At 42.7% G+C, this 288,358-nt stretch overlaps 1 protein-coding gene across 1 annotated transcript; it reads left to right on the plus strand.

Annotated features, from left to right (window-relative positions):
* The first annotated feature begins 2,423 nt into the window (after positions 1-2,423).
* LOC146855316 (decorin-like) lies at positions 2,424-236,626 on the plus strand. Its single transcript, XM_085653014.1, has 8 exons — positions 2,424-2,847; positions 58,709-58,948; positions 97,218-97,330; positions 136,500-136,713; positions 141,729-141,842; positions 168,022-168,115; positions 196,404-196,542; positions 233,364-236,626. The coding sequence occupies exons 2-8, from the start codon at positions 58,735-58,737 to the stop codon at positions 233,556-233,558; spliced, it is 1,083 nt and encodes a 360-aa protein (XP_085509140.1). The 5' UTR covers positions 2,424-2,847; positions 58,709-58,734; the 3' UTR covers positions 233,559-236,626.
* Positions 236,627-288,358: the final 51,732 nt, after the last annotated feature.

The following is a 288,358-nucleotide window of genomic DNA, read 5'->3' on the forward strand; positions in this document are numbered from 1 at the left end:
GGAAGGCTACAATGCCCAATGATTGTTTCAGATTCTGCCTTCGAGTTTATCACTCAATAACCAACTAGATGATGATAGATCATCATTAATAAATGAAATCTTCTGCACTGGGGCCACATGTAATCTCTTATAACTGCATTGTTTACCTTTATTTTCATTTATAATTGAAACATCTATATCAACTACTGGATTGTTAATCAGTGTAAGCTAACTATGTAGTTCTCTTTTGTGTACGTGAGCTATATATGATTTATTTTCATTATCCACATCTTCAACATTTAGTGTGTATTTTAAGGAAAGCTAATGCATGAAAGAATGCAGTGTGCTGTTTGGTTATTCACAGATTAGTTTGCCACACTGGCATCAAAATAATTCAGAGCCCTGCTTTAGAGCATTTTCAATTACTGTAGAAGCCATCTTTTATAAGATGACATAAAATGGTATAAGGCATGACTTAGAATTGTGTAAGGCATTACTTAACATGGTATAAGGTATTACTTAGAATGCTATAAGGCATTTCACTGAACTTGATTCTTAACTTACATAGAGAAGAAACAACATAAACCTTAAAATAAGGCAACCCTCCTTTCTGGTTGTTTTTGTCTGTTAACATATGTTTCTGATGTCTAGATAATGAGATCAGAGAGGGTACCAATGACATTTGAGACAGACTGATTGGGGGTACTACTGCGCATTGAACATTTTGAGATAGCAAAATGAATCAGACATATATTTTTACTGTTTTGAGAAAGAATTAATGTGCATAGAATACATATCTTCAACAATGGTCAGGACATTAATGTACAGAAATTATAGAAGCCAGTACTTCGGATAGTGTGGGGGTATTGATTACATCCAGTTAACGCCCCTTTGCTAGCTCCTTTTAATATAAAGTAGTAAATGTAACTATTTTGTCACCAAATGTATCCATGTTCTGCTCGATCCATTGACCTTGATGAATGAACCTGAAGACCTGGTTCTTCCAGACGAGACATGCATGACCCCCCCTCCCCAGGACTGACCTTCTCAGCGCCTGGATACCCTTACAGGTGATTAGCTGCACTCTACAAATTCACATAACATAAAATAACATAACTGCAGAAGTTACTTTCAATTTAGGTGAACGGAGGTGAAAGGAGCATAAATCAATGAGCAGCATTTGCAAGTGCATCTATAGTGCTGACATTGAGTTTCCTTTGGGAAAAGTTGAGGATTGCTGCAAATAAGATACTCCTAGCCCATATTACTGCACTACTGCCCCTTTTTAGGATGACTTCTTGGAAACTTTCAAGTGAGTTTACTAAAAGAATGGGCGGGGTCTATCATTTTGAAGGGTTAGCATGTTCGGCTCGCAGCTGATATTTAATACCTGTTGCTCTGCTCCTACTTTTCTTCTGTGCTATGGTCAGGGCCCTTGTCTTTTACTACTCCCTGTTCAGGATTCAAGCTTTATATGAGAAGCACTTGTATGTTTTCATGGTCTACAATTTCACGGGGTCATTATTGTCATCTGTATCCAGATTGCTAAGTTTTCACCTCAATAACTCTGTGCCACATGTTGTAGCATTGCTTTTTGGAAAATATTGTTCATGAACTGAAGTATGTCTCTTGTTTCATGGCAACCTATGGTATGTTTTGCTTTCAGCATGTGTATTGGGCACTTACACCACTAATATGGTGTAACGGTGTTTTCAGAATCCATCACTGCTGCAAGCTGCCTTTGCTTACTTATGTCACCCTGGTTGGCCTGAGGTTCTACCTGCAGTCCAAATCCTTAACTTCCGTAGCACAGATAACCAACTGCGAGGGTGGCAGTACTTCAGCTGTTACTGTCCCTTGGGGGATCCAGAAGAAGCTTGTGTGACCTCGTGAGTAGATGCCAAGATTGGGGCTGGCAGAGATATGTCCTCTGCAGTCCTGCATATGGAAGGGTCCTCTTCAGGTTTTATGCATACCAATGTTTTGAGAAGTTACATCTTTTACACATTTATAGCTGCTTTATTTAATATTCTTTAACAAGAGTAACCACTTTTTATTCATAGCAGTTAGTTTCCTTGATTTGCTCAACTGCTGGTTTTTCCTCCTACCTGTGTAAAATTGTCTTGTATCCAAAGCTGGCTTGTGATGCTGAGTACACGTGGCTGCTACTTTACTTAACCATGACTAATCACCGCACACCTGGGACATGCTTTTAAATCATTTACGCACACGCTGCACTACACTGCTTTGTATCTATGCACGAGGTTCCTTGATTTTCCACGAGTGGTCCAGGAGGCTGTTCTTTTAGTGTGGAAAAAATTCTCCTAAAAGTTGCAATCCTGCCACAAATCATAATTCGAAAAGTAGCAACATTTTAGTAGTGTAAACTCAATGCAAGCATCATCTAAGCGAGTGTAATTCCGAGTGCACAGCGAAAAGGTTTTGAAACGGCAATTAAGGAAAACATTTTCCTCTTTCTGGAGACGTGGGTGGGGGGGTCACCGGGAATGGTTCAAATCAGATGAAATACGGATTAAATGATTCTGCTGTGCTGTACAAGTCGTTAAGATCGTGAACAGATGAAAAAGTAATAAAGCAGAGAAAAGGCTGATAAAGTTTCTGGCTAGCTTACAGGAGACATATCATTACCATATGATCTAATGTGGGTGTCAGCCTGGATTGTGCTCATTGAGAGAAAACTTCCTTTGTAACTGGGCTAGAAGCAGGAGGGTTTTCAAGCGACAGTCACTGCGCAGCACACTGCCCCCTCCTCCTTTCCACACCTGCAACTCTTTTGTCTGGGCTGAATTTTTAGTTTAATTACATCTCTGCTTTGAGAGGTCCACTTGCAGTTCCCTGGAATAAAAGGTACGGTTTGAATTAAGTGCATTCAATGTGCATGCTATCTATTCATTCGAGGCGGTAAACGAGTGGACGTATTTTTAGACTGCTGGAGCCCGAAAAGGGCAGACAACCTGATGCTGGTTTAGACCGGCAGCATTGCTGTGCCGTACTTTTTAAAGATTGGTGTGCGCTTCTTTTAGAGCCATGCGTAATTTTCAAAGTTTCCCTTCATTTGTGTTTGTTCTATTCTTTGTAACTAATAGAATCATAGATGTGTTCGTGCCTTTGCTCCTCCGGTTTCATAGATGAGCCTGTTAGCGTGAAATTATGAGTTTTGTTGTTGTAGTTTTTAAATGTGAAACTTGGCTGTGTTTTCAGCATTCCCAGTATTTACGTTTTAGCCTTCAGTATGTGCCTTGCAGACATGTCGCGTCCGTTGTGCTTTCCAGCAGCTCTGCTTTGCAAGACCAGACGAGAGCCGTTGTTTTTTGTGTCTGTTACAGAATGCTGACTTTTGAAAGGTATTTTTCAATAATCGGGGCCGTGTTATACGCTGACTCACACACTGACCTCTGAAGCTCTCTCACCTCTGCAGAGCTGCACGTCAAGCTGCCTCTTGCCCATGGCTGGGGGACATGAGATGCAAGTTCTCGTTCACAGTTTAGGGGACAGTGGGTTTTAGACAATAACAGAGACGGCAAGGTGATGAACTGGAGAACTTCCTGTGTTCAAACACCCGGACTGCAGCTGATGCGCCTCACTTTAGAAATGACCTGATCATAAACGCAACTTTTCATTGTGAATATATGTTTATTTTTGGTGGTGGGCTGTGTAATTTGTATGCGTTGCTGTTTCCAATGTTGATAACAACATGGTTCTCCTAGATCCAACCTCATGTAAGGGTGCAGAATCGAATAGCAATTTCGGGGTGAAAAATAATACATTTTCATTTGTTTCTGTTGTCTTGCTTTCATTTGATGTGTATTGTAATGTTTATACCCACAAATTGCACGTCTTGGCTTCGAAAGTGTGCGTTGGGAATTTCACTTTAAACTCTTGGAATGTATATACAGACTTGGGATCTTGTTAAATCATGTCACCTTCGTAGACTGCATGTCGTGAAGGTTCGTTGGCTGCCGCGAATTAAATATTGATCTATGACCAATGACCTCGGCATGCTGAAAGATATTTGGCTGAGATTGCATTGAAAACTGTGCATTGAAAAAAGTTTACATTATGAAAGACATTTTTAAACATGCATATGAAGAGCTGCGTACATCGCCATGTGTATGTTGAAAACCAGCTGTAATTATTCCTGGGACATCTCTAAAGCCTAAAGGAAATTATAGACATAGTGTCTTTTAGATACTTCTAGTACATTTAAACATTAAAGGAAGGATGCCTATTTTGGGACTATGTGGGAAGAGTTCAAGCAGCAGACGGTTCATGATTACAGTAGCTTTCTTTGCCAACTCGACCGGAATGTCTGGCTAAGAAAGAAACGCCTTGACAAGGTGACATTAAATATACCTGGCAGGGCTGAGTGATTTTCCAAAATCATGCTCTCTCATTGTCTGGGAGCATTTTCTAGCTTAACCACAAGGAAAGGAAAACTACCAAAAAGGAAACTCAATTGAGAGTTTTAGACCCAATATTGCATATAAATTATATTGTGCCAACGTTTAAGTATCAGTTTAACAACTGTAATTGACTCCAGTAGGACTTTGTCAAACAGCAGAGTGCATTGTGCCAGGATGATGCGCACTGGCGCATTATAGGCCTCCGCCTTTGTGAGGCTAGAGACACAAAACCAAAGCATCATAGTACACAACCTCCAGCTGTACAAATCCAACGTGCTTTAGCATGGAGGTGCCACTCATTAGCTTAGATGTAACTGGTCTAAGGTTTCAAACCTTGGTTACTGAATTTAAATTAATGATTACTCTTGTCTTAAGCACATTACATGCCCCTGGGAGGAATGTGACCCTCTGTAGTGCCACTCTACAGTGCGAGAAGTGTCTCAATTTCTTTGTAATTTGCTCTTCCATGCATGCAGAATGCTAAAATATGATATACTTATGAAACTACCCCACCCACAAAGCCCGCTGCACCAGCCTCTAGGGTTTGCCTATCATGCTGCACTCCTCCCCTCTAGGATCCGATCTGGGGCCCTACAAAGGTTGACTCTTTCAATGCCACACTGCAGTATTCTTGGAGCAACCAGGTGACAAGCAGGTACTCCTTGACTCACCATACCTGTCACAAACAAAGACTGCCATTGAGCCTAACTTTCATTTCCAAGTAGTGAATGGTTTTGCGCCTGCTGTTTGAGCACCATGACCCCAAAAGACTAGCACTGACGTTAGGTATCATAAGTGCACTGTGCAATCCTCCCTTTGGCGTTCATTGGTGCAAGAATGCCTGTCAACCACTCCACCTGCAAAAACCCACTGGCATTATTAACCAGTTACCTGTGGTAAGACATTATGCCTGAAATGCGCAACTTGGCACATTCCAAGTTTCCAACATTGCTCGACTTGAAACCATAGGTACACTACATTTATTTAAGTAACTGGAGCCCTCACTTTCACAAGGAGGTGACAGAGTAATTGGGTTTGATTTTTCAGCAAACATTATTAGTCGTACATTTGGTAGATATAAAATCTAACATGTTATCACCTATCTGGTTAGTGAAGTTAGATTAATAATTGGTTATTAGATAAAAATGCATTGTATTTATTAGTATTTCCTACCAGAAGGCTGCCAAACTAGTTGTCACATTACACTTATCATCCTTTAGTCCTCCCTCTTTCAGAATCAGGCTCTCAGCCTCTAATGAAGGCTGACTCTTGCACTGTTACTTTCAACATAATCAATGGTGCTACCAAGTGACAAGGTGGGATAATCAGTCAAAATGCCCAATCAGTGCCCCGGTTGACTGGGCAGCCACCACCGCTACTCTGCTAGACAACCAGTCAGGAGAGAGACATACCTCCATCCAGTCAATTGTGAAATTAACTATAGTACACTACATCACACACATATAGCTATACTGGTATTGCCATTCTTGACCAGAAACTCTATTCACTGAAGTAAAAAAGTCATTTTTCAGAAGAATGCTATATTCCCTGGATTTTATGCAGCCTGCCTGTCAGCATGTAGGATAATGCATACTCTGATATTATTGATAGAATTACTCCAGGCCCTGATCACAACCTACAGCTGTCCAACCAATCTGTTACTGTCACTGGTATTCATAACCCACCAGGCCTATTTACATAGTGGATAACTACAGTACTCTGGTTATCTCAACAATTGCAGTGCTTTGGTTATCCTTAACACCACATGCACATAAATATATTGTTTCAGTATCTCCATAACACAGCTTGCCAATGCACGTGTGCCATTCATTGTCATCCTCTTCACACCTTTTTTCCATTCTTGTCTACACACCTGCCCAAAATACTTGACAAGACATCTTCACACCCTTTTTCCATTCTTGTCTCCACACCTGCCCAAAACACTTGACAAGACACCTTTACTCTTTCTAAGTTGTTACCTGGTGAAACTTCTCAACCTTTTTCGATATGCCCACTGCAACTTCAATGCATATTTGATCTGTTTCACAAAAAGCTTGTAGAAGTTAGATTACAATCTTCCAATCTTCATTAACATCTTCTATGCAAAACTGTTTCCAGGAGTGCACCAATCATGGAAAATGCTTCGCGAATGCACTGTGAACCCAAGGAAGGATTACCTTTGAGGATTCAGCAATTTATAAAACACCCAAATAATATGATCATCCATTCCCTTAATATACCTTTGCAATGGCCATATGGATCATAAAATGCTTCCCATTGTACTCTATCAAGGATTCCTCAACTGGTATAATCAATCAATCAATCAGTATTTATATAACGCAGCTTATCACCTGGGGGTATCCAGGTGCTGAGGAGTGGTGAGCTTCAATGGTCTTGAGTCAATTCCTGAAGTCAACGAGTTAAGGGCAGGTACAGAGGTGGAGTGGGAGGTCGTTCTCGGACTTGGCGGCTAGGTAGGAGAAAGAACGAACTCCACTGCGGCTCTGCCGGATGCGGGGGATGTTTATTAGGGAGTTGGATGGGATTTGTCTGGTTGGCTGGTGAAAGGTCAGGCAGTGGTTGATGTAGGAGGGTCTTGTGTTGTGGAAGGCCTTATTGGCATGAGTCAACAGTTTGAACTGGCATCTTTTCTGGACAGAGAGCCAGTGGAGGCTTCTGAGGTGGGGGTGATGCTGGTCCCTTTGGAGATTTCGAGGACGAGTCTGGCTGAGGCGTTCTGTATGGTCTGTAGTAATTTGAAGAGGTGGGTGGTGGTTCCAGTGTAGAGTGTGGAGTCTAGTCAGCTGGTGATGAGGACTTGAGCCACTGTTCGCCTGGTGCTGGTGGGGATCCACTTGAAGATCTTACGAAGCATGCAGAGGCTTTTTTCACTTTTCCTCCTGGCTACCTCTTACACAGTCACTTGGTACCTCTAAAGTTACTTTTAGGTAACTACTTTTGAATCATTTTTGCTCAAGAATTGCAGTGTATACCTGCAATAAGAAAATTACTATACTTTTTACTAGTGTTGACTTGGTGATCCTGTTTTATAGGGAAGAGCCCGTCTGGTTCTCCCATCCAATCTTCACCGTTCTCGCTAAAAATGCAACTGGGAATTTCAATTTCCCTTTTTCTTGGATTCGCCAGAAGTATCAAATTTACTAACCACACTGCTACATTTCAATTTGACTTTGGGAAATGCCATGTCCAAAAAAACCTTTAACCTCTCCCGGAACCCTGTGTTGCTCTGTCTCTCATATTCTGAATCAATTTACATTTTGATATTAACTTCAAATATCTCAAGGGTCTGAGACATCAAGCATCACTTCACATTATGATTCAATCTGTAAGCCCAATACCCTACAGGACCTGTCGCAAGGAGGTCATTTTTGCTTTTATTCTTGATACCAGTTATTAAAATAGTTCATCTGAAAATGAAATAGTACATCATCAGACTCATTAATATAAAACTGTTGCAGAGAAGCTTGTATTCAGCTTAAAACATATTCCCGTGAGGCTAAAAATGTAAGGTCAGTCGGAATCGGTTTTTTGAGCATTTGGCCTATGAACCTACTGTTGAGCTAAAATATAATGTCCTGATATGCTAAAGGATCTAAAACTGACAAAGCCATCAGAGTGGGAAAATATTTCAAAAAGTTTATACTGGAGCCCAACAGACTGTTCCTCCACTCCTCTAACCGACCATGTTAAACCATTTGTTTGACATTTCTGCCTTAGAACTAATTCTTCCTGCTGTATTGAGATATAATTCCAAATCAGACACAATGAAACCACATTGAAATCTCTCATGAACTTAGTTCAAAGCTCCATATTGCAGGAAGTGTCCTGCTTTTGCATGATGTCCTCCCAGATTGTCTGCTTTGCGTGCTCTAGAGCTTTGTGCACTTTACCCTTGGTGACCAGAGGTAAAGTGCCTGTGTCCTCCCTTTAACATGGGTGAACTGGCCTATAACTAACCGCCACATTTAACTTGCCTACAAGTCCCTACTATACGGTGTAGAAGGTGGACCCATGGCCTGGACGTTAAATGCTCCTTGTAGACTATAGGATGTAATATGCCATCCACTACAGTGGCCCGGCAAACATGACTAGCCACTTAAACTTCACTTTAAACCCTGCAATGTGACCAATCAAAACAACCCTTTTTGAAAAGGAGAAAACTTTCCTTTTTAATATTAATAAACCACCTTTATCTAGGCCCAGAAGCCGACAAGGCAGGGTGCATGGAATTTAGAAGTCAGACATATAAATATTTAAAGGTAACATGTCCTTGCAGTGAATATCACTCAAAAGCAATTTCACTGTTAAAGGGCTCTTGCCAACTAGGACATTAGTTTAAATATTATTTCTGCAAACCCTGGACTGTGACCAGCCAGAAATATGATTAAACCTGTCTTTTTAATATGTATTAAAAGCCCAACTTTATGGTGAAGTCAGATTTTGTTTATGAATACTATGGGTAAGTAACTTTTACGAAGCCATCTTTTCCCTGCCTAAAGATCCTAGATGATAATCTGTATTAGCTTTGCTGTAGTAGTGCAGTGGGCGATTAGCTCTGATGAGCTGTTAAAACAGGTACCTGAGGAGAGACAATGGCTTGGGTGTGGGGGAGTGTTTTCTCTTCCACCATCAGTAAGACCAGTCAGGGTATACTCAGGAATTTATTTTACTTCAAAGGGGCATACTCTGGAAAGGCCCCAGCATTTCCTCTCCTAATCAGGTAAGCACCAATGCCAGAGGGGGGAGGCTACCCCCAAACCTGAATTGAAGTGACCTCAGAGGAGGGAATTGCTTATTTTACTGGCCACACCTCTGAGTGGACACACATGCTCTGCAAAAGGGGTGTATCTTCTTCCTCATTTTGGACTTTAGGCGTGAAAGGAACTGCTGCAATAGTGGGTAGGCTAAACGCCTTTAAACATTTACCCCATTAGTTAGATAGGAGCAAGGAGCCACCCACTAGTTGGTGCCAAGCATGAATGTGATACCCAAGACACACTCTTGAGAGCCCTGAAGGACTGGACCTGCTCCCTCTTGTACAGTAGACATAGAAGTGGTCTCCAAGGGTCAGTTTGCTCACCTCATGTTTAGCTACAGGAATCTAACAAGTTGTAAGCTCAAGAGGTCTTTTTCCTTAAGTGCCCACCTGAACAGTATCAAATGGACCGTATATACACCCAGAGGAGGGTCTCTTCTGGAGTAAGTCTTGACCATCAAACTCTTTCTGAGTTCCTGGGACCCTTGTCTGTGTCTAACTAAACTTTTCTTACCATCTCTTAAAACCTGAGATTCAGAATATTTTTGCACTTACAGACCTCTGGAGGACCAGTACCAATCACCCCAACATATCCAACCCCAACCAAGGCGCTTTCACGCTGGGCTATTGAAACAGTTTTCTCAAGCTCAAAGCTTCTCCGTGGCAGAAAATCTGATTCAGCAGCCCCTCTGCAAGAAGGTTTCAGGCCTTGTAGAACTCAGAATTGGATAGAGCCGCAGCTTTGTTCTGCTGAAAGTTTCTGAGCTAAAAGAGACTAAGGGGCCGATATTTTCTTTTGGCTGGCTGAGGTAAGTCTGTCAGGGAGACAGAGATTATTCCTAGTTGCCTTGGCAGAGTACCCATCTGCCAAATTTAGAAATGACCACCAATCCGGAAGTCATTTATTAAGGATTGGCAGGAATCCCTGTCACAACTGTTCATGTTAATGCTTTTTAACAGTTGATGAATGGCTCCATAAGCCTGGTTGAGCAGTCTGTCAATACCTTTTTTCTTATTTCCAAAATGAAAATCCCACCTCAGGACTTTCTTTTTGAAAACAAAAACAAACAAACAATTCTCTCCTCACCATGGGAGTTATCTCCCATGGAAATGGGACATTTGGCAGTTTTCTCTGCCCTTTACTGCCAGGCTTAGTAAAGACATTGGTATCGCTTTGTTCGCCCTAAGTTGGCAGGGTATGCCCAGATGTGGGTCCCTTGCTCACTTAGCCACTGGATTCAAGGTAGCCTGGCTGAGGAGGGTTATGAACCCAAAACCAGTCCCAGGATGCTTGTTTCTGGTCCAGGGAAGACATGGCTTGGCAGTTCGGGCTGGACTGTTCCCATGAGACACAGGGTCAGAGTGATTTGCATATGGCCCTGTCTGAACTGGGGTGGTGGAGTGAGCTAAAGAATGATGATGGACTAAACACAGATTAGTTGACTGGGGGTGAGTGTTTGATTAGCTCAAGCGCTCCGTCCATCATCCCCTTTGGTATTGCTTTGTTCGCCCTAAGTTGGCAGGGTATGCCCAGACGTGGGTCCCTTGCTCACATTGCCACTGGATTCAAGATAGCCTGGTGGAGGAAAGTTATGAACCCGAAACCGGTCCCAGGATGCTTGTTTCCGGTCCAGGGAAGACATGGCTTGGCAGTTCGGACGGGACTGTTCCCATGAGGCACAGGGCCAGACTGATTTGCATATGGCCATGTCTGAACTGGGGTGGTGGAGTGAGCTAAAGAATGATGATGGACTAAACCCAGATCAGTTGACTGGGGGTGAGTGTTTGATTATCTCAAGCGCTCCGTCCATCATCCCCTTTGGTATCGCTTAGTAAAGACATCTACAGATGAAACCTTCTGCTTTGCCCCGCTGAAGGATTTTGACTTCCACAAAAAAATCTAAGTACCAACAAGGTAAAACCTCCGGCCTGGGAAAACCTTGTTGGTTTATCCAACCTTAGATCTATCATGCTTGGCCTCAAATCCCATCTAGATCATAGTTTACCATGACCATTGACTATCATTGGCACTTTGCACTTTTTGGCTCTATTTTCACTGTAAACTTTTTTTAATAAAATGTGTTTATTGAGTTTTATATTACAATTACAACAAAATGCAGTAAATACTTGAAACACCATCATAGACACTCAGAGTACATATACATTTTGTGCAGTGAGTGGTACCCTTAATAGCAATACCATATGGTTGGACAAGGAGAATATGGCATCAGGATGCATTGATGGCCATGCAGTATGCCTGTGGCAGGTGAGGACGTAGAATCTGAGTTATGCAGCAGGTAGAAGCGAATTGGAGCGCAGATGTTCGAGGGGTGAGAAGAAAGAGGAGCCAATGCAGTATACTGGTCTATAATGTCTTGGCAATGTGTTACGTCTTCCAGCCAGCACTGGATCGGCAGGACTAGCTTCTGCATCCAAACCTTGAAAATACAAAGTTTAGTGAATACTAGCAGCAGAGATGCAAGGCGCAGGCACGTGTGTGGAGCAGCAGCAGTGTTGCTCAGTAAGGCAGCCTTGGGGATGGTGCAAGCTGGATGTCCAGGATATCAGATCACTTAAAACTTTAAAATTCACGAGTCCAGTTCCCCTTAACTGATTTTTGTCATTTTCGTGTCATTTTAATAATTTTTCATCACTCTTATTTTCTAATTCAGTTTGGATTTTCTATTGTTTTTATATGGCAAAAATAGTTTACACATTGCCCTAAATGAAACCTGTCTGCTCTTTGATATGGCTACCAGGAGGTTTAGCTCAGGGTAATTTAGTGACTTTGAAGGTTCACTCTGAGAAGAGCTGTGATTATTCCTTGAGGTGGGCAGTTGTTACCCAAAATAATAATCCAGTTTCTTACACATATTGTATGCCTTTAGCCTTATCTCAGTAAAATGACCTGCAAGGGGGTACAATAATTTATTGCTGGCCTGTCAGGATAACCTGCAACCTTTTAGTGCTGTACTGAATGCTATCAGCTTCTCTAATGGTAATCTTGATAACCGTGTTACCGTAGCATTCTTTGAAACCAATAATGACAGCTGTTTAATAGGCCCTTTACATTGGCTCGTACTAAAGACAACTCATTTTGTTTCCTGAAACATAGCCACCAATTTGCTGTATTCTTTTATTCCCTTCCTAAACACAAATTAAAAGGTACTTTTAAATGTAGATTTAGGGTTAAGGTACACATCATGTTAGTGTTAGACTTATAGCCAGGGTTAAGCTAATATTTAGTAATATTTAGTGGTAAGTTTAGAGTAGGTAAAGATGTCTATCTATCTATCTATCTATCTATCTATCTATCTATCTATCTATCTATCTATCTATCTATCTATCTATCTATCTATCTATCTATCTATCTATCTATCTATCTATCTATCTATCTATCTATCTATCTATCTATCTATCTATCTATCTATCTATCTATCTATATATACAGTCCCACAAACATTCATACATAAACACCCACCCACACATATATGTATATATAGATAGATAGATAGATAGATAGATAGATAGATAGATAGATAGATAGATAGATAGATAGATAGATAGATAGATAGATAGATAGATAGATAGATAGATAGATAGATAGATAGATAGATAGATAGATAGATAGATAGATAGACAGATAGATAGATACACAGAAACGCGTCAGGCAATACAATGAACTTGGATGGCTTGGGTGGGCTGAACCGTGATGCTTAATGGCAGACGCACTGTCGAGTGCATCTTTTTTTTTTCTTTCTTTTTTTCCCCTCATATTTTTATTGAGAGTTCATAGGCACAAAAAAGACATTACAAGGCTCATCAGCCATAAAGATTAACATCAAGGATTAGGAATGCGGAAAATATAAATACGTGCATTGTAATCAATTCATTGTAGCATAGCAGCAATATAAATACGACATAGGCAATACATTAAACATTAGCAGCCATTTTAGTGAATAAAGTGCATAGTGAGATAAGTGAGTAGAAGAAAAAGGATTCTGCTGTGCATTTCACCTCTTATAAAACCTGTCTGAACATATGGAATGCAAAATGCCATTCTCATAATAGAGAGTGTCAATCCATTTAGCTATCAAACGTGCTCCAGTGCTTATGATAGTTCCTAAATGCTCCTGCTCTTAATGCATATTTTCTTTCCCTACCCTGGATCCGAAGTAGTTTAGCTTTCCATGCTTGAAAAGTTGGAGCTTTCTCTGATTTCCATAATTGTAGGATTAGGGATCTAGCTATTAATGATGCTATAAACAAAGCCTCATCGTGTGGAGTAGGGCTCGGGAGAGCAGCCTAATACTGCTATTGATATATCAATCAGGATATTGGCTTTGATCGTAATACAGAGATAGTTTCCTATTTCTTCCCAAAATTCCGTTATTTTTGGGCATTCCCAAATGATATGACTCCAGGTACCCTTCTCTACGCATCGAAAGCACTTATCTTCAACCACGGGGTAGATTTTGTGGAGAAATGAGGGAGTTCTATAAATAAGCCATTTACTATAAAATTGCATACGTTGAAAGTTCGCACCGCGGAAGATTTTTTTATTACATTTATTAATTTTATCCCATGTCGGTTTGCTAATTTCAATGTCTTCCCTCTTTTTCCACCTATCTCTGACTTTAGTAAATACCTCGATTGTATTATCCTCTTTTAATACTTTAATCCACATACTAATTTTCTTTAATGAGGGGTTGTTTAATGCTGTTGATACATCTCTTTTATAAAATAAATTAGCTATATCGCATTGTCTAAGCTCCGCATGTAACATACAAAAAGACCATTGCAGGATTGTGCTCGAGTGGTGGATTTGTCTAAAAACTTCTTCCCATGTTTTCCATCTATTCCCCACAAGAAAGTCCTCTATTGTCTCGAAGCCATTCTCACCCCAAATTCTCGCTGTGTTGATATCCAAGCAGCCCCCCTCGCCAAAACTAAAATTAGTTAGCACAGTTGAGCTGCTTAAGTTGAAAATACCATAAAATGTCAGGACCGGGGTTTCAATTTTAAATAGCCATTGGAGAAACTTATAGCGGACTTTCTTTGGATATTTCGTAATTCTGACAGGGTCCGTTATTTTAGATTCCAGCAGCATCCTCTTCATAAAAAAATTATCTGCCATATAATCATTTAGGAAAAAAAATCTAAAGCTGTGGTGTGCAAAAGAGGCAAAATAATAATCTCTAATATTTGGGAGGGACAGTCCTCCTTGCGTTGTTGGAAGATATAAAGTGCTAAGTGCTAATCTTGGAATTTTTTTAGTCCAAAGAAAAGAGGAAAACAAAGCATCCACTTTTTTAAAAAAGGAAACCTGGATTGGGCAAGGGGCAGCGCTAAAAAGAAAATTAAAAAGAGGTAAAATTGACATACGTATTAAAGCAACCCGACCCATTATGGAAAGTGGCAGTAAATTCCAACGATCAAGGTGGGACCCAACCTTTTTTAACAGAGGTATATAATTTAATGAATATAGATCTTCCAAGTTATCCGAGATAATTATTCCCAGATATCTCTTTGGGCATAAGTTATAGTTCTGCCTAAATTCTGGCAATAAAGTGTCAACAGTGCAATTAGCTAAAATTATTTCAGTCTTATTAACATTTATCTTGTAACCTCCTAATTTTTGAAAATCAGAAAAGATTTTAAAAATTTTTACTTGACTTACAGGCTTTGAATCTAAAAAAAGGGCAATGTCATCGGCATAAAGTTTAATATTTGTCATTCCGACTACTGGTACTGTATCGGGCATTATGCCCCTAATTGCAATGGCTAGAGGTTCAATAAAAAGAGCAAATAGAATTGGCGACAGGAGACACCCTTGCCGTGTACCTCTGCTAACATGGCATGTCCCGACATTGCAATTATTAATAATGATGTGTGCCCTAGAGTTAATATAAAGTTGTTTTAAGAGAGAGATAAAAGCCTGCAGAAAATCAAAACTGTGCAAAATAGCAAAAAGACAGTCCCAATACACCAGATCGAAAGCTTTTTCAGCATCTAGGAAGTCGAGTGCATCTTGAGAAGCTTCGACGTTTGTTGGATAAAATTATGACACGTGTGCCGTCCCGTGCAAGATGCACCATCTCGAAGGAATGAGAGGCTAAGGGAGAGGAACCTTCCTGCTCCGGTTTCCAGTACAGTGCGTCTTTATGAAAGTGCCTGCCCCCATCACATCCAGATCCTACCAAGGTGTTCAATGAAAACTCGATGCGACTACACATCCTAGCATGCTGTATGAAGAAATCAAATACGCAGTTGAATCCATGAGGGGTTTTTCAACCAATCAGCATGCAGTATAAAGAGCGCTCCAATGCGTCCAGGAGAAATGTCTCTGATGAAGTGGTACGTTGGCCACAGAAACGCGTCAGGCAATACAACAAACTTGGATGGCTGGGGCGGGCTGAACTGTGATGCCGAATGGCAGACGCACTGTCGAGTGCATCTTGAGAAGCTTCGGAGTTTGCTGGATAAAAAAAAAAAAAAAATATATATATATATATATATATATATATATATATATATATATATATATATATATATATATATACACACTACCAACTTCCAATCCAAAGTACATGGGACAGGAATGGCACTGTAAGTGATGTGCAAATTTTTTATTTTAGACGGATACATGGAAAAAGGCTGATACAGCCAAAATACGTAGATGCTTTGTTTCCATCTAAGATACATTCTTTGCACATCCCTGGAGTGCTGTTCCTGTTCCTTGTACTTTCGATTGTATGCTGGTTATTTGTACGCGATTGGGCGCAAGCGACTTTTTGAGCACCCGTTGGCCTGGTGCCTGCAGTCACATGCAGCCTGTTATTGGATATATATATAAACACGGAGCCCACCCACGCAGTCATATCGCCACCAAGGTTGTATTTACTGCATTGGGGAGAGAGGAGGCAACACTGCTTGCCTGATTAAGGAATCAACGAAGGACTTTTTAATCCATTCCCCCGGGCACTTGAGCTGGTGTGTGGCCCGTGTCCAATAATTGGAGATATCACTTGATGTTTGGAGCGTTTTTGTCACTGTACAATCGCCCACCCGGACTACAATTACCAGCATGCACCTGCTCGTGGGAGTGAGAGCGTGAAGTTGGTGTACCTTTATTAGGAGGAGGGGCGTAACAACATTTAAGCAGGGACGGGACTTCCATCAGCTGTACCCTGTCTGACCCCCTGCAGCAGCGTGGAGCCCATGGAACCGGCACTGACGAAGGCCAATGAAGGCTGAAACGCGTATGCCACTGTGTCTCATGGACTGCCAGCACCGCGCATTTTGTCACCATTAAAAAACCTTCCAAGATCCCGGAGTGTGCCGTGCCTGTTTTCCGTGTGGGAGTAGGCGTGGTTTGATGTATTGTCGGCAAGGTTGGTCGCCGACTCACGGCACACCCTCTCGGTCTGGAGCACCGTGTCAGACCAACAGTGTGGGGATTTGCATTGTAAGGCAAAACACGGAGCCCCCCCACGCAGTCATATCGCCACCAAGGTTGTATTTACTGCATTGGGGAGAGAGGAGGCAACACTGCTTGCCTGATTAAGGAATCAACGAAGGACTTTTTAATCCATTCCCCCGGGCACTTGAGCTGGTGTGTGGCCCGTGTCCAATAATTGGAGATATCACTTGATGTTTGGAGCGTTTTTGTCACTGTACAATCGCCCACCCGGACTACAATTACCAGCATGCACCTGCTCGTGGGAGTGAGAGCGTGAAGTTGGTGTACCTTTATTAGGAGGAGGGGCGTAACAACATTTAAGCAGGGACGGGACTTCCATCAGCTGTACCCTGTCTGACCCCCTGCAGCAGCGTGGAGCCCATGGAACCGGCACTGACGAAGGCCAATGAAGGCTGAAACGCGTATGCCACTGTGTCTCATGGACTGCCAGCACCGCGCATTTTTTCACCATTAAAAAACCTTCCAAGATCCCGGAGTGTGCCGTGCCTGTTTTCCGTGTGGGAGTAGGCGTGGTTTGATGTATTGTCGGCAAGGTTGGTCGCCGACTCACGGCACACCCTCTCGGTCTGGAGCACCGTGTCAGACCAACAGTGTGGGGATTTGCATTGTAAGGCAAAACACGGAGCCCCCCCACGCAGTCATATCGCCACCAAGGTTGTATTTACTGCATTGGGGAGAGAGGAGGCAACACTGCTTGCCTGATTAAGGAATCAACGAAGGACTTTTTAATCCATTCCCCCGGGCACTTGAGCTGGTGTGTGGCCCGTGTCCAATAATTGGAGATATCACTTGATGTTTGGAGCGTTTTTGTCACTGTACAATCGCCCACCCGGACTACAATTACCAGCATGCACCTGCTCGTGGGAGTGAGAGCGTGAAGTTGGTGTACCTTTATTAGGAGGAGGGGCGTAACAACATTTAAGCAGGGACGGGACTTCCATCAGCTGTACCCTGTCTGACCCCCTGCAGCAGCGTGGAGCCCATGGAACCGGCACTGACGAAGGCCAATGAAGGCTGAAACGCGTATGCCACTGTGTCTCATGGACTGCCAGCACCGCGCATTTTGTCACCATTAAAAAACCTTCCAAGATCCCGGAGTGTGCCGTGCCTGTTTTCCGTGTGGGAGTAGGCGTGGTTTGATGTATTGTCGGCAAGGTTGGTCGCCGACTCACGGCACACCCTCTCGGTCTGGAGCACCGTGTCAGACCAACAGTGTGGGGATTTGCATTGTAAGGCAAAACACGGAGCCCCCCCACGCAGTCATATCGCCACCAAGGTTGTTTTTACTGCATTGGGGAGAGAGGAGGCAACACTGCTTGCCTGATTAAGGAATCAACGAAGGACTTTTTAATCCATTCCCCCGGGCACTTGAGCTGGTGTGTGGCCCGTGTCCAATAATTGGAGATATCACTTGATGTTTGGAGCGTTTTTGTCACTGTACAATCGCCCACCCGGACTACAATTACCAGCATGCACCTGCTCGTGGGAGTGAGAGCGTGAAGTTGGTGTACCTTTATTAGGAGGAGGGGCGTAACAACATTTAAGCAGGGACGGGACTTCCATCAGCTGTACCCTGTCTGACCCCCTGCAGCAGCGTGGAGCCCATGGAACCGGCACTGACGAAGGCCAATGAAGGCTGAAACGCGTATGCCACTGTGTCTCATGGACTGCCAGCACCGCGCATTTTGTCACCATTAAAAAACCTTCCAAGATCCCGGAGTGTGCCGTGCCTGTTTTCCGTGTGGGAGTAGGCGTGGTTTGATATATATATATATATATATATATATCTACGAAGCCGTAAACTCTAGGCAAAAATGCACTCTTAGAGGTGAATTTAGATGCAAAAAACTTTCTTTTTCTTGATGCACAGAAAGCAAAGCAACATAATAGTCTTGTTCACAGTCAATGCAATAAACATAAAAGAAAGACTTAAAACTCCCAATTTTATTGAAAGTGAGGAAGCGTAAATATGATTACCGTGCTTTATTGAAAGTAAAAATATACAAAAAGTAAAAGCGTGTCAGCAAACCATAACGATAATCTTGCTCAGTTCTATTTATCTGTAGGAAACCGGACAGTTTGCAGATATTGCCCCACTTTTTGCCCCCATTTGAACTGCTAGATTCTTGTTTTTGTTTGCACCTCCAAGAAAACTGGCAACACCCCTAAGGGTGGGCAGTCGATCTGTACACCTAAATTGGACTTCTGCCATATTTAGGAGGGCAGAAATAGTGGGTTCTGAGTAGGTAAAATGGCCCACACCACCGGAGGTGGTCACCTCAGGGGCAGAGTAGCTGCAGGGAGTAACTACACATTGGCTACTATCTCCCAAACCCCTCACTCCCCTAAGTCCAGAATTTAAGGGACACCCCTGATACCAGAACCTCAGATCTCACCGACATACTTCAAGGAAGGACAGCAAGAAGACCGTTTTCACCGACAAGGTAAGAAAGAGATACTGGATCCCTGCGGCACCATTGCTTGGAACTGCATGAGTGCCTTTTGTCTGTGGCCAAACTCCCTGCCACAGGGACCCCTGTGGAAGTCAGAAGTAGTTTCAGACACCCTTGGAATGGTGTCCAAACTACAGGTAAACAGATGTGCTGAAAACAAAGAAGTGCTGGCAATTGGGCCCGCCAAGAGATCGCCCAAAGAAAGTGGTGCAGTGCACTCTGGAAGTTGTAGTCTGGTTCTCCCTGAAGTCTTGAGCTGTTACCTTCCTCCAGTGGACCTCCAGCAGCCGAAGTTCCTTTGTATTACTGTTACCCCAACCAAGGCGTGTTGGTCACCAGACTGGTGACTGAACCCGTAAGTTGACCCTGCATTGAGACAGCAGGTCTGATGTCAGCAATGATCCTGCTCTGGTGTACCTGCATATTCTTCTTGGAGGTGGTGTCACTATGGAAAAACAGCCTTAGTGCGACAGGATTTAAGCTGATTGGCAGCCCCAGCTACCGCTGCACCTGGCCTCACTGAGCAAGGAAAAGAGAACCGGCTTTTGAACCTTGCCTCTAGGACCCAAAAGATCTCTACCCTCCGATGGTACAAATTAACTTGACCCCGAAGTTACCGTTTGTCACTAAGCAGTTTTACCCATTGACCGCAATATTTAAAGCCCTGTGTTAAAGTCCACTGACAGCTCAGAAGTTACCTCTGCACCCAGATCCCACGAGCAAGTAAAAAATATTCTGACTGTTGAAACTTGGTCCTGGACCCCCAGTGATCTCTAATCTGTGAGGGTGGAAGGGAACCCAACCCCTAAGTGACTGTTTGTCTATAGGATAATTTCCTATTGATCGCAATGTTAAATGTCTGCAGTACTAAATGCATTTATTTTCTAAAGCTTTGAAAAATCCTAATTCTGGTTATATGTAAAATACAACCTTCATTTTGTTGTCAATAAAAATGAGCTCTATTTTTATAAATTCGTATTGAATTTCTTTTGAGTCGTATCAATTACTTATGCACCATAATGGCACTTTAAAATACTTAACACATGTCCCTCCAGTGAAGCCTGACTGCTCTTTGCCACACTACCAGGACTGAGCAAAAGATTATTGTTACTGAATCCAATGATTATCTTTGAGGCATTGTGAGAATATTATCTAGTAAGGTCTCACAACCACACCACATAAAATTCCACTTTCCTACTATATTTATCTATCTAACTAACTATCTATCTAACTAACTATCTATCTATCTATCGTTCTATCTATCTATCTATCTATCTATCTATCTATCTATCTATCTATCTATCTATCTATCTATCTATCTATCTATCTATCTATCTATCTGCATATATTGTACTGAGTCAACCATAATGAGTGAGTAGTTAGTGTTAAGCCTCAATTTCCCCTGAAAACGTATTCTTTGATTTTTTTATAAATTTGGTACGCACCTATTCAACAAATGTCCATAACTTGCAGCTCAAGTCACAAAAGAAGCTGGAAAGCTTATACTCTACATTTTAGATTCCAAACTACATATTGGCCCGCTGCCACAAAATTCACAAAATTTGAGGTCCTCACAAGCAGTGTGTGCATTTCAATTTATACCTATGATGTTGGACCAAATTGGAACATTTAAGCCGATAGGTAGTAAATGGAGATTCACAATTTTCCTATCTATCCTTTTAAATAATATTAGTTGCAGCATTAGCACTGTATCTTCTGGACCCTATCCACTGAAGTAAAAAGAATGCTTGACTTCAAAACTCTATTAGCGAGAATGAGGTAGGGCTGCAAAACTAGTTGTAAGGATTTTAGTAAATTATATGATATGGCTGTAATGCTTTATCAGTCTATACACTCACAAAAACTGTCTTGGGTCCAGTCAGGCTCATTTGAAAACCTGAAGCCCAACCGTGAGTAGCTTACATTTCTGAGCACCTAGGCTTAGCAAAGGAACAATGTGTAAGGCATTTATCAGCACCAAATAACAGAATAAGAAAGTCACATGACAAGAAAGAGACAAACCAACTATTTGTAAAAATAGAGTGTATTTTATGAATTTTAAGAGATCTTAATTATTAATATCGACTGGAGGATTCCGGATATACAGGTTTTAGAACTTGTTATAACTTTTGACTGCAACCGCAAACAAGTGTTGCAAATGTAAAGTTTGAAACTTTTTGAGAAGTTTGAAAAAGTTAGTGCGAGGATTCCAGACCAATCTGGACAACCAAATCCAGCACGGGTAAGATCTAGAGGACCAGAAAGGATGTGTCAGACAGTCACCTGGCCACCGGAGTGTGTTTAAAGCAAATTCCAAACTTAACAGGACAACAGCCATAGAAGTCAATAGAGTGGTCCTGATGCTGAGAAATGCAGGTTTAAAGATGCTCAAGTAAGCTCCGGAAGCTGTGGGTCCACAGGGGTGAAGTCCAGTCGAGTCCACGTCATCAGGTGAGTGGGGGCGGCTCTAGCCATGGATCTTGGGGTCACACAAAGTCCTCTGCACAGGGTTCAAAGGGGTGCCAATGCAGTCCTGGTGCTTTTGCAACACAGTGGTCTGGGTGCACATTTTTGGAGGAGGCTGGTGTCCCCTTGTGGGGATGAATCCAATCACAAGCAACACTCACAAGTCCAGCAAACATGGGTTCACCTTTTCGCTATTTCCGAATTGTCCGATGGGGTGCCCGGTGTCTAGTAGCAGCAAGACTTTGCCGCTGGCTACCAGAGATGTGACTTGGGCTCTTTCAGCTCTTACGTCCCTGGAGCTGGTTCCAGGGGAACAGCTGACTGATCCTAGGAGTCACTGCAGCCATTGAAGGCAATAAACCAACTTTTCATGGGGTCAGGAGCTGCAGGCACAGTCCCAATCTCGCTAGCCAAAAAGTGCAGCAGGTGCAGTCCTCTGGATGGTGCAGCCTTTCTCTGTGCAGGTTGAGCACAGCAGGGCAGTCCTTCTTCAGTCCTTTCTTCAAATCAGGAATGTGCTACTGAGAAGGAGGCCAGGAGTGCCTTGTTTATCCCAGTAAAGTGCCTTAAGGGGACCACACGCTGTGTTATGTGGCATCTAGCTATCCCAGAGTGCTACATTCTTGCCCCTTTATAGATGGCATGACCCTTCCTTGGTCTTGAGGAACTTGGAAGCCCACCTTAGGGGTGTGACTACCAGAGGGCTACACGACCAGAGTAAAACCTGTTTTGGGATGAGTTTTCTCTCCTCAAGCCTGTCTATACTCTGTCTGCGGGAACCAAAAGGCATCGTGTCTGAAAGTGTTGTCACAGTGACCCTTCAAAGGCAGCTTGACCTTTGTAGATGGCCTTTTGGGCTAACACACTGGGCAGCCATCCTTTAGAAGGAGCTCACACCTTCCAGTGTGGCAACAGTCTTTGTTCCTGGCCTGAGAGTCATTTACATGTCTCCCAAGGTGGTCAGATCTCTGACTGTGTGCTAAAGCCAACATGATGTCATTGGACTAGCTGAACACAGAAATGACACCTGTCTAAAGTTTCCAAACTTTAAAAGTGACATAAATGGGACTAAGGTTTGAATAGCAGGCCTCAGCGCACTCTCAGAGTCAGAAAACCAGCAGCTAATAGTCCGGTGCAAACTAGGATTTTAGGCAAAGTAAACTTGTCATATCTTTCCACACAAACCAGACACTTCGAAAACCCAAGACAAAACATAACATATATTCAGTTTCCTCATCTTCTGTCCTCAGCATGTCCTTAAAGTTCGGCGAGGGCAGAAGGGATGTGGAACATTTTGTTCTACACTATTCAAGACGAAATTAGTGTTTTGCAGCGTATGTTCTTCTCTTTAAATGTAATACATTTCAGATTCTGTAATGACCCTCACACTGGCGTACATATCTGATGGAATTTTCCCTTTCACTTCTTACCTTTCTACTTTCCCACCCCCTCCTCTCTAACTATTTTCCAAAAACCAACAAGCGGAATTTATATAAAGACTACAGCATATTCATCAATTCATCTTCCAGCTTTTGAACGGGCCCCATAGTACCCAGTCTGTGTAAAAGCTTACAATTCACCTGACATGTTGTAAAAGTGCTCTGTTGGCATGTTCTGAAAGTTTCCACTTCACGTTAAGCAGCTCGTAGAAGAAATACCCTCGGGCAAAACTCACAGCAGGTGTGCAGAATCTCAGAAAATGAATCATAGAGTTGAACACACCCCACCTCCTTCGTCGAGAACTTCCATTGGGGCGAGTTTCACATCATTTAAACTTCTACAAGAAAAATGTAGGGAGAGCTGGTGATGTTTTGGCATGTTAGTTTATATCTTTCTAACTATGGTCTTAATCCGCGAGAAACTACCTTACTCCCACCATTAAATCAAATATGTTTTGCAATTAACCTCAAGCTTTTGAAATGTAAAAATAATAGATCTATCTCATACTCTTCTGTTTCAAGCACTTCATCTTCGTCCTTCCAGTCGTCGGCCTCTCCTCGGCTGCTTTTTTGTGGTAAACGATTTTGATACAGTGTGCTTCTAAAGAGTCCTTAGAGGTCAATGCACAGCACTGAATGAATGAAAGACGCCAATAAAATATTTATCAAACGTTTACATTAGCAGAAATGGTGGTATATTTGGAAAAGTACTCAAAGACATGCTAAAGATGCCCTAAGTAGACCATAGATGCGCCCTAGAGCTGCGTTTGCCACACGTGGGCACTTTCTATTTACAGTGCCTATGGATGTAACACAAGCCCCAAATGTGACCTTTGTCTTTTGCTTTGGAGTGTGGCTCTCGAAATGATCTGTTCTGGAAATCAAAGGTGTGCGTTTAGGTTGTGACCTCTGTGTAGTTTGTGTGAGAAATATGATACTAATGAACGGCTTTACTGGAAATCACTAAACATGTCAAGTTTAGACCTGGGGTTAGATTACCGGGTTTATAAGGAAGGACGTTGCATTATAATTAGATACATTGTTAAAGAATATTTAAATGTGTTTTATCCTCTTGCTGCTTGAAGAGAGAACAGTACACTGCCCTAATTTAAGTGCCAAGTTTGGTTTATGTCTCACAAATTTGAGTTTTCACCTACTATCCCTCGTTCACATTTCAGCACTCCAGAGTGCAGCCTCAGGCTAAAGTTCGATTGAATGGATCACGTGCCACGCAATACTACTAGCCTAAAATGCTATACGAGGTAGCATTACATGGTTTGGTTGTTCTCTAGAGCAAAGCAAACATTGTATTAAATAGAAAAAATCACAAGCATTGACAAAGCCAATAGGTTTGACTTTTTTTTTTTCTTACAAAGTATGCACACCCGCCACCGACAAACACGGTTTGACCACACAATATCATACATCTTGCATTCACTCAGACACTGACATGTTATGTGTATTTGTAAAGTGCACTATAACCCTGCGGGTATTCAAAGGCTGTCAAGGGTTCTCGAGTAGATCTTTCACATATACACACACGGAAGCATACCTTGAAATACCCATGAACTCTGAGACCAATGTTACTAGACACTCATGCAAATGGACCAGCAAAGAGGTGCACATGGACGTAGATGCACATATGCAGACAGCAATGCCCACAAGCCGAAGGCTTGTTCTACTAGTTGCTTATAAAGCAATTTATACATCTACCGGGACACCTGATTGTACTAGGTGTCAAGGGTCAGATTTACTTAGAAATGATGGAACGTAGTGCAGCACGCAAAGTTGCTGTGCTGTGTTGCATGAAAATGAGACAGTAGGACATCTCCATATCTATGGAGATATGGCACTGCTGCTATAATTCCGTGCTGGTGCAAATTAGGCTGTTTATGCACACTCCACAGGCACCACCGTGCAAATGTGTGATGTCTTTCCAAGGTTTTGTACTGAAAGGGTACCGCTCCAGTACAAAATAGTATGCTTAGACAAAGGTTACAACTTTTCAAACTTTGCATGTGTGATGAACATTACAGCACACACGCACATTTAACGTTTTGACCAAAGACATTTTATCTCAAATGTTCTGCTTGTCTCGAGGAGGACTAAATTGTTGGCACAAAACCCTGTCTACCTTTTTCTGTAAATAGGATTTTGCACAAAAAATAGGCGGCCATATGGGACCGCCGATGTCCAACCCATGAGGAGCCCCTTCATGAAACGTAGCCCAAGATTTGCTCTGATGAGTGCATCCTAATTCAAGGTTTTTCTGCTGGTTTGCGTTATGTTTTTTGTGACACTGCCCTAGCGTAAAGAATTCACCCACGTTTTTGTACTGGCTTTTGATGTAACAAAGTGTTGCATCCTGGAAGTTGGACTCTTTGTTTACTTTAGATCAACCAATGCACCTGATAATAATGATTTGCAAAGAGATAGTGTGGGTGTGCTGGTGTAGTTTTTAGTATATATGATAATCTGAGTATGTTTTATGCGAGTATTACATAAATTGTCATTCTGAATTGCACTGTTGAATATGTGAAGAACATAATGCATTTTTATGCACAACTGTGCCTTCCAAACGACAAAAGATGTCTGCAAGGAGGGGTCAAGTACTGAAGATGTGCAGACTGGAATCTTTTACCAAAGATATGCGGCCGGCACCAGATTGTCCACCATCCACATGTCCTTTCAGTCCTCTCTCTTTCCATTCCACTGCTTCCCTAGGTGTGCTTTCTTGTGTGCTACCTACTTCGAGCTTGTAGCTATTTAGATCTGTTTACCTATTGTTGATAATTGCATGCATGCGATACATCCTTGTAAATGGGCAAGGGATGCTACAGAAATGCTCTTTAAAAAGACGACATTATCAGTGGCGTGGCTATGGGTCACAATGCAGTGCTCTCTGGCAGTGCCATGGGTCATGACTGTGACAAGCCCTTCCAGCTGCAGGATTCTTGTCAAACGCTTTAACCCTAACACTCACAAACCAGCCCGCCTAAGTTCCTTCTCTTCTATTTTATGCAATAATTAGCGATCATTGGTGCAAGGGCTATTATTTCAAATATAAATATGATAAAGGTGGATGAAGGCAGGGAGACAGGCAGCAAGACAAAAGAATGAGGGGGCGAGCATGCATCTATGGATTGCAAGGGCGGCTCATTTACATGTCTGGTGAACTGGAGTCATGCATGTACAAGGCTACAAATCTAAACACCGCACATTGAGTAAGACTGACTGAAGAAGTTACATGCCTTTCCATAGCCCTTGTACAGCCAGGCCACCATGTTTAAAAGGACACGATCTGAAATTAACTTATGGCAATTCACAGTGCCGCCGGTCATTTAATTGTGCACATGCACAAGTTCCCCTCTAAAGATTCAGGATTCGAATGGAACATAAAAGCCAGGTGTGCCAAACACCTTTCTTTATCCATCGCTGTGCAGAACAAAATGATCTATAAATATCTATGCAGATGCAGAACAACTCCATAGCTATAGACAGAATGGTAAAGCACTACCCTGACAGTACCTAGCTAATTGGTAAGTGCATTAAAGCCTGGGAGTCAGTGAGATCCAAAGGAGAAACCAGCCACTTAAGCTCTGCCTTATGCTTGAAAGTGGTTACTCATTGAGGGCAACTGCTTGACCACAGTACACGTTTATGAACACAGGAATCAACATGGAGTTTATACTATGGGCACATTTATGGTGTTAACCTAGCACAGCATGATATCTCCTATATACTCAATAAGATATAACGCTGTCATTTGACGCAGCACTCACCAGGACACTAACATCTGGGAAAATTCCCCTAAAAAGAAGATGGTGACTGAGGTGTCAAGAGATATAAAGGACACACAATGCTGGTCAAGGGATGGGCACGAGAAATTACTTGATAGTGATTTTCTTACTGAAGAGAGGGACTCACAGTTTGCACATCGCTCCGATGTGCCTTTAATCACACATATCAACTAACACGAACGTGGCAAGGGGAGTATTTCATAGTAGAATACTTTACTGTTCAAACTTTACAGCACGATTCCTGCTGGTTGCCTTATTCATTGCTCCCCCTCCCCTACTTCCGTATTGCTGGCGTGGTCCTACAATGCACTGCTCCTACACATCTGAAGACTTTCTTTGCATCCTGACAAAGACAGAGTCCATTGTGAGGAATCATCTGTAAACCCCTAGGCTATCTCTTTGTCTGTCTGTTCCTGCATTTCAAGCAGTGTTGTCATCATTTGTAGAGAGTATGTTGCGGATTCCTTTTACCACGCATCTGGTGGCAGATGGATCTGCTCACCACTGCTAATGCAGCGACGGCCTTGGTCATTTCATGAGTGACGGCTGTGAATTTGTTTATGAAGGGCCTGAAGTCCTCAAGTTATTTTTCTATGAAACATTGAAGAAGTATACCCCCTAGTTGGCCAATTCTTCTGCCATCAATTATATTAAAGCACAGATGCATTGGTCAAAATGTTTTCCATAACAGTAACAATCTTTGAAAAGTATGAGCAGCTTCAGGCAGTCGCAATGACGGAAGATCAAAACAGAATCCTTTGATTTAAAAGTAAAGTTCTTTATATTTCAAATATGCATCCGGCAATGCTTGAACCAAAAATTCAATGTTCCTGAAAAGAGACAATGCAGAAAACGTTTTGTGGCTCAGGGTGCTAAAAGTCTGGGATTTGAGGAGAAAACCCCATTTCATTCACACTAGTGAGGGAAACGAACTGCGTAGGAGGCAGCAAAAGGTTGTCCATTCCTGTACTCAACTGTTTGTTTTCCTAATAGTTAATTTTCTCTTGTGAATATTTCAGTGCGTTTCAAAGTTAGAGTTTTCCCTTAGGCAATGAATTGAGGGAATGTTCTGTGGCCTTCTCGGAGAGGACAAATGTGTGTCTTACTAAATATCAGACTTATTTAAAGGAATGCAATGTGAGGTGACGGTGCACACCCTGTGGTTTGCGTGTGCCTACATTAAGACATCAGATTTGTAACGTTTTGCTTAACGATCACACGTTTTATGCTTTATTATGTGGGATAGAAGGGTAATTGTGGGTTACTGTTCACACTCTGGTTGGTAGCTAACGTAATATGTGTTTTTTTTCTTGAATTGCTTCATTGTTCAGGTAGATCACTACATACCAACATTCTCTGGCATCTATGCTAGGTTGAATTTATTTATAAAAGTGTGTGCTAGAATTCTCGCAGCATTAGACTACATGTTCTGATGTGCAGTAGAACACATTTGCACAGCACGACTGGTCTGCTGTGAATCCTAACCCTCATGGTGCAACAGAAATATTGGAAAGATCACATCTACCTGCCAAAGTTTGCCCTTTATCTCCCAGCGCATATATCCGTAATGCGAGGACGTTAATGCACATGTCATAATGCACCATCCTGCAAATGTATCTGATAAGGCCAGTGAAGCACTGGTGCTAGACTTATTTTCTATCATGCGACCGCCCCCATGTTACTGGGCCATGTTTCTAGACCTTCTAAGGCGCGTGGCATTGTTAACATTTGTAAAATCATGCTACGTTTATGGTGAAGGGAGGACAGAGCTGAAAATGTAATGCACGTCTCAAACAGGAGGGCAACTGAAAGCAATAAAATGGAGCACTGACTTCTTATAAGGGCTTAGTGCTCGTATGTTGCATCAACTGTTTTTGTTTCCTTGGGTCAGAAGCGCTATTAAGGTATTGGCAAAATGATGAAGTGTGTCTAGCATCCTTGATTCCTGTTTTCAGTAGATGGTCAAGACACATCTACTGGGGATTCTGTAGGGGAGGGGGAAATGTGTCTCCTAGAAGAATAGCTCCAATCTTCAGAAGGAGTGGTAGAATGCTATTTGGACCCTAACACTGCTCAGAGGCGTGTGAACATTTATCAGCTAAGGTTTTGAGGTCTTAGTGGATATCCATTACTGCACAAAAAGCTATGAATATTTTGACTCAAGATACTGTGGTAAAATCACAGACTATATTCCAGTTAGCCTCAAGTTGTTGTTGTTCCTGGGACACTACTGTACAGAATTTCATTAATTAATGGATTTGGTCACAGAAAATGTAAGTCCACAAATTGGTTTAGAATCATCACAAATCGACTGATCACAGCATCAGAAGCAGAACCAGGTACAGTGTGGAATTCTTGAACCCAGCCTCCGCCAGCTACTGTTGAGGCACCCTTTAATGCTTCAAATAAATATCTAACAACAACAAAGATATCTGCATCAACCTGGGAATGTACCTTGCAGCAGGTTCTGTCTCTAGAACCACTTTCATGCATCCAAACATTTAATACAAAATATTATATTGTGTTTGGGGCCAGATGTAAAACCATTGTGATTTGCGATCACAATGTACAACAGTGTCTCAGACACTGTTAGCGATTCTCAATTATGTCGCAAAATGTGAGGCTTATAAATATTAATGAGCCACTCACAATTTGCAACCCTATTGGGAATGACTGGCCCTCCCAGGAATGGTGGCCTGCTGGGCTCAGCAGAACACCATGAAGGGGCTGCTTTTCAATAAAGCAGGGTTTTTCTTAAATGCAGCCCGTTTTCCTTCAAGGAAAACGGTCTGCATTTAAAAAAAAAATTAAACGTTTTCATTTCATTTTTTGAGGTCAGGCAGTGGTCAACAAATATGTCTGTCACACTATTCACAGACTGATGTCAAATAAGGTTATACAATATAACGGTGGGTTTCAAATACAACCAAAGGATGCAAAATGATTTATAAGGAAAACGTGTATTTGTGTTACGCATTTTGTAGCCCGTCAAAACTCCCTAAATTGATTCCTATAAACTTACTTTGTATGTTGTCCTATTATCACATCCCTAAAAATATTTGCGTATTCACAGCTTTCTGAAAAAAAGTTCCCTGTGAATCCATCTAGTCTCACGGTCATGAAATCAAAATCGGAATTTTTAAAAAGCTGCTTCTGCCGACAGCTTTTGAAAAGGGATCTGGAATTTGAGCAGATTGTACAGAGAAAATTACAAAACCAGCGAAGAGTGGGCTGAGATATTCTATAAACTGGTTTAAATAGAAAGGACAGGTGAGAGGTGTTATTTCATATGGGCGATGGGTAACAAGAAAAAACCTGCCTCTTATAAAAACACACAAAACAAAGGTACATCTGAGAAGCTCAAACGATGACGTCACATGACAAAAAATGATGTTCATATGTATATTATTTATCAAAAGGAGAATATTTTATGTTAAAATTTGAAGCTGAAGGTATGCAATGTCTATTGAAAGAGGGAGGTGATTACGACAAATTGCACCCCATATCTTCCCCACTAGATTTGGCGCAGATGGTCTTTTATTTGCCTACTAAAAGCAGTGGAGGGGAGCAAAACAATTCAGGATTATACCTTCAATATAAACATTCTTTAAAGGTCCACAGACTCCGAACTTTAGTTTGGTTGATTTATTATAAGGCCAAAAACAATTGGATGTAGACACAGCGAAGAATCAAAGTATGTAGATATAAAAAGATCAATACTGAGCTGAGTCTGCGAATATAGGTTATTTGGCAGAAAAAGTATAAGATAGTAAACTCCAAAATCAGAATACAACAAAGAATAGATGCAGAGTCCAGGTCCCTTTTATTAGGAAGAAATACAATTTCTTTCCCTACACTGCTCTGATGAATGCCCTGCCTAATGCCCTTCCATCATTTCCCAAAGGAGTCAGCATGTGTTGACTTCCTAAGAAGTACTCATGTCAAATGGGTTGATAAGCTTAAGGCTTGGAGCTTGCTCTAGGAGGCTCCTTCTCCTCCGAAAGCTAGCAGAAGTCTGGATTCTCTGTCTTTGTGCATCATACAAAAACATGGGATTCGACTAATAATACTTCATCAGAAACTTTCCATTGCAACTTTGTCGGTGTGGTGATTTTCCAGCCAGGGGCATGATGAACCTTCTTTGTTCGGATGGCCTTGTTTCCCAGATAGGCCAGGCACGGAAGGCATCCTCCCTTCTTGCCTTTCAACCATCTTCAAAGACATTCCGGGTATCTCCTTCAATCTGAAAATAATTAGATTGCATTCCGACACCTGCAGTAGGATGAGAACACTCTTGTTTTCTAACACAACATGTATTTAATTATTTATTTCTCGAGGGAGACCAAGGAGATGTGAAACTATAATCGATCTGCGATTTTGGGCCTAGGCTCGGGCAACTTAATCTAATCACAATTACATTGTATTAATATAATATCATCCTATATCTTATGCAGTCAAGATTCTCAGTACATATTCGATCCTACTTGAATATATTTACTACGATTACAATTTAAATGGTTCCACTAAATACATCTTAATAATCATAAAACACTGCAAACGATAAACTACATGTGAGTGCATCTTAACTATGAATATAATGCACCCATACAATATAGAGTGCTGAAAGCGCTCTATCAGAGGGATGGACATGAAAGAGTCATCTGCCTAATAATTTATCTTTAATGTTTTCATTATGGAGATGGAGAATTTAAAGGATGTGCTGCTGATAATTTTATGGTTCTGGAATTGTATTAACACTTTCAAGCCACTTTAAGCCCTTTAGAGTTGATGTTTAGTTTTGTCTGAATTTAGCACACATATCTACATGGAGGACCATTTTTATCTGGCTACATATAGTTTTACCTGTCTCAAAGTTGTCACGTGATCAAACATTAAAAAAGGAATAGTAAGAAGTAAAGAGAGAAGGTTGGAGAGAGAGTGTGTGCTTTGGGTCCGTCTTCTACAGCCATTGCTTTCCATGTGTTTTTTACTGTTGGTTATTGCTTGGTTTCATTGTTCATCAAGACCATGGCATTGTGAGGACGACTGCATCATTCCATTTGCGTGCTCGTTAGATTTTAGTGATGGGGTTTGGGTAGTCCTTGACTTACAATAGAGCCGTTGTGTGCTTTCTGATGTGTTTACCATACTAACACAAAAACAGATTAATAATGCTTGTTTGTTTGAAACACTGTGGTCATTATAGGTCTCTGGTTCTATGCGTTCTTGCTGTCTTTCTTCCATGACATTAGTTACATGTGCTACTGTAGTCCTACATTGTAATTTCTACTTATGCGTACCACTGTATTCCTTCCTCTATATCGCTGTTTGCATGTGCACTGTGGTCCTTCTTTGATATATTACTTTTTTAGAACCATTGAATCCGGTCTTGCATAATAAAAGTACGGCCTCACCTATTAAATAGTGGAAAAATGTACAAGATTTATTTTTGGGTCAGTGTGATAAAATGCCCCTGCTCTTTGTGATTATGAAGATATCTAGGAACAACTAGTGGGACTGAAGCCTTGAGCTGCTTACTTTAGCCTACAGCTTGTGGCAGTTCAGGCTTTCACTGCTCTCTCTCGTGCTAACTAGTAGCAACCTGTGGTACTGCAGGCTTGTTTTGGTTATGGCCTGCTTAAGAGTGTGACTGTCTGGTAAAGCTTTTATAATTCCTCTTCTAAAAGTGTACATACAATTAGCTTTAGAGGAGTAACATATCTGATCTCGTGCTGTTGACTGTTTGGTGTATCATAACACTGCTTTCACTGCAATGTATCAGACTTTCTGCATGTGACAAAGACTATTTGGTGCTCACAGAAGCCATCTTGAAAAGAATGATGTCTCCCTCTCAAAGCAACATGGGTTTTTTAATAGCAAATGTTTACTCGAAATATAACCATTAAGAACATTGATGGTTTCTGTAAGAATTTGGGGTCTTAGGTAAGGGGGGGGTGAGTACCCATCCCAAAGAATAACCACAGCGATTGTCAGGGTGAACTACTAAAGTCACTAAATACCTGAGCTCAACCCTATGGTAACTAAGTCAAAGAGAAGATAGGCTTAACTTAGAGGCAATGTGTAAACAATGTATGCAGTATAAAAACAGCAGTAATGTCAAAACACAACAAAAGCAAACTCCCAAGCCAATCAATCAATCAATACGTACAGAGCACGGCAAATCACTCATTAGGGTCTCAAACTACTAGAGTAAAATTTCATGAATAATTTGACACCAAAACAACAAAAATCAAATTAGTAGAACCAGAGATATGAAGTTTTAAAGATTTAAGTGAAAATAGCTCCAAAAAGCACAGCACACTACTTTTGGCTATCTGGTTATGCAAAACTGGGTGAAAGTTGCAACTTCAGGCTGACTGCAATGGAGCAAGGGCCAGCTACAGCAACCAAGTTGAAAGAGTCACCTTCAAGTTCATTTTGTGGGGGTAGGGCATTGCAGATGGCCGTGGAAGTAGCACGAGAAGCAGGTGGGTTTAGATGGTTGGTGCTGTAGCACAAAGTTTCTGTTGGCATTGCAGATGGTCCTTGCTGGCACTTTAAGTTGGTGGCCCCTACAAGCGTTCAATGGTACACCGGAACTTTGCATTGGTGATGGGCATTGATTGACAAAGGTTTGGCAACAGGGGACCTGCTCATGTTCACAAAGAGCCCAAAACGTCATGGGAGCTCAGCTGAGGCCACAACAAGGGTCCAGGTCCTGAGGGGAACCACTTGACAGTCAGTAGCTCACTCCAGCAGAGGCCAGCAGGGGTCAGGCATGTCCAGTTGCAGGGAAAAGCAGCAGGTAATTGGGCATTTGCAATGAGCCTCAGGACCTTGTTATGTCCTTATGGCTAAGAACAGGAGGTCAGATGGCTGACCATTTGAGTCGTTTCAGCCTGGGATGAAGGGTGCAGGTCCTATTGTCCTTCTCAGCAAGCAGGTCAGCAGGCAGCAGAGCAGCAGGCAGCAGAGTAGCAGAGTATCAGAGTAGCATGGCAGCAGAGTTCCAGTCTTTCTGGCAGCAAAGCAGCACAGCATTCTTCTTCTGTAATATCCAAAGGTCCAGGAGTGTACTGAACAGTTGGTGTCTGTGATCCAATATTTACACCTGGTGCCTTCTTTTAAGTGGGAGAAACCTTTTGAGGATTCCCTTTGAAGTGCTCAGGTTTACTGCCTCTTCTGCCCCAGCTCCAGACTAGCTACTGGTGGAATGCAATCCTTTGTGTGAAGGCAGGACACAGCCTATTCAGATGTAAATGGGGCTGTGCCTAACTCCACCCTCCCACCATCCCATGCTGCCAGTCATAGTCCATCCAGGCACACCTAAGCTCGCTATTGTATGTGGCTGTCCAGGAGGAATCCACCAAGACCAAATGACAACAATACCCAGTCATTTGACCCAGAGACAGACTGCAGGAAGTAAATGGCTAAGGCAGGAAAATGCCAATTTTCTAAAAAGGGAATTTTCAAAATTGTAACCAAAAAATCTGACTTCGTCATAAAAGAGGATTTCTCATTACAATTCAAAAGACATCAAGAAGACTCCAAACATAAACTGTTTACTTGTTCCAATTTGGAAGTTACAGCGTATTAAATGTAATGCATCATTTTAGTTTTATCCAATGACAGAAGTAGGCCTTGCAGTAGTTAAAAAAAACTTTAAGAATTTTTCATTACCAGACATGTAAAACTTAAAATGACATGTCCTGCTTTTTTAAATACATTGCACCCTGCCCAGTGGGCTGGTTAGGGAGCACACTAGAGGTGACCTATATGTATCAAAAAGGCAGGTTTGAGCCGGGCAAAAAGTTTCTTTTTCCAGGTCGAAATAGCAGTTTAAAACTGCACAAACAGGCTTCAATGGCAGGTCGATACAGGGTAGAACGGTTACATATGTGGTTAGCACAGCAAGTGATGCAGGGAGACTACTAGAATTTAATTTACAGTCCCTGGATACATGTAGTGCCACTTTACTAGGGACTTATAAGTAAATTAAATATGCCAAGTGGGTATAAGTCAATGTTACCATGTTTTAAGGAGTGAGCACAAGCACTGGTTAGCAGTGGTAAAGTGTACAGAGTCCTAAGGCCAACACAAATTCAGAAAATATGGAGGAGTAACCCAAAATGTTTGGGGGTAGCCCACCCTAAGGCTGACAGGTCTTACATTACCATATACTAGGGACTTAAGAGTAAGTTAAGTATACCACCAAAGGGCAAATCAAATTCATCATGTTACAAGGGGGGATACCAGACCCTTTACCTCTGGTTAGCAAGGGCAAGGGCAAGGTGCACAGAGTTCTCCAGTCATCGAAAATATAGGATCCAGCAATAGGTGAAAAATCCTGAGTGACCCTGCAGAAAGGGCAAATTTCCCTCACTCTCCTTACGTGGAATGCTAATTTGTTAAAAACAATACCTCACAAGTGTTACTCAGAAGTTTCATACTTCTCCTGAAAAGCAACATATTTCTTTTAATCACAAGCAGCCCCCTCATGCATGTTTCTGTTTCTGGACTTGAGTTGCACCATCAGGGTAGCTGTGTGCTTGGCAATCACTGGGTGGTCAAACTTAGAATTCTAACTCCAAAACGCAAGGAACACTGCCTTGCACAAAAACTATTTTGCCATAGTGGCACTTGCTCAGTCTTTTTGTTGTTGGTCATTGTAGTGTATCACTTTGCTCCTTCTTCTTGCAGTTGTTGGTATGTGACATTGTGGTCTTTTACTACTGCTGCTCATTGTATATGCTACTCTGGTCCTTCTTCAATGTCACTATCACCATGTGTGAATGTGGTCCTTTCTATATCTTGCTATTTTGGTGTGCCACTGTCTTTCTTCTTGAATATAGTACTTTTAGAAACCGTTCACCATTTATCACTAGTATAAGTACGGTCTCATTTATTTAATATTTTCAAGATTATAGCACAATTACTTTGCAGTTCCATTCTAATAATTGCAGGTATTCATTTTATTCTAGTCAGACCTAGTAACAGCTTGTGGTACTACAGGTTTGTGCATTTCGCTCTTGCAAGATCTAATATCAGTTTGAGCTATTGCAGTCTTACTTTAAGGATGCCTAGCATTGGCAATACAAACAGGTGTGGCTTTAATGTGCGAATGTATGCAAAGAGCATTTTTGCATGCTTGTGTTTGTATGCTTAAGTGCATTCAAGAAAAATCTATTGTCTTTGCCAATACTTGTTTTTTTCATGAAAGAGCATTATCAAGCAATTACTTTATATTGGGGTATCGAAACTTTGCATATTCTGTGTTGTTCACCTGCTTAAACTTTAATTTTCATTCGTGGGAGACTCATTCTAGAGGAAAATGTCTACCCAGCCTGCGAAGCTAGATGTGTGTTGTGCATGACTTTAGAGTTTATATGGGGAGTAATGTTTCACATGATACTAGGGCATGAGGGCATATGCTCGATACAATTTTCAGGCAGATGACGTACAGGTATAATTCAATTGAATGCCCATACTTTTCTAAAAACGTTTGAATACTAAAGTGTTGAAAAATAATGAAACTTCTTTGACTTCTTCTAAAAATCTGTATATCACATGTCTAAATGCACTTAGGCACGTATTCTAATGTATGATAATACATGGTAGCTCGTATGGCATTCGGTAATTATGACTGATGCACAGTTAAGAATATCACTTCATCTTAAATTTATTTGTATCACCCCATTGTTTATTCAGTGAGAATAAAAAATAGTACGTAGCATGACAGAAGAAAGAAAAGAGTTTCCGCACAGTGACTCTGCATAATTCCTTGATTACTGAAAAATTCATTGATGCAGCCTGAGAAAATATGATAAAATAGATCATTTAATTCTCCTGGACCACAACCTACACTCAAAGAAACGTTTTTTCTAACATTCCATTCACAAAGGGATTACCACTTCCCTTGAGGAGTCAGTAACTTTGCAAGAGTTTGCAACCAGAATGGTGATCGCAAAACATTGATACATTGCTTACCAAAGTGCACTTTGGAAGGATTGCTCTAACCATGACCCTTCCAAATTTCAATTTGGTATCTATTTCAAAACCCATTTTATGATTTGGTTTCCCTTGACCGACCTGCAAAATGGGTTTAATGAATACCAAAAAGGCAATTCATTTTGGGGTTGCGAATCTTGTGATTTTGCGAATCATTGTTGTCACTGAAGTATGGTTTAGTACATCAAGGGCCAGATCTATCATGCTACTTTGTGTTCACTTAGGTTCCAATTTGCTAAATCGAAGCAATTTGCTAAATCTAATTGATTTACTAAATCAGAATCTTTGTGACTCCAAAATAGCTTTTTTGGTATCTACTAGACCCAAATAGAGATTCAGTAACACGCTACCAAAATCGCAATTTGGGTTAGCGCATACATACTGAATCACGATTTGGAAGGAGAATCTCTTAGAAATATTGATTCACAACAGGATGTTTTAATGTTTTGTGACCAAAATCCAGTCACAAAATATTAATATGGAAATGACTAACCAAATATAGTGGTGACCTATTTGTAAATGGGAAGGGGTTTTCATGAGACCACCTTCCCCTTTGTGAATATTGACAAAAATATTTCAGTAGTAACATTGGACCACTGCTTATTCCAAAAAAAGCTTGTAAAAAACCCTTCCTTATGTTTTTTAAAAGCATACAATTTTCCTATGAGGAAAATGGACAGCATTTAAAAAAAAATGAGTGCTATAGCTAAAAGCAATTAAAGACATAGTGGTCTGATAATCCTAGCAGGCCACTATTCCTGTGATGACAGTGAATTATAGTGGGTTGCCATTTTTTCAAGATTTATAAGGTAGTTACAATTGTGACCCACTAAGATTTGGTATTTTGTGACCTGACCTATGACTTCATAGGTCAGTTCGCAAAATACCATAGGATTTGCAAAAGATCAGTGTGCAAATTGCAACTACTTTTTGAGAATCCTATCTTGGTGCATTCTGGCCTCTAGCCCCTAATCTCTTGGATATCAATTTAGGTAATGAATGTGCAGCCCAACATTAGATCTAATTTGGAGACACCTGTGCATTTTGAAATACAACCGTTTACATTTGCTTCAAAAGATATCACTGCTTACATTTGTTTCAAAAGAATTTACTAAGTTGGGAGGATCAATTTTGTATGACACACTAAGAAATGTAACTAGGAGTGATACAAATGTAGATTTCATGCTGTGGTCACATGCAAAGAGGACAGAGACAATATATTTACCTTAAAGAAAAACTGCATAAAGAGCCAGTGTTAGACTGGGATAGAAAATAGGACCGGGCAACAAAATGCAAGTGGCCCCTATTAGTGAATCAGATACATAAAAAAGTGGCCTATATTTACAAATTGGAGCAGTTGTGAACTTGTAAAGACATGCTGTGTAAGTGTTTTGCAATGGATGGAAGACTGAATGGATTTGAACTTACTGCAGGCAATGTTTGTTTTAATATCAAGGTAATCAACAGTAAAAACCATCCCAGCAGACCATAAACCAGGCCCACAAACGGCCATGAAATATGCTCACACAATGACCCGCCAGACCAATCCATCAAGCACTGCCTGATTGCTCTACAAGAGAGTCTAATACTAGCAATAACTTGTCACCCACTTAGGTATGTAGTGGTTTAAGAGCTGCAATTGGTATTGATAAATAATGTTTCTGTTGGAAATCTTAAGGCAGGTTTTAGGCTTTATGCCCTAAAAGATAAATGACACACCCTAAATGCACACTCAATTCTAAGGGTGTGCAGATAACTCCACTCTGTGGATGGAGTTTGGGGTATCTTATGACTACGTGCTCAGCTCCGAGTTCAGCAAAAAACTCCAATTCCGCCGCATAGCGTAGTCTTCCCTCAACGTCCACCATTAAAGTGGGGCACACACTATTAGAGGCCAGTGTGGAGGCAGACAGGGGCGATTAAGGCCAGAAGGTGGAGGTTTGGGAGGACAGGGTTTCTCTGAAAGTGCCTCTCAGAACTGGGGCACACAATGTCAGAGGCCAGCGTGGAGGAAACCAGAGCTGGTGAGGAGCGACGGCGGTAACAGCGGGCACCACAGGAGTGCTCAAATGATGCCTCATGGGAGCGGAGTTCTGTGCTACTCTCTAACAATAATGTCTGAGAAAATGACATTAACATTGTTTATATATTAAAAAAACTGTGTTTCAGCCATATCTGCCAAGCAGGCTACTTCAAGCAAAGTCCTCGCTGTTATTTTTAATGGCAAGACGCTGCTCGCAAGGTGCAGTAGATTGGTTTACATGCACGTCAAGAAGGTGTTTTTTGTTGGGTCATGGGGTGATGAATGATGTTTCTATATTGTTTTAAAAGAATAAGGACTCTGTGATTCCACAGCCCTGTAAAACAGCATCAGTTCTTGACACGCTGTTTCTATTCACTGTGACTCAGAGAGCTCATATTACTGAGACAACAAACGGAGCTCTCTTTTAAACCATCTCTCCCAGCTGCCCCACCGTAATCTTCCTTTCATCTTACTCTTTACCGGAACTTGTAGTCCTCTCTTGTAGTCACATCCTGGATCTGTGCGGCTACCACTCTCTACCCGCAATACAGAGCACTCCCAATAGCACATCAGACGCCTCCAAATGTGATCCTATTGTTCCTCTTCAAGCCCATTCGTCCTGAACCACAAGCATCCAATGTGCTCCCTCGCGCTCTCTCCCCATGAACATGATAATGGACCATAGAAGTAATAGGACATAGTAGGCTATGCCGATGGCAAGTCACACTCTGATCTGGAGCCCGTCAGTCCCCACCATGAGGTCAGTGTGTTGTTTAAAAGCCCATGGGTCAAAGCACCCTTACCATGGGTTATCTCCTCTGCTGAAATCGCAGCAGTCTCCACCTGTATCCCGCTCACCATCCAGACCTGTAACCTACTCCTCACAGGCCAACAGTATGCCTCCAGGGAGCTGTCCCTTCCACTTCTCAAGTCATACTGCCCCTTGTCGGCTATGCCTCTGAGACATGGGATCACATGCAGCCATGTGCCACTCCTGCCAGCAGGATGTGAGCATTGCCATTCACCTTTCTGTCTGAACAGGCTGCTATTTTTCAACGTAGTTTAACTCTGTGACCTCCGCCCACCCCAAATTAATTCTCATGTATATTGTTCATTTATGATTTTTAAAGGTGTAATGTACTTTTTTATTCTTATGGTATTCTTTATCTAAGATTCTGCTAACCTAACATCACTGTTTGTTTCTTATTTACTAAATGAATGATCATTGTAGAAAATAGGCATTTTCTGTGTGGTCACCTGTATTTGTTGCCTTTTTCTGGACACTATATTTTTGTTGGCTTAAGAACTATGTGCACTTTACCCCTGCCAAAAGTACAGTGCCCGTGCTCCCGACCTTGGGCCAACTGGCATACTTCTAATTGATATATTTAACTTATCTTAAGGTCCCTATTATATGCTACAAGTTGTACCCAGGGCCTTGTCGTTACATGTTACTAGTGGTCAGCAGCTCCATTTGTGCTATCCACTACACTGGTGGTGTAAACATAGTTTCCCTGTGTACCCTGAGTGTAGTAATATAAAAACTGCAATTCGACCTGTCAAAAGAAACCATTTTGACAGGTCAAAACCTCCCTTTTAAATATTACTAAGTTACCTCTCTGTGAGCCTTGTAGCCCACAAGGCAGGTCATATGGTATTTAAAAATAGGATATATAGAAATGTGATGTTAACATGTCCTTAGTGTGATGAGCGGCAAAAAGCTATTTTCACTGTGGTAGGCTTAGCTGCCCTATGTAGAACATCAGAGTGCAGATTAAAATACTAATACTGTATGTCAATAATGGGAACAGCTAAAAAATTTATTTTAAAAAATACATGTTGATAGTAATTAAAAATCCAATTCAATGTTGCAGTTGGATTTTTACAAATATTAAGAAAAAGTTACTTTAAAAAGTTACCTTTTCCCTGCCTGATATTCCTTGAGATTAAATTGCATTTGCTCTTTAATGTCTCCCAACCAGGGATAAGAATATGAATAGGTATAAAAAGGTGTGTTACCTCCTAGGAGCTACACAATAGGTCACTGTGATCGGCAGGCAGACTTGATTGGGCAGGGATGACTTCATTGACCACAATAGATGAGTGGGAGCTGTGGACATCCTCTTTGACATTATATAGTCAAATCCTGCTTGAGTGTCAAAATCTGGTAAATAGGTCTGCTGGATTCACATATAATACTTTTGGGCGTAATTGAAAGAAAATTGGAATTCAAGAATTTGTTTGTGTATTACTGTTTGGTGACTGGAAAGCCCTGCTTTTGTCCTACCAGTCTTCTGTCTCTTCATTTATTGGGGGTACAGTGGCTGCTTCAAACTGGATTATAGTATTAAATGTGGGACGACACTAGGATTGCCATCATACACTCCCCACCCATAGCCCTCAGAGCCCAAGTTTAGTGTGTCCGAATCCTTTTGCCATCTTGAAAATGTCAAAAGTGGGTTAGGTTTGCCTTGGTAATGTTTATCCCATTTGTTACAGCATGCCCAAAAGTCATTATCACCCACTAGCTCATGCCAGGCACAAATGTAGCATCTCCAGGCACCCACTTAAAAACACTGCTGGACCTGATGAAGAACAGAATTGGACTAGGCCTGCTGTCTGTGACCTACGTGGAGCCCTGAGGATAACGAGAGAAATGAAGATGACATTGATGAGGCTTCAGTGCCAGAGGTGTGGGTGTCCCAAAGTACAGTCTCACCTTCACTGTCCAGAGCAGTGAGCACTGTGTCAGCCCCCTTTTTGCCCCAATCAGAGACGGAGGACAGACAGGCAAAGAGGACTTTGACATTTTAACTGGCCATCCTTTCCAAGGAGGAGAACATCGAGCAGCAGGGAAGGCACTGGAGGAGAAAAGTTTGACCATGACCTTACAAGAGAAGAAGGTCCTGCTGACTCATGAGAGGAGCCAACACAAGATGGAATTGAGGTCCCGCAGGCCTCTGAGTCCAGTGATGATGGGGCAGTGAAAAAGAAGTCCCTATGAGAGGTAAATGCTGAAGACCTGGTGCCTAGTTATGTGGTAAATAATGACATAGGTAAGTTGTGGGGTGGCCTTACAAATGCATAGAGTCCCAGAGAGGGATTGAGGGAGGGGCAGTGTGTGGATTCACATGCACATTGTGGGGAGGGATTCTTTATAGACCCTAGAAGTGGCTGACAAAATGCCCCAATAAAGAAGGTTCTTTTCACTAAAGGGTCAGTTACAAGTTGGCGGTCTCCTAACAGCTCAATTATGAGTCGGTGTTTGGACTGCCATGGGACCACCGAGGCTGCCAGGGAACTGCTGTTCCCTGGAGGTGGCGTGGTGGTCCAGAGGCCTCCATACGCTTGGCAAGACCGCTGTGGTCCTGCCAAGCATATTACGAGTTTCCTCTCCACCAGGGTTTACATGGAGGTTCTTACTCCATGTAAAACCTGGCAGAGTGGAAATAAGTGGGGGCCTTCAAAGCCCCCTTGTGCCTTGCTCCATGTGTATGCACACAAGGGGGTGTATGTGCATACACACCAGTTCCTGCAGAGCATGAACTTTGCAGGAATTGTTTTTGGCATTCTCATTGCGGTGCCTGTTTTTTAAGGCATTGCCATGAGAACACCAATAAAAGCCAGCCAGACACAAGTTTGACTCGTAATCTGGTGTGCGGCCCACCACGTGTTTGGTGGTGCAGCAGAAGGGCGAACCAGGGGCCACAGTGCCAAACTCGTAATCAGGACCTAAGTGCTGTTTGACCCCTGAGATGTATTGCCTAAAGTTCAGGAACAGCAAAAAGCAAAAAACACAAGTATTGGGTGGATTTTGTGGATTGTTCTTGTAAGGTACTGTATAATTTGAAAGAGCACATTTTAAGTAATTGTTTTACAGAGTTGCTCCAGCACCTGGTACACCACAGTCTCAGTGTGACCTGAGAGCTTGTGCTGGTTTTTGTTGCATACATTCGAAAGTATGTCTTAAGTCACACACATTTCAAATGGGGCATTCTGGTTGCAGTTCACTTTGTTTGACTTTTTGGGATAGGTCTTTTGGGCAATATTTCCTTTTCTTGCTGATACTTTTCCCAATGGGCTGACACTGGCCACATATTAAATACAGCAAACATTTTAAACACAAAACATTGCAAAGTCTTTATGTTTTGTTTTTCACAAACTGTAAAGAATGTAATTACGACTTGAAGACTGCAGTCACCTGAATGCCTCACCAGGGGCCTCATGTAGGTAAATAAATTTTACCGGTTCTTAAATACCGAGCCGTACCGAATCGGTAAATTAGAATCGGTAAGTTATATGTAGGTAAAAATTCGGTAACAGTTACCGATTCGGTAACATTCGGTAAATACGAATCGGAATTCACCGATTCGGTAAATACCGAGGTGATAATTACCGATTCGGAAAACACCGAGGTGGTATCTACCGAATCGGAAAATACCGAGGTGGTATCTACCGAATCGGAAAATACCGAATCGGTACGTACGGATTCGGTAAATAACATCACATGACTTGACGAAACAGCTAATCCTGTGCAACGACAGCCCACCCAACCAGGAACTGCCCACACCCAGGCAGGTGTACACAATTAGCCGAAGTGGCCACACCCAGGCAGGTGTACATAATTAGCCGACCCTGGAGAGGCTCGGAGTGCAGAGGAGAGGCAGGGAGCAGTTGCATGTGCGAGCGGGAAACGAACAGCATGTCCAGCCAGAGAACACAGAAAGACGGAGGGGAAAGGAGGAGGAAGCTCAAATTCAGCCCCAAGGAACTCCAGGTGCTGGTGGAGGAGGTGGTGAAGCAGCACCAGAAGCTGTTTGGGAGGCAATCCCTGCAAGTGCCTGAGGCCGAAAAGCGCAACATATGGCTGGCCATCCAGGCGCAGGTCAATGCTGTGGGAGTGACCCACAGGGACATTGAGGTCCTCAAAAAGCGCTGGTATGACCTGAGGATTGTGACCAAGAGGAAGATGGGCGACATCCAGAAGGAGGCCAGCCAGACCGGAGGTGGAACCAACAGGGCACCAGCCCTCACCGAACTGGAGGAGCTGGTGGCGGCCACACTCGAGCAAGAGAGCGTCGTGGGTCTTGGGGACGCCGACAGCTCTGCCAGAGCCGCAACACAGCAAGGTAAGACGAAAGCACAGCAATGTAGCCTCCCCTACCCCTATCCCACATCCCCCATTGTGAAACGAGAATCACACTGCAGTCCACACGTGTCAGTGCAGACAGGCAATGCATTCCGGGAGATGTAGTCAGGGCAACACTAACCATGACGTAAATGTCACAGGGCAACAAGGCATGTCACGCACTCGAGGCACAAGGAGACAGAGGACAGATTGGAATGTGAAATGATTTATTGTGACGCTTGCAATGCAGCCCTTCGGGGACACTGAGCCAATGTTGTTTTTCTGTCCACAGATGTGACATCATGCAGTACAGGGCATGCTGCAGGGGAGACGGCACACCGGCCACAAAAATCACCTCTAGCCAGCACGAGTTCAGACCAGGGAGCAGGCCCACTTGCAGCCGCACCACCTACGCAGCCAGCCTCGCCGCACACAGAGCCAGCATCACCTCACCGAGAGCCAGCATCACCACCACCAGAGCCAGCATCGCCACTCATGTTCGATTCACCGGCCACATCTCCGCTTGCAGGTGTGAGAATGAGGAGGCGTCCAGCAGCCAGGCTACGAGCCTTAGACACCTCGTCAGACGACAGCATGGGCCCAGAAGACCGCACCGGGCCCCAGGAAGGGAGCCATCCCACCGTGCCCCACACCTCACAGGCAGCACAGACGGGAGCAAGAGGGCGCCGCAGGTCGCGTGTCCAGAGTCCACCAGCACCCACTGACGGCCATGGTGTCTTCTTGGGGCTCGAGGGCCAAATGTTGAAGCAACAGCGCCTGCAATCAAAGGCAGTTATGTCAGTCCAGAGGCACATGCGGGTGATGAAGACAAGCTTAGTCAACATGGACACAAACATTGGCGGCATGGCTGCGGGCATTCGGGACATGTCCCAGTCAATCCAGCAGTTGTGCAGCAAATTAGATGCTGACATCGAAGCACGGCGCCGGGAACGCCAGAGAAGGGACACTACCAGCAGGGCACTCAACCGTCTGGCAACTGCGACTTCCCTACTTTGCCGGCGCTCTGTGACGATGCAGGAGGGCCTAACACAGTGCTGCAGCGACCTGTCTCGGGGGATGGTGCAGGTGACAAGTGCACTAGGGGTGCTATTGACTAGTCAGGCGTCGACAACTGCTGCAGGGGATGCTGCGGAGAGCATCGACACCAGCAGCATCATCACACCCCCCGTCCCCGAAGCACGCAGGAGCAGCAGGCGGCTTGGGGTTGGCTCTAGTGAGGATGCACAGGCCGTGCAATCCACCACTGCAGCGCGTATGCGCAAACATTGATGTGGCCCTGCTTATCCACTTGCCATTGGGTGACGTAACCCTGGACATACTCATTGTATAGATGGCATATTGCCAGATTGGCCTGTTCATGTGTTCATGGCGTGGTGCCACATTAAACTACGTCATGACTTCTCACAACTCGCTGTGTCCCCTCACTTACTCAGAAATAGTTGCATGTGATCTCTGCCCGTCTCTCTCTCCCATCGATTGCAGTTGGCACTCTAGCTGCGCTGCCCTCTGGCTGGCCTGACTCATCCTCGTTGTCCTCAAAATATGTTAGTTCCACATCTGTACCTTTTTTCGTGGCAAGGTTGTGCAGCATTGCACAAGTGGCAATTATCTTGCAGCAGGTGATGGGTTTGTACTGGCGTGCGCCTCCGCTCTTGTGGAGGCAGCGGAACCTGCTCTTCAGTAGTCCAAACGTGCGCTCCACCACATTGCGTGTAGATTTGTGGGCCACGTTGTATCGTCTCTCACTCTGGGTTGCTGGGTGTAGGTAGGGAGTGAGGATGAATGAACGGCATGCATATGCACTGTCGCCTGGATGAGTAAAAGGGAACCATCAGTTACATGCCTCTATACACTCTGATTTGCAGGTTTCAAGGGGCGTCACTGTTACTTACCCAGCAGGTATCCCTCTCCGAATTCGCCGGCACTCAGTCGTGTGTAGATCCCACTATTCTGGAAGATGTAAGAGTCGTGGGTGCTCCCAGGGAACTTTGCAACAATATCTGTGATGATGTTCCCTGCATCACAGATCACCTGCACATTAATGGAGTGGGTGGACTTCCTGTTCCTGTAGATGTGCTCTGTATCAGCTGGTGGACAGATTGGGATGTGTGTACCATCAATACAGCCGATGACATGGGGGAACTGTGCCATGTGATAAAAGTCTGTTTTTGTTTTCTGCAGTGCAGCCTGTGTGTTTGGGAAGCTTATGTAGTGGTGCATTCTCTGCATCATGGCATCCAGGAACTTCCTGAAGAAACGGGACAGGCAACTCTGGGATACACCACCCACCGCAGCTGTCACCACCTGATAACTGCCGGATGCCAGTAGATGTAGGCTGCAGAGCACCTGCACATGTGGTGGTATGGCGTGCGCCCTTCTTGTTGGCTGGTCCAGGAGTGGGTGCAGGTCCCTTATCAGGTCCATGATGGTTTGGGGGTGTAGCCTGTACCTCTCATGTATCTCTGCATCAGTCAGCTGGAATAGTGTGAGGCGCTGTCTGTAGATTTGTTCCTCCCGTCGCCACACCCTCAGTCCTGCTGCCTGTAGACGTAGGCGCCTTGCAATGACGTACATGGCGGCCATGTTGTCCACGCTGTTGCATTTTGGGATTGCTTATGTGCATTGTTGATGGTTACCACCTGCTTTCCATCCGTGTTAATTACCGACTCTTATTTACCGATTTTCCTGGATTTCTTAATTACCGACTGCTCCTACATGTCATTTTAAATTTTTACCACTTCATATTTACCACTTCATATTTACCGATTCGTTAATAATGTATTCGGTATATATGAATCGGTATTTTAGAATTCGGTAACTATGAATCGGTATTTACCGCCTCATATTTACCGAAAAGTGGTTTTTGGACTCCTACATCTCACTTGTCTGAATACCGGTCGGTAACGGCATATTTACCGAAAATCGGCCGTTACCGACCGGTATTTCGCTACCTACATGAGGCCCCAGGTGAGCTAGCACAAAATATTCCAGTTCTGGATATTTCACACTTTTTTCTCTTTCCCTTAAGACCTTGCACATAAACACATCATTTGGCAATCCAGTTCTATGGTATGCTAAATGTGAAGGGAACTTACTTGTGTAGTCTTTCCAAAGGGTTAGTGTGTCTACATGCTCTAAAAAAGAAACAGAACATTCAAGTGATTTTTAAGTTCTTGGGGAAGAGTTGGTTTCAGATAGACCTCTTTCAGTAATAGAAATCAACATTAGGACTGTAGAAAAACATAGACAACGCCACCCTGCCACTCAAATAGTTCAATCACAAGTTATTTTCTTTTGATCTCCTAAGTCATCTCATGTCTCAGTTTTTATAACAATTTATTGACTTCCCCAATCTCATTCAGTATTGCATATTTTTCCTTTGAGAGGATTGTTGGTCATGACCGCTGTACGAATCGAACTGGTATATTATAATTTTGAATGTATTGATCAACGATCTGTGCTGTCTCATGTGACATATCTGGAAATATGCAGAAAGTTAATCCTGCTTGTGGTTTAAATACTTTATTGGCTCTGACTTTTCAAGAATGCTTTCTTTGATTCAATAAGTTAAGAAGAAAACTAATATTGCGCATGCTGGGCTGTCTGTCCTTGGTTCTAGAAAGGGGACTCTATGAGCAACAGTTAGCTCTTTCAATTTTTCTTCGTACAATGGCAAATTGTGTCTTTGATTTGAGATTTTGTGTACCTTTCCGTAGGCAAGCTTCCTTCCGCTTCTTTAAGTATCCAAATTAATCACAAATTCTGTCTTCAGGTTTGACTTTCTTAATCTTCATTCATTCCTCCTCTGTTGCTTTCTGATTATTCTTCCATTTGCTAGCTGCCACTAATTATCTTTTTCTTCCATAGAGTTCTTTCTCTCCTCGGCTTAATGTCGTTGTTGTGAGAGTTTCAAAATCATTTGATCCATGCCTTTGACTTCCTATTTAGTTTCTGACTGGATCAGGTTTGATTTTTTAACAGATTCTCAAATTTATGAAAACATTGATGTCATCTTGCATTTCCCCTATTCAAGCTTGCACTTGAGACCATTTATTTTGATGCTGGGGAAGGCTCTGGTTCTGACATGAAAGTCTTTTCTTTTTCACTCAAGGGTGAAGATAGAGAGATAACTTCTACTTCTGAATCTGATTCATACTCAGTTGAAGATGAACATTTATTTAGTGGTTTGCCCATTAATGATTAAGTTACACAAGTCTGCAGTATTTAAAATAAAGTTTTCAAAGCAATTAATATATAATATGAATACAAGAAAGAGAGGCTCACGCCAGTGAGTGATTGGCATTAATAAGCAATCATGTGTAGAATAAGCAGATCTTAACAAACAGCAATGTTATCATTCTTAGATAACAAATTAAAAGTAAACCCCGTCCATAGGACTTTGTGTAATATGGGAATAATTATTAATAGTACTCATTAGAATGTTCTTATATTTTTGATTTCTACACAGGCTAGGTCGAAAAGATATCGTGAGGACACTTACATATGTTATTCTAAAGAATGTAAACCTGTTGGCCCATTCTAATGGGTATGGTGGTAATGTTCTATAAAGAGGTGTATCTTCGATCAAATGTTCCTGAACTGCTGGAGAATTGAGGCAGTTGTGATTTCCAGGGGCATGTTAATTCTGGGGCAAGTATTAGTATCATGGTGATATATGATTTTGTTTTGGGTTGAGTTTGAGACATGTTGGAGTTTGAAATTAGGAAAAGGTTTTCTGAGTGGAACAACACACGTATTATTCAATTTTTCAGCAGATTTACTGCTGTCACTGGCTTCCCTATATAGAGGGAACACGTTTCTTACTTTAAAGTTGTGAAGTGCTTTCTTTTGTATTCATTTAGTAATGATGGTAGGAGTATCAATACTTAATTGCAATAGATGCCCGTTAGCAAAACCTCATGGCCCCTTGTCTGCTGACGTTCTTTTCAAGTTACCATTTGGTTAATACATCTTACGTTCAAGCTGGTGAATGACATGTTGCAAATGTACTTACAAATAGTAGGGCCCATAGTTGGATATCCTTCTGGCACCATTCTTTTGGAAACTGGTTAAGGTATGACATACTTTTCTGAGAATACCCTGGACCAATGAAAAAAGAAAATATTTTCAACCTAATATCTAAGTTGTGTGTTAGAAGCTTCAGCATTGAAGTTTTGAAATATATATAAATGTTGCGGCTAAATTTAATCTAGTGAAAAACAAGCTACTTATTTTAGGTAACACTGTTTCTGGTGGACACTCTATCCAACTGCAGATTCCTCATATTTATAATATCAGGTACTAGACTGGATCTGGAAGGTTTAAACAGCATTCAGCATTTCTTCCACACACTGGTAAGGGGTGTCCTGTGGCTCCATGCAAACTTTTTTCTGCCCTGAAAGTGACAAGCTTCTTTCTTGACTTTATCTGTGCCCTCGGACATTGAGCCCAACAACAATCAGAGGTACCATTGTGCTGATTCCTAAATTGTGATCTATTTTGATTGGAAAATAGCCAATTAATTTAACATAACAGTGATTAAGGAAACAGTGAGCAATCAGCGTTTAGATAGACTTCCAAGCAGAAGAATTGCAGGTTAGTAAATTGTTCTTCTGAGGGATCCTTCTAACCACAGATTCCTCACCTTTAAAACAAATATTAAAGCTGCACCTCCCAATGTGGTGGATATGTGGAATGGCTCAAATGAAAAAGGGCTGCAGAACCTAATTAGCGAAATGGCCTTCCATCAGACCTGGCTGTTTAGCAATAATGCTTCATGAATGTGTGCACTAAGGTGCAGTCTGACAAATAACCAGCACACTACCTTGGCCTTTGTGTAATGGGCCATCAAACCCTCTGGAGTCTGTTTCTTGGCCAGTGCAAAGCGGATTGTGATGCTGAGAACTATACACCTTGACAAAGTTGTTTTCTTCAATACCTTACATTTCTTTGCCCCAGAGAACCCAGCAATTAACCGATTGGCCACCCTTGGTTTTTGGTGTGATCAATGTGGACACTCTAAGCTCCTTTAGGGTCCATTTAATGTAGTCTCTCCTCCTATTTCAAGGGAATTTGGGAAAAGTTAACTATTGTCCAACATGAAACAAGGTAATGACTTTAGGCAAAAAGGCCACCTTGGTTGACAGTACCACTTTGTCTGAAAAAAAGGTGGTTTAAGGTGGCTTAACTGAGAGAGATTGGAGTTTGCTCATGCAACGAGCCAAGGTCACACCGACTAGTAACACAGTTTTCAGAGTCAGAAGACAAAATGGACACCCAAGTTTGAATTGCAGGCACATTAGGAAAGTGAGGACCAAATTGAGATGCCACAGTGGCATCACAAAGGGATTGGAAGGAAACAAATGAGTCAAACCTTTAACAAATCTCATCAGAAGAAGTGATTTTAACAAGGATGGCTGGTCTGATAAACATAAAAAGACCAACAGGGCAGATAAATTACCTATAAAAGTGCCCATAGCAAGTCCTTGATGGGCCAAGGACAAAACAAATAGCAAAACATCCAACAGCTTGGCCTGCAATGGGTTGGTATTGCGGGTGCCACACCAAGCTATAAACTTGTCCTCAGTTCTCAGCATAGATGGTCTATGTATACAGGTACCATGCAGCAAGGATAACATTAACAAATTCAGGAGGAAGAAGGAATGCATTCAACTGCCACTTTTCAATTTCCATACATGGGTGAATGTGCAGATTGTGCAGGCTCAGGTGCAGAACTCTGCCCTGATGCTGCAATATGAGATCCTCCCAAGGTAAGCTGATTGGAGAATAGATGCTCATCCAGAATTTCCAGGTGCTCCACTCTTCTTGCTCTCTGCAGAACAACTAGGATGACTTCTTCAGAACTCCAGGCTGGAGAGGTGGCAGTAGAAAAGCGTACAAGAGTCCTGTACTCCATTCTCTCTGGAATGTGTTGCCAAGAGAGAGCCTTATTGGAAACCCTAGCGCACACATTTTTTGACATTGCACATCCTTGGTGGAGGGAGGCAAAAATATCTATTGAGGGCACACCACATTGCTTTAAAATACCCTGAACCACCCCAGGGTGTTACTGCCATTCGTGATTTGCTTAGGTGCTACTGGCTGAGCTCATCCACCTTAGACCTTGCAGGTGGTTCTTGACCAGGGAAATGCCCAGGTGCACATGTCACCTACTGGGAAAGGATTCAAGATGCCACACTGCCTTGTTTGTTGCAGTACAGCATGGTGGTGCTATTTTTCATTAGCACCTGAAGGAGCCTTCTTTTGATCAATGGTAGGAAGGCCTTCAGCACCAGGCGAATAGCCAACAACACCCACAGGGTGATGTATATGTGAATCTCCACTAGAGACCAGATTCCTCTGATCTCTCCCTAATGAGCTCCCCATCCCAGCAATGGTGCATTTATCACCACTGTCAGGTGTGGGTGAGGTAGAGTGATTGGTCTGCTGCCAATCCAATAGCAGTTGAATTACTGCTTCAGATCTTTTGTGGTGTCCTTGGAAACCTGGATGGAATTTGATAGATTTGCTTTGTGCTTGTCCCACTGAGAGGTTAGATTCCAGTGCAGAGCCAGCATTTGCCACCTGGCATAGTCAACGAGCAGTAGGCAGGATGGAAAAAGGCTCAGTTGCCTCAGAGCCACTCTCACTGAAACCCAGGACCAAAGCTGAAATATTGGTAACATAACCTAAATGCCCTGGACCTGTTGTGCTATAGAAAAGGCCCAAAACTGCATCAAATCCAGGATGGCTCCAATAAAGCAGAGTCTCTATGAAAGAATTTGGTATGATTTTGGTATGTTGATCGTGAACCCCAACAATGTCAGGAAGTTTGTTATTGTCTGGGGTTGGTGTACAATTGACTGTAGTGAGCCGCCTTCAACAGCCAGACATTGAGGTAGGGGAAAACTGGGGTCCCAGTATCTGAAGGTGTGCCACGACCACCACCATTACCCAAGGGGAACTGGTGAGGCCAAATGGGAGCACAGCAAATTTAAAATGCTCCTGTCCCAGCATGAGCATCTTGAATTTGTCCTTCCACCGGAAGGCATTCAGAGAGCAGAGATCTGATATAGGAGTAATGTCTCAGTCCTTCTTCTACTCAAGGAAATAGTGGGAATAACAGCTGGTCCTTAATTCTTGAGCGGGGACCCTTTTAATGGCTCTTTGGCAAAAAGGGCCAACAATTTTTGTAGCAAGATAGACAAGTGCATCTCTGAGAGATGCTCAGAAGTGGGTGGAGGTTGAGGCGGATTGAAAAGGAATGTGAGGACATAATTGCCTTAGATGATCTGGAGATCCAACGTGTCGAATGTTATTTTTTTGCACCCCTTGATGGAAATAACTGATCCTGCCTCTAACAGCGTGGTCGTGTGCCACTAATGGCAATCTCAAGAGACATTGAGGTGGATTTCAGAGAGGCGGGAGACTAGGAAGTTCAGTTTCTGACTGCCTGGATGTTGTCAGCTTGATCCCAACCCCTGACCAGAAAGAACTATGGTGCCTGTAGGAAGCTAGCTCTCTATATAAGGTACCAAAAAGAGGTATAATGTGCACATACTCCAGATCTCCAGAAGCTTTACAGAAGCTAAAGTAGAAAATACTAATGCTCTCTTTTGTGGTATTGTGGGTGAGCAGTTAGGCGTATCAGAGGGCAGTGTTAAGCATTTGTTGTACACACAGTGGCAATATATGAGACACACACTACATGAATACATCCTTTTAGTAGGGAGTTATATGTGAGCTACAGTGGTGCCAATTGCGGAAACAATAGGCACAGCTTGGGAAAGGAGATGTGGCACAGGGGACCTGGTTGGCAGGGACCCTGTGCATTTCAAGTTGAAATACATAATTTTCCAGGAAAGAAGTGGGGGCTAACCGTGTCCAAAAGAGGCACTTTCCTACAGTGCCCATTTGTGGGAGGAGTGACCTTTGACACAGGCTTTATGCCAACCCCATAGAGTAGCCATGAAAAGGGTGAAACTGGGGTCAGAGAGAGGCATGGGTAGAAAAGCCTAGGAAACTTGTCACCCCCCAGCTGTCTGGAAAACATTCCAATGTCATTATTTCGTCTTTACTACTGTTGGGACATTTTTTGGAGTAGTTAGATCTTGCGGCGATGTAGTCTCCTTATTGGGCGGGTCCTTTTCCTCTTGGCAGACCACTTAAGCAGCTCACTGGCACAGACGTGCAGCAGCTATTAGGTCTGTAGCACAGCACAAACTGCAAAACGGGTGATTTTATAGCTCCTGATCTGTTTTAAATTCTAAAAGGTTTAAATCTACTCGGGCATTATACTGTCAAGGTGGCAGGAGTAGCTGAATGTTTTTTCTTTTGTTTTACTACTGTTTGAACACTTTAAGGTGAGTTCTGAAGTCACAGATGTAGCAAAGGGTGAACTTGCCTGCTGTGTCCTGACTGGAGGCCTCCGCGGGTCCTTGAGGCCCGAAGCTGCACCAGAGGGAGCCAGAAGAGTGCTGAAAATCACAACATGGCCTCTCTGAAAGCCTGAGTCTGTTGAAACATCGCCACCAGACCCACAAGCTCATGGTGCATCAAATCAGTCGTGGAATCAGTTTTTCAGCATGGGATCAAGAGTGAGACTAAGATTGACCTTGATGTCTGCATGCTCCTCAGGTTGATAGTAGGGGGACTGGGATGAATCCTGCTTAGTCTTCTTATGCTTCTGTTTTGATTTTGACTTACCAAAAGACTTGGACTTCCACGGCGGCCTTCCCGGGAATGTCCTCGAGATCAAGAACAGGTCCGTGCCCTCATCTTAAAGGGGGAGTGAGACTTCCAAGAATTCTTTCAGTGTTCGGTGACATACAGCCTTTTATTACCAGGTCTTCTTTGGGTTCATAGGGGCACACTCTTCATCAGACTTGGAGTTGAGTGCCAAACCCAAACACCAGAAGCAGACCTCAATGGGATCTGTCATAAACATATGTTTCAGGAAGTCCCTACAAGGCTTAAATCCTGCAGTTTCAGGAGGAGATATAGTTGCCTTGCACATTGCAAAAAATAATTTTGAAGAAAACATGAGGAAAGAAACAGGAGCAAGCTCTGGATCCAGGTAAGAAGGGACAGAAAGAATGAAGCTGACGTAAGCATGCAGGGGTGGTGCTTGTATGCAGCTCTGTTCATCCATGAGGGAATCCAATTAATCGTGGGGCGGAATCCAATAGCATGAGGGCAATGCTGTTTAAACCTTCCAGATCCAGTCAGGCGGCTAGGGATCACAACAGGCTATAAAACAACTGTATGATGCTGGAGAATAGTGTATTTTATTTGTGCAGTTGTTCTCTAAAGGTGGATATGATCAGGGCTAGGCATTTAATTGAATTTGGGGGTAGCAAAGCCTTATTATATATTCTTGAAGTAGTTCTCTATCATAGGAGAATTTATCATTCACGAAAGTTAGATTGCAAATTGGAGAAGTCATGGAAGGCAATAGGTCAACAGTTCCAGGTTTCAGGTGGACTATGGTAGTGGAGATATTTAGTAATTTATCTTCTGACTACAGAGGCCTCTTGTTGTACATTTGCAATATAGTGATGCATCAATAGCTGTATATCCATTCTGTTAGGGGTTCCATGACAAAGGCAAAAGGTTTGGATACAGGTGGAAATCCTACCAGTGTTGTGCTTAGTCTGTGCCCTAGTAGTCACAGCTGAAACAGCTAGGCTATCATTTTACTGACATGTGATACCATGCCTAATCATTCAACATCTTGAATGTGAACGTCCATTGGATTGGATCGCAATGCTTTTCTACATCTACGGAAGCCATGATGGCTTTTAATACAGATTTCACCTAAGTGACAGCTAAAACAAATCTGTGATTGTTAGGTTGGTTGAAGCATGCACGGACAAAAAACAACACAGATGATCAAGATGATAATTTGGGAACAGGGCTTCACAGGTAATTCATCAAACTTTGGTAAATACATTCTTGTCGCTGGTTATCAGTGATAGACACCTATACCTTGCAGAAATTAGCTAGTCATAGCTATTGCGCCAGTCATGGATGCACAATAGCTATGAGTGAATCCCTCAGGGAGTCCCTGAGCCAAGGGTTGGGGACAATGGTGTCTGTCACCCCTGTTTCAGAAGGCACAATTATAGTCCTTAGTTTTGGCTTCCCTGCAATGTGTAAGCCACTGACAAAAATGCACTCTGTGGGATTTCCTCTCCAGCAAATTCTCTTGTGAGGTACTGAAAGGCGGAATCTCCTGCACCACCATTGGGGGATTCCCTGGGATTCTACACGTGGGATTATGTATCAGGGTATTCACAGAAAATGTCTTTACATCAGATGTGAAATTCCTACAAATATCAAGATTTCTGTCTGTTTTTATAGGGATGACCAATCGGAACATTTGCCTTCCAACACACTTAAATATACTTCGATAAGCGTTTAACAAAACGTGCCCTTAACCATGCATTACCTTTCGTTTAACTAAATGCGCTTTGATCTTCTACATGTCTTGACTCTTCAGTAGCTAACTCATATGCCTGTAACTCACAAATTCAAAGTTTACAATTTGCAACAGCAAAACATTTATGATATCTAATTTAAGGCAAATGAAGAGTAATCATTTTTGTTTATAATTCTAGTGTCTTTTGGATCCTTAACAATGCAACCCATGACTAATTATGCAATGTTGCTAACATGCAACATATTCACTTAAAAGTGCTCAAAATCTATACAGTATGTTCAAGTTTATTTGCCAAGTGATGGGATGTTCTCCATTAATAAATTTCAAGATGTTGTTTAATGGCTATTTAATAGGTACAAGGGACACATTTCTACATTCTCAGCCAAAATAAGCTTTTTGTTTCTCGCAAAATGGGAGTTTGAATTAATTTCCAAGACAGCCCAAATCCCCAAAAGTTTCTCCAGGAAAAAACAGGCTGTGCGGTGAGCTATTCATTCAACTGATGTCTACTTGAATTCGTTGGTGATAAAATCACAGTATGGATTTATTTTCAATAAACTGCAATTGGAAGAATTTTAAAAATAATTAGGTCATGGCCTTAGCCTTTGTGGAAAAGTGTATGATCTGAATATGTGAGCATGAATCAGTACATATAATATGGAGAGAAGAAAACCTGTTCAGATATGTTGAGGGGTAGTTTAAGAATAGCTTAAAATGACAACCACATTCATCTCCCCTGCTCTTTAACAAAATTATATTTTCTGTGGTTAAGTACTTTTCGAATAGCAACCTCAATTCACTACCAATTGTCAAATTTAGTAAACTGAACTACGACCCAGTGATCATCTCTGCTCAATAAAAGGAACCGCCATCACAGTGGTTCTTTCAATGTACAAAACCTTGGTGGATGGGGCAATTTCTCTCCCAGGGTGTAAGGGGATCTTTTTTTTCTGATCCTGACCACCAGTTTTTTCCTGGCTGAGAAAGGCAGAAAAAAGTCACTAAAATATCCACCCTAAATATGGCGGTGGTGTAATGTCCTTCCTCTAATGGCCCCAAATTAATTGGGCCTTCAGAGCAAGTTTTCAGTCAATGGAGCCCACCCTCAATGGAAAAGTTGAGGTCTTCTCACCTCCAAATAAGACATGCAACAGAAGGTTTGGTGGCCGGGTACCCTGTTGAGTTTGAAATTCGAGCAGGAGGGGGGTTGGGCCACACATGCACCCACATATATACACTGACCCTTCTACATGCACAATCACACACCCATGCATTCTCGAGTGCACACATAAACCCACCATTAACAAGCACACACACCCATTCACAGCACGCACTCACAAATACACACATTCATACATGTACACATGCATGCACACACCAAACGTTAAAAAAAAACATACTGAAGTTGTTGGGCGATTTGGAATGCTGCCTTCTCTCATTGACTGACCTTAGGTAAGTCACCTTAGGTCAGTCAATGAGAGGAGGAGGCAGTCCATTAATCGTCATAGAGTGGCATGAAGTCAATGAGACTGCTAACCCCAACCATTCTGGTGCCGATTCCGATCCGGGTCGGAAAGCACTCCGACCGAGCCAGATCCGGAGTGTTTTCCGACCGAGCCAGAGTCCTGCAGTCCGACCGAGCGAGAACAATGCGGCCGTATGCTGCCGGACTCGGTTCGGTCGGACTCCCATAGAAGTCAATGGGAACCGGTCGTACATGGGCTCCCATTGACTGAATGGGTACGTCGCGGATAAGTGCGCCCCTTACAGTGGGGACGCGTCGGTGCCATCCGCACCGTACATGCCTGTGTTGGGGAGACCCATGGGTCTCCCCCTGTGTCCGAATCGTAGGGCTGCGAGTGACAGGGGGTCCGACGCGGACCCCCAAAGGCAACCACCTGGACGATTTGCGAGCCGGACACTCCGGCTCGCATCGGCTGTCCGACGCGTGCATCGTACTGGCTCAGTCGTGAATCTCATCCATTGCACGCCACGGTTAGCTTACAACCGAGACGTACGGAGCGGTTTGGATCCGGAAACGACTCGGTCGCTGAATTTCTTGTAACTCGCATCGTACTTGCTCGCTCGTACAGCTGTACGAGTCAGCTGGAAAACACGCGTACGGCTCGTAGTTTTTCCGGCCGGATCGCGTTCGGTGCCCTTCCGACCTGGATCAGAATCGGCCCCTCTGTGCGTGCAGGTGTCACTGATTGACAATTGGCCCTGGGCACTTCAAGGCTTAAAACTGAAGCATCCAGGACTGAGGCTATCAGTGATGCTCTCCTTCATTATGAAGGGGAGGTCCTTCAAGGGCTTTACTGAGCTGAGGAGGTCACAATCACAGAGCTGTAACATGTTCAGCGGGCAAAGTTCAGCTCAGGCAGCCTGGCATCTGCCAAGCACCTACACATTTACAGTATGTACAGCACCTGGCTGCCTGACCTGAAGATATAGAGTGTCTGTAAAGCTGACCTTTGTTGAACCTGATAGGCAGTATTCATGTGTGAAAGAAGGTGGGGGGAGGTAGGGGCTCTTAATGATGGGGCACTCTGGTACCTGTCTGCCAAATTTTGAATCAGGTCTGAGCCATGATCAACATGATCTAGTTCATTCTGCAATTTTTTCATTTTTAATATGCAAAATGTGACCTGCTAACTTTCAACAACCTTTATATAAGAGCATTAAATAGTCCGCACCGAGCAAAACAATTTGCCACAAACCTTTTCCTATACTCCTGGAAAAGCCAGGATGAACTTTCTGCAAAATGGCCTGTGAATCACTGCAAAGCCTTTGTTTGAAACGGAAACCGGTTCCTCTGGATTTGTGGAATAATTTGACTGCTCAAACACTCTACTGAGATTTAGGAGGCATTTTGTACAGTGATCTGAAATTTTTAGTGCTTACCTAGTGTTTGGATAAGGATGATTGTGCAAGAATGGCATGGATGCTTCGGTAAATCATGCAGGGACTTCCTGATTCTTTAATGGTCTGCTTGGCTATAGGATGGTGGGACATAATCCAAGTAGTTTAAAAGGACTGTTATAACATTGCATTGTTTTTCAATCTTTTTTTTTTTAAAGAAAGTTTTTCATTTAATTTTGGAGGCTGACATATGATATTGTCCTGAAAGCAATATAAAAACGTAGCTCATTCACAGCAAGATTGTAATACATTTGATTTGAAAGCATACATATGAAATAGATCAATAGTTAATGATTTATGCACAGTAAACTTAATTTTTGAATTGTACACTTTCATTTTCCCTAGGCTGTTCAAAATAGATGATCTGAATCATGAGGACGGCCATCATTTTCATCCTGCTCCTGGCAGCTTGCTGGGCAAAACCATTTCACCAACGAGGATTATTTGACTTTATGCTTGAAGATGAAGGTTCAACTCCAGACTTAGAGGGCGAACCTAGTGAAGTTCCTCCTCTTGTGCCAGTTGGGCCAATGTGCCCATTTCGGTGCCAGTGCCATCTCCGAGTTGTGCAGTGCTCTGATATAGGTAAGCTCTAAATCAGCATATTGGCAAATGTCACCATGTCATTCCATGTGTATTTAGAATTACTTGTGTTATTGCTATAACTTTAGCTTCTCATCCCCAACTTGTGAAGGAACTTTCTGGGGCGATATCATAGCTCCGTGTTTTTGTACTGCAATGGCACAGAAGAGATCTCTGCATTTTTGTCCCCTTTAGCATTCAATTGAACTATCTCTGCATTAGTGGGTGCTTGCGGACAACAGCGCGCGGAAAAACAAAGGGGAAATTACTGCGACGTGTTTCGGAGCTTGGTTGTCAGCAAAATATACATTACCTCAGAGATATTTCAAGTTAATGTATGCACTAAAGGCACCAAAAATAAATGCACATATTTCTTCTAATACAGCACAGTGCAGAAAAAGAGATCGAGATAAGGCACAATAGTAAGAAATCAAAAATAAACGCTCTGCATTCCATCATCGATAGGTAGACGGTTTAAAGGATTTGGGGCCATATGTATCAAGCAAAATTGCACTCGCAAACGCCGAAATTCGCCGAATTTCGGCGTTTGCAATCGCAATTTTGCTAAGTGGTATGTATGAAAAATTTGCGATTCCTTATTTTGCAATTGCATTTAAGGAATCGCAAATTTTATGATTCCTTAAATGCAATGTAAGAAGCACCAAAAAAAGTGCAATTTGGCCTTAAGGAATCGCAAATTACCACCAACTACAGGTTGGTGGTAATTTGCGATTTCTTTCAAAAATACATATTTTTAAATTTTTCAAAGTGGCATGTGGCGCACACACATGCCCTTAGGGCATGTATGGGCGCCACATGTGCACCCATGCTCATTTCAGGGGTGCAACAGGGTGTCCTATTGACACCCTGGCACACTTGAAATTGCATTCTCAAATTGAGAATGTCTTCCCATTCATTCCTATGGTCCTCTAGGCCCATAGGAATGAATGGGGATGTATTCCTTAATTGCGAATTGCAATTTGCAATTCGCATTTAAGGAATATGTAGGATTCGCAAAATGATTTGCAAATCCTACATACATAGCATTTTGCGATTCTCAAATAGCGATTCTCTAAAAATCCCTATTTGAGAATCGTAAAACCAAAGTTTCATACGTATGGCCCTTGGTCACTGAAACTACTGATCACCTGAATATTGCCCTGAATGCAACGGGTATGCACAGATGTGTGATTCAGGTCTGCTGTGCCATACCACTCACGCTATACCCTACTGACAAAGCTCAACTGGGTCGAAACTTGCCCGCGGTTGCTTGTGTTCTCGTTTACAGGGGGCCTTGACTGACAGTTCAGGATGGATTATTTCCTTACGACCAAGGTCAGTACTGATTTCAGCAAGGTAGGTCACTATTTAGACTTGTACAGTAATTGGCAAGCAATGGGTTAGAATGCAACCCAGAGTGATTGTCAGTTTTTTTGACAATTTGCGAGCATCATTCCCATCGTCTTTGTTATATTTGATGTAATGCCAAAGTAGACACGGGTATGCCCAGACACGGGTCCCTTGCTTCCCTACCACAGGATACAAGCTGTAACGCACTGACGAGGTCTAACAAGACCTAAACAAGTCTGGGTTTTCTTGTGTTCCCTTCTGGAGGGGGCCTCACCTAGAAAACGTTTTTAATTTAAATTTTAACTCCTCCCTCACTCTGTATCAATATCTGCACTGTTTTAAAATGCACTATCACAAGGAGGAATTGTATGTTTTTTTCAGCAGGAGCTGGTCGTAGAGCTACCTTTGCCCTGTTTGGTCTCCCTGGACCAGGCCTTCCAAGTTTAACTTGGAAGGCTTTACTCATTCTTGAGCTCCTTCTGTTTACTATGTTTACTAAAGTGCTCTTCATATTGTCTGAGCCTCTTCAGTTGTATTTCTGCTCAGGAGGGGTGTAGCCGAGACCTACTGACACTATTTACAGTGTTCATGTTAGTTTATTTACCTGATGCATTGTTATCTTGTGCCTGTTATTGTATTTTGAATTCTAAATTGCTGCTAGTTTATCGTTTTTATAAAATGTATTATTGTACTATGTAGGAAAGTAGGATCTGATTCTATGGTTACCCCACTTTTTGCTTGATGTAATGCTGTTTATGAATAGTCTGACTGGGATCCTGCTGATCAGGACCCCAGTCTCTCTGCTTTCTCCCCTAAATTGTATGAAAAGTACTTAGGTACATCCCAGATTGGATAGTGGGGTACCCTTATCAGTCCCTAGTATATGGTACTAAGGTCCCCCATAGGCTGAAGCATGTATTATGCCACCTATGGGAGACCATTCAAACTATCTCTACAGGCATGCCATTGCAGCCTGTGTAAGCTGGTGATAGCACCACTTACAAAAGATATAGGTTTCCCTGTATCTAAAGTCACTGCACGTAAAACGTATGTCACCCCTATAGCAGGCCTTTTCAATCCTGAAGGTAGGGTGCTTGGTTCTAAGTGTGTGGGTGCCCCTGCATGAGCGGGTCACCCCTACAGCCTTTGGAGTCCATTCTCCCGGGTTGTAAGTGAGACAGCCATATAAAATATAGAGGGGCATAGCCTCATTACGTAATGACCATCTCGAAACTGGCTGTAAAGAACCCTGTCGTGTTTGGTATCAAACATGTTGGAATCATACCCTCACACCGTAAACTGTGTGTCAAGTATGATTCCAAGCACTGTAAAGGCCCTCCGTTAGGTCCTCAGTGCTCCCTGTACCAGTCTTCTAGACTGGGACAGCAAACTGTGGCTGCTGCCGACCATAAACACAATTCTGTCATACAGATGCTTTTCTGTTGATCAGTCCTTTCCAGATGCCGTTATCTCAAAGGTAAATATAATGTAAACTTAGGGTGGAGATAATGGTTGTTCATATTTACTGGCAGGTAAAAGCACCAAGGCAGCTCCAGTCGCTCAAGTGGGAAACACTGATTGTCTTCCTCAATCTGTTTTTCCTTTGGTCATTAACAAGGATCATCAACACTCTTCAAATGTCAGTGATCAAGACTGCAACTGACAAGTGGTCGAGGGCAGGAGATCAAGCATGGAGGGATCATGTGTAAAGAACTTGACACTGAAAAAACTCTGGGAGGCAACTAGAACTGGTTGTTTCTAAGGAGGAGACAGTCTTTGTTTGAGCAGCATAGGGTTTATCATAGTAAAATTCAAGGGAACTGTGAACCTATGATCAGAGGTTGCAGAATTTCAACCCTGCAAACCAACAATAAAAAGTGTAGTAGATCCCACACTTAAAATTTCTTCTTCAGACTGGTTGCCTTATGACCATTCTACCAGAGAGAAACAAGTGCCCGGCTAATTCCTGTGCAAGCTAGGAACAGGGCTCGATGAGATAAGTGACAGAATCAAGGAGTTTCATTTACTATTACTTCTGACTCTCTGCTTCCAAACTTTGCAGTTACCCGGTGCAGCCCTCAAAACTCATGGCACTTGATGTTACGATAAGTGAAACAGCCTAATCCCCAGCAGCAGTTAGGAAACCTCAATGTGTCCAGAGGGAAATTAGAAAGCTCCCTTTCCTAGCCTTCATTAATGCATAACAAAAGGTGAATTCCCTAAGGGATAAATATAGGCATATTAGCCCTCAATAATGCTCCTGCCATTATTAGGCACTATAACCACTTCAACTATCCAATTCTTTCCTTACAAATGTCCAAAATATTTGAATATTTTTATAGTCTTCCTTATACTTTATTCTAAAATGTACATTATATTTGTATATGACATTTCACCAACATCCTGTTTTGTGGTGTTTTGTTCAAATCATTATGATCAATCAAATTAAAATCTTGCAGTCCTTGTAAAAATGATGTTAGCATGTTTGCTCTTACTTTTATTGTCCACCTTAACACAGGTAGTACATAAAGAGGGGCTCTGGATTTTTTCGCCGAGCCTTTATTCCTGTAACTGGTAAGAGTCTTTCAATCACATTAATCATTGTTTGGCTCCTCTTTAAATGTATTTAACGCTTTTCAGTCATCAACCCATTAAGACTTCTTCAGGATGGACACAAGGGACAGGGATTTTTTGTATCCTTTATACAATTGTGTCAGTGTGAGTTTATCATAAGAAGAGAATGCATCATGGTCCTGGTCACTCGGTGGTTATCTGACACTAGACCCAACTGTTTGAACAAAAGGGAATATCATTCACCATATGCCTGACAATAGATGTATCTATTCAGAGGGTACAAAACGGAAATTACTAGCTTTGGCATGCAATCTTAAGTCTAGTTTGAGACACTTCGACAGGTGGGAACAGCCCTGCTTCATCCAGGGTGTAAGGGTTGTTGTCTAAAACCCTCTTGATTGTTTGTATGGCCAACCCAACATTTGTTGTAGGCAAAATCACTAATTTTATTGAAGCAATATTCAGAGGTTTTTAATACCAATTGTAGTCATTAACTAAAAAGACCCATTTTTCCTGATTTATCAGTATTTTACTTCTAAGTCTTGAGCTAATTGATTTTGGGGTTCATCATGTCTCAAGCCACAAATTCTTTCAATTCTAAGAGAGCTTTTGCCATCACTTATTATCTAAGCTTCCACCAGGAAACCTGCAACCTCACTTTCACTTGCACACATTCCACGTATTCGCAGAAGAAGTGCGGAAGGCCACTTATTCACCTATCTAGCAGCGAAGACCTGGAACACCCTCCCTTAGGACATCAGAACAGCCACCACGCTCACAACATTCTGCAAGAAACTGAAGAACAGTCTCTTCAACTTTAAGACCCTCCCTCACGGGTGATTAGTCCCCGCTCTAAAAATACTTTTACAATACATTAGATAAGCTGCCTTGTTTCTGGTTGAGTAAACCCAATTGGCAATTGGTGGAAGGCAGCAGCAACTCCTTGGCAGGTACCTCATTCAGCCATAACTCTATTACAGCATGACTTTAATTGATTTGCGGGGATTAAATGCACAGTGTCAATGTGTTATGGTTCTAGGTGTAGCAGTATAGATGCAGATGAGGTTACGCCTTGTGTGTGCTTTTAGGGGAACAATAAGGTCTGGACAATCCAGCCCTCACCAGTGTTGCCAGTGTGGTTACAAAGAGGCTGATGGAGCAGCTCACGCAGTGTAGCAAGTATACATTTACCCTTTGAGCTGGTGGTCGGATTAAAGTTTTTGTCACATAAATTATGAAGAGGCTGCAGTCGCACAATTCCACGCCCACCGCTGTTGATGCTCATGTCCCTCAGCTGTGTGTGCAGTAGTCATACATGTAACACACCTCGGTTGATGGAGCCACGTATATGTGGTTTAAATGATAACTGTATTGGTTCCTCTCACTGCATCAGTCGCGCAGCTGACCGTACCGTGACTCCACTGTAGAATAAATTGAGAGTTGAGATTTTTCCAGCATTGACATAGAATCTGAGATTTCTGGGAAACATATTGCTCAACACGGACGAGGAGCCAAGCGCGCAACAGACAGTTTCAATTAAACATCCCCGCAGGACCATTTTCTCAGCAACTGATATGCGACTTGGATGAAGTTATGGAAAACAACTTCTTAGTTAAATCACAGAATGTTAACAGAGCCACCATTAGGGTGATTAACATCCAGCTGTCAGTTTCAAACTGGTGTTCTAATTGCTCCCGAACATAAGAAAAGAATTCATGTTTTATTTCATATCTGTCTAAAATTATAAAGAAATGTGCACCATTCGACTCACACGAGTGCATGTTTCACGGAATCATAGGACATATGCACAGGGTGGATTCAGCTTTAAATCTGTATCTTGTGGCAAGAACAAAGAAGACACTCCGGGATGAACAGGAACTACCCAGAAGGATTGGCACCACTAGTAAATTACAACTGATTATCAATGATAGTGTAGCACTACTACCGGAAGCAAATACTGAGACGCGGAATCCGCTTTGGGAGCTGCAGAGACTCCCAGTAGGGAGCAGGGCATCTGGAGTAATGTGCGCCGGGTCCGACTGGCAGTCTGGCGCTGCCCGGAGGGTTGGCCTGACGGGACAGTGTGCGGGCCCTTTTTTGGCTCTTTATGGGCCTGTTTTATGATCTATCGGGCGTTTCTTTTATCTGGTATTAGCACAAACATTGCTAGAAGCAAGCACAATTGCATTCAGTCGGCCATTTGTTGCAAAACACATACTGAGCTTGTCTTTACAAGTTCACAAGAGCCACTTTTCTCGGTTCCTTTGTTCATTATGCAGACTTTCTGTTTGAGCCTAAATCTGCATTATAGTGACTTTCAGTCACTCCTGGACCACTTGATAGGGAAAGAACATTTTATATGTTATCGATCAGCTGCAACATTTTCGGCACTAAAGACATTTTCGACAGTGGCATATCAAGGGTGCCATAGGTCCCAAGGAAAATGAGCCCCTCTTACCACCCGGGCCGTATTAACAGACCGTCATAATTGCAGTGCAGTGGGCACGCAAACTCTTTGGCCCCTGCCCTCCTGCAAGTGCTGCACTAAGGATAGCTGCGCACCTGATTTGTGGTTAGTGAATGACCTTGTTGGTACTGCTGTCTCTTGTGCTTCATTATTAGTGCTGGTGATATTATTCAAAGCATCTCTAGTTGGCACAGGTATGCACTTGTGACAAATAGGGACCCTCACCTCTAGTCAAGGTAAAGGGGTACACTCCTAAAATAACCTCTGCTCACCCCCTTGGTAGCTTGGCACGAGCAGACAGGCTTATCTCAGAGGCAGTGTGTAAAGCATTTGTGAACACATAGAGTAATCAAGTGACAACACTACAGATGGACACCGCACAAGTTTTATATAAAAAATAAGTATTCTTTATATAGATTTACCACAAGACCATTAAACGACAAAAACACACAATACTGTTACTTTTAGATGGTAGAATTTAACTTAGTTCTCTTAAGTTCTTAGATGCAACACTTTAAGTCAATGTGCCTTTTAGATGCGACATGCAGGGCAACGAAAGTGTTGCAACGATGTTGATGCGATTAAGATTTTGGTGCAAAAAAATAAAGACATGAAGATCTTCCAGATGCAATACGGTTTTCCGATGTTGCGAGAAGACTCGACTCAATGCTTCAGCTGCAGCGGCGACACCCTTTACGCAATGCGACGACAGCGGCCTTGGCAGCGACACTCTTCTCCGACGTTTGCGAGACGCTTCCGCTCGATGCGATGTTGCAGCTGTGACACCCCTTTACACGATGCGCCGACAGCAGCTCCGACGGCGGCACGCTTCTCCGTGGATGCGAGGTGCTTTTCTTGATGCGGTGCAATGCGACAACTACGATGGCTGCGATGGCGACACGCTTCTTCCTCAATGCGAGACTCTTCTCTTGATGCGGTGCAATACGTCAGCTACGATGGCTGCGATGGCGATACGCTTCTTTGGCGTTGCGAGACACTTCCTGGAGGATGCGAGATGCTTCTGCTCGATGCGATGCTTCAGCGGGGACACACTTTACGAGATGCGACGGCAACAGCTCCGATGGCGGCACGCTTCTCCTTCTTGAGTCGCGCTACCAGCTCCTTGCGAGACGCAATCGCTCTGAAGTCCCAACACAGCAGCAGGCACTTCCAAAGAACTCTGGGGAGCTGGGGGGTGAAGTCTGTTGTTCCTGAGACTTCAGCAGGAGGCAAGTTCTTTTCCAAGCCCTTGGAGATCCTTCACAAGTTGTGCAAAAGTACACACAAAGTCCCTTTCTCCTCCCTTTGGCAGTAAGGCAACCACTGCAGGCCAATCCCCTAGTTTCAGGGATAGTCTCTCCTCAGCTTCCTCTTGGTTCCTCTCCTCAGCAGAGTTTCTTCTTGTTTCCCAAAGTGATCTAAATTCTTGGGATCAGGGTCCCAATACTTATACCCCAAAATCCTTTGTCCTTTGAGGGCAGAGGGGCCTTTGCCTTGTTCAAACCGGTTCTGATCAGTCCTGGAGCACTTTGTTTACCTGACTCCTTCTTTCCTTTCAGAGTACAGGGCAGAGACATCAGACGCACCACAGGAGGTGGAGCCAGCATTGTGGAGGGAAGGCACAGCCCTATTCAGGTCCCAGGTGCAACTCCTCCCACCCATCTAGATGCAGATCTCTCTATTCACCACTGGGACACCTCACCCTGTCTCCTGGAATTCTCCAGCCCTGTCACTCAAACTCCAGACAGGGAATACACAGCCTAGCAGAGGCAGGTTTGAATGGTTAGACAAGAAAATGCCTACTTTCTAAAAGTGGCACTTTCAAACACAGAATGTTAAAACCAGCTTCACTAAAAGATGTAGTTTATCATTCTAAGTTCAGGCATACTAAATTCGAATTTCTACCATGTTCCCTGAGTCAGTTAGGATTATAAAATGTAATAACCAAACTGCCCATTCTGGCCTATGGAGAACAGGTAGCCTTGCAATAGTGAAAAACGAAAATGGCTGTAATTCACTATTAGAACATGCCACACACACCAGGGCATGTCTTACCTTATCCTTACAATGCACCCTGCCCTTGGGCCTACCATAGGGGTGTCTGATATGAAGAAAATGGAAGGTTTAGGGACTGGCAAGTGGGTGTTTTTGCCCAGTCAGCATGGCAGTACCAGACTGCACGCAGGCTCTGCAATGGCAGGCCATAGACACATGTTTACAGGCTGATTCTGTGGGTGGCACAACCAGTGCTGCAGGCCCACCAGCAGCATTTGGATTTAAAAGCCCTGGGCACTCCTAGTGCACTGTACTAGGGTCTGACAGGTAAACCAAATCAACCAATCATGGAATCACAAATCATAAATTAATTTACAATAGGGAGCACTTGCACTGTGGCACTGGACAGCAGTGGCACAGTGCCCTGAGCAACTAACACCAGCAAAAATACATAAGGCAACAGCAAAAAAATGGAAGGGAGACCCACGCCAATGTGCCAGGTCTAACACTGTTTATGTCATAAATATAGACGGTTTGCACATTTATAAGATGATGGTCCTCGATTTCCTACAACAAATATACCTCTGTGTACTCTGTAGTGTCCAAATGTGTGTAGATGTTTAAGTAATAGTATTGATGCACCCGGCCATCTTTGCTGAAAGATGTATTAGAAAGAGCAGACTTTCACTAGACCTGGTCGGAAGCTGGACTTTACCAATGCTCTTTCTTCATGTGAGAGGTTCGCCCTAGTTCATCCTTCCGAAATGACCTTGAAGTGGGGACCTAACTATGATCCAATTGATTTCAAACAATCACCAATTTGTTTCTACCCGGCTTCCTTGAAGAAAGAGTACATATAGTCTGCTTTACGTGAAGTCCAAGGGAAGAATCGGGTGTAAAAGACAAAACTGTAGACAATACAATGATGAAGACTATATCCTTGGTGAGACAGAGAACCGCTCTCAATGACTTCTCTCCAAATCAAGAGGCTTGGTCACAATTTTGGCTCATGTGAGGCCGGTGGGCAGCAGAAGCTCTCTATCAAAGATGGTTGTGAAGAAAAAGTAGAAAGCACATCAAAGAACCACCCCTAAGAATTCTTCAACATCATCCATAAACTGACCTCGAAGCCCACCAAGATAAATCTCCCTGCCTCCAAACTACAGTGTGACAACCTGGCCAAATCCTTCAATGACAAAATCACCAAACTTGAGCTGTCCTTAAACCACAACCCTCAATCCCAACCCAGCAAGTCATCGCCCATAACAAGACAAACCCCAACCCCAGTTCACTCCATGATCCCCAAAGTCGAGACCCCTCTCCTATCAAACGCCAGCATAAGCCTTCACCCAAGACCTCCTTGTTGGAAATGGCCCTTTTTGCAGGGTTATCCCCAAACTTTTTGCTTCTTCCTCCTATTTTGCCTGACCTGTTTGTGCTGGCTTTAGGACTCTGGGCACTTTACCACTGCTAATCAGTACTAAAGTGCATATGCTCTCTGTGAAATTGTTATGGGATGGTGTTTCCATGATTGGATATTTGATTTACTTGTCAGTCCCTATTGAGATGCACTGAGTGTGCCAGGGCCTGTAAATCAAATGCTACAAGTGGGCCTGCAGCACTGATTGTGCCACCCACATGAGTAGCCCTTAGAAGGTAACTCAGACCTGCCACTGCAGAGTCTGCGCGCAGTTTGTAACTGCCATGTCAACTTGGCAAGTGCACCCACTTGCCAGGCCCTAACCTTCCCTTTCTACATGTTAGTCACCCCTAAGGTAGGGCCAACGTACCCCTGTGGGCAGAGTGCAGTGTGTGTGTGAAAGGTAGGACATGCCCTGGTGTATGTGGGATGTCCTGATGGTAAATTACTGCCAATTTTGTTATTCACTATTGCAAGGCTACCTGTTCCCATAGGACAGAATAGGGAGTTTGTTTATAACATCTTATAAACATAACTGGGCCTGGGAACAAGGTAGAGAAATACAGTTTAGTATGCCTGGACTCAGAATCTAAAGATGCATCTTTCAGTGACAGTGATTTTTACATTCTGTGATTGAAAACACCACTTTAGGAAAGTAGGTATTTTCTTGCTCAGCCATCCAGTGTGCCTCTGCTAGAATGTGTATTGACTGTCTGGCTTTGGGATGACAGGAGATGGGGAGGAGCAGTGGCTCCAGAGAGTCTAGATGGGTCAGGGATGGGAAGAATAGACCTGGGCTGCATTCAGAGTAGTGGGGGGAGTTGTCACTAGCACCTGAATAGGCCCAGTCTGCATTTAGAGTGGTGGGAGGAGATTTCCATTGCACCTGAATAGACCCTGTCTACCTTTGACAATGCTGTCTCCGCCTCCTGCTGGGAACCTGCACCAGAAAGGACAGAACTTGTTCTGGCTGGGCACAAACACTCTCTGCCTGAGAGGACAAAATATTTTGGGCTATAAAAAGTGGGGCCCAAACCCCTGAACTTTAGAACTCTTTTGAACTACGAAGACTGCCAAGCAGAAGAGCTAGAGAAGCTGTGAGGAGGAACTACCACTTTGCTGTGTTGGCCTGCAGTGGCTGCTTCTGTCTTGGGCAGTGAAAGGATTGGACTGAACTTTCTGCAATCTATTTTTTTGAGTTTCTCCAAGGGCTTGAGGTAGAGCTTGCTTACTGTTCTAGATTTTATTTTGTTAGATCTATCGGCGGCCTTTGATACAGTAAGCCATGACATTTTAATTGGTAGACTAGAGGAGTTGGGATTCCAAGAAACCGCCCTTACCTTATTGTCATCATATCTAAAGAACAGAACTTTTGAAGTAGAAATGGATGGACTTACTTCTAAATCCTTTAAACTGCCATGTGGGGTGCCCCAGGGTTCATCCCTGAGCCCCACACGTTTTAATATTTATGTGGCCCCTCTGGCAGCAGTTATTAGGCAATGCGGGTTTTCGGTTGTCTCCTATGCTGATGACACGCAGGTGGGGGTATCAGTGTCAAATAATATTGAGGAGACAGCCGATCAGTTTAACATCTGCATGTCACAGATTAATATATGGATGCAGAACAATTGCCTCAAATTGAATGGTTAAAAAACAGAGGTGATGCTACTAGGGTCAAATACCTCTTTCTGGTCCCCTAGATGGCGGCCGGCTGAATTGGGCGAATGCCCGGCTCCTGTCACAAAGGTTAGGAACCTAGGGGTAATATTTGATGAGAGACTGACATTTGAATGTCAAATCAATAAGCTTGCCTCTACCTTTCAGGGCATTTTAAAAATGATCAGGAAGGTCCGTCTCTTCATCCCATTGGCTGCATTAAAAACAGTGGTCAGAGCCCTGGCCTTATCACGACTGGACTATGGTAACGCCTTATATGTGGGGCTTCAGTCACAGCTCTTACTCAAACTTCAATGAATGCAGTATGCAGCGGCAAGACTGATTCTGGATATTCCTAAATATGAATCAGTCGCCTATCGACTGAGAGACCTCCATTGGCTTCCAGTGGGAAAGAGAATCATAGTTAAGTCGCAATGCCTAGCATATAAGGTCCTACAGGGGAAAGGGCCACAGTATCTGAGACCACATCTCAGGAAATATACGACAGTTAGAAATTTAAGGTCGTCTCAGGCTCAATTACTGTCAATACCTAGGTATAAGCAGACTCACTGGGGGGGAAGGAGCTTCCTTTTGGGAACAGCGAAGATCTGGAATTCTCTACCTTTGCAAATAAAAACAAGCATTTGCAATGCAATAGGTCTCGCATTATAAAAGTGTGAGCAGTTCGCATTGCTAATAATAATGCAACACTAGCTATTGGCATTGTAAATGATAATGGCATTTATTTATGTGTTTGTTTTATAAAATAGATAAAAAAGGCATTGTCATGAACAATGCCAATAGCTTAAACTTTTGCAAATGCGAGAACTATTGCATTGCAAATGCTTGTTTAGGTATGCTGCTGCCGTAGGCGGCTATGAGGACAAGTGGCGCGATCTGTATTTAATGACCCACCTGCCCCGAAGTCGCTTTGATTCTGTGGTGCATGGTGATTTTTGACACAGGAAAATGAAATCTCACCAAATTCTTTTGACTATCCTGGAATATTCACCAGGATGCATCACTATTTGACCCGCGTCAATGTAAAAAACAAAAACTCCATCTAAATCTGTACAAAATCTGGCTGTTCATATTTTCATACATTTTCCTTTTATGTCCAGGTAATTAATGTTAAAAGCACATTTTTTCTATCTCTAAATGTTTGAAATAATCCTGTCCTGCCTTAACCTGCATTTCATACTGTGGCCGTAAAGGCCTGAGTTTAGTCACAGTTAGATTATGGAAATAACATGTACTTGGCTTCGTCTGAGCGAGATCTAAAAGAAAACTACAGTTGGTTCAAAGATGCAGCAATCGACCTGATTGTGGGCCTGAAAACGATGACAATATATTAGCCTTGCTTCGTAAAGTCCTCTGGCATCCATTCATAAAATACGTGTGCCTGAAAGCCATGAACTTGGCACACAGAGTTATACATGCCACAGGTTTAAATATGGAATAACCCATAGTTTAGCCTTCTAAAATGAGGTGATGTTTTCCATCCCTGGTCTTAAGTTCGGTAAACTAAAATCTTATAGGGTGGCAGTCTTCTCATTACTAGTGCCCATATATATAACTGGTAACTTTGACCCTCCCCACCCCACCCATGATAGTGCCAGGTGTACCAGTAACTCGATAGGTGTGGAGTTGCTGAAGATTAAAAACGAAACCCTGATTTTCCGCTGTGAAATTAGGAATTCCGGGCAGAAGTGAGCACACTCTGAAAATCTGGCTTTTTAGTAATGTTTAGAGGGGGTGAGTAAAGTCTGTTGTACTTTTAAATATCCCTTAGCGCCAAGAAGCCTTGGTGTATGCCTGCTTCAGGAGCAAAACAGAACAATATGTAGAGGAGCAGTGGGAAAACATGGGGGAGTAGTCATTTTGTGGCACAGAGACAATGGCGGTCAATGAAAATGAAAGTGGAACATAAGTAGGAAACCTAGTGAAGAGGAGGACTGGCTAGATGAGAAAAAAGACAACAGAAAGAGAGAGCGCAGTAGTGAGTAATTTAAATATAGGAGCATGAAAGATCCAGAGGAGGTACACAAAAGAAGCTCTGACTTGACATTTCGGCGCTGATATAATCTGCCTGAAAATATCACTTTTTATATGCGTGAACGTCTGCAGTGAATCATATCTCATAACATTAAAGCCAATCCTTTTAAGGATAATATTTCATCGTTCGCCCCAGTTTGCATCGCCAGATATCGTCAAAGACTCACATTGCTCATCCCTACGGCTCTTCTTGGTGTTTCTTTATTACACGATGAGAAAACACGACAGTGACATTTTCGGGGCTTCTGATTAACATTCGTGTTTCCCTCCGTGATAGGTTCGCTCGCTATTTGTCTGCATCAAGAAGCATGCTCAAGCCCGGCTGGCAATCTTGGAATTGTGTTTTTTATTAAATAAAACCCATTCCAAGATGGCAGTCAGTGTCTCATGATGTGTGTTCATTAGTGTGCAAATACCTGTGCATGGGTCTCGATGCAAACGGCCGGTTTTAGTTTGCATTTCTAACAGAGCAGATGCCCATATTAGAATGGTTAAATGAAATTACAATAAATAAAAAAATAATAGTGCATGAAGCACAAACAATGACTCAAGCTGCCCAAAAGCACATTCCTGCTGCACAAATAATTAAATAACTAAATGGGAGTGAGGTGAGAAACAGTCCCGGGAGCATCAGGGAGTAGTAGAGGACACAACTTACCCAATCACAACAAAGCACAAAAGTGTACAGGAGGAAGGAAGCGAGGAAGAGAGGATCACGAAAGGCAATGATAGAGAAACAAATACCACAGGAGCAAGTAAGGACGATAAATTGGCATGAAGGAAGGAGAGCTTAAGAAACTAATGGGGAGAAGAGAGAATGAGAAGACATAGGAACTTTGTCAGCATGGACAAGAGGTAAGAAAAGGAGCATGGCACAGAAAAAAATGCAGGCAGGGTCGATACGTAAGTTATAAAAAGGAATGAAGTAAAGTAGGTAAGTAGGGAAAATAAGGAAGGTTAAGAATGGAAGGCATAAACGAGAAAGCGGATGAAGGAAGGATGAAAAAAGTAAGGAAGGTTGTAAAGAAGGAAGGGAGGAGAGCAAAGAATATACGGTGAAGGCAGATTAAAAAGAGAGGAAGGTAGAGGAGAAAGGGCAGGAAAGTAAGAAGCAACAAGTGGCGTTGAAGGTGATTCAATGAAAATAGTGGGTGTGCCGGCAGAGGAGGCTGGATCTAAGCAGCGAGACCTAAAAATGCAATTAGTAAATCCCCAGGAAACGACTAAACTCTGTACCTCCACTGCAATGTACGAAAAAACTCTAGTCGGGTCCACTGCCCGTGCGCACATGTTAACTGCCCCGTAACTCGGAGCGACTGGTACAACCAAGGAACCCTATATAATACAAAGAATATACAACGTTCATAAGCACACTAGCTACCGCCATGCCATTGCTTAAACACAAACCAAGAGTAAATACTATGTAAAGCTTACCAATTAATTAGTGGTATGCAGAATATAGGTAGGCACTAGTAAACCCAAAGTACTAGTGAAAATTAATGGCCGTTCCCCTGTTTGCCTGCTGACCGTTATACTGAAAAGGACAAGGAGAAAACGCTCATGAGTCCCGTCTGTACCATAACCATAATCAATAAAAATGATCCGATGTGTGCAAAAAATATAACTCAAGGCTTACCGAAAATGTAATTTGGCCAGAGAACGCTTAATAGTACGTAAGACCGTAACTTGATATCTTGTCTCCTCGTGAATCACGTTGCATACTGAAAAGAGGAAACGTGCATAAGAACATTGTCTACTGCAGTGTATTTTCTGCAAGACCGTGACAAAATAAACTTACCAAATTGGCGTACTAAAGGTGTCTCACAATCCTCTAAGAACCCGGGTGTAAAACTTCCACGGGGCATATTTAAAGTACCAGGATGTCTCCGATTCATCACGTCAAGCGTACATGAACGTAAGGAAGGTTAGAAGTACAGATAGAAATAGGACTAAAGCCTCTGCAAATACTAATCATGGAATCATGTTAACATTCATAGAAAAAACATGTCGCATTCATAATGATTCTTTAATGTAATTGAAAATTATACTGCGCTAAAATGAATAATTGTATGCTCATACGAGCCAAATAGTGGGTGTGCCGGCAGAGGAGGCTGGATCTACGCAGCTAAGCGGCCGCGCGAAAGTGAAAGTGATCGCGATCAAAGCGGCCGTGCATGTGAGAGTAAACGCGGCGCGCGCGCCCGCGCACATGCACTGTAGCTCTAGGCTGGCCTGGTAGCACTTTTGGGAGCCCACATATAAAATGTCTCTTCGAGCCTTTGGCTCGCGAGACCTAAACAGCAAGTCGCTGATGATATTTAGAGGACTGTTGAAAACATGGTTATTTACGAACTGAAAGGTCAGAACTACAACAAACCTGTAAAAGTTCAGCATCTCAGTCATTCATAGTGCCAAGAAGCCCTTGGGCATTCGTGCGCTCTATAAATCTGTAAATCAAATCAATCAAATCTGTAAATCAAGAAGTCTCCGGGACAGCAAAGACTTCAAGTTCTTCTGCCCTCAGCACTGGGGACTGTTTGTTTTGTCCTGCAACAGAAGAAAAAGCAGCAACTCAACGCCGTCTATCATGCCACTGCCGACTCTGTGTCCTGAAGGCAGTGCAGAGGGCACCGCTGCACAGTGACCCTGGTCTCACTGACGATGCCTGCTGACACGCCACCGAGCCGCTACTCACACCGCAACCTGTGGGCACCTCACTCCGCATCGCCTCGCTTCACAATGGCGCCTTGGTTTCCCCGATGCTGCCGCTTCACACCAAAATCGAAGCTGCTGCTTGCACTGTGGTTTGAGGGCCTCGCTCGTAAAGTTACACGATGCACTGCCCTCAACCCGCACCGCAGCCTTGTCCTACCGATGCCGGCGCCATCGACTCCAGTTCCTCAGCCGATGACAGTGCATCAGCAACAACGCCGCCGCTGCTTGCACCATGACCTGTCAGCACCGTGACGAGAACAGCATAACTTCGCACCGCGACCCTGGTTTCACCGACAACGCCATCTGATGCTGCTACTGAGCCGCTGCTTACACCGCGACCTGAGGGCATCGCATGCCGCACTGCTGCACTTCGCACCACAGCACACGACGCCTGCTGACGCCAGTGCTCTTGACTTCAACCGCAAGGAGTTCGATCTGCAATGCGTGTCACTTCAAGGGCCTGTTGACTCCTGCACCGACCTCCGGAACTGATGCCTGTGGATGCCGTGCGTTCGGAAGCTCAACCAGAGGTCGCCGACGCCCTGTATTTCCAAAGGTACTGTTTTGCCAGTCTTTCTGACACCGTAGCTGGCCTGCGATGCCGCGGTCAGCCAGAACTGTTTGGATTTGTTTGTTCACGGCGCCGTGATAGCCCCAGAGGGAGCTATTGACTTCAAAGGCTGTTTTTCAAGGTTATTTTGATACCTGAAGATTTCGTCTTTGGTCTTGTCTTGAGTATATAGAAATATTGGATATTTTTCCAAACTGGTGTGGTGTACTTTTGTAGTGCTTACACTGTATTGCTGTTGATTATGTGCAAATGCTTTACACACTGCCTCTAAGATAAGCCTGACTGCTCATGCCAAGCTACCAAGGGGGTGAGCAGGGGTTATTTTAGGAGTGTCTGACTAGGAAGAAGGGTCCCTGTTTGGGCAAAGGTACCTACCTCTACCACTAGAGACCGCCATTTCTAACACTCCTCTTCTCCCAAAAGTTGGAAGGACTTCAAACCTCTCTCAGAGGAGGACATTTTCAGGGTGATTGCCAACTTCAAACCCTCCAACCAGTATGCAGACCCACTGCCTGCTTTTCTGGCTAAGAACCTCAACCATACCCTTTTCCCGCTGTGGACAAAAATCATTAACAGTTCCTTAAGCAACGGACTGATGCTCGAACGATCTCAAAAACATTAGGCCCATCACCAACCTTCCTTTTCAGCTAAAATCCTCAAGAAATATGTTCTCTCCCAACCCAACCAACACCTGAAATCAAACAACCTGCTTAACTCACACCAATCTGGTTTCAGGAAGGGATTCAGCACAGAATACTATACTGAGTACAACTGATGACATTCACAACTCCCTTGAGTCAAACAGATGCTGTCTGCTTGTCCTCCTCGACCTATCAGCAGCTTTTGACACGGTGGATCACAAGCTGCTTTTAGATGCCCTATAAAAGCATATCGGAGCTGATGGCACTGTCTTAAAACGGTTCTCCTCATATCTGCATAACCGATCCCAATTCATAAAAATCAAAAACTCGATGACCGACATCTCACCCACAACCCGAGGTGTCCCTCAAGGCTCCAGTCCTCCACTCCACACTCTTCAACATCTACATGGAACCCCTCACTACCATTCTAAAACAAGCAAATATCTCCTGTTGTCTCTCTACCGATGACACCCAGCTTTACCTTGAAATATCCTCCCTTAAAGACATCCTCCAACACCATCAACCACCTCAAACTCAACCAAGAAAAAAACTAAGGGGCTCATTATGATGGCGGGTGGACATAAGTCCGCCTGCCATCGTTGCGGTGTTGGGACGGCTCACCAGATGTGCAGCGGTCCCACCACTGCAATTAGGATGAGCCTGCCAAACTAGCGGGTGCATCCTGGGCCTTTAAGATAGCGGGAAGTGCTGCTGGCTGCTGCACCATCCGCAATATTAAAGGTGCTTACACCGCATTTCCCTGCACCACGTGGCAGGCACCATGCGGTGCCTGCCAATTGGTGAATGGAACTGCAGCAGGGTACCGTAGGTATCCCCAAGTGCACCACCCACACAGAGGGTCTCCGCCTGTCTTTTTGAGGCAGGATATCCGCAGCAAAAAGACAGGTGGAAAGGGATACCGTAATCCCTACAGCGGTGCCTGTACGGCACGGGCGCAATGTTGCCCCGGTTCTGGGTTCCGCAAAGCGGGTGGAAAAGGGCCGCCTTGTGGAACCGTGGCAGACAGACTTTCCGTCTGCAGTGGAATCATTGGGATTCCCACCGCCATCCTAATTTGGCAGTTGGAGTTTTCTGTATGATGGTTGAAGGACCGCCACCACCGACCCGGCGGTGGCTGTCCTTCCACCATCATAATGATCTCCTAAATTCTTGTCTTCTCCAATCACGACCAATCCCCTCAGATCCCAGAATGGATAAACAACCTAGACTCCCTAAACTGCAAACTCACCCTAGCAATCTCAGCTAAATCTCTAGGGATCTCTCTGGACACAAGACTAAACATGAGCTTCCTCATAAGCACCACTGCAAAAGGCACCTTCTACAGCCTAAAACTTCAAAACAAAATCAATACTTTTATACCCCCAATGACCTAAAAATCGCTACTCAAGCTATAGTTCTGTTCGGACTTGACTATGAAACACCACACTAACTGGGGCAGCTAAAACACACATAGCCCCCTTGAGAGCCAGCCTAAACGCAGCAGCAAGAATGGTCATAGGTTCCAAGAAACACAACCACATCATCCCTGCATTGCAGGAACTAAAATGGCTACCTATCGAAGCACGCTGCTGTTTCAAAACAGCCTGTCTCACCCATAAAGCTCTACAGACGGGCAAACTGGATTACCCCGAAGCCAAAATCACGAAAGCAGGACAATCGAAAAACCTAAGAAGCTCCAACTCGCTCCTCCTAATCCCCCCAAAAGACATAAACAAAAAGCCCTCTCCCGCTCTTTCTCAGGCAACACCCCCAAAATATGGAACTCTCTATTTATATCAGAACTAGTCCTGGGCGGTAAATTCTGTTCCGCTCGTGGAATTTACGGAATTTGGGTAATTTCACGTTCCGCGGAGAATGCGGAATTGGCCAAAATTCTGCGTTCAGCGGCTTCACAGAATTTTTTGCTTGTTTGCGTTCTCAAAATGCGTGTTCGCAAGATATATTCCCCCGAGCACGCAAACAGGAAAAAAGTATTGCGTACAAGCGTGTTCGCGGAATTTCTGTGTGCTCGTGGAGATTTTTTACCATTTTGCGGAGCTTTGCATAGCGCGACTACGCAAATTCCGCCACCCATAATCAGAACTAACCCCTCCTTCATGAGTTTCAAGAGGCAACTAAAAGAATTTCTCCTCAAACGTCATCTCTATGCCTCTGGACAATAACCACCTTTTTTTTTTCTTATAATTATCGAACTCTGTAACTTCCAGAACCTAGGTGTATCATTGTACTTGACTGTTTATGCTTCTATACATGTACGCTGTTGTAAAGTGCCCTGATACCCCTCAGGTCATGTAAGTAACCCTGGGCGTAGTACTACGCTATCCTCACGCTGCGTAGTTTGGGCTACTACGCATTACGCAAAATGCACGTAGCACAGTGCAAAAACTAAACACGCAGCGTAGCAGCAAAATCAACAACACCCACAAATGCTTTGATAAAACAATTTTACCTGCTAAAAAGCATATAACCAATTCACAAAAGTGAACTTTGAGAATGACAATATTAGGCATTGAGAGAGGTGATGATTTTGGGGTCCCCCTAACCTAGGGGGAGGACCAAGCAGATGCCTTGAACACAAAGAGCATATGCTGTTGAACGATTCAGTGGTGGTCCCTATTCTAGGACCACCCCAAGCACAGTTATAGGCAAAAATACAATCCCAACCAAAGGCCCTGCAAAGCATCATGGGACGAGATTAGCAGTGGGCAGTGAATATTATAGTTTCCAATATCAAATGAATTCTACAAAGAGCTGAACTTCAACTAGTGGTTACTAGATGTCCCTCATGAGTCAAATACAAAAGCATTGAAACCCTTTCATGAAGCTTGCTAATTTATCATTTTCACTTTTGTGAAATGACTATATGCATTTTAGCATATAAAGACAGAGATACTTATTTTATCATAACTTGCACTGTGCAAGATGCTGTTTACAATTATTGCACAGAGCAGACAAGCACACAATGGCAACAGGTATGCGTGCGTAGCTGAGCGAAGTTCAAAGTAGCGTAGCTATGCATAGTGCTGCTACGCAAACTATGCCCAGGGTTACATGTAAGCGCTATATAAAACTCCTAAATTAAATAAAAAGAAAAGAAAATGCACAGCAACAAGATATAGTGTGGATTGCCAGTAGAGGAATCATAATGCAATTGTTGCAATCTTTTCACAATGCTGCTTGGCCCAATACTGTGTCGAAGCATACCCAAACTTTCACAACTATGGGGGTGATTATGATGGCGGTGAACCTGCCACCAGCAGGCTGCCGGTGGTGGGTTCACAGCCATTTTGCGTCCAATTACCGCCCACCAGATCTGGATCATGGGCCGAAAGCCCGTCCACCACGGGTCCAACAGAGGCAATCGTTCTGATTGCCTGTCCGACTCAACCTGAATCCTAAAAATGGTGGCGGTGCCTAGCAGGCGCCGTCTTCCAGATTAGGATGCTGCATCCCCCCAGCCTTTCCATGCGGGTCAACTGCCATGGAAAGTCTGGCGGGGATGTGCTTTGTGGGCACATTGCGGGCCCTCCTTGTGCAGGGGCCGGATGTTTGTGCACTTGGGGAGCACCATTTCCCTGCACCATGTGGCAGGCATCACATGGTGCCTGCCACGTAGTGCAGGGACATGTAGAACATGCATTTTTTCCATTGCGGCGGGTTCTGCAGCCAGAAGCACCCGCCGCAATGGAAAACATGCACAACGCGACCGCCACAGTGGCAGTCGCATTGTAATTGGGCATGTGGGACCCCCAACACTATTTCGGGTGGTCCCCATCTACGTTAGGGTGGCGGGCAGATGTCCTAATCAGGCCCTATGTCACTAAACAATGCAATGCTTATTTTTTACTCTGCTTCCCTCTCAATCGCTTGCTCTAATTAGAGTTCTAGAAGTAATCTACTTTATTCTGACCAGTATATACTTATTAACAGTCTTTTCTCTCTCATCTTAAAATGTTTGTTTTAGTAGCTTCACTACTAACGTTTTTGAGCTGCAATTTTTTCTGACCTGGAAACTGTACAAGTATCCATAAGAGCTCTTGTGTAAAACTTTCAACGTAGTAGTCCATATTATCTTTGTTGTTGCCAATCATTTTTCCAAGAAAAATATGAATATTTATTACATTCTGGTAGTGTCACATCGGAAGGGAACTGTACTGCATTGCATGTCTCAGTCTGCTTGATTTTACATTGACATTCTTACTTCTTGTTTAATTACAAGTGGATACGTCACCTTGAGTGCAAATCTTTGAACTTGGCAGACAAACTACAATTACATAACATATTTCACAGAAGAAATGCACTGTCTTGTACTAGGCATACCTGTAAGGCATTCGGGATATTCTGGAATTTGTAGCCTTTGAAAATCCTTCAATTCAATCTGCTAAATCCATAGAGGCAAATAATTGTGTCCCAAAGAGTTACTGTACAAGTCTTCATTTGTACAGTGCACACACTGTTGTTGTACAATCTTGTGTTATTCAGTAAGTTTTTTGAGTCTTGATACTGCTCAGAAATATCTGGACATCTTTCTTCCTACTTGGAGTGCATCAGGAAAGTGCAGTCTTATCTTTTTAGGTCTAAAGATGTTTGTAAACTGCTCCAAGACACAAGAATGCAGTCCCATGAGTTCAGAGAGCTCATTACATTGAAATGATTTGATTTGATTTGATTTTTACATTTGTAGAGCGCACGAATGCCCGAAGGCGTCTTGGCGCTAAAGTTGGATACACAGTAGAATCTGCGAGATGATTAGCAAGGATATAGCCATGTATTAACTGCCTTTCTGAAGGCAAAAAGTGTCGGGTTGTTTTTTATGTTGGTGGGTAGGAGATTCCATAACTTGGTTGTCCTCAGCAGAAAACTTCTTCCTCCCCATCTGTTCTGCCTAAATTTGGGTACATGGACGAGTTTAGTGTTAGAAGATCTAAGACTTCTACCCGGGACATACCATTTGAATTGAGTTCTCAGGAAGTGTGATCCTGAGCCATGAAGTGCCTAGTATGCCAAACACAAGGATTTAAATTGTATCCTTTTTTCCACGGGAAGCCAATGTAAGTCCTTTAGTTTATTAGAGACTGATTCAAATCTAGGGATGTCCAACACCAGTCTTGCTGCCGCGTTCTGTAGGCGTTGCAGTTTGGTAAGGTATTGAGTTTGGATCCCTGTGTATAAGGCATTGCCATAGTCCAATCTAGACAAGGCAAGCGCTGTAACCACAGTTTTTCGTGAGTCCAAAGGAATAAATAGACATATTCTCCTGATAATTTTCAAAGTGTGCCAAATGGAGGATGACACCTTGTTAGTCTGGGCACTAAAAGTCAGTTTATCATCGAAAATAAATCTGAGATTTTTGACTTTCCCTACTGGGGAAGGGCAATTGCCGAGAGTATCAGGCCACCAGTCGGGGGACCAGAGATCGGCCATAGTGCCTAGCAGCATGATCTCAGTTTTTTCGCTGTTTAGCTTTAAGCAGTTGCATTGCAACCAATGATTGACTTGTATCATGCAGTTCCTAAAGCGATCTACTGTTTCCTCTGTATTGCCTGACACTGATACCACTATTTGAGTGTCATCAGCATATGAGACTGGTGTGAATCCAAAATTTCTAATAACTGAGGCTAGTGGGGCAACGTAAATGTTAAAGAGAGTGGGGCTCAGTGCCGAGCCCTGGGGTACCCCACATGGTGTCCTGAAAAGGTTGGAAGCGTGTTCTCCCAAGGTGACTGTGAAGGATCTATCTCTCAAAAAGGATGACACCAGCTGGCGAGCAGAGTCTTGGATCCCTAATTCGTCCAGGCGGGCCAGGAGGATATCATGGTTCACAGTGTCGAAGGCCGCCGATAGATCTAGCAAGATCAAGGCGGCCTTCCCTCCTGCGTCTAGAGAGTTCCTAAGACCTTCCGCTGCCATAACCAATGCTGTCTCGGTACCATGCTGTTCCCGGAACCCATACTGTGAGTTGTCCAAGTAATCTCTGGATGCTATTAGATCCTCCAGTTGTTGGTTAATCAACTTCTCCAATACCTTAGCTGGGAAGGGTATTCTAGAGATTGGCCGATAGCTACTAGAGTCCTTAGGGTCCAGAGTGCTTTTTTTTAGTAATGGGTTGACTGATGCAATTTTCCAGGCATCTGGAAAGACTCCTGAATGGATTATCTCCGAGAATAAGCCATGTAGCTGTTCACTTAGTATCTCTGGAAATAGGTGCATTATTTTTGGCGGGCAAGGATCCGTTGGGTTGCCGGAACTGATGGTTTTTACCACCTGATGTATTTGTTCTACTGTAGGGACCGTAAAACGGAAGCCTATTTCGAGATTTGATGTATCTAGCTCTGGATTAGGACAAATAAATGAGGTCATGGTGGTGTGGTTCATTTTAAATGGTTCAAATACCTTAGCGACTTTGTCAACAAAGAACTTTCCCAAGTTGTTGCAAAGGTCAACACTGCCGTCCAGTTGATTCCTGACAGGGGGACCTGCTAATTTTTTGATTGTCGCGAAGAGTTCCTTACTGGAGTTCTTCGTCTCATTGATTTTGCTTGTGAAATAATTGCGCTTTTCCCTGATAACGAGTTTTTTGTAATCACATAGTGTTTGGGCATAGTCATTTTTTAAGTTTTGATCGTAGTTCGCTCTCCATTTTCTCTCGGCCCTCCTACATATTTGTTTCTGTGCCCTAAAATTTCCAGTGAACCAAGGTTCTGATGGCTTTTTCCGTTTTGGAATAAAGCATTTAGTAGGTACTACCATGTTTACCGCTGTCTTTATCCAAGAAGAGATCCTGTCGACTAGCTGATTGCTGTCTGATACCAACTCAGGTCTAGTCCTGAGTAGTGTTTCCTGTAACAACTGTGTGTTAGTTTTAGCCCAGTCTTGCTATATAACTGACTTCTGGCCTTTGGACAGACCAAGCTGTACCTGAGTGACGGTGATTGAAAATGTGATAGCTTTATGATCTGACCATGTGACGGGTAGTAGCTCTGTGATTTCAAGATTAGGGTTGGATGAGAAAATCCCTTCCAGAGTGTGTCCTGCCACGTGAGTGCCTTGATTAACGATCTAGTCCAGGGAGAGTCCAGACATTGCATCAAGCAATTCGGCGGTGTTGATGTCAGTTAGTTTTTCAAGGTTATAATTGAAGTCCCCTAGGATTGTGAAGTCTGATCCTAACAGACTTGATTCTAGGATTGGGTTTAAGATTGATACCAGAGGCGCCCTCGCACTGGGAGGTCTGTACAGTAGAAGGCCTCTGAATGTATAATTCTTTGAAAGTGTTATTTGAAATAGAAGCATTTCACAATCCGAGGAGTTACCCACAATTGAGCTGTGGACATGCAGCTCCTCTCTACATAGGATTGCAAGTCCCCCCCCGTTTCCCTATTCTATCAGCTCTAGTGGCCGTGTATCCTGGTGGTAATGCTAGAGCAATATCTGGGTCCGAGGTTCCATCGGCCCATGTCTCCGTGATAAAGGCCACATCCAGATTATGTGTTTCCAGCAGTTCAGCAATCTCTGTGTTGTGCTTTATCAAGGATCTTGCGTTTATTAATACTGCCCTGAAAACCGCAACCCTCGTTTTATTAATAGCGGTGTAAGTCTGTGGCTCCAGTTTGCCTATTCTAGTAAAATAAAAAGGCATTTTACAACAATCACATTGCTTAACTTCGTCCATAGGATCCAGACGTTTGCAATGGTGGTTGCCAGTTAGCTTACCCAGCTCTTGTAGCTCATCGTATGTATACGTTATATTTCCTGTATTCCTATCATCGGTTCCAGGGGTTCTGGCCCTAGGCTCGGTACAGGCGCGGACAGGCGCAGACGGGCTTGCCTTTGGCGCGCCATCGGTGCACCGCCGGTGCGCCCGCTGAGCTCGTCCGCTGCGCGTTTGCCTAGGCATGTTGTTAAATAGGCTGTGTGTGCCGGAGCACTAGCCCGCTCACCAGCCGGAAGCCGAAGTGAACCGGAAGTGAGGGAAATCTGAGTCCCAGTAATCACCCTCCGTGCAATCGGCACTTGCCGTGACGGACCGGGTTGCAGGGCGAGGCAGCAGGTTAATTGCAGTTAGTTTACGTTTCCCACCTCAGCTCTTTGTTTCCCCAATTTAAAAAACAATATTGCAACAAGAAAGGCAATAGTGCAATGAAGACGTTACGTGGTTTAAAATAGCACGCAGCTTGCAGTGACTACCGCATCCAACTGTGCTGTGGCACCGGTCGTGGATTAAGTAGGCAGTCTGTGCCGGAGCACTAGCCCGCTCACCAGCCGGAAGCCCAAGTTAACCGGAAGTGAGGGAAATCTGAGTCCCAGTAATCACCCTCCGTGCAATCGGCACTTGCCTCGACGGACCGGGGTGCTGGGCGAGGCAGCAGGTAAATTGCAGTTAGTTTACGTTTCCCACCTCAGCTCTTTGTTTCCTCAATTTTAAAAACAATATTGCAACAAGAAAGACAATAGTGCAATGAAGACGTTGCGTGGTTTAAAATAGCGCGCAGCTTGCAGTGACTACCGCATCCAACTGTGCTGTGGCACCGGTCGTGGATTAAGTAGGCTGTCTGTGCCGGAGCACTAGCCCGCTCACCAGCCGGAAGCCCAAGTGAACCGGAAGTGAGGGAAATCTGAGTCCCAGTAATCACCCTCCGTGCAATCGGCACTTGCCGCGACGGACCGGGGTGCTGGACGAGGCAGCAGGTAAATTGCAGTTAGTTTACGTTTCCCACCTCAGCTCTTTGTTTCCCTAATTTTAAAAACAATATTGCAACAAGAAAGACAATAGTGCAATGAAGACGTTACGTGTTTTAAAATAGCACGCAGCTTGCAGTGACTACCGCATCCAACTGTGCTGTGGCACCGGTCGTGGATTAAGTAGGCTGTCTGTGCCGGAGCACTAGCCCGCTCACCAGCCGGAAGCCCAAGTGAACCAGAAGTGAGGGAAATCTGATTCCCAGTAATCACCCTCCGTGCAATCGCCACTTGCCGCGACGGACCGGGGTGCTGGGCAAGGCAGCAGGTAAATTGCAGTTAGTTTACGTTTCCCACCTCAGCTCTTTGTTTCCCCAATTTTAAAAACAATATTGCAACAAGAAAGACAATAGTGCAATGAAGACGTTACGTGGTTTAAAATAGCGCGCAGCTTGCAGTGACTACCGCATCCAGATGCAGCAGGCTGTAGCAGAATCCTCTCTCAATGCAGCCGCACTAGTCTTGTATTTGCCTTACCTATGACCCTCCCAGGACTTTCTGGACTTGAAGTCTTTGCAAAACTCACAGCTCATTGCTGTCCACATCTAGGTATCTTGAAGATATACTCTCGAGAGTTTTTCAAAGATGGTATAACTCCTTTAGAGGCCAGCTCTTTCATTCAGAATTATACTGGTAATTCACACTGTGAGGTACTCGTGATCAGGATTTCCACAATAATTTTCCTTTGAGGCGGCTAGTCATGCACAAAGTCATCCTGTGATACTCAAACCTTCTGGTGTAACACAGCATTGTCAGTATTAAAATATCTGAATCAAATCCATAGCTGTATCAAGAATTATGTTAATATTATGAGTGACAGAAGTGGACTCTGTGGTACTTTGAGGGATGTGAAGTTGGTGAAGGACCTGCATGCTGTCCTTTGTAAACTTTGGGACACTAAGGGGCCGATTCCGATGTCGGACTGACTCAGGTCCGTCCGACATTGGTCAGGAGCCGTAACCGACCGACCTGCTGTCATCGGTTACAGCCCTGCAAGCACGATGCGACCGAACAGGGTTCGGTCGCACTCGTATACTTCACAATTGGAGCATGCATTCCGAGCGGAATGCATGCTTGCATTGTGAAAAGCAGGGGTGCAGTTCATCCTTGCACGCTGTGGCCGGCACCCCAAGGTGCCTGTCACAGGGTGCAGGGACCACAGAAGGGCACCATAGGTGCTCCTAGGCCACCATTTGACAGCCTCCCACCCATGGGGGCCCTACTGTGGGCCCCCAAAGACAGTTTCTGACTGCCTTTTCATGCCAGAAAGACCGGCACGAAAAGGCAGTGAGAAACTGCCATCCTACTCCCTCAGTTGTAAAGAGGCGACCAGGGGAGTACTGAGGGATTTTCGGACGGCGGACGGGCTCTCCGAACCTGTCGTCAGCACTCCGGAAATCCGAGTTGGATTCCTTTCCATCCGAGCCCATCGGAATGGCTCGGTCGGAAAGGAATACGGCCGACACGTTCCGATTCGGTCGGAAGTGCTCCGACCATCACTCGGAGCACTTCCGGACGAAATCGGAATCAGCCCCTTTGGAGCAAAACCAGCTAAACACATATATCTACGTTTCAGTGCTGGAATAGTTAAAAATACCTAAAGGCAAATGCAGGCTCCTCATGTGCCTGAGCTTCATATCTACCTCACCAACAAATTTAACATTACACATTGAATAAACACCCACCGCAACATGCTCTGCAATTCTGCAAAAAAAGGACACAATACAATTGATCACGCTAATCCTTGGTGTGTGTGAAGCACACTTTCTCTAATATGAGCAATTTGATAGCTGATTCCACCATTGAAGTGTTCTTTTTTCTGTTGATTCTGCATTCCTTTGAGTGTGAATTGTAAGAATAGGGACTAGATCCCCTGACAGGGTGCCCACTTAATTGATGAACGATAATTGGTTGCCATCTAAACCTCTGTCTCATCACTCATGCAGCATACTCCATCCCTGGCTGGACACAAAGATGGTTCAGTAAGCCATTCTAATTCACCAACTTGTAGGCAATCAGATCAGCCACAGGCTTTGGTCAAAGTATAGGAAACAAGATTACCTGAAACAACCTGGAGTGTTATCCATAGTCACAGGCTTACTTGCAACATCCTCATTTGTAATGCAAATTACTGTGCTTGAGTCCAACTTCCATGGATGGATGTAATAGTCTCCCTGGGGTGTTGTATTCTGCAGTGGGACCTGAATGCATAGTTCTGTTACACCATTTGATTTATAATAGTCTACCAGGCTATTTCTAATTGGATTGAACTTATTCCAAATGCCCAATCAATGACATGGTAAACAACTGGTATCCATAATGCCTGCTTTGCCTAGAATCTAGGATTCCAAGAGTAAATCTTTGACTACAGGCAGGTCGGGAAGTATTAGGACATATTAGTACGACATCATGTTTATATAGGGGTGCCAAGTCCATTGGGTTGCTTGTGAAACTCTGTCTTGACTTACTTGCCTTTTGAAATTCAATGGACATGATTCCATCAATGTGTTTGCAGTGCTAGGCGTCTAGCTCACTATTACTTTCAGCATGCAAACAAGCAACACACCTGCTAATGACGTGGCACATGTGAAGTCATTACTTTAGTTGCCCGGTAATCGATACACAAATATTGATGTCAAAAATATCTACATCCTATACTTATAATGGTAAGTACAAAATATCGAAAAATATATATCGATGTCATAAATATAGTTGTGCAAAATATCATTTTTAAAATATATATATATAATAAATTAATAAATAATAAATATATTAGAAAATGAATGTCATTTAAAAGCTTAGTTTTAATACACATTTTAACAAATAAACTTAATTTAAACAAGTTAAACGCACATATGTAATAATTAATATATATCTATATTCACTTTAAAACAATTATTAAACTAATAATTGTTATGTATTTTATAATTTTAAAATTATATGATTTACAAATAGATATATATATAGATATATATATACATATACATATACCTATAACCTAACATCTATTATAAATTAAAACATTAAACTATTTAAAAATCTTTAGACTTAAATTCCCACTGCAGTGAGTGCATCAGTAGGGAAAGTGTTGGATAGCGGAGGGGTAAAAATGACTATTCCTACTCCAATGAGTGCAACAGTAGGGAAAGTGTTGGATAGCGGAGGGGTAAAAATGACTATTCCCACTCCATTGAGTGCATCAATAGGGAAAGTGTGGATTGCAGAGGGCTAAAATTTACTATTCTCACTCCAGTCAGTTCAAAATAAAAAGCAAACAAAGTATCATCAACAAAATAAAAATATATTTTTTTTAAGTAAATAAAAAATATAAATATGTTAAAAATAAAAATAAAAATATATTTAATATTAAAAATAAAAAAGCATATTATAATGTTAAATACATATCATGCATACCTACAAATATTATATTAAATTAAACAAAAAATAATTTTCACACAAATTAATATTTTTATTTAGAAATTATTTATTAGCAAAAACATTCATTATTACATAATTTAGTCTATTTACTTCCTGCCCTGTAACACCACACAACCTACAACCCACATCAAAAAATATATTTGCATAATTAACATAATTAATGATCAATATTTTTAATTTAAAAACAAATTAAAACACGTAAAATGTAATTCATTCCCACCCTTTACACCTATACTTCCCACAACCCACACCTAAAATGAAACTATAAGAAAATGAATTACATATTTAAAAAACGTTTTCAATTGAATAATTAATAGTATTTAACAACTAATTATAAAGTAACTCAAATTAATTTACTACCCACCCTTTCCCCCTATAAAGCCTAAACCCACACACCAAAAAAAAATTAAACAATTACACAAATAATTATCAAATGATGAATTAATATTAATTATCAACTAATCATTAATTACGTAAAAATAAATTACTTCCCACCCTTTACCCCTAGAGACCCCAAAAATCCACAATTAAAATTAATTGCACAATTTCCATAGTTAATTATCAATTAATTAATTAATTTTAATTACCAACTTATTAATAATTAATTAAAAGTAAATTACTTCCCACCCTTCACCCCTATAAACCCTATAAACTGCACCTAAAATGTACCCCCAAAAATGAAAGACACAAATAACATTATAAAATATCAATTAAAAACATAGTAACAAATAAATATATTCATTAATTTATTATATTTAAATGACTTCCCACCCTATTTCACTATAAACCCACAATATGCTACGGAACTAAAAAACACAAAGTTTAAATCAAATAAAATTAATAACTACTAAAAAATTTAACACATATTAAAACATAAACAATACATATACAACAAAGTACATCAAACGATATTAATAAATCAATATTTTTAAAATCTATATTTCTTACCTTAAAGTCGATATTCTTGACCACAATATTCTTGCTGTCGATATTTCTGTGTCACGATAGTTAAAACTCGATATTAGTGTAAGTCGACATTTCCAACTCAATATTTTTACCTAATACCCGGGTAATCAGATAAACTACATATACTTTTTGGTATTATCACTCACCAAAAACAAGTATAATAAGTGATGCATAACAAGATGTCCTGTCACGTCCTTTTAAAATCATATTATGTTAACGTATTTTAAAGTTAGATATTTTTTTCTATGCATTGTTATACACGTGCAACTATAACACACAATTGTGTTTATGTTTCGTAAATGTGTTCCATGTCAAAATCTCAGACTAAGGGCCTGATTCCGATCTCGCTAGGAAAGCCCTCTGTAGGAGCGGAACGTGTTCCAGGAGTCCGAATGAGCAAGTACAATGCAGCCGTATGCTTACGTACTCGGTTCGCTCGGACTCCCATTGAACTCTATGGGAGTCTGTGTACAGACGCATACACAGGCTCCAATAGCAAAAAAGGGTGGGTGGGAAAAGCGTACACCCTGTGGCGTGCACACAATGTGTATGCCTGGATCCAGGGACCCATCGGCACACACCTGTGACAGTTTTGGAGGGCCTTGTGTTGTCAGTAAATCAAGTACCAGGCACCTTATAACGTGGCTTCCACGGGAGCAGAAGAGCAGGTCCTGAATCCCAGACTCCACTACCAGTAAAATTTATATTCACTTGCAGTGAAGAGGGGGAAGGGGGAAATGGGATAAACAAGAGAGACTGCCACTGCGATGTTCTTTTCTCTGGTACCCACAAATGATTGCCACGAACACCTGTGAACACAAGAACAGAGTTTACTACTTCTGACTCTAACCCCTAGTACCCAGTACCCAATAAGTAACAACTAATTACCTTTTAAATACAGTGGTCTTGCTGCTCTTTATTGCCCTTATATGGTAACAAGGCTTACATGTGTATTCTCTTTACTTCGCTCTGCCACTTAAGCGCTGAGTAGAAGAGCTGATATAGTCTTTCTTCATATGATGAATGATCTTGTATCTTTTCTCTTTACTTAAAGTCTCTGATGGAATGAACGCTGGTTGGTTGGTAAGCACAAGTATATATGTATATATATATATATATATATATATATATATATATATATATATATATATATATATACATATATATATATATACATATATATATATTTATATATTTATATATAGATATATAATATATATATATATTTGTATCTACTAATGATAGCCTGAGTAGATCGATGAACTCTTAAGCGATGCACTCACTACCCCTGTTGAAGGTATTGGTTCAAGTCCTCGGGTAAGTTCTAACTGTGCAGCATACTAATATCTTTAAGTCTGTACTCTGAATATTGAGTCTTGGAGATGACTGAACAAGCAGCTCTATTGCCTCAATTGACTGCTCACTGAATAACTGCGAGTTTCAAAAAAGTTCCAAAATTCGATAGAGAGCTCAAATACTGAAAGAGAGAGACATCTCTCTGAAATGAAATACGATAACTTACTTGACGTTCTTGATCCAAAGGATCTACTGGAAGCCACTTCAGAGGATTGGGACACTCACCAGAACTTCTGAACTTCAGGGAATTCAAATGCTAACTGGAAAACCTGTTTCTCTAAGAGCTTTCCCAGAGAATAATCTACCAATTCAAACGAAGTCAGGCAGAGCGCAAATAATTTGGAAACACTGCTCTCCTGAAAGAAAGTTCTTCTGAGGAAAGTGAGAGGCGAAACACTACCTCACGCTTCATAAACAACAGTTGAAGTCCAGAGCATGCATTGTGCATGCGCGCTAAGTTCACTAATCACCCTCTTGCCTGGAACACTAGAACGCTAACTGGCACAAGAAAAGATGGCGGCCGTCATCTTAGAGTTCAGTTGAGAACGAAAATGTGCATGAAACGCAAACAGTTGAGATGGCCTCCAAAACATTATTCTTAGTTTCTTACAAACTGAGCAGCAACTCCATAACTTCTTCTTTAACCCAAAAGGTGACAGGGAAACAGCATATTTTAATCTTAAAGGCCCAGTCTTGGCACGGTCGGAATTCTGCTCCATTGCTCGGCACGATTCGGCTACGAATGAGTCGTATGGACAGGTTTGGGTTCCAGAAACGATTCGGTCGACACGTATGCGATCTTCGCATCGTACTTGGCCGTTCGGGCCTGTGTACGATTTGGTCGGAAACAAGGGCTACGAATCGGATCCGGGAAAGCCAAATCTGATTCAGAGGATTTCCAAATGACATCGGAATCAGTCCTTAAAAGCATGCTTGACCAAATGCATTTTTATCTCAGGTGCAAGTTTTACAGATGCCAGTCATGTTTATATTGCTTTGAGCATTTTGATCCCAGATATTATTTTGAGCACCATGGAATCGTACGTAATATTAAGTAATTTTCACAACATATCTAAATTATGGGTATTTATTTCACAAAAAATATCTCATTATATCAAGCTCAAATTGGTAAAAAATGGTGACACGTTTTAGTGAAAATGTATTGGTAAATCATTTAAAGAGAGGAATAAAATTCATGCACGTGTGGCATAGACACACGGATTGCCATATATTTTTCCTAAGCTTAATAATGCCTGGTCCATCCTTGCCAAAGTGTTAAAGAAACTGAAAATTGTTTTCATATGACCTATTTTATTGATGTATGAGAGTTCAATAGAAAAATGACTGACTACATTAATTATAGTTCATGAATGAAAAATTATTAACATGTTTGTATAAGTAACATTGAAAAGCTGATTTTAGTGATTCCTACCGGGCATTGTAACTCTTTTACTTGGATATTTGTAATATAAGACAGTGATCTGTCAAATGAAATAAATGGCAAGGCAGTGACTAAATATATTAGATTATTATTTTTACATGATTAAGTTGATGCGGCGCTTTCACTAAGAGTAAAGGTTTGTAGTTATGGCGTGATAACAGATGTTCCAAATAAAATCAGTGACTACTTACATATTACATTAATACATTTTCTGTTTATTTATTAATCATTCAAATGTTTGAACACCAAACATATCGCAGCTAAATCAGATCAGTTTGATTTTAAGCACAAAGAGTTTGACAGTTCTTTAACTGTGGATTGTTGAGATATTGGATGAAGTTTTCACAATGGACACTGCCTTCTAGACAACCGTCTTCATATGATTTTGTGTAAATGCCCATGCCCAGGCTGTGGTCCTCATGGAGTGGGGAATGTCCATGGTTGATGCAGCTGGGTAAAGGAACATCGAACTGTTGGTCTCAAGTCATCCAGTTAGGTTGAGACCTCCCGCTGGTGCATGCTTCTGGAAATGAAAAAACAGCCAGAGGCAGACTCAATGTTTTTCTTGGTTGCTATATCAGTAGATCAAGAGCACCGCAGAGCACAATGCCCAGTACCATAGTAGAATGTTATGAGAAATTGGGTGGTTGGTTGACTAGGTTGTGAGCCTTCGTCATGCAGAAACCACAATCTTTTTCAGGGTGAGACACAAGCTAACTCCAAATTAACCTGTGATCAACCCTCTGGTAGCTTGGCACGGAGCACTCAAATTAGAGACAATATGTAATGTATTTGTGCCACACTGCAAACAGTAATAACATGGAAATCCCCATTCATAAAGCATCCCACTCAAGTTAGAAAAATTAGCAAAATGTAATCAATAAAACAAGACAAAAATGACAAAAAGCAAATCAGTAGAACCGGAGGTATGAACTTTTGAAGATTTTATTGACAATAGCACCAAAAAGCACAATGTGCCAGCTAGGCAATCTGATTGCTCCTGACCAGGTCAAAGTCACACTTTCAGTCCAACCACGATGGAGTGCAGATTGGCTACAGTCAATTAGGGACACATTACGATAGCGGGCGGACTTCCGTTCCTCCACCATCGTTTCTGACTTGGGACCGCCCGCCAATGAGGCGGCCTCCCCACAATCCAAATTTCGATGCGCTCACTACCATGGCGGTCGCATCACCTATATTTTGCATTGTGGCGGGGATGCGTTCAACTGCCCCCACCCGCAATGCAAAAATAAAGGCACTTGCATATCCCTGCACTGCGTGGCAGGCACCATACGGTGTCTACCACATGGTGCAGGGATATGTAGGGGGGCACTATAGGTGCCCCCCAGTGCCCTTGACCCAGTCCCAGGGATTAAGGGGGGCCCGCTACCGGCCCCCAAATCCATTTCTGCCATTCGTTTTGCTGTGGTTTGTCCGTCGCAAAACGACTGGAGGAAAGGGATATCATAATCCCTCAGCACCGCCGCAAAGTTGAGCTATGTTTCTGTTCCGACAGGCAGTCGGAAAAGGACCGCCAGTCAGAACCATGGCGGATGGTCTTTACGACCGCCATGCATACCCAATGATTCCCCCCTGCCATCATAATATGGCGGGGGAAAACAGAAGTACGATGGCGGAAGGCCCGACCATCTGTCATGGCGGGCCTTCCGCCATCGTAATGAGACCCTAGGTTAGGCCCGCTGAAGTATTCCTTCCCAAATCTGTGCCAAACGTCCTGTTCGTATATGCTGAGGCACGATGTTGAGCACTGGCGGTCCCTGTCCTTGTCTCTATTTGGTGGAACGGCTCTTTTTAAAATGATGACCCTTCTCCATATTTTGTATGTTTTGCAGGACATACCCTACCCAGTGCAGGCTTCCTATTTTTAAGCCATTGACAGGGAACTTAAGACACCACTCTGAGATAGGGGCCCGGCTAGGATTGCTTTACCCAAACTCATCAGGGGGTGGTATGACGGGGAGATAGCCTTGCCTGACATTCAGAAATATTACCAGGTGGCGAAACTTACCACCATCAACAGTTGGGTTTATTTCCCCACAGACGAACCTGTAAGGATAGATTAATTATACAACCATCGGGTTATCTTGTTGGTTTCTATGGCTCCCCTAAAAAGAGCTTCTCCTTGGCCCCACTGCCACTGTGATTACCCTTTGTCATATTGCTTTGAAAGCCCTGGGTTGCTGAGGCAAAATCACACAAGGTTTACCCCCATGGTATATTGAGGCATTGGGCACCCTGGGTACGCAACCAGGATTTGATAAATGGGACTTAATTGGCCTCTCCCGAGAGAGAGACCTTTGGGCTCATGAGGACGTTGTCCCTTGGACAGACCTCCAGCGTGACTATTAACTAGCCCCGCTGAGGTTTACCATTACATCAAGAGACGTCATGCACTCAGGGTGGTATTGCAGAAGGAAACAGAGCTCTCCAAGTCCTCGCCTCAGAAGATCGCCTTTTAGATGAATACATGTCTCAGAAAGTGACCGCCCTGACATAATAAAAAGTTACTCAACAATGCAACTGATGCACTACAACACTTGAGGGAGCAATGGACCCAAGACCTTGAGGAGCTGAGGGATGACGAGTCCAACTGGGTGGAAGCCTTGGCATCCCCGAGGCAGGTGGCAATATGGGCGGGTTTCCAATTGGTGAAAAACGGTGTCTCCTCAACATCTGGAGTGCAACAGACCTGAATAGCATGACACAAATATGGTGAACATTGGGAATAATGGTTGCTAAATTTAACATTGCGAGATCATGTGGGGGGGTGGGGCATAGAAACCGCCCCAATTGGGGGACTGGAAGCGCAACATGGATTGGTGTATGTTGGCTGAGTGCGTGGTTTATGATGGACGGGGTTGCCCCCGAAAATAGACAAAAATCTGAGGGCCATGGAAAGCCTCAAAGTTCATGGAATGTGATGATTTTGTTTCTCCTGGGCTGTTGGTGCCTCTGTCAAGCCCATCTGGGTCCTTCACAAATGTCGGTTAATATGGTGTATGGGAGGGGAGCCCTGTGGGAAACACTGGAAGGTGATATGGTCATTTATTCTATTGAAATGTAAGTGCATCAATATGCTATGTACCTGTTTTTTACAAAACTGTCAATAAACAGAGTTAAAAAAACATAAAAACAGTCCCATTCATGTTGAAGGTGGCCATGAGGAGCAGGGAGAGCATTGCAGGAGTCTACCAGCGAAGCGCGAAGATCCTGAAGTCATCGTGAACGGGCATCATTGGTGCTTCACATTAGTGCTCCCCACTGGCAGTCAATGTTGTAGCATGGAGAGGTGGCTGTCAGAGCTTCACATTGAAGCACAGTGCAAGTGGCGATGTCTCGTTGCGAACGGGCCTGTTCACAGTCGCAAAGTACCCAATACTTAAAAACACAGCTCTATGAGTCACACCACGGGTCCAGGAGCTGCGGAGTACCACTTGGGGGTCAGGAACTCACTTCAGCTGGGTACAGGGGCTGGTGCAGCATGCTGAGGAGCATTTTATGGCCCTGAGGCTCAGATCAGGAGGTCAGCAGACTAGCCCCTGGAGTCACTCTGGTGTCCTGGGTTCCTGGTAGAGTATCCACGGATCCAGAAGTGTACTAAAGAGTTGGTGTATGAGGTCTAATATTTATACCCAGTTGTGCCTTTGAAGTGGAGAGAAGCTTCTAGAGGCATGCCTTGAAATGCACAGATGCCCTGCCATCTTGGTCCTGGCCCCAGACTAACTGCAGGGGGTATGCATCCCTTTGTGTAGAAACAGGACAAGTCCTATTCAGCTGTAAGTAGGGCTGGGCTCAGCTCCTCCCTCCCATCCTGCCAGTGATGACCCATTCAGTCACACCTAAGACTCCCATTGTGTGTGGCTGTCTAGGAGAAATACACAAAGCCCAACTGTGAAAGGCAGCCAGTCATGTGACCCAGAGACAGGCTGCAGGAAGCAAATGGCTAAGGCAACATTATAGCATCTTTCTAAAAGTGGAATTTTCAAAATTGTAGTTTAAAATCTGACTTCACCATTAGTTAGGACGTTTCATTACGAATCCAGTTACCTGTTCACATTTTGAAATTACATGTATATAATGCAATACGGTTACTCCAATGTTATCCTATGGGAGAGGTAGGCCTTGCAGTAGTGAAAAAACAAATGTAATCGTTTTTCACTACCAGGACATGTAAAACTTACAAGCCCATGTCCAACTTTTTGAAAACATTGCACCCTGAGGTTTGGGCCTGGCAAAAGGTTTACTATGCCAGGTTGAAATGAAAGTTCAAAACAGCACACACAGGTTGTTCTGGCAGGCCTGAGACATTTTTAAAGGACTACTTAAGCGGCTGGCACAATCACCGCTGCATGCAACCAAGCAATATTTTACTTTACAGGCCTTGGGCTCAGGTAGTGCCACTTTACTAGGGACCTACAAGTATATTAAATATAACAACTGGGTGTGAGCGAGTGTTACCATGTTTTAGAGAAAATAGCACCAGCACTTTAGCACTGGTTAGCAGTGGTAAAGTGCACAGAGTCCTAAAGCCAGCAAAAACAAAGTCATTAAAAATAGGAGGTTTGCGGTTTTTCTGTTTAAATGTGGCTACTATGAATATAGAGACGCCACATTATATCATGTTGCTGGTGGAAATCTAATGGCTTTATTTTAACATTTCAAAATGAATTACACGTTGAGTTAAATTGATAGACGTTACCCTGCTACAGATGTTACTGTGATTAATAATCAATGGAACTGAATGAATGAGGAAATGAAAACTTTACTCCACACATGAATGATGTATATCTGCTGAAATTTGAAATTTGAAAGTTGACTTACAATACTTTTTCTTCTACTTTAGGGTTAGAAAATGTGCCAAAGGATATCCCCTCAGACACTACTCTGCTTGACCTACAGAACAACAAAATCACTGAAATTAAAGAAGGAGATTTCAAGAACCTCAAGAATCTTCATGTAAGTTAATAGTACTTGTATTTGTATTTCAGGGAAACAATTCAGATATATCTTAAAAGCAATCAAGAACAGCCATGGATGTAAAGGGGATGCAAAAGGCATGACCCTAAGTAAGTGCAGTCACCAAGATCGAACAAAGTCCTTCAAAATGAACCAGAAGCCAAGAAATAATAAATGGTAGTTGCAGAATTCCTGGTCTATTTTTGAATTTACTCGACTATTTTCAAGATTCAGTGACATACCATAGTAAATTAGGTTTCATTTACCAATAGATATGTGCACACTTATAAATAGCATTCATACTGTAAAATAGACTCTGTTAGACTCATTGTTGCTAATTCTCTAGTAGACACTGTGTGCAGAAGTGGTTGTGGGTGCTTGATTAATTTGATGTTTGGGGACGAAAAACGTACTTGCCAAAAACGAAAGTTTGGTATTTACATACAAAATTATTTTTATGGAAATTATATATTTACGGCAAGGGAACTTATTAATTCAAAATGAAAACTTTGGATTTCACGGTGAAATTTCTGCATCTCCTGAAACTGCCCATCAAATGTTTTAGACAGAAGGATTACCTATCTGAAGTATATTAAAAGCAGATATTTGAACCATAATGCTTGCTGAGTCTATATGATGGTTTGCTAATTTTGGTTGGTTGCTATTATTTCCTTACTTCTTTGTAGGCATCTCTTAATATATTTTGATATAATAAAACTATTTCTGTTTGAGGCCCGAGGCCTGCTGTAACGTGTTGTCTGACCCTGTGACCCCCTATGGAATTGAAGAGCAGCAGTGCAGAATGGCGAGTAAAATGTGTCTAGCACTGTTGTTTCTGACCTGTGATTGTGAGAGCAGATTTGTTTTCCACTCTACACATTCAAAGTAGATTCTATTTACAACAGTTGACCTATGATCTACACCTCAAGACAGAAATATTAAGTGAAGATTTTTTTATGTATACAGTTGGATAGTCAAAGGCCCTGTGACTTAGAAACCAGATTTTCCTAGCTGCCTTTTGTACAAATAGCTCTTCATCCACTTCTTTTAGTACATACAGCTTTTTAATCTGTTTCAGAGGAACGATCCTGTAATAACAAATCCGCTGTCTTGCCACCCTTGTTTCAAAGTTTCTTGAGAACAGTTAGTGGGGAGGGTAGGTTTTACTTTAATTATCATTAAGGCCTCTTCAGATCCTATGTGTTTTCAACCAATTTATGCACGTGATGCTGCAAAATCACAATGCTACTCTTTTTTATGTCCTGATTTTGGGGTCCCCTATTCAACAAGCCACAGAAAGTAAGGCCTTCTTGCTTCACTCACACTTGTGGATCAGCTCAAGGAAGGTCTGAGAACTCCACACACAAAGGGGCCGATTCCTATCCTGGAAAAATATTCCCCGTACGAATCGTATCTGGATTTTTTACCGTACGAATCGTACAAGTCCCGTACAAACTGGCAAGTACGATTCGTATGTGAAAAAGTCCATATGAATCGCATTGGGTAAATTCCCCGACACGTCCTCGGGTCGGAAAAGGTGTCCGACACGTCCCCGGATATTTTTTCGTCCGAATCTGAAAACTGAAGTCCGAGCGCGCAAGTACGATTCCTACCGTCCGTCCGATTGTACAACCGTATGGTAAAAAGACCGTCCGGAGCGAACTCCTATAGCAACCATGGCGACATCCAAACAGGGGCCCGGTACGTGGCGAACAACCCCCCCAGCCCCGTATGTACACGCCGTACCCCCCCCCAGCCCCGCAGATGTATGTGCCGTACCCCCAGCCCCCCGCAGATGTACGTGCCCCCCCAACCCCCGTATGTATGTGCCATACCCCCCCAGCCCCCCGTATGTATGACACGTACCCCCACCCGTGTATGTACGGCACGTACCCCCACCCGTGTATGTACGGCACATACCCCCACCTGTGTATGTACGGCACGTACCCCCACCCGTGTATGTACGGCACGTACCCCCACCCCCGTAGGTATGGTGTGGACCCCCACCCATGTATGTACGGCACGTACCCCCACCCGTGTATGTACGGCACGTACCCCCACCCGTGTATGTATGGCATGTACCCCCACCCCCGTAGGTACGGTGCGGACCCCCACCCGTGTATGTACGACACGTACCCCCACCCGTGTATGTACGGCACGTACCCCCACCCGTGTATGTATGGCACGTACCCCCACCCGTGTATGTACGGCACGTACCCCCACCTGTGTATGTACGGCACGTACCCCCACCCCCGTAGGTACAGTGCGGACCCCCACCCGTGTATGTACGGCACATACCCCCACCCGTGTATGTACGACACGTACCCCCACCCGTGTATGTATGGCACATACCCCCACCCGTGTATGTACAGCACATACCCCCACCCCCGTAGGTACGGTGCGGACCCCCACCCGTGTATGTACGACACGTACCCCCACCCGTGTATGTATGGCACGTACCCCCACCCGTGTATGTACGGCACGTACCCCCACCCCCGTAGGTACGGTGTGGACCCCCACCCGTGTATGTACGACACGTACCCCCACCCGTGTATGTACGGCACGTACCCCCACCCATGTATGTACGACACGTACCCCCACCCGTGTATGTACGGCACGTACCCCCACCCGTGTATGTACGGCACGTACCCCCACCCCCGTAGGTACGGTGCGGACCCCCAGCGCGTGCCGTACATACACGGGTGGGGGTACGTGCCGTACATACACGGGTGGGGGTACGTGCCGTACATACATGGGTGGGGGTACGTGTCGTACATACACGGGTGGGGGTATGTGTCGTACATACATGGGTGGGGGTACGTGCCATACATACATGGGTGGGGGTACGGTGCGTACATACACGGGTGGGGGTACGTGTCATACATACATGGGTGGGGGTATGTGTAGTACATACACGGGTGGGGGTACGTGCCGTACCTACGGGGCTGGGGGTACGGCGCATACATCTGCGGGGGGGCTGGGGGGACAGTGCGTACATACGGGGGCTGGGGGGGACGGCACGTACATACGGGGGGCTGGGGGGGGAGACGGCGCGTACCGGGCCCCCTATCCTGCTCGCATTGCAGCGTCCTTCGCTTTTCCGGCACTTTTTGGGTGTCGTAAAAATATTGCCGTCCGGACTGCTGTCGGTGCGGACGTAAAAACATGCCTAACTCCGTCCGGACGTCACGTCCGCGGTGTCCCGGATCACATTCGTATGGATTTTGCTGTCGGTCGGTGTTTTTTCCGACTCGTACGGAAATGGTGTTTCCGTAAGAATCGTACTTGCAAGTTTGTATGGTGTTTTTACCGGGTACGAGTCGGATGGAGAAAACGCTCCGACCGACGGTTCGTTCCCAGTTTTTCCAGGATCGGAATCGGCCCCAAAATGTTTACCAGCCACACAATCTAATCTTCCTGACGTTATTTTTTCTTCACTTTGTGACCCACATTGCAGTACTCTGTTCTTTTATGTTTTTCAATTCATTTTACACTTTACGTTTCTAGTGCATCCTATATTAGAACCTATCGATTATGATTAGCATATGATGCAGTCAATAAGTACTAGTTCAATTTAGAGAATAAATAGTATTGTACAAAACAACTATTTCAACTTTTTGATGATTAAGGATGTCCAAACATCAGCAAATAGGTAGACGTCTTCTCATCACAATTTGGACTTCTCAAGCAGAGGTCAAAGTGATGTTTTGCCGATTCGATGAGCAGTATAATGTCCCTAAAGTTGCCTTACTTTCATATGTTTGCCTGGTATGCATATGCCATTATCTAGACAGAAGAAATAATCAGATGCAGAGGTGTGACACGTTGTGTGTAGTAACCAGGCGCAGGGCAAACACAGAATGAGAGCATACATTCCAAGCTCTAACATTAATGGCAATTCCATATACCTAATGACACTCTACATTCTAAACATTCTACAATACAACTAAAAACCCAGTTACTGCACTGTGGGCATCAGACTGGAATCCCAACGCATGATGTACCATAATGTCTAGTCGTACGATGGATTCTGTTTTATCGGGATATCACCACAATGATAAGGCCTATATCTAATTGAAAAGTTAAAAAAAGTAATGCAAACTCCACGTTTTGAGATAATTCCGTAATTTCTTCACAATTTCCAAGCACACTCCCTTAACCAACATTGGAAATTTCAGTTATCAAATATCTTGTACTGAATCCAGTCAACGCATAAGGTTGTACTCTGGAGTATCAAGTACAAGAATATCTAATAGCACTGACCAAATATTGAGGGACAGCATCTTGAAAGGTAAGCATATAAAGATGTATAGATTTACAATTCTTAACTCCACATCTATGATATATTTATGTTGTCAAGGTACATAGATGTGAAGTTAGGTACAGACAATCTATGCCTACTTTCCTTTCAATATGTTGTTCCTCGACATTCACCAAGCAACAATTTGAGTTTCATTACCAGAATTTCCCTATTTAAAGCTGAATCGTTCCGATCAAAGCCATTCAGGAGAAATGGCATGTTCTAACCTTTCATTCTTAGACGGGATCAAAACTATTCCCATATTGCTGTCAGAAGCATTTTGTCTCAATAATGAAATTCTTGGTCAGAGTTGGATGGCCAAAATAGGTGTTTAAGTAAAAGCTTCCTTGAGTTTACAGAAGACTTTTACTATGTACCGTGCCATATAACTGCAGATTACTCACCTCAGAATGCAATCCATGTGCCTGACTGGATCCAGATAATTTAATACCAGTGCTCCTGCAAGCCGATAGGTCACGTGGAGAAGCTGTGCATCGACCCGATACTGCATTGGAAGTTATGCATATTACCTCCACCACTGTGTGCTGACATCAGTTTCAAGCCTCTTTCCCTTTCTGCGGCCTCAAACACAGAGCATGAACAATTGTTGTCGACAATGTGGCAAATTGTTTTTTACGATGTTAAAAAGAGGCCTCTCCACAGAACGGAGAGGTGGACAGCCAATGAGGAATCTGTGGTTAAATAAAGTATACACCAGAAAGAGCATTACTGAAGGTAAATAACTTGTTCTTATAATGGATACTTCTAATTGCAGATTCCTTACCTTACAATAAATACCCGAGCAGTACCTTCCAAATGTGGAGGGTCTGTGGAGTGGGCTCATGCCAAACGTCTTCCAGAATCAAGCAGGTGTATTGTCCATCTTGTTATGTTATGTTATAAAGGGTTTTATAGCGAGCTCAAATACTCAAAAGTGTCCTGGCGCATGCAGTTATCAAAGCCCAAGGGAGTGGAGCGTATGGATCAGCTAGTTAAAAAGAAAAATGTGGTAGCTGATCCAAAGCAAATGACTCCCGGCTCAAGCCTCAGGAGCTTGCTGGACCTAGACCTCAAGGCAATGGTGATTCCTGAATGATTGCACTGAAACCCACTATGCAGCTAGGCAGATATCAAGAACAGTTATCCACAACACCAACACAGTCATAGTGGCCCTTGTGGAATGGGAAGACACACATTTCGGGGTTGCTTCTAGGCCACCTTGTATCAGAGCTTGATGCAGAGGACTTCCCACCTTGAAAGAGTTCTCTTCTGCACAGCTTTCTCTTTCTTTGATCCAGAAAACTCCACAAAGAGCAAATCATCCTCTATATGCTCCTTTGTATTATCAATTTACGTATTTAAGCCCTTTTGGGGTCGTACCGATGGACCCTCTACTCCTCTTTTGAGGGTTGGGAGGAGAAAAGAAAGCTTGTAGAGTGCAAAAAGAATAATCGATGAACATAATGCTGAACAATGTCAAACATTCTCCCCCAGTAAAGAGAGCTGGGCCTAAATCCATCATTTTCTTTGCCAACCATGCCATTCCAGTTTAAACCCAACCATGTGCAAATCCGTCTTGACCCTGCTCCCCGTGGGAACAGTACAGCCTGAACTGCCAGGCAAGGTCCTCCCTGGACCGGAAACAAGCATCCTGGGACAGGGTTTGGGGAATCACCCCTCATCAGCCAGGCTAGCTTGAATCTAGTGGCATGGTGAGCACGAGACCCACGTCTGGGCATACCTGTCCCACTCGAGGTGACAAAGGCAAAAAGAACAATTCATGTCATTGTTAAACATTTCCCCCCAGTACAGAGATCTGGGCCTTAATCCATCAACAGCCCAGTGTGGAAGCGAATCACAACATTTGGCCAGGAGTCCTCAGCACTAATTTGAATGGAAATGAGGCAGTGTATGTCAATCGCTCTGACAGTGCCTACAGTTTACACATGTAGCGAGCTAACATAATTGCAATGAGGAAGACTCTTTTCAGAGTCTGGGGACACAGCAAACAAATATGCGGATGCTCGAATAGAACACACATGAGATCTGTCAGGGTGAAGTAAAGCTCCTGTGGGGCATCACAAATGGTTTAGAAGGGAGCATATGTGCCAAACTTTTGATAAACCTCATTCCAGCAGTTGATTTAAGTAAGGATGGGTGGGCTCTGTAAGGCCCTGATTGGGTAAAGACAAAACAAATATGACGATGTCCAACAGCTTCACTTGCAAGAGGTCAATGTCCCGGGCACCACACTACATTGCAAAATTGTCTTAGTATCCAGCATATATGGATGTTGTGGGGGGGCATGTGGTGGAAAAGATTACATCGACCACTTCAGATGGTAAATTACATGCAGTCAATTGCATCTGCTCAGTCTCCATGCATGGAGATGTTATTTGCAAAGGGACAAGTGGAGGACCCTGACCTGCTGCAGAGACACCAGCACCACATGACCCTCCTAACCCAATAGCCATGCATTTGACACCACTGCCACCTCTGATTTGGAAGGAAGAGTGGCCTGCCACAAGACAAATTGCGATTGGTCAGTCACCACTGCAGATCTTAGTCCTCGCCTCCAATACCTAGAGGGTGTTGGCAAGGTGGATGTGATGCTGGGCCAACTGAGACTTTAGATTCTAGTTCAGGGCTTGCATGTGACGCCTGGCATAATTCACAGAGAGGATAAATGAGGCTAACAGACAAGATGACTCAGAGCCACCCTCACTGGGATCCAGAATCGAGCTTGAAATGTCAGGATTATAAACTAAATGTCCTAGGTTCATTACAGAAAATTGAAAGCCTTGAACTCCACTGTGTGCAGCATCACTCCAATGAATGGAAGCCTCTGTGATTGAATCCAATGGAATTTCAGTCTGTTTATGGTAAACCTCAATGATGTTAGGAGTTTCCCCTATATTCAGAGTGCTCTTACTCCCAATTCAGCAGCCAGTTATCAAGGCACAGAAATACTTGAACTCCTGACCGCCGAAGATGAGCTTCCCCCACCACTTTCACATTTGTTAACATCATAGTGGTGCGGGTGAGGCCGAAGGGAAGCAAACTGAAAATTCTTTTGGTCCACCTTGATCTGCAGAAAACGCCTGTGCAATTACAGGATGGGTATTTGAAAATATGCATCCTACAAGTTCAAGAACATCAGCCAGTCTCCCAGATTCAGGGCAGAAAGGTTCTTAGCTGATGAGAGAATTTTAGATCTGTCCTTCATCAGTTAGGCGTTCTGGGGTCAAAGATCAAAGATAGGCCTGGGGTGTTATCCGTTTTTGAGATGAGAAAATAGCGGGAACAACAATTGCCACCTGCCTTCAAATCTGGTCCACGCTCTATGGCACCTTTAAAAATCAAAAGGTGTACCTCCTGTACCAGGATGAACAGAATTTGTTCTGGTTCAGCAGGAATTTTGAGAAGGGAGGACAGTAAAGGGAGAGCATAGTCTGTGTTTTCAGTAAGGTGCACACCTGTGCGCGCGCGCACCTTACACTGTCACAGCGCCCAGCTCCTTTGCAAGAGCACACAGTGGACAGAATGACTTCCCCAGCTGCTCATTTAAAAAAAGATTGCAGCAGCGTGGAAGGAAGTTTTCTCTTCATGCACGCGCTGCAAAAGGGGAATCCAGTTTAAACGAGATCCTACTGGGGTCCCATCAGTATTCTGAAGGGGCTTTTCAGGCTGGCAGTGTGATGAGGCTGCTCTCAAATAAATAAATTAAATATGCTAATGCATTTAACACCTTACAAGCTCTTTTGCTCTGTCCCTTTGTTTGAATGGACATGGCGAGGTCTTAAATGCATTAACTGTAGAGAAGTGTGGCTCACTAGTTAGAGGCGGCAGAACCGTAAGCAGAGAATCGGCCAGGGACCAGGGTTCAATTCCCGATGCGGCAGGGTCGTGGACCAGGGTCAAAACGGACTCGATCATTCTCGCCTCGGTACCTACTCTAACCAGGAACACACTCGGCAACTCTGGGCATTAAGCTTGCCTCATCTCTACAATGGCCCCCCCACAGACGCCGGGGATGCCTGGTTTCACCTTGGAGATACCCAGAAAGGGACCATCTCACAGGGATAGCCAGGACGGGTTCCCCAGCGGTCTACAGCGCCGGGACGCCCCGTTGCTGGGGTAGCTGTGCGCTTTACAAGTCTACAACATTTACAAGTCTACAACATGTGAACAGGCTGCAGGCGAAACACAGGTTCACTGGTCTGTAGGGTAAAAAATATCTGGTCTTACTGGCCTTTGTTTTTAGCTGTTTATGGCCTGTTCTATAGACTGGTAGGTCGGTTTCTACTGTTGATTTCATAGATATTATCACAAGCACTCCCTGCGGTAAGCACAAATACATGGCGTGTTCCGTACCTTGAAAGCACAAACAGTTTTTCTGTACACATTCAAAATTGCCCTATTTTGCAAATGTGGGACACTGTTTTAGCTGTTTCAATCACTAATTGAGGCGACTTGTTGCCCTGGCAATACCTGAAGGCACATGCATGACTACAGTAACTAGCATTGGCAAAGCCAATAGTTTCACCTAAGCAAGATCTATTGGCTTTGTCAATGTTTTATTAGACATACTGCACAGCGGCACAGGCTTAAAGTAAAGAAAAACAGTGCTATGACGCAGTTTTCCTTTCATGCCATGTTGCATAGCATATGCAGTATATCTAAAAAAGCAGTGACAAATCCAAATACATCTCAGGTATGCAAGTGCTATTTGGCTTTGTTTAATGCTTTTTTGGCGGACAGGAGGTTGGAGGGGGGCATAACAGAGGGAAACCAGCTGTACCACGCATCATTTGCCATGCATGCCATTACCACCCATACGCTTTTACCACACAAGGTAAATGTAGTTAAGTTAATCATATAACCTATCTACGGTCTCCAAGAATTGCAAATTTCGCCTGTGCCCTGGACCGGTGGTTTCCCTTCCTCCTATCATTCCTCCTCTCAAAAGGCAGAAGGGGCAACGTATCTCAACGGCTATGATTAACGCCCGCTCATTAGGTAAACACTCCCATGATATATTCGACCTTCTCTCTGATGAGTCTCTTAACGTATTGTTTATAACAGAGACCTGGCTTAAGGAGTCCTCCAATCCAGTGATTGAGCTTGCCATTCCTGGGGGATATAAAGTTTCCCGTGCTGATCGCAAAACTGGGAGGGGGTGGAATAGCGGTGGTGATCAGGGATAAGTGGATCTTCCACAGCGGAGAGGCCCTGGGAATAGGAGAGTGTGAGGAGCTAGACTTTAGCTTCACAATTTCAACCCATTTCACGTTGGGTGGTACACTGGTCTATAGACCCCCAGGTCCAGCAGGAACCTTCCTCAAAGCACTGGATTAGGTAATTATCCCCCGCACGCTACACTTTACCCACTTTCTCCTCCTTGGGGATTTTGATATCCATTTGGATTGTGAGGAGGCTGGGGAGACTGAGGAGTTTCTCGACTCCTTGAGCCTGGCACAGCTCTCTCAATGGGTCGGTTCCCACACGCATTGTGGAGGACATATTCTGGACCCAATAAGCTCACATTTTCCCATTACTGTCAAAGAGCCTCTGCCGGTAGCTTGGACCGATCACTTTGTGATCTATTTTTCCTGGACCACTGATAGTAATTGTCCACCTAACCAGTCCTGTCAAGGCAGACCCTCCCATAACATTGATCCCACAGCCTTTAGCTGGGTCTTGGCTGCGACTCAGCCAGGCCTTGTGAAGGATCTGGGAGGAGCCCTTGACAGTTTCACTAGTTGGATTTCACAGGCGGTTGAGCACCTATCTCCTTTCTCATCGTATCGGCGAATCAGAGATTCTCCTACTAAACCGTTGTTCTCCAGTGAGCTCAAAGCTCAGAAACAACATTGTAAAAAACTGGAGCGTTGTTGGAGACAGGCGTATTGCCCATTAGCCAAGTTAGAAAGCTCCGAAAATGTATTATGCATCCACATTGCACGCTAAGAGCCTTTATTATGCTGAGCATATTGCTCTCTCTAGAAACAATGGTAAGGAATTTTTTTCCATTGTGCAGAGCTTTCTAGCCCCCAGCGCAGAGTCGATCACGCTTCCAACCTCGGTTGCCTGGTGTGAGAAACTGTCTAGTTTCTTTATTGATAAGATCCAGACCCTCCAGGCGAATTTCAATATCAGCACCAACTTTAAGCCAGGGAACCCATCTCCTAAAGAGTTGACATCTACCTCCTTTCCATCTCCATCTCCATCTCTGGCAGCCTTTTCGCCTATTGCTCCACTTGACTCCCTGATGGTCCTCAAGTCTTTGAAATCAGGCTCCCGGTCCAACCCCTGCCTGGCTAGTCTGTTGCTTCATTTGCAGTGGTAGTGAACCCAGAGGTTAACAGTCTTATCAATATGTCTTTACAGGCTGCTATAGTTTCTCTAGCATGGAAACAGGACAAACTCTTTCCTCTCCTAAAAAAACCCTCCTTGGATCCTTCCATCCCAGCAAGCTATCGCTGTGTTTCTCTCCTTCGTGCCGTGGCGAAAGTGTGCAAGAAACCTGTTAATGAACAGCTCACCAACTATATTGAAGGTTTTAGCCTGCTCCACCCAGCCCAAGCAGGCTTTAGAGCCTCCTTTAGTACTGAGACGGCCCTTGTTGAAATCTATGAAGTGATTCTGGAATGTCTGGATGCGTGCGGAAGAGCGGCTCTGATTTTGTTGGACCTCTCTGCAGCATTCATTACTGTGTCTCACTCTTTGCTGCTGGCATGCCTCTCAGACATTGGCATCGCTGGGTCTGTGAGGAACTGGCTGAAACCATTCCTTGAGGACAGAACGCAGCAGGTTTGCCTCCTCCGTTCTCATCTGCTCCTTAAAGGGTGACCACAGGAGTGCCTCAGGGATTTACCTTGAACCCTCTCCTTTGTAATATATGTTACCCTGCTGATTCAGCTGGCACAGGAGCTGGGTGCCAAGATTATTGCATACGCCGATGATACCCAGTTCCTCTTCACATTAAACAAAAATGATTTATCCACATTTCGAGCCAGAACATGCCTAACTACTGTTTTTCAATGGCTACTCTCCGCACAGCTCAAATGCAATGAGGATAAATCTGACACCTTCTTGTATGGGACCTTTCCTCCCCAGTTCAGGGACTCGCTTTGGCCGGTTGATTATCCATTACCCAATTCCGTGGGTCAGCCCACCAAAAACCTAGGAATTTGGTTTGATGAAAATCTTCAGTTCTCCACACAGATTAAGAAGCTGGCTGGACAGTGCTTTGGCACCCTCAACTATTTTAGGAAATTCCTTCCCCTCCTCCCTAGAGCAGCCAAGGAAATGGTTACTCATGCCTTAATCCTTTCAGATATTGATTACGTGAACGCCCTTTACATTGGCCTGCTGAGGAGGCTGCAGGTAGGTCAGAATACTGCAGCAAAGTCTCTGCTTAACATTTCTGTGAGATCTAGCATAAAGCATCATCTACGCAATCTTCACTGGCTCCCTGTGGCTGAAAGAGTAAAATGTAAAGCCCTTACCATGCCTTATTTAGCCCTGTATGAACTTGGCCCCGTATACCTTCGGAAACGCTTTCAGTTTTATGTCCCAGAGCGACAGCTGTGTTCAGGCTGTCATCCCTCGCTTTCGCCTTATGAGAATTGGTGGTAGTTCTCTGGCATACAAGGCAGTGGTGGCCTGGAACTTGCTTCCGCAGGACTTTTGCGGTATCCAGGACCCCAAGCTCTTCAGGAAGCAGCTTTAAACTCTGCTTTTTATCTAAATGATCCATTCACCTTCACCCCTATATGGTTTGTGCCGGGACACTCTTCGAGTAGCTGTGTGCGTTATAAGTGTTAATAAAATATATATATATATATATATTTATAGGGTTTGGGGTGGGTAAGGGTTATAGGGTGGTAAGGCTGTTTTAGGCTATAGGGGTGAGTAGGTGCATAGGATGGTAAGGGTATTTCTAAGATTTAGGGGTGGGAAGGGGTGTAGTGTGGTAAGGGCATTTTTATGATTAGGGTGGGTAAGCTTAAGGATCTTAAGCTTATTTGTAGGAGTTACGGGTTGATATGGGTGCTAAGGGTATTTTTTAGGGCTTAGGGCCTTTAGGGTTCAGGAGTAGGTAAGGTCAAGGGGTGGTGAAGGTCATTAAAAAAGAGGGGATGTGGGGTTTCCCTTCCACTAAGATAAAAAAATATATAATTCAGCACAAAATGGGAGTGTTTAGGGGGGAGGTTCCCCTAAATGAGAAAAACTAAATAAACTTAATTTAACATTTTATATATACATATTTATATATATATATATATGTGATTTTACTTTTGATTTTCTCAGGAACTACTGAACAGATTGACACCATATATGCAAAAGGCACATGCCTGACCTGAGGACTCCCTCTTTGCCAAATTTCAAGTAATTCTGTTCAGCCGTTCGGGCTATACCTTGGACTAAAGGTCCCTATGGAAAATTGCATGGGGAAAACGCGTTTTGGGACCCTCCTTTTTTCTCAGCCCCCGCTTGACGAATCCCCCCGAGACTGAAGGACCCCGAAGTCAGAAAAAAACATTTTCTTTTTTTTTTTTTAAATCGCGGGGTGCGCGCACAGTGCGTGCACGGTGAAACCCCCCCCCAAAAAATGTTTAATACGTAGTTTATTGTACAATAAATATATACAAAATATAATAATAAATACATAACTTAGCATTTAAAAAACCGTACAAATTCACTGAAAAAACCATAGGTTTCACACACGTTATAGTTAGGAATTAGCATTTAAAAAACCTTGCAAATTCACTTAAAAAATCATAGGTTTCTCACATGTTATAGTTAGGTGGACATTTCACTCGTAAAAAACCAATGAAATTCCCCCGTTATAGTTAGTTCAGATAACTATAAATCGCGCAACCGCCACTCTATCAAAAGGATGATGTCATCAGTGATGTCATGAGTGATGTCACTGACCATGTCATGAGTGATGTAATATGTGACGTCATCAGCAGTGGATTGCGGGCGCGCAAGTTATAGTTATCTGAACTAACTATAACGGGGGAATTTCATTGGTTTTTTACGAGTGAAATGTTCACCTAACTACAACATGTGTGAAACCTATGGTTTTTTAAGTGAATATATATATATATACAGCACACCTTCAACGCCCAACCAGATTCCAGGAATATCCAGCACTTTATTTCCACAGAGCAACAGCCTTTCTAGTCCTTACGCGTTTCAGCTACACCGGTAGCCTTGATCACAGGTGAGCTGTATGGGTGAATTTGCGGTGTCTCAACGTGCTTTATACGCCTCTTTCAGACTACAACATTATCTACATAGTCATTGCATCCTACACTTCCCAGAATGCACTTGGAATGTTAGTCTCTTATTATTCTGTTCAAACACTCCGTTTTCATCATGTTACTGGGTATTTTCACAGTGCAATGTAAAACATAAAGAGTCCATTCGAAGTGACTTTAATTGCTCAAATCTTTGGAATGTCACTCATTCACAATTCAAGGTTGTACCTTTAATCCTGAGGTCCGTAGTGAAGGACCGATGTACTTCACTCTTCCCTTGCCCACAACGTTTCCCAAAATAATTTTCGGCTGGTATTTCCGTGCCTTACTGCTTGGGACGTCACAGGAGGGTCCCACTCCTTTTTAAACAATCCAAACAAAATTTTGTCTGCAGGGAGCATGGACCTCACCAGGGCGGTCATGGTGCTGGGGGCAGACAACCTCCTTATACATCCAGCACACCTTCAATTCAAAGAAAAGAAGCAACCCAACCAGATTCCAGGAGATATATATATATATTATCTACTGGCAGTCGCCAGTAGATAATCATAGTTAGAACCTAGTTTCCATAGGAAAAGCTTTTTTTGATTAACTTATAACTTTGGCGGCGTTTGACAAATCTTTACGAAATTTTCCAAAAAGTTCCTCTTTTTAGGTCAACTACTATCCTGAAAGTTTGCGGGTGATTCGTGAAGGGGGGGCTGAGAAAAAAGGGGGGGTACCAACACGTGTTTTCTCCATGCAATTTCCATAGGAATCTTTAGACAAGGCTACAGGTCAAACTGCTGAACGGAATTATGCCAAATTTGCCAGGGAGAAAGGTCTTGGTCCAGAAAGCACGCTTTTGTTTAAATGGTGTAACTCCATTCAGTAGTTTTAGAGAAATATCCAAATTTACAGATATCGATATTTGAGCATTCTGACATCTGATTGGCTGAGGTGTTACGAGCACAAGCGTGCGGCTCATTGGCTGCAAACTGTTGAAACTAGGAAGTGTTGGCAGCCATTTTATGACTGAGCCGAAAGGCGTAGGGCGGAAAAAAAGAAAATAATTGTATAAGAGGATATAGTAGGAACACTGTGGTCTAAGCAGTCTGTATGGTTCAGAGGCAGGGAGTTTCAATGTTGCATAGGCCGTGGAAATTATGTCCGCAGAACAACTGTGCGCGGTATTGCGGCAAGGTTGCGTAGGCTCTGGAAATCCCATCGGGAAAACAATGCGCCGTATTGTGACAAGCATTGTGTAGGGTGCACACAAAGGTAGTGTGAATGTGCTGTATTGCGGCAACAGTAAGCTGTGTAAATTATATCGGGAAAATAACAATGGGCAGTATTGCAGCTTTCCTTTAATATAATGCGCAGTAATGTTTACTTTTAATGCAGTGTTCACTTTTATCACGGACCGTGACATTTTCTTAGAGTAAATGTAATATTATGTGTGAGGGCGTATTCTGATCCTGTGCCCGGAACAAAATTAACGTTTAATTGGCTGAGGTGTTCCAACAGCGAGCTCACTGTTCATTGGCTGCGAACCATTGAAAGTAGAAGAGTTGCCAGCCATTTCCTCCCCGTCCACAGAGTAGCAGGGACATCTGATTGGCTCACGTGTTCCAAGCAGGACCTTCCCAAGCTTAATGTTCATTGGCTGCGAACCATTGAAAGTAGATGTTGCCAGCCATTTCCACCCCTTCTGCGGAGTAGCAGGGACATCTGATTGACTGATGTGTTCCAAGTAGGACCTTCCCAAGCTTAATGTTCATTGTCTGTAAACCATTGAAAGTAGAAGTGTTACCAACCATTCCCTCCCCCTCCGCTGAGCATCAGGGACATCTGATTGGGTAACGTGTTCCAAGCAGGACCTTCCCAAGCTTAATGTTCATTGGCTGTAAACCATTGAAAGTAGTAGCGGGGAGGGTAGGAACACTATTAACTCGATATAACAGAGTGTGTTGCGGTCTTCTTTTTACTGAGTTAGCAGTTGGGATAATTCCCAAGAGCACTATTTACATATAATGTGGTGTTTACTTTTCTGACGGGGAGCTGTGGTTGCGCAGCAACAATTTCAGTCTAGGTTTGAAACAGTTTTTATTAAGCAATTACAAATATACTTCCTTCGGAAACTGAAGCTGTATATATCAAAGGGGTGACAAATAAAAACGCAATTCATAAAATATCCCTCAAGCGTGGGCACACCCTTCCTTTTTTTTCTGCTATATTTTGTAAAATTGTTGCTCATATTCTTGATAATATAAGAGGGCATGAGCTACTTTTAGATAAAGTAGAAAAGAAGTGCTACAAGAAACTCTCCCGCACTACATCATCTGAGGTCAGAAGATCAATAAGAAATAAAAACAGTTAAACACAAATTACTTTATATTACATACAAATGTACGCTTTATCATTTATTAAAATTTCTATTCTGTAGATTTCGGGAAAGTTCTATCGTAGTGCTTAGAGGTTGCTCACTGCTCCGCTAACAAATCACGTACTCTTTTAAGAATATATAGGATAGTAGAATAATAATATACACTACTGGTCCTAGAAGGTGAATAGGAACCGCAACAGAGAAATATAGAAATACCCCCCAAAAATGTAGGGTTTATCAAAGATATTTACTAAGAAAATATGCAAACTAACTTTATTTAAACTGCAATTTCAAAAATATTCTCACTGTGAAAATATCTGATCAAGTAAGTTATAAAGGTTAGTAAGCTGTATTTTAGATGGGTTACTCCTGGCGGCGACAAATCTCCACTTCCTGTTGTGTGGAAATATGACACTCTATTACAATATACAGAGTGTCGCTGATGTCACACAAAAAAGGAAAAGGAGCGTAAATTCATGAATACAAAAGAAGTCCAATAACGAAATACTTTTCAGCGATGAATATGTTCAGAGCTTCTTTTCTCCGGGACTTTGAAATGTTTTATCTTCGCGCCGACGGGTCATAAACTCCTTTGAGATCATAATGTGTGGTTATTATAATATACATACTCACACTATATGATCCCAAGGGGGGAACAGACTAAGATCAAGAGGCTGCTGACGTTACATTTAAATTATTAGTCTTCGCGTCGACGGGTCATAAACTCCTCTGAGATCATAATGACTGTGAATATTATAATATACATATTCACAGTATATGATCCCAAGGGGGAAACACAGGAAGAAACAGAAGCTGCTGACGTTACATATGAATCTTTGTCTTTGTGCCGATGGGTCACCAACACCTCTGACGTCAAGTTCAGTGTCAATATTATAATATACAAAGTCACACTATATGAGCTCAAAAGAGGTAGAAAAGGAACAATGTTTGCTATATTCTGTCTGTTTCTCAAAACAAGCTGCTGACGTTACATATAAATGGCAAAAACAATGAATAACACTATTTTCTAAATACAAGTTTTTAAATATTGACAAATAGCTACGTATTATAAATATCTACTATGCCATAATCAAACAACTTACAACTCTGGATTATGTTTTGTGGCCGCAAAAGAAGAATCCGACTCTAGAAAAGAGCACCTGCATCACTGAATGGACACGCGTAAATAACTCGCAAAAATGAAACTAATCTGTCAACGGGTGTGGTTTATAAACCTTTTGGTTTTTGAGTAGTGTATGGAAGGACGATGCGGCTCTGCCCTTTAAGATGTCACTTTTTACAGTTGACACGTGCTCACGTTTTAACTGTTTAACTTGTGCACTTGTTGGGAAAAGTTACAAAATGTGAAGCGGTAAAGGTTTCGATTTCGATCCTAACACGTATAAGGTCCTTAATATGTACTTACGTCGGAGAGCTTTAAAACTGATACCCGGCAAACAGTGTAATTTCCATTCTCATGACTAAATAAATCTATTAATTGCCGTAATTCTAAATAGAAGACATTAGAAAAAAGAAATTCAAAATAGAAGAAAAAGAACATGCTAATATTTCTCATCAGTATGGTTTTAAATTTTAAAAAGTGCAAGCATTTGTAAAGCATAGAGCTACCCCTGGAAAGGTGTGTCGGCGCTCGGGGGCATCAGAAAGATTAAGCAAGGTGTTGCCCACAGTGACATAGTGGTGGGCTAACTTGCCGCAGGAGCCGGGAATTGAACTGTGAACGCTGTTGTTCGAAGTCAGGTATCATAGCTGCTGCGTCACACTTATTCCATACTTATATGTTAATTACTGCTAATTAAGTTTCAAACATTGTTAAATTATAACTTATAACAGACTACTGTTACAGTTAGTTTTTCACTACAAAAAGTATGCACGTCTTTTTAAAATTTACTTTAAAACAATATAGGTTTCAGGGACATTGTAGTTAGAAATTAGCATTTATAAAACCTTTGAAATTCACTGAAAAAAACATAGGTTTCAGGGACGCTATAGTTAGCTGGACATTTCACTCTTACAAAACCATAGAAATTCCACCGTTATAGTTAGTTCAGCTAACTATAACTCGCGCACCCGAAATGCACTGCTCATGACGTCACATATTACATCATTTATGGCATGGTCATTGACATTACTGATGACATCACTGATGACATCTCAAATGACATCACTGATGACATCATTGATAACATCATCCACGTGAAAAACTGATGCATCTCCTCACACTCTAATATAACCTTTAATACACCCACTGTAAAATACATTTTCAAAATCATTAACACACCAATAACAGTTACTACATATGCCCTCACTGATTGCTACGTCTACACACACATCTACTCATTCATCCATACAATCACTCATACATGCAGTCACTCCTATACAGACAATCACACACCGCCAATCATCCATGCCAATCATCCATGCAGTTACTCACACACCTACTTAGTCATGTAAAGAATCTATCACAGTCCCATTTACTCACCTATACAATTATACACACACCACCTCACTTATTTATTTGTATACTAACACATACTTACTCTATTATATAATCAGTGATACAAGTACACACTCATCAATACAGCCAAAATCTCAAAATCACCAACTATTGTGTAGAGTGCTTTATATACTTCAACTCTCACATACACTGCCTTTTACATATGTAGTTACTTGGACATGTATCACTGAGACATCCATTCACTCACAATCACTGATACACACACTCACGCACCCATACAGGTGTTTTCACATGCACTGTTGAACCCATACACCCAATGAATCAACCACTCACACATCCATGCACAGTCAAACACCTCCCACCCACCCACCCACCCACACACACACTCAGTCTCCTAGCCAACCAATCAATAACCTATGTGGACACTCATATAGCTAGTGACCAACCCATGCAGCAGCTTGCACAACAGCTGATACAGACATTCACACAGTTTAGTCACTAACTCATGCATTCAGTAAGACACATTTAATCTCTCACTTATACAGTCAGTCACCCACCTACTAATTCGTCCATCCACACACTTATACACCCACTCATTCTTCAATACACCTAGGAATATATATAAAACATATTTAAAAATTATAGAAACGCACAGTCACGGGATGATGTAATCAGTGATGTCATCAGTGATGCCATATGAGATGTCATCAGTGATGTCATCAGTGATGTCACTGACCATGTCATGAATGATGTAATATGTGTCGTCATGAGCAGTGCATTGCGGGTGCACGAGTTATAGTTCGCTGAACTAACTATAACGGTGGAATTTCTATGGTTTTGTAAGAGTGAAATGTCCAACTAACTATAACGTCCCTGAAACCTGTGTTATTTTTGTGAATATATATATAGATAGATAGATATGTGTGTGTGTGTGTGTATATATATATATATATATACATATATATATATATATATACATACAGCAGGAGGAGAGCAGGTGGGCAAGCAACACAAGGGAGGTGCAGGCACACATGGCCTTGGCTGTGGTGCACAGAGAACCTTTATTGCTGCTCAAAGGAAACAAGTATTAGAGGGATCATTGGGCATAGTCTTTTTGAGCAATCTGCAAGACCCTAAACCCAACAATCTGAAAGAGTGGATCTGATGGATTTCCAACCTGGGAGTAAGTATTGAATTTGTTCCTCTTTGGTTTGGCATGAGCCTCTGAGGAGAAACTAAAGCATTTAGCTTGGGAAGAGGAATACTAGGGCTGGTGCCCCTAGTGGCCTGTGCACTGCTGGTAACACAGCCCTGAGAGACTAGTTGTTGCTGCCTCACTAACTGGGAAGAATGTTGCTACCTTGATGTCAGACCTTGCAGTAGCCTCTAAATTAGGGGTGGATGGAATGTTTCTTTCTGCCGACACAGTAGTTGTAATTTGGCACCTCCGCGTTGTTCTTGTAATACAGAGTTCCAGCAAAATTCTGCCAATCGCCATGTGGTGATTTTTTTCCCCACAAGTTTTCAGAAATGTTAGCGTAAGTGAGATTTGACATCCCTTGGCACCATTTGTTAATGCAGGTGGTCGTGAGCGTTTAGGGGGCTGCTTCTCGAGCAGATTTAGTACCGGCAGCAAAATCAACTCAAATAGACACATGCTCTTACCTGCATGGTCCCGCTGCTTTGAGTTTTCAGCGCTGCTTGCACTCCTCTCACTAAATTACAGTACTAGACGCATTACATTACATTATATAGCTTGCTTTATTTAAAATAGTGGAAAACAGAGTTCACCTTCTGTCTGAAGAGGACACACCCATCAAATAGAATGTCCATCAGCAAGGCTTGTACAGTGCTGGAAAATCTGGTTGATCTAATCCAGGCGTGTCTGCTAAGCACAAATCTGGTACCACGTGCTATGCCACAGAAGTCTGTGGTACTATAGTTTGCGCAGATGGCTTACTTAGCTCCATCCTATCCAACATGGGTTGTCTGAGTCAAAAAGGCCCTAATATCCTCCAGGACCACCGGAAGGTCTTGCTTGCCATGCCCCAAGAGGCACCTGTATATTGGCCCAAAAGTGCCTGGCTGGCTGATAAAAACACTTTGTTGCTAAAAGCATCAACACTTTTGTATTTCAACCTGGGGATATTTTGTAAACAAATTTAGATTCACTTAATTGGTCAAAGCCTGTAGAATTGGTCAAAGGTTGTAGGGGGTTGGTGAAAACATATGGATCACCCGGTGCCAGGCTATGGAATCTGTCTATCTGCCTACTAACAGGTGGGCAAGAACATGGTTTCTACCAGGAAGCTATGAATGTATCTGTGAGGATTTTGTTGGTCCAGGCTGCAAGATTGTTTTTTCTTTTTTTAATGTTTTTATTATTTATTTATTAATTTTGCAATACAAGAACAGTGGTATTCCAGCATTAAGTGTACAGTTCGGTCATAGAGAGTTTGTACATCATTTTCGCACAATCCTGTGGGAGAACATATTAATACATTCGTAGTCAAACATGTATAACAGGTATACATCACTCCATATTAATTCTACTGCTCACAGTGGCAGTTGTGCATAGAAGATTGACCTATACCAATGTTCTCAGGATAGCCTTCGGCGCTTATCGTTATGAGAGGCCACAAACCCATTCTGCACCCTCAAGGTAAATCTGCACCATCAGTTTGTTGCTAAGTAACTCTGATATAGGCCCCAGAAGCTTTTAGGATGGTTCCGGGGGGCAGCAGCTCGCTGTATAGCTCTGACTGTGTATTACAGTAAACCATGTCTTTGGACTATTCAGCAATGGTGGGTGCAGGCCCTTGGGCCCACCTCATCGCACCCTACGCTTCGCTAGCAGAGGCCATGTCTATCAATTGCCTCACGTCTTTGCCCAATCGTTTTGTCCATACTAGCAGTGCCACGAGTGGGTTGCATGTCAGCGGCGATCCCGCTATATCACTCAGTGAATCTTGCGACCACTGGACACTCCCAAGCGACATATAAAAATCCAGCTGGACTAAATTTGCAGCTCTCAGATTCTGCAGAATCGTGCCAGTGATAAGCATGTGAACTTTACACCACCCAGTAAAATAACTCCAAAACCGGAGCGCCAAGTCCTCCCATAGCGTAAAGCAGTCTAAGAATATCCCACTTAATCCGCGAGTGTTTCCCTGCCCAGGCTAATCTCAACAACAATGAGCGAATAATTTTGAAGGTATGAGCGGGAAGTACCATTGGAATATTCATAAACAAAAACAAAAACCTAGGGAGCACCACCATCTTCATGAGGGATATTATGCGACCAATTAGGGACAATGGAAGGAGGATTCATTTATCTACGTCCTTTTCTAATTTTGCAATTGCCTTGCCATAGTTTTCACTTAAGACCAACTCAGAGTCCGTGTGCACCTGTTTCCCCAAGTAACGTAAAGGGAATTCCAGTTCTATAGGCTTCATAGCCATGTTGAGTGGGAAAATGGTTGACTTGGCCCATTTAATTTTAAGCCCAGAAAGAGGCCCATATCGCACTACTTCGCCCAAGACAGGGGACAAATTAGTCTCCGGATCCCTGATGTACAGAAGAGTGTCACCCACGTACGCTGACACTATGAGATTATAACTCGTGAAGTGGATTCCCCTGTGCCCATGATACTTCCTTAGCACACAGGCCAAAGGTTTGCCTACCAGGGCATACAGCAGAGGCGATAATGGGCATCCTTGCCGAGTGCCCCTAGTTATCGTAATGGGTGGAGTTACTATATCACCAACTCTAATCCTGGCTGTGTGGAATTTTATAGAACCGACACAAACTGTAAAAACACCTCTCCCACTCTCAGCCGTCTCAGTACTACCTGCATTTAAGGCCACTCCACAGCGTCAAATGCCTTTTCTGCATCGAGGAAGACCGCAGCAGCCTTGACTTCCGGTGTGATGAATGGCCCCAAACACAGTTCGCAACTTGCAGGACAGGTTACGTCCCGGTACAAATTCTGACTGTTTTGGCCCCACTAGGAGTGGAACCAATGGCGCTAATCTATTAGCCAAGATCTTTGCAAAAAGCTTAATGTCGACATTAATAAGTGATCAAGGCCTATACGATGAGCATTCATTGGGGGGTTTGTTTGGCTTCGGTATTATGACTATCAAAGCTTCCCTCATGGAGTGGGGCATTCTCCCATTCTCTCCCAGTTCCTCGAACAACGTGACAAGGTGCGGTATGAGCAGCTCCTTAAATCCTTTATAAAAAACACAGCTTTCCATGTCTTTGGCCATTTCGGACCTAAATACGCTATCAAACAGGGAATAAGGCGGGAATCGCCAAGCAAAAGGGGCAGGACCTTTCTGTGAACACTCAATATCTAACATTATTGGGGAGTGGTCTCAGAGGGATCCCTGGATGTATCACATAGTCCCTGGTATAGATACTCACACTTGGCATGTGAGTACTCAAAACATTCTGTAAGATGAGATGGCACATATTCCGTTTTAGGAGTGATTTTAGAAGTTATTTGCTAGTTAATACTTTTTGGAGAAATTGGAAAGCGTGGCATTTGTCTGTGTAATTTTCTTTTGCCATGTCTTCTGAGGATTGGTATACTTTATTTTGTATCTGTGATTAATTTACAGCTGCATATTAAGAACAAAGACATAATCCAGTATGTGCATGCTTTGGCTCCAAATTAGACAGTGTTTACTTCAAATGGAGCCAAGTTTTCTAATTACTAATATATTCTCAACTGATGGCAGAAAGATGCTAGTGTACACATAAAACAAATGTTTGGTGTGTGCAATATTAAAGTGTTGTCTTATTTTTTGTTTTCATGAGAAATAAATGTTTTAGTATATTCTGCCCTCAAATGTGTTCAGTACCCTGTGTTTGCAATCCCTGCTGGTAAAATTTGTTGGAAAGGAAAATGGAAAAATAAACCTCTATGAGTCACTTTGAAACTGATATTTACCTCAGTCAGACCTTTCAGGGATACACATGATTGGCCACAAAATGGTTTAATTTAAGGCAGTAAAAGTAGTAAAACAAGCATTGGCAAAGCCAATAGGTTACGCCTATCTAAGACCTATTGCCGTTTTTAATGTTTTTTTAAGATGTTGAACAGCAGCAGATGGCTTAATGTAAATAAAAAAGAAAGCTCCAATTTGTTTGTCAGATATAAGATCCTAAGGGTCCCTGTGAAAGTGCTTGCGCTATACCGCACTCAGAAATACTCAAAATGACATAAAGGAAGAGGCTGAGTGGGGATCGCCTGTCATGAAATACAATTCGCTTCTCTTAGACCCTGTGGCACTCGGATTGAGAATACTGCTTATGTCTGCGACATGCACTGAGGTGAGAAATCAGAACATGAGGAGCTAATATGCATGGGGAATACTTATACTGAACTGCGTTGGAAGGCCAATTTGATTATTACTTCTGTTTATCTATAAATCGAATATGCTCTCTGATAGTGTGTGATATTAACGTGCTTCACCAGACTGACTACATGTAGCCGCTTCCTTGCTGGCCCCTGAGCAACTGCCAGAAATCCTGTTGGGGGACTTCACTTCCCAAACCTGCACAGCTCACTGACGTGCATATGAGGAGAATGCCGGCCTGCAGCGCGGTGTAGCCGCTTCCTTGCTGGTCCCTGAGCAAACAGCAGAAATCCTGTTGGGGGACTTCACTTCCCAACCTGCACACGCACTGCCACGCATAAGAGGAGAATGCCGGCCCACCCGGCGGAACGTGCACGGGGATGCGCCCGGGCAAAGCGCAGGCCAAGGGCTGGCCTGTCCACACCTGGAGGAACCTGGAGGAGGCTGAGCTGGGCCCCCCTAACATCTGGAATTTGGGACTCGCTGTGCTCCCCACCTTAAGGTACTGTGCCCTTACTATTTTTTTACTAACTCTCTAACCCTGACTTGGCATCATCAGTGGGCAAGCCTAAGGGTCTTAGTGAGCAACCAGAGAGAGGGACAGTAGGGACACTGGACGCTTTTTTAACAAGGGCTGAATCTGTTCTCACACATGAGATAGAGCTAGCGGAACGGCGGCTTTTCCTGGGGTCTCTGATTTCCAAGAAGCGCTCTTCCCTTGTTTCCTATGGATGGTATTACTCTAAATACCTCCCAAACTTTTCCAATGGTTTCTCTGTCACGTGCACCTAAGCACCCCTCTCTCTCCCACTGGAAGTTACAACGGGTCCCAACATCGTCACTAGGGGCAAGGCTGCTAAATCCAAGTGTGTTAATAATAGTGAGCCTCCAGTCAAAAGGAGAAAAACTGATGAACTCCAAAAACAAAAATCTTTGAAATCCACTCGAGCTGGCAACTCAAGAGGGAATGGAGAAACCGGGTCCAGACAAACTTCTACTGAAAGCAGTATACCAACCCTGACATCGGTGCCCAGGACGTCTGATGACGACACATGGAAAAGACTAGAGACTCTGGTCACCGTGCTCCTGAAACCCTTCTTACTCAAACTAACACAAATTGAAGAGAGACTTAAACACATTGAGGGCTCGGGCACAGGTAATTCTTCCTCTACTCACTCTTTAGGGGTTGGCTGGGGATTTGTTACACTGACAGATATAGGGGCAGGGGTGAGGGCTTCTCATGATCCCACCAACATGGAGAACCCTTTATGTCATTCAAATTTAAATGGAGGCATTTCTGATTCTATCCCCCACCCACCTCCTAATAATCCATTCCACTATTCCGGGGGTAGACACAAACTCACAATCAACTCCTGGAAATATCTCGACTAGGACTGTGACTAACTTACAGGTACATCCATTAGGGGATAGAGGGAAAGATGACACCGTAAGGCAGCAAAGACCTAATTTGGGGGATAATGTGGGTTGGCCTGTTGCTCCTTACCAGTCGCTCCACTTCCCTCCAGCATCTTCCTCTCTTGTACTAGTCCTGGGTAATGTTCCGACTTTGTGGGTGGGCTAGCTTGAAACTATGGTCCAACTGATGGACACATCTCTACACTGGTTGTACTGCCACATTCTCACTATGGAAAGAAGGAGTTTTTCATTGGCTAGACAAATAATTATGGCCAGAAGGGTAGGCTGGTTGGGCCCATCCAGGAACACAACGAAAGGTGACTGTGTAGTAATACATTTTAAGAATCACTTTGCATCAAGATCTATCTTAGACCAACCACATAGACACCCTCCAAAGGGCAAAAAGATTGTGGGATTCCCTTTAGACTATTTTTATAGTCTCCTTCAACCCCTCCCTCAGGACCAAAGTGTGGATCTAGCAGGTGGCCTGTTGAGGGCCACATTTGAAAGTAATATGGATGCTGCAGGCATGGACGTGCCTACCGAGAATAGATTTGCGCCACTTTACGACCTAGATCACTGCGATTGACTACCCTCTTCTACAGCCGAGGGGCTTGCTTTGGAGGGTTTTTTATCCCCTGCCATCCTAGTGACTCCTAAATCCAATGTGATTAAGATAGGACAAAATAGCATGCTTAAAATAACATCTTGGAATGTGGCAGGTATCAGGAGTAAACTGGGTAATGTACATTTGCAAAAATTCTGGCAGAACAATGATATCACCTGCTTCCAGGAAACATGTGCTACGGGAACCCATCTTTATTAACGGTTTCCACTCATTTCTAACAAAGGCAACCTCGTCAGCTACAGGGAGACCCAAGGGGGGTATTCTAACACTAATCCTAACCACATTGACATTGAAAGTTAAGAAGTATGATGGCAGGAGCCCCTTTTTTCATCTCCTTATCCTTGAGCTCCCCAATAAGACTGTTCACTAGGAATATGGCCCCAGTTAACATTTGGAATAAGCTAGAGGACTCCCCTTTAAAAACTTTTCATCGTGAAGATTAGGAATCAATGCTTGATTTCATAATGGTTTCTAACTGTATTAATGATAGTTTTAGATACACAGACTCCCAATTTACAAGTTTTAGTGATCATGCCATTTTAACCTGTGAATTAACCCTAAATCCTAGGAAAAAGAGTAGGCAACAGAATATCGACCTCCCTCTACTGGCCAGAAAAAATGGTTATCCACAGAAATGGGCCCAAATTGAGAAGCTTAGATTGATCCCCCCTATAATAACATCTTCTCAGACTTGCATTGGTAAATGTCTAGATGTAGGAACCACTCCAACCATTCTGGCCTCTGCATTTATGGATCTGTTAGAACATATAAAGGTGGCACTTATCAGTCAGAAAAAATATAAAAATACTAAGGCCAAAGGCTGGTTCAACTCCCCCTGTTCAAAGACCAGAAGGCCCTTACCACAGCCCTCAAAACCCAACTGAGAAATCAAGCACAGATTGCTCTACTTCGTACCCAATACAAATTGTTAGAAGGAAAAGGGGGAGGACCCTGAGGGACGAGATTTGGGAATAGCTTGGTCAAGCAACAACGTCAGGTAACAGTTGAGAGCTCTGGGGAATAATTAATTCAACTTATTTCAAGACCCATAGGGATCCCACGTTAGACACCATGTAGGGGAAGAGGAATGGGTGGATTATTTTGTAAACATCTTCTCCCCCACCTCCTCTCTTGCCCAACCACCCACCATCCCATTTCCTAGTACGCAGGCCAACTTATCATTCTCATTTATTGATGAGAATAAGGGGCTAGCGGCATGCAGTGCAGGGAAGGCCCCTAGCCGTGATGGGGCCTGATAGATTTCTTTCAGGACAACTATGACCTGTGGGTTCCTCTATTGACCAATGTTTTTAACAACATAGCCGTACTAGCCCCCCCCCTGTCATGGAAAACTAGCGTAACTGTACCAATCCACAAAAAGGGAGACAAGGGGAGTCCAAAAAACGATAGACCCATTTCACTTTTAGGCACAACAGCGAAACTCATGGGCCGACTACTCCTATCTAGGCTAGAGGCTGGGGCACTAGATAAGGAAATATTAATGCAGTCTCAGTATGGGTTTCAAAAGGTACCGTAGATCAGTGCCTGAACCTCTCACTGATCATGGACAAATATACCAGAGCTATGGGTGGGAAAATCTATCTAGCCTTCTTGGACCTTTCAGCAGCATTTGACTGTGATTCCCATTCTAAGCTCTGGTATATAATGGAAGGGATGGGGATTGATCTGCCAATAATTGATTTTATCCCCCAACTATACTTAGTCACCTTAGCGTTGGTCGGATATGGGAAAAATTAAGATCTCAAGGGGGGGTAAGGTAGGGCTGTGCCCTCACGCTGTTCCTTTTTTCCATCTATATGAACGGCGTGGAGAAAACTCTTCTGTGTGCAAACCCTGACCTTCCTCTGTCTGACTACATCCAGCTGCCAATTTTGGTTTATGCGGATGATGCAGTCCTGATCGCCAGAAAGGGGATAGGGCTTCAACGTCTCATTACTGCCTATGTGGCCTTCATGGACGCTCTGGACTTGAAGGCTAACCAGACTTAATCATTAGTAATCATAGCAGGGGTTGGCGCCCGAGATTAAACACCATATCTTCACTTGGAAACAGGGAAAACTGAGGTGGTTGAGTCCTTTCCCTACATTGGGGTACCTTTTGATAAAAAACAAACATGGTCATGGTTAGTCGATGGAAGGGCCATGGGAATGGAGAGGAGCCTAACAGCGCTAAAGGCATTCATGTTTAGGATGGGTGCAAAACCATTAGCCACCATTAAACATATCTACCACTCTAAAACTGAGTCTGCGGTTACTTATGGGTTGGGTGTTTGGGGTGAGGCTCATGTTGACCTACTCCAATCCACTGAGAACTAATTTTTTAAATCACTGGTGTCTTTTCCACAAATTATATACTACATGTGGAGCTTGACACAGTGCCTTTAACCCAAAATATAATAAATGACTGCCTAAGATTATAAAATTACAAAAGGATAAAATGGTTAAACTATGTTGAACAAGAACTGGGTGCGATGCGGCTGAAAGCTCATTTAAGGACCCAGCAACCTGTAGGCTAATGTCAAGACAAAGAATGCTGAAGGCCCAGTACATCCGTAGGGAGAAGAACTACAGTAAAACGTCTGTCCTTGCCTACCAACCATTCCCAACTATGTCGGAGAGAGAATATTTGTACCTAGAGGAGGTCTCAATACCGCAACATAAATTCATAATATTGCGGTTCCACTTAAATTTGATACCTGTGATGCTAGGGTTCCCAGCGAAAAGGTTTACTGATTCAGAATTGACCTTCTGTCCCTGTGATAGGAATTCTGCCCAAACTGATCTCCACCTACTATTTCTCTGTGGATTCTATCATAGGTAAAGGAAATATTATATATTGCACCGATGTTAAAGCGTCATAATTTTAAACAACGTAGAGGAGCACTGTTTTTTTTTAAATCACTGCCCGACCCTCTAGTTTGCTGTTCAGTAGCATCATATTTATGGGCCAGCATGAAGAAAAAAACAAAAAAGGCTCTGGGATTATAAATTGTTATGGGCTTTATTGTTTTAGCTCTCCATACATTTATCATATAATGTATTTTATTCCATATTTTAACTCGGTATCTCTGTATGTGCATACTGAAAACTCATAATGAACTGTGCTATCCTTTTTAAATCAGTGTTTTTGGAAATTATGAACTGTTACTGAATACTGAAAACTCATAATGAACCCTGCATTCCTTTTCAAATAGGTCTTTTTGGAAAATGATGAACTGTTACTATATGCTGTTCTCAGGAGTAACATACAGACCATTATTGTTTTATGTACTTTTATGATCTTATCTGATAATGATCGAATAAAGTTTCTAAAGTAAAGTAAAAACTACATGAACTAGGGACACATGAAATCTGGCCAGCAGTGCTGAATGGTTTGTATTGCTGCAAGTCAACCCCAGAAGTGCACTGCATGATATGTGGCTGCCTCCATCAGCCTTTTCAGTAGAACTAAGAAAATGAAATATTCGACCCGGCAGCTTTTACCTGACAATTAACAGCCTTACGCAACTGACCACCAAAGACGTGAGCTCGAGTTTAAGTGAACCCAAGAAGAGAGTAAGCAAATATCTTCCTCAAATAGGCAGGAGTCAAAATGTGATCCTAGCTCTTGCTAAAGTTAAAGCGCATGAGTGCGATAACAACAACAACTTTTTGTGCTGCTAGTCGTATCTTTAAAACTGTGAAGTTCTATACGGTTAATGCTTGGAAGCAAAAAAACATGCCCATTCCCGGGGGCCCTGTGGAGAAAAATAACAGCTCAGTCTCAGGCACAGGGTGAACTACATACCTCTAAATACAGGATAAGTTAGACAAGGTACCCGCTATCAACTCGTTACCAGAGACAGATGAAATTTCCCTGTATTGTAATTGTAATTGCATTTATATAGCACTTGCTACCCCTGAAGAGGTGCAAAGAGTGTTTTGGTGAGTAGCATGCTACTCCAGAACCCAAATTGGTTAATTAGTTTAGGGAGATATGAAATTAGATTGAGCCAATGACATGTATTGAAAAAGGATAGTGGAGGGACAGAAGGGGAAAGGATATGCATTTTTATAATGCTTGCTACCCCCGATGAGGTGTGGAAGCGCTTTTCGGTGAGTGGCACGCTACTCCAGAACCCAAACAGGATTAGTGGGGAATTTAGATAAGGAAATATGAAATGAATTTGAGCGGGAGACATGTTAGTCTTTTAGTTACATTGTAATGGATAGTGGAGGGACAGAAGTGGGAAAAGTCAAGAAATTGGTTTTTTGGGTGCCCATAGCAGTAGGAGGAGTTTTGGGATGAGTAAAGGGAAGGGGAGGGGGGAGAGTCAGAGAGTAGGGTTTAGAGAGGCTTGTTTGGGAGATCTGAATAGTAAAAGCGGTATGAGCTAATGCAAGGAGGGATAGAGGAGGGAAGAGTCTAGAACGGGTTATTTTTGGGATCATAGTAGTAGAATGGTGCTTGGGATGAGTCAGAGAGTGGAAGTAGAGCATATATTGAGAGTATAGTGTGAGATATAGGGTAATGCATTGGAGATGCTAAATTAGAAGTAAAGTAATAAATATATAGATGCATAAGTATATGGAAGATATATATGTATAATGAAGGTAATATATGTAGATTTAAGTTGTATTTAATAAACTCAGACTGTTAAGTGTTGCTGTACTTTAAGTTAATTTATTTGTTTTTATATATTTTTGGGGTAATTCAATAGTGAAGCAATTGTAGATAAATAGTTATGATAAAGATTTACTTATTTATGCAGTGACCTATATACATTTGAAACATAGAATGATATAACCATAAGTAATATGTACATTTGTTAAACAGAACTAATAAAAATCTATATATTTATAAATACTATTATTATACATGTTTATACAAAGCAGTACACATATGTAGGTACACATATATATATAGTCCAAATAAATGCTTATATACACAGGGATATTCTATATATTTGTTTGGGTATGGTGGTCGTGTGGGGAAGAGCCAACTCTTGAGTAGTCTTCTGAAGAAAAGGTAATTATCTGTGCATCTTATGTTTGGGGGTAAAAAGTTCCATAGTTTGGCTGCTTGAACAGAGAAGGATGTGCCACCTACATTTTTGTTTCTTGTACGTTGCGCTTTTGAAGCAAGGTGCAAATCTAGAGTGGAGGTTCCGTTGTTTAATGTATTTGTTGATTTTATTCCTGATGAAGACTAGTCCTGTTCCATGTATCGCTTTGTGGGTGATGCAAAGCAGCTTGAATGTGGATCTTCTGGCAACCGGTTCAGAGTTCTGAATCCATTGTAGTCTTTTCATAGTTGTTAAAGATGATCCGTGGTAGAGGTTATTGGTGTAATCTAGTTTAGACAGAACAAGTATCCTGGACCTTGTGAGGAAATCCCAGGTGCAGGTAGATGCGTTGCAGAGTTTTTATAGTAACGAAGCTTGGTCTTGCTAGTTTGTCCACTTGGGCATTCATTGATTGCTTGAAATCCATGGTAATTCTGAGGTTTCTTACTTTAGGCAGTGTTGCCAGATCTTCAGGCCAGGCAGCGAGTGGGTCATAATTTTTCAATCGCCACATGTGAGTATTTCTGTTTTAGGAGCATTCAGTTTGAGATGACTCCATGTCACCCACTGATCAACGGCTCTGTGGCAACTGAAAACTTGTGAGTTTCCAATGTCATTGGGGCTTTCCAGATTAAGTAGTATTTGTGTGTCGATTACATAGTTATAGCATGTGAGGTGAAATTGATTAGTCTGTGCAGGTAATGAGTTCATGTAGATGTTGAAAAGCATGGGTGAGATGATAGAGCCTTGAGAGATCCCTGCTTTTGGAAAGTACTGTTTGGATGAGAAAGGAGGGGGTATGGATAACATTAGTTCTGTTTTGAAGGTAGGATGTGATCCAGTCAAGAGCAGTCCCCTCTAGGCCGGCTAGTTAGAGTCTTTGTATTAGAGTGTCATAGTCAACTGTGACAAAGGCAGGTGTGAAGTCCAAGAGAAGTAGAGCAGCAACCCCGTTCCGGTCAACTATGTTCTTAAGGTCATCCCAGATGGCAATTAGTGCAGATTCTGTGCCTCTTTCTTGATGGAATAGTGTTTGGAAGTCTGAAAGTATCGAATTATTTTCGATGAATTGTGTCATCCGAGTGAAGGCTGCTCTGTCTATCAGTTTGCCCAGGACAGGTCCATTTGTAATTGGTCTGGAGTTGTCAGAGTTAAGCAGGTCCAGGTTTGTTTTCTTTAGTAATTGGAGGATGTATGCCTTAATTTAGATCTTTTGGAAATATTCCCAGGTTAAGGAAGTGTTGATTATTCTTCTTACTGGTGTGGCAGCAGAGGTAGTTAGAATAATTTTCTTGAAGGTTTAATGAAGGTTTATGGTGGACATGGGTCAGAAGAGCTGCCAGCAAGCCTGCTTACTTTGACCAGGTCCATAAATTCATTGTGTCCATGTCCACTTACACCCTGATTACAAATATTGCAGTAATATCGCAGTCAGAATTAATCGTTTAGTGTACTGTGGGCTGTGGTATTACTGCAGCATTACAAACTTCCCTCCGAGGAATGAAGAATTCCAGTGGGAATAGATCTTTATGGTCGAAAGAGTAAAAACTAATTTGAGGTGGACAAAGGAGCGGTCTGCCAATCCCCATTCAAGCCTGAGTGGCCCACAGGAACAATCAGATTACTGGGTAATGAAATACCCAGTCTCGAGTCACTTCCAAGTAACGAGACAATGCACTGCGCATAGCATTCCATCCTTGCCCTCTTTCGTATAACAACAGAAAAGCACTGCAGTTCAGTATATGCATCCCTCTAGTAATAACATGTAGCATACTCAGTGCTGCTAGATCATGCCATGTATGCCAAAACCGTGTGTCACATTTTTTTTTTTTACAATGATTGCTCTTCTGTGATGGCACATTTTGTTAACTGAAAGCTTTGTACAATATGGCAAACTTAGGTTAGCTGGAAGGGTGACTGCAGGGGGATACCCAGCACTATTCCGGGTCAATCAACTCTTGCAAGAAGGTTTGAATGTGTAAGTGTACTTTCTCCAGTTCTACTGGCTCGTGTGAAAATAAGGTAATTATAGTAGTAGTATAATAGTTTTCTGCAGCCCTCTCTATCCTTACCTTACACAACCACCAACACTTTCTCAAGCCCTGCAAGAGCTCCCGAAGCAATGACATTGGAAGACATGTGACTGACTCTGACCCAGCCTTACCTGCCCTTTTAAAACACAGGCCTGTAAGAAAGTGTCCTGAACCCCTTCTCTCCCAGCCTTTCTCCAAAGCTGTGACCTCAGTGCCATCAGGTGCAGAAATACAGCTGTTCTGCCTTTGCATGTGATTGTGGCCTGAAGGTTCATGGGAGAAGGCACGCAGTGAGAGAAGGACTGACGGGGAAGGTGGTAGTCTACTCAACCTTTTAAAAGATAACACCGCAGTTATTTTCTTGTACCCTATTCTGCCTCAAATAAGTGACGTGTCTTTGTTCAAGTGAGAAATGTCATATTCCCCCACAGTTGGATTCTTATTACAAAGCACTTCTCTGCCTGAAAATGGTTTAGTTACTGGCATTTGTTTCCTGTCTCTTGATCCCTTTCACAACCATCTTAAACCGGCATATGCATCTTTATGCATACACACTTCGTTTAAAGAGCAGGGAGGAAGAATTGATGGATTAAAAGCAGGGGGGTTAGGTCGTTATGAACAACGGTGGGGGTGATGGCTAACCTCCAGGGAGAAGAGAAGACTCCTGGAGATTCGCTCACATGGAGTGCTTCTAAGCAAATATTTTTTTTAAATGCTCATCGCAATTAGAGGACCCATTCTGGGAAAGAAGAAAATGTCACAGACCAAAGAGTAGGAGGAGGGTGGGAGTACAGATGGCATGCTCACTCGTAATTAAAATAATAAAGAAGTTTGAAGCGGATGAAAAGGAGTAGTTTGGCCATATGACACTGATAAGAAGAACACAGAAGAGCAACAGGAAATAGAATGCTACAACCAATAGAAATGGAGGAAAAGTAAGTGGCAAGCACCCAAACAAAAGAAAAGTAAGGGTGTGGTTGTAAGCCCCTTTTAAGATTTGTATTAAATGCAATTGATTTCACAAGCATAGCACAAGTGCGTTGCAGGTGAAACCTAAACAGCAAATTTCACATTTGAGTGGTGCAACAGCTAGACTCTACAAGATATGCATGACATTTTGATACCGCCTTTGCTGCTACTATTGCAATAAACACAAGCCACAATGGCATAAAATAGTGGCTTGCCTGAATTGTGATCTTTACTTTTATCTATCTCACTCTTGTGAAGGAATTCCCTGTTGTACATAAGAGGTAGACACTGTAGTCCTATGAGTAATTTATAGAGTGGTATTTGCAAGCTACTGTTATGTGAGATATGAGAAATCATCTGGAGAAGCTGAGGGATTATCAGAACTTTGTCAACTTTTCAGAACTTCAACTGTGGACCCAAGACTAGTTAGATTTTCAATGACACATTTTGCTGTTAAAGGGCTATAAATAAAGGCATGCACAACCACCCTAAATTCTGAGGCAATTGTTTTTTTTAGCTATGCTTAGGCACGTACAGTATGATTATGTTTATTTCATAGTGACAGAAAACATAGCGCACAAACAGTATTTTTTGTAGGGTGTTTGTTGTTCATGCTTTTAAAATGTAAGGGTGTTGGTTGTTCGAGCTTTGAAGGGTACCAACTTCAGCAAGATTATAAAAGGCTGTGGGCCACAGTTCACTGTTACAATATTACTCTGTGCTCATCACTGTATACAGATGGATAGTATTTAAAAACATGCATGCGTCCACTTTTTGATAGACCTCTCTAAACATGGGTGCCTTCTTCTGTACAGTGTGAAAAAGGAACAATTTTATAGAACAATATGACATATTTAAGATAGTAATTGTTTATTTGGAAATATAAAGAAAAGAAGATTAATAAACAGTTTCTAAAATGTTGTTAAACTTTTATAGATCTAAGCAAACTAATAGCATTGAAGTAAAGAAATTCTTAGATACTTTTAACAACTCAATACTAATTGCGGATTATACCAAAATGATGGATAATTTCATTACCTAGACTGAAATAAGGAATTCCAATAAAGGGGACTCCGAAAACTCCTGAGATTGATGGGTTTTTTGGGAAACTTTCATGAGACTTTTTGGGATTAAGTTTTCCAGTTTTGAACAGTGTGTATAATCATAGTATCTCATATGGTAATAAAAATAATAATAATAATACCAGCATTTGTAAATCGCGCAGCTACCTCAGGTGAGGTGTCCTGGGGCTGTGGGCCATTGGGAAGATTAAGCAAGCTATTGCCCAGAGTCACAACCTGCTGCCGGCGATCAAACCGTGAGCCCCCGTGTTCTGGAGTCAGCCGCCCTGGCCGCTGCACCACACCTCTTCCTGGTATTTTTCAGAGATATATAAAAACCTGTCTAAAACAGTTATAGAAAGCAATGTAAATGATCCTCAGCTTTGTGGTAGCTGTAAACTAATATTCATGCTGAAGATTTATGTAAAAGTTATGTGTGTTGGACGATACAACTTGAGAAGGTCTCATTTGTAAAAAAAGTTACATTTTATCAGATAGACGAAAGTACCAGGTAGCTCTCAGACACTAAAGCTATGTTGGTCAAAATTGGTACAGGGACGGCCTTTGTCCATAAAAAAATGGAACTAATTAGTATTGATTTTAAAGAGAATGGGCTGTGGTCAATCAATCAAATTAAAGGGAAAAAGTGAATTATAATGATATTGTTTCAGAGGGCCTCAATATGAAGACAGAGAATAAATGGGGCTGCCTTCCCAAACTCCTGAATAGGCAATATTTATCAAAGCCAACAGCTATATATCTTAGGAGCTGTGAGGAATTGTGTTGGATTCAAAACTGTGGGGAACAGGTCAAATCATAGTTGCATGCAAAGAATATGCTTTTTGTCTCTGGTCTGGATTGCTATAGTCTGGATAATTTGGAGATTATTCATTAGTTTGGCATTATCAATGGTTATCGTCATAGCTGTGGTACATTGGTGGCTTTAGTCATATCTTGGTATGGTCAGAGAATGGAGGGCACGCAGAGGCCTTTGTATGTGAAAAAGATCATGTAGTATATCCATGGATTAGTTTTAGAAAGGGCAGCCAATATGATGTTATCACAATCCTTAACTAATGTGAGTGAAAACGTAGGCGGAAAAACACTTTTGACTGTGCTTGCCAAGAAGCACATTATATGATAATGTAGATTCCAAAAACCTATGTGTGTCATGTTATACTAATTTAATTCATCCATCTAAATAGGTTTCCGTTTTTTAACAAGATAATGACGGAGAATTATCTATTGAGAGATTGCTGAGTTCAACTAGGAATTAATTTTTAGGGTTGCCCTAACTAAAGCAATATTATTAGTGTTTTCTTTTCCTCCTGGATAGATGACCTTTTGAGAGGCAAATAGGGAGTTTCCAGTATAGATAATGGTGGATATATCAGTTTACTCTAATATTTTAGTGAAGGCATTTTACCTGGACAGTTGGAGGTTTAAATTCCCTGTTTCCAAATGTGAACATTGGCGACTCAGACCTTGAATACAAAAAGTAGAAATAAGAGGAAATGTTTTGCCCCTGTGTGGTACATTCTAGCCTCAGTAGGAAACAAATAGTTGTTTTGGAACATTGGGTGAACATTGAAATTATTTCAATGAATTATTTATTGATAAAAGGTAAATTGCGGTTGTTAATCAGTTTGTTTTGATCTGTGGCACAGAAATATCAGAAATGCCTAGTTACATCAAGTGTTCTACTTTCGTGAATCTTTTTATGACGAAATGTAAAGCACATTGAGATAAAAGAAAGCCATTTCGTAGGAAATGCATTCAAACAATATTGCATTGGAAGATATGCAAAGATCACCTATTTTGATAATCATTTTCCAGTTTGATCATTGAAATGGGTCTTATTTGCTGATTCTAATTATTGACATTATGTACCTTGGACTATGCCGTTTTCATTTTAATTTATAAATAATATTATTTATTTATTATTTATTAATAGTTTTATATAGCGAGGAGAGAATCAAAAAGTGGCAGAGCATTGAACATACAACCAGGTTGCAAGGGACATAGTACTAAATGGTAGATAAGGTTTTAGGTAACAATTGTATGTTACAGTGCATTACATTACCACCACAGACATATGAACAAGAATATGAACAAGAACATAATTGATGTGTGTTGGTGTAAGTTATTTACAAAACAACTAAGGACCTTATCAAGAGAAACTGATGCTAGAATATCAAACTGTAATGAATTGTGAAACTGGTTATTAAGCCTAAACATTTAATAGGCCTATTGTCAAACAATAAGTATGCCCAGGCATGGGTCCCACGCAGACTGTGTCACTGGAACCAAGCTGTACCAGGCTGATGAGCCCATAGCTAAGGCAAAAAGTGTTCTGAGTTGCTTGTATTCTGGTTCAGGGAGGACCTAGTTTGGCAGTTCAGGCTTTTCATGAAAACACCCCAGTAATGTTGAATTCCTCTAAGCTCTGCCTTAGAGCATTAGTTGATTGGATGAATGTAAGCTGCTCAAAGCATAACTCAAGAAAAACTGAGATGTTGGCCGTCAAAACTATGGTAAGTAATCTTGCTGTGAAATTTGATTCAAGCATTACTTTTGCCCCCCAAATCAAGGCGATTTCTGGCACCTGTTTTGCCACTCTGAGATCACTAAGAATGATGCTTCATCTCGTTCTTGAGGATTTTCATTGAACGGTAGTCCATGCTTTAGTTACGTCCGGTTGCACTATATCAACAGCTTGTATTTGGGGCTACCTGCATTTCTAATCCAGCTCCTTCAAACTATTCAGAACTCCACTGCTCGATTCATTCTCAAGATTCCTCCTCAGTGTCCTGTCACCTATGACACCTTCACTGGCTCCAATTCATTAAGAGGATTCAATTTAAGGTGTTCATCTTTGCTTTCTCAACCTTTACTCATAAAGGTCCTCTTTATCTTACGAGGCGTTTTAAGCCCCACTAATAACCTCAAACTATTCCAACTGTCCCATATTCATAAGGCTAGAAGAGGAGGTAGATCATGAATTTTTATGGCTTCTAAGTTGTGGAATGCTCTTCCTCTTGTCTTGAGAAGCAGCCCTTCTGAAGCAGTCTTCAGAAAGAATCCCAAAACACTGCTTTTTGATTCCTGCCTACAGGGCCTCTAGCCTCTTTGTTTTTAGGATTTCCATAGTCATGACCTTTCAGCTAGAGCTGGCAATCCTCTTCGGAGGCAGCTGTGCACTCTACAAATGACTTGTACTGTATTGTAACGGAGCAGGGTTAAGACCAATTTGCATATAGCTGGGTCCCAAATGAGGTGGCATGGTGTGAAAGATAACAGTGGATTGGGATGCAGCCCAAGTGATTGCTAGTGGCTGAGATTAATTCAAGCATTCCATCCATCACTATTTTGTATACTAATTGTGTCACACTAAGTGGGCCGGGTATGCAGAGATGTAGGTCCATTGCACACTGTGTCACTGGAACCAAGGTGTACCCAACTGATGAGCCCATATCTAGGGCATAACTTGCTCTGTGTTGTTTGTGTTCCAGTTCAGGGAGGACCTGGCTTGGCAGTTTGGTTGGACTGTTCCAATTGGAGCAGGTTCTTTACTGATTTGCATATAGCTGGGTCAAAAACGGAAGTGGCTTGGTGTGCAAGATTATGATGGATCGGGATGCGGCCTGAGTGATTACCAGTGGAAGAGGTTAATTCAAGAATTCCATCCATCACTGTTTTGTATACTTATAGGGTCCAACAGTAACATTTTTATTGATGGATCGTGTGACAAATGCTTGCAGTGTGCTAGAATTTTTTTACTTGAGTCACGCAGTCCCCAAATATGATGGTCCTTGAAAGCAATACAAACCTAGCTTGCTCAATAAAGCATTCTTAACAAATGTGGCACACAAATTCAAATATTCGATTCTTATTCAGCTATTTAATTAGAGCATAGAGTTGGAAAATTCAATTGCTAGTTATTTGCTATTAAATTGACTGGAGCAAATATGTTAAATCACGCAGAATTCACCTCTAAATTATGATGCTCATTGTGTAATATCATTTTTATTTTACATGTTTAACTTTATGAATTTAGCTAAATGTAGTACAATATATGTCTTGCTCTGAATGTTGATATTTTTAACAATGTGTACATTAATAATCTAATATATTGAATCGTTATGGTAGTGCTTGAAACATACTTTTGAAGTACTTGACACTTTGATTAATGAACCCATGCTATTGTTTCACAGGCATTATTTCTAGTTAACAATAAGATTACGAAAATCAGCCCTGCTGCTTTCACTCCACTGACAAAACTAGAGCGATTGTACCTCTCCAAGAACAACCTGAAGGAACTGCCATTGAATATGCCTAAATCTCTTCAAGAGTTTCGTGTCCATGAAAATGAGATTTCTAAAGTAAAAAAGGCTGTGTTTGATGGCCTGGACCACATGATTGTTATGGGTATGTAGACAAATAATTCAAATATTGTTACAGCACGCTTTCAGATGATATACAGGCATAGCATTGAATGGGGGTTAAAACGTATATGTGTTACCTGTTCACTCTACTATTTGGTTAATTAGAAAGTTATTATTTATTCATTACACTAGAGGTGCTTTGATGTACACAGTGTGTTATAAGAAATAAGTAATCTGTGAGTGCATTCTGTACGTGTGCAATTAGTACACTGACATTTTCATATTAGTTACTTGCATATTTACAGATGTGTTGGTTGTTATGGGACTGGTTAATGAACAACTGTATGATAGAAGGTCATCAGCAGCTCATTTGATATGTGATGAAGTTGTACTGAGAAATACATATTCAATCATGTTAGAGCTAGGCTCACAATGTGTGATTTTAAATAAATGTTTTTTCACAAATAATTGAAGCTGAATCGACAACGAAAACCTTAAAGTAAAACAATTTGTTATTGAAATATTCAGAGAATAAGTAGACCTTTCTCTATTTTCATGAACAATGTGTTACTGGCAAGAGAGAACTACAGTCTGCCTGTTATACAGTGGAGAAGGTGAAATATATAATCAAGTCACGCTGCTAGCAAGAACTATTCATTTTTCTGAGTACAATATAAAAGTCTGTGAAGGTGGAGCTGCACACTGTTCACATATTTTTATAGACCTTGCCAAGGAAATGATCAAGGTAAATGCAGTATAAGACAGTCCATACTCACAGTCTGTTTGCCTTTGCTTGAGTCTCAAAATGCAGCCAGTGTTGTACAGCCTATGGCACCAGTTTTATGTCATCTGAACTCATCAAAAAGGCACATTTCTAGTGAGGGGAACATGACCTGTGGTTCAGTTAATGAAGGTTAGTGCCCAAGAGCTCAGAAGTGTTCACTCTAGGTTCCGCAAGCCAATCTCCAGCTAATCCAAGGGGCACCCTTTTTTTTAACACTGTCTGAAGGTGGAGGTTCATATTGCTCCTGTGACCAATTCTAATGTTTGGATTGTATGTCTCCCATGAACACATGGTACTACTTAAAAATGACATATAATATCAAAATAGGCTCTTAATCATGTAAAAAAGGATTTCTTTTACATGTACGTGATGCAACCTTGCACACAGTAGTTCAGGGTTGCAATGGTACATGCCAAGGCATGATTTTAAAGTCCCTCCTGTGAGAGGTTTAAATATATGTGTCTCATGAAGAACAATTAAATTTTAGGTAACGAGTGACATTCCTGCACTGTTGTAGGGTGCTGTTATATATTATTTACATATGTAAGTGAGCGGTTAGCTAAATGATTAAAATATTTTACTATATGTAGGAGTCAGAGCGCATGCACTAGTAGTCTGCTTCACAATCCTCTACTTCCCAAAAAATAAGACAGTATCCAACCAGCAAAAAATTGCAAACATTCTTGGGACACCATGCATTTTATGCTGTTTGGTGCGCTTTATGTGTTTCTGGACATATGCAAGTGAGGTAATGATGTAGCTGATCCTGTTGCACAGTAAAAGCGGCTGCACAAGGGCATTGTTAGCTATTTAAGCATACACTGCCAAGCTGATATCTTTTAATATAGATAGGTAAACATTTCAGTCATGGTTAGGTTCTCTCCATCCACTTTGAATGGTGAAGAGGTTTCTATGTGGAGCGTCATGACTTATGTCTTCGTGTTGATCTTCAGGCCCACTTGCTGTGCATACATATTAAGACAAGAGGCATTTGACCTCATATGCAACTATGTGAGAGAGAAAGGCTAGGTCATCTGCATAGTCAAGGCCTACCAGTGTAGAGAATATGATCCATCTGATGCCTCAAGCTTGGTATTTTGTTATATTTTGCCTCACCTAATTGATGACTAGATTGAAAAGCAACACTGACATCACACATCCCTCTCGCACACCAGTCTTGACTTTGAAGCTGTACTTATTATCTCCCATCTTGCAGGTAAACTTGTCACAAAATCTCTTTACGAGGAGTGCTGTCTGCTATAGTATGCCATAAGCTCTGAGTATGCGCCCTAGGCTGTCACAGGGGATACTGTCAAAGGCTTTCTCAAACTCAATAATGTAATGTAACATGAATTTGTAGAGCGCTGCTTGTCACCCGTGAGGGTATCCAGATGTGGGCTGAATAAGTGAGTGTAGTCGAGTGATGAAGCTGGGCCTAACTACAGGTAGTCCCCATGGTTCAGCAACAAGACAAATTGAATACTCAGGTCTTCAGCTTCTTGCTGGAATCAAGAAGTGAATAGGAGGCCCTGATGTGCTGTAGGAGGACGTTTCAGGGTTTGGTGGCTTGATAGGAGTAATCGACCTCCTGTTCTGCTTCTGTGGATGTGGGGTGTGTGTGAGTGAGTGCTGCTAAGTGAATCTGTCTGGTGGGTTGGTGGAAGTGAAGTCGTGATTGAGATACGCAGGCCCTGTGTAGTGATTTGAATACATGTGTGAGAACTATGATCTAGCAGAGCTTCTGAATGGGAAGGCAGTGGAGCTCTCTGAGGAGTGGTGTGTGTTCAGCACAGGAGGTTGAGGATGAGTCTGGTAACGGAATTTTGGATGGCTTGAAGTCTGTAAAGGAGAAGGTTTGATTTGCTGGCATAGATTACTTGCCATAGTCCAATCTGCTTCTGATTAGGGTCTGCGTGATGCAATGTCTGGTGTCCAGAGGAAGCCACTTGACATAGGACTTCATGGTGAGGTCAGTGTACAGGATGAAGCCTAGGTTCCTAGCTTGGTTGGTTGGGGTGGGGTGGGTGTGGGTCCAAGATCAGAGGGCCACCAGGAGGAGACCCAAAATGAGCTCTTATTCTCGCAGATAAGCACTTCAGTTATGCCTGATTTTAGCTTGAGGTAGTCTTCTTTTATCTAATTGGCCACACTGGTCATGCATTGTTTGAAGTTTGTCTTGGTGGTGACAGTGTCATCTGAAAGAGAAATTTGAGCTGGGTGTCGTCAGAGTAGGAGATGATGCTGATTCCGTGGGATCTTATGATATCTGCCAGAGGAGTCATGCACATGTTGAAGATGGTGAAGCTGAGTGATGATCCCTGTGGAAGACGAGGCCCTTGGTTTCTGAAGTGAAAGGCGAGAACCTGACTCACTGTGTTCTTCTTGAAAGGATGGAAGCTATCTATTTGAGTGCTGCTCCTTGTATTCTCGCTGTATGTAGTCTTGTGATGAGTGTGTGGTGGAAGACGGTGAAGAAAGCGGCAGCGAGGTTGGCGAGGATGAGGCTGACTGGGTGTCCATGGTCGAGGGTTGTGCAAATGTTGTCTGTGGTAGTGATGAGGGTTGTTTCAATGTTGTGGTTGTTTATAATCCCGATTGTGAGTCATCAAGGAGTTTGTGGCATTCAAGGTGGTCAGAGTCTTGTCTGGTGATGGTCTTCTCAATGGCTTTGGCTGGGAAAGGGAGCAGCGGCATGGGTCGGTAATTGCTGAGTACTTTGGAGTCATCTGAGAGTTTTTTGAGGAGGGTGATGACTTTGGTATGTTTCCAGCTGTCTGGGAAGGTGCCTTTCTTGAGGGAGGTGTTGATGATGGAAGTGAGTGCAGTGCTGATAGTGGTTCTCCCCAAGTTGTAGTTGATGTATAGTTGTCTGTATAGTTGTCTCTGCCAGCCTTTCAACTGCTCCATGATGTTGCATAGAGTAAGGGTCTGATCAATACACCCTCTTCCCTTGAGAAACCCAGTCAGTTCTTTTCTAAACTGCTTATCAACTGTATCATAGCTGCACGGTATAATGATTTTCACAAAGATTTCACTCAATATTAACAGAAGGATGATTCCACATCAGTTGTTACAGTTGGTTAATGTTCCTTTCTTTGGAATCTTGATGAGGCCAGATTGACTAGTCAAGATTCATCAAGCCTAGCCAATCTGGCCTTGCATATATTGCCATGATTATTTGCACAAGGCAGTTCCACAAAGCTGGATAGAAAAAGTATGCATTTAAAAAAAAGCATACATTTACACTGACAGTTTCCACAATGCCTTAACAGCTTACCTTACACAGTTGTGCAGCCAGTGGCTCACATACTGGACAAGAGGAACTGGCTTGGCTAGACTGTTTTTTCTAAACAAGACAATATATGCACTGTTTATGCTTTACCCGGTATAACTAGAGTATACAGTCATCCCAAACTATTTTCCATTGGCATGTAAACACAGCACACATTGTTTTATCTAATATGTTTATCTCCATATTGTTACACCATGCCACAAACACATCAAAGGTAAGTAGCAGGAACTTCATGGAATTGCATAACAACTGCTGGAAATAATACACATTATGCCAGCGTAACTGAAAGTTCACCTGGGCCTAATGAGCACCTAGTAATATCACTGAGTGCTCAAAAGTAATTTTCTTCAAGTAAAGAAATGGCCTAATGACACTCCATGGAGTGGCTATATGTGGTGGCTGCAGCAGTGTTCTGCCCTCACAAACTTCACCTAAGGAGAGTTTGTGAGTGGGGGCTATATAGGGAATGCTTAAAAGCAAAAGGGCAGCTAAGGACTAGGGACTCCCAGCTTCTGTTACCCCATACAGATCATGTAGTACAAGTCGGCAGAAGGTACTGAAGATGCTGCTGCTGGGTCTCTGCTACTTGTCTGCTACTCACAGCAAAGCAGCTGGGCTGGTGTGCAAGTGGCCGTGGTGATGGCTAAGGAGACAGACTCTCTGCCTAACTGTTGATAAAGAGGAACAAATTCCATAAGGTATAGCTGACAACCACAACACCCAATGGCAGTAAAGCGGAATCAGTAACATTGTCCAGTGAGGATCATATGTACAGCCAAACCTAAAAGGCTAAGATTATTGCAGTTTGTGTTTGTCTCACATGAGCTGTTCGTACGCAGTGGTTGTTTCTTGCCAAAAGCACCCCTTTGAGTTTGTGTTAACCATTTCATCAATAGATCTTTAAATATGGCTGATGAATTTGGTTTTCTTTAAAAGTGCATCTACATTAATCAACAATTTCTCTACATTACAATATTTACAGAACTTGGAACCAACCCAATCACTAGTTCAGGAATAGAAAAGGGAGCCTTTCAAGGAATGAAAAAGTTATCCTACATCCGTATTTCAGACACCAATATAACCAACATTCCACAAGGTAAGGCAAGTTGGGTTTGAGTGTACATTGGTCAGAATGACAAGTGAACAATGCTGTTTGGATGCTGACATCTTTCTGATTAACTGTTACTGTCAGGCAGACAGCTGCTTCTGTATTGCAATTGCTCTTCTTTTGTTTTGATTAAAGCAGCTTATTTATTTCACAACAATGGTGTCTCACAAAATTTCTAGAAAATGTAGGGATGTACAATCAAAATGATTGTATCAACTTTGCCTATTCTTCAATATTCAAATTTCAGGTTGACAATGACAATTTTCCTAACAATCCCAAAAACCTGGGTCGTCTGTTAGAAAATGAATAATATACACCACAAGACCAGTCAAAACTATAGCCGTGATAACTCAAAAGGTTCAGTGCTTCGGTTCTTTTTCAGGTTATAAACTAAAACTAAATAAGACACAGTCAATTTTAAATTTTCAATCAGAATAGCTCCATCCTCTTTAGGAATTACTAGAGTCTCTACATATCTTGGTGTCCATCTTAGTTGTCATACTGACGACGTTATTGCTTTGAATTATGAGCCACTGCTCAAAAAAGTTGCTGCAATTATGCGCAGTTGGCATAAGCAACCGCTAAGTATCATTGGGAGGTGTAATACAGTAAAAATTAACATCCTCTCGAAGTTTTTATATTTGTTTTGCACTATTCCACTGAGGGTTCCCCTGTCATTCTTTAAGGGGCTTGATAGTGCAGTAGGCAGCTTTATATGGGGCCACCGGAGGGCTAGGAGAGCCCTCAGGTATATTAAGCTAACATACGAACAAGGTGGTTTCAAACTTCCAGATTTTAAAACTTACTTTTGGGCAGCTTTTGTTAATCGGATTCAAAGTCTACTCAAGGGGCCTGGCTCGGGTAGGATTTGGTTTTCATATCAGTTGGCCTGTGGCCCAAACACAGGGTTCTTACTTTACAAGAAGGGTGACCCTAACTATTATAAGAGGGTTTGATTCAAGGTAGTAAGACACATTACCCGGATTTGGCAAGATATCTGCAAGGCCTACACACTACCTGAACTGCACGAGTATACAACTCTTTGTGGAAATCCGAGATTTCCTGAAATATTCTTCGACTCTGTTGGGAGAGGGTGGCAATGCTGTGGTATATCACAGCTTGGGCAGCTGTACAATGAGCAAGGTTTTAGATCATTCGCATCATTGAAAGAGGAATTTGGGGTCTCACATAACTTGTTTTTTAAATACCTACAAGTTAGGGATTATTTTATACACGGAGAGAGCGTAAAAGCCCTACCTAACTCAACGGAGGTATTGTCTGCAATTTTTCACATCTCAGGCAGGGCCTGTATAGGAAAAGTATATAAGAAATGTTTAGCGGCCGCTTGTGATGATGGTACACAGATTGTAGTCAAACTGAACAGGAGCTTTGAAATCGATATTTCAATTGAAGAAATGCACGAATCTCTAGCTATAATAAATACTGCAGTTACCCTAGTTAACTTGAAGCTACAGCAACATCAGATCATGTTTATGCTGTATTATACCCTAGAGGTTATTTCAAAGTGGCCTATGACCAATGCTTCTGTAAAGTCACGATGCCCGAAGTGTCAAGAATATGCAGCTGATCTCCCCCATATGTTTGTTACATGCCCAAAGTTAAATACGTTTTAGCATGATGTAACCCGCGAGTGGGTTAAACTATCAGGCTATGACATTCAACTAACTGAGAAAGAAATTTTACTTGGGGTTGTAACAGAACCAGGTAGTCTAACAAAATCTCTAGTTTCGATTATCATAGTAGGTGCTCGATTATGCATCGCTAGGGCATGGATCCAAACACAGAGTCCAAATATTACTGAATTTTGGGTATTACTGAGGGGGGGTTTATGAAATGAAATTGGCCTTAGCCAAAGCTAGGGGTCCATGCTCAAGGGCAAAATTTGAAAGGGTCTGGTTGAGCCTTCAGTAGGATTAGAAGACGCATTGTTTACGATATCTAATTTTATGTTATTATCCGCATTTAATCGAATCTTTCTAATATTGTTAACACATTTTCTATCTCTCCTTGTGCTCTTATGTGTCTTGAAGATTGCTTTTTGTGTTGCTATTCTGTGCTATTTATGTTTTTTGTGTAAGGTATCTAACTGATGGCTAATACAAATAAAGAAATAAAAAAAAGAAAATGAATAATCCTGAAACTATTCCTTTTTTTAGTATTTTCTTTCTATTTACCAGCTTAGCTCGTTCAGCATAAGCTGCTCTGGGCACCCTGTTAAAGTGGAAATGTAAGCCCTAACAACCTCAGAAAAGTAGAAAAATAAACAAACTGACAGGCTTGTTTTCTTCCCCTCCAGTTCTGTGGTATTTTGGCTTACATTTCCAGTTTCCAGAGGAGAGATCCCAGGCGATGGAAATAACACTGACTGGTGGTGACTTTGCATTACATAATGAGGATTGCAAGATTTTTCCCTCTCCTGGAATGTGGAATGATATGTGACAGGTCTAATCTCACGTTTTCCCCCTTTCAGAGGAACATAGATCTAAATCCACAAATATTTAGCGCATGCTTGAATCAAGTGGTAAATGCCCTGATCAAGGATCCTCTGTAGGTTGTATGGTAAGGCAAGCAAAGCAAACATAGTACTTTCAAAAGGACAAAAACATGATTGAGAAGAATCCAGAACAGAATGTGAATTAATATGATGTCAGAGTTGATTATTTACATGTTTCTCTACATTGTTTGCGGGTAGAGATAGAAGAAAGGTAGGGCACTAGTTAGACAATACATAAAGATCCACGAAAGATTTAGTTTTTCAGTAAGGCTGCTATAAAGGATCTTTTCTAAGCACTGGAACAGCAGCTTCCAACAGCCATGAATCACAAAGATGGTGCAGAATCAGGGCAACTATAAGATCAACTTTGTGAATAACATCAGGGGGACAAAGAACCAGAGGTGAACCTAATTTAGTACTTGATGAGATAATCTGATCCAAGGTCGGGAAGGTAAACCCATTTTTTAGTTTAAATATAGAGTTTATTAAAGAAAGAACTATACAATTTTACAATGTGATGAGTAAACAGTGTAATGCGTACAGTAAGATGTTTTGTGATAAGGTTAATAAATTACCTATATATCAACAAAAATTTGAAAATAAAGAGAGAAAGTGAGAATATGTAGCACAAATACCTACTATACAATGAATAAAGAATTTGATACAAAATGTTAAAATAGCAACAGTGTAGAGTAAATTTGATAATGGAATAATTGAATGAAATAAATAATTAGTACAAAAATCAATCAAGCCAACAGAGACGTCAAGGACACTTAGAGACTTCTTCAGTTAAGGGTTGTTGTAAGATAGCAGTTAAAGGGCAGGAATCAAGAAAAAAACGACACTGGTGACCAAAGAATATCTCTTTTGATAGTGAGAATAATTGGGGTGTTATTTATTCTATCCAGTCTATGATAACAAACACCATATCACCATACTTGAACAGATATATCAAGAGAATTTTTCTAATATTTTTTATTTGTTGGAATGCAACTGCAATTAGTAAATCTACAATTTGCACATTAAAAGCACAATCATTCCAATTATCCGAAAGGCTTCCTAAAAACAAAATTTGAAAGGTGAAAGTTATGTGTATATGAAAAATAGAATTGATTTGTGACCAAGCTTCTAGTGAAAAGGCATTCAAATAATATGTGTTTTATGTCTGAGATTACATGACCAGCAAGATGATGGAATAGTGGAATTAGGTTTGTGTAAAATAGCCAGGATAACCATAAGTTGGTTGTATACGAAAAATAGAGTTTGAGTTGTGTTGGCAACACAAGAGGTTTTGCATATCTTGACCCATATTATTTTGTTCTATGAAGTGGGGAAAGAGGTACATAAATCAGTTTCCTATTGTAACTCCAATACTGTTTTTTGTCTAATATTAGGGAGGGTAGGAAGGATACTATAACTAGGGAATGCTGTAGAAAAAGGATGAGATCTAGGGTTGTAGAGGGGAAGTGTTATATGTAGATGTAGTAATTGAACCAAGGGAAGAATAGGAATTGGAAATAGCAAGGATCAGGGAATTACATTTGTTTTTATAAGAGCTAGGGATTGTAAAGGTGGATTGAACTTGGGAAAGGAGAGAAAAGAATGATCCAGAAATAATTGATAGGTCCATATTAAACCATTTGCTCACAAGGATTTCCAAGAGACAGTTCTATTTTTTGTTTAGTTTATTGTACCAAATCAAGGGATGAAGAAATTGATCAATGACTGAAAGAGTAGTGATATATATTGGACGTAATAGTCTACAAGCAATTTTTAAAATAGGAAGAGACATAGAAAAAGGCCAGTGACTGAATGGCAACAATTCTGAAAAAGAGAGGATGAATTAAAAAAAACTCTAAATCTTTCCATAAGGGGGAAATATTTGTGAATTGATTTTGTTGATAAAGGGCAGATGGTTAAAAAAAGAAAGCAGTATGATGTGATTGGAAAGCAGAAAAGTTACCTCCTCTTTAGAGTTTATTAGATTGTAATCTCCTGAGCGGCATACAAGGTTTTCATTGTTCCAAAAGAAAGCAGTTTAGATAGCATACATTTCAACAAAAACAGAAGACTGAATATGAATTGGGTTTGCACATATCTGGAAAAGGATGATGGGAAGTAACCTAACCCATCATGAGACAAACAATATATGCCATTGGGAGGCAAAGGTAGCTAGAGTTGTAAGAAGGGTAGTAGACTTAAGAGAAACAGTTTAGTTTGAGGTATCAGTAAACCAAATACTTATTTTTTACCGTATTTAAAGAAAATGAGATGATAAGAAATCAGGCTAAAAACAACATTTATTAAGAGGGAGAATCTCGCCTTTGTCAGAATTAGGTTTATAACCCGAAAGTGAGGCAAAAGTAGAAACTACATCCAAAAATGGCTGCAGGGCGGAATCAGGGGAACATATATAAGAGAATATCATCCACGTAAACTTAACATTTTATCTGCTATTTCTGAGAAAACGAGGTAGAAATGAACATGTTAACAAAAATGTATGCTTTAAGAGATGAATATAAAAGAAAGACTAAATGAGTGAATCTTTGCCCAAAACCAAAGTAAGAGTAGGAAAAATAAAACTCCACTGCATACAGTCAAAATACTTTTTTGCCTCCAGGGACATAGATGCTAATGAATGGTTACATGATTTGGATTTGCTAAAAATGTCAAAGAAAAGTCTGGTGCCTTTAACAAATCTAGATTGTTCCCTAAATTCAGAAGAGAGGGAATGAGGCATAAAGTAAGAATTTTAGTAAAAAAGATATAATCAGAATTGAGAAGGGAAATTGGCCTGTAATTTTCACATAATCTAGGGTCTTTATTATCTTTATGAATGCAAAAGATTAAAGAATCCTTAAGCGTGGCACAGGCAGTTTTGAAGAGGCATAGAATGTAAATAGATGATGTAATTTTGGACATAACACTTTGGAGAAATGAAGATAACATTCAATGGAAAACTATTCAGAGACAGGGGTTTGCCTTTTTTAATAAAGTTGATTGCAGTACAAATGTACTGAGATATCCACTTAAGAGAAGAAAAGTTGGTATTTAAATCAAATTTTTTGCAAATAGAGGAAAGGTATGAATTGATGTCAGTTTGAAGAGGATTGTTTTCTAGTGTATAGAGATTTTTTATAGTATTTGGTAAATTCGGCCAAGATATAATTGTCTTTAAACATAGGAGATGTATCATCATGTAAAATAGTATCTATTTTGACATGTTTCTTTTTACTTTAAGGTAGTTTGCCAAAGGTTTGCCTACTTTATTCTGGGCTCCTTAACATTTGCCACTGGATTTAAGAAGACAGGAGGCAGCATCAGCATCTGCCATAGAGAGTTTATTCAATTAAAATTTGTCCTTTACTAATTTGACAAGCATGTCTTAGATTTGGACGTAAAGTAGGATTGTTCTAATGTTTTAATACTATACTTTTTATGATATCTAATGCTTTTTTTGAACTTGCTTTCTTTTTGTTTGAGACAAACGTCATGATAAAGTCCCTAGAGGCAGCTTTAAAGGAATCACAGATGATTTGCAAAGATATACCCAGAGATTAATTAAATGCAAGGAATTCACATATGCAATATTCCAAACATTGTGTAAACGTTTTCCAATAAAAGGGAAATATTAAACTGTCAATGTCTTGTCTTCATCAGAGAAATGAGAAAGTCTAGATCGAAGGTTACTGAAGCATGATCTGAAATTAAAATAGTACCAATATAAGCATGTACAGTATGTTGATATAGTGCTTTAGAGAGGAATAGGTGTTCTATCCTGCATTAAGAGACAGACCAAATGAATGTATACTCTTTTGAACAGGGATTGCAAAGTCTCCAGGAATCTATAAGGCCACTTTGTTTGATGGTTGATGTAGAAAAGTAGGATCTGCTTCTTATGGTTACCCCCACTTTTTTGCTTGATGTACCACTGTTTTTAACTAGTCTGGCTGGGATCCTGCTAATGAGGACCCCATCCTATCTGCTTTCTCCCTTAAATTGACATACATGTACTTTGGTACACTCCAGATTGGATACTGTGATATCCTTATCAGTCCCTAGTATATGGTACCCAGGGCATAGGTACCCCAGAGGCCTCCCATGGACTGAAGCATGTATTATGTCATCCGTGAGAGGCCATGCACATGGAACCCTAGGTCTGCTACTGCAGCCAATGTAAGATTGTGCTTGCACCATTTACTTTAGATATAGGTTCACTATATCTAATGGTCACTACACTTAAAACATATGCCACCCCTACAGCAGGCCTTAACAACCCTGAAGTCAGGGTGCTGGGTTTTTATGTGAGAGGGTGCCCCTGCATGATCAGAGCCCCTCTGAAGCCTTTGGAGACCATTCTCCTAGGTTTTGTGTAACTCAGCCGGACATAAAGGTAGAGGCGCATTATAACCTTGCGGTAAATGCTATCTCGAAAACGGCTGCATAGAAACATATCGAGTTTGGTGTCAAACACCTTGGAATCATACCCCCACACCAGTAACTGGTCTTACTGGTGCCAGCCTTCTTGACCCAGACAGCACAAAATGGATGCTCCTGACCATAGACACTTTTCTGTCCTCCTGCTGCTGAGCCAAGCTCGAGCAGAGGAAGGCAGCAGAATAGGCATCCTGTCACAGAGAGGTGTGACCACCTCCCAGACAGGATTTAGTGCACTGATGACACACACATTTGGTGTCCCTGTGCATAGTCCAGCTCAAACCATGAATCTGTCCAACCATTTCCCATGGGTATACAATGGGTTACCTGGCTACAGGACATTGGATTTTAAGTGGACAAGATTCTACAAAGAAGAAACCACTGACCTTTGACCGTCTGGACACATGGACTTCGCTGGACTCGACTGGGCTTGACTTTGTCCCCTTTCCGTCCGAAGCTTAGTTTGTGCCATGACTCCATACAGGCTCCATGCAGGACCTGTGCAGCACTTAAGACAAAAGAAGAATCTCCCTTGGAGTCACTCCCCTGCTTCGCAGGCACCTAACGCGCAACTGACTTGTAGCTGCTCCTGAGCTCCTACAGACTCTGAAGATTTCAGCAACACAGGAGGTTGGTTCCTGAAGGTCCCTGAGGTCGGTCTACCCTCTCTCTGAGTTTGAGGCCAGTATCCCTCGTGGGGGCTGTGTAACCCGAACCCCTGTGCACCGCATCCATTTTCAAGTGCATATGCTCCTGAGCTTGTGCATTGGACCCGGTGTGGTCCTGATCCTGAGCAGCATTTGCACCAAAGAACTCTGGCCTCCTCCCACCATGTGCTTTGTGGGCTGGCCCTTTGCAGACTTGCTCGAGGACCCCTCGCAACTCCTGGTCCTTCGGCCTGTGGGTCCCCCTGAGGGCCATCTTGGTTGTTCTTGGGCTTTCCCGGTTGCTCCAGATGTGCCCTGACACCCCATTGCTTAGAGAGTCCCCTGAACCTTGCTGGTCAACACCGTAACCTGTTTGTCCTTCCTGCGTGTGTTGCTGTTGTCAAGGCTTGTAGGTGCTCCCGCCGGATGCCACCCCCCAAACACTCGACATCCTTCATGGGACAGCTCACCTCCGCCTCCTTGTCATCCTCGACACCTCTGGGACCTCGTGGCTGCACAGTCAAGCATCCCTTCTTCGCACCTGAAACACCCAACATCATTGGGCATTTGTCTACCGAGCCCCTGGTCACTCTGAACTGACCCAGACTCTGTCCCCTCTGCTTTCAGGTTCCTTCCATCCAGAATCCAGGCTTGAATTCCACCGGACCCTTTTCACCTTCACAACAGCAGCACTTCTTTACTTCCTTCCATAGAGAACGACAAGAGTTTCTGACGCCACTTCAGACCTATGCACCCGGCTTCCCTGGGTTAGTTAACTCTGAGACTACTGTATCCACGGGTGGGGTGACTCTTTAAACTCTGAAGTTCTGAAGGGTTTGCTCAAAGTCCTCCTAGAAGGGTCCTTAAACTTAAAATTTGCAACAGCAACTATCCCATAGAGTTGTACGGAGCACGTGGTTGTGTTTCCTCACTGCAACTGTCCTCCGTGGGTATCCTGTGTCATCACCTTGGGTGGTTCCTTGGGGTCCCAGCGATTCGACATCCTTCGTGGGACAGCTCACCTCCAGCTCCTGGTTATACTTGACACCTCCGGGACCTTGTGGCTGCAGAGTCAAGCAACCCTTCTTCACACCTGAAGGACCCAACATTGGTGGGAATTTGTCTGCCGAGCCCCTGGTCACTCTGAAGTGACCCAGACTCTGTCCCCTCTGCTTTCACCTTCCTTCCATCCAGAATCTAGGCTTGAATTCCAACGGACCCTTTTCACCTTTACGGCAGCAGCACTTCTTCACATCCTTCCATAGAGAACGACAAGAGTTTCTGACGCCACTTCAGACCTATGCACCCGGCTTCCCTGGGTTAGGTAACTCCGATATTATGGTATCCATGGGTGGGGTGGCTCTTTAAACTCTTAAGTTTCGTAGGGTTTTTTCGAAGTCCTCCTAGAAGGGTCATTAAACTTTAACTTTGCAACAGTGACTTTCCCATAGAGTTGTACGGAGGTCGTGGTCATGTTTTCTCACTGCACCCGTCCTCCGTGGGTCTCCTATGTCATCATCTTGGGTGGTCCCTTGGGGTCCCAGCGATTCCATGTGCTATAGGCACTGTGTCTAGTCAAGTCGTAATTGCTATACCATTATTTTAGTACGTGGTTCGGTCTCCCCCGGAGCCCGCTGTGTATTGTGCTACTTACAACTGCTCTATTGATCCAGTATTGTGTGCTTTGTGTTCTGACCTCGTGTAGGGGATAGTAGAGAGTGTTATATTAATAAATACATATTTTTATAAAACTACTATGTGGTTTTCCTTCATTTAGTCATTCAGGAGGTGATATTCTGGTTAAACAAGCTGCTTTACATTCCTTCAAGATTAAGCCTGTTGGCTGCTCTCCATAGCTACAACTAGGATAGCTTTCATAAAGGTTATCTTTGACCTCATACATCATAAGGGTCATGTAGATTGGTACAGGGTGCCCACTTTAACTAGTGGACAGCATATACCAAGCCACCTTCTCACAGTTGAGGTGAATTGTTTGTGGATGGAGGAAGGAACAAAAGCAGTTTTAGAGGAGCGATACAAAAAAGGATGAATTACGAGGTCACAGTCACAGCCAAAAATTAAATAATCATCAGTGATAGACATCAATTTGTGTGTAATAATGGGTCATAATTATTTATCAAAATGTCTAGGAGCATATACATTAAAGACAGTAAGCTGTAACTTATTAACTGGTAACTTCAATATAAGCCAACAACCTTCCTGATCAAATTCTTGTCATATTAATGCAATATCTAAGGTGTTTTTTACAAAGATGTTGTAACAAAGCAATGTCAGCATTTGATTTGGCTAAATTAGTTAGTAGTCTTTGTCATTTGATGGGTGAAACAAACCCTTTAAATTCCAAGTCATTGTACTTAAAGTCATAGATAACAAATTAAAATGTAACCCGTACGATCTACACATAAACAGTTGCAAAAAAAACTGTACCTATACAATGAAAAACTGTACATAAGAAACTATTAGTAGGAAAGAGGAAGAGAGAGAACACAATGTAAAATGTGGAGAACAGTTGACGATCATAACAAGAGCTGGGGAGATGCAAGAATAAGAAAAGAGGGGAAGATATAGTAAGGCAAAGAAAGGGATGAGTGCTAGAAAAATAAAATAAGAAAATTAGAAAATATATCTACCATAAGAAATGTTGAAGAATACAAGTAACATACCACGTAGAAAAATAAATTATTGGGGGTGGTGAGACCCTGGGGGAAGATAAGACAACCAGAATCCAGAGGCAACTGGGAGGGGGCAATCCAGACCTCATATATGGTTATGCATATATAGCCATAAGATACAGAAGAAGGAGGATACCTGATGGAGGAGGAAAAAGAGTCACATTATTATGCCATATGGAATACACAAGAATGTTCAGGGCTGTGAAAAACATGAAATTATACAATAAGATAACATAAGTGCAAAGATAATATACACATATAATTGAAACATGAAGTATGGAAAAAAATAAAACATTCAAGAATTTGGAAGTTTAGAAGTATCCATTGCTTTAAGTTTACAAGTCTATAAATTTCAGGGAAGGATCCTCATATGTTGTTGTTTTGTTGTTATATGTCACTTTAAAGAAACATGTCTGAAAGAGACCAAATCGGGCATCGAGGGAGCGTAAACAGGATGCATGTCTATATATATATACTCCCTATTAGGCCCAATGGTCATTAATGTGATGTATGAAATATAAAGTTGCAGGCAAAAAACTGCAAAGCATGATATAAAAATAGCCTTTATTCACCTCAGGGAAGCATTCAAAATGGTGGGTGTGACCAGGCTGTCAGTGCACATATCATCATGACGATGAAATCTTCAAGCACTTGACAAATGTTTCCCGTTTTAAACTTGTTCTGTGCAGGAGGGCTTCTGCTGCCAGATGCTGAAACAAAAGTGGTCAGGAAGCCAAAAGAGGATGAAAGGCGAATTACGTCAGGGCAGTGTTGAAGCACCGTCAGTGGGCAGCCATGTTCATCAGAGGCCAGGCAGGGGAGAGGATGAAGCCTAACGGCTAGCACGGTCATTCTCAAATCTGGAGAACCGGGTTCGAGTCTCTGTAACGACGCTGAACATCCTGAGATTCTGGGCAAATTACTGAATCTCCCCGTGAAAATGTCCTTGTGTAAGCAACTGGTGCTCATGTAAAGTTCTCTGATATCCCGATACCCTTAGGTCAAGATTGTACTATATAAAACTCAGGAAAAAAAAGAAACGCTACTCTCCCCCCAGCAAGGTGAACTATGGTAGGGGCACATAACTAGATAGCAAATGCGATCTATCTACAGTGTGAATATAAAAAGCATCTACCACAGTATCTTAAAAGTTACAGGTCTGTTTTCCACTTTTATCAGAAAAGAATTGGTACAGAGAGGAGCAGAACTGAATAGGTGGACGTAATACTGGACCATTTCAAGCAAGGAATATACTTTCACCAACCATAGAGAGCACCATCCTAGATGAATTATAAATAGGGCTCCCGGTTTTATGATATTTATATTTTTGTCATTTCCGTCTGTATTTATCCATATTTATTTTTTGTAAATTTTACCAGTATTTATCCATATTTATTTTAGGTTTTGTGAAAAAAATAGATGAAATGTGTATATTTCTGCATGTATTTAACCAGTTAATGTGCACTCTTGCCTGAACGCCTGACTGGTTTCAATGATATATACACACACAGGTGGCAAATTATGCATGTGCTAGAAAATATGTACATTTTAGTATCATCTACTGCTGTTTAAGGCACTTTACTAAGATTCCTATATTTTTTAACCCCCTTGCCTGTCAATCCGCACAGCTATTAGCCTGGCAGTCATGATTGACAGCATTTAGAATCACTCAAAAACAACCCAATTTCCGTTTTTATCCACATTTAAAAATAAATACAGACAGGAAAATGAAGTGTTTTCTGTCTGTATTTATCTGTAAAAATCAGTAAAAACGGAAAACAGGGAGCCTTAATTATAAAATGCAGCAATAGTTTCGCATACTAGTTAATATGAGCCATGGACATTAGCATCTTATAAATATAAATTTCAGCCTAATAAATAAGTTTAGTATCAACGAATATTTAGGTAGCGTTACTGCCCTTAACATCTGCTCCTTGCAGCATAGCAGCTGCATTGAGGGTCAGAGTGTGGGGAATAAGCTCTCACTAGAGCTTTTTCCAAACATTTATATTTATGTTTGGGAAGAACAAGTACAAAAGTATATCTAGGGGCTAAAGGACTAGATATCACTAACTTTACATTTTGTGGGGAACAACGATTCCACTGCAGTGCAAATCCATTGGTTTAATCAGCCACTGCAATGTCTAGGGAAGAAGAACGTTTATATCAAGTAGAATTCAAGAGCCTGGCAAGCTGATTAGGTTGTATTGAAGGCCAAGTATGGACAAAAGGAGTGGCAGAAGGCCTACTATGAGACTTGAGCCATGTTCAGCTACATGTACCTTCCCAACCGCAAACCTCCCTTTGAACAACATGTGCATAACCAACATTCCATCTAGGGGACTGGGATTTTCGCTATATACTATAAGGCGCATGTCAGAAGTTTTAGTGTGTCATTCTTTTCTGAAAAGAGTTTCTTAAAAACATCTTTATCAATTAGTGTGCATTAGGAGCACGAATCTACAAGGACACTAACCACCAGCCTATCTACGTTTATCATACAACTGGGAGGCTCTGTGTAAATGTCATTGTTTCCTACTTGGAAAATAATATGTGTTACCCCGTCGTCTAGACATTCAATGCAACCCAATTGTTTGTTAGTGATTTCTATACAAACATGGGCAAAATGTCTCCTTCACTGAAAATATTTGAGCTGTGGGATGTTCACATTAAATCTTAGTTTGTTAAGTGGAAGCTTGTAAGATGTATGGCATGTCCCATTGATCTTTCCATCAGCTTTAATAGCACATTTCTACTGCTCAATAGATGTTTTCTTATCTTTGCTACAATCAACAGTGTGCTCAAGTTTTTCAGTCACGGCTGTTGCTACCTTCATATCTGGGTGTTTCTCCTAGATCCTAGGTGATTGGTGTCTCTGACTAGTTGATCTCTAGGAAGGGAATTACATACAGTTGTTGGACGTGCTCCACAAGACAGCGATATAACTTAACACCACTACCCTTGCTGCCAAAATATGTTTCTGAGTTATTAAATTAAATTCCCCTCTGTTCCACTGTTAGTGATTCTGGCAGACTATTGTATATTGTCCTTCCCTCCAGCCATTGGCTGTGAGGGAAGACATATTGTGCACTTAGAGGAGAACATTTTTCTCTCTGTACCTCTGCGAGGTAAGATTTGAAAGGTTCCAACCAATATTTTCCATAATAAATTTGATTCACCTTCCTCCTTCAGGAACGGTGGGTATTGGGGTATGCTGGCATCAGCCATGAAAAGGTACTAAAGAAATTAGTAGATACTACAAAAGAAAAAAACAATTTGTGCAGCTGGTAAGACGTAGAGAACAACAAGGAGCTGCAATACAATATTCTAGCTGGAGCACCTTTCAGGCTCCAGATGTAAACAAACCTACAAAGGTGATAGAGCAGCACTGATTGGATCCTCAGCTGTTTCACTAACTATCAACAAGTAATGCTTGATAGTCAAAAGAAAGGAGCACATACAACAGCCTTCAGCAACTGACACCCTTGGCTTTCCTCATTAGGCTGTGATAGAGACAAACGTCCCCTTCATAATTGTGTGCAGGCAGTGAGTGTGATAAGCACGTCACACGCTGCCGTTAATCCTCCACAGGGTGTAGACAATGAGTGGAGACAGTCAGGTTAGGTGCTCAGTGAAGAAACTCTACCATTGTTGGGGAGCTGCGAGAAAGGATTCTATCAACAAATGTTGTCTTTACTTGTTGCAGTCAAGGCGTGATGCAGATGACAATCTTACCAGAGCCAGTGGCATAGAGTACAATACTTCACTCTAATTTTGCGGTTTATTGCTTTACTCAAAACAATAGCAGGTTTAGTTCCTATCTGTAAAAACGTAGGCTCAGCCCCGGAACCTGACTGGATGGTGGCACAGCTTCCCTGAATATCCCTGAAGAACGGGGATATTAGATGTGGTGGTTGCCAGCCGCTGCCTATGCCACATAAGCTTTGATTGCTCTTCACCAGTGCTGTATTTTATAGAATTATGCCAAAAGACATGCAAAGGTTTTTATTTGTGTACTTCCAGGGCCACTAGGGCCATCCAGTGAAAATTGCCACCAGGCTTAAACTGACCAAGATAGGCAAATTCAGGCGACCAGATACTAAAGCATCTCAGTTATGTACCAAAGACGCAGAAGGGGTGAGTGAGGACAAAGAAACAGGAGGCCAGGAAGGAACTAAAAAATAAGGGACTATAGTAACAGCAACACGGAATAAAACCGAGAGAAGCTTCTGATGCAAGACTTGCTGCTGCAGCCTCCACAAGAGCACCAGCACCATGACCTGAGGGAGAGTAGAATTGTTGTGAACAGAGGTGGCAGAGTGCAGGTAAGGTAAAACTAATTTAATCTACATCACCAATCCAGTCAGTGTGGAGTGTACCAAGGTAAGGCATCAGGGGTTGAAAGAAAAGTGAAAAGGGGACCGTTCTAATGTAATTTAGGGGTAAAACAATGTTAAAATAAGGAGGAAGATTATAACAAGAATTCTCAACTCAGGATGGTTGGATGAGAAGTTCTACCTTTGTGCCTTACTTGTATGGAAATAGAGGCTGTTAATTACCCTCCCCTCATATTTGTGGGTGGATGATTACCATCCATTAGTGTGCACAGGTACAGGCAGTAAGGCTTAATTATCATTACTTTGCCAGCCACAACAAACCTGCCTGCAAAAAATAATCTGCAATATAAATGATTCTTTGTCACCCTCATTAAAATTCACTCTAACCATAGTTCCACTAGCCCTAGCCCTAACCCTATCCCTATCTTGACTGTATGCTGAACTCCAGCCATTAACCATTCCCAAACCCTTTCTTTAAACATTCACCTGACTTATAGCTAGGTCTCACTTTCATTTTGCTCATTATTTTACCTTGTTTGTAACCTTCAGCATTACCAAAACCAAGTTATAAACCTTGCATTGCCCATAACCCTATTCATAACCTTATCCCTTATGCCAATACTACACCTAACTTAACAGCAGTTAAACCCTTTACCTTGCCTTATTTGTAATATAATTATTTATGTGCTACTTGTCGTTGTTTGGGATAAACTGTAATGTTCTGGATTCATAGCTATAAAGAAATCGCACAGCGGTAAGCAGACATGGAAGGTAGTTCGTTTACGGTCACAAGATGGTTTATGATAACTGTGCACCTAAGAAGAGTAAAGGCGAATTAGTAGGGTGGCTCGGATCCTGAATATTGCTTCACGATCGTTACAACTTCTACCTCCCATTCTCTCACTGCCCCCGCCCGTAGTTTCAGATCCACTTTTTGCAAACTGTAGTCCCAGTAATTGCCCCCATTTTGCTTTTACCGTCTCCTCAAATGTCATGGTGGGTGAGGCTTCAAAAATGTGGAATCATTAAATGCTTACATGTTTATTGTAGGAAAATGTTCTAGGAAGCCTAGGGACAATCACTTTATTCTACCATTTTGATCAAATGCCCAGAGGGATTTAGGTAACAGGCACTGTCCGTATAGCAATATGATGATATGTCCAGGGAATTAAACTTGCAAACAATGAGACAGTGAAGCCAAAGTTTTGAAGAGAGCTGACACTGAGTTGTGAAAAAGACATCTGTTCCTTGACTGACTGTGTGATGCACTTTGGCTTATCCTAAGGGTCATTTTAAGACTTTGTTATAGGCTGGGCATGAAAAACCTTCGGAGAAATGTGTATGAGGATTGAGGTTTAAGAATCCAAACAACAATACAAAAAGGAAAATCAAAAACTGAAGTTCCAAAAACAAGTTGTATTGATAAGAATAAATAGATATTAGCTAAATGCCACACCATAGGAGAGCACATTAGTTCTTAGAGGGGCATAGAACTATTGAATGGGAAGAACAGATAAATCCAGCCTCAATAAAATTGTCTTTTAGGGAAAGCATCCATGAGAGGACGGCAGTGAATCAAGAACATTTACCACAGGATTGCTACACGCAGGACACTTTCACCTAGGCTGGTGTTAGGGTGAAGCCAGCTATCTTCCTGTAGGCACTGTACATTTCTCTACTGATGTTACACAGGCAGCAGTTATTCTGGACTGATTGCAACAAACACAGCCCTCTGAAACGCAGTATAAGTGAGTTATTAATATGAGCTGTAAAAATGATGCAAGAGTCTTGCAAACAAATGAATACACAGAGAGGACTGCTCAATCTTTCAGCTATGGCCAGGTTAGGCAGACGGGATCCGCAGCAGGATTCCAAAGGATCAGAATCCTCACTGCGCTGTGACTCTGGCTAAGAGATTGCTTTCATTAGCCCTGGTTCCATGTAGCTCTCAGCTAAGAATTCAGGCAAAGATCATGCGTAGGCTGGTAGCTGCACACAGTTAACCTGTCTTTGGCAGTTTTAAACTGCAAATTTGATCTGTAACAAATTTTGACAGGCCTAAACCTGCTTTTTAAATATTAACAAATCACCAGTATATATGCCTTATCGCCCATAATGGCATACAGGGTGCACGATGTTTAGAAGTAGGGCATGTGCAAATGAATTTTGATCATATCCTTACAGTGCAATAGCCCCAAAATGATTTTCACTCTAGCAAGGCTGGCTGCTGGCATAGGGAATCATTAGGCGACATTATTGCCTTTATTAAATGCTAAATTCGGACTGGTAGCAGCTAGAGAAATACTTTTCCCACTCATTTGAATTGTAATTTAAAATCCTCTTTATCAACGAGGTAGGATTTGAAATTATTTTTTATAAAAGTCACATATAAAAAGTTGCCATTTTGCTACCTAAAGTTTCTGGGGCCTTTCTGGGAGTTTTCAACTGTCTAGGCTCGTGATGGGTATCCAACTGGGAAATATGCATTGGAGCCAGGCGGTGAGCAACATTTTTCAAGTTCTTTCAAGCACACTCAAACACCGAATCAAAGTGTATTCATAGTTCTTCCTATAGAAATTATTTATTCCCTTCTCTTCATCTAATGCTTCTAGCCAATACGTGTTTCATTTGGCCTCATAGCCTAGGCTTTATTAGGGCTAGAAAACATACATAATTCAATCACCACACAATAATAAAATGCAGACTATGTTCCCACGTCCTAGTTATAGAAAGTGCACCATATGCAAAAGTCACCTGAAGTGTCCTTGTATCAAATCCAATATCTTCACCTATACAAAAGTTCATAATACACAACCAAATAATCCCATGCAATCACCAATCATTAGTGTATTCTGTTCCATGCCAGAGGTTCATGTAAGTAACATAGATTCCCATTAAATAAACACATTTTGTCACACAAATTCAGAGTGACCTAAAAAAGTTGAAAAACACACATCTAGATTCACAAGTGCATATTCCCAGAATCTCCAGCTTAATGACAGTACAGTTAAATTCACAAATCAGTTCTGTAATTAAGATTATCAAATTATTAATAGTCCTAAATTGATATCCACAGCAACCCAACAACATTATACAGACATATCAACATACGTCCCCCATGTCCATAAGCTCCACATCTCCGAAATATTTCCAAACTTGCAACTTACAATCTGTTGAGATGTCCCCGTTTTCCATGAAACTATCCAAAATGACCCAACAGCTAAAATCACCCACTTCCCTGCATTTTATTAAAGTAGCTTACAAGTCCTTCTCTCAAACTTTCAACTCTTGTGTCAAGTTCTCCGTAAGTCCACATTCAATCGCTGGATTCTAAAAGATAAAGCCACATGAATACAGTCTATAGAGTCCTTACTCCAATTCATATTAATCAATACACATTTAGAGTTGACTCACATGTACCATGTAGTCCAATACGGCCTATGCGCATGGATTCATATTTTACTATTGGGAGGTTTTGAGTCGAGGATGCATAATGCAGCCCAGGCGATGCGTCAGTTTTTGAGGAGCTGCAGGGCTGCGATGCGAGAGCTTGCTATTCAAAGTTCAGCGTTGAGGATGCATTGCACAATCAAGGAGATGTGTAGGTTCAGAAGAGCACCTGCACTGTTCTTGATGATGCCATCGACAAGGGGGGTGCGATGTGAGGGTCTGCATTGGTGAAGGTTCACACAGCAGCAGCACTAATGCTGACTTGGAGGAAAATGTGGAGTCCTTACGCTGGGAAAAACCTCGCAGCAGAGATGATGCATTGGTTCTAGAAGATCCACAGATGGGCTGGCAGAGCATCCTCAGGCCCACTTCTGAGGGTCCAAGACTGGGGTGAAACAACTTGGCAAGATATGGCTCACAGATGGTGGGTTCAAGGTTGTTGGAGCCTTCTGTCTTTTAGGCTCTTGTCATGATGCCAGACAGCTAGACCTTGGAGTCACTCTGATGTCCTGCATTCAATAGATGCTGGTCCAGTCCTTCTCACCTAGGCAAGAGGGTAACAGGCAGCAGTCCTACAAAGCAGCAGTACAGCAGAGTGTCAGTCTTTTCAGCAACACAGCAATCCTTCTACCTGGCAGAGTATCTACAGGTCCAGAAGCGTGTTGAAGAGTTGCTGTCTAAGGTCTAACATTTTTACCCAGTTTTGGCTTTAAAGTGGGAAAGCTTCTAGAGGTTTAACTTTGAAGCCCGTGGCTTCCTACCTCCCCTGCTCTGGCTCCAGACTAACTACAGGGGGTATACTACCCTTTGTGTGGAGTCAAGACACAGTCTAATTAATTGTAAGTAGGAGTGTGCCCAGCTCTGCCCTCCCATCCTGATGATAGTGGCCCATCCAAGCACACCTAAGCTCTCTATTGTGTGCGGCTGTCTGGGAGGAATGCACAAAGCCAAACTCTCAGCTACACACAGTCATGTGACCCCAAGGCAGGCTACAGACACTAAATGGCTAAGGCAGGAGAATGCAAACTATCTTAAAAGTGGCATTTTCAAAATTGTAATTTAAAGTCTGATTTTACCATAAGAGAGGGTTTTTCATTATAATTCAAAAGACTCCAAACATGAACTGGCCAGATGCTCCAATTTGGAAATTACAGCTTTTGAATGTAATAAGGTAACTTCAATGTTATCCTATGGGAAAGGTGGGTCTTGCAGTAGTGAAAAAAGAATTTAGGAGTTGTACACAACCAGGACATGTAAAAAGTAAAGTTTTGTGTCCTGCTTTTTGAATACTTGCACCTTGCCCTCTGGGCTCTTTAAGGCCTACCCTAGGGGTGACATGTATTAAAAAAGTTTATTTTTGCCATCCCGAAATGGTAGTTTAAAACATTATAAATTCAACAAAAAGTAGGAGGAATAAGGCAAAATGTTTGGGGGAAGACCACCTTAAGGTGGACAGGTCTAACAGTAACAGCAGTTACAGTCTCCATCAGAATTATGAGATGTGTAGAAACATGGCTGGTCTCTTAGTTTTCACCTGGAAAGTTCTGTTGCTAAAAGAAGATGAAATATTCAGTTTATAATTTGGCACAAAATGAAGAATCACTGGGGAATCGGATTTGGAATGACAGATTACCCTCTTTTGTTATTGGACCCCCAGCTAGAGTCGAATTCGTAATGGGCTAGATTTTAACAGCGCCCAAAGTATCTGTAATATGGGGGTGGGGAAACCAGCTTATTATCCACACCACTCATACTGAGGGGCTGGGTTATGTGTTTGCGTCCTCCCACTTAAGAGATCAGCTTCTGGTGCTCCACACATTCTGATGACCTACTGATAGACTTCCAGATAGATATCAGATGACCCTACTCTAGAATTCGCTATCCTAAGCTCTTTCTCTGAAAAATCCAAGCAAAACTGAAAACATATACTTTACATACAATGGAATCCCTAAGTTTCATGATAGCACTTTATGGGTGCTTAGAGTGGTATACACTATTCCTAAATTAGAACAACATGGGGACGTGGGAAGGCGAAGCAACCCAAAAAGGCAGAAAAAAAGACCTGCAGCATGTAAATAGGGCTACAAAGTAATGTCCAACATTCACATCCCTAATTGGTTCAATTTGCTGCCAATTTTAATCATACATGATTTAAGAATTGTTATAATATGATTGGGAGGCTCACATAACTTTACCTGCTGCTGACACTGCCACAGTTATTGACGTTGCTGGGTCCCGGACGCTGTTAGCTCTCCCCCGCCGCCGTAGCTTCCTGCCTCGCCCGGCGCCCTGCGGGGAAGACTACTGCTCCCAGCTTGCTCTGCGGCCTCTTGCAACGCCCACTTGCCGCCTGGTCGCGCCCGGAGGCGCATAAACGTCAGGTGCTCCCTCGGTGGAGCGGGAGGCTCACATAACTTTACCCCCTGCTGACACTGCCACAGTTATTGACGTTGCTGGGTCCCGGACGCTGTTAGCTCTCCCCCGCCGCCGTAGCTTCCTGCCTCGCACGGCCGCCGCGGGGGAGACTACTGCTCCCAGCTTGCTCTGCGGCCTCTTGCAACGCCCACTTGCCGCCTGGTCGCGCCCGGAGGCGCATAAACGTCAGGTGCTCCCTCCGCGTCGCGGGCGCCCCCGGGCTAAGCCCGGGCAAAGGGCGGGCCCTCTGTGGCCCTCAGAGGACCGAACGAGGCCGGGCTGGGCCATTCCCCTTGGCTGCTGATCTGAGAGACTAGTGAGCGTACTGTGAGTACTATATTGACTTCGGACTAGAGTGCACCCCTAAGGTATGTGGCCCTAAAATTATCGTGAACTATATCCTGTGCGTACACCTTGATTTATTCGTAATAATTATCTGTCCTATCATGTCCAAACAAAAGTCAATCATGGACAATTATCTTGTCAAAGTTGTGAGTAAAATCAACAGTGACCGGAGGAAGTCCTTAGGGCGAGAAAGCCTGTCTGATTTACCCTTGGGAGCCCCGGATAAGGATACTACTGACATTGTTGAAGCTGTGGCTTCTGGCTGTATCTCTGAAGCCCCACTCATAGTAATCTCAGATGTTTACGCCCCGACTGAGGTTTTAACGGCAGCTCCGGAGGTCGTCATAGAGCAAAGCCCGCCGGCGCCGCGTTCAGTGAGGGCATGCAGAAAAGCATCTACTAAACGGGGAGGATATACCAACAGGAAAAAAGCTGAACCCGCTCCAAAGAACAATGTTTGTGACAAGGGTACATTGACCAAGGACAATACAGTGACTATCAATACTGAGCAATTTAATTTGCTAGTTGTTATTTTAGAGAGTAAATTTGAGTCAATTGTTAACCCACTAGTTACCATAATTGATCAATTATCAGCCGAAGTATCCAGACTAGGGAGTGTTCTAGATAGGTATTCGAGTAAGTTGGTCAATCCTGGGCCCTTAGGGGGAGGTAGCCTAGGAGGTGATCTAGTCCCTAAACTAATTAATGATAGTACCTCCCCTGCGATAACAGCCACATCAGTTCCACAAGCGGGTAGTCGGGTGACGCAGGTCCGAGCAGTACCAGCACTAGTGAGTCCGAGTAGAGCGCCGGCCCCAAAATCAAGTAGTTCTGTGCAGGTACTTGCTGTGACTGCAAGATCAGATAGGGAAGCTATACCTAATAATAATCGACCCATAGATCTCCCACCTGAGTGTGCACCCTATGTTGTCGTCCTATCTAACGTCCCCTCCTTAGATTCTAACCAGACTAGAACCTCCCCTGAGACGCAGGATTCACTTAAAAATAAAACCATTTTTTGGCTAAATAGGCATTGTGGGTTTCCGCTCAAACTCTCTGACCAAATTTTAACAACCAGAAGGGTCAGCTGGATTGGAAATACTAGGAAGTCTTGCAGGGGGGATTGTGTTATTGTTAATTTCCAACACCCCCAGCATGTTGCGACGGTTCTGTTAAGCGCAGCTTCCATAACACAGAATGAGACTGCTATAACTGCACGACCTCTAGGTTATTTTTATAACCATCTTAACAAGACGTCTTACGATATTAAAAGAGATAGAACCTACCCTCCTAATCATAACTACAATGGAGACAGATCATTTCCCCCCAATTTCAGACCAGTTTTTAATATACCTGTCCAGAACAGATTTCAATCCCTGAGTTCCTTAGATCAGAATGATTGACATCAGAAGGCATTTGGACCGCAGTTGCCCATTACTATGTGTAACTTACCTAATAACCCCAATAATATAAGGCCAGTTACTGAGGGTTTGCAGGCTAATGATAGCCTGGAAACTATTAATAGTGGTGTAACAGTTGTAAATGCCCATGAGGACAATCAGGAACAGATCACTGATGTAGATAGAAGTCTGGATATAACTGTGAATGATTTTTCTTATGGGGGCATCTCCATTGTTAGTTGGAATATAGCCGGTTGGGCTTCTAAGGGTAATAAATTAGGATGGGAGGCTTTGATTAGATCATTTGACATTCTCTGTCTCCAAGAAACTTGGTGTACTACTACACCTAGTTTTGAAGGTTATGTATGTTATAGCGTAGAAGCCTTGGAGTCCAGATATGGAAGAGCGAAGGGGGGACTGATTTGTCTCATATCAGTAGACCTTAATCTGATGGTTGTTAAACATTTGTCAGTTGGTTCTCACTCTCAAATTCTTTGGGTACGATTACTGGAAGGTACAGAGGTGCTTTTAATCAATTTTTATAACAATATTTTTAATAATTCTCGGCACAATGTGATAGCTGAGCTTGATAGTGCCCTCATGAAGCTTGTAGCCGAAGCAAAATGCATTTTTACCTTTATTTGGTTAGGTGATTTTAATTCCATAATCTGTGGCTTATCCTCCTCAAGGGCCTGTGGGGTACAAAATATCAGTGATGAGAATATGCCCCACTTCCCACATAATACTTATGGGGAGGCTATTAATAACGTTATGGCAACTTATGATTTAGAGCTGGTAAGGCCTGTATCAGAGGCAAGTACTTATCCTATCCCTACATTTATAGGGAGGAATGCCAGCTCAAGCATTGACCATATCATGGTTTCATCCAGTTTAGTGCCCCATTGTTCGATAAGGATAAGGGATTCTTCTGATTTGAGTGACCACAATTGTATAATCATGCGAATCGAATCATGGAAATGTAGGGATCAGGCGCCGTCAAGAATCTTAGTCAACATTGAGCCGCATAGAGCAAATGGGACCAGGGTTAGATGGAAAGGCGAAAAATCTGCTGTTGTAGTGCCTATAATCATATCTAAAAATCTGATAGGTATCAACGCTATTTTAACACCAGGGTGCTCACCTACCTCTGTTGTGACCAACTTTATCAACATTAGTATGATTATTAATAACATATTTACGGGGAATAAGTTGGGTATGAAAGGAAAAGGGAAGGGTTGGTTTGATCATGCTTGTACAGCCCTTCTCACCCAACTTAAACAAGCTCTAACACTTACCCCGAGGGATAAGAATCAAGTCACACTTTTGCGACATGATTATAAAATGGCACTTATTAGAAGGAAGAAGGAACTACAGCAGGAAGCCTGGGATAATCTAACACAGGCGGTAGAAACTCTGGACAATCGCTTATTCTGGTCCACTGTTAACTCCCCCTTCCTACAAGATGAGACAATTCCCCAACTTTCATCTAATGTGGGGAGTTCCGCCTGGGTGTCCCACTTTACATCTATTTTCCAAGATAGAATCTCGATTGAAAATGAGCAAAGGCAATGGCCCATGGTCCCACTAGACATCTCCTTATGTGAGGTGGAATGCAGTATTACAGCTAGCAAGGGGGGGAAGGCCCAGGGCCCCGATGGAGTCCCTATCGATGTTTATAAAGCCCAACCATTAATTTGGGGACCGATACTTACTTTGGTCCTCAATGCAGCGGTAACCACTTTGATTACACCTACATGGGGCAATTCAATTATTGTCCTCATCTACAAAAAGGGGGACAAAGCCTCAGCCTGTAATTATCGGCCAATTAGTTTGTTGGATTCATCGGTAAAAATTATGAGCCGGGTGCTGCTGTCTAGATTGGAAACTTGGGCTGAGGAGAATGGGATTCTTGCAACTTCCCAATACGGTTTTCGAAAGGGCCGTGGGACCCTGGACCAATGCTTGAATTTAGAACTATTAATCGGTAAATTTACTAAGGCTATTCATGGTAATTTGTACCTCTGTTTTGCCGATTTAAGCAGTGCCTTTGACCTTGTTAATCATTCACTTTTATGGTCAGTTCTGTTAGAATTAGGCGCCCCCAAGAAAATTATTTTCTTCCTTGCTAGACTATATAACAAGATGCAAGCATGTGTACGATTTGGGGCCAATGGGGAATGTACCCCGAGTTTTAACGTAAAACGTGGAATAGGACAGGGCTGTGTCCTCGCCCCGTTGCTGTTTATTTTATTTATAAACGGGGTGGAAACCATCCTGAAAACAGTTAAGGCTGATGCTCCACAGGTTGCCGGGATCAGTGTGCCAGTCCTGCTTTATGCAGATGATGCTGTGCTCCTATCCCGGACACCTATTGGTCTGCAGCGTTTGATGGATCGGTTTTCTGAATTTATTGGGGATAGGAAGCTGCTGATTAATAAAAGTAAAACCCACGTTATGACCTGTGGGGTTAAGACTGGTAAAAATCATGCCTTTTTCATAGAAGGAGTGAAAGTACAGCAAGTTAAAAAATTTTGCTACTTGGGTGTCACTTTTACAAGTGACGGTAGCTGGGCCCAGGACCTAACAAATGTTAGGACCAAAATGATTAAAAGCTCTTGTGGTATATTTAAATTTGCCACAAAGATAGGGGATAGACGAATAAGAGACATGATGGAGATATACAAGGCAAAAAGTGTTTCCATTGCCCTATATGGGGCTGGGCTCTGGGGCTATTCTAACGTTGGTTGTTTGCAGAGAGAAGAAAATATCTTCCTCAAAAAATTATTGTGCCTACCTACTTCTGCCCCAACAGAGCTGATCCATAAAGAGGTTGGGGCCGCCTATTTGAGTGACCTTGTCCCACTTAGGCCACTGTCGCTGTATAAGGCAATCTGGCACAAAGAAGAGACAGAGTTTAATCAACTTATTATTAAGGACTGCCTTAAATTAGATAATTGCATGAAAATCCCATGGCTTAAGTTTGCTGTTGAGAGTTACCAGGCGATTTTTGGGTTAAACCTGGTATCAGATCCTAGTTCCCCTTGAGTTCTTGATAAACAAGATTTTAAAAATACTTTTATGTTATCTAGAACTGAGAAACGTTTAGTAGGGTCTGGTCTTCTCACTACCGTCCAAACGTACAACAAATATATTGTAAATGAGGGATTTCAGCTGTATCTGAATATGGTAACTCGCCCAGCCCACAGATTCGTCCTAACGAGATTAAGGCTAGGAATGGCACATGTCTTGGTGGCTTTCCCCCAACAAAAAAGGTATCCTGTCGGCCCCTGCCCGTGTGACGGACACTCAAAACAAAGCAGTATGCACTTTATGCTCATTTGCACTCTCTTCATGGATGCAAGGATTACATTTTTAAAACCTCTGTTTTTAAAATATAGCATTTTTAATACGGATGATGCAATGAGGTTGCTTTACAACATGAATTTCCCAGATATATGTTTTTATACTGCTAGTTTTATCTGTAAATTTATTTATTAAAGAAAAAGTATGATTTTTTAGCTTTCGTTCATATTTCTGTGTTTCTGTGTTTTGCCGTGTGCTTTTATGGTCATTACATAATATGAACCGAATAAAGCTTCATGAACTGAACTGAACTGATTTATTCCCAGCTGCAAAATATATGTAGAAAAACTGTCACTGCTGGTGTGGACATTATTTCATTGTAATGGGAGAAATGACAGAAACGTGTTTGCCCAGGAAATGGCTGCCTTGGATTCCATTTCTATTCACCTAATGTCCATCTTAAACCAAGAATCTTGACATAGAACACTGTAATATTTGCTGACCTGCCCATCCAAATTGTAAATAAGCATGTCATGGATTATAAATTAACTATCGTAGAAAGAAAAATGTGATAAAGCTCATAATATGCTGATATTTTAAAATGTGTGTAACATTTCTATTGTAGGCCTACCAAGTTCTCTCACCGAACTTCACCTCGATGGAAACCAGATCACAAAGCTTGACTCAGACAGTCTCAACGGCCTCAAGAACTTAGCTAAGTAAGGCTTATGGCTTTGTTGGGTTTCGTCATTTGGTTATATAACACACCGGTATATCAAAAAGAAGGGTTACTACAGATTGGGTGATGACATGGAAATTGCAGACATTCAACAGGCAGTTTACCATTGCTTGTGCACATGCTTTTGGTTAACATTGTTATATGAATGAGTTTGTTTGTCTGGTTTCAAGACACAACATGCTTTGCACAACCCCCTCCTCACACTTGCTCTCCACAGCACAATGAGAGGGCATATTTTTGGCATTTAATGTACTACCCTCTGCATTATGCTTGCTTTTTTCGGTTATTGGTTGCATTGGACTGCCTTTTTATAATGTCTGGCTCTGCCTGATAGGTCAGCTTGAAAGGGCCAGTGTGGGGAGTATTTTTTAAGGCTTTGTGGATTGTGGCAGGATCAACAATGCAGTAACCTGAGTGAAAATAAATCGGAGCAAACAGCAGTCCATTAAAGCAGCTCCTACTCTTTAGCTTACAATTAGCTGAAGTACCACAAGGGGACCTAACATGTTGAGACTTGCTGGTGCAGGGTAGAGCTGAGCATCTGTTATACCCGATTTTTCTCAGAGTTATGCATTAATTTAGACAGTGCAGCTAAGAAACAATAAGAGACAAACCTTGCTCACTGTTTTCAAGCTGTACTGTTTAAAAGAGAAACTGTATTCAAATTATCACGTGAAAATAACTGAATTTATGGACTGCAGGTGCATAAAACGGGTGCCCATCCTAAGAGCTATGCCAACAAAGCCCATCATGTTCACGCCGCCCTAATTTTCCCTCATAGTGTGGTATGTTATGTGTATTTTATAGCACATAGTCACCCGTGAGGATATTCTAGTGCTTAGCAGGTGTGCAAGGCTTGTCTCAGGGGGACTTACTTGACAAGTCATGTCTTCAACTTCTTGTGAAATTCAAGAAATGACAATGGGGTATTGATGTGGTGTCAGATGTTGTTCCACGCTGTAGGAGTGATGCATGAGAAGGTTTGACATAAATGTGCGTCAGCCATATGTGAGTGAGAAACCGGGTGAGCAGAGGTACCTGGAGGATTGGTGGAAATACATGCAACTTTTTAGGTAGTATGCGCCAGTGTTGTGAAATGCTTTGTAAGTGGGGGTGAAAAGCTTGAAATGTGCACACTTGTATAATGGTAGCCAGTGGAGTTCCTCAGATGTGGTGTGATGCAGATCGGCAGGTTAAGCTAAGGACGAGTCTCACTGCAGTGTTCTGGACAGTCTGTGGGCTTTTTGTGTGCTGATTGGTGATTCATGTATAGAGGGAGTTCACTTGGTCTAGTATGCAGGTGATGAGTGTTGTTTGATAGTCAATTGAAGATCTTTTTTAACATCTTCAGAGTGTGAAAGCAGGAAGCAGGAGGTAGCAATGAAGTTAACCTAAGTGGACATGTCCAGGTTGCTGTCGAGGAAGATCATAAGGTTTAGTGCTCATGGACTGGGTGTGGGCCCAAGGTTTGCAGGCCATCAGGCCGAGTCCCACAATGAGGCATCCTTTCGAAAGATCACCACTTCGGTCTTGTTTATGCTCAGCTTAGACCAGCGGGACCTCATCCAGATGGGGTGATGTGGAAGTAGATGTTGTTCCTTGTGGTAGGTGTTTTGCCTGAGAGGAACAATATCAGTTGTGTATCGTCGGCGTAGGTGAGGATGTTGATGCTGTGTGCTCAGATGACGTCTACAAGCAGAGTCATGTCGATGTTAAATAGGGTCAGGCTGAGTGAGGAATCAAGTGGTACTCCACAAATGAATTTACGGGCTTCTGAGGGGTAGGGCACTGTTGACTGTTTGGATCCTTCCAGTATGAAAAGTGTACATCCATCGAAGGGCAGGTCCTTGGATGCCAGTCTTGTGTCGTTGTCTGAACAGAAAGGGATGGGAGACTGGGTAATAGACCACAAAGAGGTGAAGGAGGATAAGGGCTATGGTTTCACCTCTGTCAAGTAACATCTATGTGTTGTCTGTTGCTGCGATGAGGGCTGTCTCTATACTGTGGTTTGATCGGAATCCTGATTGCGAGGCATCCAGATGCTGGTGGTTGATGAAGCAGTCAGGGAGGCATCAGTGGATGGCTTTTTGTAGGAGGAATCGTAGGAGGGATATGGGATAGTAGTTCGCTAGCTTGGCTGGGTCTGCTGAAAGCTTCTTCAGGAGATTGTTGAATGCTGCATGCTTCCAAGCTTCTGGGACGGTGGCTGTGTTGATGGAGATGTTGAGGATGAGAGTGGGAGATTCACTGATTGGGGTGGAGCCCTTATTGTAGCCCTTGTTGTATGTGTAGTGGTGGCAAGGGTCTGGTGAGGCCCCAGAGTGTATGGTCTTTATGATTGTTGTGGTTTCCTCCATTATGATGGCTTTCCAAATGGCCAGGGTGTTTCCTTTGTTTGATATTGGTAGACCTGTTGCAAGGTATCTAGGGTCCAGTTGGGGGGCAAACTTGTTATATGTGGCTATGATTCTGCTGGAAAAAAAGTTTGAGAGGTCATGTAGGTTGTAACTGGTGTTGATGTGTTCAGCTAGGGCCTTCCTCTTGGTGTCCCAAGTTTGCTGGTAGTAGTCCATGAGGGCAGATTTGAACCTGTCCTTGTTGTATTCTTCCTGGTAACAGTTTAACACCAATGTAACCAACCTGAGTTCTTCTTTCTAATAAACGTAGGAAATATGTTTTAGGGAAACTAGATATTACATACATCACTGTAATAGGCTTTCAGTGCCACCCTAAGCAATCTCATGTTGAATTACCAAGAGTAATATTAAATGACAAAAAGCAACCTGTTTGGATGCCAACATGCTTTTAGGTTTCCTAGGTTACATTTATTATTTCCACTGTTTAGCATCAGGTTATTCTAGCATAAGCACCTTGTCAATTCTGTGACATGTACGCATCTCACATGTACCCAAATAAATACATCAAGGTCACCATTTTCCAAATTGCTCCAGCCCTCATAACTCAAACGATATTTGATCTGCCATATTCAGTCATTGTGCATTGTAAGAATCTATATTTCATTCCCGCTCTAGTTTCACCTTTTCTCTACAAAACCTTTTATAAACAAACCATTGTGCTTGAAGGAGCTTGTATTGTTAGCATTCTCTGAGTCAGTGTACTCCTCTGTAAAGGCCTTATTAGCCCTGCAAGTATTGCTACCATTAGGAAATTCAGGAAAAACATCTGTAGGAAGGATGCTGTCAGCTCAGGAAATTGGTCTTTGAACCATCTCCAAAGAGAACTGGCAAACAGCATGGACCATCAAACATTTTGAAAGAATTGAAAGGCATGGAGGTTCGGGCATCTGGTGCAAAACCGCAAGAGCATTCTTAAGCACTGGTTGGTATTGCTAACATTCTAAAAGAACAAATGTGCTCAAAAACTAATTATGTGAAGTAAGCAACTCATTCCACAACATAATATAGACAAACGCAAAATGGACCAGTAGGACATTTTTTCATACTATGCTTCTTGGTACATGAGCTGCAATTAACAATGGCTTTTTCAATATAGTACTGTTAAAAAGATTGAACATCATGTACTATTTAACAGAATAGTTAGTGGTACATTTCTATACTGTTTAGGTAAAACAAAAAATAGTGATTAGATGTGCGATGAGCCTGTGACCACGTCCTACGAACGTTTGTCTGTGCACCCGGAACCTGACACACTCTGTGGAAGTTGGACACCAGCTCTGGCATGTAGACAGGCCCTCTGCTAACCTGCCTGTGAATTTAGCTCCTGCTGTGAACGCCCTTCAGCTAACTCAGTGGGGATTGAAAACAGTCTCAAGTTCCCAACAATTGCACACATGGCCTAGTATGTGCCAGTCCATGTGCCCATCTACCTATGCATCACTCTGTTTTTAAGCAAGGCCTAGTGTGTGGCCAGAGTGGGCATCAACTACCCATGCATCTTTCTAGGCACAACAGCCAACATTTAAGACTCAGGTCACCATTTATTAATAGATATAAATGGTGCTGCGGGAAGGAAATGGAACCCACCTGTCTCCTTCTCCTTCAAAAGTGCTGAGTGAGGGGGGAGGAGGGAAACGTCATATAATAGAAGGCAAACAAAAAAGTCATTGTCAGTTTATAGTCACAAATCTTATCTCTAGAGATGGAGATTATCTCGGACTGTGTGTAGCCTCTCACGAGTGACAGTTTTTTTCAACCTAAACAGAACACAAGACTACTGCTACTCCCTGCTCTAACATCAACTTTAAGAACATTTAGTTTTTCATTTTCATGGATTTCTCATGAATGACAACATTCTATAGGATATGAAATATACACACATTTTATTCTACAAACTAATGCACTATGGTGAATATTCAACATATCAAAAGCAAAGTACCTTTATCTTGATGGAATACAGGGAATTGCCATTATGTGGTCTTGTTCCAATGTCTAATAATGTTTAAATCCTCCACAACTTGGGACACAGATCAGAAACAAAGGTTCACCCATGATCTGCCTATAACACTACAGATTGTAAACAACAATCTGTTCTGTCGGGTAGAAAAAAAATTCTTTGTGATTTTATTGCATTTGGAAAGGCAACTATGGTGCCAAAAACAAATAAACACACAAATATAAGGACTGACAGTGTTTATTATTATCAGATTAAGTGGAATTTTACTATATGTATTTCAATTATTCATACAATAGGTCAGCAATTACCGTGATTGATTCAACAAAGGGCTGTTCGGTAAATCAATTGGTAAAAAACGGCGCATGTGAGCGTGATTATAGTGACATGGTCAATATAGTGAAAAAGTGACAAGGTTAATGTTTTCCAACATAAGAGTGACATAATACTGTACATAAATTTACAATGAAAGCATAGCAAGCCTGGTCCAAATTCAAGGAAAATCCCACTAACACAGAGACTCAAGATACAGTTGTTACAGTTCAACTTTGAGGTCATGCCAAAAAACACAGTTAGTAGGCAGAGGACAGTATAGTGGCCCAACACGAATCCCACAATCTAAATAAGTAATATCTAATTCTCCTTAGCTTTTACTAAACTGAGGCCTCTGTAACTTTTGCTAGGAAAGGTTGAATAATTCCAAGGATACATGAAAATTCTTTGAGATGATGCTGCAGGAGGAATTTAAAAGAAGTGTTATTAACAGATAACGTCGGCGAAGATGTTCTTGACCTCTGGCTTAGGGGAGCCGGGAACATATGTGAATAGCTAAACACAAGCAGAGGACTACAGATTAAGAGCAGAGCCCAAGTAGGTGCTACTTCTCATTAACTGAGAGGAAAGCAAAGCACCTGGCCAGTCTCTGGTTGGGGCATTTATAGACATTGGGATGCTCATACCCCAGGATCCTAGAACTCTGTAGTTTATCATATCCTTGAATCATGCTGTAGGTCTTCAAATCTTGCAATAGCCCGCCACTTGGATGGGGCATACTGTCAGAACTTTTGGGTGATCACACATAGACAGGATTGACTGTGCTGGTGACGGGGAGAGCATTTGTTTTTCTCATTTTCTGACAAATGTATTGAGGCCTAATGGAAACTATCTACCACCCAACCTTTTGTGGCCAGGGACTGGTTATGATGCTGGGGCTTCACTTTCATTTTTGTCTATAACAGGAAATTTCGCAAGTTAAGTATAATTTGCAAATTCCAAGATGCCCCTAAAATTATTAAAACCCTTGCTCATCCAGATAATTTAAAATGCCTTACTCCACCCAAAATCTTGTTCATACGTAAACATTAAAAAAAAAGACACAGACTTTACACCTCACAAAAAGCTTTCTGAGTAAAGTTCTACTTTCATGTCAAAGTTAGTGTAAATCCAATCAGCATTTTGTGTAGCAGAGAAGAAAAAATCTAAATAAAAAAATGGAAAGTGAAGTTTACTGATAACTACAATATTACTGTTGCAGAGTCTGTACTACATATGTAGATGTAAAAACCAATGAACAGAATTTAACCAAACTTGGCCTAGAAGTAGAACTTAACTAAGAGCTGTGCTTTTGCTTTGTTAAGTGTAAATCTTTTCAATGATCAAATATGGGAGGTAGTTAGCAATGCATGGCAAGGGTGTGAGTTATAGTTAATTGTGGGCTTGAGTTACAGTTACATGAGATAGGTAGAACTGGTGATATTTCAATGGTTTTGTTTCTTTAAAACAGTATGTTTTAACTTACATTTTCACCTAACTATAATGTCCCTTTAACCTTTGTTTTTTTTCAGGGAATTTCTAAGGTTTTTTATAAAATACCAAATTATAACTGTCACTTTAATATTGGTTTTTTTCGTTGGATTTTTATTTTGTTTTGTCAAAAAAAATTAATAACCATAATCAAATGAATGTTTCTTTCTTTTATCAAATGTATATTTCATTGATTCTAACAAGCAAAGCCTAATAATAGTGATTGTAATAAAATGTTTTTAATAAGAGCCTTTCAAAGAAACATCAACATACCTTTGGTTTTTTTCAGATTACAAATTGCAATCATAAAACCAACAACTCAAGGTCTTTACACACCAGCCGATGAACCCCTGCCCCTTTTAGGGGCACCAACGGGCTCCCAAAAATATAAGTAAAAAGCACTTGCAGGGCATTACATGGCACTCCTTCTCTGGAACAGTGAATGTTAATGGAGTGGCTCCTGCCGCTCATTTATTATTCATTGTATTCCTTTTTAAATATATTGTTAGGCACCCCAGTGTGCACCTAGGTACCTACACCTAAAGTTGGGGAGGGGGCAGGGGAGCCCAAAGGCCCCCACAGCGTCTGACAGCTCTCCAGACAGCACCCATCGTGGGTGCCGGCGGAAGTTGGCATTGTTTTATTAGCATTGGGTGCTCCATCGCCAACCAGGAGCACCCACAATATGCATTTCATAGGGGGATCACAGGGGGAGTACCAGGGCCCCTGCAGAACCCTCCTGCTCCCCTAACAGCAGCCAGTCAATTATTTTATTGACAGGTTCTCCGTACGAACCTGGGACACCCACAATGTGTCCAATGTTGGGGGCTCTTGAAGAGCCCCAAATGCCTATGGCCACAGACAGCTCCCCAACCAGCATTATACTGAGTGCTAGCAGGAGCTGGCAGCGTTAATTTGCTCCTGCCCTGGTGGGAGCAGATATTTTCTCTGTTCCCGCCTGGACAGGAGCAAAGTTGTGTTCCCTGCATGGGAGAGTGCTTGACCAGGCTCTGGCGATGTTGAGCCCGGAACTCGGACTACAGCTCAAGGGATGGGGCCCAATGCCTCCCTCCTCAATTATCAACTGGCCCAGGAGGATTGGGCCCCTGGGGCTGTACTGTGGCTCAGGGAAGTGAGTGGGCTTTCTGCCAGCATGACTCCCTCCACTTCATTCAAAATACAGCTCCAGGGGATAGGGTCCCTGGGGCCTCTCAAAGGCTTGGGGAGTGGAGCTGCATGCCTGTCTCTACATCAAAAAAGTTCAGCCTGGGGGATGGGGTCCATGGGGCCTCCAACAGTCTCAGGGAAGGGGGCTGCTTGCCCCCTCCCCAAAAAAATATAACTGCCTGACCTACCTCAGGATTTTCTTTTTATAAACAGCGGGAGCTGACATTTATTTTGCTATTGGAGTAGTGGATAGTCCACAGATCTGCTGCACTTATAAAAGATAAATTGCCATTTCTGGCCCTGGGGGTCTATCTGGGACCTCCCCCAACCAGACCTAGTGGTCAGGGCTATAACTACCCTGTACTCCCATTGGTTTTTAATTTTACTTTCTTCTAAGACAAGGGGACCGAGTCCCACAGTCCTAAGATTGCTGGCACCACATTTTTCTTGATGTGGTGGTAGCCAATCAGATCTTATCTAGAGATCTGTCTGCTGCGCAGAACCTCCATGGAGTAATATATGCATACACTTTAAAACCTGCTAAATGGATTTACACTAAATCACAAAAAGCACACTTTCCGAACCGCGATTTAGCTTTCTGTCATATTTGCTGCAATTCACTTATACTATTTTAGCTGCAGCTGTGTCGAATTTTCCCATGGAAAAATGAGCGTCGAAAATGTGTTTTGGGACCCCCACACTTTTCCTCATCCCCCACTTGACGGATCACCCCACACCTTTCCAGGAATTAGCTACCCTGTGTGTGTGTGTGTGTGCGTGTGTGTGTGTGTGTGTATGTATATATATATATATAAATATATATATACACACACACACTCGGTAGCTCATATATATATATATATTACCTACTGGCGGTCACCAGTAGGTAGTTATAGTTACAACCTAGTTTCCATAGGGAAAGCATTTTTTGATTTGCTTATAACTTTGGCGTCGTTTAACAAATCTTTATGAAATTTTCCAAAAAGTTGCACTTTTAATGTCAGTTCCTATCTTAAAAGTTTGGGGGTGATTCGTCAAGCGGGGGCTGAAAAAAAAAGGGGGTCCCAAAACGCATTTTCCCCACGTTAATTTCCATAGGAAATTTTTGCTACGAGCTACAGCCCGAACTGCTGAACTGAATTACCCCAAATTTGGCAGAAAGGTAGAGCCTGGGTCAGAAAGCGACCTTTTTTTTAAATGGTGTAAATCCGTTCAGAAGTTTTTGAGAAATTAAAAAAATAAGAGTCAAAAAATCAAATTCCCATAGGAAACTTTGTGCAAGGCTACAGCCAAAACTACTGAACGGAATTACCCCAAATTTTGCAAAATGGTAGTGCTTGGATCAGAAAGCAACCTTTTTTTTAAATGGTGTAAATCCGTTCAGTAGTTGCTGAGAAATTAGAAAAATAAAAGGTTTGATATCTGGGCGGAGCCTAAGTCCTGTGCACGAGCTTCACTGTGATTAGCTGTCAACACTCCAAACCAGGAAGTGCTGGCAGCCATCTTGTGGCTCGGTAGAAGCGAGTCACCAGCAAACAGAGAAACAAAGGTATAAAACAAGAGAAGGGGACAGGGTAGAAATAGCCTGACTCCTAAGGCCTGCTCAGGGGGTCCCAGAAGGGCGCGTTTGCACAGTGGTGCAGCGAGGGGGTGGGCCTGACATAGCAAGTGTGCAAACGCACCCCCTGGCACATTGTAAATTGGGGGATTAGGTCCCCTTCAATCCTGAGGGTCCCTGGGGGCGAACTAGCCCACCAGGTACCTCCAGTATGCGCCATGGAGCTGCTGCAGAGACCTGTTGAGAGGCCATGCCCCTTTTTACACCTCTCTGCAACACAGCTCTGTGGCGCGTGCTGGAGGTAGATGGTGGGCTAGTTGGCCCCCAGGGACCCTCAGGACTCAAGGGGATGTAATTCTCCCAATTTACAATGCACCAGGGGGTGCGTTTGCACAGTGGTGCAGGGAGGGGTGTGGCCTGATGTGACAAGTGTGCAAAAGTGCCCTGTGGTGCGTTTTAAGTTGGGGGCTTAAGTCCCCTTGAATCCTGAAGGTCCCTGGGGGCCAACCATCCCAACAGGTACCTCCGGTAAGTGCCACAGAGCTGCGTTGCAGAGAGGTGGTCCAAGGCCATGCCCCCTTTTTACACCACTCTGCAACCCAGCTCTGTGGTGCTTACTGGAGGTAGCTGGTGGGCTAGTTGGCCCCCAGGGACCCTCAGGGCTCAAGGGGACTTAATCTCCCAATTTACAATGCACCAGGGGGTGCGTTTGCACAGTGGTGCAGGGAGGGGGCGTGGCCTGATGTGACAAGTGTGCAAATGCACCCTGTAGCGTGTTTTAAGTTGCGGGATTAAGTCCCCTTGAATCCTGAGGGTCCCCGGGGGCCAAATAGCCCACCAGGTCCATCCAGTATGCACCACAGAGTTGTGTTGCAGAGAGGTGTAAAAAGGGGCGTGGCCTCCGACCACCTCTCTGCAACACAGCTCTGTGGCGCTTACTGGAGGTACCTGGTGGACTAGTTGGCCCCAGGGACCCTCAGGATTCAAGGGAAATTAATCCCCCAAATTAAAACCCACCAGGGGGTGCGTTTGCACAGTGTTGAAGGGAGCGGCGGGGCCCTGGTAAGACATGTGTGTACCTATGCAATCACTCCGCCAAAACCCAAACACTTATAAATTCACCATGGACTCTCCTTGCAGCACTCTAATCATCCAGTCACTACCCATGCACTCATGCAATGACCCATGCACTAACTCATGCACTGCTACAATACCTGAGCAGTACCCATGCTGTCCAGCCATCGCCCTGTCAGTACCCATGCACTCCTCCAATCACCCAGCGAGCACCATGTACTTATCCAATCACTCTGCCACAATCCAGTCACTTTCAAATTCACCATGCTCTGTCCTTGCAGTACTCTAATCATCCAATCAGTACCCATGTACTTATGCAATGACCCAGGCACTAACACATGCACTGCTACAATCCTCTGAGGACTACTCATGCAGTCCAGCCATCGCCCTGTCACTACCCATGCACTCTTTCAATCACCCAGCCAGCACCATGTACTTATCCAATTACTCCACTAAAACACAAGCACTTATAAATTCACCATGCACTCTCCTTGCAGTACTCTAATCTTCCAGTCACTACGGATGTACTCATGGAATGACCCAGGCACTAACACATGCACTGCTACAATCCCCTGTTCTCTACCCATGCAGACCTCTAACCACCTACACAGTAGTGATTCACTCCTCCAATTATCCAGGTTGTACCAATGCACTCCAGAAATCCCTCTGTCACTACTCATGTACTCCTCAAATCAGCCATCCAGCATCATGTACTTATCCAATCACTCCACCAAAACCCAAGCAGTTATAAAATCACCATGCACTGTCCTTGCAGCACTCTAATCCAGTCACTATCCATGTACTCATGCAATGACCCAGGCACTAACTCAAGGCAAATACAGAGGAGGTCATGCTAATTACAGGGGTAGCCCAACACATAGTGTTCCCTAGTGTATGTAGGTGTTTTTACTGTATTTGAAGTGTCTTTTAGCATAGCACTGGCTCCGGTCCTGGTTAGTCAGAGTCAGTTACCACCAGTACCCATCACTAAAAGGTTGGGGGCACAGGAGGACTTTCTGCTCCTATGTTGGTTCTTTTTGCACATATCCTGCTTCTTCCTGCAGTTTTCTTTGTCTTTCTGGACTTCTTTTGCCTCTTTCTGCATTTGTCTTGCTTCTTTCTGCGCTTTTCTTCCTCTTTCTTCACATGTCCTAACTTTGTAGGCATAGTTAGAAATTAGCATTTACAAAACCATTGAAATTCACTGAAAAAACCATAGGTTTCAGAGACGTTATAGTTAGTTGGACATTTCACTCGTACAAAACCATAGAAATTCCTCCGTTATAGTTAGTTCAGATAACTATAACTCACGCTCCCCCGCAATGCACTGCTGATGACCACATATTACATCATTCATGACATGTCCACTAGGAAGGGGGACCCCTGAGAACGAATAAAGGCAGGCAAAACAGGGGAACATAGAATACCAAAAGAAAGAGAGAATGCCTGCCGCAAATTGATGGGGGAACAAGGCCCTAAAACGGGTCCGAATAATTAATACCCACTGCCACTGGGCAGACCAAGACAAACATGTAATGATGGAAAAAGGTTTATAAAGTTTTTGATAATTTTTTATTTTTATCCTTTTTGTTCACGCAGATAACGTGATCTTTTACGTGTGTTGGTTAACATCAAGAACCAAGAGTAGATATATATACATTACTAAATTCCTATACATAAAATTACTAGCAGTCCCAAACAAAGCTCCTTCACAACAGCACAATCATACTAACACTCATTCAACAATATCGTCATTCACCACATAACATAAATACACAAAAATGGAAACATATACGTAATCCCACAGTGTGGATTCAATGCAGATTCAATGAAAAGCAGTTTAAAAGACACAGATGAACACAATTTAAGTAGCCAGGAAGGGCTTAAGAGCACCTTCATCAGGGCGAAGGAGGACACGTAGGGTGGGACTGGCACACCTAACGGTTGAAGGATTATCCACAAGATGGGTAAAAGAAGAGGTTCAAATCTGGCGAACTGGATTCTTGAAAGGGTTGAAAGCTTGGGGAGGTAATGGATCCGTGAGTAGTTAGACAATCAGTCCTGGTTGCGACGGGTGCGGGGGGGTTATTCGTCACCAATGAGTAGGGACCGAGGAGGGTTTCCCTCGTTAGACGGAAAAACGCACACGAGATCCAACGGTCTTCCCAGGGGTAGAACGCGATATAGGGATGACAAGGGAGATAAAGTACGCATGGAACCTATGTTCGCCAGCAAATGCAGCACTACGGCACGGAGCATGGATCTCTCTGGTGAAAGGCGGATGTAGCGTCTCCGTGCATCATTACATGTTTGTCTTGGTCTGCCCAGTGGCAGTGGGTATTAATTATTCGGACCCGTTTTAGGGCCTTGTTCCCCCATCAATTTGCGGCAGGCATTCTCTCCTTCTTTTGATCATTCATGACATGGTCAGTGACATCACTGATGACATCACTGATGACATCTCAAATGACATCACTGATGACATTATCCAGTGACTGTGTGTTTCTATAAAGTTTAAATATGTATTATATATGTTCCAAGGTGTATTGAAGAATGAGTGGGTGTGCAAGTGTCTGGATGGAGTATTTAGGAGGTGCATCACTGACTGTTTAAGTGAGTTATTACATGTCTCTTATTGAATGCATGGGTTAGTGACTAAACTATGTGTGAATGATGTAATTTGTGATGTCATCAGCAGTGCATTGCGGGGGCGCGAGTAATAGTTAGCTGAACTAACTATAACAGGGGAATTTCAATGGTTTTGTACGAGTGAAATATACAACTAACTATAACGTCTCTGAAACCTATGTTTTTTTCAGTGAATATATATATATATATAAAGAGTTCCCAACATGGAGAGCCACGTACAGGTATGTAGAAATCATTTATTCAACCGGGCAGCCCTGCTAAACAGTCTCTGAAGCACACAGAATGCACAGTGCCAATAAATCCTTACGCGTTTCGAGCATCCTTGCGCTCTTGGTCACAGGTACTGGCCGTTTGAATGAAGGCAGGATACAGCCACTCGTTAGCACCAGCTTTTGAAGTTCCACCCCGTGGGCGTGTAAGCTCAATGCATGCTGGTGAATGGAGTCCATGTTAATACTAATCACAGGTAAGTGCGTCTGCCTTTAGCCAAATAATTTGCAATCACCACAGTCGGGCTGTGTGACTCACAAGAATGCCGCAGAACAGAAATTTCCCAGCTGAACACACATCGTTCCGTAATCTGAATTATAAATGACTCCAACGGACCCGCTCTTCCGCGGGAGGGCTCTCCGCGACCTGGGTGGGCCGCACTTCAATTTGCATCACAAAAAAAGTTCCCAACATGGAGAGCCACGTACAAGCATGTAGAAATCATTTATTCAGCCGGGCAGCCCTGCTGAACAGTCTCTGAAGCACACAGAATGCACAGTGCCAATAAATCATTACGCGTTTCGAGCGTCCTTGCACTCTTGGTCACAGGTACTGGCCATTTAAATGAAGGCAGGATACCGCCGCTCGTTAGCACCAGCTTTTGAAGTTCCACCCAGTGGGCGTGTAATCTCAATGCATGCTGGTGAATGGAGTCCATGTTAATACTAATCACAGGTAAGTGCGTCTGCCTTTATCCAAATAATTTCCAATCACCACAGCGGGGCTGTGTGACTCACAGGAATGCCGCAGACCAGAAATTTCCCAGCTGAACACGCATCGTTCCGTAATCTGAAGTATAAATGACTCCAACGGACCCGCTCTTCCGCGGGAGGGCTCTCCGTGACCTGGGTGGGCCGCACTTCAATTTGCATCACAAAAAAGTTCCCAACATGGAGAGCCACGTACAGGTATGTAGAAATCATTTATTCAGCCAGGCAGCCCTGCTAAACAGTCTCTGAAGCACACAGAATGTACAGTGCCAAAAAATCCTTACGCGTTTCGAGCGTCTTTGTGCTCTTGGTCACAGGTACTGGCAGTTTGAATGAAGGCAGGATACCGCCGCTCGTTAGCACCAGCTTTTGAAGTTCCACCCAGTGGGCGTGTAAGCTCAATGCATGCTGGTGAATGGAGTCCATGTTAATACTAATCACAGGTAAGTGCGTCTGCCTTTATCCAAATAATTTGCAATCACCACAGTGGGGCTGTGTGACTCACAGGAATGCAGCAGAACAGAAATTTCCCAGCTGAACACACATCGTTCCGTAATCTGAAGTATAAATGACTCCAACGGACCCGCTCTTCCGCGGGAGGGCTCTCCGCGACCTGGGTGGGCCGCACTTCAATTTGCATCACAAAAAAGTTCCCAACATGGAGAGCCACGTACAGGTATGTAGAGATCATTTATTCAGCCGGGCAGCCCTGCTAAACAGTCTCTGAAGCACACAGAATGAACAGTGCCAATAAATCCTTACGCGTTTCGAGCGTCCTTGCGCTCTTGGTCACAGGTACTGGCCATTTAAATGAAAGCAGGATACCGCTGCTCGTTAGCACCAGCTTTTGAAGTTCCACCCAGTGGGCGTGTAAGCTCAATGCATGCTGGTGAATGGAGTCCATGTTAATACTAATCACAGGTAAGTGCGTCTGCCTTTATCCAAATAATTTGCAATCACCACAGCGGGGCTGTGTGACTCACAGGAATGCCGCAGACCAGAAATTTCCCAGCTGAACACGCATCGTTCCGTAATCTGAAGTATAAATGACTCCAACGGACCCGCTCTTCCGCGGGAGGGCTCTCCGTGACCTGGGTGGGCCGCACTTCAATTTGCATCACAAAAAAGTTCCCAACATGGAGAGCCACGTACAGGTATGTAGAAATCATTTATTCAGCCAGGCAGCCTTGCTAAACAGTCTCTGAAGCACACAGAATGAACAGTGCCAATAAATCCTTACGCGTTTCGAGCGTCCTTGCGCTCTTGATCACAGGTACTGGCCGTTTGAATGAAAGCAGGATACCGCCGCTCGTTAGCACCCGCTTTTGAAGTTCCACCGAGTGGGCGTGTAAGCTCAATGCATGCTGGTGAATGGAGTCCATGTTAATACTAATCACAGGTAAGTGCGTCTGCCTTTATCCAAATAATTTGCAATCACCACAGTGGGGCTGTGTGACTCACAGGAATGCCGCAGAATAGAAATTTCCCAGCTGAACACACATCGTTCCGTAATCTCAAGTATAAATGACTCCAAAGGACCCGCTCTTCCACAGGAGGGCTCTCTGCGACCTGGGTGGGCCGCACTTCAATTTGCATCACAAAAGAAGTTCCCAACATGGAGAGCCACGTACAGGTATGTAGAAATCATTTATTCAGCCGGGCAGCCCTGCTAAACAGTCTCTGAAGCACACAGAATGCACAGTGCCAATAAATACTTACAGGTTTCGAGCGTCCTTGGTATTTATAGTTAGGACCTAGTTTCCATAGGAAAAGCGTTTTTTCTTTTCCCAGTAACTTTGGCGCCGGATGACGAATCTTCGCGAAATGTTTAAAACTAGTGGGGCGCTCCAGTCAGCTCCTATCCTGAAAGTTTCGGGGTGATTCGTCAAGCGCCCTTTTTTAAATGGTGTAAATCCATTCAGTAGTTGCTGAGAAAGTAAAAAATTAAAAGTTTCGTAATATAGAGGCGCGGTGGATCCGTGCACACTCCCGACTACGAGCTTTATGCTAATTGGCTGTCAACACTCCAAACCAGGAGTTGTTGGCAGCCATCTTGTGCCTCGGCAACCGAGGCACAAGAAAACAGAAAAATTAACTCGCAAAACAAGAAAAGGGGACAGGGTAGAAACACTTTGACCCCCTATGCCTGCTTAGGGGGTCCCACAAGGACCTCCAGGGCCAAAAAAATAATTAATAATTATTATTTTTTTTAAATGCCGAGATGCGCAGAGGATCCACGGATCCGGCTGCGAAAATAAACAAAATGAGAAGCCCCCGGGTGGGTCAAGTCCCGGGGGCATGTCAAAAAATAATTGCTTGGGCACACAGCCCCCCCGCCTCCCCAGGGACTGTCACCCCCCGGTGCTTCTTTTTTTAATGGATGGGGGCCTCAGAGGCCCCCCAAGCCCCGGGGACCACCATCTCCCCCGGGCCGGCTCCTGCAGTGTCCCGGGGTTCCAACCCTCAGGGACACTGTTTGCAATGACAAACTCTGCTTTGCTTCATTGAAGCGAGAGCAGGGAAACCTGCTCTCGCTTCAATGAAGCAAAGCAGAATTGCTTTCCCATAAGGGGAGCTGCATGTCAGCAGCTCCCCATGTGGAAAAGCAATGCCGGCTTCCGCAGGATGCGGGGAGCCGGCAGGACCGTGGGGGGATTGGGGACCACCCCACGGTCCCCAAAGAGAGGCCAGGCCATAGGCAATGGGGTCCCCGGGGCCATGAGTGGCCCAGGAGGGGGGCCACGCAGCCCCCCTCCCTCATAGATTTTTTTTTTAAAGCGCGCAAATGTCGGCCCCGGGGGATGGGGTCCCCGGGGCCATAAATGGCCGGAGGAGGGGGGGCTTTACAGCCCCCCTCCAATTATAAAAAAAAAAAAACACTGGCCATGCCCCGGGGGAAGGGGTCCCCGGGGCCGAATATGGCCTCGAAATGGGGGCCCCCTTCCATTTGTAAATAAATAAATTAATAAATAGGGGTGAGGCCCTGGGGGATGGGGTCCCCAGGGCCAATAAAATAGGAAAGGAAGGGGGGGCCACACAGCTCCCCTTCTTACAAAGATACATTTAAAAAAATACAGGCATCGCGCTGGAGGCCCCGCCCCCTCCCTGCAGCACTTTGCAAAATGCGCCCCCTGGTGCGTTGTAAGATAGGGAACTAATTCCCCTTGAATACTCGGGGTCCCTGGGGCTAACTAGCCCACCAGGAATCTCCACTATGCGCCAGGGAGCTGTGTTGCAGAGAGGTGTTCAGAGGCCACGCCCCTTTTTACACCTCTCTGCAATGCAGCTCTGTGGCGCTTACTGGAGGTACCTGGAGGGCTAGTTGGACCCTCAGGATGGAAGGGGACTTAATCCCCAAACTTCAAATGTTCCACCGGGTGCATTTGCACAGTGGTGAAGGAAAGGGGCGGGCCTGATGTGAAATGTGTGCAAACATTCGTTTTAAGACGAAAAATGAATTCCCCTTCAATCCTGAGGGCCCCTGGGGGCCAATTAGTCCACCAGGTATCGCCAGTAAGCACCACAGGGCTGCGTTGCAGAGAGGTGTAAAAAGGGGCATGGCCTCAGACCACCTCTCTGCAACGCAGCCCTGTGGCGCTAACTGGAGGTACCTGGTGGGCTAGTTGGACCCCAGGGACCCTCAGGATTGAAGGGGACTTAATCCCCCAACTTAAAATGCACCAAGGGGTGTGTTGCACAGTGGTGAAGGGAGAGGGCGGGGCCAGAGATGACATGTGTACAAACATGCCCTGTGGCGCATTTAAAGTTGGGGAATTCATTCCCTTTCAATCCTGAGGGCGCCTGAGGGCCAACTAGCCCACCAGGTTCTTCCAGTAAGCGCAACTGCGCTGTTTTGCAGAGAGGTGGTCCAGGCCATGCCCCTTTTTACACCTCTCTGCAATGCAGCTCTGTGGCGCTTACTGGAGGTACCTGGTGGGCTAGTTGGACCCCAGGGACCCTTAGGTTTCAAGGGGACTTAATCCCCCAACTTAAAATGCGCCACAGGGCGCGTTTGATAGTGGTGATGGGAGGGGGGGGGGCTGAGGTTACATGTGTGCAAACATGCCCTGTGGCGTGTTTTGAGTTGTGGAATTAATTCCCCTTCAATCCTGAGGGCCCCTGGGGGCTAACTAGCCCACCAGGTACCTCCAGTAAGCGCCACAGACCTGCGTAGCAGAGGTGGTCCAGGCAAAGCCCCATTTTGCACCTCTCTGCAACGCAGCTCTGTGGCGCTTACTGGAGGTACCTGGTAGGCTAGCTGGAGCCCAGGGACCCTCAGGATTCGAGGGGACTTAATTCCCCAACTTAAAATGTGCCCTGAGACGTGTTTACACAGTGGTGAAGGGAGGGGGCAGGGCCTGAGGTGACGTGTGCAAACACGCCCTGTGGCGCGTTTTCAGTTGGGGAATTAATTCAAATCAATTAAATCAATCCTGAGGGCCCCTGGGGGCCAACTTGCCCACCAGGTACCTCCAGTAAGCGCCACAGGCCTGCGTAGCAGAGAGGTGGTCCAGGCAAAGCCCCTTTTTGCACCTTTTCTTCATCTTTGTGGACTTCTGTGGCCTCTTTCTGCATTTCTATTGCTTCTTTCTGTGCGTTTTTTTCTTTCTTCACACGTCCTATCTCTGTAGGCATAGTTAGAAACTAGCATTTAAAAAACCTTTGAAATTCACTTAAAAACCACATCACTCATGACATGGTCAGTGACATCACTGATGACATCACTGATGACATCTCAAATGGTATCACTGATGACATCACTGATGACATCATCCAGTGACTGGGTGTTTCTGTAAAGTTTAAATATGTTTAATATATATAGGGAAAGGGGTACTGAAGAAGAATAAGTGGGTGTATAAGTGTCTGAATGGATGATTTAGTAGGTGCATGACTGACTCTATGTGAGTGATTAAACTTATTTTACTGAATGCATGTTAGTGAGTAAACTAAGTGAATGCCTGTATCCGACTGTCTGTTGGTGTGTAAGCGGCTGCATGGGTTTGCGAATAGCTGCATGAGTGTCTATATGGGTTATTGATTGGTTGTCTGAATATCTGTATGGGTGCCTGAGTGTTTGTGTGAGTGGGGCGTGTGTGACTCTGTACATAGATGTGTGAGTGGGTGATTCACTGGGTGCATCGTTTCAAGAGTGCATCTGTGATGGACTGTATGGGTGGGTGAGTGTGTGTATGGGTGTGTTAGTGAGTGTATATATATCTCAGTTGTATATGTGTGAGTAGCTACATATTTGAAAGGCAGTATATATGTGTGTTGGAGTATAAAAATGGCTATAACTGAGAGTGTGTGATTGTGAGAGTGGCTGTATGGATGAGTCTCTGCTTGTATCAGCGATTGTATAAGAGCGTAAGTATGTGCTAGTATTTGTATAAGAAAGTGATATGGTGTGTGTATAACTGTATAGGTGATTAAATGGCAGTGTGAATAATTATTTGCATGACTGACTAGGTGTGTGAGTACCTCTATGGATGAGTGGCGGTGTGTGAGTTTCTATATAGGTATATGAGTGCATATGATAGTCCTGTAATGAGTGACCATAAGTATGAGTGACTGTACGGGCGAGAGTGTGGATGTGTGTGTAAACCTAAGAATCAGTGAGTGGGTATGTAGTTATTGGTGTTTGAGTGTTTATGGTTTTGAGAATGGCAGTCTGTAAGTTAGAGTGGGTGTATCAAAGGTTATATTAGGATGTGAGAAGATGCAACAATTTATCACATGGATGATGTCATCAGTGATGTCACTGACCATGTCATGAGTGATGTAATATGTGACGTCATCAGCAGTGCATTGCAGGGGCGCGAGTTATAGTTAGCTGAACTAACTATAACGGGGGAATTTCACTGGTTTTGTACGAGTGAAATGTCCAACTAACTATAACGCCCCTGAAACCTATGTTTTTTTCAGTGAATATATATATCTATATATGTATATATATATATATATATATATATCAGAGGTCAAGAAAAAATATTTCAGGGTGGGGGAAGAGGCGGAGGAAAAACAGGCGGTCAAGTCAAACAAACCTCCAACAAAGGAGCCATCAAGTGAGCCCACAAGAAAAACAAGTAGCCAATGACAATGTGGACATGAACGTAGTGAATTTTACAAAATAGACTGTTTTAAATTCACTTGTAAATTGAGGCTGGTGAAATATTTTGAAAACAGTGAAATATCAGGGCAACAACAATGCAGTCTGACTGTGGTCATTGACAAATTGTTGGTTTCATATTTGAAAGTGTTTCGTCATTTGGACAGCCTCTCGAGAGGAGATATGAGGAATATAGCTGATGACACACTGATTAGAGAATCTGATTTGAATTTGTATGAGGGACCTGACACACCTTTTAAACCCTGGCCGACCTTTTCACTTATGGTCCCAATGGATTCTATAGGGCTATTTTCTGACCAGGTAGTGAAAGATAAAGAACTATACAGCGAATTAGAAAAAAATCGGCAGTTGATTCTTCAACAATAGGTTACAAGAGCCTGGTGCCCATGCTACGTCTTTATCCTGACATAGTGGTAAGACAGGCCAACAAAGGTGGGAATATAGTTCTTTGGCCACTAACCATGTATCAGGACAGCCATGAGCCAGTTGAATGACAGTCAGTGCTACTGAAAGATTGACAAAGGTATTCTCTTAGATGTAACAATGGGATTTCATGCAGATCTATCACAGTGGAAAGCAGCAGGGCTCATATCCCAAACAGAATTCAAATTACTTAAAGTGGACTCACCCATCACTCCTATCTTGTATCTTATACCTAAAATTCTTTAATCATCAATGTAGCACCAGGCTTTCCAATTATTTTGGCCATGGAGAGTCTATTTGAAAATACCTCTAAGTATCTAGACTACTTTCTCCTAGACCCGGTCAAAAATCTAAGCTCGTATATTAAGGACACAGGAGATTTTTCGAAGAACATCTATGATGTAGAGTGGGAGCAGGATTATATAATGATTACATTAGATGTCTCCTCCTTGTGCACAAGCATTTCCTACTCTGATGGCATTCCAACACTTCTTGAGCTCTAGACCAATGTCCTTATATAAACACACCGAAATGCTCATGTGCATGCTTGGATGGTGCTTACGTAATAACATCTTTCTTTTTTGGTTCGAATTTGTACCAGCAATTGAGAGGTACTGCGATGGGCCCCTGCTTCGCCCTCAGCTATGCGAATCTGCATATGGGCTGGTGGAAGGAGCAGGTGTTGGCCACTGAGTACACCAAAGAGATGTCTGAAAATATGATACTTTTATCACGTTATATTGATGATAATTTTGTCTTATGGCGGGGTTATAATTCATTATCGGAAATTTTTTTTTTAACAGATTGACTAACAACAATTTAAATCTCCAGTTCACTACACAACTCAGTGACCAGGAAGTACAGTTTTTAGATTTAACAATCTATGTGGCAGATGGCAGAAAACAAACAAAAGCATTCAAAAATAACACAGCAGGAAACACAGTGCTGCATGCTCAGAGTTTCCATCCCACCAAGCTAAAAATCAGTACTCCCTATGCAGAAAATTTGCACATGAGAAGGAATTGTAGCAGTTCCGAGCAGCTTCAAAAAGCTCAAGCTGACCTCAGAGAAGTTTTGAGCAAGAGGCTACAACAAAGCCATCTTAGATGAAGCAAAATGCAAAGCTAACTTAAAACCCAGGGAATAACTGATTTTCACTGAGGCAACACAAGCTAGTACTCCAGATAAAACTGAACAGAGGTTTCACTTTATCACTAGTTACAACATGCAAAATCAGAGAATTCAAGCCATCTTTCACCAACATTGGCACCTACTATGCAATAATCCCGTATTGGGATCCAGACTACATAAAAAAAAATCATTATGTTCTGCAAAGATAGATCAATGAGGCGGGACCAAGTGGTCAACAGCCCAGGGAACAGACAACATGACACATGGTTGAGTGGGAGCAGAGGCTTCACACGGTGCCAAAAAATTCAAAGCCTGTAGTTATGGCATCAACCCTATGGAAGTGCCCTTGCCTTTAGTAGATAGAAAATGGCAGATTATGAACCCTCTCACATGTAGGAGTGAATATGTTGTATGTGTTGAGGTGCAGCTGTCAGATGCTGTATATGGGTAACACCATTCTACGTGCACATCAGCGTGTGTTGAAACATATCATAGCTATCAAAAATAAAGATCAGACGTACCTAGTGGCGTGATATTTTGAATTGACCCATGACAGTAACATCAAAGATTTGGAGTATTTCATGCTGGATCAGGTACCAGTAAGGTTAAGAGGTGGCAATAGAGAAACGTATCTGAGACAGCTAGAATCAAGATACATAATTTAGTTCAATTCGAGGAGGACATGCATGTACATTTATGAATGAATTCAGTCAGGTTACTCTCAGGTACCATTACAGCACTTTAAGAAGATATGTTTCCAGCATCTGTATGTCAAGTAACTATAACTTGTTCCATATAGTTACTATAACTGTGCCCTTGTTATGCACTTCTAATTACTTCCCATATTACATTGCTCATGACATATTCTATGACATCATTGAAAAGATCCCTACAACATCTGAAATTACTTAATTGATGACAATACTGTGCATGGTGCGAGTCAAGGTTACTTTAGGGTATGAGTTACAGTTACTTGAGATAAAAATAACTGATACATTTGAGTGGTTTTGTTAATTTAAAACTGTGTGTTTTAACTGACATTGTCACCCAACTATAACGGCCCTTTAACCTTTGTTTTTTTTCACTTATTAGTTGGAGTTAGGACCACGTTTTCATAGGACAAGCATTCTGTGTTTTGTTTATAACTTTTGAGCCATTTGACAAATCTTCACAAAAGTTTCCAAACCAAAGTCTCATCAACCTCAGCTCCTTTCTCGAAGGTTTCTGGGTGATACGTCAAGCAGGGGTTGAGAAAAAGAGGGCTGTCCCAAAAACTGTTCCCTGTGCAATTTTCATTAGGAAAATTGAACAGTGATACCACAAAATTTCAGAACAGATTTACACGAACATTGGATAGATGTACGATAGCTGATAACTATAACTGGTGAATTCCAGTGCTTATGTTTGTTTAAAACGTTTAAAACAGCAAATCAGGTATTATGGTGACAAGGCTGAAGTCCACATGGTTTGTAAATGTCACCAGCGGCCGTATTACAAAAGTGCCCTGGGGGCGCAACACTGTTATCGCCCACTTTGTACACCCCGAGGCACTTTGGTACTACAGAAAGGGCACAGCCGCTTGTGCAGCTGTTTCTGTAATACACATAGCCCTGTTGCACATATGGCTCAAGTGCTATCACCAGTGGGTTGTCCCTCATTTGCATGGGGGAGTGGCCCCATGCAAATGAGGGAATCCCTTTGCCTCTGCGCCAGTCCATATTATAAATGCAGGCGCAGAGGCACAAAAACTGTCAGGAGGCACACTGACAGTGTGCCACCAAAAAGGTGGCACACTGTCTGTGCACCCCCTGATGGCAGCCCTCTGGAGGGAGGAAGAGGAGGTCCCATGAACACCCCCAGACATCCCCTTGCATTGGGGTACAGTCACTCACTGTACCCACCTGCAAGAGAATCTCTTCCTGTCATATAAATTAAGGGTGGCCGGAATTTGCGAAAGTGCCTTTCGCAAAATGTCGCGAAACGGCAAAAAGTCTCCGCGAACACGAGAAGTTTTGTGTGCTCGCGGAGATTTTGTGCTGATTAATGCGTTACTGAATTTGACCTTCAACTCGGACACCTGCTTTATTTATATCTGTAAGTGCTTCCTGTTGAGGTTTAATTTTTGTGACAGGAGCATCGTGCCAGAAGGAATCCTGCCCTGCATGTTTATCCAAGAAGATGCCACCATTTTGTGCAATACTTCTACTCAATTGGAGTACTTTCTACTGGCTAATCAGTAAGTGCTACCTCGGTGGGCAAATGTATTGTGCTTTTCCTACACTACAGCTGCGTAAAGGGCCAGAAGAGTTGTCTCCAGCGACCATGTATGTCTGTAACTTTTGCCACCGCGCCGATGGATGCCGGGGTCCCTCGATTGAGCTGTCCATCATATTGGGGAAAGGGCGGGAAGACGTTGCACACCATTGGTGAGTGGGCTGGGGACAAACGGCGGGGCTTCTATGCAGTTCACATGCCTCTTGTTTATAAAGGGTCAGAGACCGACCAGCGCAGCAGATGAGGAGACAGAACCTCCTGGTGTCAGGAACTACACGGGGATTGTGCTCGAGAAATTCATGGATGCACAGACCTCCACCAAGGATTACAGCAAATTGTTGACGGTAGATATGGGGAGAAAGCACACCTGCCTAGCCTCCACCGTGCTCACAAATCTTTTGTGCTGATTAATGCGTTACTGAATTTGACCTTCAACTCGGGCACCTGCTTTATTTAAATCTGTAAGTGCTTCCTGAGGTTTAAAATGACAGGAGCATCGTGCCAGAATGAATCCTGCCCTGCATATTTCTGTCCTGCCGCAGATCGCGGAAGTTTCAACATTTTCGCGTTCCGCGCAAAACGCGAAAATGTCGACATTTTGCAATTTCCGTGAGTGGAACGGAAATTGTCACCCACCCTTAATATAAATGCAGGTGGGTTGCCACCTGCACAGTGAAACAGTGCGGCTGCTTCAAAGCCACTCTATATTTTACTCAAATACACTACTCCCAGGGCAGCACAAGCCTGCGGCTGCCCAGGGGGCAGAGCATTCAGTGTAAGACAGTGAACTATCCTTGTTACTGCAGGGTGCACCTTTTGAAAGGTGCGCCCGGCACTAACAATGAAAATGTGCCGCATTCCATAATATTTCCCCAGATGGCAATACCGGACCACATTAAAATTGGTACCTTTTAATGTATTTTTTAATATTACTTATTGATTTTTGGGCAGTTAGCTTGAAAAAAACTGTTTCAGCACAGCTAACAATGGACACAACTTGCAATTAGAATGTTTAGGCTTTATTTCACTTTCATGAAGGAACTGCTAATAAAACAATGGACAATAGTGAGGTCAGTGGATGTAGGCACTTCCATAACTGCACCATTTACCTCCTGTGCCACAAAATTTACAACATAATTTCCAAAAAGGACAGATTTCACAAAAAAAGCTATTTAATTCTCAAATTGATGAAAACAATACTGACAGAAATTGTGCAGCATAATTTGCATTAGGTCCACATTATTTAGATAACCTTTCTATATGATTGGGTCCTCCATGCCCCATAGTAGGTTTGACAATATGAAAGCTCTGCAGAGTGGTTAGGGGCTCCCTGTGCTCTGTATTTTTTAAATTTCATGATTCCCTGTGAAATATAAATTTTTATATACCACTATATTCTGTGCCACAAAAGTACTAAAACATGATGGATATATCTGCTTGCCTTTCGCAGATAGACTACTAGTTTTACAATTGATTGTCGCTATGCTGAGACGTTTGAAGCCTTTCACTACTGTATAAACAATGGTGGGCAACGGTGATCATTAAGATGTAACTTCTGTGAAGTGTGGGCGATATTTTTTGGGTTCCTGTGGAAGAGGGGTTGGATAGCACTATTGTGCAATATTATTTTACAGTCTTAGCTCCATAATTAGTATTTTGTTTGTCGATTTCTACAGACAGCCAAACAGAACAATCCATTATTTATTTTCGCAACCATTTTATATTGCTATACATTTCTGTATATTTCTACTAACGTAACCTCAACTTCTGCCATTTCATTGTTCTTCAAAGATGAAAATAATATGTGAATGAGAGTTTAACAGGTTCTATGATTGTCTGCCTAAGTAGCCTGAGTGACACTGAGATGAAATTGTAATTGCCCAATTGTTTCTTTGTATGGGAAGATATTAGTAATTTTTTGAGAACCTCTGACACTGAGAACATGATTTCACAGTTTGTTTTTATGTTTTAATAGAGTTAGTGTATGTTCTGGCAAAGTGACAATATGCAAGTGCATGATCATTTGTTAAGTTTTGTATAAGCATGGTATATGTTTGCATCCTTCAAAATTGAGAAACCATCCATATGTGTTCATTATTGATGTAATTCCTATGGTAAATTGTGTAGTATGGTAATGTTCATGTGAAAACATGTTTGATGTGTATAAGACTGCATAGTGGGGTGGAAGTTGATTTTAAGGTCATACACCCAAAGCCGGCTACATGGCTGCTGATAATGCACATCTAACTGAGTGGGTATGGAGGCTAGGTACTAGCGGTGTCTAAAGGTCAGAACCTATTCCCTGGGCCGCTTGGAGTAAAGTCACCTAAAACAGCTGCTACCACTTCCATCTCACAGGTGCAAGTATGCCTGATTTTGGCCCGGGGAGATTGGTTGCTAGATAGTTTTTTGGTGCTGGAACACTTTTGACTTTAAGAAAGCATTGGAGTGGAATATTTGAGACTCAGACTTGAAGTGGGGCTTACTTGTACGCTGCCAATAATGAATGGGGAATAACCACTATCGCTGGAGCGACTGGGGAGTGGGGAACTGCCCAAGAAACACTTGAGCCCTGGCCACAGGGGGGATTGTGGAAAATGTTTGTGAATGTAGTATTTCCCTTTGTGTTGGTGGCAGAAAAGAATACCTCTTCTTTCATAAAAGTGAGTATTTGGCTGGATCATAACTAATTGCAGCTGCTTTATGTATTTTGAGTAAGCCTTGGTGGAACATGTGGAGTTTATCTCCACAGAATTCCACAGAGTTTTAAAAAACCTCCACAAGATTCCTTGGAATTCCATTAACGAACTGGCGGAAAGAGATACATTGCCCTGCTTGCGCTGTGATTTAGCACTGGGAGCTCGGTAGGTTCTGAAAAATAAGCGTGAACAGCACCACACTGTGTGCCAAAGGGCGCAGATTCTTGAGTTGTTTTTGCTACCACTCGAGTGGATTTTCTACTCAAGCTGCACCTTTCTGACTGCTAACAGTTGCTGCCTACCGCATTCACCCCTGTTGGAGACATTTTGCCAGATGCCCTCCCAGCGAACAAAAATCACACTAGGTCACACCAAATGTCGCTTGTGCTTGTCAACATACTGTTAGCAAGCCGCCCACAAGAAAAAACTCCACCACACATCAGTTGATGGAATTTGGTCAGAATTCCATGTTATAAGAATAACGTAGCGTCGCCCAAACTCAGCCAACTCCACCGGCAGAGTGGAATGTATCGCCCACTCCAAATTTGGCTAACCTCTGTATATCCTCCTTAATCCCTGCCACTCCTGAGGAAGCCTTCGACTGCTCAGACCATGCTGTTCTTGAGAGCCACGTTCTGAAGAGGTACTTGGCCCAGTTACTCAGAATCAATAGCCGGTCGTTCCCCATAAAGGAAAAAGAGTATAAGGCCTCAGCCCCCACTGTTGGGCCCAGTAAACCATGCTTGCCCTAATGCCCTCAGAAACGGATTCTAACAGTCCCACTCAAGGGCACGTTGCAAGCTACAGCATGCCTCATCAAGGGCCTGAAGAAATAGGGCCACATCACTACATCCTTGGTGGAACTCCAATCGCTTCCAGTGCTGCCAGTACTAGATTAAGATCCAGTTGCATCATCAACAAAGCTATCACCAGCGGGGCCACCGCATATCTTGCTGACAAACTCACCATTTGTGGTGGCTCTTGGCACACTGCAGACAGAAGATTATCACCAGTGGCGGCTCCTCCTCTATGGTGCAGGAGCATCACCCTACTGCTTTTCAGCAGTATAAAGTAAAGTAAAGATAAAATGATAATAACTGAGTTATTATCATTTTATGTTTCCTTTGCGGGTTCTTCTCTGCTCTCCTAGAAAAGCAGGGGAGGAGTGATTTGTTCACACCTAAGTGTGCAATGACTGTTTGGTCGACCAAACCAGTCATGCGCACTTTCCCAGTTCTCCAGCCTGTATGGAGACCATGTCCAGGCCCCCATTCCCTGGTTGAGCTTGAACCAGGTCACCGAAAACCAATCACAACACTGCATTGCAGTGTTGCGATGGGTTAGGGGAGCTTCTGTGCTTAACAATCATAACGCCTTGATTATAACAACTGAACCAAAGAAATTAAAAGGAGAAGAAAACATGTCAAAGGACCTACACTGTTTTTGCACCTAAGATCTGTACTAACAACACTGTATCCCTCAAGGCTCCCCAACCCAGCTTCAATTTAGGAAAGACTTAAAGACACACATCTTTCAAAAAACCTTGCCTTGTAATGCGGTAGCATCCCACCTTAACTCTGAGGACCCAACTAACCCTCCTATAACTTATTGACAATATCTTTTCCTATGATACTATACAGCGCTCTTCTGCCTTTTAAGTAGATTTGTGCTACACAAATAATGAATACATACATACATACATACAAACATACATACATACAGACAATATTATTAGGTTGACTATGTTGCTGATGGTGGGCGGAGTGAGCGCAATTCTGACCTCACATCAAAATATACAGCATACTAAAAGACTCAGACCAATACATTTTTTAAAAGCTCCCGGTGCTGAAAACTGAAGACAAATTGATAAAGTCTGTAGCCATCCTTGCAGATCACTGTTAATAGAATGATGTGGTAGACACTAAATAAAACAGATATCAGGGCTTTACACAAGCTTCATATAATTATAGCATTTAGCTCTTTCATTCACATTTCTCTGTTTTTTTTTACAGATTGGGCCTGAGTCAAAACAGCATAACTACTGTTGAAAATGGATCTTTAGCAAATGTTCCTCACTTAAGAGAGCTTCACTTTGACAACAATGCCCTCATTCAAGTGCCTCCTGGTTTAGCCGAACACAAGTATATCCAGGTACAGTATATCAAGCGGGGAAAACAAATATATCATCATTTTACTGTGATTCTTAGAGTGCGCATTCATATTCTCTAATGTAATGTCTGTGTGTACTGCACATTGGTAATTTGTAGAAAGACAATGAAGCACAGCTATTGAAATTGAAATAATGACAGCCTAAAAAGGATTTAATTACTATATATTGTGTGGACTAATGATGATGATAATAATTAGTAATAGTATTAGTTCTTTCTTACTATTGTGAGTGCACACAATATATTGTAAAATAAAAATAATAGCAATAATAATAATGATACTACTACTACTACTACTACTACTACTACTACTGCTAATATTAATAATAGTACACCCACAATATATTATGAATATTATTAATATTGTTGTTGTTGTTATTGTTAGCATTTATTAAGCGCACATTCACCAAAGCATCTGGCTAGTAGAAACTGAAAACTTAGCCAAACTTAAGAAAAAATAGAAAAATGATGGCACATATAGCACTGACTTCCGTGAGTCCTAAAACTCGGAAGGCTCAACCTTTGCATTCAGTGCTACTGAAACCAGGCACTTCCTTGAGCAGAAAAAAGCTGGAGTTCAGCAATCTGGTTGGCCTATAAGTCCTCAAATCTGAGCAAATATACAGGCTTGTCCAGTTCTTTAAAACCCTCTGTGCAGCAGGCATGGCACTTTCAAATGAATTCTGTTTCACTGGCAGCAACCACAGGTTGCAGTGAGTGAGACAGGATCAAATTTCCTTTATGCAGTTCACAAGTCTTACCACCATATTTTGAGAATGTAGCAGAGTCACCTTTTCTCCGTGGTCACCACAGACTTTCACCTTTTTCTGAACCCTATTTGTAGTGGTATTAGCAATCTGTGCCCTGTAACTCCGTTGTTTATTTCCACTGTGAATGAGCTCTGCCCTTAAATGAAACTTTCAGAATTGGTTTTACCCAGGTGGACTGTTTCGCTTTCCTATGAAGCCATGGAAGATAACACAAACATTGAATAGTGGCATGAAGGTTAAATGTCATCTGGGCTTCAGTGTGTGTTTACACAACCTACATGTATGACCAAAAATACAGGGCTGTCAGGAGCATCACTTTGTTCTGGCGGGGTGCAGTTTAAAAGCACTGGATTGATACATGGCAAGACAAAATGCCATTGCCATGTAGGAAAATCAATTTTTATATGCTAATAAGTCCCCCGAGCCCTGTAGGTGCACGTGGGCACTTAATCTAATTAAGATACTATGTTCTCACAGGGACCTAGGGCCTGATTTGACATTGTCCCCAGCCATTCCAACTTATCTCCTCTTGCAATATTTAGAGTTGTCTACCAGCCTCACAAACAGGTATAAACACTCGCAGGAACTGCCACCATGGCGTTTCTTGTCAATGTTATTAAAGTTTGAGCGAAACGTCAGACAGAGTTTTCAGCTAGATTCTCCATGAAGAGGCCTAGGTAAAATTATAACCCTTAATTTATATCTTCACTTAAAAAAGGAGTGGTAAAAGTATTCAACAATATTTTCCACTTAGCTTAAAAAATCTAACTTTATGGTAACAGTAGATTTTTGATAAATTTAGTGAAAACAGAACTTTATAAAAAAAGTATATTGTGTGAACTAATACAGGTTTATGTCCAGTTTTACCACACATCTCACCTTCAAGGGCCAAATACACATTTCTGTGTTACTAAACCTGCTCTTCAGAAAGCAGTAGCCTGGCCTCTGGACCTAGGATAGCAGTGCTATTGTCATTAATTGGCCACTTTATACGGATTAGTCATCTACGGGTGGAACGAGAGAATTTGTCAGAACAAAGATTGGCATTCAGACTACCTCTTTTGACTTGGAGATGCCAAAATAGGCTGACAGCATCTGTTCCATCCATTCCCTGGTCCTTCCTAGACTTTCTGACTATAGTCCTGTCAGTTATTGTTGCTGACAGAGGAAGGACATTTTGTCTAAAGAAGGAAGTCCTTTACGGAGAGCCAGAGCACATTGTGATCAAAGTAGGGGTAAGCAAGTCATTTTGGATTCAGGGCTTCCGGGAATCTGTTTTCACATTAAAGAAAAGTGTTTCGAAAGGAGGTAGTCATAGAGTGAGAAAGTGAGCATTATTAGATACAAAAACATCTCTAATCATTGGCTCATGAACCAAATGAGACTGGCAACTCAGCAACACCTTCTCACAACACTCTTGGACCAGGAAATATACTGTGCTGGAAGAAAAAGAATCAAGGACATCACACTCCTGCTGGCACCCAGGGACTGGAATTGCTCCACGAGGGAGAGAGGGGTGATCTTCCTTTGCACAATAATCTGCTCTGGCCAGAAAAAGTACAAAGTATGACAGACAACCGAGTGCACAGCACATTGTACATGACATTCTTCAAAGTTTACACTTAACTTGATTGTGGTGCGGCGTGCAGAGCCACTGGGGAATTGTGACAAACTATGAGCAAGCAGAGCACACGTATGACAGAGTTTCTGCTTATTTCTGTACTATACCTTAGTGTCAGTCGGAGTCCAGGTGTTTGATTGGGTTGTCTGCTTTGCTGCTGTTGCATTAGAATCAGCATCTTGTTAAGCAGGAGGAGTCCTACTTTATCCATATTGGCTACTATAATTACCAAATACTCAAGGTCGTTGGAGTTCCTCAACAATGGTGCAACTGTGACACATGCCTAACTTGTGGACCACACTAAATGTATCCTCGACATTATGTCAGGCTGGTGGGCTGAAGGACTCGGGGCCTCCAACAATGTGAGTTTATCTTCTTGGTTGCACTAAACTGTGTATTGTTTGTTTGGTTAATGCTTAAATGCTGATGGTCTGGCCACAAAATTAAGTTCTGTTTTTAAGTACAGTCTAATTTGAACACAATAAGATTACCGTAGAAAATCTCAGCCTGAAGTCTAAAGGAGCTGATAAGGCTTTCAGCGGGAAAAGTTAATGGCACCCCTCAAATCATATCTTGGGAGATACACATGATATTCGCCGCAACCTAACCACAGAAACCAATATTCCTTTTTATTGTATTAATATTAAAGAAACAGGAAATCCGAAAAGATTTTCTGCACACTTCTGTATTTAGTTGTTTTAAATTATCCTAGAATCGTCTCATCCCTTGGTGGATCAAATGGCATTCTTGAAGGAATACTTTTCTTTGTGCCCAACATGCAAGGAATGTTGTAGATATACCTAAAATTGCCTCAAAACTGACTTGACAGACCTCCTCAAGGGATATTGAAATAATCATCCTACAAGATATGGCTGCTCAAGGTAGTGGCCATTGAAAGGAAAATGGAGGTAATGTTGACACAGTAAACACTGTATTCCAAACAAATCTGAACCTTTTGGCCAGAGGTGACAGTTATTTAATTTTAACCTAATTGAGGAAGCTTCCAGCAATCCTCCAGATGATAATTAACAAATGTTAGGGAGCTATTGTGAATATAAATCCAAGTGATGCTTGATATAGCTCTCAGATGGGAAATATTTTGAAACGTCACCATTTTTCATGTAAACAAATTCAAAATTCATGTACATCACCAGCTATTGACCAAGAGTAAGTAGATAAAATGCTATAAACATTTTAAGGATTCTGCCAAGCCCACAAGTTGTGCGTGAAGAATGTGCTGACGATATAAAACCTGCAAGCTATTTCTTCATGTAGAATAGCAATGATAATTTCTATCTCATTCTTTTCTACACTTCTTAGTTGCCAGTGTGATAGTGGGCTGACTATAATCAACCAATAAGGGGAATTATAAGCGCACTACTCACCCGTGAGGGTCTCAAGGTGCTGGGGGGTGGGGGGGGGGTGATGTTAAGCAGCTCTGTTCAGTTGAAGAACCAGGTCTTTCAGGGAGGGGGCTCGTCTGATGTAGATCGGGAGCTTGTTCCAGTTCTTGGCCGCGATGTAGGAGAAGGCTCTTCCACCTGTTCTGGCTTTGCGGATTTGTGGGGTTTCGGCGAGGGCGAGGTCGGCGGATCTGAGGTTTCTCTTGGGTACATGGAAGGAGATTCTTTTGTTGAGGTATTGGGGTCCGGTGTTGTGGAGGCATTTGTAGGTATGGTTGAGTATCTTGAAAGTAACTCCCTTCTAAACAGGGAGCCAGTGGAGGTTGAACAGGTGTTGGTATCGGTTTGCTGAGAGCCACCAGGGATGGTGAGCTTGTCTGCAAGATAATCAGCTGTGCTAATCATAATGGCTTTTTAATGATGAAGCAATACAAGTATTGCAGGAATTCATTATAAACACAATCAAACAAATGTACTGGTGCATAGCAACCAGGGACCTAGACCAAAGCAGCATCTCAAAATATGTTTTTGAAGACGAGGTGGCTGGCAAGGGGAGGCAATGGAGCTGAGGTGAAGTGATCAAATTTCTCCAGGATTTGTCTAACATATGCTGTAGCATGTAAGATGCCCTTAAAGAGTGTCAGTGTGGAGTTTCAGAGGCCATGTAACAGTGGATTCAATAGTATGCAGGCTGAACATTAGTTCTGAAGTCGCTTTCTGGAAAAAAAGGTTTTCCTTTCTTTTGGGCTCTTCAGGTTTCCCTCTACACTAAACTGTTTGGCCAGGCCTCACCATGGTTCTTTTCAAGTTAATGAAGTTGCTGAACCCTCCCTAGTTGTTCTTTCCAATCTAATATGTGTTACAGGCATCAATGCAGGTCTTCCTGGCAAAACGCCTAAGCCATTGTTTATATTTCTGGGAGCAGTTCACACTTCGTCAAGGAGAAGCGCTGTCAGACCAGCTGCTGGCTGGGCAATGTTAATTTGTCTACTGGAGGTTCAGGCAAAGAGTACCTTTTTAAAAATCACGTTTCCTTTCCTAAATATTTATTACAAATCTGAATTCTCTTCTGTATTGGATTTTTAATGAACATTAAAAACTGTGTTTGAATTACTATGGTAGCTTGTCCTAAACCATAGATAGCAGTGTTGTGAATTTATTCTGAACTTTAATTTTTCTTACAGGACAGCTAGAGCCCTTCATAGTGAAAATAGGTTTTGAGGGTTAGTCACTGTAGATATATGCCAACTTTTATTTCACCAGGAATCCTTTTTTTGTGGTGGTCAGCCTAGTGAATGGCACAACATGTACTGCAGTACACATATGACTTTTAACATTTCTATGCCATTGGTGTATTTTCTACACCACATACTATTGCCTTATTGGGAAGCAAAAGATGGCAATTATCAGTTATCCAAGTTTACCATGCTTTAAGAGTCAGAGCACATATACTGGGTCCTTGACAGTACTGCCCAAGTGTACAGTGAACAAAAAACAGCAATACATATCAGCAGAAAATGGGGGGTGAATATGCAAAAAAAGGCATATTCCCACATTAGCTCTCAATTTCATCTTTGTCAAATTATCTTACACACCTAATGAGGCTTAAGAGCAAGCACCAAAGTATTCTAAGGTCTTGGCTTCAACCAACTCCTTTCATATGGGATTGCCTTTAACTGACTCATTATTTTGGCCTTTGCAACTTGAGGCTATTAAGGACATTTCATTGCATATGCAATCCAAAGTAACTGAAGAACTTCATAAGTATGATCTAGCAGATCAGGTTAAAATTGTACATAAAAAAGAATCCTTGACTTCCAGGAAGATATATGACCTAAATGTTGAACTGGTTGTTTTTATTATTTATTGTATGGATTGTATGATATCTTGTGTGAAAATAAAATGGACCTGTGGTTCCTTTATTTCTGCAGTAGTTACAATACAATCCAGGATCACCATCAAAAGATTGAGCAACACCCTGTGCCAAATCTTGTTCTTTTTTATTCTTTTGTCAAACGTTTCTCTCTGTAATCCAGCCCTATACACACCTAGGATTCTGAGCGTGATTAGTTTTAATTAACTTGTACAAATGTTCTTTTTCATTTAATTCTGGATTTCATAAGTATCAATACACTTGCACTCACATATCAAAATTAAATATTTACACTACTGTAATAACAGACCATATCTGTATGTTGAATGGGTGAGAGAACCCACTTCAAAGAATATTCACAATCCTTGGCAGGGTGAATCACAAAAGTCACTAAATAAAAATGTGCTAAACCCACGAGTGGATTGGCGCAAAAGCAGTCGGGCTTAACTTAGAGGCAATGTGTAAAGTAATTATGCAGCACTCAACCAGTAAAAAGTGAAAGCACAAAACAAGAAACATCTCTAGCCAATTTAGAACAAATTTGGAACTGCAGTAATATGGTCACACATGACTGAGTCAAAGTCAAAAGTGAAGGCCGACCATGATGGAGCGTGTGTCAAATACAAGAACCAGGTTGGTCCTGGTTCAAGATTCACCTTCTAACTCAGAAGAAATTCTGAGAAGAGAATATCTTCAGCAGAGCAAGGCACAAGGCTGAATCCGAAGATGTGGGACATTGATGTCAAAGCCACTGCACAAAGTCTCTGTGAAGCTGTCGATGAAGCCGAGAAAAGCTCCTATGGGGAAATGTAAAGATTTCACACCAAGGAGGTCGTCAATGGGGTGCTGCTCAATATCAGGACTGGTGAAAATTTCCTCAGCCAGCAAAGCTGCCGGCGAGCCTCAAAGAGAGCTCCATGAGGCTGAACTGCGAGATCCAAGTAAAAATATTTGCTGCTGCAGAGAAGAACGTAGCGGGAGCTGTGGGGAAGTCGATCCCTCTTGCAATCAAGCCTCAGCAGATTGGCTTTCAAGTAGGCCCCTGTCCCACACAGTTTCCACGAGCAGAAATGTGTAGAAAAGTTTCTAAGCCACTGCTATTAAGGTTAGGCAGGAAGAGTACACTCTAATGCAGATCCAGGAAATAAAGTAAACCACTTGGGTGTTAGTACTCACTCCAACAGAGGCCAGCAGCAGGATCCAAGACAGGTCCAGTTGGAAGTGATCAGTGGGCAGTTGCAGGGAAAGTGGCCTCTCGAAGCTTGTTGTATTCCTATAGCTCGAACAGGAGGTCAACGAAATAAGTCATTTCTGGAGTCCTGGGTTCAGTGCAAGCCGATTCAGTCTTCCTTCCGGTTCTTCAGACATCAGGGCAGTATTCTTCTGATCCACACAGGTCCAGGAATGTTTTGAGGAGGGGTTAGGGAGGTCCACCTTAATGCCCAATGGCAGCCTGTTGGTGGGTGTAAGCCTTTGTTCAACCCTTAACGAGTTTTGGTCAGTGCCTCTATCTCTCTATCTACACTGGATTTGGAAGTAGCCTGGCTAAGGTGAGAGACAGAGGGCTGGGAGACCCAGATGTCAACTGCATCAGCCAGTGACACGGTAGGCTTTCTTTGAAGTCAAGAAGGCACTGGCTAGAGACCCAGGTAAACATTTGAAGCTTGGGCATGGGCTAGGTTCCGTGCCCTGAACATCCTGCTCAGGAGAGAAACACCCCTTCCCACACCCAAGGCCCTATGTCCACTATCAGACAGCAATAACATTCCAGGGAGACATCAGGGTCAGGTAGCCCAGGGCACTGGCAGAAAGGCAAATTGGCTTAGGCTGGAAAATTACAACTTTATAAAAGTGTAATTTCTGAAATAGTAATATAAACTCATACTTTACCATCAAGTTGGATTTTCAATTCCTATTCAATTTAGTCCTGAATCATATTTCTAGCAGACCCAAAACTGAAGTTACGCATTATACATTTTTATAATGAAACCCAGTATTGTTCTATTGGAGAGCCAGCCTTGCTACTGTGAAAAACGACTTAAGAGGAACCATTAAATATACATGCCCTGCTTTTTAAATACCATGAACCCTGCCGTGTGAGCATTTAGGGCCTAACTTAGGGGTGACCTACGTATGATAAAGAGAGATTTAGGCCTGGCAAAAGTTTTATTTTGCTAGTTCAAATGACAGTTTAAAACTGCACACAATGGCTGCAGGGGTAGGTCTTGAGGCATATTTTAAAGGGCTACTTTAGTGGGTTGGTGGCACAATGATTTTGCTGGGGCAACAAATGATGGACAGAATGCTGAATAAATCAAACATTCTCCCCCAGTCAAGAGATCGCCGTTAAATCCAATGTTCTTTTGCTCACTCGCTACACGAGTTTGGGCCCAGCCACATAAAAAATCAGTCTTAACCCTGTTCCTTATGGGAGCAGTCCAGCCCGAACTGCCAAGCAAGGTCTTCCCTGGACCGAAAACAAGAATCCTGGGACCTGGGACCGGTTTCGGGGTATATCACCCCTCATCAGCCATGCTAGCTTGAATCCAGTGGCACAGCGAGCAATGGACCCTCGTCCGGGCATACGATCCCACTTATGGCGGAAGGTGCTGAGGCAACACATGATGGATGGAATGCTAAATAAATCAGACATTCTCCCCCAGGAAAGAGATCTGGGTTAAAGCCATCATTTTTTTGCTCACTGCACCACCCCAGTTTGGACCCAGTCATATACAAATCAGTCTTGCCCCTGCTCCTTATAGGGAAAGTCCAGACTGAACTGCCAAGCCGGGTCCTCCCGGGAGTGGAAACAAGCATGCTGGGACCGGCTTCGGGGTATATCACCCCTCATCAGCCAGGCTATTTAGAATCCAGTAGCACAGCGAGCAAGAGACCCACATTTGGGCATACCCATCCCACTTAGGGTGAAAAGTGCTGATGATGGACGAATGCTGAATAAATCAAACATTCTCCCACAGTCAAAAGATCTTGGTTAAATCCATTATTTTGTTTGCTCACTACGCCACCCCAGTTTGGAACCAGCCACATGCAAATCAGTCTTGACCCTGTTCCTCATGGGAGCAGTTCCACCCACCTTTGCTGTCTTTCTGGCACCAGGGGCACTTATTTGAAAATTGGACACTGGTTTTATGTAGTTAGGCTGTGTGGTTGTATGCAGTTAGGCTGTGTGATGGAGTAACCCTTTAGGCAAATTTGCTTCCCTAATACCAAGACGTTTTGGGTGTTGTATTGAAACCAGTATTCTTGCCATTTTTGCATTATACCATATAACAAGGATGCAGGGGACTGTCTATTTAATTGCCATTGCCTAGTAATTGACTATTCTGGGTAAATAACCTTTCCGTTATCCACACAGTTGAGGTTTTTTTTGTGGTAAGGATTTCATCATACCTGTTAATTAGAAATAAGTAAACTTGTACAGTTGAGTTATTTACTGTCTGATCATATCCTATACAATAAATTGACCATCTATGGTAAAATCTTTCACATAGATTATGCGGTATTGGGTCCATTCTGAGTCCCATGCATGGCAATAAAGGGAAAGATTGCAGCACAAATAGATGATTCAGGGATTATCATGATGTTTAGTCTATCGTACATTGATGTTCTGTTTCTCCTAGTCTCAATTAAGACCTTGTATCTAGTTAATTTAGGATTTTTTTTAAAGAAATTAAATATGGGAATTATTTTGATATTCTGTTTTTATCATTTTCTCTAAAACAGTATTATCAACCTAGTGGACAGTAAAATGTGTTTGAAAAAGCACTAATGCTGCGGTGTAGTATAGACACAATTTAAGCAGAGCTAAATCATCAGCTCAGGGGGTAAATAAAGGCATATGATAGAAATTTGTCTTTGTGCCGGCCATCTAATTTCAGTAATCATACTTTTTTACCTTTTAAAAAATTTGACTGGGGGTTAGAATGATGTAGGTCTTTGAATTTTTACATTACCCTGATTACAGGATATATTTTGGGTTACTTGCAAAACCCAGTTTACCAGATGTGGATGGGACCTCTCTGCCCGCAGATAGTCGCAGTCCCTCAGTTTTTCTAGTGTTGACTGTATATCTGCCAGCTTTATTCAATTTTCAAATTCTTTGAAAAGAGTTTTCAGAATATTCTCTAGTGGATTTTTAGAACAGGATTGTATACAGTTTTGCTTTGGACAAAAATTCAATTGGAAGTGAAACAATGTTATAAGCATGTAGGAATAATGTTAATAATACTATGAGAAAAGCCAACAGTTTATTTGACTCTGAGCAAACCTGCATGGGCCCGGATAACATCAATTTATTCTACTGTCTCAGAATGTATTTTTATTGTGATAGTCGAACCTTGGTACAGTGTCTTGATCAATTTGTAATGTAAAATCCAAACACAGTTTTTCAAGATGAAATATAGATAATCACAATTGACTAAATCAAGGGCCAGATGTATGACCATTAAGTTTAGCGAGTCGCAAATTGCGCAAAATTGCGACTCAATTTGCGACTCGCTAAACTTAATGTACAACAGTGTCTCATACACTGTTTGCCATCCCCATTGGGGTCGCAAATTGCATGCCTCATGAGTATTAATGAGGCTGTTGCAATTTGCGACCCCATTGGGAATGGCTAGCGCTCCCAGGGATGGTGGCCTGCTGGGGTCAGCAGACCACCATGTCTGTGACTGCTTTTTTAATAAAACAGTATATATTTTTTTAATGCAGCCCGTTTTCCTTAAAGGAAAATGGGATGCATTTTTAAAATAATGAAATTTTCAGTTTCATTTTTTAAGGGCAGGCAGTGGTCCCTGGGACCACTGCCTGCTCTTAAAAATGTTATGCAAACCCATTCACAAAGGGGAAGGGGTCCCCTGGTGACCCCTTCCCGTTTGCGAGTGGCTTACCACCCTTTTGACAAGGGTGGTAAACTGCGACTGTTTTGCGATTGCAAATTCGGTCGCAAAACGATGGTACATGGCAGTTGCACTCGCTATTAGGAAGGGGTGCCCTTAGCATGCCCCTTCCTAATAGCGAGTCGCTAACCATATTTTGTGAGTCGCTAATAGGTTAGCGTCTCGCAAAATAGGGTTAGTACAATGGGCAGACTTTTTTGCAGTTGCAAAGGGGCCTAATTCCGCTTTGCGACTGCAAAAAACGGTCATACATCTGCCCCCAAATGCTTACTCAGCATTGAACAGGGTAATTTCCATTAGAATCTTGTTGGCGGTGCAATAATCTATTGCATGTATAAAACAGTGGGTGTGTGTGGCCTGATAACATTTGAAAACAAATCCATTTTGGTTGGGCAAATTAGGCGTGTCTCTGCGTACCCGAGTCAACTTGCTAACATTTTGAAAGATTTTCCTGGTCTGACAAAGCTGACCACTGCAAATATTCTTAAAGTGGGGGGTACTACTGCTTGTAAGAATGTAACTGTACAAGCTAGCTAGTGGAACTTTTTAAATAACCAAGAAGGTTTTGTGAAATTCAGCTGGGAAGCAATCTTCTCCACTTGTTTTGCTGCTTGGAGGAAGGTGAACTGTCTTAAACAGTTCTTGTTCTGAGAAAGGAGCATTAAGTTTATCATGCATCTGATTTGTGGTACAGTGGATTGCTATGTTTTTAGGTAACTGTGTATCTCTGTGGGAGTGATTTTAGTTTCTGGTTCGCACAATTTTTCCAATAGTAAAATTGGGGAGAGGAATTGGCCTAACGGCTTGGGCGGTCAACCTTGGAGCTGGGGAACCAGATTTGAGTCTCGGCAGGGACACGCAACATCCTGTGATTCTGGGAAAATGACTTAATCTCCTCATGCCTAACAAAAATGAATGTGTCCTCATGTAAGCAACTGGTTCTCGTGTAAAGCGCTCTGATGCTCGATACGTTTGGGTCAAGATTACGCTATATAAAACTCTGTAAAAAAAAAATAGTTAAGCACTACATTCTGTATTTTTCTGGAATCTTGGTTCTAGAATGTGGAAATTACACTTTTATATTTTGCCTCCTGGAATTCCCAGACAAGCATTTTCTCTGGAACTTTAGATTCTTCATATACTTATTTTACTGTTTTCAAGGGATAGCTGTAGATAATACTCAAGCTTCCCTATAGCTTTTTCTCAGGCTCATTGATACTCTTGAAAACCTGTTCTCAACATCTGCTTGATCCACTAAGTTATCATTCTCTGTAAAAAACTGCAGGTTAAATTCATGGATTTTAGTATTCAAATGTTTACTGTGAGAAATGTTTAAACTGCCTCTTAACAGGGATTCTTAATGATTGTTTCTAATAGTGTCATAAAGGCTGTATTGTCAGAAGGGTCTGGAAAACTAGCTGGAGTTTTGGGGTATTTACCTGCCTAACTTAGATGATTTGTTAAATATGGCTGATTAGTATGCACATTCACAAGTTTGAGGGTTTTGAGATGTTTGTTGTCTTTTAATCCTCATTCTCTATATTGGTTATAGCTTTCCCCATCATTGATTTTTATGTATCACTTTTTGGATTTGTAGAGTTTACTGCAGGTTTTTGAATAATCTATATCTATAATTATTTATGTGTTAACAGATGCTAGCTCTAATACCAAATTCTATATGGGTTTTCAGTTATTGTCAAGTGCCCAATAAAATCTAATAAATGCCACATGTTTATTTCCCCATTTACAAATCATATTATTCTCAGTAACCATCTTGATACGAATTTGAGGAAACTATTTCTCACAGGAGATCCTTCTTTATAACAATAGTGACCCCCCTCTCCCCCCGGATTCAGAGGAGTAGTTATAAAGTGGAATCCAGCTACAGCAAAATCAACAGAAGCAGTAATGCTTGACATTTTTGTATCATTGTTTAAACCACTTAAATGTAATGATATTATTTTAAGCTGTGCCAACATTCCCTATCTAATAAGCTGCTCACAGCATCTGTTAGTGTATGTATTCATACTCAAAAGTAATCATTTGAAATCATTTTTAATGTTGTGTTTTCCTGAACCCCTCTCCCAAGTCTCTGTGACTTTCTTTGAGCCTCTGTGGCCTACCTACCTCTCTACTTCACTTCCAATAGACTTCCATTACCCTGTGCCTGGCCACTGAGCACACATTTATGGGTTCAAAGTTCAAAGGTCATCCTACCCTAACTGAGCCTCATTATGGCACCAACCAATTGTCCCCATTTCCTGCTCATTAGTTGCAGGAGGCCACTCATCCCTTTCCCTTACAAAATTCATTATAATCCTAACTAAGATTCTAAACATATGAGAGTCATAACATGATGGCTAAAATATAATTTGTGACTTCAAGATACATCACCACTTTCTTATAGTTGTGTTTTAGGTTATGAACTTAGCAATTATCAGGATGCCTACATTTCTGAAAATATATGGAACTTTCCTGAAATTAAAATCTTCAGCTTAGCTTCCTCTATCACCATCGCATATTGAGCTTGCACATGACTGAGCCTCTCTTGTCTCTTTCAAACATTGTCAATGGATTGCTTCTCTATTCTTCTAGTTGTCCTATTCAGAGGATCATTTCCTTTTCACCATGGTTTCACTGTTTGATTAGCATCCTTCCGTACCCAAAACTCAGTTTTTCTGTCCAGGCTCCTCATTGGAACCTCTACACAACAAACCAATGAGAAGAGATTCTGCAGTGATGGAGTTATGGCAGGCAGTATCTTATGTACAACCATAAATGTTTGGACTGAAACTGGGCTGTTTCATGTGTGCCTCTCTAGACTTCAGGATCAGTGTCGAGCTCAGTTTAGTCTAGAATTCTCACTATCAGACCTAGGAAACACACTCAATGCCTAGGAAGCACATTGGGAGAGGTGTGGCGCATCGACCGAGTGGCTGACTCCGGAGCACGAGGCTCACGGTTCGATCCCCGACGGCAGCTCAGCTCAGCACCATGTGACTCCAGGCAACAGCTTACTTAGTCTCCCCAGTGGCCCCCAGCTCCATGAAACCTTAAGGGGTGATATGTTCATGCTTTAGAAATATGGATTATTATAAGACAGTGTCAGACGCTTTATACTCATCATCTCATACAGTATCCCTATGTATTCCTCTCATTTCAGCAGAACCAGCTGCACCTCGCAGTGACACACTGAAGCCTCCTAAACAATTTCACACCACCACATTTCTTATCTGCTTTAACCACTAACTATTTATAATTGTAATGCCAAGAAGGTGATACAAGTGATTGTGAACATCTGTGGTGGATGGACCTGCCTTTTCTGAAAGAAAGTTAGTAAACAGAGCTTACTGCTCTTCCACGGTTCTTGTTGACCTGCGGGCACACAATTGTATTGTGCCCCCCAAGTGTGCACATCCCTCACAAATTCTTAAATCCTCAGCTGAAGGTCATACCTACTTGCTTGTACTCCGGATAGTTTTACCAAATGCCATTGTACATGAAACATTGAAAACAAATACATGCCTTTTCTGTACCAGGCTAGATGATTTATCCCTCTCCCACCCTTGTGTCCCCGTGCTTTTCTATAACCTACACCCCAAATGGAATAATCCTTTCTGTACTTGCGAATGAACAGTGGAATGCTATTAGGGAGATGGCCCTAGAAGGGTGATGTCACCCACTGTCTGTGTTTCAACAAATAATTATCTGATGGTGCAGTAAGGTGGGGAGAACCACTAGCCTTCCCAAACTTGTGTAGCCTGTGCCACACGCCTTCTTAAACAATCAGCTCAACCAAACTCATCAGTAGCAGTGGGAAGTCAGAGAATGGATCCCCCAAGCTTTTTTATGTGCTTAAGCTGCACAGGTGGATCTCCTCAATCTCCTCACACTCTCTAGGCCTGTTCAGGTGGATGGGAGTGAGCTCTGCTGAGACTCTGGTAAGGAGAGACTAGTGAAAAGATTCTGCAACACCACGTACACTGTAAAGTGTTGGACAGAAGTGGAGACCAATCTACTCTTCCCCACCTAGAAAAGGGTAATAGAGGGAGTTATCTATCCTACTAAGAGCTCCCAGGGAGAGTAATGTAAGCCACCCTGCTCTCACCTACCCAGGGAGGAGCAGTACAAGCAGGACTATTCTACCTCATATAATAGAGACTAGTGCAACCCACCACACCCTTCTACCTCCTCCATGCATTCTTAAAAAAACAAAAAAATGATTTTTCCATCAAGCAACACAGTGTTCAACAGCATATCTACAACAACAACTATATTAAAACGGTAAAGCAGCTTTTCAATTTTGCAATGATACAGTGTACATTCAGACAGTTCATGGCAATCACACAATTATCAGGTAATATAACGTTCTAGGTGGCCATCTACTATAAGTCATTGGGACTGGGTCAATTGGGGCATTTCCTCACTATCCCCCACATCTTTGCCGTAATGTTTTACCCAGGGACCCCAGATCTTATGAAACTTCTTCTGGCATCCTCTAACCTTGTATGTGAGCTTTTTAGCTGATATGTAGAATTCCATCCATTTTCCATTCCATTGTCAGAGGGTTGGCTGTTCTGGGGTTCTCCAATATTTGGCCACATATCTTTTTACCTCTACTAGGCCTAGGTTGTTGAAAAGGATCTGAATGACATATTTTAGGTCAGCAGGAATGGATTTCACCAGTATCGTACCTCCCAGTATTTCATTCCAGTATTATTGTTTGTTAGTACAATCCCAAAGTGTGTGCTGGAAGGACACCCTTAAGTCCCCACATCTCAGGCAGTTGGGGGGCCCCAATCTCCCAAATTTGTGTAGGCGGACACGATCATAATAGGTCCTGTGTAGGCTCTTAAATAAGATAAGACTTAATCACCACCTCCCTCGGGTGCATCAAGGCTTTCACCCAGTCTGTGTCATCCAGTTCACCCACATCACTTTCCCATTTGTTTCTCAGTTTCTTCACTGAGTCGGGCATGTTGTTGTTAATCGTCTTATATGTCTAGGAAATTGCTTTTGCCTCCATTTCCCCCTGGAGCAGTCTCTCCTCTAGAGGTGTGTATTCAGGGATGTCAACTATATCTAGTCCCTCTGCAGTCCAGGCATGTTTGAGTTGTATGTAATGAAAGTATTGTGTTTTATTAAGCTTGTAGTCTTGTTGGGGGGAGCTGAATGGAGCCAGGATTCCTTCCTCCAAGTGATCTCCCAACTTCGAGATAATGATAAGATCGCATGCTCCAAACTCTTAGTTTCCTGATTCCTTTTAGTTGCTTTCCAACCCACATGTGGGGGTCTCTCAGGTAACGTATGTAGCCCACCCCATGCACTTCCCTTCCCCTTTCCAGGCTTCTATCATCATTTGGGCTGTCAGCAGCAGCATTCTTTTGCCCTTTCCTCCATATAGATAATGTAAATAGGATCTAGGATGAAACTGGCTTCTCTCCAATACGTAAGTGGGATGCTCTTATGGTGCATAGCCTAAATCATTGACTTCCATGAAGGTTGCCGCCCAGTAATATTCCTGAATTCCTGTGAGGGCTATGCCCCCATTGTATTAGTTGCGCTGCAGTGTCCTGAGTGCCACTCTTGGGTGCCCCTAGTTCATAGAGGTTTCCGGACCTCTCCCTCAATTCTGGTGAAGATCTCATCTGGGACTTTGTGGTATGTGTTCTGAAGGACATATAGGAGTTTTGGCAGGGTTATCATCTTTAATATAGCCTCCCTCCCTAGCAACACTAGTGGCAATGTCCTTCACCATTCCACATCTCTGTGAAAGTGTGTCAGTATTCTCTGGAAATTTTGATGGAGGCTGCAATTCCTGTCTGAGATTACATATATGCCCAGGTATTGGAACCCTTCCCTATCTATACATAGGCTCCCTGGAAGATCCAAGGAGTTCAGGTCCCTTACCACAGGGTATAGGCTTGATTTGTCCCAGTTTATTGTGAATCCTGCATAAACACCATATTCCTTGAACCCCTAAACATTGCTGGTAGTCTCTCACTTGGACATGTGGCATAGAGAAGGATGTCATTGGCATAGAGTGAGATTCTCTGTTCCGTCCTCCCAGATGCGGAAGCCCACAATGTCAGGATGAGCCAGGACTATGCAAGCCAGCAGCTCCAGTGTAAGAGCAAATAGGACGGAACGAGGGGCAACCCTGTCACATTCCCCACTGATACGGAACTCTGCTGATAACCTCCAGTTTACTCTGACTGCAGCCACAGGATTCCTATATAGCAGCGCTATCCAGGCCAGGTACTTGGGACCGAACACAAATCTCTTCAGGGCCTGCATCAGGAAGTGCCAATCGACTGCATCAGATACTTCTCGGTATCTTGGGTAGGGAAAATTTGTGGGTCCTCCTTACTCAAGTTGTCGTCAGCCAATTATGGAACCTGCGGAGATTAAATCTGGTTGGTCACTTTCTCATAAAGCCGGATTGATCCTTGTGGATCGGGGGGTAATGGCTGCAATCAGCCGTGTGGCTAGTACCATTCCCAGTATCTTCTCCTCAATGTTAAGGTGTGAGATAGGACGATGTGAACTGTAATTTGTGGTTGGTTTCCATGGTTTATGGATTACCACCACTGTGGCGTGGCGGAGGTCTGGTGGTAAGGTTCCCTCATCTCTTGCCTCTGTGTATATTTTGAGGAAATGTGGTTGCAGGACACCGGAGTTCCTTTTAAAGAACTCCAGCGGTATATCATTGGGGCTAGGCAGTCGTACCCGGCTTTAATTTGCCAATCACTGTTAGTATCTCAGGGAGAGTTACCTTTTCTTCTACACACACCTTCTTATTTCAAAAAGGTATTGTTACCATGGCAAACAGCAGTAATATCTTTGGCAATCAAGATTGTGCCCCACCACACCCTCATGGAGGGAGAGCCATTAACTTGTCTATCATTGGCTGATGTGAGCATGAGTGTGACAGATCAGTGGTTTGCTTTCCACGAGCCTCTGTGCTGGTCTCACACTGACATTACCACAACTAAATTTAGGTGACAACGAGGGGCACTCAAATTGGCCCATGTCAGCCAAGTAAATTTTCCTGTCATGTTTTGTACTCTACTCTGATACTTGCAGGTTTTTTCATTACACTGGACAAATGACTCACACCAAAAATCTATTTAGTATCAATCAATCCATCTCATCATGGAAAGAAAAACAAGAGTGTAAAGGTAAGCATCCTGGAAACCAACCTAGTGTGGATAATTGGACGAGGTGGATTGGTGCTCTAAAAACTATACTTGCCAACAACCACAAAGTCAGCCCACATGGAACGACAATGTACACCTCACAACTTAGACATAACAACATAAAACTAAGCACAATAATACGTAAGCTGATGAGGGCAAAAAGAGCACAAAGAATTGCGGGAACCCAAGAAACAAGGGAGATGCGTAAAGACCTGTCTAAAAAGCAATGACATCTGCTATGGTCACTTAAACAAAATAAAATAGAGAAAGACTGGATAACAATTTTGGAGCTCTCAAAACCACATAAACAACGTCAGCTTTGACAATTTATAGCCAGCCTGGAGAAAGGTAAAGTAGACAGGCGCAACTCTGTACACGCAGATGCATGGCTGAGACACGTCGCCACAATTTATATTGAAAAGGAAGGCCCCATAGACCCTGAAAGTTCTGAGGTTTGTCCCTCGGCTAGTGCAAATACAGATGAGGAGGCCTCAGTGGAATTCTTGGGCAAAGAACAAGATTGTACCGCCGACAAAAAAGTAATAAAAAAGATAAGAAAATACAGGGCACCTGGGCCCAATGGTCTTCCAGGAGCTATCTTTAGAGAAGATCCAATATATTGGGGAATTTATTTTTATTCAAACTGTTTATCGAATGTCGACTGAAAGTAAAGGTGCCTGATTCATGGCGAGGATAATTTTTACATCCAATTTTCAAGAGAGGAGACAACACAGATCGCAAAAATTATAGATTAATCACCCTCTTGGACACTGAAGGAAAAGCCTACGCCAGCATCTTACTGAATGAATTAAATAGATGGATTAAAGAGAACGAAATTCTCCCCCACTATCACACCGGATTTCGCAAAGGCTGCTCCACAACTGATAACATCGTGGCCATGTCGTATCTAAGCCAGCAAGCAAACGGCAAAAATAATGAACCAGTCTTTGCATGCTTTGTAGACTACTCAGCTGCCTTTGATGGGGTACACTGGCACAAGCTTTGGGACAAATTGCGTAACTGGCATAATCCCAGTAGGTCTTCTCAATGCCATTATCTCACTGTACAGTAACACCTGGATCAAAGTGAAGTTAGCAGACAACACCACAACGAAGAAGTGCTTGACAAATCGTGGACTAAAACAGGGATGTGTACTTGCCCCCACATTGTTTAACTTATGCACCGCTGACCTGGGAAGAAGCTCCATAATGCCAGTCTTGTAAGTCCGAAAATTGGATCCAACAAACTGCAAATATTACAATATTCAGACGACTTAGTGGTAATGGACCACACAAAAAACGGGCTACAAAGGGGCCTAGACGCCCTCAATAATTACAACAAAAGAAATGAGCTTATAATAAATGCTCAAAAAACAAAAGTATTAATTTTTGGACACTTCCCAAAAAAAGCTCTATTGAAATAGCATATGGGCAAAGAACTCATCGCTACTGCGAAATCCTACAACTACCTTGGGTGCTGGCTAAGTGAAACGGGTAAAGCAATGCTACATCTGCACAAAATGAAGGCCGGAGCACAGTAGACAAATTTGGCCCTATGCAAACTAAATGAGTTAATACATAGTCCAACAACAGCTCCTATCAGAAAAGTAATACAAGCCAAAATTAGGGCAACTGCAGGTTATGCACAGCAGGCGTTCCCGGGCAAAATGGAATCAATGGTAGACAAAGCCCAATGCCTGGCCTATAAACACATTTTCAAATTGCCTAAATACACGCGCAACAGCCTAATTCGTTTGGAATTTGAACTGAAGCAACAAAGTAAAGAATGCTTGGGAATGCACGCAAAATATTACTATAAAGTACTAACAGCCCCAGCCAGAAGCTTAAAGAGCATGCTGAAGCCAATCTACCGGGGGGTCAATCAACCCGTGGCAATGTTACATGGAGAAGGCAGTGGAAAAGTTGGGTTTACAATTGAAAATTGGGACCAAGGGTCGATAAATTATCTGGCCATTAAAAACTCAATTAAAAACAATGTTACCAACTGTCGCATAGAAATGACCTAGCAGGATATGTAACAGGAAGAGGTACACCAGTGCTGATAACATCATATGCAGGGCACAAAATCCAGCCCTATCTCAATAAAGCTCTAGGAAGGAAAGCACTCAAAAATATTGTATGGGTCAGATTAGTGCCACTCCCAATTAAAGAATTAAACCCTGGGTCGAAGTCCCTTGAACACAAAATCAGATGCAGAATCTTCAAACATGAATCTCTGCTACACTTGATTTGTTGTTGTCCTGGTATGCTTCAGCCCCGTCAGAACCTTTTAAAACAAATATGGCTGCGTAATGGGGTCCGGACAGTGAAAGAAGCCGCCTAGGTTCTCTTTTCCTGCACCCTACCACCAGACTTGGCCAGGTTTGGGAGACACACGGCCGAGCTCCGACTTAGGCTTATGGAAGAAGAGGGGCCAGGCAATACAAAAGACAATCTGGTTTATTAAACATTTAGTCTCCAGTAACCAGCTTGTGAAGACGCCATTTTCACTACTAAACCTTAGTACCTGTATCAAATTTGCAAAAAGGTTGAATGGGCAATCTCTTGCCATTTTACTAATGTATATAACCCACCCTTTTATTATGATTTGATAGTGCTGCACGTACACTCATTTTTTTATGAATGCTTTTTAAATAATGGTTGTTCTAACTCTCTTTTTAATTGAATGTAAGTCATATTGCAAATGGTTTTAAGTAACTGTGCAATATAAATAAAAACTCATTCATTCAATCCATCTCGCCAAAAATGCTGAACACTGTTTATCTCAAACACATGGTAAAATGAAATGTATGTATTGATATTTATATAGTGCTTTACAAATCTACCTGGTGATCAGCTAAGTGCTGTACACAGAAATGTGACTGACATGGGAGCAGTGTCAGAGACTGTGATAAAAAAGGCACCAGCTGTTGCAGGTGCCAATGCTAGGAGTGGGCAATGGTGTCCTTTTATAAAAATGTTTGAGCTCAGGCACCTGTTTTATTAATTATTTACTACTTCTTGTTCTTGCCAGAAGTCACCAGTGAGTTCTAAGATCAGAGCAAATATGTACTACTTCTTGTTCTTGCCAGAAGTCACCCGTGAGTTCCAAGATCGGAGCAAAGAGCCTGCCGTCCTCAACCCCGCTGGCCGCCTTCAACCCCGCTTCAGACAGGCAAGGGTGGGTCTGGAAGTCCAGAAGCTCATAGCCCCACAGAAGCATAGCAGCCGTGGTATACTAGTCACTGCAGTGAGACCCATGAGGCATGGAGGCAGCCGGTCTAACAGTTAACCTCTTGTGAAGGGCTCTGAGCAGGCATGGCAGTAGACCTGTAGGGCAGTTGGGCGACAGGGTTGCCGTGAGCCAGCACACTGGCAAAAGCAACTCATTCTGACTCCTTCTTAACTGACCCATTAAAAGATCCACTCAATGCAATAATGAGAAGCACCAGGCTGCGATCAGAGTTCGGCCTGATGTAACACCCTGCAACATAAAGCCACGCACCCTACAGAATCCGGAGTCTGTCACATTGTCAACTCTACTTCGCAACTTAAAAACCGAATTCAAACACACAGGACTCAGCCCTGACTCTGGATGGGAGAGCTTTCGAGGAAGGAGGAACCAATCAAAGCCCAGTGAATGCCTCACAAAGTTCAAGGTACATGGCGCATGCAATCCTCAAGTCATCTTCTCGTTAAGCAAATGGTTATGGCTCTCCCCCCTTTAGTAGTTTAGGATCTTCACCACACACAGCCACAGTGCCTCTCTGTTGCATAGAATCTAACTTGTCATACTAGATCAAGGTCATCCCCCACAGTATACCAAAACTAAATCCCTGATCACTATCCTAAAAATGTTTTGCCTAAACTACAGCCTAATGTTAAGTTCAGGAGCTGCAAAACAAGATAAATAAGTCCCTGAGTACGGCAACCTAAACAATGTTACACAACCGTTAGGAAAAGGGATGTCTTCTCCACCTTTGAGAAGTGAAGCAAATAGGGAATGATCCGATCCCAATGATCTTTTATAAAGGAGGAAGCTCTGCAGGTTTGACTGTAATCCCAACTTTTAATGCCAGTCTCCAGTAATTAAGAATAAAAGCTGCTAAATCACCAGCCTTTGCTTAGTGTTCGGATTCAAGATAATGCTATGAGCATCATTGGTTAATACGGAATATGAGCCTCAGGACCTTTCTATCCTCTTCACTTCAACTCTTGATTCTTCTTTGCACCCAGGCTTGTGAGTTGAGTCAGAAATTCCATCTTGGTAGATCACCCATGTCAAAACCCTATGCTGCCCAGTAAAGAAAAATGCATCCAACGCCTCTGAACTGGATGAGGATGCCCTTGGACTAGTAGACCTGTACCATTAGCATGCTCAACCACAATGGCCTACTTAAATTGCATCACACAGAACTCAATGCCTGGCAAGCTTTTACTTCCACCCAGGACAGTCTGGCACAGATGCCCTTGAACTCCTCCTGCGTGGCCCTTGCTCGCCATCATGAAAACTATCTGTCGAACCTTGACATGGTAGCAGCAGCCTTGATTCCACAAACATAAAAATTAGAGGATCAAATTTAAACCACGTGTAACAGAGCAACTAATGTAACAATGATAGATAGAGAATGTGAGTTATGGAATATGCAGTGACAAACTCACTCAGGGAAAAAAGCCCAGTGAGGCAATCTTACAACTGTTTAGCAATCTTGGCAAAACTGGGAGAAGTCTCTGAAGTAATTAAATCAATCATTGTTCACTGTAAGAAGTCTCTATACTCAGAGGTATCACACCTAACTGAGCAGCACTATAGCCTAACTACCTTCGGAAACCATTCTGAAAAAAGCCTTACAGGAAAAGTAGCTGAACCAGGCCAGACATATCTAAACCACAATTAATCCAAAATGAGAAGAAAAAAAAGGACTAAAAGTCTATATTCAATTTTCAAGAAGAAACATAAGATAAGAAAAATATAATTGATAGCAGCCAAAAGCAGTGATCATACAGAGGGCAACACACCATCAGCCCCTCTATACAATAGCGAGGAGGGCACTCAATCAGACCTAGTAGTTGATTATAAACAGTTGGCCAAGAATTGCCCTCTAATGTCAGTCCAGATGGAACTAGTAGAAATTATGCAAGGCCTCAAGTGTAACTTGCATGGTAGGGAGCATACTCAAACTGAGAAATTCCCAATAGGCTCTAGAATTACAGCCTAACCTTCATTCACTTACCAGATACAGCAGCTACTTCGTACTTTTTAGCACCCACAATGACTACATACATACAGGCTTCCAAGCAATTTCCACTATACAGGCTGAAAAACCTTCCTCCACTTCAATTGAACAACCCATTCTGGCCCAACCACAAACATTATAAAATCCAGCATTCAAATTGGGAGTAGAATCCAATGACGACTTTGAAGGACCCTTTCAAGCTAGGTACAAAACTCACATCTATGGAGACAGAGCGTGTCCTTAACCAGGCAGCTATTTTAACTGAATCCAGCCCCATGGCATCAAGAAGGCAAATACAGTGGGTCCCCCGAAGCAGTTTTCTTGCAAGAAAGAAATTCATTTAGGAACTGCAAAACCAAACCAGACTCCCCATCCAACAGACAAAAAGGATGCCCTACACAGCTTGCACAGCCTACAGGCTAATAGGATTACAAGCCAGTCTCTGGAACAGGTCTATCCTAACCAGGTGACTTAAAAGCGTAGTTGAGTCTCCCTTACGTTGGGGCAGGCCAGGTAAAGCAAATTGTGACATGAATCTCTAATCTTTAATGGGCAGCACAATCCTAACAACATAATTCTTTTTACAACAACACGCTTTTACAATGTTTTAAATAGAGACAACTTACCTACGGTTTATGTCATATCACTCCCAGGAGAGAATTAGAGATGTGAGGATATCCTGGTCGGGAACCCTTGTTGCTGAAGGAAAGACTGAATGGTACCAAAGTATTCTGGAAACATAGGCAGATGTTAATACGTCCTCTGCCGAGAGGGAGTCAGACCTACAATCTTTTCTTAGATTCACATGCAGACCAAATAGCAGTTTTGATTCTCAAAATCTAAGAATAAAAATTCAAATAAACAACACCTGGGGACTATACCTACTACCGGCTAATAGTGGCCACTTTAGCACCATCTTAGGACCAACTGAGCCTCCTGGCAGACCATCAATCTGGCATTGGCTGCCAACAGTCTTGTATGGAGCCCCACAGGATGCCCTAAAATGTTCCTCATGGGATATATGTTCTGCTTCCATTGAAAATGAGCAGGGCAGATTAATCAGCTGGCCTGCAACTGAACTGAATGGGTTTCATACAATAAATCCTATTTAATCTGTTGCTTCCAGAGACTTGGGTGCATAATGAAGTTGAATTAGAGCGGTTCTCTGCTTACTCTCTATCACGAATCAGAGAAAGTAAGGGAAGGACAAAGGGAGGTCTAACAAGGTTCAGTGTAGTGGAAAGTGAACATGAAAACAGAAGTAATATCCAACATCTGAAACTCAGCTGCGATTCATGGGTCCTGGATCTATTTAATATTTATGTACCACCAGGAAACCTAAGAGACCTTTCATCAATATTAAATCTACGGAGTTCTCATATTAACAAAGTAAGAATGGGGATCTGATCACAGTCATCTAATCTAAGGATGAAGCCCCGTCCTCACATTATTGTAGTATGCGGGGATTTCAACACCAAGCCAGAATTATATAAGGCTGACCAAGTCAAGTTGGAGGCCAGACTATGCACCCCCAAACCTGGGTTTGTCACCCTAGGATCCACCAGACGAGGACTGGATTAATGCCTTCTTCCTGTTAAATGTCATCTATCCCCTTAATGCCTGGTCCACCCGGAATTACCCGGCACAGCATACCTTTAGATCGGGTAAGCAGAGGAGTCTAATAGACTACATAATAATCAATCTGGAGTCATTGAACTGAGTTTGTGACATGTCAATCTTAAGAAGAATCAAAAGCGATCATGACTTATTTTTGTTTCATTAAGGTACTTTCTACCCCAGCCCAAAACTCTCCTTCATAACAACTCTGGGAAAGCTACTACTAAAACCCATCAGGAAAAATATCTCTCTGTACCCCAACCATTACAATAATTCAAATGGCCTGTAATCACTGACTGCAAGTACAAAAGGTCATTCTAGACCGAATGGAGCATCTAACCTGGTTATCATTCTAAAATCTGACATATTAATGAGATCAACCCGCCTTAATGGTAACTGTCCAGTCAAGGCTAGCTCTGGAACCAAGTTTTCACCCACAATATTTGAAAAGTAGTGGTTTGATTCTGAATGCACAAAGCTGAAATAGGCTTTAACATCTGCACTAAGAGCCAGACACCATATAGATGATGGTGAAATGCATCTGAAGCCATTGAGAAAGGAATACAAATGGCTTATCAAATTCAAAAAGAACCATGCAGATCTTAAAGCTTGGGAAAGTCTTGAAAAGGCATTAAGAGACAAGGACAATACAAGTTTTTGGAACCTGGTCAATTGGGGAAGTGAATGACCAGGCAGAAACCTGCATACAGTAATCATATCTACTGCATGGGTCAAGCACTTAACAGAAATGTATAAAACCATAGCCAATAGCATCGGCAGTGCAATGATCCCTTCATGCAGAAAGCTCTGCAGACATGCTGTCAGATGCACCAAACCTAAGGGGACCCGACCATGAGCTTAAGGAAGAGGAAACCCTTGCAGCGATTTTGAGATAAAAATTGAATAAGGCTCCTGCACCAGACAGAGTACCCAGTAATGTTTATTGCAATGATCCACCAACATGGGCACCCGTGCTAACAACGGTATTTAACGCAGCCTTGGAAGCAGAGGTGGTGCTGGCCTTGTAGAAATATACAATTATAGTCCCACCCTTCACAAAAAGGATGCAAAAAATGACCCAGCTAATTATCATCCAATTTCGTTACTAGCTGGTGCTGGCAAGATCTGTGGAAAAGCCCTTCTTATGTGATCTTATGTGATTGGAAGCTTGTGTTGAGGAAAAGAGGATATTAACACTGTTGCATGCTGGCTTAAGAAACACACACAGTTGATAACGTGATGAGGTTATATAATATATGCCTAAAATACTCTCATGTAATGAACTCAACTTTGTTCATGACTTTTATCAACCTCAAAGCTGCCTTTGATTCAGTCAATATATCTACCATGCGGCAGACGCTGCACGATCTGAGTCTACCAGATAAACTTGTGACTGTCATGCACAAGTACAACATAACAACAAAGCTGCTGTTAGATACGGCCCAAAAGGGGAATTGAATACCAAGTTTGATCAGTAGTGGCTGTGTGTTGTGGAAGAGTTGTGGGGCGGCGGGGGGAGAACCAAAACAAAAAAATAAAAAACATACCTGCAGCCAGCCGCGTCAAGCTCTTCTGCTCCTCTTCTCGCAGGCACAGGCTCCCAGACTCCACTGCGACCAATCCTGATACTGCTCTCATGTCATGAGAACTGTGTCAGGATTGGCCTTTAGAGCTCTGAATTTGTGCTCCCAATGAGACTGTGAGCCTGTGCATGCTCTCTCCAACCCAGCAACACAGCTCTGGTTGGAGAGAGCTTCAGTGTGCATGACGGTTTGGCCAGCCTGAGATGGCTGGCCAGTGGTGGAGCTAGACACTTTGCCACCTGTGGTGGTCCCTGCTTTTGCTGCCCTGCAGCAGCTGCATGGAAGAGCAGGGGAGTGTTGGCGATTACACATTTTCTGCGGGTCAGCAAATGCAGATTTGAGAGGGGGGAGCCTGCCGCCCCAAAAACTTGAGCCGCCTGGGGCAGACCGTGCCCCTTGCGAGGCCATTGCGGTTGGCCAGACCGTCATGCACAATGGCAACATTGCCTGCCAGCCGTCTTGCAGCCTGTCATTCCACATGGCCCGCCCCCAAAGACCCAGCAGGAAAGAAAAAATAAAACTATAACAAAACATGTTTATTATCATTTTATTTTTCCTTTCCTGCCATTTCGAGGCAGCTGGCAGAGGGGGCGATGCCCCTCTACCATAGCAGAGGGTTTGATATGAAAAAGCAGAGTAAGACAAGGCTGCATACTGGTGCATCTCTTATTCATTCTTTTTATTAATTATGTTGGCAACAGCCTTCTGAATCTGAACTTGGATTTTCCACTCATTGGAGAAGATACAATTCCAATACTGCTTGTCCCTGATAATGCAGTCCTTCAATCTTGCACCAAGCTTTTGAAGCTTAAACTAAACTAAATTCTTGACAGTAATCTCTTGGAAATCTTTGAAGTGCATTTTTTTTAAATTCATGGCTGACCTCTCAGCATGGGTGTCCTGGCTGGGCACAACAAGCCTTATTTGCTGATAGGGGTTCGGTACCCCGAGTATCGGTGATGTGTGGCTCCAGTCAGTCTTGGCGTCCCTACACTTGGAGGGAGGATGGATCTGACTAATGGGAGCACGGCAACCTCTACCTGGACAGCTGATGCATCGGTAGTCCCGGTAAGCAGCAGGACGGTGAACCAGGTATTGCTTCTTTGGTGTCTGCAGCTGCAGGGGAGTAGCTCCTCTACTCCAAATGAGTTATCTGGCAATTTTCAAAGCACTGGCAGCCCTCCAGGTTTCTTGGAGTATGCACAGTGGCAGGACGAGTTGGTTTCTCCATGATGGTCAGGTCCAGCAGGCAGGCTAGCAGGTTTGGCATCAAGTCAGACATTGCTCCTCTGTTCTCATGTCAGCAATCTTCTTTGTCCACTTCTTCTGTGAGTCCATCAAATCTGAAGTCCTGGCATCAGGGGTGGAACCTAAATACTGTATTTAGGGGTGTTACAGAGAGTATAAGGTAGTAGCCAATGGTCTACCTACCTTTAGGGTGATTACACCTTCTATGCGACCACTTCCTTTGGGAAGTGGGCATAACCCTGACACAGAGGACCAACTGCCACCAAAAACCAATATGGTGGGAATTTTTTTCCAGTCATGTTCACTTCAGGTAGCCCACCTTAGGGGTGTTTCTAGCCTGAGGGTGAGCACGCCCTCTGACTAGCTAATTTTCCCTCCTGTCTTGGTGCCAGATGGGCCCAAGGCAGGGGATGGCAATTCTCCTGTCTGGAGGCAGCCAGGGTCGCAAATCAAAGGCGGTGGAGGCCTTTGAAGCCTCCTGCCTTGATATTCTGGTTACTAGTCATCCTGCTTGGAGCGGAGCAGCCATTGTTTCCTCCCTCAGAGACCATTAGCTCTCATCTCCAGGGGGTCAGAAATGTGTCTGTGGAAGCACGCTGGACAGGATCTGTCAGCCAATACACTAGAAGTCATTAGGTTTTCAGAGGGTACCTCTAAGGTGCTCTCTGGGTGCATGTATTAATAAATCCATCACTGGAATCATTTTTGGGTTATTAATATGAGGTGTTTAATTCCAAACACCATAGGCTTCAATTAAGCCAATATGTAGCTGGGGAACTCGCTTTGATCCGTGCCCAGTGGGGAACAACCTTTACAACGCAACTGTTGCAACGCACTACACTTACAACGCATTTTTTACAATGCATAATCCATTACAACGCACTACACTTACAACGCATGACACTACAACGCATTTTTAAAAACTACCTTTACAACGCATAATATTACACTACACTATCCAACACTTACCCTACTGTTGCACCCCCTGGAGTTAGAATAGTAATTTTTACCCCTATACTATCCAACACTTACCCTACTGTTGCACCCCCTGGAGTTAGAATAGTAATTTTTACCCCTATACTATCCAACACTTACCCTACTGTTGCACCCCCTGGAGCTAGAATAGTAATTTTTACCCCTATACTATCCAACACTTACCCTACTGTTGCACCCCCTGGAGTTAGAATAGTCATTTTTACCCCTATACTATCCAACACTTACCCTACTGTTGCACCCCCTGGAGTTAGAATAGTAATTTTTACCCCTATACTATCCATCACTTACCCTACTGTTGCACCCCCTGGAGTTAGAATAGCAATTTTTACCCCTATACTATCCAACACTTACCCTACTGTTGCACCCCCTGGAGTTAGAATAGCAATTTTTACCCCTATACTATCCAACACTTACCCTACTGTTGCACCCCCTGGAGTTAGAATAGTAATTTTTACCCCTATACTATCCAACACTTACCCTACTGTTGCACCCCCTGGAGTTAGAATAGCAATTTTTACCCCTATACTATCCAACACTTACCCTACTGTTGCACCCCCTGGAGTTAGAATAGAAATTTTTACCCCTATACTATCCAACACTTACCCTACTGTTGCACCCCCTGGAGTTAGAATAGTAATTTTTACCCCTATACTATCCAACACTTACCCTACTGTTGCACCCCCTGGAGTTAGAATAGTAATTTTTACCCCTATACTATCCAACACTTACCCTACTGTTGCACCCCCTGGAGTTAGATTAGTAATTTTTACCCCTATACTATCCAACATTTACCCTACTGTTGCACCCCCTGGAGTTAGAAAAGTAATTTTTACCCCTATACTATCTAATACTTACCTTAAATGCAATTTAATATTATGCGTTGTAATGGTATGCGTTGTAAAGGTAGTTTTTAAAAATGCGTTGTAGTGTCATGCGTTGTAAGTGTAGTGCGTTGTAATGGATTATGCGTTGTAAAAAATGCGTTGTAAGTGCATGCGTTGTAAAAGTGTGCGTTGTAACGTCATACATCCGTGCCCAGTATATACCTTAAGAGGGCTTTCCTGTTCACTTGTTCTGTCAGTAATTAAACTGGACAGTACAGGGGCATATCTGCTCATGAAGTTATGTCTTCACGTGTAATATAATGCACCCTGCCTTAGGGCTGTAAGGCCTGCTGTAGGGGTGACTTACAAATATTACATGCAATGTTAGGAGATGGCACACAGGATGTGTGCCATGTCATGTTTTCACTTTTTAGAGCACCTTGTAACACAGTCTGCAGTGGCAGTCTGCATGAGTTTGGTGCTGGGTCCCTTGCTCAAGATGTTCTGCATCTCTTAGGGACCATCTTTAGTACAGATGCCCTAGGTACCAAGGGTACCACTTACTAGGGACTTACAGAGGTGCCAAAGACCTGGCCAATTGTGGATCAATGCACCGGTTACCCTGTTTTGTTAAAATAACATTGGCCCTGGGGACCTGGTTAGCAGGAACCCAGTGCACTCCAGTCAAAATTGCATCAAACTCCAAGCAAAAATTGGGGGGACCATTGCAACAAAGACCCAGTTTCCTACAAAATAGATTAGTGAATCATTAATTTCATGTAGGTGTAGGGAAGGGTTGTATAATTTTACAGTTGTATATTGAGTCTATGGTAATTTTTACTGTGTGTTTTAGTACTTTTAGATACTGTAAAGGGCGGTACATGGCAATCTCCTACTATACATTTATCTCACCAGTAAAACTGGAAATTAATTACAATAGGTCTGCTGAATGTTAATTTGAGCATTAGCCATAAACTGGTACTACACATAGTTTTTTACATTTTTGAATTATATTTTATTGTATGGCTTCAACATGGAAAGCTGAAAAAATAATTATTATTCACTTATTTATTTTTATGTTGCAATTTTTTTTTCAAATTACTAATCTGTGGGCATACATGTGACTTTTTAATCCACTGAAAATTGACAAATGAGTTGTGGGTATGTGTTCAGAATAAGTGCTTCTCTGCAGTCAGTTGTGTAAAATAATAGGACACAATGAGGTTTTATTATACCCAAGAGCCTTAGCTCTAATGTTGTGAATTGTGGGTTTGATTTTCATTAGCAATGATGTTCTTGCTTTGTCTTAGCTACATGGAAAGTGTTACTATGCCTCTAAAGTGAAAGTGAGCCATCAATGCATACAACAGTGCTACGGTAGTTGCTAACAATACCCATCACTTAAGAGTGGGTCAAGTGCCTATCCAGCAACAGAGGGAATGTCTAGAACCTCATATTACTTCCCTGGTAAATACACTGCCTTGCTCGGAACTCAGAAGATCACTAGTGCTTTTCTCGGTGAAAAATAATTATTTTAGTTACCTATTGCTCCTGCCTCTTTGTCCACTAGTCTTATCAGCCATAAGGGAATGTCATGCAGTCTTACTAACTCTGCAGTGACATTCAACATGCCCAGACCTGGATCTCATAGTTATCCACTAGCACAGGTCCAATATGTAATGTGGAATAATAATAAGGAACAATGAATCATTCATCTCAGTTTCCCTATATTCACCCACCTTGCTCATCTCACCACTATACTTACCTTACTCACCAGTAATAATGTCACAATTCTGTACAAGGTCCAGTTACGCCTCAATTATTGAAACCTGAGCTTAACCCCTGATAGATGTAGCACAGAGCATACAGGCTGAATTTAGGAAAAATTAGTAAAGCATTTATCAGTACCAAAACATTTAAAACATAGAAAGAACAACACAACAAAAATGCCACGAAAATCAAAAATAATAGATAAAAATGTAATGAGCAAATAGATACCCAAATCAAAATGAAGGATGTAGGGAACCAAAGATAGGATTTTTAGAACTTTTATGCAAAAATAGTGAAAATAAGTGTTACACCCAATTGTGGTCATTTGGTTGCGCTTGACCGATACCTAGGTGTGAGTTGAGGCCGACCGTGATGGAGAGCTTGTTGGATACAGAAACCAAGTTCGTACCAGTCGAACCTTTCACCCTCCGACGTAGGGCCTGATTACAACTTTGGCAGTCCTACAGAGGATGGTGCAAAGTACTGTCTACTGTAGGACTGCCAAAGCCATGGTGCTGCTGCCCATCATATTAGGAGTTAAATCCGGGTCTGGTAGGGGTGCTGCAGCAGTCTGACAGTGGCAGTCTGTCAGGCTCATTGAAGAGCCTAACATGCAGACTGCTCCATCAGAGTGCCAACTGCAGCTTTCTGTACGGTGTGGAACACATGCCACACCGTGCAGGAACTGGGGTGCAAATCCAGGGGGGCACTACATGTGCCCCCTACATGCACCCTCTGGGCCCAAAGGTGGTATGGGTCCCTATTAAGGCCCCCTTAGAAGCCTCACTGCAACCCTTTTCATGACCGGCTCACTGCCATTGAAAGGGTGGTCGTTTGACAACTCGGAATATGCTCGGTGGTGCCGCTGCGGCACCGGCAGCATATACTTACCTCAAACTGCCATGCTGTGGGATCCAGCATACCGACCATGGTCCTGTGGGGGTTCGACTGTCACACACCATGAGTACAGCGGTCCATAAGACCGCTGTCTTCGAAATCAGGTCCTTGGTCGCTGGAATGGAAATTAAAAACCCTCAGCAGGGCAAGCCAGTCAAGATGGGTTCCTTGAGGCCAGACAGCTGTTGGACAAAGACCCACTTTTTGTTTGGGAAAGCTCCAAGCAGGAGAAATTCAAAACCTGTGCCCCCTTATAAGTCCCTAGTTTATGGTACCAGTGGTACCCAGGGCATGGGTGATAAAGGGGTCACCTGGGCTTGCAGCACTGTTTGAGCCACCCTGAGTGAGACAGGTAAACTACTGACAGCAGTCCTGCCATTGCAGACTGCATGAACAGTTTAAACTGCTCCATTTAAACTTTGCCGTCACCATGTGTGGCAATGCCAATACACTGCTTTCAATATATGTCAGTCACCCCTAAGGAAGGCCTCCTGAGCTCAGGAGAGAGGGTGCCTTATGTTAAAGGTGTGAGCGTATAAGTGCAAGTTTATATGTCTCTATAGTGGCCTTTACCATTGAAGTACAGTAAAAGTGATAGACGGTTTATAGGATAACATGGGCTTGCACTCAGGCAAACCTGAGGTTGGCAGCTCCATTAGAAAGATAATGGGGCCTTCTGTTCCCTTTCTGAGATCCATTTAAAACTCTGTGCAGGAGGCCAGCAGGCTGCCAGGTGACAGTTAGGAATCAATGCTAAACAGGCTACTAGAGGCTTGAGGAAGGAAGTTGCCAACATTCTGAAAGTGGCATTTTCAAAATAGTAATTAAAAATACGACTTTACTATCATAATAGATTTTAAATTCCTATTAATTTGAGTCCTTGATACATGGTTCTTGCTATTCCCAAACTAGAGTTATGCATTATAATGTGTTATAATGCAACCCATTGTTTTTCTATGAGAGGCCCAGCCTTGCCACAGTGAAAAATGACTTTAGAGATTTCTCACTACCAGGACATGTAAAACATGAACACACATTCTATTTTATAAATACCATACTCCCAAACCTATGGCCATTTAGGGCCTACCTTAGGGGTTACTTATAAGTATTAAAATGAAGTTATAGTTCTGGAAAAAGTTTATTTTTCCAGGTTGCATTTGCAGTTCATAAATTGCATGCCCGGGTTGCAGGGGCAGGCCTGAAGGCATGCATTGTATTGTACCATACACTAGTGACGTATAGAACAGTTAAATATGCCAGTCAAGGATTGACCTATGCCACATGTTTTTAGGGGTCAGAGCACATACACTTAGCACTGTATGGCAGAGTCCATATACTAGCAATAAAATCCAGCAAAAAGTGGTCGGCGACCATGTCTAAAGAACACTTCATTACACCCATCCAAAGGTGTGGTCAACGTACCCACCCTGTTTGTTCCAACACACTGTAGTTGTTTTCCTAAACTACATCAACTATGCCCGTGTACTAACGTTTCATCACAAAAATTAAAGCAGTAAAATATATGTTGGAAATCACCATCTTTTGTGTGGTACCACACCAGATTTTTCCTTGACTTTTTTGCTGGCTGTGCACTTTACCCCTGGTAAAGTGCCTGTGCTCCTTCTTTGACCATGATGAAAATGCCATACCCCTTATTGGCATGTGTAACTTACCTATGTCACCTATGTCACTTAGTATTTGGTAATACAGTGTACCCAGGGCCTGTAATATCAAGTTCACCAGTGGACTGTCGCACTCACTGTGACATCCACTATAGTTGCAGTGTAAACACAACTTCAGGCCTGCCACCAGTAGCCTGGAAGTGCAGCTTTAAACTGCTTTTTAAACCTGTCAAAATAGACCCCTTTTGAGAGACCTAAACCACCCTCTTAAAAATGAATGTCACCCCTACGTGGGCCTTACTGCCTATTAAGGCAGGTGCATTTTTTTAAAAATTAGGACATGTAAAAGTATAATGTTAAACATTTCCTTACAGTGAAAAGGCTGAAAAACTATTGCTACTGTAGCAGCGTTATTCCTATCTCTGCTTAGAAAGCAACTACAAAGTTCATTCTTGATTTCAAAAATATATTTGTTACAAATTCAATTCACTGGTAAAGGTGGATTTGTAATAAATACTTTAGAACATATACTTTTAAAAAGTTGCTTGTTACCTTCCTTATGCCTCTCGAAGCCCATTTGTATGAGTTAACATCTATTGCCCAGGTGCTGAATAGCCCCCTTGATGAGGTGTGAACCTGCTCCCAGAGCTTAGACAAAGGCTTTGGGTGTGGGGAGGTGTTTTGGTTCTCTTGTAGGCTGATCTGGGGAGTGCCCAGGAACTTAATTTACTTCAAAGGGGCCTAGCCTGTCACAGGCAAATGTAGATAGTGCCTGGAACTGCCTCTTCCTTTGTACCCCTAGCTAGTCAGTCACCAGGCCCAGTGGGTGAGGAGTTGCCACCAGAAACAATTGTGAGTGACAAAAGAGGAGGGATGGCTCAATTCCCTGGCCACACATCCTGGTGGGCACATGTGTAAGAATGTTTTGCCATGTTGGGTTTGGGCAGAGATGGGCAGTCTGGCATTGTTTGCAGTAAAACACACAAAGTGCTGCAAACATGGGTAGGGTCACCCCTGAGAAGGCTTACCCCATTGGTTAGGGAGTGGTCATTAGTTTCACCTACCCACAGGCTGGCACTGTGCCATTCCCAGTACCCTTGTCAGATCACTTTTGGACCTGTGTAACAGAAGAGGACTGAGAAGAGCCCTGAAGACTCGGCCTTCCCTTCCTCTTGTATCCTGAAGAAAGAAGTGGACCTCAAGCGAGTGTGACCAGATTTTCAGATCGAAAAACCGGGATGGGAAAATACATAGAAATAGATAGGACTAAATGCCCTATTAGGTCTCAGGCCAATAATAAATGTATATATTTATATCTATTTTCAATGAAGAATCACAAACAAGAATGATTCTCGAGCCACACTGATCTTCGGTACAGGTATTTATTTGGCAGAAAGACGCGTTTCGACCACAGCTGTGGTCTTGATCACATGTATATATATTTTAACACTCCCTCCCCTTTCCAAGAAGAGTTCCTGTCTCCGGCTGCTGCTGCCTTGATGTACAGACTCTGCAGTCCTGATTCATACTTCATTAACTCCTGGTGTGGTGTTTGAATTAAGCGAATGAGAAGATGCAGCACAGCAAGAGAGTCTAAACAAATGAACTTCTGCCCTCGGTTTCTAAGAGGGCTAGTTGAAATGTGAACCTGCACAACACTGTGATGAATGTGCAGGTTCACTCAACCCTCCCTTACAATCTGGACACTTTCTTGTTTTAGACAAAAGTGTCAGGACGCTGGAACAGTCCTTCGAAAACCAGGACTGTCCACCCTAATCAGGGACATCTGCTCACCCTACCTCAAGGGTTAGTTGGCTGACCTCTGTTTGAGCTTCATTTTGTACTGCAATTAGCCCAGGTCCGGTGGATTTTTGGGTTCCCCCATCGTTTAGTAACTCTCTTGGATGGTATTCCTTGCAGGCAGTGAGCGGTAATAGTGGATGAAGAAGGCTGTGGCATCTCAACAAAACGTTTAACCTTCTGCACTTTCTTTTACAAACTGAGCATGGTGTATTCCAAGAAGACAGCTCACTGGCTCCGACAATGCTTGTGATCCGCAAGCATTAGGAGTGCCAAAACATTCAATGGAAAAGCCTGACCAATTGGTTTTGCCAATAATAGTTTCATTGAGTGCCATTATTTTCATGCTGCTTAAGATCCAGGTGGAAATGAAACCATTGAATAGAAGTGGGATACACTCTGTATCCTCCCAAAAAGGGCCTAATAAGTTTCCTCCATATTGTGGATGGAATCTCACTGGTCTCTAACCCTGGTTCATTGATTTTTGTTGCCCGAAGGAACAAAATATTGTGGTGTTTGGGTGCATGTTTTTAATTAGCAGCAAGCCCATTTGTTGGGCCCTTTGTTGCATTCTGCTGCATTTTTGGGACAATTGTGGTGGTGCTGCACGGAGGCTGCCTAACATGTACTTTATGTAGCATGGGCCACGTTAGTCCTCACTTTTGATGGGTCTTATGGCCACCCACCGGCCCCCACTGGAACACACACTGTACTTACTATATTTACACTAGCAATAGGCTTTTCAAAATCTGTGTGGTGGTATCCTTTTTTTCATTAACACTAAAATCAAGAAGTGGATTAGAGGAAGAGGGATACTTTTTATGTGGAAGCATCATTCAGTTCAAATGAGCCACGTCAGCAGTGGGTGTGCACTGATGGGCGGGAGGTCATATCAGTGGGAAAATCTCTCTTACTCCATAGGCAACACTTCACTGTATGCAACTTAAATGTGTAAGGGGTGGTAGAGTCCCCCTGTGTGGTAATCTGAACTGCTGCCCTGTGCTGTTGTAGTGCACAATACATACCCGCATCATTCTGCCAGAAAGTGATTCTTTAACCACATGTGCACCGTGAAAGTCTTTCTTTGATAAGCCATTCAGATTTCTTAAAGTAAACAAAAAGGTCTAGAGTTTTTCTATGTTACGCCAATACTAAACAATGTTAAATAGGTCTATCATTAGAAATAGTTGTTCTGTATTGCGTTTTATTGCACTGTAAAATGTATATAGTGGTTCATATGCATTGTAAACCCTTGACTACTCAGATTGGCAATGGGTTGATGGGAGTATATTCTATGTGCATGGCTAATATGACGTGATCTGTAGTTTAGCCAACTTCGGTATCATCTTTATTACTGCAATGCTACTAGTTCACTGTGATGCTCACTTTATCCCCATTTCACAATCCTGTGATTATTTTGTTGCAGGTTGTCTACCTTCATGACAATAAAATTGCTGCAGTTGATATCAATGACTTTTGCCCTGTTGGATACAACACCAAGAAGGCATCTTACTCTGGAGTGAGTCTCTTTAGCAATCCTGTTCAGTACTGGGAGATCCAGCCATCTACATTCAGATGCATCTATGAACGCTCCGCCATACAGCTGGGAAATTACAAGTAATCACCTCGGATCAATGTTGCTCACTACTATTTGAGATATGATGGATCCTTTTTTTGTAAAAAGCTTGTTAAAAATTCTGTAACAAACTTCAAAATATTCTAGAACAGTGAATAACATTCATTGTTAGAAGAAGATTTTCATTCTTCTGTAGTATTAGCCTTGGTTAATCCCCTTCTCACCATACAAATTTACAAGGAACTTGTATAAATCAGAAATGTAACAAATCCCTCAACATCCAGTGCAACTGCCTGCCTGTTATAACTTCCGAAATAGGTAGCCAATGTCCAAATTTTAATAAACCGTATCTCCTTTTTCTATATGTATCACTCGCCAAATTCTGTACATTCAATGTAAAGAGAGGAAACATGGCTTTGTGCTCCTAGGCAATTTAAAAAAGGCTATCTATACAATATGTGCAAATGTTTTATAAAAATGATCATGTTACTGTTTTTCTGTTTTTAAAAATAAATAGTAAAAGCAATGAGTAAGTTGTGATGAGATCAAGAAAAAATGTCTGAAATTTGAATACCTAAAATGAAATTTGAGACTGGATTGACACAAGTGTATAATTTTTGGCCCGAAAATCTAATTCAAAGATTATACATTCCAATTGCAAAATATCTGCACCGTAATATTCTAGGATACTGTGGAACTGGAACATATGATCACAACATCTAATGCTAATACATCCACATCTGGTAGGCTATGACTAATTACTGTCAAGAGACATTCTGTCTGTTGGAAATGCCATGCCCAGGTTGAAGATTATCATTCATTTAAGGTAAACTGCAATGTTATACATTTCGTTTATGTCAATACAGTTCCTGTAGGAACCTGTGTCGAAGGACACTGCCTATATCTAAATCGAATACACCAGCCAAATTCACCAAGGGCATATAAAAGGATTCAGAAACCAGCTAGGCATGCACAAACTCCCAGATAGAAATTATACAGAGGCACTTTGCATGCGATTTAGCTAAATATAGAATATATTTCACGCTCCGGCAGGCACCAAACGGCAGGGGGCTCCACACGGCCCAGGGCCTTCGCATAGATAGATAATGCAGCAAGCCAAGTGGAAGTTAAGGAGGTCCTCACCACAATATGTAGGGCTGCTCCATCAATATGCAATATGCCATTTTGGATTGCAAATGCTAATGTGCTTAGTGGGTTGTGGGTTGTGCAGCTCAGGCATCTAGTGGGTGAAGGAGATATTATAAGCAAGATTCACTATTTAAGGAAACAAGCTAGTGTATTCACATAGAACAGTAACGGAGCTCTCATATTTGTTAACAGAGCTGGCATTATGTTGAGTGACATTTTTGTCCTAAAATATGCCTGGTTATTTGTAATTTCACTGTTTTGCCCCATATCGTAATTTTTGAAGGAAAATCGATGGAAGCATATGACACAAAAATAAATATTACACTGCGAGGGAATTTTCATTATGAATCATCCCTGTTTGAACGACTGGAATGAGAAAAGGTGGTACACATCAAAAGATGGAATCTCTTTAAAAATGTTTTTCACAAGGTGTACTTCTGTCTTTCAGGGTAGTTTATGCAGTATACTTTCGATTGTTCTAATTAAAAAGTTCATGGAGTTGCTGTTACTAAACCGGCACCATTTTTAAGCACGCATAGCAAGAAACTTTTCAGTTGTTGTAAGCTGTTTATCATCATTAGACAGGCTTTAAAGATAAATCCAGTCCCTGTCCCATTATGTAGCATGTTGACAATTATTGTCTGCATTTAATATTAATAAACAACGTGCCATAACCCCCAAATTGGCTAAATGACCAAACACTAATCCTGCGCAATACTCAATGACATATTTAACTCCTGGCATATATTTCGGTCTACCAGTTCCAAAAGATTTCTTCAGGATTCAGTTGGTATCATATGTATGTTTTTTACATAGACCCAACTGCTGTGAAGACTATTCTAGTTGGTATCACTTGTACCTTGTTTACAGATGTAGCAGGTATATTTGTTTATCCTATAATAGCTTTTAGCCAGGTCAGCTTCCCTTGCCTTTTTTGCATGGTACATAAGGCACAACTTATGTAGCCTGGAGTTAAAGGCAAGGGTGGCAGATCCAAATATTCCAACAAGATACAGAAGTAAACTCAACTTTTCACCAGGAACATTTACGTAGATTGATCCCCAAGGATCAGAACTACACTGCCTTAGGAAGCCTACATTTTGAAAAGTGCTTTCTGGAAAGTTGTGGGAGAAAGATTCCCTGGGTAAATGTGTCCTCAATTTGAATATAAGTAGTAATTTGTAGAATATTTAGATTAAGGATTATTTCATGAATCTAACACATCAAATATCTCATAGCTTTGCCAATGTGGATTCACCTCCTTGAAAGGGCTTGGGTTCGTTTTTGGTGTAGTTATATCTTGTTCTGTGATATTTGACCATGGAAGAGCAGTTCATTAATCACAGTGGCTTCTTAAAGTTCAAGGAGGCATGAAGCACCTCTCTCAGTACAGTACTGTAAGACTTGTCATATAAAATGAATTAATGTCCTGAGGGAAAAGTGTTATTTATTAGGTTAAGGTCTGAGATCATTTCTGGTTTGCTTCCATTCCTACCCTTACATCACCCACACAGATGCCTACAATGCACAACAAATACCATCTAGAATAATTCAAGTTAGTCCTTGTTTAAAGTAACTATGACAGATGCTTTAAATCCTATCATCACAGCGGCAGGAACTAGTGAAATGGAGCAGCTGGCAGCCCATGTTATCATTGGTGAGTGAGTGTGTGTGTGAATAGAAAAGGCATTTCACGAGTTTAATCAACTTATTTGACTTTTAAACGAGCCCTGGAGGTTTATGAATATTTGTTAAAACATGCTGTAACCTCTTTTTAGAATATCTATTTTGCACATGCACTTATAGGGAAATCTACTGTTTCTGCTCACGTCAAAACATGTCTTACACTGAGGAAACATTCTCACTTTGTTATTAATTTCCTCTTTAAAAAAATCTTTTTAAACAATTGTATGCAAGCCAATTCATTTTGTTGAACAAAATAAATCGTTATTCTTTGAACTACAGAGAACTTTGAGTTAATGGATCTTTTGTTTTATTGCATGGGCGACTACCGATGGTATAGAAGGATGACATCATCCCAAAAAGATGTAGCAGATTCCATGTTTCTCTTTCATGAATCCTGTAATGTTGAAAAATGTTTCCATGTTAACCCTGTTCATGATGATAGCCTGCTCTTATTTACTGATAATAGTTAGCGGATGCAAATGTGTTTTTCATTTATATCCCTCCTTGGCCCATAGTTAGTTTCTAAGCCCAGCTTTCATAATCAGTGCTGCCACCCTGTGGATCCTTCCTTTCATTTTTAATTTGAAAGAAGAAAATTCAGACTGGTCTACTCAAGGCAAAGTTTATCTCATAGCGGAAATAACGTCATTACAGAAGAAACACACATTAAACTAAACCAGCACATATAGCCGGACCTAGCATTCAGAAATCAAAACATGGTAAATAATGACCATTAGTTTAAAAATAATTTGCAATTTCTTTATACAACTAAGTATATAGACAAAAAATATATTATTCGCAGATTTTTCCAGGCTAAAATATAATCTACAGTGTCTGAAGTCCTTTTGTAGCTACATGATATCAAACCTCGACAGTAACAAGAAGTTTCCTTCCTGCAACAACAAATGTAGCGCAACATACTATATGCAATATAGGTTCCATCTCATACTGGTGCTGTTCCTCCATAGGCTTTAACCCCCTGCATGCCACTACATTCCTGGCTCTTTATTTTAAAACATAAATCCTATATAAAATGCTTTGGGCATCATTTACAAGCCCATTGCACCGCTGGTGCGTCATTTTTTTTTTAATGCACCGGCAGCGTCGTGGGCTTACCAATATTTATAAGGCCACGCAAAGTCACCATGCATGACTTTTCATGGCTTTTTAAATATGGACCTCTTTTACGCATTACAGTGTGAAAGGGGCGTTCCATGGGTGTTGCTGTAGGTGTTCAAAAGCAACATCCATGGAACCTGACACATTGCCAGATTTAGAATGTTTTGTAAAGCTGGGAATGTGTCAGAATCCTACATCTGAGCATACGAGGAAAATTATTTTATTTCTCTTCATTTTTTACCCTTTTTAGGCATATACAAAGAGGAAAATGCCATCAATTATTGCTTTTGTGCAGGAAGGTGCCCCTGCCTGTACAAAAACAATCATTCCTGCAACACAGGCACCCTTGCAACATGACACAAGTGTGTCTGCGTTGTCACACATCTGCTGTTTGCGCACCGGTGCAGGGGAGAAGGAGAGGAATGCTCTGTATCTTTAAGATATGGTGCATTCCTTTTATTTTGCCACACATCATTGCAGCAGGAAGGCTTGCTGTGCAGCTGTGCCTCAAAATATAGTATTCAGGCCCTTTATCTGTACCGCACAACATTAATTGCTTCCTTATTGGGTTCGGGACTACCACTGAGCGGTCTCTGAGCAGTAAGCATGATTGAAGGGGTGCAACTAGCCGAGGCTGTGTAACTGAACTACGCACGGCACATTGGCCGTTTTTTAGGTCTCGCATGACCCAGCGCATGCGCTGGTCTGGCGAGACTTATTGAGAGGGCTCCAAAAAGTGCTACCAGGCCAGCCTAGAGCTACAGTGCATGTGCGCGGTCGCGCGCGCCGCGCTTTACCGCACTTTACCGCAATTACTTTCACTTTCGCAGCCGCACGGCCGCTTGTTCTACTCGCAATAGTGTTATGCAGAAGTACAACATAGTTTTCTGTGATGTATACCTTATACAGACCTTTTTTCAAACTATGTCCCAGCACTTATCTAGCTTTTTCATTGCTTGACAGAATGTTATTTTCAACAAAACACTTTGAAGTGTGCGCAAGTTATGTTATTAATAAATGCATAAAATCGAACCCACAAACCTTGTAAGTTCTCGCATTTCACGCAGTCTTTGGGGTCATGTGTTTCGTTGTATTTAAGTTGCTTCCATGCAGAAGCTTGTCTGATTTCATCGTCATCTGTGGCGCCTCAGTCACCATGGGCAGAATGCAATGTGCTGTGCCAAGTTCAGCATGCCAGCCAGACCGAAGGCCTAAGAAAAGAGACGAGGAGGCTGAGCCCGCCCAGGTCTGTCCTCAAGTCCTTCTTCCCCCTTCTCATTAGCAAGTAGCAGTCTCTTCCTTCTTGTTGCTGCTTACAACCATTCGATTAAATCTGTATTTTGATGTTTAGAGTAAGTATTACTTTAGCTTATGTTAATGTAATCTTTTTTCTATTTCTTTTATTATAAATTAAAACAATTACAAACAGCTTCAGGTCTTGTAATGCAGCATTATCATTAAGGATGAATGAATATGTTAAATTAAAATTACTGTTACACCTTCAATTTTCAAAAGGAGATTAGTTACTGGTTTGAATATCTTGCAACCTCAATTAAAAAAAAAAAAAAAAATTAAAAAAACGTTGAATGACTTGTCATGATGGTCTTAGTTTCTGATGTCTCTCCCCTTAATAACCTTGCGGGACAGTTTGTGTGATGTCACTTCCTGTCACATCTGTGATTTTTGGAGTAACAGTGCTACTGTTCTTGGAGGGTCGAGAAGAAGTGGAGAGCTCTTGCGTGCATTCTGCATCTTGACTTTAATATATATTTGTTGTGACTTATATCGGCATGTCTTCAGCAATTCTGAATTGACCGCAAAATAACCTGCTGTAGCCCCCTAAATTAGACGATCTCGCAAATTAACGAGGCAATTGATTTCTGAAGAGAACCGTAAAATCACGTTCTCCTTAAATAAATTACTTAAAGTATTTTAAAATTAATTGTGCAAATGGCCTAAATGTCAGTGTTATGACGAGTTTGTAAGTCATACTGAGGATGTAGTTATTGAAGCATTTGCAGTTTTAACACCGTGTTTTCCAGAATATAAATTATTATTTTGAGATTTGGTATTGCACTGGAGATGGAGTTACTGATGAAGGCCCTTCCTTATTTTTGAGGGCCTTTACTTATTGTAGTATTGTTGGTAGTCCAGTCATAATGAATGGTTTTCAGATGGCTTATTTACTACAATGTTTTGATAAAAGATTCATAGAAAATGTGTAGATGGTAATGTTCATATTTTTTTAAAGTGCCACCGCATTTTGTGATTTACCTATTTACAGAAGCTCATTTTTGGCAGATAAGTGTAATGACTCAGTGACTACTTGTCTCAATGTGGGATTCATTAGGAGGACAAGTTATGTCAAAGCGAACCATACAATAGAGTACTTATTAGAGGAATGAATCCACATAGGGAAGACACAGGGAGACCGAGGATGTAGAGAAATATATATTTTTAAGGATGTTCAACACATGATGGACATATTACGTCATATGTACATATCATATGGGTGGGAAGCACTGCGTGACAATTAGTGGCAATGTAACCAACAAAATACTGTGCACAAGTGCTCGTGAAATTTGTGACGGCGCAAGTGACACATGAAGTGGTATGTACAGCGGTGAAAGAGGCGCAACAGAAAAAACAATGGTACATTAAATCTGGCGAAGTTAGGGCATTCACACAATTAATGTGGGAATTTTTTAAGGAACAGTAGAGCAAATGCCCATAGTAAAAAGGGCGCCAAAAGTAACGCTGTTGAAGTCGACGGCGTTTCGGCCTGTTACACTCTAGGCCATCATCAGGACTGGTTACACATACTTGGGGCAGTGTTGCGAAAACTGGAAGACAGATTCAACCAGCGGGGCACGACCTTGAGAATGTCTCCCATTCACTGCCTGACTCACGCCGGCTGACAACAAGCCACGGACTCCCTTCCGGTGATTGACTCTCTATTTTTACCACTCCAATTGACAGTGTCCCCCGCCCGTTATCAAGTCAAGCCTCCACGGACCTCCCCCATTTCCTCAAGGCCGTGCCCCGCTGTCGGTGTTGAACTCTTTTCAAAGCTGCTCTTATTGTGGCTGTTTAGGGAGGGCGTGGAATTAAAGACCACTCCAAGAGCTCCTCATTTCCTTATAGATGTGGCTGGAACTACGAGGCAAGGAACAAGCAGAGGTGTCTTCCACAGGTAATTAATCCCACGCACTTGTTGCCACTGAATGGCACAATTGTTGTTTCCTTCTGCACGTGTGTGGTATGCACAAGTGTTGTAGATGCCTCGCCATCCCTCCCTGAATTGACAAGGCACCAATGTGGGCATTCTAGCACAGTATACAAAGGAATTTTTTTTTACAGGGCAAAGAAAATCAAATATTGTAAAAAATAAATGCATTCTTGTACCGCACTTGTTTCCACAGAGTTGCAGCTTCACTGCGCTGTACATGCCAAGTGTTGGGATTCTCCCCACCACACTAAGCATGCTTTAGTTTAGACAGTGGAAAGAGTGAAAGATATGAATGGGCGGGCACGCACAGATCTCTGCAGCAGCCCACCTACTGAGCAAATACGCTGTGATCCATATACGAATTAACTCTCGGCAGCAGCGTGTCCTCGGTGCCACACAGCTTGTCACCGTGAAGCACAACAGTTTGGGGGGCTTATTGGAGGACTTATTTTTCACCATCAGACTTTGACCTACCTAAAGAGATAGGAATGAAAGAGGATGGAGAGGAAACAGGTGTGTCATACCACAAAAATGTAGGTACAATTACAACAGGCCCTCCTTGTTTATCAGTGCATCCCTGTTACTAGCCAGACACAGATGGAACAAGCATTGGCATATTCAATAGGTCTCGCCTTTGGGACCTTATAAGTGTTTAGCCATGCAACAGTTGATGCTGTTGTACCAATGATATTGTGCTGCATAACTAAATACTTATAAGGTCCCAAAGGCGAGACCTATTGGCTATGCCAATGCATGTTTGCTATTGCCAGCCTGACATGCACAGTTCAGGCTTTCACAGTCAGCACTGTCAGGGAGCTGGGGAGGCAGAGACACAGTCCCAATGGTCTAGGATGGAGTGCTGGGTTTGCCAGTCCCAGCCAATCCTGTCACTGCTCTTATGCTGTTTACTATGACAGACAGCATGAGAGCAGTGCTTAAATTGGCTGTGTGGGAGGCTTGCCACTTAGTTTTCAAGAGCCCTGCGTGTACTCCATTACAGCCAGGCAGCAATGGACCGGTGTATTTTTATAGTGTCCGATCAATATTGTAGTGGTTGTCCTGGTGCACATAACATGGACAATGTAAGACACAGCTAAGCAGCTGATATGGTCTTTATTGTCACACCCTGGTTCCAGGCAGTTTATCGCAATCCTCTCTCCCAGCCTCCAGGTTCAAATTACTGCTTTGTTCTCCCCTCTCACTACATCCATCTGAGTTTGCTTTGTATATCATAATGTACTAGAATATTTCATGTCATTTCGTAGGCTAAGCTTTTTAAAACGTGATGGGAAAGTTGTGCAACAAAATGCACTTTTCAACCCTTATTTTTAGATTTTTTTTGTGTGAGAAAACTCTTAGGCCCACCCTTGAGAAAGTAGGACTCAGCTGTTTTACTGACTCCGTTTGCTGAAGGTACGATGGCTCACCATTCCCAAAGATCTTCAGCCACCACTGGTTTTAAAATCAAGAAGAGTTTGTGTATGGCAATATGTTTCTAAAATGAAAAAACTCTATTATCAAGAAAAGCATCAAACATATATGAAGGATCTACTTTCACTCTGCAAGCCATCTGGGTGACTGGGGAACCAAATCAGCACATGAGGGTCTAAGGCAATCACTCCAACTTAGCTCTTTCACCCTGTGATATTTCTGTTCAAATGATATGGATTTCTTTCCCTCAATGAGATCATCTTTAAGGCCAGCACTGCCAGATTATCAACATGGGTGCATACCAAACATTTTCAGCACAGTCAGTAGACACCCATACCACACGCTCTGTTGACTTTTCCTTGTGTTATGCTTAATTTATGCTAGTTTCATGTAATTTAACAGAAGTTTCAAAACGATAGCATTAGGTTGCAATACCATCTTTCACATCCCACTTACAGTTGTCATTGAACCTGGGGAGATGTTTTTGGGAGATGTATTCCACCTCTCGGATATCTGGTAAGAGTATTATCCAGCCTTGGATGTAAGCTATATCCAAAGTAAGTGGTGCTTTAATGAAAAACATTTTGCCCAGATCACCCTTATGGCGGTTCAAAATTTGGATCTGCCAGCTTACTAGATAGTTGTCTTAGGCAAAAGTTGCAGCTGACCTTTTCCTTTGTAATTTGTATTTATGTGCCTTATGACTGCCCTTGCGGTCTCAAATGAGGGCTAGTTATTCATTTGATTTTACCAATTTGGAATGCTTTTCGCTCAAATACCACACATTGGCTTGGGTTTCTCTTTCAACAAACAATCTCCTTTGCTTTGGTGGTATTTACAAGAAATTGAATTTGAAAGCTGTAATTCTTTTATACTTTCAAGGAGTGTTGTAGGCCACTGGTTGCAGAAAGTGGAAGGATGTATATGCTGGTCTGTGGGGGACAGATCTCGTGTGATTAAGAAAATCCCACATATCAAAGCTATAGAAGTGAATACCGGGGTAGCCAGAAGGCATGACTGCTCTAGGACTCTGTTTGTGTAGATCTTTTAATTACCAGACCATCTCCATAAATCATGGATCTTAGAGCAACTGCTGAATCACATGCAATGAGGCTTGTGATACATTCTCTGCCTACAGTTTCTTCCAGAGAGCTACATATAGCTACATATGGATAAAGTACCACACTGCTTCATGTGAACCGACTTCAAGGTTATACTCAAGGCCCAATCTTTATCTCTCACTCTACAACCTGATCTAAAGCCAGTGTGCTTAAGGAGGATTATACTCCTATATTACCCACTCTGTGAGGTCTCCTAGAAAAAATATTGCATGCAGCTTTTCCTCTACATCAATTAAGTCTATCAAGTGACTGCATGAAGGGTCTGCCATGCCACCTTTCTTGTGTATAGAATGGATTGTGGAGCCAATCTCTGTGGCAGGTCTTTGAGGAGATAAACTTATTGAATGGAGAATGGGTTGCAAGAATCCCTCCCTGCCTACACGGATATGTTTTAGGATGTTCATAGGCAAACAATTTTTCCCAGTTCCCCCTGCGGATTTAGCTGAATTAAGGATGCCTTCAATGGGGACATTATTGAGTTCACACACTAGAAAAATTAAAGGTTTTTAGTGTTTACGATCACCTTTGAGGTACGTATATAGCACTGAAGAGGAAGAGGACCGTTGTTCAACTGTTACAGTATTTGAGATTACAATAGATTCCAGAAAGGTCCATTTAATTTTTAAATATACCATGTTTTATGATCTCATTTAGCTCTGCCTTCTTCTTATCTGCATAGTCCCTTCTTGCCTTCCAAAGCATGCCCTCATAAGCCTTTTTAAAAAAAGCTGCTTCAGCTGTTTGAGGATCCCAGTTCCTCAAAATATGCAGTACAGACAGAACGGTATTTGTGTTAACCCAATTCAACCTATGGCTTTCTTTTATTTTTTGAAAATTTGTGATTGCTCAGATGGACTGTCTATCAAGGCTGTCGAATTTCATGGATGATAACATTGTCTGATTAGTGTTCTGAATATGTTTTGGCAATGGGAACTCAACTTATCCTTATGATAGACAGCAGATGTTAAATGAAATGTACCTTGTGACATGAGCCACTGTTAATTGGTTGATGTACTTTTCTGATGCAACAGCATTTTAATCGCTGATTTATGAAATTTGTGTTAGTACAGTGTTGGTGCTTACATGCCTTAGCCTACTATAAAGGCACAGTGCAATTTACTAACCACCCTTGCTCTAGCATTTTTTTTACTCTACTGTCAGAATTAGACATTTTGGAATTTACAGTCTATTTGCTTCATAAATGAAAGGCATGCAGACACAGAGGGGTTCATTTGCTCCATTTCCCACTTAATCAGCAATGATCACAAGAGGAGTGTGCTTGATCAATTCCTATTACTTTACACAGAGCCCTCAAAAGCCATAAAAAGATTGGGTTACTTCATCAAATGTAATGGTTCGGGAAAACCATCAAGATTGGGCCACTTTACCTGCTGTATTTAACTTCAGTAAAGAAGAACAATGGGTCGTCATCAAAAAGATGTCTACTGTAACCATTACTACCTGATATCCTTCTAAAATCAGAAGGTTATATAATCTGTAAAAAAACATATGCTAAGGTTTAGGAGCCACAGGCAATGTCTGTAAATACCCAAAGAGCTTAGAAATATTCTCGATCATAAGAATCCAATGGGGCCACCAAAAAGGCCATAAAACCATATTCAACATAGCCTTAGGGCCTCAGTGATCAGAAATAGTGAATTCATGGCACATTTTCATCACATTTAGCTGAAGTTCTTTTGTTGGGGCTAACAGGGTGCACTGATTGAAATACAACTCATTTGATTAAAGTAAAGGGCACCTTAAGATGAAGAACTTCTTATTCTTTCAGAGGCACCTGTTCTTGAATGAACAATTCCATCCATATAATGAGTTGGAATCATAGGTTAATCCTGGGTGAGCGATGACTCTGGATAATGAGACAGTGCATTAGTCATCAGATTCTTGGAATCAGCTATATAAGTAATAGTAAAATCAAAGAGCCTCATTTATGAGTTTTTGCCATAGGGCAACGCCACCCGCCTTCCTGCAGCGCTGCCATACGGCAAAATTAAAGGGAAGAAATGCGCTGTATCTATCAGATACACACATTCATGCCTTTTTCCCCTGCACTGGCTCACAGTGGGCTGCTGTGAACCCACAAAGGCACCTTTGCACCATGGTGCAAAGGTGCCTGTGTTGCGGGGTTGATTATTTTTGTGCAGGAAAATAAACCTGCCCGCACAAAAACAACCACAAGAGGCTTTTTTTCTCTTTCTATGTATGCTGTGGAATGCAGCTCATATAGAAAATGGAAAATGAGGAGAAATTAAGCCATTTCTCCTTGTCATGCCTCCCTTACACCTCCCCTGGGGAGGTGTACGTTTTTGGTGCTGCCTCAGAGTTACGAATTCTCGTAAATCTGGGAAAGTGTCAAAAAGCCATGGCTGCTGTTGGAAACCCCTCCCAGCAACACCCATTGCACACCCATTTTACCACAGAAAACTGCATTAAAAGGAACAATATTTACAAGGCAGCATTAAGCCAAAAAAAGTGGCTTAGTGCTGCCTGGTAATTATGGAGTAGGCTCCTGCGTCACCGGAGCGTCACAAAAAGTGAGCACCAGCGGCACAAGGGGCTTATAAGCCCCAAAGTGTACAAAATTCCATTGAGTATAATCACTATTCCTCCGTTGGAGATTTCCATACCACTGCTAATTCTGGTGACTGGTTTAAAGCAGTTCGCTATCGCTCATCACAAGAGATCCCCATTTAGCACAAGCCACCTTTATGACTAAAAGCTCTCTTTTAAGAATTGAATAATTCTGTTCACTCTTTGACAAAATATAATGTACAAATAAGCCAGGGGGTTCTTGTCCATCATAAGATTGGTGCTTAAATAAAAACCCTTTTGAGTTCATTAAACACTCTTTCAACTTTATCATCCCAGCAAATATCTCTTTTCATACTTTCTTTCTTTAGAACATGAGTGATGTTTGCTGGTTATCTCTGCAAAGTTCTAAATACATTGACAAAACTAATGTGTGACTACAAGAAAGCCTTGAGTCCCTTTTGCAGTAGTATGTGCCCGCCTTTCCAAAATTTCAGATACTTTCTTTGGCTCCATGGAAAGGTCAGGACCATTCGATCTAAGTCAAAGACACTCTCTTTTTTCTCAAATTCATATTTTTCAAGCTTAAAAAAATTTAGCATTGCTAGTGTCTAGACTCACATGCTTTTGATGTTATGCAAAGGCATTCTGAAAGAGCAAATTGATTCAAAACAACAGAAAATATTGAATGCATAGAATACTGAAAAATGGCAGGAGCATTGCACAATCCAAATGGCATTTACACAATATTTAAAATGCTCAAATGGGGCGTGAAAAGCAGTGATCATCTGCCTTTCTAAGCAGAAGATGATTAGCACCTTGCAAATCAAGTTTAGTGAAAATTCATGCTCCCTGGACAGATCGTACAATGTCCTTTATGAAAAGTGAAGGGATAATGCTCCTAGACCTAATTATGGTGATTTTTAAAAAATAATTCTTTTTATTAATCAACACATATTAGCAATTTAGCATGTATCAAATTGGCATTATTCACATGGGAGGAAATGACAATCAGGTACAATATCAATCACAGTAAGGGTTAAGTCCGCTCGGAACCATATCTGGAATGATTGAATTATGGTGATGGCAAGTCTTCAATAGCTGAGTTTCGCGGTGGGCTACAGATCTCCCCCCAGTATGTATTCCAAGCCCCCCCATTTTAATGTCCATTTCTTCGGGCAGCCCCAGGCGAAGTATACTGTCTTCTCACGGAACATGCTCCAGTCCATGTGCTTTTTCCAGTCTGCCACTGTTGGCGGGGTTGAGGCTCCCCACAGTTGAGCAATGGTTTGTTTCTCCACCATAAGACCCAGATCTTGCCCATCCTACTCAGATCTGTGGGTTCCCACACAGTCAGGAGGCACCTCTTCGCCTCAAGTCGGATATTAAGTTGAAGCACTTCACCAATAACAGTATGTATCCTTTGTCAATATGTCTGAATTAACTCACACTCCCATATGATATACATAAACGTGCCTTCCCCACCACATTGTTGCCTGCACTCTCCTCCCTGTGCCCTTCCCATGCGAACCAGACACGGCCCAGTAACATATATCCTATGCAATATTTTTAACTGGACAAGTCTTAATCTGGCCGAAATCGCTACCTCTCGCGGAGAGGCGAGTGCCTCTTGCCATTCCTCATCATCCAGTGCAAGGCCATCGCCCTCCCACCTCTCTCTTATTGTGTGAAGGGAGGCCCTGGTATTGTTGGTCAGTTTCTTATATGTGAGTGAGACTGTTTTCTCTGGCAGGTATCCATTGAGTAATCTATCCTCAAGGGGAGTATACTGTGGGGGAGTGGACCCATTGGGAAAACAAGACTGAAGGGCATGTCGGACCTGGAAATATCGAAAATACTACGTCTGTGTGATCTCGTGTTTCTGTTGCAGAGTGGTAAATGATATTACATCTCCTTTTGCCCATAGGTCTCCGACATTCGAGATCCCGATTAGATCCCACTTGTCAAACCCTTTTGTTTTCCAAAGATCCCCAAGTGCCTCGAGTCCCAGAGTGGTGTCACCAGCGTCAGTTTTCGCTCCCACCCCAGACTTTTTGTTGCTACGTGCCAAACTTGCACTTGCACGGAATGCTTAGTGGGTCCGGTAAGCGGGAAACGTTGCTGCTTAGAGTAAAGGGCTCTATTATAGTTCCCTCCCCGGAGGAGCCAGCGATCCATGGCATATCCTGGATCGTCCCCGGGGTGGTAGGTGGCGTGGTTAATGGCTGCAAGGTGGGAAGCCCAGTAATACCAATACCTCCATCATACCAGGTAAGGGTGAGTTTGGCCAGCGTGATTCGGGGCCTTCCCTCCCACAACAAATCCCTCTGCAGTCCCTCTATCTCCCTAAAGTAGCTGTAAGGTACCAGATCGGTGTAGTTCTGCAATGCATATAAGAAGCGGGGCAGGGACATCATTTTAAATAACGCTGCTCTACCCAGCAGGGAGAGCGGAAGCGCCTTCCCGGCCAGGATGTCCCGTTTCAGTTTTTGCAGGGGCGGTCGCAGGTTATGGGTGTAGCGGAGATGTAGGTTCGATGTCACGAATATCCCCAGGTACTTAAAATCAGTCGTGGTGACCTTTATAGGGCACCCCTTGGGTACATCGGGGGTTCACCGTGGAGAGTATATAGAAGGGATTTACTCCCGTTTATTGAGTACCCCGAGAATCTACCAAAGCTTGCAAATATATCAAACACTACTATCAGTGATTTTCGGGGGAAGGTGAGGAATAGAAGGATATCATCCGCATATAGCGAAATTCGGTCCTCCCACGATTCCGCCCAGCGCAGGCCGCGTATAACTGGGTCCTTCCGAACCCAATCCGCGAGCGGCTCCAATGTAAGAGCGAACAAGAGTGGGGACAGCGGGTTACCCTGACGGGTCCCCCGACCTTGTTCAAGCACCTCCGATTTCTTGTTGTTCACTACGACCTGCGCCAGGGGCTCAGAGTATAAAAGCCTGACCCAGCCGATAAACTCGGGTCCAAAACCCAGCTTTGCCTGTACCCCAAAAAGGTATGGCCATTCAATAGTATGAAAAGCCATTGATGCATCTAGGGAGACTATGACCGCCGGTTCTAGTATCATCCCCAATCTCCCCATCACCCCATGTACTCTCTGGAGATTCAGTGCTGTGTTGCGCTGTGGCATAAAGCCCGACTGGTCGGGGTGTACAATGTCACTAATCACTTTGACCAGACGGTTAGCCAGAAGCTTTGCGAGAATTTTGGGTTTCGCATTAAGGAGGGAGATAGGCCTATATGGGGTGCAATGTGTCTTGGGGTTACACTCCTTGTGAATAGTGGCAAGTGTGGCTATCCTTTGGTCCAGCAGAAGTCTGCCCTGCTTTTTGCTGTCTGTGTACATGGCTCACAGGTACGGGGCTAGTTTGTCTGGGGCTAGTTTATAAAGCTCGATTGGTAGGCCGTTAGGGCCGAGTGCCTTACCTGACCTGAGGCATCTGACTGCCAGTGCAATTTCATCAACCGACCGGACAGGACCGGGAGCGCGATGTCGGTTAGTAGGGATTGTGAGTCTGCCTCAGAATAGGAAGTGTGTGTGCGGTAGATGTCACTAAAGTGATGTGCGAATGTGTCAACAATAGCTTGAGGATCTGTTATGGATTGCCCGTCTTTGTCTATCAGTTCTGGCACCAGTCGGGACGCCAACTCCTTCTTGTCCAGCCATGCTATGAGTTTCCCTGCCTTATCTCCTAGATCGTACACACTACCCGCCGTTTCTCTCCCCATGGATTTAGCCCTATCTGTTTCTATGGCCTTATATTCGTTCCTTTTGAGTTGCAATATGGGAAACTTTTATTGCGTGACTTCTCCTCCCAGTTCCTCTTCCAATTTGAGGACTGTTCCTTCAATTTCTACCAGGTCTTTCATTTTCTCTTTTCGGGCGCCAGCTATCAGAGACAGTGCTTGTCCCCGTATGAGAACTTTGAATGCCTCCTACAGTGTCTGAGAGGAGTCCACTGTGCCCTCGTTGTCCTGAAAGTAGTCGTCTATAGCTTGAGAAAGGGCCTTACGTATCTTCGGGTCACTAAGATGCCATGGATTTATGGGGGCCACCCTGCCCGCTCCCCCGTTCCACTGTCAAATGAGCCCAGAGCGGGGAATGATCAGAGATGCCTCTTGCCAGGTGCTGAACCTCCTGGATATGCGTGACTTGGGAGGCTGGGACAATTAGGTAGTCAATTCGAGAAAGGCTGTTATGCGCTCCAGAATAAAACATGTGCTGGATAGTATCTGATTTGCCCCTAGTTAACACCCCATGATGCAAAGAGGAGAGAAAAATGCACATTGGCTGAGCAAAATTCTTTTGTACTTAATAGCAAATCATGGTTGCTGCTCTGCATTGTAATAGAGACGGTGCAAAGCCTTAGAAATGTTGGACCAAAAGTATTAAACACTACAAATACTTTCTAGAGAGCCAAAGGATTCAATGTATACAAACGCCGTCAATTGTAGTATCTGCTAATAATAGTAACTGTCTAATCTGAAAGGTTGTACATAAGTGGTAGAATAGGGGCAAGCAAAAATGCATAATCAAGGACAGCCTGTCAAAAAGTAGAGCCATTGCTAAAGGTAATAAATATGCCATAGTTCTTCTTCCTGTTAAGTGATCTTAAACTTCATCTCTCTAACCATAAAAAGACAATATTCCAAATGCTCTCCCCTTAGTTCCAAAGGAGTTGTGCAGACGTTTACTATAGGTGATTATGGCCAGAGCACAAATCTTCCTTAATGTTCCATGACACTAGATCCAAATTAAAATCTCTTGTTAAGAGCAAGGGCCAGAAGTAACCCATTCTTGCGTGCGCAAACAGGTTAGCGACCCGTTTGCGCATGCAAAAACTAATAGGGCCATGTACAAACCCTATTTAACGAGTTGCAATTTATTTGCGACTCGCTAAATAGGATTTGCGACTTGCATTTAGAAAGGGGCGTTCCAAGGGTGCTCCTTCCTAATTGCGACTCTCTACTCTATGTAAGAAGTTTTGCGACCACAATTGCTGTTGCAAACACTTGCAATTTACCGCCCTCTTCAAGAGAAAATCTTTCCACTGCTGCCTCCCCATGCGCGTGCGCTAGTGGCACGAAGCACCATCCTTAGCAGATTAGATTATTGCAATGCCCTTTTGTTAGAGTCTCCGAAATTTCTTCTGGACAGACTTTTGAGGATTCAGTCAACGGCAGCCAAGCTAGTCTTAGGCTGGGCCAGAAGGTCCTCTTCCTCTTTGGCCCTGGCAGAATTGCATTGGGTCCTGTTGGGACAGAGAATTCAGTTTAAGTCCCTCTGTTTAGTGTTTAAGGCCCTGCATGGGCTGGGACCTATCTCCATGCAGAGGAAGTTTGAGTGGTATGTTCCAGTTAGAAGCCTTCGCTCTTTGTCGGCGAGACTTGTTAAGACTTCAAGGTTCAGGAAAGTTAAATCGGGTGGTAGAACCTTTGGTGTAGCAGCTGCTAGACTTTGAAATGGACTCCAATTGGAATTGAGACAAATCAGCGATCTCCTTCTTTTTAGAAGGAGACTAAATACCTGGTTGTTCCCCAAAGTCTAGTAAGTTGTTTGTTTTTTCTGGCACATTATTACACTGTACTCTAAGTTTGCTAGCGCCAGGATGCCTGTTAGGTGATAGAGCGCTTTACAAATGAAGTAAATAAATAAAATGAAGTAAATTAATCCACTCGTAAATGCAGGGGAAAATATTTTTTAGGGGCAGGCAGGGGGTCCCAGGGACCACTACCTGCCCTTAAACAATGAAACGAAAATGTTTCATATATTTTTTTTTAAAATGCAGCTCTTTTTCCTTTAAGAAAAATGGACTGCATTTAAAAAAAACCTGCTTTATTGAAAAACAGTCCCAGACATGGAGGTCTGCTGAGCCCAGACCTGGGAGGGACAGCCATTCCTATTGGGGTCACAAATTGCAAGTGCCTCATGAATATTGATGATGCATGCAATTTGCGACCCCATTGGGAATTGCAAACAGTGTCTCTGACACTGTTGTACATTGCATTTAGCGACTCGCAATTGAGCGCAATTTGCGAGTCTCTAAATGCCCCGGTCGTACATCTGGCCCCAACTCATCTTCTAGGTAAGTCTTTATAAGATCCATGAGTATATCTTGTAGATTTTTCACTAATGTCTTCTGCAATGCACCTTGCACTATGGAATATGGAATGTGGAATATATGCTCTTAATAATAGAATGGCCAACTTTCTTAGATATGACCCTGTTAATATTCAAAGAACCAGTATATTGTGTGTTGAAAAGTACAGCTGCTTAACCTCCGACCTTCATTTAGCATGAATCAAAAGTTAATTGGCTGCTTATTCGACTGACAAACAGTTGTCTTCTTTTCCCAATTGTATGAAAGGCTTCAGAGCGATTTTCCTTTATGGGCCAAATAGCCATGTGTCTTGCAAATTCATTATGAAGTGGTTTCGAAAAAAAGCAAATTATGGTGATCCCAAATTTTCTTAAGCCTTGACATTTTCGTAGAGTTTGACAGATGCAGCACAGCTGCCCAAAATGGCAGATTCCCTGTTCGCCAGCCTCTAGGTCCCCCCATCCCATTTGGAGGTGAGGTAACTTGTGGGTTTCTGCCAGCAGATTCCCAGCAGAAACCCCTGACCTGATGACTCAGCAGCCAGTTGTTTGCTGGTAACAGTGACGCTAAAACTATTCTATTTTGGACAAAGCAAACCTCACTAGTTTTCCCTGACTGGGTCATCACCAAGAAACATGGTAGACCCAAGTAGGAAAAACACAACCAGAGGCCTCATGTCCAGGAAGATATCTAACTGCACATCAAGGTCATTGAATATTTATTTTTCAGCAACAATGCCCCATATTGATTTGCACTGTAATCCAACAGATGGATCCCCCTGAATATTTTGGGACAATCCGAAAACCTACTCATTTGCGGGTACTAGCAAATCTTTATGTGATGCATTCCACCCCTGGAAATAGGTAAAGATCTTCTCTTACTAAAGACATGAGTAAATCTGTTTCTAGAGCGGAGTGGGAGGGGAATTCACCCCATTTGGTGGGGATGTAGGTGACGGGGTATCTCCATTGTGGCAAACTTGTTCATTGTGAGACGAAAACTTTCCAAGTTCAAGTAATGTAATATGACACATTTTTACAAGAATAAATGTACATTTTGCACTCTTATGCATGTGGACTGGCCTCTGCGTAGTATTTTTAGGAATTTGAAACTGTTGCAGCTTCCAGGCATACTCCCACCTGCGCGAAATGTTAATTATGATGAAGTCATCTGAGTAATCTCAATATTTTTGCATTACTCTTGTGATGCAAAATTACTCAAAAACGATGCAATTACACAGTAATTTGGGTCAAAAATGAGAGCACAGGAACAGAGGGTGAGCAGCTGCTGGCTTCTGCTGTTATTGTTTTCTTACATTTATTGCTATTTCCTAACACAAAGTGCATCCTTGAGACCATTTTGAGTGCGAGGATGCATTTTATGCTAAGAAAATAGCTCTAAATGCTGGGTTAAGCACTTTGCACAATTTATCGTAATCTTGCTCGATTTTGCTGTAATTTTACATAATTATGCGAGAGCAAATTACTAGATTCGCATTACAGCTGTTTGACATCAGTAGACCTTTTTACCTTAACCATATAAGCAGTGTAGCATTAGCAGTGACAGTAATATCTGTGTCTTTTTGCTATTGTTATCAGGGACATTTATACATCCATCCATCCCTCTTGATCACTTCCAACCTAATCGCTAGTCGACCCTTTATTTTCAAATCATGGGGCATATTAACAAGGCAGGGATACAAAATTATCGCCGCTTTTGCGGCCGTTTTCGGCTGAAAAGCAGCGATAATGTTATCGCCTAATTAGCAAGGCCACGCTAACGCGTGAAACCTTGCTTTAGCGCACTAAATCTTAACGCCCAGCTTTGCATCTCTAATGAGATGCAAAGTGGGCGTTCCTGACCTATCATGACAGGAGAAATGTCGCTACGCGACATTTCTCTTATCATCAAGCCCCACGCTATGAAGCATAGCTCCAAGAAAAGTAGCGATAACCCATGCTATCGCTACTTTCCTTACGCCTGCTTCAGGACTGACTTAGCCATGATATTCTATGGAAGGTGGATATCATGACTAAGTTTGTGGGGCCCTATTAACAAGCTAACGCCACATTTCGTGAGATTATCGCTGGTTTTCCAGCGATAATCTCACGTTAGGCAGTTAGCGCTAGGATTTTTATCGCTTTTGAGATAAGCGTTGCTAATAGCACGCTATATCAGCGATACAAATCCACACTAGCCGGCAATAATTATCCTAGCGCTAAGTGCGCTTAGCGATAATTATTGCCGGTTGTTGCTGATATGCCCCCATGTCCTTAATGTGTTTTTGAGAATCTGGTGGAGAATCAGATTGCCCTCTGCCAGACATCGATTGCCTGAGAGCTTTAATCCTGTATTGCTAGCAAACTTTTAAAATGGCTGCCTGCAGGTGCTGCCGGGTGCCCATTATTTTTTCATGGGGGGCATATGAAAGGTCCAACGTGGCTGAGGAAAGTAAGAGTGCCTGACAAAATGTGGGGAGATGCGCAAAACACTATAGCCCTTTCCAAAACAGTTAGCCACAGAAATACCAAAACATGCTTTTTCTTAGAACACCTTATTTGTGTTCGTGTTCCACAGATGTACTATTAAAAGCTCCCACATTTGAAAGATGATCAAATTGTCTACTGTTGTTTTCTTTCGACCAGCTGCCATTTAACATTCATAAATGTTGACCATTTTGATGGATCAAAAAACATAAATGTTTAAAGAGTTACACTGTCAGATTGGTGTACATATTCATGTACACAAAATAAATATTTCTATGATTCCCAAAGTCTTCGCCAGAAGTTAGCAGGTCCAGTGACTGTACACACGCAATCTGCTCACGCACACTATGGGGTATATTCTCAAGAACGTGTGATAACCATCGCAAAAGTAACTTAACGCAACCTACAACATTGCAGTCCATCGTGGGAATTTGACACCGTGTTGACCAGGTATTCACTACACGGCGGTACCATGCGATAGTCACCAGATAACACGTCAACTGACCGCGATAAAATCAACGCCATGCCACAAAAATGCAAAACGCGAACGCAGTAAATCCTGTGATGAGGCCAATCGCGGTACAAAAGCACCGAAAACCAGCGACCGGTCTGCAAATCCCACACGTCTTGCGGGAAAATGCAACATCAACGCAGAGTAAACAAATAGTGAGATGACAACCTACAAGCACAACCCCACAGCTGTGACGCAGAACAAATGACCATTGTCCAAATCAGATAGGCATTTCCCCATAAACAGCCACAATGCACATAGACATGCATTCAGTATGTAACCTGCACCAATGCGGTAACAAACATGGTATACACTGTGAAACCGCATCTCCCCCTCACATTGCAGAGGGATAAACAACACCTCTGCACACCTACGTGCCATGTCCATGACCAAACAATAATGAAAGTACGGACTAATGTAGGGGCAGTGACTCCCCCTTATGCACATGTTGCCCATATCGTGGAACTTGAGTCACAGGGTGCATCCTTGCATCATGGCAGCACATTTCAGAGCACAAAAGAATCCCTGTTGTCACCTGTAGGCCACAAATGACAGCCAAAATGGAGTGATTTGGGACACGTGAAACGCCGAAGAGTGGAATACCGTAACAACTGTGAAACACAGAACTGGCAGTTAGAATACGTGACACCATCAACAGCTGCACTGCACAGAGGTGACACACCCACCATCCATCAACAAATCCCTCAATTAACAGCAAAACATGTCGAACCCACACTTGTCTGAGTGAAGCGCCTGTCCAGATGAGTGACATGCACGCAGGGAATGTGTATCGGAATGCTTTTATTAGCACATGCAGTGCCTGTGGCAGTCAACGTACTGTGCCATTACTGCGAAGGACGCACACAATGCAACCTCAACCAGAGAAAAAACTGTCAATGATGGAGTCTCTACGGGCTACTCCTGCTGCGGCTGCAGTGGGGTGTGGTCCACCTGCCTCATCTTCATCATCATCGTCCGGTGCATCTGGCATTCGTATCCATGGGGCTTTGCTGCGTACCCATATGTTGTTCACACACAACATCCAACGATCATCTTGCACACGAGGTCTGGGCTGTACAGGTGCTTACCACCTGTGACATCCAGGCACCTGAAACGTGACTTCAACATGCCAAATGTGCGTTCCATGATGCCCCTGGTGCATTTGTGGGCCAAATTGTACTGCCTCTGGGCCTGTGTGTTCGGGGCTCGAAGGGGTGTCATCATCTAAGCGCAGAGTGCATATCCTTGGTCACCTGTGACAGTGCAGAGAGACATGAGTCTTGACTGCATACTGCATGATGTGTTGGCAGTCTCACTGGTTCATTGGTGTGTGATATGTGTGACTCAGTGATTCCTGTATGACATGTACTGCATGTTGCAAATGAGCTACGTAGCCTCACTGCTGCACCTCCCCCCAGCACATTCACTAGTGTGCGTGATTACATCTCATGCACCCCTATGGCACACCATTGACATGCCTGTCTGCGCATGTCTACAAGCCAGAGTACGACACAGTGATAATGCTGCGCAGAATGTGGCCGGCCACGTGTGTGTAGGCCCATTGCAAGGACAGAGCTGACACAGATCTAGAACACCATGCTGTTGAGGGTACATCTTTGGCTCATGCTGCGCTAATAGTGACACACACAACAGTTGGCATGTGTGATCCCTGACCCCGAGCGGGCATGCCCTCCCTATGTACCCCTTCGGCCGACCACGCACACCGGAGACATGCCAGATAGCAACATTGTTGATTGCGTGATGGGTGGTGCAGACACTACAACAGAGACACACGCATCAGCCACATCCTTGGCAAGGCCCACACTGAACCACACCCAGATCCACGTGTGGAGGACCCACACCCCTACGCAGTACTGTTGTATGCCTGTCCACCCCGCTTACGCTCACATAAAGATACAACACGGTTACATGTCCCAGGTCTACACCTCTGCCTGCAGTGACATGGTTGCGCAAACTGTACACAGCACAATGCACTGTGGAATGGCCCCGGTACCACATGCATATCTAATGACCACACGGACACACTGAGTGAGTTTCTGGGATTGACTATGGGCACGTGCGCCCGGCCCCTTTTATTGCCAGGGTCACATCTCCAGTGACACCTGTGCTGGATGGGTGTTGGGTAGTGTAAGCCACCACTCAGGGGCGGGTTGGTGCTGGCAAAAACCACAACAGTAAGCAGACAATCAGCAGTACAAGGTATGGGCATCATGGGTCCCTGACTTGATCAGCACAGAGTTTGTGGCCCCGGATGCACAGCGGCTGGCGCAGGCACCTCACCACGGGACGGTGACTTGCGGTGGTGTGAAATAGGGCCACGTGAGGTGAGCGTGTACTCGTCGATGTCCAAGGGGAATGTCACGGAGGGTTGTGTGGGGACAGTGGAAGGTGTCCCTCCAGAGCAGAAGCAAGCAGGAACAGGCAAATTGCAGAGTTGAATGCTACAGACTCCACTTTTCCACCTTGTCAGTATCAGCTACATGTAGAGCAAGACACCCTCCAGCCCAGGGGCCCAGTTGCTACAGACAGATATCGACCATGAATTGCAGGGCACACACAGGGGCAACAGAGCTGGAAGGAAATGCAGTATGCAATGAGGCCTGAACAATGACATGGACTCTGCCATGTAGAGGGCATGACTCAGTTCCAAATATGTGAACTACTAGTCTGCTGTGTATGTCGGTGGAGTACGTCAACGAGAAAGGAGTACTGCGGGCCTGTGTCGCGGAGGCCGTGATGGTCTGAGGAGGCTGCCAAGGTCGCGGGCCTCGGGCTTGGAGCTTGCACCTTCACATGGTGGGCCCTCTTCGACACACACCGGTGTCGGCAGCTGGGCATTGAGGGCTGGGTGCGCAGGGGCGGGAAAGACTGGGTCGGGAACCAGCTGCCTGGGGTGCATCAGGAGCACAGGAATGCAGGCAACACCGCTCACAGCGACGGCGTGGGCCTTGTGGCAGGGTGAGAGGTGCCGCCCTGGCAGAGACGTTGGGCATTCCGGAAGAGGACCACATCCAGAGCTACCTGCTTTTTATTCACACCCCTACGCTGGCTTGGCATGCGCCCGGCCGGCACATTCCACTCACGCTGACAGGGGGACGTAACAAGATACATTTCCGTGATCTTCCCCACTGGCTGGCGTGACATGGTTGCGTTCACTGTCCACTACACTCCATACACCAGCAGCGTGTGTCGATATGGATATGTGTGTTGTCTGCATACTGCAGTCTGGCCATCACATCCAAGCCACACTTGGAATTGTGTACATGCTTATTAATGGGTCACTTGCCTCGTTTGCACATGCCTTGTTCCCACCTCTCCCCACAATCTGCTATCGTGTGGCTGAGGTGCCATGCCGTGGATGGCTTGTGTACATGGTTAGCCCAGGTTCCTCCAGTAAGTTGTGCTGTCGTGTCTGGTAGGTGGGCATGTTGTATGTGAGTTTGTGACATGTGCATTGCCAGAGTTGTGAGTTGCGTGATTGTGGAGTTGAGTTGTGTGGTGTGTTCATTTGGTACTTACCAACGAGCAGAGCATTTCCATAGGTGCCATCCTGGAAGCGCCAGTTAATGATGGACTGTTTGAAGATGTAGGAATCATGCACACTGCCTGGGTAGTTGGCAACGACATTGGTGAAGAGTCCCTGGTGTTCCACTATTGCCTGCACATTGATGGAATGCGTGTGCTTTCTGTTGCGGTAGTTGTGTGCAGTGTCGCAGGGGGCTCAAGTAGGACATGTGTGCAGTTAATTCCCCCAACACGTGTGGAAATGCAGCTATGGCGTAGAAGCCTTCTTGGTTTCCAGCTGTTCCTGTGCAGTGTGTGGGAAGTATAGGTACTGGGGTACCAAGCTGATGATGGCATCCAGGACAGGTTTGAGGAACTTTGATAGGGCTGGCTGTGAGACCCCTCCGACTCTGGTGGTTGTTGGTTGGAATGTTCCAAAGGCCAACAGGTGCAGCACCGCCAGCAGCTTTGTCTGAGGTGGGATGTTGGTTATCCGCTGTGTTGGTACCGTCAGCCTGTGGGCAATGATGTTCAGGATGCGGAGGATGGTTGTCCTTTTGAGCCTGAAATTGGCAATGACATACTCTGGTGTCATGTCTGTGAGGCTGGTGCGTTTGCTGAAGGTCCACGGTCTGTGTCTGCGCTGCCTCTGTGGTGGTATGGGGGTGGTGCGGGAGGGGGCCTGGGGTGGTGGCGGTCCTGGGGGTGGTGGTGGTGGGTGTTGTGGGCCTGTTGGGGCACCGAGCTGCATGATAAGTAGCTCCATGGTATCTGTTGTTCTTTAGGTGTGGCTGTGGGCTGGGCTCCTTTCTGTGGTGAAGGGTGCCGTCCGACTTTACACCAGGTCAGAGCAGGTGTTAATATCCTGCTGCTAACACGCCTTATCACATGTTTTGTGGTCGTATCACCAATGTGGCTGGTCGTTGAGAATGTTGCGAAGTGATGTTGTCATGGATTTTTGCTCGGGAATGCCTACTCTGTATCTCATTGGCGATAATTGCCGGGGTCATTTGTGGCGATGTTTTTTGCGGCTGCTATCGCAGGTAAACTGGTGCTATGGGCTGCACCAGCTTGTGAATGGGGTGATACATTTATCGCAACTTTGGCTGCGCTAAAGTGCCGTTAACTCGGCAATAGCCCCTTGAGACTATGGCCCTGTGTGTACTATTTTATAATACATGCACACATATACTTTATTCCTTAGTTTAGATTTGCTCCCATTTACTAGGCGAGTGGTCTGTAAAATCCAATGGAACTAAAGTGAACAACCCTAGAGGCTGATTAGTCTCTGTGTGTGATATTTATTCACAGCAATGATTCATGTTTTTCCCATTTACACAAACTGTGTCCGATCACAAGGTGTTTCCATAAAAGTATTGAAAAAGAAGCAGATGAAATAAAGTGACCTTCCAGAAATGTTCATGCCCTGGGCATGTATGCTGTACCCAGTGTATTAAGTAGGTATATCTATGTATAGAAAATATGCATGCAGTATCTCAACACTAGTTGTGAGTTCCAGAAACCTATAGTGGATAATCCCAAAATGCTTATAGTAGTTATGTTATGTTAAATGAGCTTCTAAAGCACACGTTTACCCAGAGGTGTATTGGCGCTAGCTAGAAAAGCAACCTCAACTAGGCTCAATGGATCTGATGGTCATAGCTGTAGTTGTTAGAAACAAGCAGAGTTAAATAACCAGGTTTTTAAGGCATTCCTAAAAGCCAACAGATTATCCATATGTTTTAGATGAGATAACTGAGCTTTCCAGGCACATGATGCTCTATTCACAAAGCTTCTGCCTCCCCAAGATAGCAATCTGAATTTGGGAACAATAACTTTGTTTGCTGATGATGATCTCAAAGTTCTCGTTGGCCTATACCAGGTAAATTTCTCCTTGGTGTGTTTGTGTCCACTGCGATGCAGGGCTTTAAAAAGAATGCAGAGGTTCTTGAACACTACTCTCTTTCTTATTAGCAGCCAATGTAACTGCTTTAGTCCCCTGCCCAACGATTTGAATTTGGGGATTCCTAGAAGAAGGCGTGCAGCTGGATTCTGCAAAATCTGTTGTTTACTAAGATGTTTTTGTAGGTTGGAATAAAGGCAGTTACAATAATCAAGTTGTGAGAGTACTGTGGATGTGGCAACAGATTTTTTCAGTGAGGATGGAAGGAAAGGATTGACCTTTTTTAGTATTTTGGTGGTAAAGAAGACAGCCGAGGATCACTATAGGTAAGTCTCTTGTCCGTGATCACACCTAGATTGTGTGCCTTCTTGACTGGGGTGGAAAGGATTTCTAGCTCAGGTGGCCACCAAGAATGGGACCAAAATGAAGATGAGTCGCCAAATAAATCAGTTTTCCCCAAGTTAAGCTTTAGGCAATTGTTGGCTATCCAGTTATTGATTGCCAGCATACAGTCCCTAAACCTACAGTCAGTGCCAACATCTGTCTCTGACAAGGAAACAACTATCTGTGTATCATTGGCATTGGATTTGAGTCAAAATTCAAACTGTCTGATCAGATGGTACAGATTACTCACAAAAAAATCAACAGCATCCGGCTCAATGAAGAGCCTTGCGGCACTCCACAAGGCAATGAGAAGGGATCAGAGTTGAATTTGTTGAGTGACATATAATGTTTACGCCCGATCAAGAAGTATCTTAACAGGGCCAAAGCTTCTCCTTTAATTCTGATGTAAAATAAATTAATTTAATGTCGACTATTCAAATTGTCGGCATGCCAGCAGCTCATGATTCCTCTATCAAAGGCTGCTGACCGGTCGAGTAGGATGAGGGCTGCTTTACATCCCTAATCTAGAGTCTCTCTGATTTCTTCTGTTGCTTTGATTAAGGCTGCCTCCATGCCATGCCCACTTTTGAATCCATATTCAGTGGGATCAAAATAATTTTTATCTTGAATAAATGTGGCAAGCTGGGAGTTCATTATCTTTCCCTCAATTTTTGTTGGTAGAGGTAGTCTTGAGACAGGCTGGTAGTTGTTGGTATCTATAGGACTAGGCGAAGATTTCTTTAAAAGGGGCAATATCGACCCCACCTGCCATTGGTAAGGAAATACGCCACTGGCAAACATACGGTGGAAGATGGTAGTGAGATATTATTTCTGGTGCCTGCTTGGCTACAGAAGGGGGGCAGTGGTCAAAGGGAAACAGGATTTCCTGGACTTTAAAAGAGAGGTAACCTGCTCTTCTGTTGTATCTGTAAATTCAGAAAATAAGGTAGAGTCAGCATGCTTAGTATGAACTGGTGATGTTGACCGGGCAGGTACTTTGAAGGAGGAACACCTGTAATAAACTTCTTTGACTTTATTTTGGAAGAACCTTGCCAAGTCATTACAGAAGTCTTGGATACTAAGATTGGCTGCCTCTGCTTCTACAGCTGTAAGTTTCTTTTCCGTAAGAAGAAGTTATTTAACTGAATTCTTGGCTGACTCGATCTTTTAGAGAAAAGTAGGGGGACTTCTCTCTCACTATCAATGTTTTGTAGGTGTCGAGCTCATGCTCATATCTGATCTTTTCTAAATGGAGATATTCATTCCTCCAGATATGTTCTTGCTTTCTGCATTTTTGTTTTTGATTTCTAAGGGCCTCAGTGAACCAAGGAGCTGAGGGTAAATGTCTCTTGCTAACGAAGGCCTTCTCAGGGGCTTAGGGATTGATGGCTGTGGTTAGCCACGAAGCATAGTTGTCTACTGCAACATTGAGGTCCTCAGCTATTAAGGGTAAGGAAGCTGCCAGTGCCTGATTGAATTGGTCAGGCTGTAAATGCCAAGGATGTCGTAGCAATTCCTTGAAGAGTGTTCTGTCATGTTGAAGGGGTTGCAATAGAAAAAAATCGAATCTTACTGCTAGATGGTCTGTTCAGAGTTATGGTAAAGTTAAGATGTCAAATATAGGGGAACTGTTGGTAAAAATACCACCAAGAGAGTGCCCAGCAATATGAGTGGAGCCTACAACTACCTGGGAAAGACCAAAACTGGCTGTCGTTTCAAGCAAAATATTTGTGTCCTTATTAGCAGTGTCCTTGCACGGTGAAGTCTGATAAACTAGCAGATGATTCCAAGATAGTGCTGAGATTTTGAAAGAAGATGTACAGGGGCTGGGTGGGCGATAGATAAGTAACCTATTATAGAAAGGAGTTTTATATAGCTCAATACTGAAGGAGAGCCCATCACAATGTGTGAGTAAAACAGGATGGAAAACAGCTTTAATGTGCGATTGATAAAGGATTCCTAACCTGAATCCCCTTTTAAGTGGTATGTCCACCCTATATGTCATGATGCCTGGGGGTTTAGTGACTACAAAATCTGGGCCTCAATAATGGATAGCCCAGGTTTCGGTTATGAACAAGATGTCTAGTGATTGGAAATCAATCAGGTTAGCAAGTTCAAGCTTGTGTTTAATCAGAGATCTTGCATTAATTAGGGCACAACACCAATTATTAGAACTAAAGGACTGAATAGTACCCAGCGAGACATTGTCCTCAAGATAGCTCTTGCTCACACTATATGAAGTTTACAGTCCTTTCAAAAGAACGTGTTGTGAGCAGACCAAGAATTTACATCTAAGTGTATGCGGCCTGTGCCCTTACCTAAGACTTTGTGAGCTAAAATTCATTTCTAGTATAACGAAGTCTAGGAGTACAATAAGAAACAAAACTGGCAGGAGGACGGGCCCTGAGTACAATCTGGGTGTGAACGGGCACAGATGGGCTAGCCTTTCCTACACCTTTGGCATGCCAGCGTCTTCGCTCCACTGTGCGAATGCACTGTTTCTCTATTAAAATATCCCACCATTGAAGGTGTGGCATGGCCGAAGGTGGAGCTAGAGCACAATTAGCTCTGCATCAGAAGACAAACAGGTGGGTCAAAGAAAATGTTAACAGGGGCCCAGTAACCCCAAATCATCCAAGCAGGCTTCCCTCTTGCACAAAGTACTGGCAAATCAAAAGTAAAAATTCAAATAAATGTGTTGAATATCATAAAATAAATAAAAATGTGTTTCCAACCCTTCTAATATGATGCCCCAGCTAAGAGGAGCCAAGCACCTCCTCATACGAAGAGCAAAGATGTGCTAATACAAGGAAATCAAATTGGGCATGAATGAGGCTTCTCACTATCATTCAGGACATACAGGCACAGTGGAGAACAAAATAACATTTTCCCTCTCTTACAGGTCAAATGTAGTTAAATGCATTGATAAATAAGGGTCTGTTTAAGCCCATGCATGTAAAAATTCTTCTATGGGTGAAGAGCATAAGACAGCATCAATAGCCCATCAAAATACCTCTGTGGTACATGGAAGGAATCCATATATCGCAACGTTATCTGGAGACATAGTTAGAGTAAATAGTGTCTGGTGCTCTCAGGTGAAGTATCATGATCGGGTTTGGGATAAATGGTACAGCTCTAGAAGTAGAGTGGATGTCAAACTTATGTGCAGTCTAGTGCTTTACAAAGGTGGGAAGAGTGGAGTAGAAACGATATAGCAGGCAGCGAGGATAGAAATTCCCTAATTCGTGACTATTAAAGTAATCCTGAGTACATGTATGGGTATGGGAATTGCGTCCCATGAAAATGGGATCAAGTCAAGGTGGCCTTGTGGAATTATTGTTTCAAGAACTAAAGAAACCTCAATTATCATTGAACAGTTGGACTTGTTCATTGCGTCTGAAAATCAGTTGGTCATATGCTACCATTACGGATATCGCTTTCAGCCAATCCTTTTGAGCAGGAGGGGCAGGTGTCTTCCACCATCTAAGGCGGAAACATTTCATCCATCCAGCCATCTTTTCATGTGGCTGCTCAGGTGAGGATACCCTGAGTATTAATGAGAATTGCTAGCACTGTTGAGGGGGAGAAGGAAACCCACTGGACTCTTTGACCGTTTGCCAGAGTTGATTCCAGCAAGTTTATAAATCAGAAAAGACCACAGGATGTGTGAAATGGCTCCATATGTTGTGTTACATCCCCAGCATTCATCTGTTGCTGCCATTTTAGCTTTGATAAGTTTATAGGGAATCTGATGCCAATCGTGCAAAATCTTGAAGAAACTTAAATTGACGAGTGACTACCTAAGGCCTTTACCATGTATTTGCAGGGTGTGACCAATTGTATTCAGAGTATAGAATCTGCTGCCACTCATGCCATTTATGTCGCAAGAAGTGTCCTTTTGGGACACAGAACAGCTTCATAATTAATAAATCATATGTTCCAGAGACTCCTTTTTTTGTAGCCACACCACTTCACTTCGTAGGTATGCAGCGAGGGGGCCTTTAGTGTCCAGGGATATGGTGTCATTTGGGTCGGTAGGCATTGCCTTAATTGCAGGTATTTTAAGAACTGAGAATGGGGCGGATGGAGTTCAGTAGACAGGGCTATGTATGATTTAAGGGTATCGTTTGTTTGCAGTTGGCCATTGACTTTGTCCCCTTATCTTTCTAATTCTGCCATATAAAAAGGTGCATTGTCACTAGCTAGAGTCAGGTTATGCCATATGGGGACTTTGGGGTGTAAGAATCCATTTTCTCCCATAAATGTATGCATAGACACCCAGGTAGTTTGCATTTTGGTTACCGTTGGAACTTTAGGATACAATGATGAATTGTGGACCATTGTACTGGTTGTTTTCAATCCTGGTCCACCCTAGTCTCTTTTGAAGGGTTTACAAGATAGGCTACTTGTGAGAAATGATTCTTTTTTGTGCGTCTGCAAGTGGGACAGCCAAAAACCTCCCAAAGTGGTGGCATATTGTTTCATAGATGAAAGGCATGGTGTGGTTGGATCCCAGGAAAATGTCCCTATGGCGGAGTCCATCAGTTTCAGGGTAAATGTTGGGATATTGAACGGCAACATTGTAAAGAAATAATTCAAGCTGGGACCACCACCATTCTGATAATTTGAACTTTACCACAAAGGGAGAGTTGCAGGGTCTTCCACTTGCTGAAGGTCATTTCCGTTTTTTCCAGCGGAGTAAAACATTGTCTCTGCCCATGGCTGGGAAGATCCTACTGATCAGTATTTCCAGGAACTTCAACCTATGCAGTCCATTTCGCATGGAGGGAGCTCAGGGCATGTTGTGATGTGTGGGTATTCATGGGCATAGCCTCTTTTTTGTCCCAATTGATCTTATACCCTGAGAGAAGGGAGACATTGTCTATGGTCTGTTTAGCGCCGGATTTGAAGTTCTTGGTCTATCCATCAGCAGGAGGATGTCATCTGCATATAGTATTATCTTGTATTCCCCAGCCGCAGTGGGTATCTAAGAAAACCGCTGCGGAGGACTGGATGGCAATGGCTAATGGTTCTGGAGCTAAGAGGAAGAGCAGCGGTGACAGTAAGCCTCTTATGATCTGTATGATCTGTTCAGCACTTAAGATGAAGCCATTACAATTAATTTGTGCAGTGGAGTTGGTATATAACCATTGGATGATTGTGAGGAATGTGTCTACAAAACCAAACCATTGCATAGTCCTGAATAAGTATGACCTTTTCACATAGTCAAATGCATTTTCCACATTCAGGGACAACAGTAGTTTCTAATCCCTGTCTTGTTTCGTTTGCCAATTAAGGCTGCATTTAATTCCGGGAGGAGTGGTTTGGCACAAGCCAACCTGTTTTCGTGATTAATTACTCTACCTACTCTTGTCACCAGCTAGAATTTTCATGTCACAGTTTATGCAAGAAATTGCTCTGTAGTTGGTTCTTCAGAGAGCATCCTTCCCCAGTTTAGGGTTCAGTGATAGGAATTGATAGAGCAGAGATTACATTCAACACATTTTATGACAAAAGAAATAATTATGACGTTTACACAAATAATGAACATTGTGTGATAAGTTCCACATTTTGAAAATGGCATACAATTTTGATTCAAGCACTACATCGTAAAAGCATGCAGATGGGAAATAGTTTAAGATATATTATGTGTTGAATTTCAATGGATGTGGTTGTTAATCAAGTACTAATAGGTTTTATTCTCATGATTATGAATGTGATATTATTTGACTAAATAACTAAATGTGTAACAGATGGATTTTCATGTGAAAAGTATGAAATCATTTCTTCATGTTATAACGTGTGCACCAAAAATGACAAAAGAAAATTAGGACCCACATGAGATTGCTTAAAGACGTCTTTGTGAAACTTCTTCTAACATACGTTTTATATATGAAAATATTGAAAAACCCGTAACCGATAAAATTAATATGCATTTTCTTATGTCTAATGATGACTCTTGCAGAAATTTTTTATCAGTACCCTATACTTACAAGAATTAATTATGATCAGATTGAAACGCATATTAATGTTTTTTTACTGAAGTTAATATGTTAGTCTCCCTATTGATGTGTGAGTCACTTAATTTCATGCAGGCCTCATTTACACTTTCCCTCTTCTATTAAAGTCATAGACTGAATATTTGGAAGTGTATGGGAATATTCCAAAAACTTGCAAATCATATTTGAAATGATAACAGTTTCTTTTGACATCCTTTGGACTGAACTGTGTGATTATAACAAATATTGCAACATTCTGGAACAGCTGCTTTGGGAAAAAAAGTACTGCTGAACTCTAACATTTTCTTATTGTTTAGCTATCCTATGCCTACATGACTTAAAAAGCTGTGTAATCGATTTACTTAAATTTTCCGAAATGTATCTTCTTTATTGCTACATCACCCACAACTCATTTTGGACTGACCAATGGAACTGAGTGGTCTGACATTTTGTGTGATGCCAGTGGGGGTCACCCCGGAAATAATTGCACAAATCTTGGAGTGGTGGAGGTGGCTGAAGATTGGACATCAGAGAACAAAGTAACTTGTGACGTGACACCACGATTTCCTGCCGGCCACTGTGCTAACGCAGATTGAACCTTTCGGATGAAGGGTTCACGTCATGATGCTGTGACTTTTGCTGTTACAGCAATAGACTGAGACAGGTTGCTGTCTTGACAAACTAGAATTAGATACTTGGATCTTTGCTGAACTATCCTGAGAGTCTGTATAAAGCTCACCTGGTTGTCTATCTCCTAATCGATACATAGGCTGTATGAGTCTAAATCTGCCTCGGCTGAGGAAGATTACCCTTGAACAACCATCATATTTTCCTTGACTCTCAGAGGCTTGGTATATTTCATTAAACTCATTACTAATTTAATATTAGGGTTATATGCAATCTTATTTTAATGGATATATTTCTTTACGTTTAATGGATAACTAAACTTTAAATTTAACTGATTATGCTTATTGTGTCTCATCATTCCTTGTGTGTAAATCATTTGGTTTGGAGTCCCTTATGGTTATTATGGAGTCTTTCTGATCTGTAAAGAAGTTAGATTTGAAGGTAACAATTATCCTATTCCTTGTCCTCATTGGATAATTTCCCATCCTCCGAATATCCAGTCCCTTTCAGCACAGAACAAGATCCATCGGAGGACCAAGTGAGTGTAATAGGTTGTGAGAGGATAAAGATAAAAATAAACTAAACCTTTAGTTCATTTATAAAGGATTGGGCCCAGTGGGCGCTACAACAGTCTGCTGTATTGAATTTTATGCAGCAAGTTTGATTTGATCTTTCTAGATGAGTCTCTAGCATTTCTATCGCTCATGAATGACCTGTGGGTATGCTGTTATTGCACAGGGGCTGTAAAGTCTATCCCTAACAAATTAAGGATAAATGTTGAGAGGAGGGAAATTATGTCTTGGGTGTCTTATATTGCTTGTGTGGCTCCTAAGCTCTAAATCTGTAAGTTTCTGAGTATTCATCCCTCCGCCCATCATTTCTGTGACTTGGGTCTCCAGTGTTTCAAAGAGTTTGCCGGTATTGTCCATGGTGTTTTGATGGCTAGCATCTCTCCATGCAGGTTTTTTAGTTTCTTATTCATGTCCACTGTAAACTGTTCCACTGTTGTTATGGAGAAGTGAATATTCTTTAGCTCTACACAAGGAGATGATGGATGGAGCGCTGATACTTTTCAGACACTCACCCCCAGTCAAGGATCTGGGGTGAATCCATCATCGTTCTGTAGCTCACTTCGCCACCCCAGTTCAGACCCAGCCATTGGCAAATCAGTCTTGACCCTTTGCCTCCTGGGAACAGTCCAGTCTGAACTGCCAAGCAAGGTCTTCCCTGGACAGGAAACAAGCATCCTGGGACCAGTTTCAGGGTAGCACCCCTCATCAGCCAGGCTTGCTTGAATTGGAATATCGCTCCCACAGGAGGGAGCACCATCACTGGCTAGCTGCAACAGCAGGACTCTGACATAGTCCCCTGTCCTGAGATGTTTAGAAAAAAAAAACATCAAACATATCTGGGAGCACGGTAGGAATACCCTGCTCCCTAGCCCTTTTGATGAGGTTGTGACAATTTCTTTTTTAAAAAGGGGTTTTGCTGCGATCCCACGGGAATCCCAAGGGACTGTGGAAAAAAATCTTTTACTTTTATATGACCCCCAGTGTCAGCCAGGTCCCAGAAGTCAAATAAATATATTATTTGGAGAGGGTGGTGTGTATGTTAGACCCCCCCCCAAGTCAAGTTTGGCCCGGGGATCCCATTCCCTGCCTGTTAATATCAGAGGGAGAGGGGGAAGGCGGAATGTGACCTCTGTCCCCAAGCCTGTGAAGGCCCGAGGACCACATCCTCCGGGACCAACATCAATATTTAAGGGGAGGTGGGCATGTAGACCACCTCCCACTAGCCTGTTAAGTTTCCAGGGACCCCATCCCTCTGGATGGGGTCAATGACTGTCGCAGGGAGCCCATCCCTTGGATACAATTGTTTCCATGCCAGCAGGAGCGCAGACAGAGAAGACATATCTGTTCCAACCCAGCAGGATCTTAAAATATGCTCCTGCTGGGTGGGAGCAGACATTTGTACTCATATTACTCCTGCCCGGTGCGAGCAGAGAAAAATACCTGTTCCCACTAGGCAGGAGCAATGCCGGCTCCTGATGCACCCAGGATGAGTGCATTCATGAAGCAGGTGGGGCCATGGGGCTCTGTCCATAGCCCCCAATAGTATGTGCTGTGGGTGCCCAAGGTGGCATGGGGTATCCACATAATGCCCCGGGGATGCAGTCCCAGAGGACATAGCTGTTCAGGGAGGGGGGTCATGCCTTCCCCTTATTTGAAATGAAAGACACGAGAGAGAATGGTTTCCCTGGGGCCATAAAGGCTGATGGAGCAGGGTGAAAACCCCTCTCCTCAATATTTTTTTTTAAAAGGGTATCCTCAGTTGGCACGGGGACACTAAAATTAATAGCAAATGAGTGACAGGAGCAATAAAGATATTTTCACTTTGGTAGTGTATGATTTTTGAAGTGACTAGCCCAAACAGCAAAAAATCTCACTGGTGGAGGTTAAGATATTGTCCCCCATTAGATAATGTGATTCCTACAACTCAGTCACACTTTCAGCCAACCAAGCATATAGACTGCCAGTGATACAAGTGCTACAGAAAAATAGCACCTAATTTGCCAATGAAACAAACTGATCTGGCTGCATACACATGATATAAATGAAGCAGTAGCCCAAAAAGTGTATCTATAAAACTTTGCTTGCCTGCATCTGCTTGGGTTGTGTGTGCAAGGGTGGCGAGTGGTTGACCCAGACTCGCACAGTACTCTACATGCATTCTCTAGATCGCAAGATGTAGCCTCCAAAAGTGACAATACTCCAGACGTGGGTGTAATTATCCAAATGTAGTTTTCAAAGGTGGAAACAATGTGCCATATAAGGTGCCATATAACACACCTCAGCAGCCAAAGTATTCCAGAATGCCATGTGTAAGATCCTAATAGGACTACCAGGTGTCCTAAACATCAGCAATGCCATACTCATGCACTCCACCACGGCGGCTGAACAGTACAAGCACCTCAGGGACACCTGGAACCACCTTCAAGACTGTTCTTCCAGCGGCAAATAGAATTCTTCAGATGCATATTCAACCAAAATGGGATATAGGTCGATCTCCAGAAACCCCAAGCGATAAAGCAAGCACCGCCACCCACATCTGTGTTCGAGGTGCAAAGTTTTCTTGGGATGGTCTTGTACTGCGGATGATTTATCCCTGACTTGGCTACCATTGCGGAACCACTGAGGACCCTAACCTAGACAGACATGAAATGGAAGAGGCGCCACCGAGAAGAAGCAGTGTTCCAGGGCATCAAGGATGCCCTCTTCAACACCACCACACTGGTATACTTCAACCCAGACAAGCACACTGAACTGCTAGTTGATGCTAGCCCAGTTGGCCTCGGAGCAGTACTAGCCCAGGAACAGGAACCAAGGCGATGGGTAGCCCTAGCATTCGCGAGCAAAGCACTCTCCCCTACTGAAGTGTGATACACCCAAATCGAATGAGAAGCCATGGTGAATAAGTGGGCATGCTGGCATTTCCATCTCTACATAAGTGGCCAACCCTTTAAATTCATCACCGACCATCAACCGCTTGTCCCACTATCCCGAGGATCAGCACCGCACCCAGCTCCCAGAATCGAACGGTGGGCCATCCAACTGTAACAGTATCTGATGGAAGTCGTCTATCCGCCCGGAGTTAAGAAACTGGCTGACTTCCTTTCCGGTTACCCAATACAATCGGTCAACTAAGGCACAGCCCTGGACGCTCAGGTGACGAAGGAACATATCAACATGATCTCTTCCACAGCGTGCCCCTGAGCCCTGACAGTGGCTGACATCAGAGAAGCCGCAGAAACAGACCCTGTCTTCACCAACGTGTGGGACACTGTTCAGAGAGGCACCAGGCAGAATTTTCTGCACAATGCCAATGACTGGTCTGGACAAGACTGGGAGTACCTCACAAACATTTGGAGAGTGAAGAATAAACTGAGTACAACCCAGGCGGGTACCTCCTACTTGGATCCAGCATCGTCATCACAGCAGTGCTGCAACATCATGTATCACAGCTGGCACCAGTGGTCAATGGAAATTAATCAAGGATGTGGGAAAATGTTTGGTTCCCTCGACTGGAAGAACTGGTGGAAGAGACCGTGCGGGGATGACTGGCATGCCAACTTATGGGCGTCCCCGAAGAGAACTATGCCAATTATCACAGAGGAACCATGAAAAGAACCTTGGAAGAATGTGAGTGTAGATTTCAGGAGCTTTCCAGATGGGAGAGTCATGCTAGCGCTGATTGACACCTACGATAAATTCCCCATCGTGGAAGTCCTTAGCTTCCACACATGGCTCCTATACTGTAGAAAGTATTTGCAATGTTTGGCTGCCCCGCCGAAATCACGAGTGTCAATGGCCCATCCTTTCAAGGTGGGGAATACAGCGACTTCTTGAAACTTTACGTAGTGCGACACTGCTGCATCTTCTCCCAGTGGCCGCAAGCCAACAAGGAAATTGAAAGGTTCATGAGGACACTCAATACGAATCTGCGGATTGTGGTGGCCAAGCATGCTGACCCAGCAACTGTTCCTGAGAGACTACAGAAGCACGCAATACAGTACCACCCAACAAGCCCCGTGGGCCCTGATTAAAGCTGAATCCTAGGCACACATAAAAGTAGTCAAACAGTATGTAAGTAATTACAAGATCTCAAAACATAGTGCAAACAATGAAAAAATCTTCTGATGAGTCGGATATTGCTCAGTCATTAATTCTTTTTTTTCATAGAGCCAACGAAAAGGGGGAAACCAGCTGACATGTGTTTCGTCGCATATGAAAAATAATTCTGCGACTTCCTCCGGGCTGGGAAGGATACAAGGGGTATGGATGATACATGTATCATGGAAAACACACATAAAAACATGGTGAATCAGAAATAGTTCCTTGTGACCTCATGCAACTATTCGTGGAAACCCTTATCACCGTAAGAATGTGTGAGCAATACACACATTTCCATACCTAAATAACATACGGCAAGTGAGTGTGTTCATTTGAAAATACAGACCCAAAATGTGACATTTCGAGTGCCTAGTGAATTTAAATTATACTAGTCAAAACTATGCGCAGACATTGTAGTAGGTGCAATCAGATGTTAAAGATTTGAAGGATACAGGTCACCTGACTAGTGTATCTTAGGACAAATTATAATATACCTGTATAAGGAGGATAACAATCGTTGTCGTCTGCATAAAAAGAGCAGAGAGAAAAGAGGGGGATAAAAAGACAACTATAAGAATAAAGCATCATGGTGAATTTAAAGAATTAAAGTAAAGTTATTTTTCAGAAAAGTACAAAGAAAAATATGAGGAAAAAAGAAAAAAAGGAAGGGGGAGAGAAAAGGGTAAAAGGAGCGCTTACCGCTCAGCCGGTGATAATTCCTACCCGGCTAAGCTAAACACTTTCAGCAGTTTTGGCTGACTCTAGGGATGCCTAGGGATAAAAGGTGAAGATAATTCAAAAACTGCGTGTGCAGTCTGGTATGACGTACACAAAAGTATCAAGAATGGGTATATGGCTGCAAATCGCCTGAGATAGTGAAGAGCACTCACCACTTGGCCGGTGAAAATAATCATCCGGCACGCTCTTGTGAAGTCCTGGAGTCTCGGACAAGAATGGATCGTCACCTGTATTTAAGACATGTAATAAAGTGCAGGAGAGTGAACCTCTCAAAAAGCGCTGTGTGGTCGCAAGCTAATCAGGGTCCAGAAAGCAACAAGTGGTTAAAGGAAAGTTACCGTGGTATTGGTTACTCTACAAGTTGTAGGCGCTGTGAGGAAAACTCCGTATTTTCAGGAGGTCTTTGGTAAAGTAAAAGATCTGAAAATCAGATCAACACTCATTAGCTACACGATTAGTTAACAGTATATAGGAAAAAACGAAAAAGTTTAGGAAAGGTGCACCGTCGATCTCACCCGAAGCGTGTACGCCAGAGCTCCTCATGGCCGATCACTGTGTTCTGGGTTGTGGACACATGATCACTAAGCCAGAAGGAGTATTTAAGCTGCCAGTGACGCCCTCAAAAGAACTAGAATGTATACTCTATTCGTGTTCCGCATCTGTTGACGGAAGCAAAGTATAGTTTCGGCCAGCCAATAGGTATAGCGTCAATGTCCCGATTTGTGTCTATACCGAGACTTTATTGCTGTGCCTCAATAGTACAACACGACTACAAAATCCTTGTGTCTATGATCCTAGTTGCCTACCTAAGTTTTATAAAAAATAAAGTTAGCCGAAGTAAAACGAAAAAGTAAAAAGGGAAAACAGAGAGACAGGAAAGGAAGGACATTTTTTTTTTTATAGCATAGTTTTATTGGGATTTCATAACATAAAATAAGTCATGTCCAACATTTCCTTCCATGAAATGGGCACACATAGTAACACACTATCATTGATAACAGTGCAAAATTCAAAGGAGTCATAGCAATAACGTGGTCTCCATCGTTGTCACCATAAACACCTATAGAGCAATAAACAACATATGTATACTCTATTAACCTCCTGTGTATCGTTTATCCTAGTTCTTTACATAATAATCTGTTAGCATGACCAGTTTCGTCTTGTCCAAAAAACTCTGTTTATCTCTTTCTGTCAAGTGAGCATTTGTTTAAAGCCATTAACTACCGTCTAATACACCCATCCTCCCATCCCTCCCACGACTCAGCTGTAATAAACATTTCCAGGTAACTTTCAGAAAATCAGAGTACTCTTGTCTTTCTTTATGGATATCCCATTCAAGTAATAGATGAAAAACAGTGGTTGCACGTATTATATCCCTTATTTATCCAAAACCTGGCACAATAACCTTGATGTGTACCAATTCTCTCAATCAGTATTTTTGTATATCTATAGCTATAAACCCCTCCAGCATTACGTTCACGTCTAAGGACATCATATTTTTACGCAGGCCCCTTTTTTCTTCTCTTTGAATTTCAGCACCCTCTGCTGTGCCCCATCTAGTCATTTCTGTATACCAGTCTAGTAATGACGGAGGTTTAGTGGTCTTCCACCTCATTGTAATATTGTGCTTTGCCAATATAAGTGTACGATTCATGAATCTACAGACAGTGCCGGCCTTCTTGCCTCTAGGTCCCAAGCCGAGTATGCAGTATTCTGGGGAGTCGTCATTTAATACCGGTGCATGGAGGATTTTGTGCACAGTTGACCAATAATGGAGTAATCTCGGGCAGCTCCATATAATGTGTGACAATTTCGCGTTTGGCGCATGGCAACGGGGGCAACTGTCTGCCACCTCAGGGAACACCTTGTGCAGTCTATGTGGTGTTAAATAAGCTCTATGCACAATCATTGACTGAATACATTTAAACTTGGGGTTTCTGGAAGTTTTCCTGGGTTGTTCCAGTATATCCTCCCATTCCTTGTCAGCAAACTCGTGGCCCAATTCTGTAACCCATTTCTCGTGAGTGGAGAGTTGTGTTGTCGCCACCACTGTACGGATACCCCTATATAACCATTTGGTTATGTGGCTACCGTTCCCCATCAGATATTGCATGTTTAGCAGTTCATGCGTTAGAGGTTCCTGTCCGGTGGGGGCCCACGTGGTGCGTAAATACCGGGCTATGTGGGCGTGTAATAAAAATAGTGTATTTGGTACCCCGTGCCTTCGGACAAAGGCGTCATGAGTCATGATGGTACCATCGGTAAAGAAAGCCCCGATAGTACTGGCCCCTATGTCTATCCAAGCCAGAATATTCCTACATGTGACCGTGCCCGATTGTAGCGGCAGTCCAAATGATGGTACGTTAGGGGCATATGGGGGTAGTTGCTGTGTGTAGCGCACTGCTTTATTCCAATATGACAACACCACTTTCAATAAATGAGGTGTAATTGAAGTAGCCCTTTGCCCCAGTAACATAAGCTTATGTAAACTTCCACGCTCCCAAGATTGCTGAGACATCAATTTCCTGTAGATTTCTGCCTACAATCTAGTATGTTAACCATTGTAATTGGCTCACGTATCAGTATGCTTTCAAATCCGGTGCCCCCAAACCACCACTCCTTGTGTCCAGTTGCAGCTTCCTTAAGCCTATTCTACTGCGCCCAGTTCCCCATATCAATTCAATTAATAGAGTGTCTAGCTATTTGAAAATCGGGGCCGGGACAAGCACTGGAAGATTAGTGAAATAGTATAGCAGCCTGGGTAACAGCACCATCTTGCTAATTGCCACACGTCCCGCCACTGATAGGGGAAGGGAGATCCAAAATAGTATCTGTGACTTAAGTGTCATTATAGTGCGCATTAAATTACCGTCCAATAGGTCCTGTGTTTCCCGATAGATGTGTATGCCTAAGTATCTAAAGGTCACAGGCGCTATTTTAAAAGTCCAGTCCCTAAATCCAACCGTTTCTGCGTGTGCGTTATCTTTGAAGGAATATGCATAGGCTTTGTTTTCGTTTATTGTTAGGCCTGAAAGCTTTTGGAAATTATCAAAAATAGCCAGTAAAGGGTTATAATCGTTAGTGAGGTTATTGAGATATAGTATGATATCATCGGAATATGCAGAGACTATATGCGGTGTCATACCTACTTTTATGCCCTTGTGCCCTGCCGTGTGACGGATGGTGCATAATAACGGTTCCAGTGCAATTATAAACAATAAGGGGGATAGTGGGCAGCCCTGTCTCCTTGTGCCCTGTGCTATTGAATTTTGTTTAGAGATATAGTTTCCTGTTCGAACCCTAGCTGTGGGGTTTGTGTATAGTAACTTCACCCAGTTAATGTATTCCTCTGGTACACCAAACCTCAGGAGAGTGTATAACATATAATTCCAATATAGAGAATCAAAGGCCTGGCGAAGGTCCAGAGAAGTACAGCCCTGAAGGCGCTCAATCATAGACGTGTGCTGCATGATCTGGTGTAGTCTCCTAATGTTGAGGGGCATGCTCCTACCTGGTACGAAACCACATTGGTCGGTATGGAATAATTTAGGGATACATTGAGATAGTCTATCTGCAAGTATTTTACTTAGTATTTTGTAGTCAGTATTCAGCAACGATAATGGCCTGTACCCTGCTATCTTCATACTGTCCCTCCCCGGCTTCGGTAGTGGGACCATCAGCGCCTGCAAAGTGGCAAGTGGTAATGTACCAGTATTGAGAGAAGTTTGATATAGGTGTTGCAAATGATGGGTCAGTAGGTCTATGTTAGCCATGTAAAATTCTTTAGGCAGGCCATCCCCACCCGGTGCTTTATTTCTGGGTAGGGCTTTTATCGCAGCTCTAATCTCCATACTAGTCACGGGTTTCTTCAAATCCTCTTGCTAGGCAATTGGTAAGTGCGGGAGGTGTAAATCCTCGAAGAAGGGGGCATAATCTATATCGTGCAGCACTCTAGGTGAATGCGTTTCCTAATATTGTTGGAAGGCAGTGTTTATTTCCAATTGGGTACATACTATATTCCCCTCTACCGTTTTGGTTTCTATGACCGGGGACTGCGTTGGGACATTTTTAATAATTCTTTCCAGGAGCTGGCCCGCTTTATCTGCTGTAGCATGCTGCTTTTGCGTGTATAAAGCGTAGTCCACTACCCGTAAAACTTCTAATAAAGGAAGGAAATATTTATGTCATTCTGTCAGTGATGATACCTATGTGAGAGAACGGAGTCCATAAGTGTGAATCTCTGTGTATTTATAAAATACAATATTGGTCAAAAGGAAACTATTTGTGTTCCAACCTATGGCGTGCTATAAAAACAGCTCAGTTCTAAATGCTGCTCATATGCTGCGAGTATGGGGTATACAAGTATATATTTATATGCATAATACAGTACGATATAAATCAGAAACTGCATATCTGTGTTACAAAATATGGCATACTGCAAAAGCAGCTAAACCGGTGTAAACGCAAATATACGTTAATTTGTCAAATGTTTCAGAATCAATGGAAATAGTGACAAGAACAGACATTTTAACATGTGACTATTATTACAACATATGTGAACACAAATATAAAATGCAAGACACTACACAAACGAGATAAATGATGACGGGAAAACATTCCGGCATATAAATGTTGCATTTTTGCATGTAAAAATTGCTTCAGAACAGGTTTGTGCACACAAGTGTTGGTATGGAGAATCATAAGTGGGATGACACAACCCGTAATGATGGATATGTTGCAAAGAAACAGCCCATTAGCGATAGGTTGGTTAATTCTGTGCTCAACTGCTTACTGGTAAGTAGGACAAACTGATACACTTCAAATGAGGATCAATAGTTAATAACAGAAAATCCCCTGGTCACCTAGGAAATACTGCATTTCGTGATCATAATTAAGACCATGTTCTACTGTCCGTAAGCGCATGATCCACATGGCTTCTGTGCGTCTAAGTCTGATTTCTCTGTTGCCCCCACGTATATTAGGTCGGGTCACATCAATGCCAAAACAGGAAACATTTTTGTCTGCTCCCTGTGATGGACAAGCTGCTGCGTGTAATACCACTGAATATCTCGCATCTTGTTGGTGGATGGCCAGGATGTGTACTGTAATTCTGTCCTTTAAGTGTCTAATGATGCTACCCACATAGAATTGACCGCATGTGCATTCTATGAAATACACAACGAACCTTGTATAATAGTTAATGTTGTACCTGATGTCATATTTCTTTTTGTCAAAGTTTGTGAAGTCCTTTGTGCCATGTTTCGCCCATCTGCATGTCCCACAACCGCCACACTTGTAGAATCCTAAGGTGTGTGGTCTGAGCCATATTGTGTCAATGGTACTACGTAGTACAGTAGGACTCAGTCTGTTCCTTAACGTCCTACCCCTCCTAAATGTGATTTGAGGGTAGTTGGTAATGTGGTCTTGAATTGATTTGTCAGCTAGTAAAATGCCCCAGTGTCTGGTGAAGCTTCTCCTGACCGTATGGTGCAAATCATTAAAGTCTGTGATCATTCTAACTGGTTGGTTTAGATGTCGTGCAGGAGTACCGTTACTTAATGTGTCTACTCTGTGTACATTCACCATTTTGCTCTCAGCCTACCTAATGATTTTAGAGATGTAGCCTCTTTTAGTGAAACTTTGTTTCATATCTGCGAATCATGTCCGAAACTCTGTGTCTTCACTACAGTGCCTCCTGGCCCTCAAACATTCTCCATAGGGTATTGCTTGGATCTGGTGCGGAGGATGGGAACTGTCTGCATGCAAGATTGCATTGCATGAGGTTTCTTTGCAAAAAACTCTACTGTGAAGTTGGTCATTTTTAGTGTACAGTTCAACATCCAAGAATTTAACTCTCCATATGCTAGATTCCATGGTAAACTTAATCTCCCATGTGTTAGTATTTAGATGTGTAAAAAACTCTTCCAACCTGTCTTGTGCACCAGACCATAGTAGGAGACAATCGTCAATATATCGACCCCAAAATATGATAGACTCAATCCATTGTGCCCCTTTAGTGCCCCAAATCCAGTCAGCTTCCAATGTGCCCATGAATAAATTTGCAAAAGATGGTGAAAATTTGGATCCCATGGCTACTCCCCTGGGTTGCCTATACTAGTGCTTGTCGAACAAGAAAAAATTATTTTTCAAGATGAGTTCCATCATGGAAACACGCATGTTTGTATGTTGCCATTGGGTGGCGGGTCTGTTGTGCAAGAGTCGTGTCACAGCTCGTAGTCCTAGGTCAGGTTTGATGCTAGTATACAGTGATACTACGTCTAATGTGGCTAGCATGGTACCGGGCTGCCAAAGTAGGTCTGCCAATAAACTCAGAATGTGTTTAGTGTCTTGGATGTAGGAGAGTAGGTTACGTACTAACGGTCCAAGGAAGAGATATATGTATTCTGTAAGCCTCTCTGTAGAGCCTCCCATTCCTGATACAATGGGTCTACCAGGAGGGAATGGAAAGTGCTTGTGAACCTCGGGAAGAGTATAAAGCCAAGGATAAGTGGGTCTGAAGACCTTCAAATAGAGGTATTTGTCTTCATTAAGTAATCCAGCAGTATGCCAGATGGAAAGTTTTTGGTTGATCTCAATAGTTAGTGGTCCTATCGGATTGTATGTCAGCGGTTCATAGCAAGTTGTATCGTTTAGTTGAGTCAGAATCTCATTTTTGTAGTCGTCATGGTTCATGACCACAACATTTCCTCCTTTGTCTGCTTCTCTTATAGGGATCTCATGATCGATGCTCAGAGTTTTAAGCGCTAGGCACTCTCTTTGTGTCAGATTATCTCTATATTAAAAGGTATTTTGGTACTCTTATTCTCAAGTTTGTCAATATCTTCCAGTGCACGTTTGTAAAAATTGTCAATAGAATTGCCCCCAGGGAGAGTGGGTGTCCATTTGGATTTAGATTTGAGACCACTTGCTAGGCTGTAATCAGATTCGATGTTTAATTCCTCAAGTAGTAATTCCATATCATAGGATGGCTGTTCTAGATCTGTCAATGAGAGAAGCAATTGTGTCGCTTGAATATCATTAATAGTCAAAATATCAGACCCACAGTCAATAGGGATGTTTTTATTGGTTTAATTCACAGATTGGTTGCATGAGATATGTTTCTTAGTTTTGAGACCCCTGATAAATTTGAACAAATCCAGTTTGAGCCTGCAAATGTCACCTGATGCATGGGGAATGAAGCTAAGTCCCTTACTTAGAAGAGAGATCATGTCTGGAGTGAGTAGTTTAGATGATAGGTTGATGACCTGGACCTCTTTGTCTCTAGTTTCTATTTGTTCCTCGCATCCCCTGATATCAACTTCCTTTTGTAATCCTCTTGATCCTGCTCTCTTGCCCCTGCGGGTTTTAGATCTAGTTTTTTCTCGTGGTAAAGGTGTTCTGCTCCCTTTTCTGATTCTCTGGACTTCCCTTAAAAAAGAGGATTTATTGAGTCCAGCACCCTCTGAAGTTTCCGCCTTGCTCTCACTGGCACTAAGAGCACTCAGTGAGAATGAGCTAGAGGAGATTGATATAGTCCCTGGATTGGTGGACCTATCCCCTTGTTGTCCATTGCGAATTAATGAGTCATATTTTTGGGCATTTGTAAATACTCTGCCTTCTTTATAATCAATTGCATCCCTCCTAAGCTGTCTCACCTTTCTGTTTTTAATTTCGTTCTGATGTTTAAGCAGAATGTCTTCTAGAATCGCGTAATTCTTTTCTGTCGCCTCTGGTATCTGGTATTTTGAGATCTTTAATCTCTTTCTCTAGGAGAGCAATATCTGTTTGTAATTTGTTAACCTTACGATCTGCGCTTTCAATTAGGATGTTCATGAGAGTATTCGAAAGTTGGTGCCTCCTCCCATTTCTCTAGAAGATCTTCATCCAGATTGTCGTACGTGGGAATAATCTGGGCTCTGAGCCCTCTAGGAATTCTGTTTAATGTTAGATATTGTTTTAGGGTGGTGCCGTCCCACCATTTTGAGTTCTCTAATTTCTTTAGTCTTTCTAGTTTGATCAATTTATCTCTTAGTCCTTCTTTGCGTGAGGGGTTACCACTAGTGGAGCCTATCTCTCCCTGGCCACGAAAAAACCCTTCATTAGGGAGCTTCCGTGGGCCCTGATGTTTAACGGACCACACAGGAACACAATCCCCGTATTCCCAGGGTGGGTGCTGCCCCAGTATGATGAGAGAGGAACACAAGCACGAAGGGAACAGCGGAACGCAATGGCCAGCTGCACAAGGAAGGCTAAACATCGGGACCTTCAACCTGAGGACCAGGTGGTCATAAAGTACTGAAGGCCTGGAAATTAAGGACATCATACATGCCCGGATTGTAGACTTAAATAAGAGTGGAAGGAACAATGGTAGCGGGCATGAAGGGACAGGAGAACGTTGCCCGGAACATTTCCTGGTTCAAGAACACCAAAAAAACTGGAGGAGGAAGGAAACGAGGAAGAAGGGGTGAAGAATTAAGTCTTGACACAGAACCAACTAACAGGCATGCCATGATAATCGCAGACGCTCAGACTCCAAGTGCACCAACCTCAGCAACCCAACAAGAATCAACCAACCATTATCACCATTAACAATACCACCTAAGGCCCAACCCTTAACCGAGCATATGTCGCAAAGACTTTCTGTACTGCCTAAATAGTTGCAAAAAACTGATTTTGGATGGGATGTGAAGGTCAACATCATGTCATTCTACCGGCAGGCACGCCAGATGCTGTCATGCACCACTCTCGGGCCAGGCGTGGCCCGAGGTTATAAAATAAACGGGTGAAGACGGCTCGAGGTCCTTTCACCCAACCTGCCAACCAGTATGTGTGTCGTTTATTTTATTAACCGCCAACCCGAGGCATAAGTTTGTGCTGTGACGCTTACCTTCCAGCACAGGCCACAACACGCTGCGCCAGGGGCCCCAGGACATCCAGAGGGCACGCTTTGAGCTGCATCTAAAACTTGGGATGCGCAAATTATCACCATCCTATAGCTCACAGCATGCTGAAGCTGATAGTATCATCCAGCTGCATGCAGATTGCAGCATCAGTAAACAACCAGACAGTGAAACATAAATCAGCCATACTGCCTGTTGTATTTTTCTCGAAACATATCATGTGGGAAAGGCAATTCCGCTGCAACACACAGTACAAAATACAGACTCCATGAAAATGAAAAGCTCTCACAGTTTGTGTAGCCATTTGCAGAGACTGAGTAAATTCCTCAGAGTAAACTTGTAATTTCCTGCAGGGTAAAATTACCTGCTCTATGAGCATGAATTGTTCAAGTTGCCACTGTTAAGATTGGATTTAGCCCGTAATAATTAATTTCCCCACTTTTCAGTATAAATAAATATTATTTAACACATTTTCAATCGGGGCATAGATGTGTGTACTATTTAAAATGCCAATACTTCTTCCATTCATTCATACTGACACAGATTTGTCTTTCTGCTGGCTATAGTTTTCCTTTTAAGCTCTGATGGTTTGAAAGGATACTCTGATACAATTTTCGCATTGAATTATACGATTTATTTTGCTTACTGATGTTTGCTCCACTTGATTGCATACTGGGATATCATGCTAAGAGTTACACACCCGAGCAGTATCTTAATATAATCTGACCTGGCCTTTCCTGACAAATCCGTGCGCATGTGATGAAGTCAGCGGCTTCAAATCTAAGCACTTCATGCATTTTTCAAAAGATTCATCTTCTTCACAGCTCTCATTTGACATCCATGCATGCACACAGCGCTTTTTCTCTTTCCCCTACAGCAAATAATCTTTAGGATCTAGGACTCCGTTTTCAAAGATATGAAAGCTTTTCGCATTGCTCTAAAAGGTAATGTTTCTGTTTGTAAGATGTTGAACTTTTTGATTGGTTACTGTACCATATACTGAATGCCCCTGTGACCCTGACCACCCAGGGACAAATATTCAAATATGCGCGGGAGCCCACGCCTGTTTTAAAAAACAAATCACCATAAATTCACAAATAGTCATGATTTTGCTGGAAAAATTTCAAAAGAAAATGTTTTTTTTTGCCCAGGCAAACCCCAGGTCCAAGGCTAGGGGGTTAGTGTATTCATACCCTGCCCCCTTTTTTGGTATTTTTTGGTGGACTCGGCTAAAGCCAAGTCCTAAGTTGACTGCCAACACTTCCTGGTTTAAGAGTTGGCAGCCAATCAGAGCTCATTATTATTTGCGAAGTAGTCACAGTCGTAGATTTACAAATTTGGGTTACCTTTAATTTCTTAATAACTACTAAACGGATTTATACCAAAAAACAGAAAGCGAGATCTGTAGAACAAAATCTATCTTTCTGCCAAATTTGGTGTAATTCCGTTCAGCAGTTCGGGCTGCAGGCATGTTTAAAGAGTCAATGGTAACTAACATGGGAAATGCACTTTTTATTTACTCCCCTTTTTCTCGGCCCCTGATTGACGTATCGTCCTTAAACATTAAATGCAAAACTAGAATTACTAGGGCACTTTTCTTAGAAAATGTTGTGAAGATTTGTCAGTTGGCACCAAGAATATTGGCAAGTTAATAAATGCTTTTTTTATGGAAACAGGGTCCTAACTATAAATACCCACCCCAGTAAAATCCTGAAACAAATTAGTAAAAGGAGTAAGATTCGATACATAAAATGACACCAAAATCACAAATTAGTCAATAAGGGGAACCAGAGATATGAAGTTTTAGGTAGAAACAGTACCAAGAAGCAGAAAGTGCCAATGAAATCAAAGGTTATTAATAAATCCAGTGAAGTGGTGATAATCCAAAGAAGGTTTATTTGAATTCAACCACCGACATAAACAGGTCTGCACTTCAGTGCCTCTCTGATCAGAATGCCAGTCTCAACCTAGAACTCATGAGACACACATTCTGTTACCATGACCACTACTATCAGTGAAAACATACTCAAAGAATACTTGCAGGTAAATTGCAACACATCCCCTTTGCAAACAAAATAAAGAACCTACAGCTAACTAAAGAATAAACATATCAAACTAAAAATAAGAAAATACATCATCAATAAAATCTTCATAAACAACAAAGGACCTAAGATAAATTAGAAACTATAAGGTACTAATATAAAACATAATCTTTGAACCTTGAAGGTACATGCTTCCGTCTACTTGAATTTTCACAATTCCCACTCCCATCTCCCGAAACACAACTACGGGCATTGGTTGTACCAGAATCTGCACCAACGAGTTTAACCAACCTGGACATACTCCAAGTACAACCATTGTCTAAAGTTAAAAAATTTTTTTAAATTGCAATGATGACAAAAGGGCCAATAAGATCAGACTACCCTTTATGACAATATTTAACTCTCTTCACCCAAACCCGATCACCAAGACTCCACTTCCTATCCTTCACAGACCTCTTGTCATCATAACGTAATTCGTATCTTCGCTGATACTCAGCAAGCCTAGTTCTTTTCACATCCTCATTCACACCCTTGCTCTTCCACTCAGGAAGCCAAACTGGATTCAATTTTGAGACCGCCAACCTTCCCCTTAAAGCTTCAAAAGGAGATTTTTGGGAAATTGCATTGGGAACTGTACGATGTGCCCACCAAGTCTCTCTCAATACTAAAGACACTCCAGAATCAAGCGCCCTTTGAGCACAACTCTTAACTACTCTATTCATTCTCTCCGTGAGACCATTGGCTTGTGGAGAATATAATGCATGATGAATTATATCTAGACCTTCAAGATAATCATGCATCTCACGGGAAATGAACTGCACCCCATTATCAGTGACTAAATACCTGGGAACACCTTCAGAAATAAAAACATCCTTAAGGAAATCAATCACGGATTTGGAATTAACCTTACCCATGCACTTGGAAACTACCCACTTTGAGGTGTAATCCACTAAGAGAACAACAAACCTCTCTTGGGGAGGCATTAACTCAAAGGGCCCCATAATGTCTAACCCCAGCTTGGTCCAAACTGCATCCAGCACATCCACAGGCGAGAGAGGAACTTGATTGTTCACATGAGACTTGTCATTGATGGCACATAAATGACAGTCTTTGACAACAACCTCTACCATTCGATCCATTCCTGGCCACCAGTACCTTTCTCTGACCCGTGCCTTTGTGAGACTTCTTCCAAGATGTCCCTCATGGGCTAAATTAATTACCTTATCTCTAAGAATGTCAGGCGCAACCATTCTATCACCCCTCATCAATCTACCTTCACAAAAAGTTAAGTCATCCCTTACACTCCAAAATGGTTTCACAGCTGGATCAAGATCTTTGTAGCTTGGCCAACCTTTGGTTATAATCTCTTTTAGAAGGATAAATACTTTGTCCTTAGCAGCACCAGATAACCACTCTTCCTCCATCAGTGAATCTTCCATCACCCAGTTCACATACTCTAACTCGTCACCCAATTTCTCATCAGCTGCTGGCAACCTAGACAAACAATCAGCTGATTTATTATTCAAACCCGAAATGTAGTGCACACGAAAATTAAATTCCTGCAGCCCTTCACTCCATCTCTTAAGTCTGGGAGTCAAATAATCACTGTGATGACTCGAGAAAATTTGAACCAGGGGGCGATGATCAGACTTTACCACAAATGGAATCCCCCATAAGTAAAATTTGAAATGTTGTATTGCCCAATACACACTTAACACCTCTCTCTCAATGCAAGAATAATTGACCTCTGCATCTCTAAGAGCCCTGGATCCCATCCTCATCGCCAGTAATAAATCCAGTGAAGTGGTGATAATCCAAAGAAGGTTTATTTGTATTCAACCACCGACATAAACAGGTCTGCTCTTCAGTGCCTCTCTGATCAGAATGCCAGTCTCAACCTAGAACTCATGAGACACACATTCTGTTACCATGACCACTACTATCAGTGAAAACATACTCAAAGAATACTTGCAGGTAAATTACAACAGTTATATTAGAAGGGCCTAAGCGCAATTTAATGCTGATCAGAATTTTGAGCAAGTCTAGTACTAAAATGGTTCATCGTGGTCAAAGATTTTACCTTGTGGTTTTATTCATTTAAGTCTCCATCCACCTCAGGAATACGATTCTAAGGCCAACCAGAAGAGTAAGGCACTTAGAGGCTTACAGGGGGGAAGCATTGGTAAGCAGGAGGACTCAATTCAGGTCAAGTTGCCAATAGACAGCTGGGGAGTTGTAGGAAAAGTCTCTTGTATCTCGCAGTGTCCCTGTAGTTTAACAGGAGATCAGCCTTATGACCCTTGGTGTCCACTTCTTTGTCCTGGTTATAAGAAGGAGAGCCGGCCCAGTCATCAGAGGCTCTTCACAGGTTTCAGACAGCATGTTCAGTCCTTTTTTGATGTTCCACGGGTCCAGGAGCATTCTCCAGTGGGTGCCAGGAGATGCCAAATTTATGCATGGCACAAGCTTATGGGCGGGAATTACCTCTGGCGATGCCCTAACCAATGGGGGGAAGGTTTGGTGACTAAACTCTACCCACTTGGGGCATGTAAAAGATGGCTAAAGAATTCAGCCACACTAAATGTGGGCTCCCACCCAGTTTTAGTCAGTTCCTGTACCCCAACAAACTCCGAGACATTCGTCTGCTAGGACAAAAACAGAGCTTTCAGCAACCAGAATGTGGATATACACAAATTGTTTTGGCATTCTGCTTCCCTTTTTTAAAGTACACCCCAAATGCCAAATGAAAAACCCCAGCAGACCTGTCAAGCAGGTTTTCATACTCCAGCAAGATCTGGCATGGTGATGTCAACAAGAGTCCCACTATGATGGAAGCTGGCCTGGATGGAGGGTCAATAGAAGGCTGGAGGCTTGCATGCTAGCTATATCTGTTTGTGACAGTGTAGGCCTCTTTTAAGTTAATCATGTCCTTGGACCCAGCCCACAGGCCACCCTGTTAAGGGCACATCAGCACCTTTCCACACCAAAGGCTGTTGGTCCGTGCCCCAGAAGAAAGTCTAACCCTTATACAGAACAATCATGCTGCAAAACACCACACACATATCTCTGCGCCACAGTGCAAGGGTGTGTGTGTGTGTGAGTTTAGCATAGGATTTGTGCTGGAAGGGTACCATTCTTGTACAAAATACTATGCGTAGCCTAACTTTAAAAAATGTACCACATTAGATGGCTGCAGTACAGTTAAACCCAGATCAGTTGACTGGGGTGAGTGCTTGCAATGTTCAACACTCCGTCCATCATTTCCTTTGGTTTTTGCTTTGTTCGCCATAAGTTGGCAGGGTATGCTCTGACGTGAATCCCTTGCTCACTTTGCCACTGGATTCAAGCAAGCCTGGCTGGAGACGGCTGAAATGCCAGAAACCTGTCCTAGGAAGCTTGTTTCCGGTCCAGGGAAGACATGGCTTGGCAGTTCGGGCTGGACTGTTCCCATGAGGCACAGGGTCAGACTGATTTGCATATGGCCATGTCTGAACTGGGGTGGCAGAGTGGGCTAAAGAACGGTGATGGATTAAACCCAGATCAGTTGACTGGGGGTGAGTGCTTGCAATGTTCAACACTCCGTCCATCATTTCCTTTGGTTTTTGCTTTGTTCGCCATAAATTGGCAGGGTATGCTCAGACGTGAGTCCCTTGCTCACTTTGCCACTGGATTCAAGCAAGCCTGGCTGAGGACGGCTGAAATGCCAGAAACCGGTCCTAGGAAGCTTGTTTCCGGTCCAGGGAAGACATGGCTTGGCAGTTCAGGCTGGACTGTTCCCATGAGGCACAGGGTCAGACTGATTTGCATATGGCCATGTCTGAACTGGGGTGGCAGAGTGGGCTAAAGAATGGTGATGGATTAAACACAGATCAGTTGACTGGGGGTGAGAGCTTGCAATGTTCAACACTACGTCCATCATTTCCTTTGGTTTTTGCTTTGCAGTACAGTACAGCACACATGCAAAGTGAGAACTGTTAGGAAAAATAAAAGCATGCTTCAAAGCGGCGTTATTTTTGTGTACAAAAACATATCTATTATTGTAAATAGATAGGGTTTTTCATCAAGAAACATGAGTGGTTGTTGGGAATGGCCATGCACCACCCATGGAACGCCCCCTTGATGCAGAGTAACGCAAAGCAGCACTCTGCGCTGCTATGCATTACTTTCAGTCAACTTTCCAGAACAAATCAAATTTTGTGCTGGAAAGTAAATAAATTAAAAAAAAACATTTTGTGCAGGTTTACATCAATTTTGAGAAGCAAAACTAGCACAATATGTATGTAAATCACCCTCTAAATTTATATTTAAAGGGGGTAAAAATAGTCACTGAAAAAATAACAGTTAAAGGTATAGTTAGGTGTTGAAATGCGACATAAGCTAACATAAAAAACAAACATTGAAATAAACCAGTTATGGTTTAGGTAACTTACCATGACTTGTGCCCCTATTGTGCTCTGCTTATGACCTCACATATGGAATGTTCAATTACATCATTGATAGCATCACTCATGACATCTCAATCATAGCCTCCAACAAAGACCCTGCATCTAATTCACAACAGAAAATGGACTCAGTGCCTAAGTTCCGGCAAAGCACTGCACCCAACCCTCCGCAATCTTCAAACCATCACTGCCCAGGATCTTCAGCTGTACATAG

The sequence above is a fragment of the Triturus cristatus genome, chromosome 4_1 (genome assembly GCF_964204655.1).
Source record: "Triturus cristatus chromosome 4_1, aTriCri1.1, whole genome shotgun sequence".
NCBI classification, from domain to species: domain Eukaryota; kingdom Metazoa; phylum Chordata; class Amphibia; order Caudata; family Salamandridae; genus Triturus; species Triturus cristatus.

What these genes read in the sequence shown, in the direction of transcription:
- LOC146855316 (XM_085653014.1), top strand. Translation starts at nt 58,735, where the DNA reads ATGAGGACGGCCATCATTTTCATCCTGCTCCTGGCAGCTTGCTGGGCA. An exon ending in TGTGCAGTGCTCTGATATAG is followed by an intron (nt 58,949 to 97,217) that starts GTAAGCTCTAAA and finishes CTTCTACTTTAG; the next exon opens with GGTTAGAAAATGTGCCAAAG. An exon ending in TATAACCAACATTCCACAAG is followed by an intron (nt 141,843 to 168,021) that starts GTAAGGCAAGTT and finishes TTTCTATTGTAG; the next exon opens with GCCTACCAAGTTCTCTCACC.